The sequence below is a fragment of the Phacochoerus africanus genome, chromosome 14 (genome assembly GCF_016906955.1).
Source record: "Phacochoerus africanus isolate WHEZ1 chromosome 14, ROS_Pafr_v1, whole genome shotgun sequence".
Classification (NCBI taxonomy): Eukaryota; Metazoa; Chordata; class Mammalia; order Artiodactyla; family Suidae; genus Phacochoerus; species Phacochoerus africanus.
In genome coordinates, this window is record NC_062557.1 from 42,503,639 (window position 1) to 42,743,195 (window position 239,557).

Consider the following 239,557-nt stretch of genomic DNA (forward strand, 5'->3'; position numbering starts at 1 on the left):
GAAAGAAGCCAAAGCCAGAAACAAAGGGACAAATACTGCACGATTCCACTTGTACCAAATACCTAGAGTAGGCAAATTCATAGACACAGATTGTAGATTAGAGGTTACCAGGGCCTGAAGGGAAAGAGAGTGAGAAGTTATTGCTTTATGGGGGCAGAGTTTCTGTTTGTGGTGATGTAAGTTTTGGAACTAGAAAGTGGTGGTAGTTGCAGAGTATTGTAAATATACTGCCACTGAATTGCACATTTTAAAATGGCTAAACGGCAAATTTTATGCTATGTGACATAAACATATTTTACCACAATAAAAAATTATCAGAGAGAGGGATAGGCTGCAGAAAGAGGAAATAAGTGGAAATACGCCAGGGTGTATAGCACGTAGTTGATAGGATCTCAGATGCTGAATTTTTTTTCTCCTTCATATTTTTCTGAGCTTTCCAAAGAACGATTTCTACGTTTAGACTGAGAAAAGCAATGTGAGAGCAGAAAGGACCAGGAAGAGAGGAAGTGCGCAGGGAGAACCAGGAAGCAGGCGGCGCGGGCGGTCAGAAGGCAGAGGGCAGCAGCGGGTCCCCCTCCCTACCCGCAGCTGCGCGGTGTGGCACCGGGGCCCGGGCGCGGGGCGCGGGGCCGGGTCGGGCACTGGAGCCCTGTCCTTCAGCTCGTGCGCCGCCCGGCTGTACTTGTCCGCCAAGTCCTGCAACATCGTGTTCTTCCGCAGCTGCAGCGGCTGCGCGCCGCCCTCGCGGCAGGTAGGGCAGGACCGGCGGCGCCCCGCCTCCCACAGGCCCACCAGACAGTCACGGCAGAAGCTGTGGCCGCAGGGCAGCGTGGTCGGCCAGGCCAGCAGCTCGTGACAGATGATGCAGCCCAGGTCGTCCTCGGCCAGCCACACGGGTATGGCCGGGCCGGCGTCCGGGCCCGCCATGGTCCCCAGGCCCCTTGTCCCCCGCGCCGGCGCGCGGAAGTCCGGGCCACGTAGGGGACCGCCAGCCTTTGGCTGCGTCTCCTCCGGCTCCTCCCTCGCTCCCCCTCTCCCCTCCTCCTTTGCAGCAGCTGGGATCCTCTCTTGCTTTCTTTCTCTGGTCCTGTTGCAAGTCTAGAGCTTCCAACGCGCAGCCCTCAGAGCAACCTCTGGCTTTAGGAAACCCGCTCTCTCCAAGCCGCTAGAAACGCGCTAAGGTCCTAAAGATTGCCTTTGCTAGAGCCCCGCCCCCCCCCCCCAATGAAATGCAACCCCGACAACTCTTGGGAGAAGAAAAAGGAGAGGATTCGCTTCAAGACGCTTTTCTGATAATTCGCCCACTAGGTGTCATCCAGCCACTCTAACAAATAGGATTAGAGACTACGAGATGCCCAGAGCTGGAGCACAAACCTCCAAATGATTCTCACGCGCAGCCAAAGTTGAGTGACCCCTAGACATTGAAAATCGCTATTACAATACAGAATTGTGTTACTGTCTCCTTACTGCTCTCTGCTGGCTGAAAGCACATTATCCATACTGGCTTCAGGACAAAAATACTAGAATCTGGTTTACTGAGGTAGTGCACCTGGTCCTCCTTGGGCTTGCTGTATTCCTCCTCTTACTCCAATCCTAAGTGCATGTCCCCAAGAGACAAAGGAACTTACACACTTACATAGAAATAACTGAAGGGCAGAGACTAGGCCTGTTTCTCCTTGGTCTGTTGAAATAAACTAAACATGACACATTTTACTCTACCCCATATTGCCTGGTCTCAAAGTAGGTACCAGATGATACATATCTGTGTCTATTTTCAATTCTGGAAGTGACAGGAAGTCGCCCTTAGCACTGATAATCAAATTTTCCAGCTCTTCTCTCCCCCCCCCCCACCGTTTTCTTTTTAAGGCTGCACCTGCAGCATATGGAGGTTCCCAGGCTAGGGGTCTAATCGGAGCTGTAGCCACCGGCCTACGCCAGAGCCACAGCAATGCAGGATCTGCGCCACGTCTGCAACCTACACCACAGCTCACAGCCACGCCGGATCCTTAACCCACTGAGCAAGGCCAGGGATCGAACCCGCAAGCTCATGGTTCCTAGTCAGATTCGTTAACCACTGCGCCACCAAGGGAACTCCTTTTCTTTCTCTTTCTAACTTGGTAGGATTACACTTCTTTGACACTCTTTTGTTTTGTTTTTGTTTTTGTTGTCTTTTTAAGGGCCGCACCCATGGCATATGGAGGTTCCCAGGCTAGGAGTCAATAGCTTGCCAGCCTATGCCACAGCCATGCTAGATCCTTAGCCCGCTGAGGACCAGGGATCGAACCTGTGTCCTTGTGGATGCTAGTCGGATTTGTTTCCACTAAGCCACGATGAGAATTCCATCTCTGACACTCTTGAAACACACAAAAGGAATACCCTAAACTTCCCATCTGCTTAAAAAGCTAGTAAGTCATTGCATCTCTTCCTGCTAGCTGTCCTAACTATGGAGATGAAGCTGTAATCTGGTGGCCCCTGCCAGCCCACACTAGGACCTGCAGTAAAGGATAGAAATAAACCTGAGATATTGTTAAGGTTACTGAGATTTAGCGGGTGCTTGTTGCTGCAGCATAACCTAGCCTATCCTGACTGATAGATTACCTGGATTTTGTTCTAGAAACTCTTCATCTGCAGTAAACTCATAGCTTCTCTGTGCCTGTGTTTTCTGAAAAATAAACAATCATCCATTTTAACAAATAAAACTTCCTTTGATATAAGCCTCTTTCTAGCCACCCCTCCTTCTCTTCTCCATTACACATGCACATTTTTTGAAGGAGTGGGTTAATCAGTGGTCTTCAAACTACCCCCATTTTTAATGCTAAACTTTGTCACCAACAAAAATATGCATTAAATGAAGTCACAAATTATGATCTCAATGCCTTGATTTTTAAAAGGCTTCACTGGCACTGTTAAAAGAATGAAAAGCTAGGAGTTCCCGTTGTGGCTCAGTGGTTAATGAATCCAACTAGGAACCATGAGGTTGCAGGTTCGATCCCTGGCCTTGCTCAGTGGGTTAACGATCTGGCGTTGCCATGAGCTGTGGTGTAGGTTGCAGACGCGGCTCGGATCCTGTGTTGCTGTGGCTCTGGCGTAGGCTGGCAGCTTAGAGCTCTGATTAAACCCCTAGCCTGGGAACCTCTATATGCCATGGGAGCGGCCCAAGAAATGGCAAAAAGACAAAAATAAAAAAAAAAAGAATGAAAAGCTACAGATTAGAAGAAAATATTTGCATATTTTTTATCTGTCAAAGTCTAGTATCTAGAATGCATATGAACCCTCAAAACTCAACACTAAAAAACAAAACAGGAGTTCCCGTCATGGCACAGTGGAAACGAATCTGACTAGGAACCATGAGGTTTCAGGTTCGATCCCTGACCTTGCTCAGTGGGTTAAGGATCCAGCATTGCCATGAGCTGTGGTGTAGGTTGAAGACATGGCTTGGATTATGCGTTGCTGTGGCTGTGGTATAGGACAACAGCTGTAGCTCCAGTTTGACCCCAAACCTGGGAACTTCCATATGCCACAAGCATGGCCCTAAAAAGCAAAAAAAAAAAAAAAAAAGAGTAGGAGTTCCCTTGGTGGCGCAGTGGTTAACGAATCTGACTAGGAACCATGAGGTTGCGGGTTCAGTCCCTGCCCTTGCTCAGTGGGTTAACGATCCGGCTTTGCTGTGAGCTGTGGTGTAGGTTGCAGACGTGGCTCGGATCCCGTGTTGCTGTGGCTCTGGCGTAGGCTGGTGGCTACGGCTCTGATTAGACCCCTAGCCTGGGAACCTCCATATGCCGCAGGAGCGGCCCAAAGAAATAGCAAAATAAAAAAAAAAGTAAAAACTGTTTCATCTTTGGGGGAAAACTGATTTAACTTTAAAGCAAAACCATATTAGTTTGAAAACATCTCTCCAGGTTGAATAAATTCATGAACTCTAGTGTGAACTCAGTATTATTTCAAAGGGATGGTCCATAAATTTAAGAGCACTTCAATATTAATAAAGTGTCCTTCAGATTTTTCTAATAGCTTTTTGTGGCCAATTTACATATTACTACTGAATATAATTAAAATTTTCTGCATATTGATTCATGTTAGAAAATGTATAAAATTGTTATTAGTGATTTGTATGATTGAATTTTTCATTTCAACATGAATTCTTATACCTGCTTAGCTAAGTCACAAATTAGCATTTCCTCTCCTCAGAGCTTCAAAATTAGCTCATTTATATGCAGTGTGATATCAGTGAGAAAACAGAATCACACTGCCTTATGTCTTTGATTATTGACTATTTCACAAGTACTGCTTTGGTTTTAAGAAAATCTTGAGTTAAAACAAAATACTTGTCCAAAACTCAACCAAAAACATTAGCAAAGAATATGAGATTACTGAATGGTCTTTCATGTGTTTCAACAGTAATAAACTGGCAGTAATTCATAGCATTTTCATGTACAAGCTGAACAATTATAACAGTTGTATCTATGACAGTTTTTGTAGTCTGTTTCAGAAAACTGAACATAAAAATATTTACTTTTTTGGGGGGGTAGCCACACCCACAGCATATGGAAGTTTCCCAGCTAGGATCAAATTCAAGTTGCAGATGCAACCTATGCCATAAATTCAGCAATGCCAGATCCTTAACCCACTGCACCACAGTGGGAACTCCAATACAATCTTATTTTAAAATTTCTGTCTTTGACCTAACATAGCCAAAGAACAATCTGTTATAATAAAAATTGGGTTTTTCATATCTACCTGGAATTCTTCTCTAGCAGATGTAAAGGATTCAAAAATATCGACACCATGAGTTTGATTTTATATGCAGTGGACTGACATTTCCTCATAAAAGTTCCTTGAAACAAAACTTACCCAAATAATTCAGTGTTAGTTTTGTACCACACAACTCAAAGCATTTGAATTTTTTTCAAACTTTGAATTGGTTGATTTGGGCATTATTTAAAAATCTCTTATTCTACAGGTAATTGGCAGCTAAACTAAAGATATTTCATTTTTAACAAAATTTAGTTTTTAGTTTTTCCTCATCATTAAAATTTTTCCCCACAGCTAATAAAATAAATATCTTATGTGATGCAACCGTTAAAATATAAACATTGCCAAAACAGCTGCGTTTGAAGAAGAAATATTTTACACTGCTCCAGTTAATTTTAAATTTAAATTATTTAAAATTAAGAGTTCCCATTGAGGCTCAGCAGAAATGAATCTGACTAGCATCCATGAGGATGCAGTTTCGATCCCTGGCCTCCCTCAGTGGCTTTAGGATCTGGTGTTGCTGTGAGCTGCAGTGTAGGTCACAGACAAGGCTGAGACCCTGCTTTGCTGTAGCTGTGGTGTAGGCTGGCAGCTGTAGCTCTGATTCGACCTCTAGCCTGGGAACCTCCATATGCCACAGATGTGGCCCTAAAAAGACCAAAAAAAATTTTTTTTTAATTAGATAAAATGAAGTGAAATTGGAATTCCATTTCCTCAGTTGCATTAATCACATTTCAGTGCTCAATGGCGACAATATGGCTATTGTTACCATAGTTCATTGATCCTTATCCCTTTCCCTTTAATTATGCTTTATCTGTATCACTTCAATTTTGATATGTTGTACATTTATAACCATTCAGTTACAATCTTTCTTCTTAGCATTATTAAAAAGTATAGATGATTTACAATGTTTCATCAAGTTCTGTTGTTATAAATCTTTCTAATTTCCCATGTGATTTCTTGTTGTTGTTGTTGAATGCATGGTTGTCTATTTCTCCCTTAAACTTTGTCCTTTTTACTTCATGTACTTTGGAGCTATATTATAGGCACATACACATCTACGACTGTTATGTCTTTTGATGAATTACACCTTTTATTGTTATGAAATACCACTCTTTACCTCTGGTAGTATTCCTTGCCTTGAAAAAAAAATACTTTATCAGATCTCGGTATAGCTCGTCCAGCATTCTTATGGTTACTGTCTGCATGGTATATATGTTTTTCCATACTTACAACTTCAAATTGTTTTTAGATTTAAAATCTTTTTTTTTTCCTTTATTTTCTTTTTAGGGCCACACCCAAGGTATACGGAAGTTCCCAGGCTAGGGGTCGAATCAGAGCTGTACCTGCTGGCCTACACCACAGCCACAGCAATGTGGGATCCAAGCCACATCTGCAACCTACACCACAGCTCACGGCAATGCTGGCTCTTTAACCCACTGAACCACAACAGGAACTCCAATTTAAAATCTTTTTTTAACAGCATGCAATTGGGTCATGCTTCCTTATCCATTCTGACAATCTTGCATTTTAATTTCAATGTTTAATACACTAATATATAATGTAATTATAGACAGGGTGAGGTCTCCCTTTTGTTCTTTATTTTCAGCTTTTCCTATCTACTTCTTACTCATTTTATCCTTCCTTTCCTGCCTTCTTCTGGGTTAATCAAACACTTTTTAAAATTCTATTTTAGGGAGTTCCCGTCGTGGCACAGGAGAAACAAATCCAACTAGGAACCATGAGGTTGCGGGTTCGATCCCTGGCCTTGTTCAGTGGGTTAAGGATCTGGCATTACCATGAACTGTGGTGTAGGTCATAGACCTGGCTCAGATCTGGGGTGGCTGTGGCTGTGGTGTAGGCTGGCAGCTACAGCTACGATTAGACCCCTAGCCTGGGAACTTCCATATGCCATGGGTGTGGCCCTAAAAAGACAAAAGACAAAAAAAACCCCACAAAATTCCATTTTAGGAGTTCTCATCATGGCTCAGCGGTAACAAACCCAACCAGGATCCATGAGGACACGGGTTTGATCCCAGCCTTGCTCTAGTGGGTTAAGGATCTGGCATTGCCATGAGCTGTGGTGTAGGTCACAGATGCGGCTCTAATCCCACATTGCTGTGGCTATGGTATAGGCCGGCAGCTGTAGCTCTGATTCAACCTCTAGCCTGGGAACTTCCATATGCCATGGGTACACCCCTAAAAGAGACCAAAAAAAATTTTTTTTAATAAATAAAATTCAATTTTAATTTGTTAGCTTTTTTTTTGGTCTTCTTTTTAAGGGCCACAACAGTGGCATATGGAAGTTCCTGGGCTGGCTGTTGAGTTGGAGCTGCAGCTGCTGGCCTGCACCAGCCATAGCCACAGCAATGCCAGATCTGAGCCACATCTGTGACCTACACCACAGCTTTTGGCAAATGCTGGATCATTTCACTCACTAAGAGTGAGGCCAGGGATTGAACATGCATCCTCATGGATACTAATTGGGTTCTTAACCCACTGAGCCACAGTGGGAACTCTCTTTGTTAGTTTTGTGATTATACTTCTTTGCATTCTCTGTTTAGTGGTTGCTTTAAGGATGACAGTATACATCCTTGACTTTTCACAATGTACTTGGTTTTGTACCACTTCAAGTATAAGAAGCTTGAAAGTGTAGAGTTCCATTTACTCCCTCCTCCAGGCCTTCTTGTTGTCATATGCATCATCTCTACAGAAGCTATAAACTATTCAACACGTGGTTCCTGCTTTAAATAGGCGGTCATATTCAGTTACATCTTTACCTTTTTTTTTTTTTTTGTCTTTCTAGCGCACCCAGGGTTCGAACCTGTGTCCTCATGGATACTAGTCAGATTTATTTCCCCTGCGCCATGAGGGGAACTCCACTTTTACCATTTCTGTTATACTTTATTGCTTCCTAAAGATCAGAGTTTCTGTTTGGTATCATTTCCTTTTACCCCAAAGAACTTTCTTTAGCATTCCTTACGTGGCAGTTCTGCTGGAAACATATAATTTGTTTAATCTGGAAATGGTTTTTTTGTATGTCTTTTTTCAAAAAATCTGCCTTTTTCCATTTTTTATGGTGGTAAAATATAAACAGAAGTTTACCATTTTAATCATTTTTAAGTGGACAACACAGAGATATTTTGCCTTTTTTTCCTTTTTTCATTCTCCATTGATTTTTCTGAGTATAATCCATATTTTATTTCATCATGTCTACCAGTTTAGGGTTATATCCTGATATTATGAATGACACATTGTCAAACCTCTAGGTTTTGTTTTGTTCCTCCAGAGAGCAGGCAGATAATATATAAAATTCGGGGCTCCCCTTCTGTAGACTTCTCCTCCCAGACTTCCCTCTCTCAGTTTTAAGCTATGATGGTAGCCTTAAACTCAGTCCTCTATTTTTCTTTCTTTTCTTTTCTTTTCTTTCTTTCTTTCTTTTTTTTTTTTTTTTTGGTCTTTTGTCTTTTTAGGGCCACATCCGCAGCATATGGAGGTTCCCAGTCTCGGGGTCCAATCGTGCTGGCCTATACCACAGCCACAGCAATGCCAGACCAAGCCCAGTCTGCGACCTACACCACAGCTCATAGCAATACCAGCCCCTTAACCCACTGAGCAAGGCCAGGGATTGAACCCTCAACCTCATGGTTCCCAGTCAGATTCATTTCTGCTGCACCATAACGGGAACTCCTTGGTCCTCTATTTTTTAATCAATAAGACTGCAGGTTTCCATCAGAATTTTAGAGCCCCCCTGAGGCATTGATACAGGGCCTACCAGCAGGTGAAAAGCTAAAAAGTGAGAAATACACCCCTGCCCTTCCTTGCTTCCTAGTGCCTTCTCCCCTCTGGTTTCTGCCTGCTTTGGGTTATTTCCCAAGGTCTTCAGACTATTTTTATTACAATCTGTACAGAGTTTCTAATATTTATGTATGAAATGGCTGTTCTGATTGGAGCTACTCCTCCATTTTTGGAAGCAGACCCTTCCCTCCAATCTAAGCTGTTCTTATTTCCCCACTACCACCACCCATCTCTACGCTAGACACACTGAATTATTTGAAATTTCCAGAACAGGCCATGTGCTCTCTTGTCTACGGGCCTTTGTACACACTCTCTTCCTCCCTCCCAACCCCCAACCCAAGGATTTTCTAGTCATTTTAGAGGACTCAGCATAGAGATCACCTTTCTGGGGAGAACTTCATTAGTCAGGATGTTTTTGTTTGTTTGTTTTGCATTTTAAGACCACACTGCAGCATATGGATGTTCCCAGGCTAGGGGTCAAATTGGAGTTGCAGCTGCCAGCCTAAGCCACAGCTCATAGCAATGCAGATCCTTAATCCACTGAGTGAGGCCAGGGATTGAACCCACATCCTCATGGATCCTAGTCAGGCTCGTTAACCACTGAGCCACGAAAGGAACTCCAATCAGGACTGATTGATGCAAGCAACAGAAATTTGCTTGTACTTACAAATCAAAGGGAGAAGAGGATTTAACATGAGTACAGAGGTGTCCTTGGGGAACTCAAAGACAGCCATCCCGCCAGCCTCAGAAACCATTTCATTGACACATCATTTCTTGTCTGTCCTCCAAGAGGCTCCCAGAATCCCAGTTTCCCTCCCCAAGGAACTCTGTTACTGCCGTTTGCTTCTCTCTCATCCCCTCTGGACCATAAGTTCTTGAAGATGGATCTGTGCCTTTATTGGTTTTCTCATCCTCAGAACTTAGCAGAGTACAGCCAAGAGAGCTCACAAGTGGTATTTAAAAAAAAGGGGGGGGGGAAGGCATTAAGAGAATCGAGTACAATTGACCCTTAATATACAACCCAGGAAGTGTTGAAACAGACATTTTCAAGGTGCTTCAGGAGCCAGAAGAGGAAGCACTCACATCTTCATGTGGGCAGTCAGGAAGCTGCAGGCAAGACACCCAGATGCTGTTGCTTGTCCTGTGACTGGGGAATCCAAAAGAAAATCCCTTAAAAAGCAAAGACTCTCTTAAAGACACCCCACCCCTCAGGGGCTCCAATAAAATGAAAGCAGTCAATGCCTTTCTCCATGTCACTTGAAGAGACAAAGGATCACAGAGCAGAGACCTGGGTGATCTCTTTCTCTGACATTTCAGGCACTTGAGATAGGAGATATCTTCCCGCTCCTCTTTGCCATTTGGGAGCCTCTGAATGTTTTCTTGCCTCAGCCGACAGTGTTTTCCTGGCCCCCTTCCCTTGACTAACCTCTAAGCCGTTCAATGTCACTTTGTCACTTCCTGGAGGGGAAGAAGGCGCCCCTCTTCCCTCAGCTCTGATGAACCCTAGGGCTCCGCATCAGAGCCGCCCGCACCTCCTCTTTCTGAACACTCCTGCCTCCCAGCCTCTGAAATCTGTGACGGCAGGGACTGCATCACCTGGTTCCTGCCTGCTCCCAGAGCCTGGTACCTGAGAGGTGCTCAAAAATACTGGTTGTTTCCATTGAATTTCAGTAATTAATACAACTTCCTCATATGAAGGAGAAAAGCCAAGGCACAGAGATGGTGAAGTGAGTTTTCCAGCAGTCTCGTTAGTGGTGAGGCCCGACCTGGCAGCGGGGCTGGAGGGCTGTCCACCCTGGGGTCCAGCTGAGTTGTCTTCTCAGCTTCCTTCTTTCTTTCTAGGGATAGTGGCTGATCCATGAGGACACTGTTTTGTTGGTACGGCCTAGGCTTTGAATTTTTCTAAAATGTGCACAAAGGTAGTAGAACTTTCTCAGGAACATTTTCTTTTTTTTTTTTTCTTTTTAGGGCTGCACCCACGGCATCTGGAAGTTCCCAGGCTAGGGGTCAAATCGGGGCTGCAGTTGCTGGCCTACACCGCAGCCACAGCAACGCTGTGGGATCCAAGCCACGTCTGTGACCTACACCACAGCTCACGGCAATGCTGGATCCTTAACTCACTGAGTGAGGCCAGGGATCAAACCTTTGTCCTCATGGATACTGGTCTTCATTATCGCTGAGCCATAATGGGAACACCTCCCAGGAACATTTTTGATTCATGTAGAAAACCTACAACTTTTGAAGAATGAAAAGCAGATTTTTAAAGAAATTTTCCCTCTGATGTGCTTGGGTTGTGGGATGGAAATCCTGTGAAATTGGATTGTGATGATCATTATACAACTACAGATGTAATAAATTAATTACAAAAATTAATGAAAAAAATAAAAGATTAAAAAAAGAACTTTCCCTCTGACTTTTAAATTTGAAAACTATAAAACCTATAGAGGGGAGTTCCCATCGTGGCTCAGTGGTTAACAAATCCGACTAGGAACCATGACGTTGCAGGTTCGATCCCTGGCCTTGCTCAGTGGGTTCAGGATCTGGCATTGTCATGAGCTGTGGTGTAGGTCGCAGAGGCGGCTCGGATCCCGCATTGCTGTGGCTGTGGTGTAGGCCGGCATCTACAGCTCCAATTGGACCCCTAGCCTGGGAACCTCCATATGCCGTGGGAGCAGCCCTAGAAGAGGCAAAAACAAAACAAAACAAAACAAAAAAAAACCTATAGAAAATTTGCGTGAATTGGACAGTAAATATCCAGCTATACTTCATCTAGATTCATCAGTTGCTAACATTTTGCACAGTTTCTTTCTCCCGTGTGTGTGTGTGTGGTGTGTAAACATAGGCTTCCTGTCTTCCACACATACACAGACGCACACACTATCTATGTATCTATATACTCTCTACACACATCCATACAAAGACTTATCTTTTGCTGAACCATTTAAGAGTCAGTTGTAGACAAGATTACATTTTACCCCTGAACACTCTAGCATGGATCCCCTAAGAACAAGAGCACTCTCCTACACAAACACAGCATCATCATCACAATCTCACAACTACTGCTTAATATACATCCTTATTTAAATTTCCCCAGTTTTCTCAATCACATCCCTCAAATTGTTTTTTTTTTTGTTTGTTTGTTTGTTTGTTGCTTTGTTTTTGGTTGCATCCAGAGCATACAAAAGTCCCCTGGGCCAAGGACTGAACCCATGCCACGGCAGTGGACAAAGGCACTGCAGTGACACCACCAGGTCCTTAACCTGCTGAGCCACACGAGAACTCCTAAAACTGTTTCTTTTTCAATCAGGGATCCAATCAAAAACAATGAATTGCAGTTTGTTGCCATGTCTCTTTAGTCTCCCCTAACCTAGAGCAGTTTCCAGAGTACTTGATCTTTCGCGATACTGACATTCTTGAAGAGTTCGGCCAGCTGTTCTGTAGAATTTCTCTACTGTGGATTTGTCTGATTCTTTCCTCATGGTTAGATTCTTTTTTTTTTTCTTCCCCTTTTCTTTTTACAGTCACACCTGCGACATATGGAAGTTCCAGGGCTAGGGGGTGAATTGGAGCTGCAGCCAAGTCCCACACCATAGTCAAAACACTGGATGCAAGCCGCAGCTGCAACCTGCACTGCTGGGTGTGGCAACACTGGATGCTTAACACACTGAGCGAGGCCAGGGATCGAATCCACATCCTCACAGACACTACGTCGGGTTCTTAACCACTGAGCCATAACAGGAACTCTGTTCATGGTTAGATTCAGAGTAAACTTTTTTTGCTGTTTTTTTTCCAGCAAGAATGCCACTTGTCTGATGCTGTGGTTCTTTCTATGGCAATGCCTTCATTTGAGATGTCCTGGGCCTTGAGGACATTTACCAGGTTCCCAGAGCTGGGCAGTGGGGAGGCCCAAGGAGCTGGCAGATAAAGGCCAAAGCTCTGGTCTTGGTAGAGTTCACTGCCCATGACAGCTGCCAACTGTGGGGCGCTCCTATGGGCACCCAGAGCCGAGGGGAGAACTCCTTCCCACCGGGTACACTGGGTGGCCAGTGGGTCACCTGCTGCAGCCACTCTCTGTTGATGCAGCTGCAAGGGGAACAAGAAGAGGATTGAGGTGTGGCCCTGCCAAGGAAGTCCCACTGGAGGGAAGGGACAGCGGGGGACAAGGGGACAATGACAAAATAAAAACCGGACTGGAAAGGTAATAGACAGAGGGGACACACACTAGAGAAGGAGAGAAAAGCAAAGAGATGCAGCAAACAGAGAAAAACAGACAAGAGACGCAGCCCCACAGGCCCCCAGGGAAAAGAAAGCACCAGCTGACATGCCTCACCACCAACCACGAGCCCATTGCTGAGGCTCCTGGGCTTTGGGATTTTGGAAAGTGAAGCCAGTTTGTGTTTATACAGGTCAGACTCAGAGGGCACAAGGGTTTCTCCCAAGGAGCCGTGTGGGGCCACCTGCTCAGGCTGTACTTTTCCAGACACAGAACTTCTTCGGAGCGTCCCAGAAGCCAGATCCAGGCCAGAAGCTTCCTGCTCTGGCTCCGAACATCCCCCCTCCTTTCGTGGGGCGTCTGCAGATGGGGAAGCCTGCTCGTGACACAGCTGGGGTGAAGGGAGGAGCAGGGTGGGGGAGGGGAGACCCAGAGAAAAGAAGGGCCCTAAAAATAGCCTTCCCTCCGAGGAATCCGAAATCCCAGGAGCTGCCCAGCGGGGGTGACCTTAACAACAGGCCAGGGTTTTCTCACGAGAACAGGGACTCAGGGACAGGGGGCGGCGGCACAGAGAGGCTGCCGGCTCCTGCACGGAGCAGGGTGGGAAAGGGGCGCTAACCGCCCGTGCCGCCGGGGCCAAACTCCTCCAGCTGCTAACGGGGAAAGGCAGAGGGACCTGGCGGGGACAGAGGGTCTTCTGGCAATAACGTGCGCCGTCTGAACTTTTCTTTGGCAGGAAGAGAAGAAAAGGAAAAGAGGGCAGTCAGGAGCCATGAGCCCGGTTTCAGGGCTCCCGGCTGAACCCAGGTGCGGAAGCCCCTTTCCGCCCACCACCCTCGGCCAGAAGGACAATCCCCAGGCCCGGCCTCTTACGGAGGAGGTTGAGGGGCGTCAGGGGCCGGGAGAGGACGTCCCGAAAACTCTCCAGCCATTCGCGCTGCTCCTTCTCGCTGGGGCAGGTGAAGATGAACCTGCGCTGGGGGGTGACCATGGTGAGGCCGGCTTTCCAGCGATTGCCCCGGACGCCCTTGGGCAGGTCTTCGTACACCTGGTACCCCTGCTCGCTGCTCCCGAGAAATACCTGGCCCTGCTCAAAGGCGTCCTGCAAATACAGGGCACGGGGCATCAGAGGCCACACGTGGGACGGAGGGCCACCTGCGGGCCCGGGAGCCCTCGGCTCGGTTTTCGGAAAGGGCGTGGGAGGGGCGGGGATGCGCTCTGCTGGAGGATGCGGCTAAGTGGGACCAGCATTGAAAAAGCTCAAACCTTAAAAGAAATCGCACAACGCATCTGTGGAAAGGATGCTTAGTGTTCACGGAGAGCCAATTCTGCCCCAGGAAGTCCACGTGCTTTACGTGTAGGAGCGCATAGAATAATCCTCGAGGCAGCCTCCGAGGAAGGCAGTGCTATTTATTATTAAGCCTGTTTGCGGAGGAGAAAGCCGGGGCTCTGGGAGCTAAGTGCTCTGCCCAGGGCACACCCCTAAAGGCAGCAGGGCTGGAGCCAGAGCCCAGACAGCCGAGTTCTAGAGCCTCCCTCCCAACCTCTAGGCTCCACAGCCTCCTGGTTAGAAGGGAGCCCTGGAGACCAGAGGACCTGAAACACCTATTTGGCTACATTTGCAGCACCTGGGACACACAGAAAGGACTTCCTGAAGGCGAGGGAGAGCCTAGCTTCGGGCCCAAGAATGACTTTGAGACAGCGAAGGTGGAGGTGTGTCCCTTGCTAGGTCTCTCTGTCAAGACCATGGCTTCCCCATGGTCCCGAGCAACATCTGGGGCTGCGGGAGCAGAGTGGCCGACAGTGGCTCTTACCAGTGGGTTCTTGTAATAGAGCAGCCTCCGCTCCTGGGGGTCCAGGGCAAACCACCTTTTCTTGAAAGGTTCTCTCTGCTGCAAAAGAGGGAACCTCGTACCAGGCTCAGCCAAGGCAGAGGCACAGAGGCCTGAGGGCCAGCCTGGGCCAGGCGGAGGGAGCCCGCCGGTCCCAGCTCCACATCAGACACCCCAGCGCTCCTCTCCAGGCCTGGAGGACCCCATTCTCACCCCACCCCTCCACCGGCCTCTATGACCTGTGGCCTCCAGGTGCTGCCTGGGTGGGCTGGAAGAGGCATTTTCCTTTTTCTCAAGCTGTGGACAAGAAGTCTCAGAAAAAGGAAGCTGGGAAATCAGAAGTGGCTACTGCTGAGCACTGCTGAAAGGCTGGCCTTGGCCAAATCCTAACCTGGGTCAGAGGAAGGAAAGCCCCACAAGAACCATGCAGAGGGCGGTGCCACCAGCTGGGGAAGAAAGGAAACCAGCAAGCCTTTTACTAGTTTTCTAGCTGCCCGAGGCTTTCTTTACACTGACTGCCTAACACCTTTCACCGTCAGCTTAACAACCATCCTGTCAGCACCTTACACCTTCAAAAAAAAAAAAAAAAAGCATCAATATGCTGTTGTTTGGGGCCTTTTTTTGGGGGGGAGGAGCTCCTCTGCTTTTGCCCCTCACAATCCCTGACCATCTCCAGACAGATTTCTTTCTTATTTTTTCCCTTTTTAAGGGCCACGCCTGCAGCACATGGAAGCTCCCAGGCTAGGGGCTGAATCCAAGCTGCAGCTGCTGGCCTACCCCACAGCCACAGCCACGTGGGATCTGAGCTGCATCTGCAGCCTGTGGCAACACCAGATCCTTAACCCACTGAGCAAGGCCAGGGATCGAACCCGCATCCTCATAGATACTAGTTGGATTCTTAACCTGCTGAGCCACAATGGGAACTCCTCCAGTCAGATTTCTGACTGAGCCTTGCCCCACCAGCATCCAGGCTGGGTCTGAGATGTCCTGAGACCGAGGGAGCCTGGCCCCTCTGGACACTCCCCCCCCCAACCGGAGACACAGAGCAGCCAGGCTTCCATTCCTTCACAGATGAGTGGGAGTGAGCAGCCATGGGGTGGGGGTGGGGGCATGTTTAGCAAAGGAGGGCAGAGGCTGAGTCTGAGGGATGGGCCTGCCCATGGGAGCCTCACTAGCACCAAGCACAGGTATGTAGGTACATTTTCTGAGACGCCGTCTCACTTGGATTGTCCTTGTAGGGCTCCAGCATGGCGCACACCAGGGTTCTGGAAAGCCAAAAGCTGTCCCCCTGGAGTCTCTTTTCAGTTATGTTTTCCCACCTGGAGGGTCAGTTAGACGGTGGCAAGAAGATAGAAGCTGGAGTTGCCGTCATGGCTCAGGGGTGAATGAATCTGACTAGTATACATGAGGACCCAGCTTCGATCCCTGGCCTTGCTCAGTGGGCTAAGGATCCAGCGTTGCCGTGAGCTGTGGTGTAGGCCGGCAGCTACAGCTCCGATTAGACCCCTAGCCTGGGAACCTCTATATGCCGCAGGTACAGCCCTAAAAACCAAAAAAAAAAGAAGATAGAAGCTGAACACTGAGGTATACAGAATGATTGTCCGATGGAGACCGGCTCTATAGCACAGAGAATTCTACCCAGTATTGTGTGCTAAGCTATGTGGGAAAGAATCTGAGAGAGAGAATGGATATATGTATATGTATGAATGGGTCGCTTTGTTGTACAGCAGAAATGTTCACAACCAAATTAATTACACCTCAATAAAACTTAAAAAAAAAAAAAAAAAGAGGCCAGAAGCTGATGGTGATGTCGACAAAGAGGAGGATGCCCGGTTAGAGGGAGAAGCACCTGCCGCAGTGCTGGACCACACTCCAGCCACCCCGTCTCCACTCGGTCCTTCCCCCCAGAACTCACAACATCTATTTCCTTCCCCTTCTTCCCTCCTCCCTCCCCCCTGCTTCCCCATTTTCCCGCCCCCCAAATGAGCTCTGCTGTCCACTGGGACAAGGGCTGTGCAAGTCCCCCTGTCCAGGGGTGGGGGTGCATAGGACATACCTTTGGACCCGTCTTTTCCATGAAGCCTTGTTTGAGGTAGTTCCTGGTGATGAGGGGCACGAGCTGGGGGAAGAGAGACACCCACTGACCCCCTGCCTCACCCCCCAGGAGCCCGAGGTTCCCCACCGAACTCGGCCCCCCCGACAAAGGGGAAGTTGGGAATGGGGAAGGATGTGTGAACAAAGTTCACGGGGTTATATTTGGAACATGGTATGGATGCAATGTTATTATTTCAACAGAGCCAGACAGCAGCACCCCAGATGTTTGCAGCACTTCCCAGCACGGCCGAGTCTTGGTTTAAAGACTAATTGAAGGATTCCTTCAGCAACCCCAGGAGGAGGACACAGGCAAGGCTCTGAGGCGACCTCCTGCTGACAGGGGGGCATATTCTGAGGGTCTGCCCTGTGTCGGGCTCTGCGTGTACCTCTCAACCACCCTGGGAGGTGGATATTATCATCCTCGTGGATATGAAGAAACCAGGTCTCCGAGAAGTGGTTGGGGATTTTCCCAAAGTCCTGGCACCGGTAGGATGAAGTGCTTTCACACCGAGAGCTGGACAGACACGGGTAGTACCCCTGCCACTACCGTATGATGCTAAAGTTCTAACATGCCCTCTGATCAGGTCCCTTGCCAAGACCTGGTCATGGGTGGGAAGTCTGACTCAGGGCCCTAACGTGATGGCAGAGTGGCCAAGTAGAGAAAGCTCTGGACTAGGAGTCAGGAGATCAGAGTTCTAGCTCCAGGTCTGACCTCAACCAGCTGTGTTACCTTCGTAAGATCTTATGCCTCTCTGGGCCAGTGTCCCTCCGTGTAATAAGAACACTGGATTATGTGACCTTCAGACCCCTTCCAACTTGCCAACCTTATGCTCAGAGATGCTTCCAGGGGTTGATGCTGGCCTTCTGTGCTCCAGGGGTGTCTAACTGGCAAGTGAAGAGCTTCAAGTGAAACAGCCTGGGCTTGGGGCCACAGAGGGGTTCTCCAGCCAGGACTCAGGGCAGGGGCAAAGGGGATGCGAGTCTGGGAATAGGAATGGAAGATCTGAAAGGGGGAAAGTTGTGAGCCAGAAAGGAAAACATAAAGGACATCATTCCCCTGGAGTTCCCACCATGGCTCAGCAGTAATGAACCTGACTATTATCCATGAGGATGCAGGTTCGATCCCTGGCCTCGCTTGTCAGGTTAAGGATCCGGCGTTGCTGTGGCTGTGGCATAGGCCGGCAACTCCGATTAGATCCCTAGCCTGGGAACCTCCACATGCCGAGGGTGCTGCCCTAAAAAAGAAAAAAAAAAAAAAAAAGACACCACTCCCCTTTGCTTAAAATGCATCCTGCAGGCGTTCATTCCTTCATTTGGCGAGAAGTCGGAGTCCTAACAGCTCCATGCCTGAACTGGAGCCAGAGCAGGGGGGAGTCCAGGCCTCGGGAAGTGGTAGGAAGAAGAAGGGATCCCGCGTGGATGGGTTCCACTCACAGAAACGTAGACGCCTTGGCCCACCGGACCCACCACAGCCCTGAGAGGCAGGTCCTGTCCCCACGGTGACAGATCAGTAAACTGGGGCTCAGAGAGGTGAGGCGACTTGCCCTGTATAACACATCAGCTTCTCTGACTTCAGCTCCATGTGTTTCTTATTACAGGACCTCAGCCCCAGTGGGGCTCCCCGGGTTTCTGGCCTCTGGGTCCCCGAGCTTGAGCCGGGCCTCAGTGACTGCCCAGAAGCTCACACCACACATGGATGGACATGAGGAGGAAAGACGGGGGGAGAGGAAACTGGCGGTGGATGAAGGGTAACGCGGGGGAACGAGGGAGCCAAGAGGACATGGAGGATGCTGGCCCGAGGCCCATTTCTTCTGCAGGGCTCAGCACGGTTGGAGCGTCAGGCCAGACAGAGGAGGCCGTCCTCCCCTCCATCCTCTCCAGGCAGCAGGCAGCTTCCCAGTGCCCTGCCCATGGGAACTGGCCCTCACCAGCTCCGGGTGCTGACTCTGCAGGCTGAGCAGGCCCTGTGCCAGGCCCGGGCAGAACAGATCCTACAGAACTGCCATCTCGGTGCATCCCTGGGGCTGAAGCGGACCCCTGTTCCAGGCGCTTTGCTCCCTGCAAAGCTGGGAATTAGGGAGCATTTAGGCTTCCAAGGACAGTCTAATAGTTGGGAATAAGAAAGTCCCAGGGGAGTTCCTGTTGTGGCTCAGTGGTAACAAACCCAACTCGTATCCATAAGGATTCGGGTTGAATCCCTGGCCTCGCTCAATGGCTTAAGGATCCGGCACTGCCATGAGCTGTTGTGTAGCTGCTGTGGCTGTGGTGGAGGCTCCAGCTGCAGCTGTGATTTGACCCCTTGCCTGGGAACTTCCATATGCCGCAGGTGTGGCCCTAAAAAGAAAAGAAAAAATGAAAGTCCCAGGATTAACAAGGTCTCTCTACCCCCATCCCTTACAAACTCCTCTTAGACTGAAAACAGGGGCCAGAGCACAGCACCTCAAGGGGTAGGGGATCCTAAAGAAGACCCAGACCAAGTACCATCTCACGGCTGTGGAAACAGATGCTCAGAGAGGTGACTCAACTGGAAGTGGTCACACTTCCAGCCGAGCATCCAGGAGAGCCCAGGCCTCCTGGCTCAGGGCAGCATCTTCTGGACCACACTCTACAGCTCCTCCAACCCAGCCTGAGAGACAGAGATGGAGGCCCCAGATGTCTGAGGACAATCAAAATGAAGTTCTCTGGCTCACCATCACCTTGGCCACAAAAGGCAGACTCTTTGCTCCTGGCAGGTGTATAGTGGGAAAGACCCCACTGCCTCCCCAAGACCAGCATGGGAGAGGGCAAAGGGGGATGTTCGAGCGGGAAGAGCACCTCTGGTCATTTCCCTGACCTTCCCGGGACTCGGTTTTTCATCAGTGAGATGGGACTAGAACCGCTGGCTGCAAGAGATTACTAGATAAAAGGGTTCAAAAGTACTTGATAAGAAGTAAGTGGGGAGCCATTCAGACATTTTAGTGGGAGAAGGAGTCAGAAAGAGATGCTCAAATCCTAGCCCCTTGACACTGGGTGGTGGTCATGCAGCCCAATGGGGAAGAGCCTGCCCTGATTTTTGGAGGCCCCCTGGCCACACGTGAGCCCATAACCCCCAGCCTCCCCAGGAGAAAGCTTGTGGCTTCCTCTGAGGCCCCCAACCCCAAGTCTCAAGGGGCCCCTGAGTGTCTCTGAGAACAGCAGCCAAGGAGTGGAGGAGACGGCAGAGAGGCGACGTGCAAGTCGGGAGCCCCCATTTAGCTCACCTCAGACTCTGGGAGCTCAGGAAAGGCCATTTTTAGGTACTGAAGCCGGGCTGCACGGAGGGCATTGAACCAGTCCACTATCTCCTGCAGAGAAAAATGCAAAGGACAGATGGGCAGTGAAGGCGACAAAGGTGGGCGTGGGGGGCACTGAGGCTGGTGGCAGGAAGCCAGCTGGCTCTCCGGGTCTGGGCACGTGCGCACACCCTTAGTCCACTCAGGGGCTGCGGGCTGATCGCGGGCACCTGGGAGGACAATGCCAGAGCCTGGACACCTGAGCGAGTGGGAAGCCACGGACAGGGACCTCCCAGAGCCATGGGAACAGACCCAGGGGAAGCACGTGGGAGGGAATTACAGGAGGTACGCCATGGCCGGGGCCAACGTGTATGTGTGTGTGTGTGTGTGTGTGTGTGTGTGTGTGTGTGTGTGTGTGTGTGTGAATCACCTCAGCAGATATGTTGGAGTCCACACAGGGATGCCAAAAATTTGGGTTAAGAACCAGATAGAGGTGAGAATTCAGGTTTGATCCCTTGGCCTCGCTCGGTGGGTTAAAGAGCCGGCATGGCTGTGGCTGTGGTGTAGGTCAGCAGCTGCAGCTCCAATTCGACCCTTCACCTGGGAACTTCCAGGTGCCACAAGTGAGGCCCTAAAAAGAAAAAAAAAAAAAATGCAGATTTGGATTCCTTGGGTTTGGGGTGGGGTCTGAGATGTGCATTCCTGAGGAGCTCTCAGGTGACATGATGCTGGGCAGTGGGACACAGCTTGAGGAGCAGCGGTCCTCAGATATCAAAGACCAGCTGTCAGGTGGGGGCAGAAGAGCCCGGGATGCTCCTCCAGTGGGGATGCTCATGGTGGGGGTGCAGCTTAGGCTGAAGCCGGCGGGGACCTTGTGCGTCCCTCTGGGAGAATGCCTCCCTGGGCAGCGTGTGCCGGCGTCCCTCGCCTGCGGAACCGCTTATCTAGCTGGCTCTGCCTCTGCTCTGCTGTTCTCCTCGTGGTCCTCACCATGACCAGCCAGAGTGATTTTTTTTCTTTCTCCCCCTGCCATTTAAAAATTTGGGGGGGGAGTTCCCATGATGGCTCAGTGGAAACAAATCTGACTAGTACCCATGAGGACTAGGTTCAACCTCTGGCCTCGCTCAGTGGGTGAAGGATCCGGCATTGCCGTGAACTGTGGTGTAGGTCACAGATGAAGTTCAGATCCTGTGTTGCTGTGGCTGTGGCACAGGCCAGCGGCTACAGCTCTGATTCGACTCCTAGCCTGGAAACCTCCATAGGCCGAAGGTGTGGCCCAGAAAAAGACAAAAAATATATATATTTTTTGGCGAGGCTTGATATGCGATCTCAGTTCCCAGACCTGGGATTGAACTCAGGCTACAGCAATGAACCACTAGACCACAAGGGAACTCCCCAGAGTGATTTTTAAATTGCAAATCTAATGGAGTCTAGCTTAGAGTCTTTTCCACTACCCTCAAGAAAAGAGTCTAAGTTTTTGCTTTGTTTTGTTTTATATTGTTTTGGCTTCGCCCATGGCATGCAGAAGTTCCCAGGCCAGGGATAAAACCTGTGCCAAGACAGTGATAATGCCGGATCCTTAACCCACTGAGGCACCAGGGAACTCTCAGTCTAAGTTCTTACTTTGCCCTCTGAGATCTTGCCATACAAAACCATTTGCAGACTCCTTCAATGCAGGCTCTTCCCTCAATGCAGGCAGGAACATTCTGCCTCACCCACCTCTCTGCCTCCACCTCCGACATACCTTTTACCTAGAACATTCTCCTAAGGTTGACTATAGATGTCGTAATAGATTTTTGCGCCACCCAAGCCCTGATTCTATGAGAACTGCCTCGCCCTGTCTCCCCCACCCACCACCCCCACAGTTGCAGCCACAATTGCTGCTCTGATCTCAGTCCCTCTTGGCCACAGCAAAAAAAAAAAAAAAAAAAAAAAAAAACCTGGACCAGGGCTGGACCAATACAAAGCCCAGACAGGGCTTATCAGATTCTTTCTCCCAGGAATTTGGAATCGGGAAACTGAAAGACTTGTTCAAATAGATGCTGGGCTGCATTTAGATGTAATACGGTGAGTGAGAAATTCATTCAAATTTGGTTTCAAAGGAATGAAACCATCATTACCCTCTCTCTCTCTCTGCAGGTCAAGTTTGCTGACCCAGGATGCCTGAGTTCTGAGCTCTCTTGTCGTGGGCATCAAGGACCTTTTAGGGAATGGAACCATCCCATGAAAGACCCATCTAGGCCTTCACTTTGGAAAGGCTCTTCAGTCACAAATTGGTGGCTCTGGGGCCAAATCCAACCTGTATTCATGTTTATTTGGCTCCTGAAGTTTGGTTTGCTGGTTTTAGTCCTCTATAAAGGTTTTCCTGTTTGCCACAGCCTTAAGGCTGCCCATTTTACTTCTTTTTTTTCTCTCTCCCCTTTTTTTTTCTTTTTAGGGTGCTACCTGCAGCATGTGGAAGTTCCCAGGCTAAGGTTCAAATCAGAGCTGTGTCTGTGACCCTACACCACAGCTCCGCAGCTCACGGCAATGTCAGATCCTTAACCCACTGAGCAAGGCCAGGGATTGAAACTGCATCCTCATGGATACTGGTGGGATTCGTTTCCACTGCACCACAACAGGAACTCCTGCTCACTTCACTTTTAAGTTGCCTACTTGGCTGATGCAGGAATGAGTTTGCAACACACACACACACACACACACACACACACACACCCATTTATGCCCGTCTTGATGTTGGGGCATTGAGGGAAAGAGAATGGCCAGAATCAGATTGTCAGATGCTCTACAACTGGGTCAGTAGGAGGGAGCCGGGTATCATAAGTGACCAAACTTGGGCACCTCAGCAAAAGTCCTTGGAGCAGTGATGGGCATGGAGGGGCAGCCACTGGTACCCAGCCAGACTAGACCTAGGCTCCAGCAGTGAGCCCACCACAGAACCAAGGATCGTCTCCATGTCTCCCGGACTGCACAAGTCCCAAGAGTCTGGTAAAGCCAAGGGAGGGAGCGGAGAAAGATGGCCGATACTAGATTTTGTGGCAATTTGGGGAATGAGATTGTTGAATTTAGAGAAGCCAAAAAGTGAGACATCCCTTGCACTTCCGATTTTATAGAACAATGCGTTCATGTTAGAGTTTAGTCTCTCTCCCTCTCCCTCTTCCCCCCCGCCACACCACAGTTCCTGATTCTAATCTCTCAGGAGGCCCAGCCATACTTCTAGCCTTTGAAATAAATAGCCCTGTATCTTTCCCATTCATGTCCCCTTTAAGCTGGTTTGAGTGTTCTCCTTTTGAGCATATTCATACAATCTTAAAATAGAAGCTCCTTCCTCTGGAAAGCCTTTTTTTTTGTTTTGTTTTTTTGGGTTTTTTTTTTTGTTTGTTTGTTTTCTAGGGCTGCACCTGTGGCATATAGAAGTTCCCAGGCTAGGGGTCTAATCAGAGCTGTAGCTACCAGCCTCCACCACAGCCACAGCAACGCCAGATCCAAGCCACGTCTGGGCTCTACACCACAGCTCACGGCAACACCAGATCCTTAACCCACTGAGTGAGGCCAGAGATCGAAACTGCGTCCTCATGGATCCTAGTCGGGTTCTTTACTGCCTAGCCATGACGGGAACTCCCATGGAAAGCCTTTTTGACTGCCCTCTTCCACCCTCACCCTGTAGACTAGGCAACTCATGGGTCTCCTGTCTGTCCCCAGCATGGCCTCCATCCCAACATCACACAGCATTGTCAGTGCCTATTTCCCATCTGTCTTCCTCCTGAGACTGTGAGATCCTAGCAGCCCACTCCTGGCTCTGCCCCCTTCACTACTCACCCCAGTGCTGTGCATACTGCAGGCAAGAGCCATATAAGGATTTGGTGAAAGAGTGAATTCATGAACACATAAGTGATACAGATGTAACACTGCTCACAAGGGTTTGTCTACTGCAGCTGCCACACTCCTGAACAAATAGTAACAGTAGCAACTAATGTTACAGCGTACTTCACCATGATGAGATGCTTTCACATTCATGGTCACTGGACCTTCAAATCCCCTCCCCGAAAGGTGGGTGTTATCAACCATAAACAAGTAAATTGTGGGGAAGGAATGGCAGGACCAGAGCTCCAACTTCTGACTCCAAACTTCAGCTTTTTTTTTTTTTTTTTTCCTTTTTAGAGCTGCACCCATGGCATATGGAGGTTCCCAGGCTAGCGGTCTACTTGGAGCTACAGCCGCCGGTCTCTACCAGAGCCACAGCAACGCCAGATCCGAGTCAGGTCTGCGATCTACACCACAGCTCATGGCAATGCTCACCACCCACTGAGCAAGGCCAGGGATTGAACCCGCAACCTCATGGTTCCTCGTCAGATTCGTTAACCACTGCGCCATGACGGGAACTCCAAAAAATCAGTTGCTTATTCAGTAGGTCCAGGATGGGCCTGAGACTCTAGTTCTAACAAGCTCACAGGTGATGCTAAGGCTATTGGTGCTGAACCACATGCTGAGGAGCAAAGCCTCAGTGCACTGCAGCCCCACCTGATTTGCCAGCCCCAGGCATTGTCTCCTCTGCTAACAGGACGCTCCTTGATGGCTGTGCACTGTCTAGACACACCCATAGCACCCGCCAGGTTCCTCTTCCTGCTCTCGCTCTGCCTTACCCACACCTCCATCTCCAACCAGAAAGTGACAATAGGTGAAAGCGAACAGCAGTAGCAAATCTCAAGAGGCTGCTGTGCAAGGGAGTCAGTGAGCGGGGCCTGCCAGGTCCCGGGGTGCTGAGCTGGAGGCTGGCATGGTGACACTGTCCTCTCACCTTCCCACTTTCGTGATACACAAATAGATTCCTGACGTGGCCTTCTCGCCGGTAGGTGATCTGCAGCCCGTGGGGGTTCCCTATCTTCTCCGTCTGAAAGGTGGCATTCAAGTCCTTGATGCTGATGACAGCTTTGGGGTCTTTACCCTGAAAGAGAGGAAGCGGATGCTCAAGATGCTGACTGTCAGCAGGGTGGCTTCTCATCCCCTCCGCCAGTGCACCTTAATGCTTTCATGCAAACAAATTACCAATGTGGAATTCTGCATGAGTTTTCAATGTTCTCGCTCTAATATCAAGATGGACAGATAGGAGTTCCCCACTGTGGTGCAGTGGGTTAAGGATCAGACTGTAGCACCTTGGGTCGAAACTGCAGCTCAGATCAGATCCCCTTCCCAGGAATCTTCATACGCCAAGGGCACTGCCCCCACCCCCCAAAAAGATACACAGATGCTCTACTGTTCTAATGTATTCAGCCATCCCACCATTCACTCCTGCTTGATCAAATTGGCCTCTCAGAGCTGGAAAGGGGCTTGGAAAGACCCCAACTTAGAACTTCTCAAAACTTTTTAGCTGTAGAACTTTTTCTTTCTTTCTTTCTTTCTTTCTTTCTTTCTTTCTTTCTTTCTTTCTTTCTTTCTTTCTTTCTCTCTCTCTTTCTCTCTCTCTTTCTCTCTCTCTCTCTTTCTTTCTCTTTCTATCTTTCTTTCTTTCTGTTTTTTGTCTCTTTTAGGGCTGCACCTGTAGCACATGGAGGTTCCCAGGCTAGGGGTCCAATCAGAGCTGTAGCTGCCAGCCTACACCACAGCCGCAGAAACTTAGGATCTGAGCTTCATGTGGGACCTACACCAGAACTCACAGCAACACCGGATCCTTAACACACTGAGTGAGGGCAGGGACCAAAACTGCATCCTCATGGATGCTAGTTAGATTCATTTCCACTGAGCCATGACAGGAATTCCCAGCCGTAGAACTTTTTCTGAGGCAAATTGTCCATGGAAGCCAAACAAATAAAACAGATAAAACAAACAGATTAAAAACAGGTGGGGAGTTCCTGTCGTGGCTCAGTGGTTAACAAATCCGACTAGGAGCCCGTGTTCGATCCCTGGCCTTGCTCAGTGGGTTAAGGATCTGGCCTTGCCGTGAGCTGTGGTGTAGGTCGCAGACTCAGCTCGGATCTGACATTGCTGTGGCTCTGGCATAGGCCGGTGGCTACAGCTCTGATTGGACCCCTAGCCTGGGAACCTCCACATGCCGCAGAAGCAGCCCAAAGAAATAGCAAAAAGACCAAAAAAAAAAAAAAAAAAAGAGGAATTATGTAACTGTCTATCAATGATAAATCAGGGCATATCCACACACTAACATACCACAAAATTTTTATAAATTTTATTGAAGTGTAGTTGGTTTACAAGGTTGTGTTAATTTCTGCTGTACAGAAAAGTGGCTCAGGTATACATATACCTATATTCTTTGCCATTTCTTTTCCATTATGGTTTGTCACAGGATATTGAATATAGTTCCTGTTCTATACAGGAGGACCTTGTCATTTGCCAAGAATTTTTTATAGGAAAATTTAGACCAAAATATTACCAATATGAAAAAATGTCCACGATACCCATGTACGAGGAACACCCAGTCCCAGAACAGGATGTATAATAGGAACCTATTAATGCAAAAGGTACAAGCACATATATATGCATATAGCGTGTATAATGTACATATACTATGCGAGTATACAGATCGGTAGGTAGGTAGAGAGTTGTCTATTTGAACATACATAGGAAGTATGGACATATTTACACCAACACTTTTTTTTCTTTTTGGCTGCACTTGAGGCGTGTGAAAGTTACTAGGCCAGGGATCAAACTGGTGCCGTAGCAGCAACCCAAGATGGTGCTGTGACAACATCAGATCCTTAACCCACTAAGCCCTTAGGGAAGTCCAAGAACCTCCTTTTAAAATAGTAACTGAGGAGTTCCCGTCATGGCACAGTGGTTAACGAATCCGACTAGGAACCATGAGGTTTCGGGTTTGATCCCTGGCCTTGCTCAGTGGGTTAAGGATCCGGCATTGCCCTGAGCTGTGGTGTAGGTCGCAGACTCGTCTAGAATCCTGCGTTGCTGTGGCTCCGGCGTAGGCCGGTGGCTACAGCTCCGATTGGATCCCTAGCCTGGGAACCTCCATATGCCACGAAAGCGGCCCAAGCAGTGGCAAAAAGACAAAAATAAAAAATAAAAAGTAAAGACACATACACATACCCATGAACAATACACACTATTGTTTCATGTGCTTTAATCTATATATATAAATGGTGTTGGGTATCATATTATAGGGATCACTCTACATCTTGATTTGGTCACTCAACCTTATGTTGTTTTAGTTCTATCCATTTCAAGATAGACCAATCTACTTGGCTCTTGTTGATAACTACACCAAATGTTATCAATCTATTTTCCTATGGACAGATATTGAGGTCATTTCTGATTTTTTTTGCTGCAGTCAGCCTGTGTCCCTGGTATACATCTGTGAGCCACAGCGGGGACCCCCCCCCCATTATTTTCACCTGGCCCCAGACTGTGGCCACACTGAACGGATCTTCTGGGATGGCTCTGATCCATCCAGGAAAGCAAGAGGGGAAATAAATGGCAGTTTCTACATGTAGGAAATGGAGTGAGATGAAGGCTAGAGTGCTCAGATCTTGTCCTTCCTGGCTGCTCCTTCATATTCTCTTTACTGGAAACTTCTCATCTATCGGTTTTCTTTTTTTTCTTTTTCTTTTTTTTTGTCTTTTTGCCATTTGCCTCGGCATATGGAGGTTCCCAGGCTAGGGGTCGAATCTCAGCTATAGCCGCTGGCCTACACCAGAGCCACAGCAGCACAGGATCTGAGCCGCATCTGCGACCTACACCACAGCTCACGGCCACACCGGGTCCTTAACCCACTGAACAAGGGCAGGGATTGAACCCGCAACCTCATGGTTCCTAGTCGGATTCATTAGCCACTTCGCCACCACAGGAACTCCTCGGTTTTCTAAATATTGGAATATCCCGGGACTCAGTGTGGTAGATAATCTCCAAAGATGGCTCTCTCCAGTTCCTCCCCTCCTAGCATGCACAGGGCAGTCTACCCACAAAGAGGTGGCATCTATTTTCCCTTCCCCTTGAACTGGGGCTGGCTGTGTGACTTGCTTTGACAACAGAAGGCAGTTCCTGGCCTCACCTTGAAGAGCCCTGGCAGCATCCTCATTTGCCTGGGGGCAAGCCGGCCGCCATGTGGTAAGAAAGCTTGAGCTGGACGCCTGAATGTGCAACAGCCGCGTGGAGAGAGAGACACCACAGGGAGGAGGTCAACGCACCAGACGTGTGAGTGAGGGCGTCCTGGGCCCTCTAGCCCAGCCCGACCGCCAGGAAAATGGGGCAGAGGGAGTGGCCCAGCTGGTGCCTCGTGGAGTACACTGGAGCAGCCTCGGCCTGCCCAAATTCCTGGCCCGTGGATTGTAAGAAAGGAGAAACTGACATTTTAAGCCACTGTGTTTTAGGGTGGTGGGTCATTTGGCAACAGAAAACTACAATACTCAGTGCTGGGACATCTTTTTTCATCCACCCTCACTCCCTGCCTATGTGATTCCAGCCGGTCCTGTCGCTCAACCAGTCTACATGCTGATGACTCCAGCTCCAAACTCTCCCCAGACCCCTAGACTCATACATCCAACTTCCTTCTCGGTCTCTACTTGGATGACTAATGAGCATCTCAAACAAAAAAGGACTCTTGATCATCCCCTTAGGGAGCTGAGACTTTGCCATCTCAGCAAATGACAAATCCACCCTTCCAGCAGTTGTGAAACCCAAAAATCTGGGAACTGGTTTTTTTCTTTTCTTTTTTTTTCTTCTTAGGGCCGCACCCACAGCATATGGAAGTTCCCAGGCTAGGGGTAGCATCAGAGCTGCAGCTGCCAGCCTACACCACAACCACAGCCACACCAGATCCAAGGCAAGTGTGTGACCTGCACCACAGCTCGTGGCAACACTGGATCCTTAACCCACCGAGCGAGGCCAGGGATCAAACCTGCATCCTCATGGATCCTAGTTGGATTTGTTTCCGCTGCACCACGAGAACTCCTGGGAACCATTCTTGATTTCTCTTTCACACCCCATGACCAATCCCTTGGTAGATCGCCTTGGCTCTGCTTCCAAAATACATGCAAAATCTGACCACTTCTAAGTTGACCTCCTTCGCCATTATCCTGATCTAACCCATTGCTCCTCACCTGGATTATTGCAGCAGCTTCCTATTTATTTATTTATTTATTTAACTTTATTTTGGGGGCCACACCCATGGCATACGGAAGTTCCTGGGCTAGGGATCTAATCAGAGCTGCATTGACAGCCTATGCCACAGCCACAGCAAGACCAGATCCGGGCCTCATCTGCCACCTAGGCCACAGCTTGAGGCAGTGGTGGATTCTTTTCTTTTCTTTTTTTGCCTTTTGTCTTTTAAGGGCTGCACCCAAGACATATGGAGTTTCTCAGGCTAGGGGTTGAATCAGAGCTGTAGCTGCTGGCCTACACCACAGCCACAGCAATGCCAGATCCGAGCTGCATCTGTTACCCACACCACAGCTCACAGCAACACCGGATCCTTAACCTCCCGAGCAAGGCCAAGGATTGAACCCTTGTCCTCATGGATGCTAGTTGGGTTTGTTAACCACTGAGCCACAACGGGAACTCCAATGCTGGATTCTTAACCCACTGAGAGAAGTCAGGGATCAAACCTGAATCCTCATGGATACTAGCCAGGTTCTTAACTCACTGAGCCACAACAGGAACTCCCAGTAGCTCCCTAACTGGCTTCTCCACTTCCACTCTTGCCTCCTCCCTGCCCTACCCTCAACCCAGCAGCAGCCAGAGTGCCCCTCTTAAAAAGTTTTAGTCAAAGCATAACCACTTCTCTGCTTAAAACCCTCCTGTGGCTTTCCAAGAGCAGAGTAAAATCCAAATGCCTAAATTTTTTGTAAATAATATATCCAATAAGGAAATTATATATAGAATATATAAAGAACTATGACACCTCAATAATAGACAAATAACCTAATTAAAATACGGGGAGGGGATGCGAATAGACGTTTCCATAAAGACGATGTACAAATGGCCAGTAAGTACCTGAGAAGACCTGCAGCATCACTAGCCACGGAGCAAATACCAAGGGAAATCACAATGAGATATCACCTCAGACCCACTAAGACGGCTATAAACGAAAAGGCAGATTGTAAATGTTGGTGAGGATGTGGAGAAACTGGAACCCTCATTATTCGTGGGGAGATTGCAGAAGGGTGCAGCCCCTTTGCAGAATTCGTCAAAGACTGAACCTAGGGTTCCCATATGATTCAGCAATTCCACTCGTAGGTGGCATTGCCTAAGCAAAAGGGAAACATCGATTCCCACGAAAACTTGTACATGAATGGTCACAGCCGCATTATTCACACAAGCCAAAAAGTGGAAGCAACCCAACTGCCCTGATGAATGAATACATCGAATGTGGCACATCTGTTCAGCGGACTATTACTTGGAAATGAAAAGAAATGAAGCGCTTAGACATGCTGCCACTGAACAGACCTTAAGAGCATAATGCTAACTAACGGGAGCCTGTTACAAAAGGCCAAGTAGTGCACATTTCCATTTAGATGAAATGCCCAGAATAGGCGAACCTATAGACAGAAGGAGATGAGTGGTTGCCCAGGGCTGGGGGAGGGGAGTGGACCGGAGGATTAGCGCCGACACGTGTGGGGGGGTTTCTGAGGGGTAATGAAAATGTTCTCGGAGTTCCCGGCGTGGCGCAGTGGTTAACGAATCCAACCAGAAACCATGAGGTTGCGGGTTCGATCCCTGGCTTCGCTCAGCGGGTTAAAAGATCCAGCCTTAAAAAGACCAAAAAAAAAAAAAAAAACCCAAAAAACCCACAAGACAGTAGATACAGGGTCTGAATCTTATTTCATGAAGTCAGGGAGTTAACAGTCCTTGAAGAGTAGAATTGCTGCATGTAGCAAGACAGAAATACAGGTGGAATGGAGAAAAACTAGGTAAAAGGGGACATTGTACTAAAACCTGAGATGAATGACCGTATTTTAGTGTATGTCACTACCCTTCTGCTAATACACGTCCGATGTAAATAGCGACACGACAGTCCTGCTTAAACTGCGTAGGATCGAAGAGCAACTACTGATGCGGACCTTGACGTCCACCCAAAAATGAGGAAGAGGGTGGTCTTCTCCCTGCCCCCCTTCTTCTCTGATGATAAAAATGTGGCCCTCTTTGTTCTCAGGGCTGCCGCCTTCCTGTGCCAGCCTGCTTGTGTTTCTCACACGTGTCCTACATGAATCAGCTCGCCCTTTGCCTGTCACTTTGTCTCACGCCGAATTCTTTCCGCCACAAGGCAAAAGAACCTGAGTCCTGACAGTGTGTGCGTCTAAGTTCTGACACCAGGCGAGTGGTTTTAAGTAGAAGACAGTGTGTGTTCAAGTCCCCTCCTTAGTCAGGTGTGGGTTCAAGTCCCAGCCCGCAGGTGTGAGGCCCAATCTGAGTGTTGGCTGGGTTCGAATCCCTCCTGAGAAGGAGTACAGTTTCACAGGCTTCTTCTGCTTGCCTAGATAGAGACCAGAAGTGTACCTTCTCGGAAGGGTTATCTTCTATTTTTTTTTTCCTTCTTTTTAGGGCCGAACCTGCGGCATATGGAAGGGCTGAATCGGAGCTGCAGTTGCCAGCCTACACCGCAGCCACAGCAATGAAAGACCTGAGCCACATCTGCGCATCTGCGACCTAGGCGGCCGCTTTCGGTACTGCCAGATCCTTAAAAGCCGGGGGTCACTGAGCAAAGCCGGGGGTCACACCCACATCCTCATGGACGCTGTGTCAGGCTCTCCACCTGCTGAGCCATGACAGAAACTCCGGGTCCTCTTTTCTAATCAGCACCCGTGTCCTGCTCAGGGCTTCTGCACATACCGTTCCCTCTGCTTTGACCCTTCCCCTAGTCCTCTGCTCAAATGTCATCAGAGAGGCCTCCCCTGACCACTTGTGATAGCGCTTCCCCACCCCCAGGCTCCCATCATGTTCAAACCCTTCACCCTCTTTTATTTATTTATGTATTTGCTTTTTTAGGGCTACACCGTGACATATGGAGGTTCCCAGGCTAGGGGTCTAACCGGAGCTATAGCTGCTGGCCTACACCACAGCCACAGCCACACAGGATTGAAGCCTCATCTGCAACTTACAACACAGCTCACGGCAATGCTGGATCCTTAACCCACTGAGCGAGGCTGGGAACTCCATTTTTTTTTTTTCTTATATTTTATTTCATCGAACTTATTGCCACTGGATAGACTATGGATGGATGGATATTTTGGTCACCACCGCTCTTTATCCACTAGAATGGATGCTCCATGAGAACAGGAGCTTAGTTCATTGCTGTGTCCAATGCCTGGAATAAGGTCTAGCATAGTAGGTGCTCAACAAACTTTTTTTTTTTTTTGCTGTGCCCTTGGCATGCAGGCATTCCAGGGCTAGGGATAGAACCCACACCAAGCAGTCACAACATCAGGATCCTTAACCCAGTGAGCCATCAGGAACTCTATTAATACATATTTCTTGAGTGCATGAATAAATGGACTAAAATCTGAGTTCCCGTTGTGGCTCAGTGCATTAAGAACCCACTGAGTACCCATGAGGGTGCAGGTTCGATCCCTGGCCCCATCAGTGGGTTAAGGATCTGGCATTGCTGCAAGCCTCAGCATAGGTCGCCATCGTGGCTTGGATCTGGCATTGCTGTGCTATGGTATAGGCCAGCGGCTACAGCTCCAATTCGACTCCTGCTCTGGGAAATTCCATATACCATGGGTGTGACCCTAAAAAGACCAAAAAGGGGGGAAAAAAGGGAGTAAAATCAAGTGATTGCCATAGGCTTAATCATGGACCAGTTGGAGCCTACCTAGGTGAAGAGGACATGTGGTTTTTAGTGGACTGGATGGACTGTGTAATAAGGAAAAGTAGCCGAGTGTGGTACCCAAGTCTCAGTGGCTGAGAACATCCACAGTCCAGGCACCTTGGATCACCATGTAGAGCTCAGGGGGGTGACAGCCAGCGCTTGGGGAGGGGACCCCTCACGACTGGGCCTCTTACCTCTTCTTTAGTATAGTACTTCAGGAGGCCTTCTCTTGCCAGGAGGACAAACCTCCTTCGCAGGAACTGTGCGTTGTCCCTGCCCCGCTTCCACAGGAACCCTTCTCGGTTACCTTCCACCAAAGGTGAGAAAGAGTGAACATCCAAGGCTTTAAGACAGATAAGCAACTCATGAACCCTGCACCTCAGGGGTGGAATGAAGCTTCCACCTGCGGCTGAAATGTCTCAACTCTAACTTAGCTATTTCAGCTGCAGGACACGGGAATCCCATCAGGGGCTGAATCTGAAATTCTGCACAATTTCAGGTAGGCTCCTCCCAACTTTCTTTCTTGGCTGTTTCCTAAGAACACATAGGAGACCCTTAACAAGGCTAAGTACTGAGAAACTGGACTGGTCCTGAAAGAGGCAAAACTCTGCAGACTGTGGGAATAATGAGCAAGCTCCAGGCCTCTGCTGGTACAGGAATACTCTGTGCTCCTGGCAGATAAAAGGTTAACCACTGGAGTTCCCTGGCGTCCAGGGGTAAAGGATCCAGCTTTATCACCACTGTGGCTTGGGTCACTGCTGTGGTGCGAGTGCGACCCCTGGCCTAGCAACTTCCAAATGCCCTGGGAACAGCCAAAAAATAAAAGAGTTAAGCACTGGCCGCCTCTGGTCCTCAAAGAGCAGCTCTGTACACTTTGTTCTCAAGGTCAGTGCCAACTTGGATTCAGAGAAGCAGCCAGAAACTACCACAGGTCCAGGGCCACTGATGATGTTGCGCCCTGTCCCAAGGTGGGAAGGGAGGCAAAATCCAGACCATGTACCTTCCCAAGACTTGTGCCACAGCAGGGGCTGCATTAGCCAGAAGTGGGGTGTCTATTGCTACCTAGCCTGCCCAGTGGGTGTCTTTTTGAAATTTCTACTCAGACTCTATACACCCTATGGCCCTGCAAGGACCTGAGACAAATACACTTCTCGGCCACTCAGACCATAAAACCCCACCAGCTGACATGTTGCTATTTCAGAGGGAGAAGAACCCACATCTTGGCCTCTGTGGCCAGAGCAAGGGTGGTAGGTATCTCTCTGCTGAGCTTGTTCCTGATACTCAGGCACTTTGTTTTCTAGATCTCATCAGAACTAGACCTCAAAAGACGATGAAAATAACTTTACCTGGGGGCGAGATGATTTTCCCATCAGCCATAAATTCCTGTCTCTCATACTTAGCTCGAATCCATTGTTCCTTTAAGACCCTAAAAAGAAAGCATCATTAGTCGGCTGGGTCTGATGCATTGTCTTCCCACGGCAACTTTCTGAGAACCGGCAGCTGAGGATGGGAGCCTCGTGGCGGTTCCTCTCTGCCTGCTCAGGCTGGCCAGGGTTTCTCTGCTTGGGTACCATTAACATTTTGGACCGGGTAATTCTTTGCGGTGGGGGGCTGTCCTGTGCTGTGTAGGATTTTAGCAGTAGCTCTGGTCTCTGCCCCCAGATGCCAGGAGCATCCCCTCCCAAGTTGTGCCAACCACAAATGTCTTCAGACATGGTCTCTCCAGGGGCAACTATCTCCCCCAGCGGGCAATAGGCAAACCACTGTGCTATTCCAACCTCAGCCTCAGCCTCTACGGCAATGAGACTGATACCAGCTCCCTTGCCATCTGCTCTGCCACACCCTCCTGCATTTTCATGAGCTTAAGCCAGGAGAGTACCTGAGCCTCCTCCTGTAGCCCACCTGCGAGATCTGGGCATGCTACACTGGACAGAGCAGTGGTCTTGGGTCTGACCACCTGGGACCCAGCCACATGCTACCACTTATCCACTGTGTGACCAAGAGCCAGTTACTTAACTCCTCTGATCTTGGGGATTATGCCAAATAATATTCTACCTACCTACCCCTTGAGGTTGTTGAGAGGTTTAAATGAATACGAAGGGCCTAGAACCATGCTGAACACATAGTAGGTGTTTGATCTTAGCCCAACCAGATATTGTCATTCACGACCCCCCACAGAAAACCCATGCAGCCCAGAGTGGACTCCATTTCAATTGTCTGGTTCCCGGTTGCCTTTTCCAGGCAAATGTTCTAAGATTTATTTGACTTCATCCCACAGCCACAGGGAATGACCTAGAATGGAAGACCTGGCCCAGACCCATCAATCAGAGTCTGCCCTGGGCTGTGAGAAACAAAAAGAGCAAAACTAAAAGAGATGGATTGGAAGCCCTCTTTGGAGTCGAGCTGGGAGCTGGAGCTGGGAACTTGGACGTGACCTTGCTCCCAGCTCCACGAAGGCAGCCTGACTGAAAGAGGCAGGAATGGGAGCCGGAGAGACTTGACAGTGCTGGAGCCCCAGCCCTGACCTTCCCAAGCATGGCTCTACCTCTGCCCTTTCTGTGGTCTGATCCCCAGACCCCAGAAACATCTCCTTTTGCCTAAGCGCATTTAAACGAGGTTTCTGTTGTGTACCGTCAAGAGCCTTTCCGAATGCGTGACCCTCGCCCGAGGGACACCAAGGAACCCTGAGCCACAGGATCAGAGCTGAGAGAGGGACTGGAGGCAGAGATCCTGGAAGTGGGGAATTCAAGGGACTTTCAGAATTGGGGATGGAGGCCAGTAGTGTTCAGCCGAAAGGGGTTAAAGTACACGGCTGTTGGAGTCAGGACAAGGAGGGTCTATGTAGCGCAGGCAGAGGGCCTAGAGCTTAGTGGGTGCTCACCACCTGCCTGTCCCTTTCCCCTCAGAGCAAAGGGCTGAGTGACAGCAGTGAGGCAAAAGGAGCCAGGCCATCTCAAATTAAGCCTGGTACATCCTTCAGCTGGGACCAGCCGGTATCCCAAAGCAGACACAGAAATGGATTAAAACTGGCGTGAGGGGTGTCCTGTGAGAGGTTTTTCACGTAAGTTATCTCATTTAATCTCCACCACCGTGCTACGCTATAGGCATCGCTCACTATCTGCAGTTCAAAGATGAAGATGCCGCAATGCAGGGAGATGTGCTCACTTGTCTATCTTTTCACAGCTTGAGAGTGGTAGAGTCGGGAAGCCACACTGGGGTCTCCTGATTTGCAAGCTGTGCCTGCCCTGCCACTCCATGCTGCATCAGTGGCCCCTGGGTGGTTTAAATACTGGGAAATTGCAGGACACCAGGTATGCTGGTATAGTTTGTGCACTGCCCCCAAAGTATCCTGCTGAGGCTAGAAATGCAGCCAGCTTCCCACAAGCCACGCCCCCAGGAGGGTGTGTCTGCCCAGAGGGTGACCTTCTCCCCATTCATACAAGGCTCTGTCTCTCTTGGCCTTGGCAGTGAGGCTGAGTCCCCAGGTGGGAGGCTCAGACTCAGGCAGTCAGTCTTGCAGAGGTCTGGGCTCACTAGATACCAGTGTCACCCTGACCCCTCACCGCCTAGGGATCTGAACCCTTCTGCAGGTCCATGGCCTGCACTCCCAGCATGTTGGATTTTCCCTGTGCTGTGGTGCAGCCACACAGGCCCTGGTGTCAGATGGCCTAGTCCCAGCTCTGCCTCTACAAGCCTCAGGATTTTCACCTACACCAGGGGTGTAATGGCAGTATTTATCTCACAAGGTTGTTGAGAGCAAAATTAACGCACACAAGCATTTAGCACAGGGCCTGGGACGTAGGCAAAGCTCAATAAATACTAGTAGCTGGAGTTCCCGTCGTGGTGCAGTGGTTAACGAATCCGACTAGGAACCATGAGGTTGCGGGTTCGGTCCCTGCACTTGCTCAGTGGGTTGACGATCCAGCATTGCCGTGAGCTGTGGTGTAGGTTGCAGACGCGGCTTGGATCCCGCGTTGCTGTGGCTCTGGCGTAGGCCGGTGGCTACAGCTCCGATTTGACCCCTAGCCTGGGAACCTCCATATGCCGAGGGAGCGGCCCAAAGAAATAGCAAAAAGACAAAAAAAAAAAATACTAGTAGCTACTATTATTTTTATGTTTAGTGTTTTGGGATGTGGAGCCTAAGAAGCTGCCTTGGAGCAGCTCAGGCGGGACAGCCTAGGCACAAGACACCGTAGAAAGAAGCTAGAACACCTTTGTTCAGCTAAAATACCAGCTTTCCTCTTCTCAGTTAAGTTAGTCATCACCTGTAGGCTATGAGAACATCAAGGCCAAGGGACAGATCCTAAAGAAAATACCCCATTTCACAGCTGTGGAAACTGAGTCCGAGAGGGGACGTGACAACCCTAGCTGTGAAGACAGAGAGGGGCTTACGCCGGGTCTGGATGTGTCCTCCAGGACAGAACCAAGGCTTTCCTGGCTCCACCTGCTGGGCAGGTCCTTGGGAGAGACAGGCAAAGGCGCCTGAGAAGGGGGAGAGGGGGGAGGGCGAGAGGCCAGGAAATCACGCACTCACAAGCAGTCATTGGCCTGGGGGACATAGTAGAAAGCAGGGACTCTGGCTTCATACTTGGCCTTCACTCGGAGGTTCCCATTGCGAGTCATAAACTGCAAGACAACAGCAATTTGGGGTAACGTTAGAACTTGAAAAATGGTGAAATGAAACCATGGTCTAACCAGAAGGCTATTGTTCTCAATGGCTCTGAGGCTGAGTCAGGAGACACTCCCTCTGGAGTCTGACATGTCCCCCCGAGAGGCTGGGAAGCCCCAGCTTGGCACAACGAGGTGCTGTAACAACCATGCCCCATGTAGGCAGAGTACTTTACAGCTCTCAAGCCTTTGTTCATTTGCTCCTCCTAACCAAGGTGATGCTGTCCCCAGTTTACAGGCAAGGACACTAGATTCCACTGAATAGCACAGGGAACTATATCGCATCACTTGTTTTGTTTTGTTTGCTTTTTAGGGCTGCACCCGTGGCATGTGGAGGTGCCCAGGCTAGGGGTCTAATTGAAGCTACAGCTGCCAGCCTATGCCACAGCCACAGCAATGCCAGATCTGAGCCACATCTGCAACCTACACCATGGCTCATGGCAACGCTGGATCTTTAACCCACTGAGCGGGGCCAGGGATTGAACCTGAAACCTCATGGTTCCTAGTCAGATTCGTTTATGCTGAGCCACAATGGGAACTCCTACATCTGACCACTTGTGACGGAGGAGAATGCAGAAAAAAAACAATGTATATGGATGTACAGCTGGGTCACTTTGCTGTGCAGTGGAAACTGGCAGAACATTGAAAATCGACTATAATAAAATTTTTTTAATTATTAAAAAACAAAATAAAACAAGAAAATAAATAAAGGCGAGGACACTGAGGCTCAGAGAGGTTAGGTGACTTACCTCAGATGACACAGCTAGTAAGTGGAGAGCTGGGATTTGAACCCAGACCTAACTCCAAAGCTCATGTTCTTTCTCCCACCCCCTCCACAGGTGGCCGGGCCCATGGGCAGTAGAGTCCCTGAAAGTCCTCAAGAGGCAGATGGAGCTGGAGGCTGGAAGAGGTTCAGTGCTCACCCCATAGAGTACACAGGTGAGGAAGATCATAGGGCCTTTTGGCACCCGAGAGACCCAGAGGCAGATGTGCCAGGAGCAGCCCTGACCAACAGTGAGCACTCAGTAATAGCAGTGGCATATCTGGGGTGAGGACACGTGTGGGGAAAAAAAATTAGGTTTTAATCTATGTCCTTTGGATAAAATGAGCTCAATCCTCCCCTTCTCCAGGGGCTGCTGGGCTGTGGTGCAGGATTTGCATGGGCTTTGGATCCCAACAGAACAGGATTCACGTTCCAACTGTGCCATTTATTCACTGAGTGACCCATGGGCAATACCTAACCCCCCCCCCCCAGCTTCAGGAATGTCACCTGCCAATGAAAACGATGTGGGCGGCAGGGGGAGTGAGGCGCAAAGAAATGACCTTTAGGTGTATGTGCTGGTTTCCTGTCTTTCTCCTGTACTAGAAGGTAAGCTTCATGTGGGCAGAGACTTTATCTTGTTCACTGCTCTCTCCTAAGGCCCCGCAGAGGTAGGCTAGGCTTACAGTAGTAAACATCTTGAAGGCACTGAGTAAGGCATCTAGCCCAGTGGTCTGGCACAGTGCCTGGCAAACACGGGCACTCAGTAAACATGAGTCTGCTTCCTTAAGAGTCCTCGAAACCCTCAGCAAGCCAGCACTGTTTAGAGCTGCCTGTTCTCTGAAAGTCTTCTGGCCGGAATGAAACCATCATCTAGGCTGCAGATGTTTGCCATCTCTGTGGGTCAGGAAAGCAAAGTGGTCCCCTCCGTGGCCAGGGGGACTGGAGGGAGACTATGGACCACGAATCAGGTCACTTCTGTTCCAGTCCAGGACTCCAGCCAATGAGAAAGGCAGGTGTTCACTGACTACTGACTCTGCACCTGCATTGAGCCTACATTTAATCCTTACGGCGGCCCTGTGAAGGTGAAGTGCTATCTTTCCAGCACAGATGTGGAAACCGAGGGTCCACAACTAGCATTAAGCAGCGGGCTCCGGGCCTCACAGCTTGTAAGCAAACAAGCAATGGAGCTAGCATTTGAACTCAGGGCCTGTGTTTAAGGCAACTCTAATTGACTTCCTATTGCCCCTCTCCCGGCTTCAGTTTCCTTCCCCACAGAATGGAAGTGCCCTGCCCACCACCTTCACCCCAGATCTGCTGTTCCAAGGCTCTCCACGAGCGCCCCTTGCTACCTCCACAATACTGTCGTCCCAGAAGTCAAGTCTCACGGATTTCACTTTGCTGATGTCTGGGAAGTTGCGGTGGACTCCGGAGCAATTCAGACAGATGAAGATGCCCAGCTTGTAAGAGGCCCAGTCGGGATCTGCGGGGCGAAAGGGCAGGAGGGGAGCTGGATGGAGAGCTGGGTGAGGAAACCAGCGCTGGGCCCGGGGGAGCTGGGAGGGGCAGGGCTTGGCGGTTAGCCCGGGGTGGCGTCCAGCTCACTCCATGCCGTCTCTCCTGGTCTCCCTGACGTAGGTGAACTAAGATACCAGCATGAAACCCTCTGGCCACAGCTCACTGGCCCTGGCGCGATGGCGGCCAGGGTGAAGATCTTGGAGAGTCCCGGGGATGGGGGCGAGCGGCTGAGGTGGGCGCGATGTGGAAGTGACAAGACTCTGAGGAACCGAGAGGAGAGTGTGGAGGGAAGGACCCGCACCGGGGCGCCTGGCTGGGGAACTGCAGGTGAGGAGGTTCGAGTCAGGGTGCCTCCGCGCCCAAAGGGTCGGAGCGCCGTGGAGCAGGAACGCGGGAGGACGCCGGCAGCTTCCGGGGCGGGGGAGAGGACCCGGAGTCTGGGACCCCCGGAGTGTGGGATGTGTGGGTCCTAGAGTGTGAGAAGTGGCTGGGTCCGGACTAGTGATGTCAAGCACCGAGGTCCGGGTGGGTAAGGGGTTTGGTGGGGGAGGTGAGCAGAATGGTCAGATCAAGTGTCGGGGTCCAGGGTGGGGAGGTCCGGGGGCCTGGATTCAGGTGGGCGCTGCATGGGACAGGAAAGAGCGGTCAGGGGCTTGGATCCGAAGGTGTTATAAGGATGATGCGCGCGAGGCAAGCGGGGGTCGGGGAGGGAGGAGAGGGGGCGGGCGGGCTGGGGTTCGGCCCAGAGTTCCGGTCTGCACGCGCCGTCGCGCCCTTACCCGCCGCCCCGCAGTCCGCGCAGTGCGCGTTGCCGGTGCCTGCCGCCTGCAGCAGCTCCAGTAGCCGCTTCTTGTTGCGCTCGCGGTCGCCCATGGCCGGCCCGGCGGGCTCAGCAGGGCTCAGCCCGGCGGTCCCTCGGCCTGAGGCGGCCCATGGCCTGCGCGCCGGCCCGCAGGTGGAGCTGGACGAAGTCCGAGTGCCGCCAGCAGCCGGCGCCGTCAGCTCCGCCCCCCCGGACTTTAAGCCCCGCCCCTCCTGGACTTACCGCCCCGCCCCCGGCGCGTGCTGCTTAGCTGGGACTGCTCTCCCCCTAAGGCAAACACCTGGCCGGGAGCCACCCCAGCGAGCGCGCGGCGCTCGGAGTCGCTCGCCCTAGCCCAAGATCAAATTCTGGTCCACCACTGGCTAGTTTCGTAATTGTGGACAACCCGGCCAACCTCTCTGGGCCTCAGTTTCCACCTCTATAAAAGGGGAATAGGGCATATGTTCTTGCAAAATTAAACAGGATCTAACTTCTGTTCGAGCTTTCTCGTGATGTAGGGCATATGTTCTTGGAAAATGAATCAGGATCTAACTTCTGTCCAAGCGTTCTCCTGATGTAGATCCTACATCTACTCAGAGACATTCAAATGCCACTTCCTCAGGAAGCCCTCCTGGATACCTAGCCTGGAGTAATCTTCCCAGCTTCCAGTCTTGCTAGGACATCGACTGATATATGATCCATTTACCCCTTTGGCTCTGAGCACTTTCTACCTACTACGTTGCATCACAGTTACTTATATATTTATGTTAATCCCTCCCCTACCCTCAACACACACACACACACACACACACACACACACACACTAGTTTGATGTCAGAAGCTTTATTTCCGTATCTCACAAAGCTCCTAGAAAGAGCACCTGCACATTTTTAGAAGTCCAGTAAATAGGTGCATGACTGTGTTCCCCAGGAAGAATGGTTTCACCAACAGGGACACCACTGGGCACTTTTATCTGTGAAGTTCCATCAGTAGGAGGTGGGGGCAGGGCTTAGGTGGTCTTGAATCTGGGCATTTCATGAATCCCCATCCTGGTCCCCATCTCTGTCCCTCTTTGACACCATCGTCAGTGACCCACAGGCTCCTGGTAAGACACGCACTGTGCACACTTGCCAGCCCCTCTGCAGGCAAGCACCCATCTGTCATTTGCCTAAGGCTTAATGCACATGGATCTTGAGTTTCCATCCTGACGGGCTGCCGATCTTCTAACTGACCTGCCAGCATCTCCAGTTCAACACACAGGCATACACACATGTGAACACATCTGGCAGCATAGTATGATAGCGTAGAGTCCAGGGATCCAGACTTTGAAACTTGGCTCCGTACTTCTCAGCTGTGTGGCCTTGGGCAAGTTCCTTCACTTCCCCGAGCCTTGGACTCTTCTGTAGAATGAGGTGGAGCGATCACCTAATCAGGTCATTAGGATGAGCCAGTACTTGTCACACAAAGCCCTCAAAACACACTGGCTCCCTTGCTTCTCCTGCGCCTCTGGTCAGCTCATGGGATCATCCCTTGGAATGCTGTGTGTCACCTCCCATCTTCCCCTGGGTGGAGGGGGTCAAGCCTCCAGGTCCCAGGGGAGGGGGACATTACCAAGAATAATCAGCCAGGAGGGTCTTGACTGTGGGAGGTGAGGCCTAGCCTAGGAACATCTTCAGAAGAACCAGTGAGAGAGCCCGGAGAGGGGTCAGAGGCCGTGGGGCTGTTTACCAAAACAGATCAAAAGATGACTCATTTCCGCTGCTTCAGATGAAAAAAAGGGACAGAAATAAATCTCCCAGGAGAAAGATGGGAAAGGCAACCTAAGGTATGAAGGCAAGGCGAGGGGGCCTAGAGCGGAGAAGAGGGGACGGGCCAAGGACATCGTTTCTCCGCTGCCCATGCCAGGAGCCCTGTGATGCTGGGATGGTTCTTGGGCGCCTTTGTCCCACCAAGTGGCTCTCCTTTGCCACCTTGAGTCTCAGCATCCCCTCCCTGGAGGTCCCACAAAAGCCAACCCAAGAGAATAAACAGCATCTCCTTCACAGCAAGAAGCCAGAGATTGAGAGGTTCCTTTCATTTCCTCTCTTCCCATCCTAATTGCTGGAGGTTTCCATTTAACAGAATTGTAAGCCTCAAGGCAAGAAGAAAAAAGTACTGTTATATTTTGTTGCTGATGGAGGTCTTGCCTTCTTTCTTTGCGGAGAGGGGAGGGAGAGCAGGATGGTGCTGACGAACAAGTATCGAGTGGTTTGCAGGGAGTGTCCGCACCATTGGATCGCATTTGAGCTCCGTGACAGTCCCCTGAAGGCGGCATGTTATCCTCATTCAGGATGAGAGGTTTAGGTACCCAAGGTCGTACAGCCAAGCAAGGGTGGGACCAGGGGCCAACTGCATGGTCTGCCAGCCCCATGTTATTTCAGGAAACCCCGCAGGGCATGCCTGGTCTCCCTTTAGCCTCCTTGGATTTTTTTGTTTGTTTGTTTTCACTTTCGAAAAAATGGTGGCAGGAGTTGCCGCTGCGGCACAGGGGATCTGCTGCTGCCTGTGTAATGCTGGGATGCAGGTTCCACCTCCTGCCTGGCACAGTGGGTGACTGACCAGGCATTGCAGCAAGTGCCTGCACCTGCAGCTTGGGTCTGAACCCTGGCCAGGGCTGACTGATCCCTGGCCTGGGAACCCCACATGCTGCAGAGTGGCCAAAAAAAGGAAAAAAAATGTGGCAAAATATCCATAAAATTGGCCATTTTAAATCATTTTATAAAGAGTCCAAATCAACGGCATTCGTTACAGTCACAGTGTTGTGCAATTGTCACCGGGATTTCCAAACCTTTTCACCACTATAAGAGATGGCATTGCTCCCCGTGGGAACTAGACATGATCAAAGTCGGGCTCTGCTCTGGGCTAGGGAACCAGAAGCTGCTCCTAAAGAAAACTCTGTGCCAAAGGCTGTCGTGACCAACAGGCGCCAAAGTACTGGGATCAGGGGCAAGCCGCCTCCCTCCTGGGCTCAGTGAGTACAGCAGCTGCTGGATAGAGTGTCTTCTGTAAATAAAGCTTGCAGAGTCCCGCAGAGCGCAAACATCAGCCCTGCTCCCAGGATCACTGTCTGCCCAGCTGAACCCAACCGCAGCGTGGCTGGAAGAAAGCCTGCAACCACAACCCCAGCCCGGAAATGGACTCAAGTTCCCCTCAAAAGAGACTACAGCCCCTTGGAAATGTTAAAGACTTATGCTTATTAGTTACAGAATGTTCAAAATGATAGTGATAGGAAACTTGAAAAATACAAGAAAGAAGAAAGAAAATACCACCTAAATTATGGCCACCATTTATTCGCTGATTTCTGTACTGTCAGACCACTTACAGGCATTATTTTACTTAGGCTTCAGTACAACCCTGAAGTACAGACTTTTTTTTTTTTTTTTTTTTGCTACTCCACAGCATATGAAATTCCCAGGCCAGGGATTGGATCAAGCAGCAGTTGCTACCTGTGGCAACCCCAGATCCTTGAACCCACTGTGCCAGGCTAGGGATCAAACCTGCAGCACCGGTGCTGCAGAGACAGCACAGATCCTGTTGCGCCACAGAAGGAACTCTGGTACAGAGTTTACAGACTTTTTCTTTTTTTTTTCTTTTTTTGATTTTTAGGGTCGCACTGGCAGCATATGGAAGTTCCTAGGCTAGGGGTCAAATTGGAGCTGCAGCTGCTGGCCTACACCACAGCCACTGCAACGCCAGATCCCAGCCATGTCTGCGACCCACACCACAGCTCACAGAAACTCTGGGTCCTTATACCACTGAGCAGGGCCAGAGATCGAACCTGCTTCCTCATGGATACTTTGTTGGGTTCATTACTGCTGAGCCACCACAGGAACTCCACTTTGTTTTGCTTTGTTTTGTTTTAGGACTGCACTTGTGGCATATGGAAGTTCCCAGGCTAGGGATTGAATCTGAGCCACAGCTGTGACCGAGCCTGCAGCTGTGGCAACACCAGATCCTTTAACCCACTGCACCCAGCTGGGGCTCAAAACTGGGACTCCAGAGCAATCTAAGCTACTGCAGTCAGATTCTTAGCCTACTGCACCACAGCGGGAACTCCAACACTACATTTTCAAGCAGCACATTCTAACTGTAGTTGCTCACTGGTCTCACTCACTTATCGAAGCTTTGTGAAAAGAGGGTCAGGTCAGAAATTCTAAAAAACAAACAAGCAAACAACAACAACAAAGACAGAGTCAGGTCAGTGTGTCCTCTGTTGCATCCTTGGCACTTGCCTGCCACAGAACAGGGATTCAAGAAATATTTGTGAAATAACTATGGAGGACAGTTTGGAGATACCTTAGAAATCTATACATAGAACTTCCATATGACCCCGCAATCCCACTCTTGGGCATCTATCCGGACAGAACTCTACTTAAAAGAGACACGTGCACCCGCATGTTCATTGCAGCACTATTCACAATAGCCAGGACATGGAAACAACCCAAATGTCCATCGACAGAGGATTGGATTCAGAAGATGTGGTATATATACACAATGGAATACTACTCAGCCATAAAAAAGAATAACATAATGCCATTTGCAGCAACATGGATGGAACTAGAGAATCTCATACTGAGTGAAATGAGCCAGAAAGACAAAGACAGATACCATATGATATCACTTATAACTGGAATCTAATATCCAGCACAAATGAACATCTCCCTAGAAAAGAAAATCATGGACTTGGAGAAGAGACTTGTGGCTGCCTGATGGGAGGGGGAGGGAGTGGGAGGGATCGGGAGCTTGGGCTTATCAGACACAACTTAGAATAGATTTACAAGGAGATCCCGCTGAATAGCATTGAGAACTTTGTCTAGATACTCATGTTGCAACAGAAGAAAGGCTGGGGGAAAAATGTAATTGTAATGTATACATGTAAGGATAACCTGACCCCCTTGCTGTACAGTGGGAAAATAAAAAAAAAATAAATAAGGTGAACTGTAAAAAGAAATATTTGTGAAATAAATGAAGAAATGAGTATGGCTAAAAAATAATAAGCAATAAAGTGAGGGAACTTGAGATGACAACATCCTTTTCCTTTCTGAAGGAAAGAAATGACAGGCAGGCATATGTAACAGGGCAAGCCAAAGAGTCATGCAGAAGCAGCTGATGGATTTAACCCATTTATTTGTCTATTCAATATCACTTTGTCTTCACCAGGAAGCAACTCAAAGCCCGGAGGGATTCCCCACTGCCATACTGCCAAAGCATTTGCTCATGTATTCATTAAATATTGATGGGGCACAGACTGCATGCCAGGTTCCGTTATGGGTACTGAGGATATAGCTATAAACAAAGCAAAGGGTTCTGCCTTGGGGCAGCTTCCCATCAAGTGGAGGACACAGAAAATGCTATCAAGGAAAATAACCAGAGTAAGGGGATTGAGAGGAATGGGAGATGCTATTTATTTATTTATTGTCTTTTGTCTTTTTCAGGGATGCACCCACGGCATATGGAAGTTCCCAGGCTATGGGTCAAATCAGAGCTACAGCTGCTAGCCTATGCCACAGCCACAGCAATGTAACAGGGCAAACCACATCTGGGCCACATCTGCGACCTACACCACAGTTCACAGCAACACTGGCTCCTTAACCCACTGGGCAAGGCCAGGGATCCAACCTGCAACCTCATTGGTTCCTAGTTGGATTCGTTTCCAAGAAGCCACGATAGGAACTCCTGGAAGGAAGTCAAGGATGCCCTCTCTGAGGAGGTGACATTGAAGCAAAGATTTGAAAGTTAAAAAATAAAGATCTGAGGAGTTCCCATCGTGGCTCAGGGGTTAACACCAAGTGCAAAGGCCCTGGGGTGGTAACATGCTTGGGATGTGCTTTGTCTAACTCTGCTGATGTGCCTTGCTCACACTCTCCATGTCTTACTCTGGCCCTCATTGTCCACGAAGATCCTGTCTCCATGCTCAAATTCCAACTTACTTCTTACAGCACCCCTTATCTCCCGCATCAGTTTTCTCACAGTGTTCACATTTTTATTACAGTAATCGTCACATCACTATTTGATAAACTATCATTTCTTGGCCTTCTTGTTGTGGCTCAGCGGAAACAAATCTTAGCTAGTGTCCATGAGGACACGGGTTCAATCCCTGGCCTCGATCAGTGGGTTAAGGATCCAGCATTACCATGAGCTGTGGTGTAGGTCACAGATGCTCCTCGGATCTGGCATTGCTGTGGCTGTGGCTGTGGTGTAGGCTGGCGGCTACAACTCCAATTTGACCCCTAGCCTGGGAAGCTCCATGTGCCCCAGGTGTGGCCCTAAAAGGACCAAAAAAAAAAAAAAAAGCAAAAACAAACAAACAAACAAAAAAACCAAACCAAAAAACTATGATTTCTTGCTGTTTAATCCCATGAGGAAGTTATCCCTTAAGAGCAGATTGTCATCTTCGTCGTTGTACCCTTGGCATGTCGCAAGTGCTGAGCCTGAAAAATGGTGGTTGATTCTTTTATGTGAAATGTGCAAGACAGGCGAATCCTTACAGACAGGAAGCAGACTCGTGGTTGCCAGGGGCTGGGGGAGGGAGTACTAAGAGTGACTGTTAAAAGGATACAAGGTTTTTTTTTTTTTATTTTGTCTTTTTGCCATTTCTTGAGCCGCTTCCCTCCGCATATGGAGGTTCCCAGGCTAGGGTCCTAATCGGAGCTGTAGCCATCGGCCTACGCCAGAGCCACAGCAACGCGGGATCCGAGCCACGTCTGCAATCTACACCACAGCTCACGGCAACGCCAGATCCTTAACCCACTGAGCGAGGCCAGGGATGGAACCCGCAACCTCATGGTTCCTAGTCGGATTTGTTAACCACTGCACCACGACAGGAACTCCAAGGTTTTTTATTTTTTTATTTTTTTTTAGGGTATTGGAAATGTTCTGGAACTAGATAGTGCTGATGGTTGCACAACTTTTTAAATGTTCTAAATGTCACTAAATTGTACTTTTTTTTTTTTGTCTTCTCAGGGCCACACCCTCAGCCTATGGAGGTTCCCAGGCTATGGGTCCAATCAGGGCTATAGCCACTGGCCTAACCCACAGCCACATGAAGGCCAGATCCTAGCCACATCTACAACCTACACCACAGCTCATGGCAATGCCAGATCCTTAACCTACTGATCAAGGCCAGGAAGTGAACCCACACTCTCATGGATATTAGTTGGATTCGTTTCCACTGGGACACAACTGAAACTCCCTGGATTTTTTTTCTTTTATGTAACTTTTTTTTCCAATATTACACACAATTAAATTAGGCAAATGATTAAAATACTACAAACTGAAACCTATAATCAGAATACATGGACTCCTGCTCCAATACTGAAACATATTATATATACATATCTCAGTTTATTTCTTTTTTTCTTTTTTGGCTGCTCCCTTAGCATGCACAAGTTCCTGAGCCAGGGATTGAACCTGCACCACAGCAGCAACCCGAGCCCTTGCAGGGACAACAGACTGGATCCTCAACCCACTGTGCCACAAGGGAATTCCTTCATGAGTTTTCTATGTCTCTGGGTCTATTCTGTTTTTTTCTTTTTTTTTTTTTCGTTTGCTTTTTTGGGCCACACCCATGGCATGTGGAGGTTCCCAGGCTAGGGGTTGAATTGGAGGTGTAGCTGCTGGCCTACGCCACGGCCACAGCAATGTGGGATGTGAGCTGAGTCTTCAACCTACACCACAGCTCACAGCAAAGCCGGATCCTTAACCCACTGAGCAAGGCCAAGGATCGAACCCGCAACCTCATGGTTCCTAGCAGGATTCATTAACCACTGAGCCACAACAGGAACTCCTGTTCTGTTTCGTAAGTTCATTTGTATCCCCACCCCACCCCCCTTTTTTTTAAGATTCCACATGTTGGAGTTCCCGTCATGGCTCAGTGGTTAACGAATCTAACTAGGAACTGTGAGGTTGCAGGTTCAATCCCTGGCCTTGCTCAGTGGGTTAAGGATCTGGCATTGCCGTGAGCTGTGGTGTAGGTTGCAGATTCGGCTTGGATCCTGAGTTGCTGTGGCTCTGGCGTAGGCCAGCAGCTACAGCTCTGATTAGACCCCTAGCTGGGAACCTCCATATGCCGCAGAAGTGGCCCTAGAAATGGCAAAAATACAAAAAAAAAAAGAAAAAAAAAAGAAAAGAAAAGAAAAAAGAGATTCCACATGTGGGTGATATCAGATGATATTTGTCTTTCTCTGGCTTATTATCATACCTAGAATATGATAATCTCTAGGTCTTTCTATGTTGCTACAAATGGCATTATTTCATTCTTTTTATTTATTTATTTTGCTTTCTAGGGCCGCACCTGAGGCACATGGAAGTTCCCAGGCTAGGGGTCCAATGAGAGATGCAGCTGCTGGGCTATGCCACAGCCACAGCAATGCTAGCTCCAAGCCGTGTCTGCGACCCACACCACAGCTCATGGCAATGCCGGATCCCTAGTCCACTGAGCGAGGCCAGGGATCAAACCCACATCATCATGGATCCTAGTCGGGTTCATTAACTGTTAAACCACAAAGGGAACTCCGTCCTTATTAATTTGTAGGAATTTTTAGTATATTCTGGATATGAGTTCTGTGGGATATGTATTGCAAATATCTTTCGCTCTGGAGATTGTCTTCCCACTGTTTGGTGAGTAAATGTTTTTAACTTTAATCAGGTCCAATTTATCTAGTCTTTTTCCTTTATGGTCAGTGCTTTTTATTTCTAATTTTAGAAATATTTGCCTGTGTCAAGATCATGAAGCTGTGGAACACTAATTTTTAATGCTTTTTCTAAATAAAATTAACCTGGGGATGTTACATATGTGATTATTCATTAACTTTTTTGCTGTTGTTGTTGTTGTTGTTGTTGCTATTTCTTGAACCGCTCCCACGGCACATGGAGGTTCCCAGGCTAGGGGTTGAATCGGAGCTGTAGCCACCGGCCTACGCCAGAGCCACAGCAACGTGGGATCCGAGCCGCATCTGCAACCTACACCACAGCTCACGGCAACGCCGGATCGTTAACCCACTGAGCAAGGGCAGGGATCAAACCCGCAACCTCATGGTTCCTAGTCGGATTCGTTAACCACTGCGCCACGACGGGAACTCCCATTAACTTTTTTTGTTTTTATTTTTTATTTTTTTAGGGGCACACCCTTGGCATTTGGAGTTTCCCAGGGTAGGGGTCAAAATGCAGTTGTAGCCGCCGCCTAAGCCACAGCCACAGCAACGTGGGATCTGAGCCGGGTCTTCGACCTACACCACAGCTCACCACAACGCCAGATCCTTAACCCACTGAGCAAGGCCAGGGATCAAACCTGAGTCCTCATGGATGCAAGTTGGGTTGGTTAATCACTGAGCCACGATGAGAACTCTTCATTAAATTTTTAAAGTCAATGAATCCCCATATGTGCCAGGCAACATGCTGGGCCTTAGAAGGGATATAATTATGGCTGGAATCACACACTCCTGAGGGATCCGAGGAGGCTCAGAGAGGTGACGTCACTTGCCCTAGTTCTCACTGCTGGTTTCCAGGGTTAAAAAATAGGACTGGCTGATTCCGAGTTTGAGCCTAATCATTAAGTCCCCCTGTCTCCGGGAGGGATGTTGAGCCACTACGAATGGATTGCTGATGTCTTCTAGTTGGGAGCTTCCAGATCATCTTAGAAAAACACAGAAGCAAATAAGGAGACAAGGGACAGGTGGTGGGGAGGGATGGACTCGGGGTTTGGGATTGGCACATGCACACTCAGGTATGTGCAATGACTGGCCAACAGGGACCTGCTGGATAGCACAAAATTCTACCCGATACTTTTTTTTGGTTTTTTTCTGCATTTCAGGACCACACCCATGGCACATGGAGATTCCCAGGCTAGGGATCGAAATGGAGCTGCATCTGCGACCTACACCACAGGTCATGACAACGCCACATAGTAAACCCACTGAGCAAGGCTAGGGCTGGAACCTGAAGCCTCATGCATCCTAGATGAGCTTGTTAACCGCTGAGCCATGAAGGGAACTCCTCTACCCGATGTTCTTCAATAATCTATGTGGGAAAGAATCTGAGAGCGAATGGACGTGTGTCCATGGATACCTGCGTCCCGTTGTTGTGCAGCAGAAATGATCATTGCCTTGTGAATCAACTTGACTTCAGTACAGCTTTAAAAAATGGGGGGAAAAATGAGACCAAAACACACGGTCAAAAGTGAAATAAAACAAAACACCAAAACAGGTCTGTAAGTACTGTGAGGGAGAGAGAAGTCATGTGTCTGGCTCCAGAGATGCGGAGGCTCCCGGCACCCTCGTTGGCCCTTAGATGAGCAGAATTTGGGGAGCGAGCATCCTAGGGACAGGGACCCACAGGCAGAGGTGAGAGTACCAGGAAGTTTATGAGCTCCCAATAACAGAATACTGTTCTAGGAATGGCTTAAACAATGTCAGTTATTCCCTCCCTGAACCCAAGTCTGCAGGCAGGTAGGTTCAGAGTTGGTCTGGCAGCTAAACAATTTTGTCAGGGTCTGTACTTCTTGCCGGTCCATGGAGAGACGGCTGTTCCTCTGAGCTCATCCTCCCACCATCAGAGTCACAAGAAAGGGGAGCTGGCTGCTTCCCTCCCCTCCCGCAGACACTCCCACCCTTTATCAGGGTTTAAAACCTTCCCCTCTGAGGCCTCCAGCGGAAGCATCCCCACTGTTATCTTAATTGCTAGCACAGGGAAATGGGATCAGCAGAGCTGGTTCACCTTCCCTGAAGACACCGCCAGCTGCCCAACCAGCATCTATCAGGAAGGAGGAGAGGCAGCATGTGGGTGTCAGTGCCACTAAGGTGCCTGGCGGTAAGCAGAGAGGAAGAGCTGGGAGAGGAGGGTGGGGTCCCTCCACAGGGTGGGAGATGGAGGCTTAGTCGGCATGGGAGCCAGGATGGGGAGGGGGTGTCTGAAGGACAGGGAGGCGATTAGGCTGACAGAAAGCTGGGAAGTTAGATGGGGGGGGGGGGGAATTAAGTGATTGCAAGAGCCCAGGTGGAGACAAAGAGGCTCTGATAGCCTGAGTGGCCATAGCAAGGAAGAGGGGGAAAAAAGACATTTTGCAGGTAAGGCTGATAGAATTTCACGTCTTTTTTGGGTTTGGGTTTTTTTGTTGTTGTTGGTTTTGAAGGGGTTTTTTGTGCCCACGGGATGTAGAAGTTCCCGGGCCAGGGATGAAACCTGTGTCACAGCAGTGACCCAAGCCACTGTAGTGACAACACTGGATACTTAAACTGCTGGGTCACAAGAGAAGTCCAGAACTTCATGTGGTTTTTTTTTGGTTTTTTTTTGTCTTTTTGTCTTTTTGTCTTTGTTGTTGTTGTTGTTGTTGTTGCTATTTCTTGGGCCGCTCCCTCGGCATATGGAGGTTCCCAGGCTAGGGGTTGAATCGGAGCTGTAGCCACCGGCCTACGCCAGAGCCACAGCAACGTGGGATCCGAGCCGCATCTGCAACCTACACCACAGCTCATGGCAACGCCGGATCCTTAACCCACTGAGCAAGGGCAGGGACCGAACCCGCAACCTCATGGTTCCTAGTCGGATTTGTTAACCACTGCGCCACGACGGGAACTCCCCTCATGTGGTTTGTTTTGTTTTGTTTTTGTTTTGCTTTTTAAGGGCAAACCTGCAGCATGTGGAGGTTTCCGGGTTAGGGGTCAATCAGAGCTACAGCTGCTGGCCTGCACCACAGCCACGGCAACACTGGATCCAAGCTGCGTCTTCCACCTACACCACAGCTCACAGCACTGCCAGATCCTTAACCCACTGTGGGAGGGGAGGGATTGAACCTGAATCCTCATGGATACTAGTCGTGTTCGCTGAGCCACACAGGGACTCCAAGAATTTCATGTGTTTTAAACTGCAAGATACCACACGGAGTGAATCATGAAATTAGTATCAATTTAGTGGTTCAATTAACACCCCCCACCTTTTTGCCATCCTGTGACATATAGAGCCCCTGTGCCAGGGATGGCATCTGAAACGCAGTTGCAACCAATGCCGCAGATTCAGCAATGCTGGATCCTTAACCCACTGTGCTAGCTGAGAATCAAACCTGAGTCCTTGCACTTGAGAGATGCCACTGATCCTGTTGCGCCACAGCAGGAATTCCTAACCTTGTTTTTTAAAAAAGACGATTTCCCTTCTCAAAATTATATCTCCTTTGTCTTTTCTTTCTTTCCTTCCTTCCTTCCTTTCTTGTATTTTTAGAGCTGCACTCAAGGCATATGGAAGTTCCCAGGCTAGGGATTGAATCGGAGCTGTAGCCGCCAGCCTACGCCACAGCCACAGCAACACTGCATCCGAGCTGCATCTGCGACCTACGCCACTGCTCACAGCCACACCAGATCCTTAACCCACTGAGTGAGGCCAGGGATTGAACCTGCATCCACCTGGATACTAGTTGGGTTCGTTATTGCTGAGCCACGATGGGAACTCCCCTTTGTCTTTTTTTTAACTTGACTTCGTCCTGTTTCCTTTTAAATCTCTGAACATTGCTTCTCCATCTTATGGGGAATCTGAATCCTCTCCTCATCCCCAATGCTGGTGCTCCCAGAGTCCTCTCCAGGACTCTTGAGCTTTCTTCTCGCTGCCCCTCCTCTTGGCCCAGCCCATGCCTTCTCACGGGATAAAGAGCCATCTGTTTACGGCATGGCACAGTCCTCTCCCTTTCACATCTAACCATCTACTAGACATCTCTGCCAATGTCCTGCAGGTTTAAAAGCAGATCAACTTTTTAAAAACCTTGAAATATGAGTTCCCACTGGGGCACAATGGGATTGGCAGCATCTCAGCTGCTGGCTAGGGAACTCTGTATGTAGCCCCCTCAGAAAAACTTGAAATAAAGGTTTTATTTTTATTTATTTATTTTTTGTCTTTTTGCCATTTCTAGGGCCGTCCTGCGGCATGTGGAGGTTCCCAGGCTAGGGGTCGAATCGGAGCTGTAGCCGCTGGCCTACACCAGAGCCCCAGCAATGCAGGATCTGAGCCGTGTCTGCAACCTACACCACAGCTCACAGCCACGCCGGATCGTTAACCCACTTAGCAAGGCCAGGGATCGAACCCGCAACCTCATGGTTCCTAGTCGGATTCATTAACCACTGGAACCTGCAACCTCATGGTTCCTAGTCGGATTCATTAACCACTGAGCCACGATGGGAACTTCAAAATACAAGTAATTTTAAAGAAAAGTTTTGTTTCACACGCACATCAATGTCTCCTGGGTCATGGTCAAAACACAGAAACTAGATAATGGGCTAGACATTGGAGTGGGAGGAGCCGGGGGCGTCTGCATCTGGGCCACAGAACAGGGAAGTGAGGAGCCAGTTTCTGGGGAAGGCGACGACTTTCATTTTGAACCCACTGACTCTGTGATTGACAGTTAAGTCGTGCCTAGCGGTTGCCTCTTCCGACTTCCAGACTCCGGTCAAAGTAATTCTGAGTGACTGCTGTGAGGAATGAGGGCGTTTACCCTCAAGGTCAGTAATAATTAGCTCCAAAGAGGTAACAGGGGAAGTAACATGCCTAGTTCTCTGCATCCAGTTTCTATGGAGAAATCCTCTAAGCAGCATTTCTTAAGCAGTGTGAAGCCGATACCATTATCTCCATTTCACAAGGGAGGAAGCTGAGGTTGAGAGAGGATGAGAAACTGTCTAAGGCTGTGCGGGTAGCAAGTCATTTATTTGCTGCACATTACCCGTGAACCACGTCGCCTCTGAAAGCATCGATCACCAGGGTTTTTCGAGGGCCGCTGTTACAAAGCACCACAAATTGGGTGGCTGAAAACATAGAAGTTTATCCTCTTGAGGAAGAATAATAACAGGTAGTCAGTGTAGGAGCATGGACTCCGATGCCATTGATTAACATTTGTGGTGTAAGAGCTTCAGGGAGTAACAACTCCACAGGCCCTGTTGACTACAGGGAGTGTACCTACGCCCAGATGGACTTTAATCCCTAATCCCCTGTGACCCAGTCTATGGGAAGAAAAGGGCAAAGAAACTACGAGACTTACAGGACGTTTCCACCCCTAAGACCCTACTGATAAGGACTGATAGAAGTAACTGAACAAGGCCAATGGGAGAAAACCACATCTTTCTGGATCCCATGTTGGTACCCCGCCCCCATCTTTAAGGAATAAGAACCCTTATAGGACAATAGAGAAAGGGGGTTCTTCTCCCCTCTCCTTGCAGCCCTGGGAGCTATTTGCTTTCCTTTAATAAAGATTTTGCTTGCTTGCTGCATGTGTGTTCGCGGAGCTCATTCTTCGACGGCCGTGATCGAGAACCTGGATTCCGGTATCACTCTCACAGTGAGGAGGCTAGAAGCCTGAAATCAAGGTGCAAGCAGGCTTGGTTCATTCTGCAGGGAAATCTATTCCATGGCTGTCTCCCAGGTTGCAGTGTGTGTGACCTGCTGGTGATCCTGGGCCTTGACTTGAGACGCATTATTCCATTCTTGGCCTCCATTTTCACGTGCATTCACAGGGTTGTCTTCTTATAAGGACACCAGTCATACTGAATTAGCTGCCCTCCACCCACCATAGTGTAATTTTATTTATTTATTTATTTATTTTCTTTTGAGGGCCATGTCTGCAGCATATGGAGGTTCCCAGGTTAGGGGTCGAATCGGAGCTGTAGCCTCCAGCCTACGCCACAGCCACAGCAACATGGGATCCAAGCTGCATCTGCAACCTACACCACAGCTCACAGCAACGCTGGATCCTTAACCCACTGAGTGAGGTCAGGGATGGAACCCACATTCTCATGGATATTAGCCTGGTTCTTAACCTGCTAAGCCACAAAATGAACTCCGTGTAACCTCATCTTAATCTTAACTCAATTTGCAATGACCCTCTTTCCAAATAGGTCACATTCTGATGTACTGAGGGTAAGACTTTAACATCTTTTTTGAGGGATAACCTTCAACTCATTAACACCTGATTAAGCAGAATAAGCCCTGGAGTTTAGAAATATTTAGTGTCCTCAAAGACACTGCTGCCTCATAAAAAGGCAAACCCACTACCTTTCCCTCCAAAATCCACCTCCCTCCTGGCTTCCCTGTTTTTCACAAAATTAGCTAAAATCACTCCACCTTTCACGAAAGAGCCCAGGCTCGGCAACAGAGACATCAGTGGGTTTAATGGACAAGGTGTCTTACACATCTGAAGCATAAGGTTCTGGAACAGCACCCCACCAAGGAGGGCAGGACATGGCAGCAGTCTTCACTGGGTGTGTGGCAGGGACAAGTTACCACTTACAAAAGAAAATAACTTCAGGTGGCTCAGAGGTTACCAGAGAAACCAGCAGAGGAGCTCGCCTTGCCCCTCACTGCCCTTATCTATAGATTAAAACAATCACTAGCTGAGGAAGGGGAAAAGTATGCAGGCACTTACTTTTACTGATTAGGCTCTATGATTAGGAGGAAGGTCGGCCACTTGAGCAGGGTGTCGGCAAGCAGAGACTGGTAGAGCAGGATACCTACAGACAGTAAGAGAATAGCCATCTTGGAGTTCCCTTGCAGAGCAGCAGGTTAAGGATACAGCGGCTGGAGCTGCTGCTATGACTCAGGTCGATCCCTGGCCCACAAACTTCTGGGTGCATCCCACCCCTACCCCACCACAGGCCAACAAGAAAGAGAACAGCCATCTTGTGCAGTCTGATCACAGAACTTCCCAGGTTTAATTCCTTACGGTTGCCTGTCCCTTGAGCAGATACGACAGCTTCCAGATTCCTCTCTTTGCTGCCAGGCTGTTTGCCTCCAGGCTCTTCATCTTAATCCAGCCTCACACTTTGACGTGGTAAGGCCAATTTTTGAGAAACACATCTCAAGTCAGACTCTACAAAGTCCCCTGACTTCCAGTTACGTGGTGGCACTATTCAGCTACTCCATTCTGCATTTGGGGCCCAACCAAATTTAGTGCTGGCCTCATCTCCCTCCATCCCTTCCAAATAGGATATTTCTCTGACGGCCTGTCTTCACGGCAGTTTCCTTGAGCTTCTGAAACTGGTATCTGTCCCAGTTTTTCCATTTGGGTGATATGGTTATGTATGCTCCTGCCTACACTCCCCCGCCAGACTCTCTTCCTCCCGCCCCAGGCAGGACCCCACTAGAAGCTCATCAATCTATATGCCTAGATGTACTCTCTAGGGAGTCTCCCCCACGTAGCGTTTTAGCCAAACACGGGCTACCCCCCCCTCCCCGTTCTCTTCCCAGCGATTCGGCACAGCTGCCCTTAGGGGCAGGTGGGGGCGAGACTGTTTCCCGGACTCAGTGGAATGGTGCCTACGGCGCACCCAGGGTCTGGGATCCCAGCACAGGCCCTGACGGCATCTGCCGGGAGGCGCAGCGGAGCTGCAACCCACAGCCCACCCGGAAATACCTCGGCCCGGGCGGAACGTCGCTTCTGCCGGAACCTTTCCGCTGAAAGGCCGGGCCCTTTTGGGCGAAGCACGCAGTAACCGGAAGTCAGTGGCGGAAGACGCGAGCGTGGGAACCTACTGCTGTAACGTGGAAGATGAACGTCCCTAGTCTCCTCTTGGCGGGAGGTAGGGTGCTTGGAATACTGGGTGAATTTCCCGTCTGCCCTTAGCCTCTGGTCTTGGAGCTTTTTGCCCTCCTCAGATTATGTGTCCAGGACTCACTGTTGGAATCCCTGCTGTGTTGACAGGGCTGTTCTTTTCGCCGATCCTCGGAGCGATTGTGGGGTAGGGGGTCCACGAGTGACTCCTCGGACTGGGCCAAGGGCAGAGGGGTCAGATTCTAAAGGCTGCTTGTTTTCTTCTGGCTGCCTTATTTTTCTGTGGCCATAATGTAAAACTTTACGTTAGTTTTACAAAGTTGCTTCTTATAAGGTTTCTCTTTGTGGAAATAGAGACATAGTAGAAATCTTAAAACGTGTTACAGAAGAAAATAAAAACCGTCTGTAAATTTAACAGCTAAAATATTTCTTATAAACCTATGAAATTCAGTTTCATTCGGTTCCACTGGATGAGAAACTAGTGAAGGTAAATATTGTTAAAAAGATTTCTTGAAGGTTAAAATTTCAAAAAATGTTAAACAGTTGAAGTCATTGTTTTATTTTGCTTTTTAGGGCGGCACCCACGTCATATGGAAGTTCCCAGGCTAGGAGTCCAATCGGAGCTACAGCTGCCGACCACAGTCACATGGGATCCCAGCCTTGTCTGCGACCTACACCACAGCTCAAGGCAAAGCTGGATCCTTAACTCATTGAGTCAGGCCATCGATTCAACCCGCATCCTCATGGATACTAGCCTACTGGTGTGGTTGAGCCAGGAGGGGAACTTCCCAAATCATTGTTTTAAAAACATGCTTCTTTGAGCTCCCGCTGTAGCGCACAGGGATGGCCATGAGTGGTGGCCTCTTGGGAACCCTGGGAGGGGGGTTTAATCCCCAGGCCTGCACAGTGAGTTAAGGATCCGGCAGTTGTCGAAAATGTGGCTTAGATCGGTCTCTGGCCAGGAATATGCCGCAAGGTGGCCAAAAATGAAAGCTCTTAAAAATACCTACATAAGGAGTTCCTGTCATGGTGCAGTGGAAAAGAATCTGACTAGGAAGGATGAGATTGTGGGTTCCATCCCTGGCCTTGCTTGGTGGATTAAGGACCTGGCATTGCCATGAACTGTGGTGTAGGTTGCAGAGGTGGCTTGGATCCTGTGTTGCTGTGGTTGTGGCTTAGGCGGGCAGCTGTAGCTCCGATTCAGTCCCTAGCCTGGGAATCACCATATGCCATGGGTGCGGCCCTAAAAAGACAAAACCCAAAAAAACAAATAAAACCCATAAATAAATACATTCTTCATGTGGACATAAAATAAGATTTCTAGGTAGTAAAACTTAGGTGTTATCCACAAAAATAGAATATATTTCTTGTGAATAAGATCTAATAGTTCCCTTTTTTTTTTTTTTTGGCTGCACTATGGGCACGTGGAAGTTCTCTGGCCGGGTGTCCAACCCATGCCACAGCAGTGACAACCCAGGATCCTTAACCAGCTGCGTGCCACAAGAGATTTTCCACTAGTACTTTTTCCTTTTTTCTTTTTAGGGCTGTTCCCATGGCATATGGAAGTTCCCAGACCAGGAGTCGAATCAGCTGTAGCTGCCAGCCTACACCACAGCCACAGCAATGCCAGATCCTTAACCCACTGAGAGGGGCCAGGGATGGAACCTATGTCCTCATGGATACTAGTCGAGTTCATTACCACTGAGCCATGACAAGCCATAATGGGAATTCTCTCCATTAGTTTTTAAATTATGGGAAAGTCAGTGTTGCTTTGCAAAGGCTCTGGTTAGGCTACAACTTACTTAAAAGTAAGTAAGACGTCTCAACTTACATTTTGCTCAATTTTCCTTTTAGGGAGGTGGAGATGTTGTCCAGTTCCATTAGGGTCATTCTTTTTCCAGGCCCTACATAATTCTTGCTGTCGGAAAAAATCCACTGCACCAAAGAAAAGTATTCCCGATTTTTTTGATGAAAATACAAAGGAATCTGAAAAGGCACTTGACAAGCTCTTCTCTTCAGAACAGCAGGCTTCCATCTTGCATGTGTTGAACACAGCATCTAATAAAGAACTTGAAGCTTTCAGATTGCTTCGTGGAAGAAAATCCATCAATATTGTAGAGCACAGAGAAAAGTTTGGGCCATTTCAGAACTTGGAGAGTTTAATGCATGTGCCCTTGTTCCAGTATAAAACCACCGTTCAAGTTTGTAACTCCATTCTTAATCCACAGACTGGAGGGAAAAAAAAGTCACAGGAAAACCGGCTCTTGAGAAAGCTCATCAAACCAGAAATAGGAAGAGAGAGACTTCAGGTATACCCTTTTTCTGAATGTCTTATACTGCCTCAATATTTGAGAACCTGCTTTGCAAAACACGATTCTGGGCACTAAGACACGGTTCTTCAGGCAGACTATAGTTTAGTTGGTGGGCCCAGTGATACACATGTAAACAGGTAATTTGTTATATGGTTATTCTCAAAGAATGAGATGCACAGGTAGCAAATGAGCAATTTAGAGGAGAGAACTGTGGGTTGTGACTTCGGGGGAACATTTACTAGAAGAACTCATCCTCGACCACAGAGAGAGAAGTAGGCTAGCAGGAAGAGAAAGGCATTCTAGAAAGAAAGAACGGTTAATGTAGAGAAGTAGGTCTGTGCAGGACTTGTTGAAGAGGAATGTGGAGGAGATATCTGCCTGGTCTGAGGGCTATGTTGGGAGTAGTGAGAAATGAAGATTCAAAGATGAGTTGTAGGAGTTCCCATCGTGGCGCAGTGGTTAACGAATCCGACTAGGAACCATGAGGTTGCGGGTTCGGTCCCTGCCCTTGCTCAGTGGGTTAACGATCCGGCGTTGCCGTGAGCTGTGGTGTAGGTTGCAGACATGGCTCGGATCCTGTGTTGCTGTGGCTCTGGCATAGGCCGGCAGCTACAGCTCCAATTAGACCCCTAGCCTGGGAACCTCCATATGCCGCAGGAGCGGCCCAAGAAATAGCAAAATGACAAAAAAATAAAAATAAAATTACTTGGCATTTCAAACATTAAACCTTGGAGAAATGGAACCTAGGTCCTGTGAAACATTACTTGATGTTCTCTTATCACATAATAATAATAATTACCTTTTTTTTGACCAGTAATTTTCCGTTTTGGGGGGATTACAGAAACTTTTTGAAAATCTGATAAAAGCAATAGACCCTCTTTTCAGAAAAAATAAATAGCACATATACAGAGGATATTATATATATTTTCAGAGGACTTGCAGATTTTGTTAAGTTTACTCATAGACTCCTGCTGTTGTTGATCTGGAACATAGTTTTCATTTTTTAATTTTATTTTATTTGCTTTTTAGGGCAGCACTTGCAGCATGTGGAGGTTCCCAGGCTAGGGGTTGAATCGGAGCTGTAGCTGCCAGACTACACCACAGCCACAGCAACGCCAGAGCCAAGCCTTGTCCTTGACCTTCACCACAGCTCACAGCAACGGCTGATCCTTAACCCACTGAGAAGGGTCAGGGATCAAACCCCCATCCTCATGAATACTAGTCGGGTTCATTACTGCTGAGCCATGACAGGAACTCCTGCAGCGTTGTATTAGTTTCAAGTGTACAGAAAATGAATCAGTCATACATATAAATATGTCTGGAGCATGTATGAACCATTTTTTCAGAGTTTGGATTTTCATTCAAATATATGGCTAAAACTGTATTCAGGTTATAGTGGAGTTGTATCTTATTTAGAGGGCTAGGTTTTAAAGTCAGTTCGTATGTAGAAATCTGTGCAGTAAAGTCCTTGGAAAAAATCTTGCCCATGAAGTACTGCGTGCAGTCTGGTTCAGTGATTCTTAGGCACAGTAAAACTTGAGAATCATTGAGCTGAGGAAAAGAACCAGGAGCTCCCACTATGGTGCACCGGGGTCAGCAGCGTCTTGGGAGCACTGGGATGTGGGTTTGACCCCTGGCCTGGTGTCAGAGGAACTGGCTTTGCCTCAGCTGTGGCTCAGGTTTCCACTGGGGCTTGGATCTACTCCCTGGCCTGGGAACTCCGTAAGCTGCAGTGGTCAAAAAACAAAAAAAAGTTCACACTTGTAATTAAACCAGCCTTTTTTTGTTTTAGGCAGTTAAGAGTATCGTATCCATTGTTTCTGGTACTCGAAGAATTGCATGGGCTCACCTGGATCGTAAACTGGCAGTGCTGGACTGGCAGCAAAGTGAATGTTGCCGATTGATGAAAGGAACGTACCTGTCATCTGTTTATTTAGAAGAGGTAAGGCCGTTGCACCTCCAAATTCCTACCCTGCTAGAGCTCCTGGGTCATCTTCTAGGTCTAAAAGGAATGTAACGCAATAAGGAAGGATTTTCTTTCGGTATTTATTACTCACCAATTCCTGTTATGTTTCCCATCACTTCATGATTTTTTAAAATTGAATCATTTATTTCAAGAAATGCCTCATAGGAGTTCCCCTGTGGCGCAGCAGAAACAATCCAGTTAAGAACCGTGGGGTTGCAGGTTTGATCCTGGGCCTCACTCGGTCGATTGGTTAAGGATCTGGCATTGCCATGAGCTGTGGTGTAGATCGCAGATGCAGCTCGGATCTGGCGTTGCTGTGGCTGTGGCCAGTAGCTCTAGCTCCGATTAGACCCCTAGCCTGGGAACCTCCATATGCCGCGGGTGTGGCCCTAAAGAGCAAAATCAATCAATCAATCAAAGGCAGATACTGAGAAAATCAGTTGTCAAGCATATTGTTCTAAATGGTTTTTTTTAGAATTTCATACTTATTTATTTATCTCCATTATAGCTGGTTTATAGTGTTCTGTCAACTTTGTACTATATAGGTGACCTAGTCACACATACATATGATCATGCTCCATGATAAGTGACTAGATATAGTTCCCAGTGCTCTACAGCAGGATCTCATTGCTTATCCATTCCAAAGGCTATAGTTTGCATCTAAATGTTAAGTTTTTTTTTGTTGTTGTCTTTTTTTAGCCATTTCTTCTTGGGCCGCTCTCACGGCACATGGAGGTTCCCAGGCTAGGGGTCGAAGCGGAGCTGTAGCCCCCGGCCTACACCAGAGCCACAGCAACGCAGGATCCGAGTCGCGTCTGCGACCTACACACCACAGCTCACGGCAACGCCGGATCGTTAACCCACTGAGCAAGGGCAGGGACCGAACCCGCAACCTCATGGTTCCTAGTCGGATTCATTAACCACTGCACCACGACGGGAACTCCTAAATGTTAAGAATTTTTATCACTGTATTTATAAAACTTACTCTTCAAACTGCCTCATTTGAGTCTTCAAAACCTTGTGAGATGGGCAGTAATGATAATCCTGATTATGATTCTACCTATGAAAACTGGTTACATCAAGCATCTGTGTTGTGATTAGTCAGTTGCAGAGGAGATTGATTCTAGGCTAGTTATTCCAACCCTATGCTCCATCCTAGAATTTTCTTTTTTTTTTTTTTTTTTAATTTTATTTACTTATTTTGCTTCTTAGGGTTGCACCTGCGCGCAGCATATGGAGCTTCCCAGGCTAGGGGTCTAATCGGAGCTACAGCTGCCGGCCACGGCCACAGCCACAGCCACACAGTATCTAAGTTGTGTCTGCGACCTACACCACAGCTCATGGCAACACCAGATCCTTAACCCACTGAGCAAGGCCAGGGATCGAACCAGCAACCTCATGGTTCCGAGTTGGATTTGTTAACCACTGAGCCACGACGAGAACTCTGATCCTAGAATTTTCTAAAAGGTAAATAAAACAGTTTTGTCTAATTTTAAAGCCAATGAAGATTTTAGAAATTATGAAGCTCATTGTACAGATGAAGAATCTGGTAATTAGGAGGTAAACACTGACTTCTTTTAGCTTAGCTTGTTCCTGTTAAAACCATGACCAGAACTTGGCTGTCCTGACTCCTCCATAAAATGCTTTTTCAATTACTTGTCCATAGCAATATAACTTAAGTTATATAATTATACTTTAAAAATAGAAGTGGAACAGAGAGGAGTTCCCATTGTGATGCAGCGGAAACAAATCCAACTAGTATCCACGAGGATGTGTGTCTGATCCCAGCCTTACTCAGTGGGTTAAGGGTCCTGCATTGCTGTGGCTGTGGTGTAGGCTGGCAGCTGTAGTTCCAATTTGACCCCTAGCCTGGGAACTTCCGCATGCCATGGGTGTGGCCCTAAAAAACAAAAAAAAAAAAAGAAAAAAAAACTGAGGTAGAGGAGGGCTCAAACAATAAAACTTAATGAATTATTTCTGCTCATTTTTTTTCTCCTCAAAGATTTCTTCTGTCATTTCAAAGATGCCTAAAGCTGACCTCTATGTTCTGGAAAAAACAGGACCGTCATTTCAGAACTCATCTCTGTTTCCTATCCTGTTACATTTTCATATCATGGAAGCAATGCTGTTTGCCTTACTGAATAAAACGTTTGCCCAGGATGGCCATCACCAGGTGCTGAGCATGAATCGAAATGCAGTGGGGAAGCACTTTGAACTGATGATTGGTGATACACGGACTAGTGGCAAAGAGGTAGTGAAGCAGCTCCTCTCAGAGTCAGTGCTGAAAGAAGAGCCTCGGGTGTTCTTCCCACCGGATAAGATCGTCCGCTACAGACAGCTCTTTTCATCTACTGAGCAAAACAGAGTAGAAGAGTTGTATGATTCATTACTACAAGCGATAGCCTTCTATGAATTAGCAGTTTTTAAAACTGAATCTTAAAATTCTGAGGTTTGTATGTTACATTTTCAAATATTATATTTATTAGCTCCGCAGTTGTAAAGCCAACTGTCTGAACATCCGTGTGAATGGAGAAGAAAACTTAAGTTTGTGTATTTAGTGTTGAAAGTCAGACTTTCGGCTTTTGAATGGTTTACATAATAATACACCAAGGCTAAATCAATGAGATTCTGTGCCTTTTAGGTTTAAGTGTTAAAAAATAAGATGCCCCCTAAATCTCCGAAACAAACAGTTACCTTCCTTGAAAAGCAAATGCCGTCTATACTAGAGGAACTGCATTATAATCATGTTGTTAAAACAGGGAATAATGGATTTTCTGGATGGTGCTCATCATGGGAATAAAACTAAGTATTACTGTTTTAACACAGTTGTGGAATCATCATCTCTGAGTACAATGTGGTTTGATGCACTGCCTCCAAAAGGCAGTTTTCCAAGTTCAAGTTGTGGCTCAGCGGAAACTAATCTGACTGGTATTCATGAGGACACAGGTTTGATCCCCGGCCTTGCTCAGAGGGTTAAGGATCCGGTGTTGCTGTGAGTCGAAGATTTGGCTCGGATCTGGTGTCACTATGGTTGTGGTGCAGGCTGGCAGCTATAGCTCTGATTCGACCCTTAGCCTGGGAACCTCCATATGCCAAGGGTGCGGCTCTGAAAAGCAAAAAACAAACAAAACTATCTTTTGAAAAAAGGTTATGCTTAATTTTTTTCCCACTTCTCTCAATGTTCCATTATATTTGCCTTAGTTCAGGCCTTCATTATATCTCACCTATACTGAATCCAAGTCGCTCTAATGTCAAAGCATTATTAAGTCATTTCTTTCCTTTAAAATTGAAAAATACTTGTTGGAAAAAATTCAACATCAGAAATATATTAAAAATATATATAAGTATATATTTATATATTTATATATATATAATATATATATATTATATATATTATATATTTATATTTTATATATAAAATACATGGAAGTTCTCTCTCCAGCACTTCCCAACTCTCTATGGAGTCTGATGCACACTCTAGCTTGTGGTCACACATATGTAAATCTCTGTGCACGTGACTGCATATATACATAAGCTTCTTGACCTTGCAACTGCTATTGCTATCCCACACTACACATCTGAAATCATTCTCTTTCCTCCAGACCACCTTGTTTGCTATTGTTTTATAACTTTGGTAAATAGTTTCACCAACCATCCAGTGGTTCATGGCAGACGCATGACATTCTACTCACTTCCCCCATATTTCTGGAAATAGCTATAGTGAAAATGTGTCCAAGTTAGACATACATAGGATAAGACACTACTGAAAAGTCACCGAAGTTTGGTTATTTTTATCACAAAAGCAAATCTTATGTCTTACAGGAATTCATAACCTTTAAGAACTAAGAAAATATTTTCCCAAATTATGCTAAACCTACAAATATATATATTATCTGTGTCTCTATTATTAGGAAACTACTGTTATCTTTTTTTGTTGTTGTTTGCTTTTTAGGGCCGCACCCACAGCATATGGAGGTTCCCAGGCTAGGGGTGGAATCAGATCTACAGCTGCTGGCCTACACCCCAGCCACAGCAACATGGGATCAGATCCACATCTGTGACCTACACCACAGCTCAGGGCAACGCCAGATCCCCGACACGAGGCCAGGGATCGAACCTGAAACCTCATGGTTCCTAGTTGGATTCATTTCTGCTGCACCATGATAGGAACTCCTGTCCCCATTATTTCTTTCTTTCTTTTTTTTTTTTTTTCTATTTCCTATTTCTTGGGCCGCTCCCGCAGCATATGGAGGTTCCCAGGCTAGGGGTCGAATCAGAGCTGTAGCCGCCAGGCTACGCCAGAGCCACAGCAACGCAGGATCCGAGCCGCGTCTGCAACCTACACCACAGCTCACGGCAACGCTGGATCCTTAACCCACTGAGCAAGGGCAGGGACCGAACCCACAACCTCATGGTTCCTAGTCGGATTCGTTAACCACTGCGCCACGACGGGAACTCCCCCATTATTTCTTGATTTTTGACCATTTAAATACAATTCCAGGGGGTTATTTTACTTTGGTTCCTCAATTAATGAGAATAAGACCAAATCAACAGGTAAAAGTTCCATAGCTTGTGAACTCTTGTATTCAGTAAAATAAATAAATAAATCCACATAACTTAAAAAACAAAAGCCTTAGATCTTGTTCTCTCTTCTGTATAGGGACAGAATCTAGAAGATATAGCCTATGTTCAAGCCTACAATATCCATATTTTCCTATATGATTACATTTGGAACTCCCATTTAAATATTATAAACACACACGCATCTACATTTTTCAGTTGTACATTAGGATCCTTACCTCTTAAGGTGAAAATATAATTCACCAGATAATACAACTGAATAGTAAGCTAACATAGAATATAAACACTTGAAATAGGAACTTTTCAGATACATACATCTGATTACCTTTTTGCAAAAATGATTTTAAGTGAAATGTTTTTGTTGTCTTTTGTAGGGCTGCAGGTATGCATATGGAAGTTCCCAGGCTAACAGTCTAATCGGAGCTGCAGCTGCCAGCCTACACCACAGCCACAAGGGATTTGAGCAGCATCTGCAACCTATGCCACAGCAATGCCAGATCCTTAACTCACCAAGCGAGGCAAGGGATCGAACCTGCATCCTCATGGATACTAGTCGGGTTCTTAACCCACTGAGCCACAACAGGAACTCTGAAATGTATTTTTTGATCCTATAATTAAAAAGTATACTTTCACCAGAAATACACCTTTAAGTGGAAAGGGCTCTCATGTAGAAATCCCATCGTAGAATCCTTCTTTGTTACAGTTTTAATGAAAAGCAGTTTTGTCCAAAATACTTATATTAACATCATTAATATCTTTATGAAATAAAACATCAGTGATATAAAAATACAAGGAAAATGTACAAGACAAATGATTGGAGTTGTCAAAATATACAAGTTATCACATCTGTATGGCTGCTAAAAAAGATTTATGGAAACTACAATTCATAATCTTGATTTCACCTTGTCAGTGTTCAGTGATTCACATGGTAAAATATGCTAGATGAGCATACTAAAAATAAATTTGTCAGGAAGCTCTTACTTTTTGAAAAATGATGAATAACTTCTTTTCTAGGAAGTTTTCTTATGGATTATATTTGCTCTTTTGTATTTTGTGTTGTGTCAACTTATTTCAAAGAGCTGGATGAAGGGTAACAGGAAAGGGAAAAATTATGGCTAAGTTTAGCCTTGAAACATCTTTAGAAATATTTAGTGAACTCTATCTTCTAGAAACAGCTCACGTACATATAAAGAGTCCAACAAAGCTAAATCCAATTAATACAAAAAGTTCAGAAAATAAGTAACTACCACAATTATCATAAATACAATGTCACACGATTTTTTCCATTTTAAATATTTACATACCAATAAAAAATATACAGTCTTTTAAAAATGTACATTAAGAGAAATAAACTCTCCCATGAAACTCAATATAAAAATGTATCCTAAGGGCCACACATAGGAATCTGTACAAGGCATGGTTAATGCAGAATATTAAGGGAAGCCGGCTGCCAAAGTGTTCATAGTCTCTTTTGAAATGTTAAGATGAATTCCTTCAAGGTAGTGCAGGAATCTGTCAAAATTACAAGGAAATAAATTTAATATTAATCGTCCATATCAGATGAGAGTATTTGGCAATCTTGAAGTAGCTATTAAAATGTTCTTTTTACAGAACCTTTACCTTCTTTTGCTTTTCCCTTGTTCTTTTAGCTTCTCAGTCCTACAGATGTTTCGAAGAGTTGGCAAATATTCGGTTATACTAGCTTGTCTATTACCCAAGTTCAGGAGAGATCGGCTAGAAAATACACTTTTGATGACTGCCATCCTCTTCCAAGCACTGCTGTAATTTAAAAGTAATCATTACTTTTTATTTTTAATGCCCAATAAAAATGCAACAATCCCAAACACAACCAGCTTCTGGTCTCTTTCTCCCTGCTTCTGGGCTAGACTAGACTAACTGTAATTCAGATTAACTTCCTGTATCATTTTCAACACATCACTCCCATACTGAAAAGACTGCTGTCTGCACAGCAAATCCAAACCCCTTTCCCTGTTATCCGAGTATCCCAAATCTAACCAACACTCCCCACCCCTGCCCCAATTTCTCATTATTTCTCTTCCCAACAATCAGGCTGGTCTCCTTAACTGTCTCATTAGAAACTACATTATTGGAGTTCCCGTCGTGGTGCGGCGGAAACAAATCTGACTAGGAACCATGAGGTTGCGGGTTCGATCCCTGGCCTCCCTCAGTGGGTTAAGGATCTGGTGTTGCCTTGAGCTGTGGTGTAGGTCGAAGACGAGGCTTGGATCTAGCGTTGCTGTGGCTCTGGCGTAGGCTGGCAGCTACAGCTCCGATTGGACCCCTAGCCTGGGAACCTCCATATGCCATGGTTGCGGCCCTGAAAAGACCAAAGACAAAAAAAAGGAGTTCCCGTCGTGGCGCAGTGGTTAACGAATCCGACTAGGAACCATGAGGTTTCAGGTTCGGTCCCTGCCCTTGCTCAGTGGGTTAAGGATCCAGCGTTGCCGTGAGCTGTGGTGTAGGTTGCAGACGCGGCTCAGATCTCACGTTGCTGTGGCTCTGCTGTAGGCCAGAGGCTACAGCTCCGATCTGACCCCTAGCCCGGGAATCGCCCAAGAAATAGCAAAAAAAAAAAAAAAAGCCACCTTATTAATTAACTTTAAGGGCCTACCATCAACAAAAGCCCAGAATTTCAAAATTAGTAAGAAGAAAGAAACTAATAATTCCCCCTTTACCACTTACCATTGAAAAATAAAAGTAAAAGGAGGTAAAACTTACTCTAAATTAACTGCTGACTGACTAAAGCGTTCGTTACCGCGCTTTTGTGAAACATAAAAAGTAAGCTCTTTTGTAGGATCTCTTCCTAATTTCCTGCAAGAATTCAGGGAGGCTTCCAATGCTTTTGAAATAGTAGAAGAACACTTGGTGAAGCTGAGGGCTTCTACAGCTGCCTTTAATTCTCCAGAGCTCTGAGGAGTCCATCCATCTCTACTCTCGAGACTAAACTCATCGCAAAGTCCACTCTTGAGCTTTCCACTTGTCCAACCAAAATCACCTTCACCGCGTTCCTTTTGGTCCTTTACGTCAGTTACAAGGGCATCTAAGAAGGACATGTTGTCCATGAACTCCGTGAGAGAATTGAGACAGTGAGAAACAAGGACAGAACATTCCTTTTCCGCGGCTGTTTTAGGGCGAGGAATAGACTCAGCATTTGACTCTAGACAGTTGTTTAGTTTCTTTGTCTCTGGGTTGCTTTCTTTATCTCTGGCTTTGCTTTCTTCTGGATTTGAAGAAGATGCAGGGGAAAGGCTAATAAATTCATCCAAAAAGGTCAGTTCGGTGTCAAATAAGTCACTATCATCTAGAATTACCATCTTTTTCTTATGTTTCTTTTTTTGGGACTTTTTCAATGGCTTCTCTCCTTCAGAATGTTTCCTAGCAAGACATTTCATATTTTGTGTTGCTTCACTGGTGTCCACACTTACAGATGGACCACCAAAGTTTTCTGTTTCGGGAATGATATCAACAGGTAATGGGAGAATGAACTCAAGATTACTATATAAGAAATCTATATTCCGCATTTGGAATTCTGTAAGAAGCTGGATGAGCTTATGCCATGCTTCCTTTGTTCTGATTTTGTGCTGAAAAACAATTTTGAGTAAAGAAATGTTACAACAGGATATAGTCTGGATACAGTGTCATTCCTATATATCTTCAAAGTTAATAATTTTATTAACTGTACTTCCTTAGAACATTTAAATAGTATAATGAGCCTAAAAAATACATTTAGAAAAGTAATTTGAAGAATTAAATTTTCTAATATTTACTATACACCTCACTTCGATAATTAGAAGCTCATGCTTAAAAACTAATTTCTGAAATTATCTGTTTTTAATTTGAAATATTTCTCAATTCTATTCTAAATCCTAAATGTAAACAATATACATTTAGAGCAATGCTCTAAATGCATCATTTGTCAAAGTGCTACTATGTGTTAAAATCAGAAATCTGAAGCCTATAAAAATTATTGGTAAATTTAAGTTAACCTTAAGAAGTACATGTTGGGAGTTCCCGTCGTGGCACAGTGGTTAATGAATCCGACTAGGAACCATGAGGTTGCGGGTTCGGTCCCTGCCCTTGCTCAGTGGGTTAACGATCCGGCGTTGCCGTGAGCTGTGGTGTAGGTTGCAGACGCGGCTCGGATCCCGCGTTGCTGTGGCTCTGTCATAGGCTGGTGGCTACAGCTCCGATTCAACCCCTAGCCTGGGAACCTCCATATGCCGCGGGAGCGGCCCAAGAAATAGCAACAACAACAACAAAAGACAAAAGACAAAAAAACAAAAAGAAGTACATGTTGGGAAGATGAAACAGAACATAAATTTGACATTCCAAACTAGACGTTGAAAATACCTTCAAAAATGAAAATAAGTCTTCAGATGGGGAGAAAATGTTCTTAAGGCCAAACAAGGTCTCAACACAGCCAGTGTCACATTTGGGAAGGTCTGGTGGATTCCTTTTAGTATTTTTAGGGTTATTTTTGGAATCAGGGTCATCTTCAGAGCAAACAAGTTGTACATTTCTGCTATTTCCTCCTATAAAATTAGTAATAGAAAATCTTAGCTATCCATATTTTTTAACAAATGATAGCAAACAATTATTTAAAACCTAAGATCTTCTGCGCCTAACTCTCCTTTTGTTATTCTCCACATACGTATCTAACTCATAAGGAGTATGATGCAAACATTATTTCTATGTAGGTTAAGTGGAGACGGGCTTATAAAACCACCCAACAGAAAAAAGTGCAAGGACTGAACAGGCAAGGCACAGAAGAAATACAAAATCTAATAAACTCAAAAAAGATGTGCAATTTCACCAGTGATCATGGAAATGGAAATGAAAATAAGATTCCCTTCAGTTTTAAATTGGCAAAATTAAAATAAGTGATAACGTAGCCTTGTTAGAGGTACATATAAAAGAGCATTATATATTCATGGAAGCATAAATGTGTACAATTATCTTTGGAGGGCAACCTGGTAACACCTATCAAAATATAAAACGTATAAAGCTTTGGCTTAGCAATCATACTTCTAGACTCCTACGATAAAGTACTCACAGACATGCTCAAGATTACATACATAAAAGACATTTGGTGCATAATTTAATGACAAACTAAAGATGATTTAAATGTCCCACAGGCAATGGTTAAATTATGCTATGTCCACTCTATGTTATGGAATAGCACACAGCTATGAAAAAGGGGACCAGAACCGAAGGTACAGACAATAAATTGTCAGGTAAAAAAAACAAATTATTTAACTATATATATAGTATTAGTTAATTTTGCTAAATAAGTAGGTAGCAATATTTGTATATGTGCATAGATAAAATTTTAACAGTAGCTATCCTTTAAAAAGTGGGGAAGCTCTTTTACTTTTTACATTATCTTTTACTTTTTACATTACATACTTCTGTACTATTTTAATTTTCAGCGAGTCTGAATCTGAGTCTGAGCTGAAGCTTCCGGCCTACACCACAGCCAAAGCAACACCAGATCCAAGCTTGCATCTGTGACCTATGCTGCAGCTTTCGGCAACCCTGGATCCTTAGCCTGCCAAGCCACAACAGGAACTCCTGTTTATGTATTTTTTTTTTTAAATACAGGAATGAAATGCTTTTAAGATCTTCAAGAAAAGAGATAATGCTATACTAAGTTTTTGTTTTCTAAGTTCTTGGTAGAGCATTTTATAACCAGTAATAAGGTGACAATTATTCACTAATTTATTTATAACAGGGCATTTTCCACATCTTAATCATTTTTACTTCTGAGAAACAGTTAAAGCTTAACTACCAGCTTAGACTGAATTAAATACTTTGAAAAAGAATAAAATATTAAAATTCGAACTAATCAAGAAACCGAGAAGGGATTAATATTACAGAACTTCACCTTTTTAACATTTACATATTTGTACATTTCCCAGAGCAGGATCTGTAACTACAGATCTGTGACTATGGAGCATGGAAACCACAAACTATGAACTTCTTCAGGGAAGGAAGCATGTCTTATTCCTACAAACACAGGACCTGGCATGGAGAAAGGCCTCAGTCAATGTCTGTGACTTGAATTAGGTAACGATGATGGAAGACCGATAAGAAATTAAATGAAGCATTTCTGAAATGAAGTTCTCAGGAAAGACAGAATCACAGACTATTAAAGGAGCTAAGGGGAAGTGACAATGCAGTCATATGAAAATAATTTACATATGGAAAAATCACCAATATGATTTTTTAATACGTCAAAAAGTTGCTAAATAATATAGTTCTATTTGTTTATAAATGTGTAAGTAACAGTTTGTTCCAGGTTCAGTTTGGTTTTACTCACATTTATTAACACTTACGAAAGTCTCCATCAACATAGGTGATGTATGTATCCTTATTTTAACATTAACATGATACCTCAATGCTCAAACTTTTTATAATCTCTCAAATATTTCAGTACAGCATATATTTTAATAAGCATCCCCTTACAGAAATCTCTTTCATAACAAATCAACTTACGACAAAAGGATAATGGCCTTTCTTCTAAAAATCCACCTCCACTTCTAATCCAGAATTGTAAGTAAAGGATACTTTTTCTGACATCACAAGTATTTGCAGTTAACAATGTTACAAAATCTTTTACATCAGTTCTAAAATTCTCCGTCAAGCAGATCATCTGTAGATAGCTGGCAACGTTTAGCTGAGAGAGAGAGAGAGGGTAGGGAGAGAGGGAGGGAGGAAGAGAAAGAAAGAAACATGGTCAATTGCAGACTTAACAGAAATACGTCAATCAGAGATATCAAAAAGTCAATTTTGCTAAAATTCATAATAGCTTAAGCTCTTATTGAGAATGACTGCACTAGAAAAACGTAAAGGAATATGCTACCAAATTAAAAGCATTCACACATACTTCTTTTATTAATTGTATACAGTCTGAGGCACCAAGGAAAATTTTATAGCAGATTTTCCAACCTGAACCCTGGAAGCAATTTTATTAAGCCTTAAGAAAGTTCCTTAGTATTAAATAATGATACAACTTGGTGGAATATATTACAGCCATTAAAATTATAAATGTGAATACTACAGTAGTATTGAAAAATAAAAATACTTATTACATAACTTTTAAAAACCATTGTTAGAAAATTATATCAATGCAATTATAAAATAATAAATGTATGTAAATAAGAAATACAAGAAAAAAATGTAAACCATGGGGGTAAATGAGCCAAGTACATTTTTTCATTTCATTTAGCGTTCAATTAATATTGCTCTTTTTTTTTTTTTTTTTTTTCCCCCAGCTATACCCGCGGCATAAAGTTCTTGGGTCTGGGGTTGAATCTGAGCCGGAGCTGCAACCTACACCACAGCTGTAGCAACAACAGGTCCTGACTTAAGCCACTACACCAGGCTGGGATCAAACTGGCACCTCCAGAGACAAGACAGGTCATTAATCCACTATGCCACAGTGGGAACTCTAATATTGCTCTATTTTTTGTAAAACCACAAAATATGTACAATTCTCTTCCCATTTCTGTTTATCAAAAACTTCTTACCTTGAAAAGATAAAATGTGAAAAACTGTATTCACATTTCACAGATTTTATAAGACCTCTAGCATTTTTTATAGTAAACAAGACAATTAAAAACATGGTTTCCCTATATCTTTGATTTTATTCTACACACACACATTATTCTTGCACGCATCTGGGACTTAGGCTTCCCAAAGACTGGGAACTCTGTTTTCAATAACAAAGAACTACCTGCTATCAGACCAACCTTGCCATCGACAATAACTATAAATTCTATAATCGACTACAAGAAATAAAAATAAAAACCCAATTACCTAAATGGACAAGAGAGTAACCCAAGGCAGAAAAAAACAGAAGGGAAATTAACACTCGGACAAATGAAACTGCCCTGGATGAATCTCTACTACACCTTTTAAAATTAATTTTTGACTAAGTTCAGGCTAAAGCAATGGTGGCTAAAGCTCAGGTAGAAACTCACAGTGCTACTGTATTTACATTTCACAGATTTTATAAGACCTCTAGCATTTTTTATAGAGTTGGAATTAGCAAAAGAGGGTTTAAAACAGTCAGTAAAACCATGCCTAAGGGAAACATATTCATAATGAACAAACCAATAGTCAATCTCAGCAGAAAAATAGAAACTATAAAAAAGAAGCAAATAGAAATTGAAAACTAGAAACTGTAGTATTAGGATAAAAACTTCAGCAGGTGGGCCTCAGGGAAGACAGGAGGTAGCAGGAAAAAACCTCAATAAACTTGAAGACAAATCAATATAAATGACCAGATCAGAAGTACAAACAGAAAAAACTGGAAAGGAGGAGTTCCCATTGTGGTGCAGCAGAAATGAACCTGACTAATATCCATGACGAGGAGGATTCAATCCCTGGCCTCACACAGTGGGTTAAGGATCTGGTGTTGCCATGAGCTGTGGTGTAAGTCACAGATGCAGTTCAGATCTAGTGCTGCTGTGGCTGCGGTGTAGGCTGGCAGCGGTAGCTCTGATTCAACCCCTAGCCTGGGAACTTCCATATGCCGTGAGTGCAGCCAAAAAAAAAAAAAAAAAGTTAATTAACAAAAGGCAAACACACACAGGAGTTCCCTGGTGGCTCAGTAGGTTGGGGAGCCGGCATAGTCACTGCTGTGTCTCAGATCACAGCTATAGCAAGAATTCGACCCATGGCCTGGGGACTTCCACAGGCCAAGGCCAAAAAAAAAACCCCACAAACAAACACACACATACACAACAGATACGACTACCATGCCCCAAATTAAAAAGACCGACAATAGTTGCCGGAATTCTCATACAGTAGAAATCTATTGGCAGATTCTTACAAAGCTAAATAAATAACAAATAACAAAAAGCATTTGATTCAACAATTCTACTGATAGATTTAGCATGGATAAATCTAAAAAAACATAATGTGAAGTGAATGAAACCAGATTCAGGACACAATATTTCCTATTATTTTTAAAATTTCAGAATAGACAAAAACTAATCTCAAGAACATTAGAATAGTTATCTCTGGTGTGGAGGGCAGTACTGATAAAAAAGAGCCCAAGGGAACTTTGGGAGGTGCTGGAAAAGTTCTGTATTTTGATCTGGGTGATGGTTACAGGGATGTTTACTCTGTTCATACTTTTCAAGTTGTATACTTAAGTATGTGAATTTGCCCTCAATAAAGCTCTATTTACTAATGACCTAATGAATTTGGAGCCTAGTAAAAATCTGAATATTTGAATTTTGACAATATTTAAAGTAAAAAAAATGATAATCCAAAGTCTCCTAGGAGTCCCTGCCATGGCGCAGTGGAAATGAATCTGATTAGGAACCGTGAGGTTGCAGGTTCGACCCCTGGCCTCGCTCAGTGGGTTAAAGATCTGGCGTTGCCATGAGCTGTGGTGTAGGTTGAAAACACAGCTTGGATCTGGCGTGGCTGTGGCTGTGGTGTAGGCTGGCAGCAACAGCTCCGACTAGACCCCTAGCCTGGGAACCTCCATATGATGCACATGTGGCCCTAAAAAGATAAAAAGAAAAAAAAAAAAAAAGTCTCCTAAAACTCTAAAATTTAACATATCCCTTAGTCACATTTTAAAGTTATAACTAAATATTATAACAAACCACTTTTCATGTAATTGTGATATATAATTTTTGATTATCAAAATTAAAAACTTACCAGTGAAGGAGTATTAAAATTAATTTCTTCAAAGCAGCCATCAAACATTAAACTAAATGTTGGATCTATAGGCAAAAAATACATCTGTAAACATTAAGTCCACTTTTCTAGTCATATTTTTTTCTATAAAGTATCTATATTTCATCAGTAATGAAAACAAAATACCATGTCAATTATCAATCATTAAGGAGGAGTTTCCGGAGCTCCCGTTGTGGCGCAGTGGAAACGAATCCAACTCGTGACAATGAGGTCACAGGTTTAATCCCTGGCCTTCCTCAGTGGGTTAAGGATCTGGCGTTGCTGTGAGCTATGGTGTAGGTGGCAGATGCAGCTCAGATCTGGAGTTGCTGTGGCTGTGACATAGGCCAGCAGCTGCAGCTCTGATTCGACCGACCCCTAGCCTGGGAACTTCCATATGCCGCAGGTGTGGCCCTAAAAAGCAAAAATAAAGTCATTGCTTACCTGCAAGTTAATATATTCATTTTATAATTACTCAGAAAAGAGGGGGGAGTTCCGTTGTGGCTACGTGGTTACTGAACCCTACTAACATCCATGAGGATGTGGGTTCAATCCCTGGCCTTGCTCAGTAGGTTAAGGATCTGGCATTGCCGTGAGCTGTGGTGTAGGTTGAAGACATGGCTTGGATTCCTCATTGCTGTAGCTGTGGCATAGGCTGCGGCTGCAGCTCTGATTCAGCTCCTAGCCTGGGAACTTAACATGCCGTGGGTACAGCCCTAAAAAGACAAAAAGGAAAAAAAGGAAAAAAAAAATCCTCAAAGCTACAAATCGATTGCAATAATTTGAATAATTCTCAGTTTAAAAATGATCTAGAATCCTCCTCACTTTAAGAAAAAAAGAATTTACCAGCAGATTTATGAAGGAACATATGTCTAACTAAAATTTTAAGAAGCTATCCCAGAATATCTTAACCGAAAGTAATTAATTGTAAAATCACTGGTTTCTTACCACTTGTAGTAAGGATTACAGGTCTTTTCGTTGTTGCCATAAATGTTTTGACTGCATTCAAAAATCCAGCATCTTCTTCAAAAATGACATCAACCTAAGAACCATTTATTAGAATATTAATGTACTGAGTAATAATACTTATTGGATATCAGTTATGGATACACAGTAGATACACTATGTCTATTAGAGACCATGTTTATGAATTTGTGAACCAGTGTGAATTCAACCCTGTGGAAAACCAAAATGTGTTATAGTATTATAGGAGTTAAAAAAAAAAAATCAAACACTAAAAATCAAAGAAATGCAGTCACCTATAACTAAATAAGTATGGGTTAGAATGATTTCTATAAACACCTAAAGTATTGAATTACATTAACCATATTCCTGAAAAATTCTTCTATTGTTGACAGTTTCATTCACTTTTATTTCAGACAGATACAATTACTCCTTCCTAGGCAACTATACAGTCCTTTATGGTAAAACATAGAGTAATTAGGTTTTTACCAGGAGTTTATCCCAAAGGTATAACGCCATTAGCCTACCTCCTCAAAAAGAATAAGAGATGTTGCATTTTTCCTGTTGGGTTCCTCAGCCCCAAACTCTTTGACATTTGAAGTTCCTATGTTTGTAGATTTAGTCTGAATGATTTGTTTCTGTTCAAAAGAATTTTTGATTCCTGCATAAATAAAATATTAACATTTTACAAAAAATCAACTTAAAAGAGAACACTGGATATTTCCACAGAATAAGCTCAAACTGAAATCTATCAAAACTGAAACAAAATATCAAGACTGCCATACACAGGAACTTCAGCATAGCTGAGGTTTAATAAACAGCAATAGGAAGTCATGAAATATGATCATATTTTTATCTAGCAGGGTCTTGGTCAATTTAATGTCTTACCTTTATTGTTTTCCAGAAATGCTCCTATTTCCTCATTATTTTTTGGCTTAGAAGACACTTTAAAATAATTTGCTAAAGTTTTAGGAGGAAGTGCTCGCTTTGGTCCACTACTTTGTGGTGATGGTGGAGGAAGCTTTCTTGGTGATGTAACAACAACCTTCCTGGGGGAGCTTAATTTTTCTGCCAAAAACAAATTGTACTTAAAGACAAATATTCTAAAAATTAAACAGATGGCAAGATTGAGTTATCCACAGTCTGTATTTCTACTCTTGCCAGTTAAAATCAAAGATATGAAAATTTTTTCATTCTTACATTGAAATACTCTGTACACTCAAAAGTCATTGTATTGTTATTCTACCAGTAGAGAAGGTAAAACCAGTCATTTGGAAAAGAGAGTCTTTTCTAAGGAAACATACATTCTTGAAGCAAATACTGTTCATAATCCTCCCGTTCACTCTGTCTACATCTGCTTCAGATCAGAAGAGGCTGGAGGAAAAGTGATAACAGTGCATGCTGAGCACATTACACATCTTCTCAGCCAACTTCACTTTAGCCTACAGTACATTGATACTGCAAGCAACTGATAATCTTTTTCTAGATATGCTGTGAAAGATGGAGACAAAGTTAAAAATAAATGACCAGGAGTTCCCACTGTGGCTCAGCGAGTTAAGAACCCAACACAGTGTCTGTGAGGATGTGGGTTCGATCCCCGGCCTCGCTCACTGGGTTAAGGATCCAGTGTTGCCACAAGTGCCTTTTGGATCTGGCATTGCTCTGGCTGTGGTGTAGGCCTACAGCAGCAGCTCCAATTCAACCCCTAGCCTGGGAACTTCCGTATGCTACACATGCAGCCATAAAAAAGGAAACAAAACAAAACAAATGGCCAAGGTCTACTCTTCACAAGCTCCATAGCAGCCTGGCATTTACCCCAGAGCACTCCCCTTGCTTCCCTCAAAGTACCCTTACTTAGTCTTTTTTTTTTGACTTTTCACCATTTCTAGGGCCACTCCCGCAGCATATGGAGGTTCCCAGGGTAGGGGTCTAATTGGAGCTGCAGCCGCCGGCCTATGCCAAAACCACAGCAACTCGGGATCCAAGCTGCAACTGTAAGCTACACCACAGCTCACGGCAACACTGGATCCTTAACCCACTGAGCGAGGCCAGGGATGGAACCCCCAAACTCATGGTTCCTAGTTGGATTCGTTAACCACTGAGCCACGACGGGAACTCCCCCTTACTTAGTCTTAAACATCCTAGTTATCATACAGACTCAGAGTGGGATCTTCTCTACATACACCAAAAGCACACAAACTCATGACTGTGTCCCATTCTTTTTCTTTACCCTCATCTCCAGAGGCTTTACCACATATCTTAGCACATCACAGGTGTTCAAAAAATTTGCGAAAATTTTGAGCTTGAAAAAACTACATAGACATCACTATCATGTCATTAAAAATAAGGCATTTTGGAGTTTTCTTGGGGCACAATAGGTTAAGGATTCAGAATCATCACTGCAGCAGCTTGGGTTGCTGTGGTGGTGTGGATTTGATCCTTGGCCCAAGAAATTCCATGTGCCGTGAGTGTGGCCAAAAATAAATAAATAAATAAATAAATAAATAAATAAATAAATAAATAAGGGATTTTACCACCAGGAGAAAGGTATAATCTTAAAATAGGAGTTCCTCTTGTGGTGCAGCAGAAACGAATCTGACTAGGAACCATGAGGTTTCAGGTTTGGTCCCTGACCTTGCTCAGTGGGTTAAGGATCCGGCATTGCCATGAGCTGAGGTGTAGGTCGCAGACGTGGCTCGGATCTGGTGTTGCTGTGGCTGTGGCGTACATAGGCCAGCAGCAAGAGCTCCGATTAGACCCCTAGCCTGGGAACATCCATATGCTGCAGGTGTGGCCCCAAAAAGACAAAAGACAAAAAAAAAAAAATTTAAGAACATTAAAAGTAGGAGGGGAATTCCCTTCGTGGCTCAGTGGAAAAGAATCTGACTAGCACCCATGAGGACGCAGGTTCAATCCCTGGCCTTGCTCAGTGGGTTAAGAATCTGGCATTGCCACGAGCTGTGGTGTAGGTCGCAGATGTGGCTCAGATCTGGCATTGCTGTGGCTGTGGTGTAGGCCAGCAGCTGCAGCTCTGATTCGACCCCTAGCCTGGGAACCTCCATATGCTGTGGGTGTGGTCCTAAAAAGACCAAAAAAAAAAAAAAAAAAAGTAGGATGACAAGTTTTTATGTATCTTTTGCTGACACCACAGGAAGCACACAGCCAAGCCCCTGCATATATTCTGGCTTCAAAATGTAAATAAATCTTGGAGCTCCCGTCATGGCTCAGTGGTTAATGAATCCGACTAGGAACCATGAGGTTGCAGGTTTGATCCCTGGCTTGCTCAGTGGGTTAAGGATCCAGCATTGCTGTGAGCTGTGGTGTGGGTTGCAGACATGGCTCGGATCCGGTATTGCTATGGCTCTGATGTAGGCCTGTGGCCACAGCTCCAATTTAACCCCTAGCCTGGGAAACTCCATATGCTGAGGGTGCGGCCCTAGAAAAGACAAAAAGACCAAAAAAAAAAAAAACACGTAAATGAGTCTAATCAAGCCCACAGATCTAACTGCCAGTTTATAAATTACAAGGAGAGGAGTACGTGAACTAATACCATGAAGATATAATCAGCCAAATCCAGAATGTGGGAAATTTTAAGACAAATGACCCATGTTATTCAACCAATGACATGAAAAGAAAGGGGGAGGGAGTTGTTAGATTAAAAGAAACTTGAGACATTAATCAACTGTAAGATGTGACTAAATTCTGATTTGAACAAACCATTTACAACAAGAGAATACTGAAATTAGTTAACTTTTGTGGTTAATTTTTGCTAGGTCTGACTACAATATTGTGGTTAGGCAATTTTTTTCCTTAGGGCTGCACCTGTGTGTGGCACATGGAGGTTCCCAGGCTAGGGGTCCAATCAGAGCTACAACTGTCGGCCTACACCACAGCCACAGCAACACAGGATCCCCAACCCACCAAGTAAGGCCAGGGACTGAACCCACAAGCTTGTTGTCACTAGTCAGATTCACTTCCACTGAGCCACAATGGGGACTCCCTCCCTCCTCTTTTTTTGGGGTGCTTAAGCTTTTTAAAAAGTCTATCACTGGAGTTCCTGTCGTGGCGCAGTGGTTAACGAATCTGACTAGGAACCATGAGGTTGCAGGTTCGGTCCCTGCCCTTGCTCAGTGGGTTAATGATCCGGTGTTGCCGTGAGCTGTGGTGTAGGTTGCAGACTCGGCTCGGATCCAGCGTTGCTGTGGCTCTGGCGTAGGCCGGTGGCTACAGCTCAGATTCGACCCCTAGCCTGGGAACCTCCATATGCCTCGGGAGCGGCCCAAAGAAATAGCAAAAAGACAAAAAAAAAAAAAAAAAGTCTATCACTTAAGCTACATGTTGAAGTACATACACATGGGTAAAATTATGTGATTGTCTTTAGACTTGTTTTAAAACATAAAGTCTAAGAAAAAAAGGCATGTGAATATGCAGGAAAAGATTAGAAAAAGGAATGGCAAAATGCTGATTATCAAAATTATTTTCTTAGGTTTTCATTTTTTTAAAGGTTATGACTTAAAAACAATTTACTTACTTGGTGACTTGCCTATGTTGTAACTATTAAAAAAACAAGGTTTTTGTGAGTTTACACCTTGTTTGTCTACTTGATGGGACTGAGTAGCTTCCTTCAGCTGAGACAGAATTTGTCTCCCACTGCGCTGAGAAGAGGCATTCACTTCAAATATCTAAAAGGACACCACATGAAAAAAAAAAGCAGAATGGTTTATGTTTCTTGTTTCAAGGGTAATTACTACATTAACATCCGTGTGCCACAGTCATTACCAACCTTAAACCCCAGCTCCTGAGCGCACGCATACACTGCAGCAGTTTTCCCCACTCCTGTTGGCCCTGTTATAAGAACAGTATTGCAAAGGCGATTCTCTTCCTCATCATCAGAACTGCCTTTAAAATTTATGCTATCCAAAGGATCTGAAAAATCATACAAACGCATATAAAATAATTGCTTAGGCAGCAATTTGACTTCACCAAACCCAGTGACCCAATCCCACAACTTCTTGCCAATCGATGTTGGAAATTTAATGTGTAAAAACTACAAAACTAAATATAAAATACAAATGAAGGGGAGTCCATTATGGCTCAGTGGGTTAAGCACCCAACTAGTATCCATGAGGATGCGGGTTTGATCTCTGGCCTCGATCAGTGGGTTAAGGATCCGGTGTTGCCATGAGCTGCAGTGGGTTAAGAATCTAAGAATCCAGTGTTGCCATGAGCTGTGGTGTAGGTTGCAGACGTGGCTCGGATCCCCTGTTGCTGTAGCTGTGGCATAGGCTGGCAGCTGCAGCTCCGATATGACCCCTAGCCTGGGAACTTCCATATGCCACAGGTGTGGCCCTAAAAAAAAAAAAGAAAAAGAAACTAGTTAAGAAGCTTTATAAAAAATTTAGCTACTCTAACTCCAAAAAATGTTCAGTGTGATGGAAAAAAAAAAAAGACTCAAAATACCTTCCTGTTTCTCATCTCTTTTCCCCTTCAAATTTTGTCTTTCTTCCAATTCAGCTCTTCTTTTCCAGTCCTTCAACCAACTACCATAAGAAAATGTATGTTAATAAAAATAATTCACAGAACATTGGTCTCTCTTAGACAACAGGTTGAACTGACGGTTGGTGGAGGTTAGGGTATATACTGTTAGTTTTTAACAACGCCATAGTGCTTCAGAGTCACCTGAATAGTAAAATAATTTTACATGGGTGTGAATATTTTAAAATGAAGTAAATTTTGCCTAAATATACCAGACTACACGCACAAAGATCTTCACTGCAACACTGTTTTCATTAGCCTCCAAAAGAAAAACCTAAAAGTACATCAGTAGGGGAAAGATACCTTATGGTGGGCTCCCCTAAGAAACCAGCACAGAGAAACTGAAGAACTGAGGCAGACTGTGTGATGGCATGAAAGACATCTAAGATGCAATGCTGCCACGGACACGGAGAGTGATTACGTTCTGGTCTGAAGCTCGACTGGCTAAGGTGAAATTCCAGCTCCCTCACTTTCGAGATGTGTGACCTTGGACAAATAACTCAACATCTCTCGGCCTCATTCCTCACGAGCAATGGAATTTACCCTCACAGAATTGTTCTAAGGATTCAATGAGCCAAGAACGATCAAGTATTTCGAACAGTGCCCATCTCAAAGTGTTTATTATTACTGGTCCCAATTCCTTGTATGAAATCCTTTGGGCCAGGTGAGTTTTAGAAGTCAGGATTTTTAGGCTATTCATTTAGCACATTCGCCACATATAACATAAGACCTCTAGTGGGTCAGTGGCAGTACATCTGTAACCATTTAATATTCCTCGTTAAAAATATATGAATTCCTACTAAGTGGGATTGATAGAGACGACAATAAACTTTCAATGTTCAATGTAATAAGCTTTTAACTTTCCAGAACTTTTTGGAGGTGGGAATTGTAGAGCAAGGATTATGATCTGAATTAGTACTAAAATGATTCATTTTGTTAGAAGGAAGGAATTAATACAAGCATAAAAATTTTTCTGGAAGGTTTTACAAGAAAACTTTGAAAGTCATGGACGTCCAGGGAGGAGAACAGGAGAAAAGAGGCACGTTTTACTTTCCGCTCAAAATTCTTTTTTTTTTTTTCAAATAAATATTTTACCAGGTGACATATTACTTTATAATTACTAGATTTTGGTACAGATAAAATAAATGAAATAGGAAAACCAGATTCACAAACTATTTCTCAATTCCTTTACAAATGTTACCAACCTATGTAGCTTTTTTATAGCTAGTTCATTGCCTATGAGTTCACTGGAGTTCTGAGGTTGATACTTTTCTGTCCAAAGCATGTCTTCGGTTCCAGAATCTAAAGCAAAAAATAAGTATTAAAGTATTTTATTCCTTGACATAAACTTATATTCTCAGGCATTTACACGAGTGTTTCACGGAACAGTAAGTGTCTGTACAAATATTTACATTTACAAATTTCTAAAAAGGCATTTTCAAAACTTAACATTACACTGAAGATTCTTCACATCAAAACCCTTCCTCCTTGGGAGGTCCCTGGTGGCTCAGTGGGTTAAGGACCAGGTGATATCACTGCTGGGGCTTGTGTCGCTGTTGTGATGAAGATTCAACCTCCAGCCCAGGAACTTACAAATGTCATGAGTGTGGCCAAATAAAACAAAGCAAAAAACTTTCCCCCTTAAAAGCTAAAGTCTCATGATATTAAGATTTAAAAGTACAAATTAAAAATTTTAATAACCGGGAGTTCCCGTCGTGGCGCAGTGGTTAATGAGTCTGACTAGGAACCATGAGGTTGCGGGTTCGGTCCCTGCCCTTACTCAGTGGGTTAACAATCCAGCGTTGCCGTGAGCTGTGGTGTAGGTTGCAGATGGAGCTTGGATCCCACGTTGCTGTGGCTCTGGTGTAGGCTGGTGGCTATAGCTCCGATTAGACCCCTAGCCTGGGAACCTCCATATGCCGAGGGAGCGGCCCAAGAAATGGCAAAAAGAGAAAAAAAAAAAAAAAGATTTGTGGCACAAATAAAACATAATCCAAGGAGCTCCCACTGAGGCACAATGGAATTGGCGGCGTCTCTGCAGTGCCAGGACAAAAGTCCAATTCCCACCCCAGTGGGTTAAAGGAAATGGTGTTGTCACAGCTGCACCTACGGCTTGGATCTGATCCCTGGCTTAGGAAACTCCCTATGTTGCAGAGTGGCCAAAAATGAGGGAAAAAAAAAAAAAAAAAAACAGAAAAAACCCATATTCTAAAGTTACGTAAAGGATGACTTAACTCAATAGACTACTTTGGAAAAGACAGATAACCAAATGAGAATATGTCAGATTAATGTGAAACAGTGTAAAGTAATAGGTATAGTATGATCCCAGCTTTCTGAAAAAGCATGTGTATTTAAGGAAGCACAGAAAAGTCAAAGACCAAGTACCCATCTGTTAAATGTGGGTATCTGTAAGACTCTGATCAGTGAGGCTTCCATTGATCATTTTATATTGTTTGAATGATGCAATGGGCACACTAAAAGAGAGAGGGGGAGAAACGAGAGTTTAAAAAAAAATTTTTTTTTAAAGAATTCTAGGACCAAGGAGAGAAAATCTAACTTACCTGGAATAGCAGACACTTCTGAGGCAGACTCTTTGCCATCATCTATTATCAAAATATCAGAATCTTCTATTGCTTCTGCTTCCACTTTACACCTTATACTCAAAGCAGTTTGTTTCTTCCTGGATGTTTTAGAAAATAAACCCTTGGAAGAATCTAGCTTTATCCCACTGGAGTTGTTTCTTTTGCCAAGCTCTTCTGGTTCCCCAATTATCTTTAATGGACTTCCTGAATACTCATTCGGTTTCTTTCTTTTGGATTTATGATTTTCCATTTCCACTCGTTTCCTTTTGGTTTCTTTTCGACTGACACTGAGCTCTAGTTGTGGGCTTTCTATTTGGGGAATTATAGAAATGCATGTGCTTACTAATCAACACAAAACAAATTTTAATACCCAATAATCTTAGTACCACTTTGAAATATCCAATAGCCTTATTACTACAAAATGAAAAGGCAAGAATCAAATGTGATATACTGAAAGCAAGCTGGATATCTTGTTATTTAGACTGCCTTTTGTACCGGCTATATAAACTGGCTCATCTAAGGCTTTCCTTAAATAAATTATTAATATTTTAACATAATTAAAGCTGTCTTGGGGTTGGCAACTCTAGAAGCTGTCAGGGGCTAACAGTGCATCGCACAAGATGCTTTACTTCAGTTTAATAACTCTCCCTGTCAATCATAAGCAACCTTCTCTCCATGGAGAACACTTCCAAGAATCAATGGCTAAGCTCTGTGTTTTCAACACGAAAGTGTTCATGGAAATGATAATTATCACTAACCTTGTTTAGGATGATACTCAGAAAGTACTTGGTGCTCAGTTCGTTTTTTTAGAAGCAAAGGGAAGTATTTCCTCAAAGAAAATTCGGGATTTGACCACCTAATTTCCTCCAGCAAAAGATTTCTTACTTCTTCAGTCAAATCTTTCCTTCTCCCCCTAAACTGTAATAAAAAATAAAATGCTCAATTAGACCCGCATCACCTATTAATCACAACACCACCAACTATTTTTTGTCTATAGTAAGTCTATGTCAATGTAGGATTAGCTTTAGTCCCTAAAAACAATCTCAATGGCAAAGCAGCACTTGCATAGCTTTAGAACGGCTTAGTTCATATTTTTATTGTTCGTTCTTTTCAACTAATTGTATTTTATATATATATTAGATTATAATGCTGACTTACACAGTATCCAAATGTGCTATATAATCTAATATTCTTTTGAAACTGGCCATCATTAATTCCTAAGATGCTTTTAAAATGCTAGGAGTATTTTAAAGAGATGTGTACTTCAATTGGGATTTACCTTCATAAACTGGATTCTAGGAGAAGATGAACTTTAGGCTACAACAGATAGCCAAAACTTTTTTCCCTCTGAAATACGTGAAGGAAACAACCTATAATGGATGACCCCTCTAAAACGTACCATAACAGCAGAATTATTACTTTTTGAATTTGAGTTCAATGTTGAAAATTCACCCAGAGCCATAACACATCTTGAGAGATCTATTACTTGAGTATTCAGGTCCTTAAGTTTAGTTAAGAGAGGACAAGTGGGTGGTTTCAAATGCCACAAATGGCACCCTAAAGAAAACCAGAAAAAGGATGTTAATTACCTTCATTCACATCCTTATCCATTTATCAAATGCCAAGTGAATAAACATGAAAAGACTAGACAACTACCTAGTTAACAAAAAAATACCAAACTCAAATGAATACACGGGAAACAAAATCCTCACCTCCAACAACTACAATTAATAAAAATTACCTGGTCTTCCCTTCCAATTATTAAAAATAAGCAAATATTAGCACATTCTCTTTTCCTTTGAAATCAATCTTGCTACTCCAGTTAAAAGTTTTCAGGGGTGGTTAGCATCATGAAATCCAGACTCTGTCACCTACTAGCCAGGCGAGCATCAGCATGATCCTAAACCTTAGTTTCTTCACCTGTAAACTGGGGGGTGACAAGTATAATACTCAACTTCCTAGAAATGCTATGGGGATTAAACTAAATATGCACATGAAGTGCTCATAAGAATGCCAAACAAGGAGTTCCCCTGGTGGCACAGCGCAAATGAATCCAACTTGGAACCATGAGGTTGTGTGTTCAATCCCTGGCCTCACCCAGTGGGTTAAGGATCTGGCGTTGCCGTGAGCTGTGGTGTAGGTCACAGACGCAGCTCAGATCCCGCATTGCTGTGGCTGTGGTGTAGGCCGGCAGCTGTAGCTCCGATTCAACCCCTAGCCTGGGAAGCTCCATATGCCATAGGTACGGCCCTAAAAAGTAAAAAAAAAAAAAAAAAGCCAAACAATAATCGATGTTCAACAATTTTTAAGGTTCTAAGAGAGAAGTCCTCTGTGCTTGCCTTGTCTGTCCATGTACAAACAGATTTGCTGGGCTTTACAGTAGTTCTCCTGTGAAAATGTGTTCATCAAAATCATAACTAACTAAACTGTGAGAAAATGCTATATAAAACTGAACTAGTAAAAGTAACAAGAAGGCCTTCATCAACTGAATGGCCAGTAGCAGCACTGGGAAAATGTAAAAATGGAATATTATTAGAAAGACTGACTGGGAAGTCCCCCATACAAAAGAGCCCACAGGGCACTAAACAAAACTCATACGCTATCAAGGTTAGAAACACAAGAAAAGAAACAGAACAAAGTGAACAATTCATGAGTGAAGGCAGTGCACCAAACCAAACCACAAACACAGCTAAGAAGACTATAACTTTTTGTGTTGACAGGAAAAAACAACACACACGCACACAAAAAAACCCCTCTAGGTAGGAACCATGACAAAGCAAAACTATAAGGCTTTGTACATTATCAGTAATTAAAAACTATATAAGTAAAGAAAGACTGTGGTTGCCACAGCACTTGACTCCAAAGAGAATTAGATTAGGATCAAGCTGGTACACCCCATGAGGTTTATGCAAACAGCGCTCCCGTGCACGAGGCACCTGAGGAGAGTGAACCAGAGGAATGAGGCACTGCTCCTTGTTACCAATCCCAGGAGATATTCCAGAAGATACTTCTGTGGTACTAAACAGCAAAAGCAAACAGATTTCCTTCAAATATTCAACAGCAGCGTGGACATGGGAGTTCCCGTCGTGGTTCACAGGTTATGAACCCAACTAGTATCCATGAGGATGCGGGTTCAATCCCTGGCCTCGCTCAATGGGTTAAAGGATCTGGCATTGCCATGAGCTGTGGTGTGGACCGCAGAGGTGGATCAGATCCCACACTGCTGTGGCTGTGGTGTAGGCTGGCAGCTGTAGATCCGATTCAGCCCCTAGGCTGGGAACTTCCATATGCAACGGGTGCAGCCCTAAAAAGCAAAAAACCAACAAAAACAGGAGTGGCCAAAGACAGGGCTGGAGCTTCTCTGAGAAAAGTCTTAAAGATGATCTCTCCACACACAGACCATGACTTAGGGCACAGCGTCTGTCTGGACAACATTGTTCACTTGAGGTCCCACACACGAGCCTGACCTCACCTGGCCTCAGGGGTGAAGGCTCAGGATGCCTTCAGCTTTCCTGACCCACCTCCTTCCTCAGTCCAAGGCTGGAGAGGATGAATCACTGCTTTAAATTCCCACTAGCATCCCCAGAAGAATTAAGCTTAAACCTTTGTCTCACCTTAAACCAACTTACATAATTTCATGCTACTTCTAGCATTTAAAAATATTCGAGGAGTTCCCGTTGTGGCGCAGTGGTTAACTAATCCGACTAGGAACCATGAGGTTGCGGGTTCGGTCCCTGCCCTTGCTCAGTGGGTTAAGGATCTGGCATTGCTGTGAGCTGTGGTATAGGTTGCAGACGCGGCTCGGATCCCGTGTTGCTGTGGCTCTGGTGTAGGCCGGTGGCTACAGCTCCGATTGGACCCCTAGCCTGGGAACCTCCATATGCCGCGGGATCGGCCCAAGAAATAGCAACAACAACAACAACAAAAGACCAAAAAAAAAAAAAAAAAATTCGATAGTAATAAACTCACCATCATCTTTTTGCTGAACATGAATGACTCTCTGGAAACTGGTACTCACTGCATTGTACACACCTAATGCAGCAGCTTTCTTTGCAATTTGTCGTTTCAACAAATCTGGCAAACCGCTCATGAGAAAGTCACGCTTTGCTTTAAACTGCACATCGCAGGCCTGAGACTTTTCAGACACATCTTGACTTTTAAGAAAATGATGTGAAGAAAAGGAGAGGTAAGGTTATAAATACTTAATAAAAAGTCTATCATGTTAAAAAATTAAATAAAAACAAGTATACACAGAAAAAAATGACTTGAAGGACATCCACCAAAATGTTAACAGAGGCTGTCTTCGAGTGCGGGTTTTTTTCCTTTTTTGTTTTAAAACATACATTTATAATACAATCAGAAAACAAAATCAGTGCCATATTTCTAAAAGTTAACATGAGAACTTCTAAAGTAATATTGTTTCCAATATAATAGCAAGAACCCTAGGGCCCTCAGCATTGATGTCTCAGTTTTACTCGGCTTATCTTGTATTGCAAACCAAAACAATCTTGACTTCAGTGGAAGGGGGATGATGGCGTGGTGGAGGGGAGAGCCTAGTGCTGGTATATGACAGCTTATAAAACCCTAGCCTGCCAAATAGAGAGTGAGAACTGGAATATTCTCTACAAGCAGAAACTTGGGTTGGTAATTTAAAATAGGCTACAAAAATGTCTCTTTTCTGTTTGAGGGAAATGAAGAAGATGAGATCAAAAGCCAGACTTGAGAGATTAATCCCAGAAAAGAGATGTCCATTTCTGACTATTAATTGGAGGGAAGGACTAAAAGAAGGGTGAAGTAGCTATCTTAGTGTGTGCCTACAGAAGTAGGTAAACTTTACGAAGGGGGTACAAAGTACGAATAAAAAATATACATGCTTTATATATGTTACACAGTATATATTGTAAACACAGGTAGATATACTTTTGGATGTGTGGATGTGTGTATTTCCTAGCTTTATCTACAGAGAAAGCCTAGAAGCTCTGATACCTCAGGAGCAATGTAACATAAGCATCTCCACTAAATGGAACCAGGGCTCCTTGGCTAAAAGTCCCATGACAGTCCTGGAGCAAGGAAAATCAAAGATGAGCCTGGAACATCTTCCTGCTCAAGAAAGTAAGAAATGCTCAATAAATGGGTATGCATCAAGGGGACAGAGAAACCAAGCTGAATGGCCAAATGAGAAACAATTTGAGCAATAAAATAAATAATATTAATGAATTAAAACTCAGAATAAAATAGGAATCCATGAGTAAATGAGTAAATAGATAAATGAGAGGAGATACAAAAGCACTTCCTTATAGAAGTCAGCTCACAAATAGAGACAGAATGACTGCAAGAGAGAACTACCATTTGACAATGACAGTAGCATGGCTAATTCAGGTGGAAGGCATTGGTGTCAAGGCTAATAACAGGAGGTTTGATGAGGAACAAGATATTGGCATTATCTTAGGATACCTTCCCACAAAATATTAATCAATTTCCAACGGAAAGGGTGAATCTAAGGTGGAGAGTTGGCAGATACCAACACATCCAGGTGATCAAGGTTGGCATCTTCCGGGGCGAATGTCAAGGTCATACATGCCTCTTTACATGAAGCATAACAACAAAGAGCAGGGCACTGTTTTTGTGGGATCCTGACAGGACTGTATGACCTAAGTCCCATCACAGGGAAACACCAGACAGACCCAGGCTGGGGGCCATCCATCCTATAGCATGTAAGGTCTGCATTCTTTAATAAAAATGGTCAGGGATGTGGGAAATCTTGAAGAAAGGGACATGGGGGTTCTCTGTCATATTCTGGCAACTTTTCTTAAAATTATTTCAACATAAATTATTTTTTAAATTCTTTCATGGTACTCAAATTTAGAAACATAAGAATAACTCCAAGAAATCTAACTATAAATGACCCAAAATTTGGAACTTTATTCCTTAAAACCATTCTGCTGGGTAAAGCAAATGCATATTAGATGAGAGCATTAAGTGAAATGGCAGACTGTGGGATCCAAAATTTAAAAAAAAAATCATATTTCTAAAAACTAGAAATCAACAAGAGGAAATTAAAATATCATTACAGTAATATTAAATACCTGAAATACTTAAAAGATAAATTTAACACAACATGTACAAAATCTCTATACTCTATACTGAAAAACCAAAGAACGCTAATAAAAGAAATTAAAAACTTAGAGATATATACCATGTTCTTGGATCAGACAACTCAGTATGGTTAGGGTATCAATTACCTCCAAATAATTTAAAAATTTAACGAAACCATCATCAAAATCCCAGCAGACTTCTACATGAATGTTCATAACAGCTTTATTCACAGTAGCTTAAAACCAACAAACCAAATATCTACTCCACAGGTAAAAAGTGGTATATCCATATAACAGAATAGTACTTAGCAAAAATAAAACAATGAAATACATATATTTGACATGAATAAACCTCAAAACCATCATACTGAGTGAAGGAAGCCAAAGAAAAAAGAGTGTATATCTATGATTTCACTAACATAGAATTCTAGAAAATACAAATTAATATACAGAAAATACAAATTAATATGACTGAAGCTGGGACTAGAAAGAGGAGTGGACTGCAAAGGAGCTTGAGGAGAATTTGGGAGGGGAAGAGAAATAAATCAGTGTCTTTACAGTAGCTGTGGTGATTTTCACTGTGTATACAACTGACAAAATTCACTAAATTGTATGCCTTAAATATAGTTGACTGTATATAAATTAAACCGCGATAAAATATAAAATTTGATTAAAAAAAGAAAAACCCACACTCATTAGAAACCTAGGAGAATGGCTAAAATTAAAAAGTCTGGTAACGCCGAGTGCTGGCAAGAATGTGCAGCAACTGCCATTTTCACATACTGCTGGTGGGAATGTAAGATGACCAACCTCCGGGGAATACAGCTGGGCAGCTTCTTATGTGAAACACGCACCTACCTTACGATAGGGTAATTCCACTTCTAAGAATCTACGCAAGACAAATAAGAACACTTGTCCACACATGTGTATAGGAATGATCATAGCAGCCTTATTAACAATAGCCAAATACTGGAAACTATCCATCATAAAACGGTCATTAATAAAAGAATACACAAATGGTGGTATACTATTTGGCAGTAAGAAGAACAGACTTCTACTGATACTGCAATATTTCTTTGACTGGAAGAAGTGTACCTCCTGTATGATTTCCTGTTTCTATGAAATTCTAGAAAAGGCAAATCATATGAACAGAAAGCAGGTCGGACGTTGCATAGCTTTGGCAGTGGAAGGCAGAGATTAACTGCAAAGAGGCTCAAGGGAAATTCTGAGTGATGAAATGTTCTCTATCTTCATTGCGGTGACAATTACATAGCTGTGTACATTTGCTAAACCTCAAACTGTTTACTTAATATGGGTGAATATAACTGATTGCATATTATACCTGAATAAAGTTGATTTTTTGAATTATTTTAAATGTATGTTTTTTATGTACTAAGCAAAAGCAGTTAGACACAAAAATATACACATAGAAAGTTTATGGGCAGTTCTAAAGAGACAGGACTAACCAATGGCAATGGAAATCAAACTAATCAATGTAAGAGAAATCTGAACAGTGGTGTCCTTTTGTTGTGGTGGTGCTGGTGGGGATACAGAAAAAGAGTCAGTGACCGTTGTTTAGGAGTAAAAGAAAGATGTGGTATCTTTTTTTTTTCCTTTTTTGGCCATCTCACAGCACATGGAGTTTCCAGGCCAGGGATCAGATCCAAGCCACAGTGGAGGCCTAAGCCGCACCTGCAGAAATGCTGGATCCTTAACCCATTGGGCCAGGCTGGGGATCAAACCCAGGTCCCACTGCTCCAAAGATGTCACCCGTGCTGTCGAAGTACTGATACTGTTGCGCCACAAACCTGACATAGTGTGTTTATCAAAACTGTATGCTTGGAGCTCCTGTTGTGGCTCGGGAGGCTAAGAATACAACAAGGATCTATGAGGAGGTGGGTTTGATTCCTGTCCTCACTCAGTGGGTTAAGGATCTAGTGTTGCTGCGAGCTGCGGCACAGGTGGAAGATGTGGCTTGGATCCCGCATTGCTGTGGCTGTGGTGTAGGCCGGCAGCTGCAGCTCTGATTTGACCCCTAGACTGGGAACCTCCATATGCCACAGGTGCAGCCCTAATAAAAAAAATAAAATAAAATACTGTATGCCTAAGATTTGTGCATTTAATAATATGTAATTATACCTCAATAAAATTGAAACAGGAAAAATAAATAAATAAAAACTGAATTCATGATGTCCCTAAACCTGGTCTTCCTCCATCGTGCCACCCACTGGCAGAGCCCAGAATCTGTGTGCCTTCCTTTTCACCTTCCCCTCCCCTCCACCCCCACCCCCCATGTCCAATTAATCATCAGGGCTTTTAAATTTATCTCCTAATCACAACAGATACTGCGGAAATACAAACAACCGTAAGAGAATATTATGAATAACTGTATCCCAACAGATTTGACAACCTAGAAGAAATGGACACTTTCTAGAGACGTATACTCTGTCAAAACTGAATCAAGAAGAAACTGATCAACTGAACAGACCTATCACTAGAAATGAAATTGAATATGTCATAAAAACACTCCCTACAAATAAAAGTCCAGGACCAGATGGCTTCACGGGCAAATTTACCAAACATGTAAAGAGGAACTTACACCCATCCTCCTTAAACTTTTCCAAAAGGTTGAAGAAGAAGGAACGCTCCCAAAGACATTCTATGATGCCACTAACATCCTAATTCCAAAACCAGACAAAAATAGCACAAAAAAGAAAACTATAGGAGTTCCCGTCGTGGCCCAGTGGTTAACGAATCCTGCTAGGAACCATGAGGTTGTGGGTTTGATCCCTGGCCTTGCTCAATGGGTTAAGGATCCAGTGTTGCCACGAGCTGTGGTATAGGTTGCAGACGCAGCTTGGATCCCGTGTTGCTGTGGCTCTGGCGTAGGCTGGTGGCTACAGCCCCAATTAGACCCCTAGCCTGGGAATCTCCATAAGCCGCAGGATCGGCCCAAGAAATGGCAAAAAGACAAAAACAAAACAAAACAAAATAAAAAAAAACTATAGGCCAATATCTTTGACGAATATAGATGCAAAAATTCTCAACAAAATTTTAGCCAACTGAATCCAACAACACATAAAAAAGCTCATACATCATCGACCAAGTGGGATTCATCCCAGGTTCACAAAGATGGTTCAACATAATACAAACCAATCAACGTCATACACCACATTAACAAAAGACAAGTCAAAAACCACATGATCATCTCAATAGATGCAGAGAAAGCATTTGACAAAGTCCAACATCCATTCATGATAAAAACTCTCACCAAAGTGGGTAGCGAGGGAACATATCTTAACGTAATAAAAGCCATTTATGACAAACCTACAGCAAATATAATACTCAATGGAGAAAAGCTGAAAGCCTTCCCACTAAAATCTGAAACAAGACAAGGATACCCACTCTCAGCACTGTTATCCAACATAGTATTGGAAGTCCTAGCCACAGGAATCAGACAAAAGAAATAAAAGGTATCCAAAGGGAGTTCCCTTCCTGGCGCAGTGGTTAACGAATCCGACTAGGAACCATGAGGTTGAGGGTTCGGTCCCTGCCCTTGCTCAGTGGGGTAACGATCCGGCGTTGCCGTGAGCTGTGGTGTAGGTCGCAGACGCGGCTCGGATCCCGCGTTGCTGTGGCTCTGGCGTAGGCCGGTGGCTACAGCTCCGATTCAACCCCTAGACTGGGAACCTCCATATGCCACGGGAGCAGCCCAAGAAATAGCAAAAAGACAAAAAATAAATAAATAAATAAATAAAATAAAAAATAAAAGGTATCCAAATTGGAAGAAAAGAGGTAAAATTGTCACCGTATGCAGATGACATGATACTATGTATAGAAAACCCTAAGGACCCAACCCAAAAATTCCTCAAACTGATGAGCAAATTCAGTAAAGTAGCAGGATGTAAGATTAACATCTAGAAATCAGTCACATTTCTGTACACTAACAATGAAATATTAGAAAATGAATACAAAAATACCTTTTAAAATTGCACCCCAAAAAAATCAAATACCTGGGAATAAACCTGACCAAGGAGGTGAAAGACTTATATGCTGAGAACTACGAAACATTCATCAAGGAAATTAAAGAGGATTCAAAGAAATGGAAAGATATTCCCTGCTCCTGGGTTGGAAAAATTATTATTATAAAAATGGCCATACTACCCAAGGCAATCTACAGATTCAATGCAATTCCTATCAAAATTACCCATGACATTTTTCACAGAACTAGGACAAACAATCCAAAAATGTATATGCAAACAAAAAAGACCCAGAATTGCTAAAGCATTCCTGAGGAACAAGAAGCAAGCAGGAGGCATAACTCTCCCAGACTTCAGGCAATATCACAAAGCCATAGTAACAAAGACAGGATGGTACTGGTACCAAAATAGATACACAGATCAATGGAACAGAATAGAGAACCCAGAAAAAACCTGGACACCTACGGTCAATTAATCTTCGACAAAGGAGGCAAGAATATAAATGGGAAAAAGACAGTCTTTTCAGGAAGTGGTGCTGGGAAACCTGGAGAGCTGCATGCAAAGCAATGAAACTAGAACACACCCTCACACCATGCACAAAAATAAACTCAAAATGGCTTAAAGACTTAAATGTAAGACAAGACACCATCAAACTCTTGGAAGAGAACACAGGCACAACATTCTCTGACATCAACCTTACAAATGTTTTCTCAGGTCAGTCTCCCAAAGCAACAGAAATAAAAGCAAAAATAAGCCAGTGGGGCCTAATCAAACTGACAAGCTTTTGCACAGCAAAGGAAACCATAAAAAAAAAAAAACCAAAAAGACAACTTACATAATGGCAGAAAACAGCTTCAAATAATGCAACAGACAAGAGCTTAATCTCTAAAATATACAAACAACATATACAACTCAAAAGCAAAAAAGCCAACAACCCAATTGAAAAATGGGCAAAAGACCTGAACAGACATTTCTCCAAGGAAGATACACAGATGGCCAACAAGCACATGAGAAAATGCTCAACAGCACTGATTATTAGAGAAATACAAATCAAAACTACCATGAGGTACCACCTCACACCAGTCAGAATGGCCATCATTAATAAGTCCACAAATAACAAATGCTGGAGGGGGTGTGGAGAAAAGGGAGCCCTCCTGCACTGCTGGTGGGAATGTAAATTGGTACAATCGTGGAGAACAGTATGGAAGTACCTTAGAAAACTACACATAGAACTACCATATGATTCAGCAATCCCACTCTTGGGCATATGTCTGGAGGTAACTTTCCTTAAAAAAGACACATACACCTACATGTTCATTGCAGCACTATTCACAATAGCCAAGACATGGAAACAACCTAAATGTCCATCAACAGATGATTGGATTAAGAAGATGTGAGTGAGTGAGTGAGTGTGTGTGAGTGTGTGTGTGTGTGTGTGTGTGTGTGTGTGTGTGTGTGTACACAAACACAATGGAATACTACTCGGCTGTAAAAAAGAAAAAATAATGTCATTTGCAGCAACATGGATGGAACTAGAGACTCCCATGCTATGTGAAGTAAGTCAAAGTGAAAGACAAATACCATATGATTTCACCTACATCTGGAATCTAATATACGGCACAAATGAACCTTTCCACAGAAAAGAAAATCATGGACATGGAGAATAGACTTGCGGTTGCCAAGGGGGAGGGGGAGGAGGAAGGAATGGGATGGACTAGGAATTTGGGGTTAACAGATCCAAACCATTGCCTTTGGAATGGATAAGCAATGAGATCCTGCTGTATAGCACTGGGAACTACATCTAGTCACTTACGACAGAGCATGGTAATATGAGAAATATGTATACAAGTATGTGTGACCTTGCTGTAGAAAATTGACAGAACACTGCAAACCAGTTATAATGGGAAAAAAAATTATTAAAAAAAAGAAAAAAGAAATTTATCTCCTAAAATCGTTTCATACATCATCTCCAACACCTGAGTCCACACCTCCACCATCTCACACCCAGACTCTTGCGTCCACACTAATCCCTCCACCATCCCATTCTTTGTACAATAGCCAAATTAAGCCAGCAGTCATACTGAACTTTCAAAATCCAAATGTTTATGTCCATGCTCAGGTTTAAAGCGCTCTGACTGCCTCTCACTGCTCTTGGTATAACAACAAAATTCTTACGAGCTAAAGGCCCCACTACGTGGGCTGGCAGCCACCTCTCCAGCTTAATCCCACATCCCTTTCACTCCTGCTTTCCATCCTCAGGTCACAGGGGCATTCCCTCAACATCCTGGATTTACCATGCCCCTTCCTGCCATAGGGACTGTGTGGACTGGTCCCTGTGGCTGGAACACTGCTCCTTCCCATGACGAACTCCTGCTCATCCTTCTGTTCAGATGTCATTTCCTCAGCAAATCCTTTCTTGACCAGACGAAATCTACTTAATACCAACTTTTACTAGACCTTTGTACCTCTCCTTAACACAACTGCAATTTTTCATTAGTTGGCCCAATTAATGTTTAATCATAGATTGCCTTTCCTCCAGAGTGTAAGCCTCATGAGGACAGGGAACGTGTCATTCTCCACAATATTCCTAGAATCAAAAATAGTGCCTGGTCCACAGTAGGTATTTAAATATTTACTAAGTTCATAAATCAGCTCTTTGGTGTTTTGTATTTGCTCGTTTTTTCACATTTTGTCTAGAGATGGTCATAAAATATTTGCAAAAGACCAAGATCTTCAAATTGCAGTTGTACGTGCTCAATATTGTCCTCTAAAATGGATTTATTAAAGCTTCAAGTGATAACTTACATGCTTTCTCATCAAAGTAAATGAATAAGTAAAAAATACATTCCATAAAATACTTTTGGCATTTTAAAATTTTTATCAGACTGACCTGCTTTCATCAAAACCAAGGACAGGATCAGCTGCTTTTTGAGTCTTTCTAGTAAGAAATAAAGGTGCGACTTTCATTTTTCCTTAGAAAAACAAATACTTAGGTTAGTTTCAAGGTTTATCATCCCCACTTACCTCCAACTACTTTCTGAACTCCTTAGAAACTATTTTAATTAAAAATTTTTCCAAAAATTTTCCATATAATGAGCTGGTCTCTCAACCTGGCGATATCAGTATCAGAATCTCCTGAAGAGTTTTAAAAACTACACTATTGATTCCCACCTCTGGAGATTCTTAGTCAGTATGTCCAGGGAAGAACCTAAAGATTTAAAAAGTTTTTAAATTTACCCAGATGACTTTGATGATCAGTAAGGTTTGGGACCCACCAAGTTAACTGAGGCTAAATAGATACAAAGAAATGCAATAACTTAAAATACACTCAGTTACCCATTGTAAAACTCTTCACTATATTATATAACTTTACTCATTAAAATAGAAATATTTAATATAATTAAGAGGTTATATTTTCTAAAGATGAGATGAAATTAAAAGGATATTAAATTAAAATTCAGAACAATATAATCCCTCCCAACATTCGAATGTGCATCAACAACGTTATCAAATCTGATTACCAGGGACTTTTTTAGAAGTCTTGTTAAGTTTTTTTCCTAGCACATCATTCAGACACTGAAGTTTCTTCTGATTTTTCTCAGGATGCTTTAAAGAGGTAGGACTTGAATCTATTATTATTACAGAGTCCTAAGATAGAATAAGAATTAAAAAAAATTTTTAACAACATACAATTAGGGTTACTAAAATTTCAAAAGGATTACAGTGCTAGAAGCTACCAAGAAGATAATTACATCAGCAACTCCATAAATATATCCCTGTCACAAACTATCTGATATAAAAAATACATGATCTGGGAAGTTCCCATTGTGGCTCAGCGGTAAGGAGCCTGACTGGAATCCATGAGGATGCTGGTTCAATCCCTGGCCTCACTCAGTGGATTAAGAATATGGCGTTGCCATGAGCTGTGGTACAGGCCGGCAGCTCTAGCTCCAATTTGACCCCTAGCCAGGGAACTTCCATGTGCCTCAGGGGCAGCCCTAAAAAACAATATATGTATGATATGAATGGCAGTAGTCTGTGCTTGTTATCATACAAGTTCACATTTTCGAAGAGCAGATTTATGATGACCATGGGATTTTTTTTTCTTTTCTTTCTTTTTTTGCTGCACTTGCGGCACGTAGAAGTTCCCAGGCCAGGGATCAAACCTGTGCCACAGCAATGACAATACCGAATCCTCAATCCACTGAGCCACCAAGGAACTCCCCGTGGGTTTTCTCTCTTAAAGAAGCAACTAGGAGTTCCTGTTGTGGCTCAGCAGGTTAAGGACATGATGTTGTCTCTGTGAGGATGCAGTTCAACCCCTGGCCTCGCTCAGTGGGATAAGCATCTGGCATTGCTGCAAGATTGGCGCAGTTTTCGGATGCAGCTAAGATCCGGTGTTGCCATGCCTGTGGCATAGGTCTCCGCTGCAGCTCTGATTCAACCCCCAACCTAGGAACTTCCATATGCTGCGAGTGTGGCCATGAAAAGTACATTCTTTCTACCTTATAATTTGATAATGGTTTCCTTCTCCCATTTCAAACAGCAGAAGAGATCAGAATTATGTCAATAAGCATATGTAATACTTACCTCTGTTTCTGACCTTTCAGGAAGCGTCTGATGTCTAGATGAACGTCTTAAAGGTGTCACCATTTCTTCAGTAGCTTTTGACCTACTAATGCGTAAGGCTTTTGCTTTTTCAATCAATTGTTTTGCTTTTGATACATTTTTTGAAGCACTGCTTACCTAAACACAAATGTGAAATAATAATTAAGGTTACTGGCAAACATTTTATATTTAATAACAGAAAAAAAGACAAAAGGCAAAACTTTAAAGACAGTAAAAAGATCAGTGGCTGCCACAATTTAAGGGAAAGGAAGGGATGAACAAGCAGAGCACAGAGGATTTTTAAGGCAGTGAAACTACTCTGTATGGTACTACAATGGTGGATACATGTCATTATACACTTGTCTAAACCCACAAAATGTACAACACCGAGAGTGAACCTTAATTTTTTTCTTTTTTTGTCTTTTTAGGGCTGCACCCACAGAATATGGAAGTTCCCAGGCTAGGGTTGAATTGGAACTGTAGCTGCAGGCCCACACCACAGCCACAGCAACCCCGGCTGAGCAAGACCAGGGATCGAACTTGCATCCTCATGGTTACTAGTCAAGTTCATTACTGCTAAGCCAATAATGAGAACTCCAAGAGTGAACCTTAATTTAAACTATGGACACTGGGTGTTAATGATGTGTTAATGTAAGTTTATCAATGAAAACAAATGTACTATTCTGATATTGATAGTGGGAGGGCCTATGTTATGTGTCAGCAGGGGCTACATGGGAAATCTCTACCTTCTGCTCAATTTTATTTTTTGTTTTTTAGTCTTTTTTTTTTTGCTTTTTCTAGGGTCGCTTCCCACGGCATATGGAGGTTTCCAGGCTAGGGGTCTAATAGGAGCTGTAGCCACCAGCCTAAGCCAGAGCCACAGCCACATAGGATCTGAGCCGCGTCTGCAACCTACACCACAGCTCACGGCAATGCCGGATCCTTAACCCACTGAGCGAGGCCAGGGATCGAACCCACAACCTCATGGTTCCTAGTCAGATTTGTTAACCACTGTGCCACGACAGGAACTCCTTCTGCTCAATTTTGTCATGAACCTAAAACTGTTCTAAAAAATGATGTCTGGAGTTCCCATCGTGGCTCAGCGGTTAACGAACACAGCTAGCATCCACGAGGACTTGGGTTCAATCCCTGGCCTCAGTCAGTGGGTTAAGGATCTGGCGTTGCTGTGAGCTATGGTGTAGGTCGAAGACGCAGCTCAGATTGTGCACTGCTGTGGCTGTGTGTGACCAGCAGCTACAGCTCCAATTCGACCCCTAGCTTGAGAACCTCCATATGCCGTGGGTGGGGCCCTAAAGAAACAGAAAGTCAGAAGAAAAAAAAAAGTCCATTAAATATATGTATAACAGAAAAATATAGCCACAGGTAACAATAAAAGACCACCCAAAATGGTTATTCAAGGCTCTTGGCAAGGAGATGAAATTAAGATGTGTCTAGTTATCTTGATTTTCCTTTCATACTTGAAATCTCTTCAGATAAATAGAATTATATTTGTGAAAAACACTCAGAAAGATGACTGTAGTAGAAGTCTGCATACATGAGAATTATTGGTTATTTCCCATCATTTTCATGGCATCTATTCTTTGACTTCATTCACTTTGAGGCTGAATCCTTTGGAGAGAGGTTGAAAGGTAGCACAAAGAGCACTAGATAACAATAAATTCTGACCTCCATGAGTTCTCCTCATGGCATGGCGGAAATGAATCCAAGAACCATGAGGTTGTGGGTTCGATCCCTGGCCTTGATCCGTGGGTTAAGGATCCAGCGTTGCTGTGGCATAGGTCAGCGGCTGCCGCTCAGATTAGACCCCTAGCCTGGGAACGTCCATAGGCCGTGGGTGCGGCCCTAAAAACAAAAACAAAAGACAACAAGCCAAAAAAAAGGAGTTCCTGTCGTGGCTCAGTGGTTAATGAATCCGACTAGGAACCATGAGGTTGCGGATTCGATCCCCGGCCTTGCTCAGTAGGGTAAGGATCCGGTGTTGCTGTGAGCTGTAGTGTAGGTCTCAGACATGGCTTGCATTTGCGTGGCGGTGGCTCTGGCGTAGGCCAGTGGCTACAGCTCCGATGAGACCCCTAGCCCGGGAACCTCCATATGCTGCTAGAGCGGCCCAAGAAATAGCAAAAAGACCAAAAAAAAAAAAAAAAAAGAAAAAAAAAAAGAAAGAAAAGCCAAAAAGAAGTCTGGCCTCCAGGTTTAGCACTGCCATTGATGCACTAAGTGATCTGTATATTAAAATATTATCTTCCAGATAATGTGTTTTGTATATTCTGAGTTCTACAGATTTTTACATTTGGATTAAGAACACAAAGCAGGAGTTCCCGTCGTGGTGCAGTGGTTAACGAATCCGACTAGGAACCATGAGGTTGCGGGTTCGGTCCCTGCCCTTGCTCAGTGGGTTAACGATCCGGCGTTGCTGTGAGCTGTGGTGTAGGTTGCAGACGCAGCTCGGATCCCGCGTTGCTGTGGCTCTGGTGTAGGCCGGTGGCTACAGCTCCGATTAGACCCCTAGCCTGGGAACCTCCATATGCCGCAGGAGCGGCCCAAGAAATAGCAGGAAAAAAAAAAAAAAAAGAACACAAAGCAAGCGGAGTTCCTTCTATAGTGCAGTGAGTTAAGGATCTGGCTCAGGTCACACCTGCAGCTCAGATTCAATCCCTGGCCTAGGAACTTCCATATGCTAAGAATGTGGTTTAAAAAAAAAAAAAAAAAAGAGGGGGAAAAAGAAGATTGCCAGAAATAATCTAAATGTCCATTGACAGAGCACATCCAGAGAAAACCATAATTTAAAAGGACAACATGGAGTTCCCACTGTGGCTCAGGGAAAACAAATCCAACCAGTATCCATGAGGATCTGGGTTCAATCCATGGCCTCACTCAGTGGTTAAAGATCCACTGTTGCCATGAGCTGTGGCGAAGGTCACAGAAGTGGCTCAGACCCAGCATTGCTGTGGCTGTGCTATGGCCAGCAGCTGCAGCTCCAATTTGACTCCCAGCCCGGGAACTTCCATATGACACAAGTGCGGCCCTAAAAAGCAAAAAAAAAAAAGACAACATGCACCCCTATGTTCACATCAGTACTATTTACAATTGCCAAGACATGGAAGCAAACTAAATGTCCATCAACGGATGAACAGATGAAAAAGATGTGATTGTACACACACACATACATAGACACACACAGAATGGAATACTCAGCCATAAAAAGAATGAAATAATGCCATTTGCAGCAACATAGATAGACCCAAAGATTTTCATCCTAAGAGAAGTAACTCAGAGAGAGAAAGACAAATACCATGATATCACTTATATGTGGAATCTAAAAAAAAAAAAAATGCTACAGATGAAACTTACATACAAAACATAAGCAGACCCACAGATACAGAAAATAAATTTCTGGTTAACAAGGGGGAAAGAGGGTGGTGGAGGGGGATAAATTAGGAGTTTAAGATTAACATATACACACTACTATATATAAAATACATAACCAAGGATCTACTGTATAGCATAGAGAATGCTACTCAATATTTTGTAATAACCTATAAGGGAAAACAATATGAAAAAAACAGATATATATGTATGTATAAATCAATCACTTTGCTGCACATCTGAAAATAACATTGTAAATCAACTATACTACACCATAAAAAACTAAATTAAAAATAAAAATAAACAGGAGCTTCCATTGTGGTGCAACGAGATCAACAGCAGCTTGGGTAGTGCTAGGACACGGGTTCAATCCCTGGCCTGGCACAGTGGATCCAGCACTATTGCAGCTTGGTTCACTGCTGCGGCTCAGATCTGATCCCTGGCCAGGGAGCTCCACGTGCCATGGCGCAGCCCAAAAAAATAAAAAAGAAAAATAAACAAACAAATACAGACAAAAAAGTGGGTCACCACTAGAGAGAAGGAGAAAGAAAATGAAAGAGTTTTCCCTTTGAATTTATAAACTACTCTTTTCTTAAAACAAGTATTTACTGTTTTTTAAAACTTTTATGATGTCTTTAAAAAACATTAAAAAGAATAGGCATAGATATTCAAAACATAAAGAAGGTTAGGAATATTAAAGATTTGCTTTATACTATCAGTGTGACAGATTTCTGCTGTTTTGCTAGCAAAATTTTTGACAGGCTGATGAACTTTAAGATAAATTAGTATTCAAAATGATCCACCTAAATTAGCCACCTCAGTTATTGAAACAGTTAACAAAGAGATAGATTTTAGTGAATGTGTGAAAAAAAATACATGCACTTTGGCAAGTAGTTCCGCTATTATTTGAAATCTGTTTTTCATTCAGCAGAAATTGGCACAACACTGAAAATCAACTATAATTTTAAAATAAAGAAAAAAAAATTTTTGCTAATAGTTATTTTTCTTTTTTTTTTTATCTGTTTTTTTTAGGGCTGCACCCATGGCATATGGAGGTTCCCAGGCTAGGGGTCAAATGAGAGCTGTAGCTGCTGGCCTACCCCACAGCCACAGCAACTCCAAATCGGAGCCACATCTGCAACCTATACCACAGCTCACAGCAACGCCAGATCCTTAAGCCACTGAGTGAGGCCAGGGATGGAACCCGCATCCTCATGGATGCTAGTCAGATTCGTTTCCGCTGAGCTACAACAGGAACGCCTAATAGTTATTTTTCTGATAAAAGTTTTTTAAAGTTCATATTTATAAAAAACAGAAAACAGAAACACCAAGAAAATTAACATCAACCATAATCCTAACACCTCGAAAAACAGTCATTTCCAACCCCCTCCTTTCTCAACTAGCTGCCCACCCTTCCAGGTCTTACTTGGTTACTCCTGACTCCATCAGGCACGCCCATCTCACAGCTCCCTACTCTCTCCCTACTTATCAGCCTTCCCCCTCCTCTCAGCTTAAATTCCACCATATATCACGGCAACAACGCTTAAAAATGTTTTGACCTCCCTTGGAGACAATGTCCTTCAAAATAAGGTCAAATATCATTATTGTATCATCAGAGTAATAAGCATAGTACTTAAAGGCTGTAAGTAGTCAAAAAAAAAAAAAAAAGATAGCTGTTAAATAAAAACAAGAGATACCAACTTTTTGTGGCAGTGGCTTTCACCCAAGGATTCTATCAGAATCAACTTGGAGGCTTTTTCAAAGCACATACACTTGTACCTACTCCCGCCCTGGAGAGAATCTAGTTAGTTTTCTCAAGGAGGGTCTAAGCAGCTTACCCTGCAAAAGCAGCTAAACTATTCTTATATATTCTACCTTTTCCCTTAGGATAGTAGCTTTCAACTCAGGGTGATTTTTCCCTCCAGGGGATATTCAGCAATGTCTGGCAATATTTTGGGTTGTCATAGCTGGGGGAGCTGGAGTGCTACTGGTATCTCGTGGGTAGAACCCAGAGTCACTGGTAAACATCCTATAATGCACAAGACCATCCCCACAACAAAAAAATTAACCAGTTCATAATGATAACAGTACCAAGGTTGAGAGACTCCCATTTTTCAGCCTCTCATCTATAGAAATTAACCAAAAATTCAATCATGCTTGTTTTAATAAGCAGCCTTAAGGAAAATAACTGGACCATATCTCTAAGAAAACTTTTTCTAAGTAACCTACACTGTCTTTACCAATTGCTTTCATCTCACGGTAAGATATGCTGATCTCTTAATAAGCCAACTATAGGAATGAAATAACAGTGAGAAACAATACATAACCAGCCTATGAAATATGTGAATCTTCTTTTGGCCTCTTCCTTCCTAGTTATTTTAGAAAAAAGAATATCAGTTACAGAACTTCCTAATATTTCAATTACCTTTCTAGGCTGAGTCATAAAATCTTCATCAGCTGCTTCAGATTTCTTAGATCTTTTCTTAGATTTTTTCTTAGATTTTTTGGGAGTACTAATTCTGGTAAATTTCATTCTGAAAAAGAAAAAACAAAAAAAAAAGCAAAAAGATACTCAGAAACACTTTCATGGTTATAATGTAGAAGAATTTCAAATAACTATAGCAAATAACCAACCAGGGCTCCAATTTCTAGACAGTTCTGAAATCGAAAACAAAACCAAAAACACCCACCCCAATTAGTTTCAAACTACTGATTCAAAAGTAAGCTAAACTCAAGAGAAAACAGTTTCCTTTTTTGTTTCTTTTTTGTGGCAACAGCAGCATGTGGAAGTTCCTAGAGCCAGGGATTGAACCCGTGTCACAGCAGCAACCCGAGCTACAGCAGTGACAATGCCAGTTCCTTAACCCACTGCATCACCAGGGGAACTCCTATAAAATGTCCCTTTTTTTTTCTTTGTCTTTTGTCCTTTTAGAGACGTACCCATGGCATATGGAAGTTCCCAGGCTAGCGGTCCAATCAGAGCTGTAGCTGCCAGCCTACACCAGAGCCACAGCAACGCGGGATCCGAGCCGCGTCTGTGACCTACACCACAGCTCACAGCAACGCCGGATCCTTAACCCACAGAGCAAGGCCAGGGATCGAACCCGCAACCTCATGGTTCCTAGTCGGATTCATTTCCACTCCACCACGACGAGAACTCTGCAAAATTTCCTTTTATAAACCATAAGCTTTACAGAAAATTAGCCTCTAAGATCCCTCTTTTTTTTTGTCTTTTGTCTTTTTTTGTTGTTGTTGTTGCTATTTCTTGGGCCGCTCCCACGGCATATGGAGATTCCCAGGCTAGGGGTTGAATCGGAGCTGTAGCCACCAGCCTACGCCAGAGCCACAGCAACTCGGGATCCGAGCCGCGTCTGCAACCTACACCACAGCTCACAGCAACGCCGGATCGTTAACCCACTGAGCAAGGGCAGGGACCGAACCCGCAACCTCATGGTTCCTAGTCGGGTTCGTTAACCACTGCGCCATGACGGGAACTCCAAGATCCCTCTTATATTAGCCAGAACCAGCATGTAAGTGGTTCACAGTATAATATGGCTCAGTTTACCTAAATAAAGTTCTGTGATTTATTTATTTTTCTTTCTTTCTTGTTTTTTTACATGGCCACATCCGTGGCATATGGAAGTTCCTGGGATAGGGGTTGAATCAGAGGTGCAGCTGCTGGCCTATGCCACAGCTACAGCAATGCCACATTCACGTCTGCAACCTACACCACAGCTCTCAGCAAGATCCTTAACCCACTGAGCAAGGCCAGGGATTGAACCCATGTCCTCATGTATACTAGTCAGGTTCATTAACCACTGAGCCACCCTGGGAACTCCTCCTGTGATTTATTTTTAATGTTTGTTAAATGGAAAGAATTCATATTTGAAGGATATTTCTCCAGAAATTAGCAATCGTGATACGAGTTTAAAACTCATCTAAAACACATCCAGCATTCCTCCGAAATCGAGAATGACTTAGTATTAAATATGGAAAGCAGCATTTTTGAAATCCTGTTTTCTTTTTCTCTTGTAAATTTCTAGGGGAAAAAAAAAACAACTCTCTGGCCCTTGAGGCATTTTTCTTTGCATCTAATAATATACACAGAATATTTAGAACTTCAGAACAAGACAAAACTTTACCTTATAGGGCTCTCTGAATCAGAGGGTATTGTTATTAACTCCGCTGTATATAAGCTATGCTTTTCTGATAAGTTGGCTGCTTTGGGAGTAGAAGCTTTTACTAGACTATCATCCTGGGACTCTTCGGAATCAGTCCCTCTAATGATTATTGTAGGAGGCATGCTGCTACTTCTTACAGATCTTCTGGTTGATTTGGGTGTGGAAACATCTACCAAGCTATCTTCGGTTTCAGCTTTAGAGTGTATCACCTTATCCTTAACTGGCAGGCTGGTTTTCTTTGAAGACTTACTATCATATGGAGAGGAAATCTTCAAAGGGTCATCATTTACTGCATCTTCACAAACAAGGCTTCCACTGTTAAATAATGTGCTGTTTTTGTAAACTTCTGTTTTCTTCTGTCTTAAACTCATTCTAAGCCTGTTTTGACTTGGCTTCTCTTTAAAGGAAAAAGTTGTTTCTTTCTGTTGAGTATTTCCCTCTCTATTTTCACCTGGAGCAGCACCAGTAGCTAATGTTTTTTTATTCTTTTTCTTTGACTTTTTACTTTTCTCCTTAGGTGAACTTCCCTTCCCAGTGTGTGAACTGCCATTATTTGAAACCATTTGGATATTCGGATTTTCCATGATTTTTCTAGAATTACTGTCTCCTCCTTCCTCACTTAAGGATTTTTCATTGATTTCTTTCTGCTTATCAGACTTTTTGACTCCATTTTTCAGTGCATCTGATGCGGGCTGCCTAAATGCTTTCATAAACTGTTGTCTTTCTTCTAGAGTGCATTTTGGTTTCGCGGCCTCAGAACTTCCAGGTTCCAACACTGCCAATTCCAATTCTTCCTCATGGATAACAACATTCGATTTTCTTTTCTGAATTGTCTGTTCATTCTCGGGATCAGACAGACTACTTTCCACTTCCACCTGCTTTTGTTTCAAGAAAATTGAGGGTATTTTCCCTGACTTTTTGGGGGGAATGGGGTGAACTTGCGCAAGAACAGTGACTGTCTTAAAGCCTATCTGTTGGGAAATTTCATAGGTTTCTGTGTCACTCATACCACTTGTGATGATATCTTCAGCAGCTTCAGAAGGAACACACATTGACACTGTAGAGTCTGGCGTCTCTTCCACTTGATTTTCCTCGTGACTTTTTAAAAATTCCTCGTACGAAACAGTTATTATACTATCATTTAACTGGGCTGTTTTGGTTATATTGTCTCTGGAGGCCACATCATTTGCAGTACTTTGGATTTCATTGGTTAGAGAAGGCATCACCTGTTTACTACCTCTACCGTCGCTTTTAAGGAGATTTCGTTCCTCTGCCATGGGTAAACTTTCGTATAGATCGATTACATCTCTGTGCTTCCTTTTTCTCAATTTTCTGCAATCATTTTTTGAGGGCTCTTGTTCAGGATTCACTTTCCTACAACTTTTTTTGGAGGTAAAAGTGCTTGATTGTTTTTGGAGATCTTGAATTCTTTCTTCAAGTACCTTTACATGTTTCTTATAGAGTAAAGCAGAACTACGACTTTCCACAAAATCATTATTTAAACTGGCGTCTTCTTTGCTATCATTGCTATTAATTTCAACTGGAGATTCATTTTCAGGTTTCATACTATTTAGTTGAGGAGATAAATTAAGTCTCTTTCCTCTCTTCTTACACTCTGTATTTGAGGACATTTCCAAAGGTGTTTTACAGGCTTTGCCACGGTCAGCAGGCAATGGTGTGGATGACTTTATCTTGTACTTTTTTGCTGTCTGGGTCTTCTCATTTGTGGGTGAAGTCTTTCTAAAATAATCCAGAATGTTACTGGATTTTGGTGGAGAGAAAACCCTGTCTCCAGTTTTCCTGACTGGTGATAAATATTTTGTAATTGTTTTACAAGAAGTTCTGTCATCATCTTTCCTTCGCTTCTTGCATGCCTATCAATTTAAAAGAAGGAAAAAGCACTTATTTCAAGCAAAATACTACAAAACATAAATTTTATTTTATTCTATTTTATTTTTTTCTTTTTTAGGAACCCTGTGGCATATGGAGTTCAAAACATAAATGTTAAACATGGATCTATTATTTTATGTAATGGGACAAAAAAAGGAGGCTTCCCTTAGTTGATAAACATGATATACTAGGGGGAAAAAGAGTTCCCATTGTGGCTCAGTGACAATGAACCCGACTAGTATCCATGAGGATGCAGGTTCAATTCCTGGCCTTGCTCAGTGGGTTAAGGATCCAGTGGTGCTGTGAGCTGTGGTGTAGGCCAGTGACTACAGCTCTGATTCAGTCCCTAGCCTGGGAACCCCCATATCCCGTGGGTACAGTCCTAAAAAGACCAAAAAAAAAAAAAAAGAATGCATGACATGAATAGGCAGGCAACTTAACAGAATGGACACAAAAACTAGAAAAGGATACATGTATATTTAAGACTTTGGTATATATAAATATAACAATAGTTACACTCAAGTTAGTGGGCAAAGAAGTTAATACATAGCATTGGGGCAAATTTCTAACCATTTGGATAAACATGAGGCAAAAGAGAGACAGATTAAAACTTTACATCTTAAAATGAAATGGTAAATGTATTAGAAGAAATGCTAATGAGTTGTTAGTATTATTATTATCCTGAGATGGTACCAGAGGCTCTGGAGTCAAGCAGATCTAAGTTTGAGTGCTGGCTCTGAAAGCTACCAGCATGGGACCCTAAGCAAATTACTTTTAATTTTCTAATTTATTTTTCTACCTTAATTCAACTTTTAATTCTTAACTTTCTCTCATCTTTAGAATACAGATAATAACACCTCAACACAGCATTGCTATTACGTAAAATAATGTGTATAAGGCCTTTACTGTCACAATACTAAACAGTAAGTATCATTACCCTGAAATAGTACTCTAAGCAGGGCACCAAAAGAAGAAATTGTAACAAAAAGATTCAGAAACTGACCAAACAAAAAGCAAGAATTGTGTAATTCAAGTTATCAAAAATTCTTCACACCCAAGACAAACCAAGCAACTGCCTTGATCCAGCAAACAAGCATCTGCATAACAAATATTAACAAGAAGGCAAAAAGTACTCAATTCTATTTATTTATTTTTGCTTTTTAGGGCCGCACCTACAGCAAATGAAAGTTCCCGGGCCAGGGGTCAAACTGGAGCTGCAGCTGCCAGCCTACACCACAGTCACAGCCATACCAGATCCTTAACCCACTGAGCAAGGCCAGGAATTGAACCTGCAACCCCATGGACACTAGACAGGTTCATTACCACTGAGCCACAATAGGAACTCCCAAAAGTACTCAATACTAAAAAGTAAGAAAGAGTCCCAGTTCAGTGAGTGAACCTATGTCTTGGCTCACTTCAATGACACCAGTATGCATATGTCAGTTACAAGGCTAGCTTGGGATGAAAAGGTGTGAAAATATAGCAAAATGGTCTACTTGATGATACTCCACTACTTTATGACATTAGAATCTCTTTAGTGCATTTCACTGAAACTAGAACACATGAGAATAAACAGTATACCAAGCTGAGACTTCTTCCTGCAGTATCTTAAGTTCTAGAGCAATGAGAAAGTGATTTTTAAATTATGTACCTTGTTTGATCCCTGTAGTGACACACCAAGTGCTATTCCTAGCACAGGTGGGTGGACAAAAAGATTCTTTTCAACGCTAAAGTTCTGTGATTCCTTATCCAGACTTGACCCTGGAATACTCCATGACATTTCACTAGTCAAATTATCAAGTTTCAGGAACATTTCAGGATCTATAAACTGGTCCTTAACTAGGCCCCTCAACATCCTCAATCCTAATGTTTATGGGTACCTACCGCGGTTTTAGGACACACTCCAGCGACTGTTCCACCCAAAGACACAACAACGGGGCCTCACCAGGTCCCTTCTTTCCCCTCATAGATCCTAGATCAGAACCCTCTTTCACCCACCTCCAACAAATAGAGATACTCAAGCTCACCTCAATCTCGTAATCCTTCACCGGAGGGGTGGCAGCTGCAGCCGCCATGGCCAGGACCCCCACCATGCTCCCTGCTTCCCGGAATCCCAGCTCCTAGGACCTTACGCAGCCCGGTCCGATCTGTCTGGAGGCCATGGAGGCAGCCTGCTCCAACGGGAGCAAGAAGCTGGGCCGCGGGGTCTGCCTGGAACCCCCCGCGTCCACCGCCCCGGGTGGTCGCAAAGGCTGGGCCGAGAGCTCAGCTGACTCGAACGCGGGAAGAGGTGGTGAGAAAGCGCGGAGAGGACCCTGTAGCGCGGTCGGTGTGGGGTACCTCCGACGAGGACACTCCAATTCTGACGTCGGGCCCAGGACCTCGGAGGGAAAACCAGGCCAAACGTAGACCCAACCCGCGGGCTTCCCAAGGAATTCTTGTCAATTGGGTTTTCGCGCCGTCCGGAGCGCAGGGGGCGGAGCTTAGATCGCTTCCGGAGGCTGCGCGGACGGTGAGCCGAGAAGGCCAAAATGGTTCTTAGGCGAAACTGCAGGAGGCGGGATGGTTCCTTTGGCTCTAAACGTAGCTGGGATCGTTGTTTTCCGCAACCGCTCTGGTCGCTGATGAGTAGCGGTTCGATCCCCCTGTCGGGCGCAATAGGCTAAGGATCTCGCCTGGCCGTAGCTGCAAAATACAGAGTATGTGGGGTACGTCTCAGCTGCGGCTGGGATTCCATCCCTGGCCCCGAAACGTCCATATTCCACCTGTTCGGCTGAAAAACAAGTAAAAGTAACGGAGATTTTGGAGATTCAAAGTCCTCACCCCAGTTTCACGGATGAGAATGTGATTTGACTAAAGTCCGTTGGTGGCAGAATTAAAACCCTAGACTTTTGACGACCTAGACTAGTCCCATTTAAGTGTAAATTCGAAAAATACAGGAAAGGGAATAGCTGTTGATTACACTCCTTCCACACGACTTAAAAAGTTACTTTGGCAAGCGACCTACCTCTCTACCTACTAGGGGTCCGAGAATTGACCTTTACCCCTAATTGAGCTCCGAAGGCATTTTTTCCCATGGATTTCGTCCTCGCAAGAAGCCAGGAGCCCAAGTTCATGGCCTCAGCTGGCTGGCATGTGTTCCAGCTGTCGCAGGGTACCTGTAGTTTGCTAGTTTGTAGTGATGATAATCTCATACGTCATTTTCATTGTTTTCATGAATTTGCCTTACTTTGCTTTTTTACATTAAACTTGCAATGTACAAGAGTATGTTTATTTTCTTTGAGTCCATAGTTTTATCTGCAGGATATGTAAGGGCTGAAACAATACAGGTAAATGTACCTATCAAATATTAACGGGAAGCCACCTTGTTAGGTCGGGTTATGCAAACTGATTTTAACTGTTCACATTATTGTCTGTGTGTATGGTTTATGTCTGGACAACATGAAGGGTACAAATTTTTCTGATGAAATAAATGGTAGTTACTTTTCCTTTGAAAATTATTTGCCTTGGATGTGGTTTTTAGGGAGATTACACTAAATATAAACTCTTTTGTTGTTATGGTTTGTTTTTTTAATAACCCACTGAGTATGGGAACACCAACCACTCAAGGAGGAGGGAGAGGAGAATGAGAAAAAGGAGGAGCAAGAGCAGGGAGGAGGAAAAGGAGGAAAAATCAATCAGAAAATTACAGAAAAAAATCTGAAAGTGTCCTTGATTTCCACCCCAAAACTCAGTCTCTTCACTCTAAAGGTAGCCAATATCACCTATTCCGTGGATACCACTGCAGCCTTTATTAATACTTTTATGGACGTATATGTATCCATAGAAAAGCCTTTCATTTTGTTTTCCTTTACATGAAAGTTAGCAATATAGGGGCGTTCCCGATGGTCTAATGGTTGGGATTAGGTGCTTTTACTGCTTTGGCCCTAGTTCCATCCCTGGTCTTGAAACTAAGATCCCACAGCAAGTCCCTGCACACTACTGGGGGAAAAAAAAGAGTAACAGTGTAAACATCACTTAGCAATTTACTTTTTTTCATTCTTCAGTTTTCCAAAGCTGTCAATCCATGATACATGCAGGCCTGATTCATTCCCTTTCATAACTCAGCATTTGACCCAATGATGCATGTTTTATTTTATGATGATTTTTATTTTTTCCAGTATAGCTGGTTTACAGTGTTCCGTCAATTTTCTTCTGTACAGCAAGGTGACCCAGTTACACATACAAGCATACATTCTTTTTTCTCACATTATCATGCTCCATAAATGACTAGACATTGTTCCCAGTGCTATTCAGCAGGATCAACTATGCACATTTTATAGATCCACTTCCTTAGTAAGGACAATTGAAGTTCTATTTTCTGTTATCCATGAGTCAATGAAAATTCTTGTCTCCTTGAACACATGTAATTGCTGGATTATAGGGTATGTCTCTAGTGCTTTTTATTCTCCCAAATAACAGCATTTAAATGTGTTAGGGTCACTGGTGGTCTAGTGGTTAGGATTTGGCGCTTTCACCCCTGCGACCTGGGTTCCATCCTTGGTCTGGGAGCTGAGATCCCACATCAAGCCACTTCATGCTGTGATAAATAAAGCAAAATGTGTTAGGGGAGTTCCCATTGTGGCTCAGCAGGTTAAGAACCCGATTAGTATTCCTGGCCTCCCTCAGTGGGTTGAAGGACCCAGCGTCGCTGCAAGCTGTAGCGTAGGTCTCAGATGCAACTCAGATCTGGGGTTCCTGTGGCTGTGGTGTAGGCCTGTGGCTACAGCTCCAATTCAACCCCTAGCCTGGAAACATCCATATGCCAAGGGTGCGGCCCTAAAAAAAAAAAAAAAAGACTCGGACACAAATGTTCATAGCAGCTTTATTTGTAATAGTAAAAAACTAAGAACAACCCATCAAGGGATAAATTAATAAACACATTGTGATATATCCATACCATGGAATACTGCTACTCAGCAGTAAAAATGATGAATTACTACACAAAATGACATGGATGCACCTCAGAATCCTTCTGCTGAGTAAAAGAAGCCAGATGGAAAAAGAGTACAGGGAGTTCCCATGGTGGTGCAGCAGAAAGGAATCTGACTCGAATCCATGAGGATGCGGGTTTGATCCCTGGCTTCACTCAGTGGGTCTGGGATCTGGCATTGCCATGAGCTGTGGTGTAGGTCAGAGACTCGGCTTGGATCCCGAGGTGCTGTTGCTGTGGCTGCAGCGTAGGCCAGCAAATATACCTCCAATTGGACCCCTAGTCTGGGAACGTCCATATGCCAAAGGTGCAGACCTAAAAAGAAAAAAAAAAAAAAAGAGTACATATTGTATGATTCCATTGATTTAAAAATTTGAGATAATGCATATTTATCTCTAAGGACAGGAAGCAGATGGTTCCTTTTTTTTTTTTTTTTGTCTTTTTGCTATTTCTTTGGGCTGCTCCTGCGGCATATGGAGGTTCCCAGGCTAGGGGTCCAATCGGAGCTGTAGCCACCGGCCTACACCAGAGCCACAGCAACGCGGGATCCGAGCCGCATCTGCAACCTACACCACAGCTCACGGCAACGCCGGATCGTCAACCCACTGAGCAAGGGCAGGGATCGAACCCGCAACCTCATGGTTCCCAGTCGGATTCGTTAACCACTGCGCCACGACGGGAACTCCCAAGCAGATGGTTCTTGTTTGGATTCTGGGGTTGAAGAAGAGACGGATTATCAAGGAATGGATTATATGGAAACTTTGGGCAATGATGGAAATACTTGCTATCTTGGTTATGACGATGGTCATGAAAAAGTTCATCACATTGGCTACTCTAATACATGCAGTTTATTGCAAATCAGTTCTACTCAATGAAGTTGTTTAAAAAATTGTTAAAGCCAGAGGTCCCATCGTGGCGCAGTGGTTAATGAATCCAACTAGGAACCATGAGGTTGAGGGTTCGATCCCTGGCCTAGCTCAGTGGGTTAAGGATCTGGCGTTGCAGTGAGCTGGCGTGTAGGTTGCAGATGCGGCTTGGATCCCGCGTTGCTGTGGCTCTGGCATAGGCTGGTGGCTACAGCTCCGATTAAACCCTAGCCTGGGAACTTCATATGCCGCAGGAGTGGCCCTAGAAAAGGCAAATAGACAAAAAAAAAAAAAAATTGTTACAGCTGATCTTTGATGATTTCTAGCATCATTGGGGCTCATTAGTGGGATCTGCTGTAGGATGATCAGGAGGTTTTCATGGGGGAATTTCCTGATGTTAATAGATGGAAGTCTTTTTCTCTGGACCACCCAGGTTCACGGAAGCAACAGGGAGGGGTTAAGTAAATGCATGACATAGGACAATGGACCAAAAATAATCTAACTCTTAACAGATGTCCCCTTTTAACAGTATACCCCACTGTGACAGTGCTGTGCTGGTCATCCACCCAACCATCCATCCCATAAATACTAATGAGTACCTGATACACGCCAGCTATGAACAAAGCAGCTTTAAGCAAAACAGACAAAATCCCCATCCTTTCAGAATTTATATTCTAGTCGGAAGAGAAATAATAAAAATGATAGCTAGGAGTTCCCATCGTGGCTCAGCCGAAACGAATCTGACTAGTACTCATGAGAACGCAGGTTCGATCCCTGGCCTCACTCAGTGGGTTAAGGATCTGGTGTTGGTGCGGCTGTGGTGTAGGCCAGGAAGTGTAGCTCCAATTCAACCTCTAGCTTGGGAATCTCCATATGCCATGGGTGCGGCCCTGAAAAAAAAAAAAAAAAAAGGATAATTAAAGTAGATGGTAAGGCGGGGCTAAATGCTGCGGAGAAAATAATGCAGGAAATAGGAAAAGGAAAGGAACATCAGAACAAGGGTTGCAAGGTTTTTTTTTTTGAGTGACTAAATTCTTTTAAAGGATTTAACTGGGTTCTCTTTCTCTGAGTTTCTTGGGATTCTTCAAGCCAGTTCTGAATGGTTCCTTCTCTCCGTTTAGGATGTAACTCTCTGCAACTGGCTCAAGCAATTAGTACTCCTCCATCTACTTTCCAGCTTCCAATAGTTTGTGGAACTCTCGTGCTCTTTCCTTGTTTGTTTGTTTTTGGTTTTTGGCTGTGCTATGACACATAGACATTCCCGGACCAGGGATAGAACCTATGCACAGCAGTAACCGAGCCACAGCCGTTACAACAGCAGATCCTCAACCCACTAAGCCACCTGGGAATTCCTCTAGTGTTCTATTTTGTTGTCTCTATTGTTCCATTTGTCCCTAATCTAGCTTTAAACTCCTGAATTGTAATTTTGATGGAGTTTTGGAAAGGAGAGAAGCGCCTGTGGCCCAGCCAAGAAAACCCTTCAGACCAGCTCAGGGTTCACCTTGTTCAAGAAATGTTTCCTGATAGCTTCTTCCTTCCACTTTACCTGTAGCTGGATTGGGTCGCAGGTCTCTGTGCTTCTACTCATTGCACTCAATGTATTATAATATAAATTCCTGCTGGTTGGTGTGTATTCACCCCCACCAAACTGGGCTATGAAGGAAATTCCTAGGTCCCATTCTTACTATGATTCCAGCACCTAGCACAGAGCGGGACCCATACTTTGTATTCTTTAAGCATTTTGTAAATAAATGTGTGTGTTTTTTTTTTTTTTTTTTTTTGTTTTGTTTTGTCTTTTCGCCTTTTCTAGGGCCGCTCTCGAGGCATATGGAGGTTCCCAGGCAAGGGGTCTAATCTGAGTTGTAGCCGCCGGCCTACACCACAGCCACAGCAACGCGGGATCCGAGCCACCTCTGCAACCTACACCACAGCTCACGGCAACGCCGGATCCTTAACCCACTGAGCAAGGGCAGGGATCGAACCCACAACCGCATGGTTCCTAGTCAGATTCATTAACCACTGCGCCACGACGGGAACTCCCAAAAATGTGTGTTTTACCTGGTCATATTTTACAGCCTTCACATGAGTCCTGTGAGGAAGGTGTCTACACTGTCAACTTATAGAAACGTAGCTTAGACATGTTTCCAAAGTTAAAATGTTTAGCCAAGTCTCCTAAGGTAAGTGCTTTTTTACTCAGTGCATGGAGAAAAAGTGGAAGACATACTGTATTGTTTGTTTTATTTGTTTTTTGTTTTTTTGTTTTTAGGGCTGAAACTTGGCATAAGGAAGTTCTAGAGGTGGAATTGGAGCTGCAGCTGCCTGTGCCACAGCCACAACAACTGGATCTGAGCCGCTTCAATGACCTACACTGCAGCTTGTGGCAACGCCTAGATCCTTAACCCACTGAGTGAGGCCAGGGATCAAACCCACATCCTCATGGACACTATGTTGGGTTCTTAACCTGTTGAGTTTTTTTTTTTGTTTTTGTTTTTGGTCTTTATGCCTTTTCTAGGGCCCCACCAGCAGCATATGGAGGTTCCCAGGTTAGGGGGTCTAATCAGAGTAACCTGCTGAGTTTTGGTTTTTTTTTAATTAAATTTGTTTGGAGTAAAATTGAGTTGTGTTAGTTTCAGGTGTACAGCAAAGTGATTCTGTTATACATCTATTCATTCCTTCTCAGATTTCTTTCCCATATAGATTATTAGGAAGATGTCATTTTCTCCTCAACATTACATTGCCTTCTCTTGATAACCATCACTGTTGTTATTCTGGTATACACACTTCTCCTACTTGGCTGATGCCCTTGGGGAAAAGCTAATTCCATCTCTGGCTCTGGATCCTTGGACAGTAATCTGCATAATCCCACCTCCCGGCCACAATTACTGGTTCAGAGATGAGCATGTGACCTGTTTGGGGCCAGTTGGATCTTCTGAGTGCCTCTAGGAGATAAGCACAAAGGTACTATTGAGACAGGCCCAGGGAGGGGTCCTTCCACTCCTTCAAAAGGTTAAACAGCCTTAAACTAAGGTAATGGCATAAATGGCAAAGAGATTGGGAAGTCTGAACTTTATTTTTTTTATTTTTATTTTTTGTCTTTTTTTTGTTGTTGTTGTTGTTGCTATTTCTTGGGCCGCTCCCGCGGCATATGGAGGTTCCCAGGCTAGGGGTTGAATCGGAGCTGTAGCCACCGGCCTACGCCAGAGCCACAGCAACTTGGGATCCGAGCCGGGTCTGCGACCTACACCACAGCTCACGGCAACGCCGGATCGTGAACCCACTGAGCAAGGGCAGGGACTGAACCCGCAACCTCATAGTTCCTAGTCGGATTCGTTAACCACTGCGCCATGACGGGAACTCCCGTCTTTACTATTAAAGGCAGTTTGAGTGTTCTGCAAATTACCACTGAAGATATCCTGAAGGATACCAGATGACAGGAAAACAAGGGAGACTCAAGGTGCAATTGACCTGTGTAAAAAATGTAAACAGATATTGGAGTTTCCTGATGGCTCAATAGGTTAAGAATCCATCATTGTCACTGCCATGGTATGGGTTCAATCCCTCACCCAGGAAGTTACGCATGCCACAGGTGTGGCCAAAAAAAAAAAATGTAAATGCGTATTAAAAATATTATAATATCTTTAACATCCTGAATAAATCGTTACCATTAACTTCCAGTTAAAAATAAGTCCTAGGATGGAATGTCTAACATGATAAATATAATTCACACTGCTATAAGTTATAGATAAAAGTTAAAAGGGTAAATCTTGTTTTTGTTTTTGTTTTTGTCATTTCTTGGACCGTTCCTGCGGCATATAGAGGTTTCTAGGCTAGGGGTCCAATCGGAGCTATAGCCGCAGGCCTACACCAGAACCACAGCAACTCGGGATCTGAGCCACATCTGCAACCTACACCACAGCTCACGCAACGCTAGATCCTTAACCCATTGAGCAAGGCCAGGGATTGAACCTGCAACCTCATGGTTCCTAGTCGGATTCATTAACCACGGAGCCACGACGGGAACTCCCTAAAAGGGTAAATCTTAAGAATTCTAATCACAAGGACAAAAATGTTTTTTCTATTTAATGTTGTATCTGAGATGATGGATGTTCACTAAACTTGTGGTAATCACATCCTATGTAAGTCAAAGCATGATGCTGTACATCTGAAAACTCATCGGTGCTGAATGTCAATGATATCTCAGCAAAACTGGAAAGTACTCGAAGAGGCCTTGAGGTCAACTCAGGAAAAACTGACAAAATAAGTATATTGCATATCTTCTCAGCCTTGGACCTTATGCTCCCAAACCACCAAAGAAGGGGAATTTTGCCTTTGCCCCCTTACCTGCAGCTTGTCTTCAACCTGGCTTCCAAGCTTCTGTAATAAAGAATTGGAAGAAATTGAAGAGGCTTGTGGGAAAGAGGAAGCTGGGTATTGGGAGGGCTACACGGAGCAGGGAACAGGAGTTTGCAGGAGAAACTCAAGAGCACTAATGGGAAACAGAGTGGAATTGAAGAGAATATTAAGAAAGGTTTATTTATTTTTTCTTTTTTAAAAAATTTTATTTTCTCTCACCACCTTTTTTTTTTTTCTTTCCCTTTTCATGGCTATACTTGTGGCATATGGATGTCCCCTGGTTAAGGGTCAAATCAGAGCTGCAGCTACAACTACGCCACAGCCACAGCCAGATCTGAGCTACATTTCCCACCTATGCTTCAGTTTGTGGCAATGGGGGAGCAAGAACAGGGATCAAACCTGAGTCCTCACTGACACTATGTTGGGGTCTTAACCCACTGAGCCACAAAGGGAAATCCAAGAAAATTTTTCTTAAAAAAAAAAAAAAGGGAGTTCCCGTCGTGGCACAGTGGTTAACGAATCCGACTAGGAACCAGGAGGTGGTGGGTTCGATTCCTGGTCTCGCTCAGTGGGTTAAGGATGTGGCGTTGCCATGAGCTGTGGTGTAGGTTGCAGACGTGGCTCGGATCCTGCGTTGCTGTGGCCGTGGTGTAGGCCAGAGGCTACAGCTCCGATTAAATCCCTAGCCTGGGAACCTCCATATGCCGTGGGAGTGGCCCTAAAAAGCAGATAAATAAATAAATAAATAAAATTTTTAAAAATGTTAAAAAAAATGAAAGAAAATTTTGTCTGACTTATGGATTGAGGTATCAGGAGATAAGGCAATTCAGTGCAACATGACTCTGGACTGGATCCATTTGCTATAAAGGGCATCATTGTGACAAGTGATTAAACTCAAGTGAAAGAGTGTGAGGATTAGATGGCAATAAAGTATCAATGCTAAAATTCCTGGTTTTGATGGTTGCAGTGTGGGTTCATAGGGGAATGTACTTGTAAGAGGTTGGCAACTTATTCCCCAATGGTTTAGTCAGGAAAAGAAATTTTTTGCACTGTATTTGCAACTTCTCTGTGGACCTCTGAGATTTTTATAAATTGAGTGTTCAAAATTCGAAAAATATATAGCACTAAAAAATAAAAACGTAGCATTAATAAAAGGTTTTTAAGAGGCTTAAGATTAGAATGATCTCTTGATTATTGCTGATTGCTAGAAAGTATTTCTTTGAGTTGTTCAAAAACTAGGTGCTGGAGCTCCTATTGTGGCTCAGCGGAAATGAATCCGACTAGGAATCATGACGTTGGGGGTTTGATCCCTGGCCTCGCTCAGGGGGTTGAGGATCCGGTGTTGCCGTGAGCTGTGGTATAGGTCGAAGACGTGACTCTGATCTGGTGTTGCTGTGGTTGTGATGTAGGCCAGCAGCAGTAGCTCCTAGTGGAGCCCTAGCCTGGGAACCTTCCCATGCTGTGGGTGCCCTAAAAAGCAAAAAGAAAATCCCCCCCCAAAAAACCAAAAAAACAAAACCTAGGTCCTAAGATTTACTTAGTTGTAGCCAATTGATTCTAATGACTATATTAGTAGAATTAAGTGTAAAAAAAAAAAAAAGAGGAGTCAAGAGTATAAAAAACAGTCAGTATCTGTCCCACACAGTTAGGAGCTTTCTGAAAATAAGAGTGAAGAGAGAAAGCTTTTGCTGACCGGATGACCAAAGTATCCTGGCCTAAATCCATGTTTACCAAACAATTCTCTAGTTACCGCTTGATTTTCCAGCTGTTGCAATTTTCTTGGCAATTATATTCTTATCACAAATAAATAAGTTAGCAAGTTGTCTGTTTCTTGTAGCATGAGGGATCTGTGCCTCTGAACATTTGAAAAGGCACTTCTAGACTAATATGATGCCTCAGCAGTAACAAACCCAACTAGTATCCGTGAAGATGTGGGTTCCATCCCTGGCCCAACTCAGTGGGTTAAGTATAGGTCGTTGCCATGAGCTGTGGTGTAGATCACAGCTGTCAACTGGATCTGGCGTTGCTGTGCTCTGGTGCAGGCTGGCAGCTCAGCTCCAATTTGACCCCTAGCCTGGGAACCTCCATATGCCATGCGTGGGGCCCTATAAAGAAAAAAAAAATTGATATAGAGGTGGCTCTGAGAGAAGCATGCAGTCTATCAGACAGCGCTTTACAGAGCGTTATTTTTGGGTTTTGTTTTTTATTTTTTGTTTTTTTTTTTTAGGCCCCCACTTGTGGCATATGAAGTTCCCAGGCTAGGGGTCAAATCAGAGCTAAGCTGCCAGCCTACTCCACAGTCACAGCAACACAGGATCCAAGCTGCATCAGTGACCTATGCCACAACTCACCTCAACGGCCACATCCTTAACCCGGTGAGCTGGGCCAAGGATAGAACCTGCATCCTCATGGATACTAGTCAGGTTTGTTTCTGCTGAGCTACCATGGGAACTCCTAAATCAATCTTCCTCTCTATTACCAATCAGAGTATTTAGTTGTCAGAAATTTGTGCTCTAAAGTTAAAAAAAAATTTTTTGGAGTTCCTGTTGTGGCAGAGCGGAAGCAAATCCGACTAGGAACCATGAGGCTGCAGGTATGATCCCTGGCCTCGCTCAGTGGGTTAAGGATCTGGCATTGCCATGAGCTGTGGTGTAGATCTCAGACTCAGCTCGGATCTCATATTGCTGTGGTGGTAGGGTAAGCTGATGGCTACAGCTTGGACTCGACCCCTAGCCTGGGAATCTCAAATCTCCATGTGCCGCAGGTGCAGCCCTAAAAAGCAAGAAAAAAAAAATCAAGTCTGTGGGAGTGCTTTTTTACAGGTTTTCTTCATGTTATTTATTTTTGTATGGTATGAATATAATAGAGACACATTTCCTGCCACCCATCAGTTAGCAGATCAAGGAAATAAAGTTGGTGGGACTAAGATTGGTATCTTGGAAGTTTTCCTTTTTTTTCCTTTTCTCTTTTGGCTGCCCCATGGCAATGGAGTTCCTGGGCCAGGGATCAGATCCCAGCTTCAGTTGCAAACTTTGCCACAGCTGCAGCAATGCCAGATCTTTTAAGCCACTGTTCAGGGCTGGGGATGGAACCTGGGTCCTGGCACTGCAAAGACACTGCCAATCCCATTGTGCCACAGTGGGAACCCCACAGTGAGATCCTTAACCCACTGAGCAAAGCCAGGGACTGAACCTGCATCCCGAAGGATACTAGTCAGGTTCTTAAACCACAATGGGAACTCCCCCCACTGCCTTACCTTAAGATGAACCCAAGTCCAATCTTTCTAACATTTATTGTCCAAAACATTGTTTTGCAAATAGCACTGCACATGCAAAAAATCTTTGTCTATTTTTTCGTTGAAATATAGTTAACTTACAATGTTGTGTTAGTTTCCAGGGTCCAGCAAAGTGATTCAGCAAAGTGATTCTTTTTTTTTTGTTTTGTTTTTTTTCCTTTCAGGACCTCAAGTGTGGCATATGGAAGTTCCCAGGCTAGGGTCTGCAGCTGCCGGCCTATGTAGGTCACAGTCACAGCAATGCAGGATCCAAGCCCGTGTCTGTGACCTACACCACAGCTCATGGCGACACTGGATACTTAACCCACTGAACGAGGCCCGGGATGGAACCTGCATCCTCACGGATACTGGTTGGGTTCATTACCACTGAGCTACAATGGGAACTCCCTCTTTTTCAGATTATTTTCCATTATGGGTTAGTACAAGATATTGAGTTTAGTTTCCTGTGCTATACAGTAGGTCTTGTTTACCTATTTGATATATAGTAGTGTGTGTATGTTAATCCCAAACTTCTAATTTAATGTCTCTTCATTAACATCCAAGCTTCTTAACCTGAACTTCATGGACTTTATTTTTCTCTTAACGTCATCTCCCAATATGGGAGTCGAAGTTGTCTGCTCGTTCTTCCATAAACAATCCACTTATTCGAGTTCCTGATGGGCTCAGCAGTAGCAAATCCAACTAGGATCCATGAGGGTGTGGGTTCAATCCCTGGGCTTGCTCAGTGGGTTAAGGATCCAGCATTGCTATGTATGAGCTGTGGTGTGTGTTGCAGATGCAGCTTGGATATGTTGTGGCTGTGGCTGTGGCATAGACTCAGATTTGACCCCTAGCCTGGGAACTTGTAGATGCCATGGATGTGGCCCTAAGAAAGACTTAAAAAACAAAACAAAACAAAAAAACAACAAAATCCACTAATATCCCTATCCCCAAGGTCTTATGCCTTTCCCACTTAGTTTTGTCCTAACTGGGGTCCCTTTCCTTACTCCTTTTCGTTTAGTTATTACCTTGATTCGTTTCACAGATAGTTCTTAAGAATCTACTGAGTGCCTGGTTACTTCAGGATAATGTCTCATTTTCTCCAGAAGAGCTTTCCTTTTCAAAACTTCCCTAATTTCAAGTGTCATTTACTTAGCACAAAACACTGTGGTAGAAAGAGCTTGAAAACTGGGGCCTAGCCTCTAGCACAGATTCATTGTGTAACCTTGACTGAATCACTCTCTGTTCCTTGGCAGACACAACTTTCAACTCTACCATCCTTGGCCAGGGGTCAGAAAACTATGGCCAGGGCCAAATCTGCCCTACCACCTGCTTTTGTATGGTTCCTGAAAGAAGAATTTTTTTTTAATTTTTTTTTGTCTTTTTGCCTTTTCTAGGGCTGCTCCCACGGCATATGGAGGTTCCCAGGCTAGGGGTTGAATCGGAGCTGTAGCCACCAGCCTACGCCAGAGCCACAGCAAAGCTGGATCTGAGCCGCGTCTGCAACCTACACCACAGCTCATGGCAACGCCAGATCGTTAACCCACTGAGCAAGGGCAGGGACCGAACCCGCAACCTCATGGTTCCTAGTCGGATTCGTTAACCACTGCGCCACGACGGGAACTCCCCAAATTTTTTATCTTTTAGTGCTGCACCCACCAGCATATGGAAGTTCCCAGGCCAGGGGTCGAGCTGGAGCTACAGCTGCCGGCCTACACCACATCCACAGCAACGCAGGATCCGAGATGCATCTGAGTGTTTTCGACCTACACCACAGCCCATGGCTTAATCCACTGAGCAGGGCCAGGAATGGAACCTGCCTCCTCATGTACCCTAGTCGGGTTCATTACCACTGAGAATTTGTTATTTTATTTTTTTTCCATTTTAAGTAGTTTTAAAAGATGCAAAGAATATTCTGTGACACGTGCCAATTATGTAAAATTAAAATTTGTGGCCCTAAGTTTTATTTGCACATGGTCACGGCTATTTACTTACTATATTGCAACAGAAACCTTATGATCCACCAAGCTTCACATTTTCTCTAACTGGCCCGCACAGGAAAAAGTTTGCTAGGAGTTCCCGTCATGGCTCAGTGGTTAACGAATCCGACTAGGAACCATGAGGTTGCGGGTTCGATCCCTGCCCTTGCTCAGTGGGTTAAGGATCCGGCGTTGCCTTGAGCTGTGGTGTAGTCCACAGATGCGGCTCGGATCTGGCGTTGCTGTGGCTGTGGTATAGGCCAGCAGCTACAACTCCGATTGGACCCCTAGCCTGGGAACCTCCATATGCCGCAGGAGTGGCCCTAGAAAAGACAAAAAAAAAAAGAAAGAAATAAAAAGTTTGCTAATTTCCATTTTGGAATTCTACCAGGACGGCGCGCTCGGAGGAAGCAGAGCGGTTCAGGCGCGGTGCAGAAGCAGAGCTGAGACCCACTGAGCCTGCGGCGCGGGCGGCGCTGGGACCCGGACGGTTGTCGTGCGCTGCTGTCAATCAAGGCCGCCGCGGGGCGGGGCGGGGCGGGGCGGTGCTTCCGCCTGCGCGTGGCCACAGCCGACTGCTCGGAGGCGCCCCGGACCGTCGGGAACCGCGCCCGCAGCCGCCGGCCGCGCGGCCGGATTAGAGGGCGATGGATCTGGAACCCGAGCTGCTGCTGCAGGAGGCCCGCGAGAACGTGGAGGCGGCGCAGAGCTACCGGCGGGAGCTGGGCCATAGGCTGCAGGGGCTGCAGGAGGCGCGGAGGCAGGTCGGAGGGCCGCGCCCGCGGGGGTGCTGTGGGCCCCGGGGAGGGCGCGGGGTGCCAGTCGGTGGGCGAGGGCCGGGAGGGCTCCGAGTGGCGGGAGTGGCCGGAAACTCTGGAGCGAGGAGGGAAGAGGCTCTGAAGGTGCAAGAGACCTAACAGGGTCTGGGGATACGGGAAATGGGTTCTGCTGGGGGACGGGGTGGGGGGGGGTGTCTAAGGGGAAGAAAGATCCCCGTAAGTTTGGGGGATCAAGGGAGAGTGAGGGGCGTTCCCTAAACTGTGTGGGGCGGTGTTGGGGACAGGATGGGGTCCGAGATTGGGGCGAGTGAGAGGCCAGAGCAAAAGCCGAGGGCGTCACAGAGGGTAGTGAAGATTGAAAGAGTTAAGGGGAGGTGGGGAGTTCTTTGGAAAACCTGCTCTGTGGATGGAGGTTGATTTTAGAGACCTTGAAAATGGGGGGCAATGACCTGGGGAGAACTAAAGAAGCAAAATGGACATTGGCAGGGAAGGATTAAAGAGAGATGGTTGGAGATCCAGTAGAGTGAACACTAAATGAATGGAATTCGTGTCTGAAAGTAGTACTTGATGTCTCGTTATGATCTTGAATGCATTAAAAAGTGGTTTAGCGTGATCCCATTCTAGAGAGAGATTTCTAAGGTGAAACTGTGTTGAAAGGGCAAAAGAAGGAAAATGAAACCCTTGAGGGCTGAAATACAGGTGTAGGGAAATGGAAAAACAGATTTAAAGAGAGAAGTGCTGAAAGGAGACGCTAAATATACTTTTGAGTGACAGCAGTTATCTCCTCCTTGGGGACCTGGTTACCAAAGATATAGGAAAGCCACATGGTGTCTCTATACCCTGGAACATATACAGAAAAAGATACAACCCACTGCCAGTGTGTGGTAGGACAGATAATCCTCAAGCTGCTGTTAGTTCAGGTGCTTAATAAGTGTTTTTGGAGTCAGCGGGATTCCACCCATTAATTCATCATTTGGATGAGTGGGGTTTTTCAGCGTCACACTTGTTAATAATCTACATTATCATCCTAGTAACTCCCATGCTCCATAGACTCTGAAAATGGTAGAATAGTGCTGTGCTAACAGTGCCTTTGGATACTCTCATCATTAAGGATCTTCAACATGCTTTAGGTTTTATATATTTAAAAATTCTTCTAGATTTTAAATGTGGACCATGCATCATTTGTAGTTGGGGAACAAACCTGGGAGCAAATCTAGATAAGGTGATCCTGATTTAACTAATGCTTTTTAAGGACTTCCAATACATTCATCTTGATTTCTACTTGAAAACATCTGCGTGATTCCTTCAGCAATTTTTTTTTTCCTTCTGCTCTTTTAAAATAGAGGCTCTAGGAGTTCCCGTCATGGCGCAGTAGAAATGAACCTGACTAGGAACCATGAGGTTGCAGGTTCAATCCCTGGCCTCTCTCAGTGGGTCAAGGATCTGGTGTCCTTGTGAGCTGCATTGTAGGTGGCAGACACGGCTCTAATGGTTCGTGGCTGTGGCTGTGGTGTAGGCCAGGAGCTGTAGCTCTGATTCGACCCCTAGCCTGGGAACTTCCATATGCCACGGGTGCGGCCCTAAAAAGCAAAAAAATAAAATAGAGGTTCTAAGTCTAGGATGTGTTTTAAAAAGAGATTGAGGGATCTCTTATTGTATGATTAGCTTCAGCCAGTGAAGATTCTTATATATGAGCAAGACTATTGTTTAACTGCATCGACAATTAAAAAACAGTAGTGTTGGGGAGTTCCCGTTATGGCACAGTGGATGTGAACCCGACTAGTATCCATGAGGATGTGGGTTGGATCCCTGGCTTTGGCAATGGGCCAGAGGTCCAGTGTTGGTGTGAGCTGTGGTGTGTAGGTCACAGACAAGGCTCGGATTCTGCATTGCTGTTGTTATGGCCGGCAGCTACAGATATAGCTACAGCTTCGATTTGACCCCTAGCCTGGGAACTTGCATATGCTGAAGTTGTGGCCCTAAAAAGCAAAAAAAAAAAAAAACCCAAAAAACCAAAACAAACAAACAAACAAAAGGAACAGTAGGTTGACACTTAATGAATGTGCTTAGTTTCTGGGAGTGGTACTTACTAATTTTGTGTGTGATCTTGAACACGTTAAAGCAATTTAGTCTGACCCTATCTGGAATGGTTTATGATTCACTTTCCAACCTATGTTCTTTTAAATTCTATGTGGAATAATTTAAATACAGGGCATACTTTCCTATAATTTAGAGGAGTTTGGTATGGGGTTTCGTTTTGTGTTTTGAGGCCCATTGCCTCAGACTTGAAACAGAAAACACTAAGAGAACATCCATGACGCTGAATGACCTTGCCTTCTGACCGGACTGAGTGATAGTGGAATTCTCATTTGTGAACTGAAATGTATTTTGTGCCAGTGCCAGTTATAACAGCTTCTAGTTCTAAAAGCTTTAATTCTTCCTCAAAGCTAATTCTAGTGGGTTGCACATGTTTGGGTTTGTAGAATAAGTCTTCTGTCAACTTGCGTTTTAAGGAAGGTCTGTTTTACAAAAATGTTATCAAAATAAGCAGCTGCTTTTGTTTAGTGGTTAGGGTATTTTTAGGGTTCCAGTCATTTTCAGAATACATAAAATATATGGCTTTTCAGTCAAAGATTTTGCGTGGAGGAAGGAGGAGAGAGCAGAGAGGAAGGATGCTCCCTTTGTGTATATATTTTTACTTGCTGTTTTTATTTCCTTTTGGCATATGATTTTTTAATTGGTGTATAATTTATATGTCATAAAATTCATACCTTAAAATTGTCCAATTCAGCAGGCTTTTTTTTTTTTTTTTTTTTTTGCTGTGCCTGTGGCATGTGGAAGTTCCTGGGCCAGGGATCGAACCCAAGCCACAGTAGGACCCAAAGCCACATCACTAACCCACTGCACCGTAAGACAACTCCCTCAGCAGTTTTAAGTGTATTTGCAAAGTTGTGCAACCATCACCGCTATCTAATTCCAGAACTTTCATCACCCCTAAAAGAAATCCCATACCTGTAAGGTGTTACTCTCCAAAACTGCTTTCTGTCTCTTTTTGGATTTGCCTCTTTTGGACATGTCATGTAAATGGAATCCTACTCTATGTGGCCCCTTGTGACTTTTTTTTTTCCCTTTTCTTTTGGTCTTTTTATGGCCTCACCTGTGGCATATGGTGGTTCCCAGGCTAGGGGTTGACTTGGAGCTGTAGCCACTGGCCTACACCAGAGCCACAGCAACACCAGATCCAAGCCGCGTCTGCAACCTACGCCACAGCTCACGGCCACACCAGATCCACCGGATCCTTAACCCACTGAGTGAGGCCAGGGACGGAACCTGCAACCTCACGGTTCCTAGTCGGATTTGTTCCCGCTGCGCCACAACAGGAACTCTGTGACTGGTTTCTTTGACTTAAGCAATGTTTTCAAGGTTCGTCCATGTGGTAGCAGGTATCAGTGCTTTCGTCCTTTTTATGGCGAAATAGTTTTGTTGTATGGATATACCACATTTTATCATTCCTCACTTGACAGGCAGGTGGGTTCTTTTCACTTCTTTGGCTACTGTGAGTAATGGTGCTGTGAACATTCATGTTTTCGCGTAGGTTGGTTTTCAGTGCTTTGGGTGTATACTTAGGGCTTGTTAGGTCGCATGGTAACTCCGTTTTTAACTTTTTCAAGACCCCTTGGCATAGTTTCTATCTTTGTTTCTCACCCCTTAAAAATCTCTCATGAAATTTGCCCCTTTTGGGAAATGGTGTCTCTGAAAGTTTAGAAGGAAGAAGAGTAACAGTCTTTGGTTGGTAACCTTTTAGTGTCAAAAACAACTGCCAGCATGTAGCAGTTTCTCCTCTTGTGGTTAAATTTAAGCCCTGCCCTCTGTCTTGAGAGAAAAGGAAGTTCTGAGTAGGAATGAAGCTTAGCAGTCTGTAACTTATTGTTTGACTCAATTAAAGGTGAGAGAGATATTGGGTGGCTTCAGGAAATCAGATTCTGTTGACAGCCAGCCTGGCCTGAGTTGAAATTATTAAGAGTCGTTCTATATACTTCTTTGGAATCCTTGGTACTAAGTTGTCAATACCAAAGACGTTAACTCCCACTCCCCTTAAATTCTCATTTGTTCCTTCACTCGGTAAAGATGTATTGGGCGCCTGTGGGGGATCAGAGATACTTGTAGGTCCTAGAAATGCTATGGTCAGAGAAACAGACCACTGCCCTCATGAATTTACTCTTTGGTGGCTGATCATTTGACACTTCCCCCTAAAAAGAAAACAAATAGGAAAAACGTAAATCTCATGTATTCATTTTTAGATTTCACTTCCATTGTGTTTTTCATCCCTTGTTTATTTCTACAGGGTTGAATTTCCTGTTTGTGGTGAATAGAGATAGCTGATCAAGATGTCACACAGTGAAGTCAGCGGGCCAGTCAGATAGATAGGTCTCCCCGAGTGACACCAACTTGGTGACATTACCAGTGTCAGAGCCTAGTCCTTACACTTTGCAGGTCCAGAAAGTCCATTTTTTAACCTGTTCTTTTACTAAATACCTTTTTTGAAGGTTTCAATGCACTTTTTTCCACTCTTTTTTAAACTATAGTTGAAATGCAATGTTGTGCCCCCCCTTTATTATTTTTTTAATTGAAATGTAGTTGATTTACAGTGTTGTGCTAGTTTCAGGTGTACCACAAAGTGAGTCAGTTTTACATACATACATATACACGTCAGATTCCTTTTCCCGTATGGTATATTACAAAATATTGACTGCAGTTTCCTGTTTTATACAGTAGGTCCTTGTTGGTTATCTTTTTTTTTTGTTTTTGTTTTTTAGGGCTGCACCTGCGGCATATGAAAGATCCCAGGCTAGGGGTTGAGTCAGAGCTACAGCTGCCGGCCTGCACCACAGCCACAGCAACACAGGATCCGAGCCGAGTCTTTGACCTGCACCACAGCTCATGGCAATGCTGGATCCTTAACCCACTGAGTGAGGCCAGGGATCAAACCCACATCCTCCTGGATCTTAGTCGGGTTCGTTAACCACTGAGCCACGAAGGGAACTCCAGTTACCTCTTTTTTACAGGTTATCAGTGGGTATACATTATTCCCAAACTCCTTCTACCCCCCTCCCCCCGAAACTACATCTTTGCAGATTATCAAAGGGAGATTAGTTTGAGGTACTGGGGGTGCCACCAGTGAGAAATAGCAGTATTCTAGTCTGTGTACAGTTATAGTTCACTCTATAAATGAACGTGTGGGCCTTCATATACCTTTAATTAGTGTGATTCAGCGTCTCAGGGACTTGATAATCGCAAGGCTCTTGCTCTTTCAGAGTAAAGGGTCAGATCCTGGTAATCTAATTCAGATACTGTTAGGTGAGGACCCTGCCCTGCTCTGGCCAGTGGTGTCCCTTTGATTCTTGCTCCTACCAGTGGTCCACGACCGCAGCAGTGATACCGTGACCTGAGAGCTTGTGAAGAGGGCCGGAATCAGGCCCCAGCCCGCTCTGCTGAATCATCCCCTGTGCTTGAACATGATCGCCAGGTGTGATGTGTAGGCAGGTGAAAAACGGAGGCACACAGCTTAGAGTAAAGCGTTAACACTGCCTCAGCCCCTACTGATTTCTGTAGATCTCTAAACTATAGGTGTGCTGTTGTAAATTGTTGTGGTTTTATCCTCTGGATTCGAATGCTGTTTGAAATATCGTGGGTTTCTTAGATAATTAGGCAGCAATAGATAAATAATTGACAATCTCAAGCCAGTGCTTGTCCTCGCAGGCCTTCTATAATGGGACCGTTTCTCTCTCATAGTATTCTGTTTTCAATTTTTCGATTGTTGATTTCAGATAATTTTTTGAAGCTTTAACTAGGAATTTTGATATTTCTAAGGTATGATACCAGGTTCTCTATGGCTCATTATTCCCACAGACTTTGAAAACACATAGCATGCTAGTGTCTGTTCAAGACTGAAACAGATAGAGAGCTCAGCACACACAAAGTTATTTCAGAAAACCAGGGCAGGAAGTCTTAGTAGCTCAGCAAAGAAAAAAAGCTATTATTGCTTCTTTTATCTCCCACTTCCCCTTCTGTTACCCATTTTCAAAGCAGTCCAAAAATCTGTTTGAAAATAATTTGTTACTGTGGTCGTACTTAAAAAGGCCCTATTCCAGTGTCCTAAGAAAAGGTTAAATCTAGAGCTGGGGAAAACCAAGAACAGATGGAATAACTTGAAAGTAATCCATAATTCTACTACTTACAACCACTGTTAACATTTTGCACAATCTTTCTAGATATATTATTTTGCCAGATTGAAAGACTATCATATATGCATGTTTATATCTGTATCTTTTCTCTTGGCCGGCATTATATTGTAATTATGTATTATGAAATATTTTCCAGTCTAATTTTTTTTTTTTGTCTTTTTGCTATTTCTTTGGGCCGCTTCTGCAGCATACGGAGGTTCCCAGGCTAGGGGTCCAATTGGAGCTGTAGCCGCCAGCCTACGCCAGAGCCACAGCAACGCGGGATCCAAGCTGCGTCTGCAACCTACACCACAGCTCACGGCAACGCCGGATCCTTAACCCGCTGAGCAAGGTCAGGGATAGAACCCGCAAACTCATGGTTCCTAGTCGGATTCGTTAACCACTGCGCCACAATGGGAACTCCATCCAGTCTAATTTTTAACACAGAGGTGAATAGTCTATTACAGAGGTACTTATGGAGCATTTGTTAGTGGTAGGCTGAGATGTATTGACCCAGATACATGAAAATACTGGAAGCAAAGCTCTTTAAGCAAAACTAAATAATCAACCACCAAAGGGAAAAAAAGCTGCACGTATATTTGTGTGCAAAAGACCACATATTTATATTGGCTTTTCAGTCATCTTAAGTCTTTTCGCAAATTGTCTTTAAACACAGCATTCTGAAAGCTGCTCGTTGCATCGTCCAGACGTCGCTGGAGATATAGTAGACTATAATTGAGAATTAAAACAAGCATTTGGCATCAGTAATGTTAAACTCAGGGAGGTTAGTTAAGAAGTGTGTGTCACGGAGGCGCCCAGTTTCCTTCTGTGTAGAATTTGTCTTCAGTGTCGAGTGTAATGTATGTGTAATTTTGTTAGAGAAGATCTATTCTTATCACTAAAAACCTGGTAAGTAATATGGCTGATTTGTGATCTGAAAAGCCAAACGTGTTATCGAGGGGTATCCACGAATTGTTTATATTTGCAGTTACTTTACCTTGCATTTGCCCCTGTTAGTCATGAGACCTTGGGAAACTTAACCTTCCTGGTGCCTCATTTTCCTGTCTGTACGGTGAGGATAAGGATAGTGTCTGCTTTTCCTGGCCAATGTGGGCATTAAAGTGAGAAATGTATGTAAAATGTTCTCTTGTGGTGCAGCAAGTTAAGGATCTGGCGTTGTCACTGTAGCCTCTTGGGTTGCTTCTGTGGCTTGGGTTCGATCCCTCGGGTGCAGCAAAAAAAATAAAGATTCAGTACAATGCCTGGGACATAGGAACTTCTTAATAAATATTAGCTATAGTAATAATACCACCAAATATCAGTATTATTCAAGGCGACCTCACCTACTTCTCCAAATGGAAACTTTAACTGTCTCCATTCCCTTTCCCAGCAGAATGACCCTTCTGAGCTCAAAAAGTGGGCAATTTGTGGCTGTCCCACTTCTATAAGAACTTAATACATTTTACTCTAGTTACATGTGCATGCCGCAGTCCTCTTTACTAGAATGACAGTTTTTTTGAGGTCAGAATCATGCCTCACTCATCTTTATAACCCCAGTTCCTGGCACATACTAGACCTCAATAAATATTGAATGAGTGCCTTTATGAATGTTGTGGGTGTAATTTTGCAGACATTCTTTCTAGATTGTTCATGGTCTTGATTATATGCACCCCGTTCACTAATGGAGATGATAAGAATAAAACATTTGTTTTATCATCTGCTTTGCTTATTTGTAGCTACATAATAAACTCTGCCAAAGTGTAATGGCTTAAAAGGCAGTCGTTTGCTTAGTTTTCTGGGGGTTGACTGGGGCTCTGTTGGGCAGTTCTCCTGATTATACTGGCAGCTCTCATGCAATTACAGTCTGGTGGCAGCTGAGGCTGGAATGTTCAAGATACAACATTTACCTACCTGTTTGGAGCCTTAAGTGGTAGCAGGACTCAGCTGGAAGGCTGGCGTGGCTGAGCCTGGATGCCAAGCTCTCTCCCTTCCTCCTGCACTCTTCTTCCTTCCCTCCCTCCTTCCCTTCCACTCTTCTCCCCCTTCCACTTGTCCGCTCAAGAAGGATAGTGGGAGTTCCCGTCGTGGATTAGTGGAAACAAATCTGACTAGTATCCATGAGGATGCAGGTTCGATCCCTGGCCTCACTCAGTGGGTTAAGGATCCGGTGTCGCCGTAGGTGGCAGAGGCGGCTCGGATCTGGTGCGGCTGTGGTGGAGGCTTCAGCTGCAGCTCCAATTTGACCCCTAGCCTAGGAACCTCCATATGCCAAGGGTTCAGCCCAAAAAGAGAGCCATACTTCTTATAACAGTGGCTCAGGATCCCCCAAAGTGCAAAAGCAGAAGTTGCCAGGTCCTCTTAAGGCTGAGGCCTGCCACTGGCACAGCATCAGTTCCACTGTGTAACAGCTGAGTTGCTGGTCCCCAGGCCAGCCCCCACTCTAGGGGAGAGGTCTGTACGAGGATATAAGCACCACGAGGCATGGTTTGTGGTTCCCTGGGGGCCACCAAGGTAACAAACAGACTACCAAGTCATATAAGAAAGATTTTCTTTTTGAAAGTTTTCAAATCAACATTAAAAAAAAAAGTAAGTCTAACTGTGAGAGGGACAAGAGGAAATGAAATGCAGCAGCGCTTGTGGGTCCATACGTGAATCAGACAATTCAGACTCTCTCCACTTGACTAGCTTTGTGATGTGGGCAAGTTCATCTCACTAGTTCCTTCCTGTAATTAATCTACACATGGTTTCTTCATAGGGTTGTGTAGAATTTAAGGCAGAACACGCACAACGCACACAGGAGGTGTTCGGTAGGTGTAGCTGTGGCTGTATTGTTATTATTACTGTTATTTGTAATGACTCATGTCTTGGGGTCACTGTGAAGACAGTACATTTCGTATGAACTGAGAAGAAACATTTTTGTTCAGTCCTTCACTTTCAGTTGACTGTTTGGTATTTTTACTGTCTTTTATTTAATTAATTAATTTTTTCTTGTTTGGCTACCGTGCAGCGTGCAGCGTATGGAGTTCCCTGGCCAGGGATCCGATCTGAGCTGCAGTGGTGACCCCCTCCACAAGCGGCGGTGATGCCAGATCCTTTAACCCACTGTGCCGGGCTGGGGATTGAACCTGCATCCTGGCACTGCAGAAATCTGGCCGATTCTGTTGTGCCACAGTAGGAACACCACTTTGTCTTTTATTTTTGATTCCTATGTTCTTGTTAGCTAATAGTGTTAAAACAGTTTTAGTTTCCTGTAAGCAAAATAATTGGGAAAAATGAATTCTTAGAGTTCAATTGGGAAAACTTGGAGGGTAAAAATTCTTCTATAAAGTCATAAAAATGCATGTTTTATAGGAGAGAGAGGAGATCCCCATTACTTAATTGCCTGAAATACACATATTATGTTATGTTTTATTATTATTGTAGATAGAGCAACTGTATACTGTGCCTATGTCATGCAAAGTTCCCAAGTCCAGGGATTGAACCTGACCCATAGCAGTACTTCAAACCCCCAGAGTGACTATGCCAAGTCCTTAACTGCTAGGCCACCAGGGAACTCCAAGACTAGAGATGCTTTAAATCAGATTCTACATGGGTTTTATGACATTTTAGAATTTAGCTAAATTCTAGAGGAAAATGCATCAGTCACTGTTGTCTTAAAAGGCATATATTCACTAAGTATATATTCACTAGGCTTTAGCATGGCTTAGTATTGATGTATAAACTTGATGGCCCTTTGGCATTTTCAGAACTTATCCTCATAGTAAAACTAAAAATACGGTTGCCTTGAAATTAGCAACTGCCTGGAAAATTTGTTTTTGTTTTTTTTTTTATTAAAAAAATTTTTATTGAAGATCCCGTCGTGGTGCCGTGGAAACGAAACCAACTAGGAACCATGAGGTTGTGGGTTTGGATCTTTTGGCCTTGCTCAGTGGGTTAAGGATCTGGCGTTGCTGTGACTGTGGTGTAGGCTGGCGGCTACAGCTCCGATTCGACCCCCAGCCTGGGAACCTCCATATGCCACGGGTGCGGCCCTAGAGAGACAAAAAAAAAAATTTTTTTTTATTGAAGTTGATTTACAGTGTAATTTCTACCGTACAGGAAAGTGATTGAGTTAGACATACATGTACATCCATTCTTGTTCAGATTTTTTTGCCATGTAGATTATTACAGAATATCGAGTAGAATTCCCTGTGCTTCACAGTAGGTCACTGTTGACCATCCATTCCGGATAAAATAGTGTGCATATGCCAGTCCCAACCTCCCAATCCGTCCCTCCCTGTAAATAAGTATTATTGGTCTGTTACAGTAGAGGTTTTAGTGGAAAATTGGTTCTGAATATTGTTAAGCTGTATGAACAATGTAGAAGTTTTGCTTGTGGCTCAGCTGGTTAAGAACCCAACTAGCATCCATGAGGATGCAGGTTCAAACCCTGGCCTTGCTCAGTGGGTTAAGGACCTAGCGTTACCGTGGGGTTGTCAGATACCGCTTTGGTATAGGCCGGCAGCTGCAGCTTCTATTGGAGCCCTAGCCTGGGAACTTCTCTATGCCAAGGTGTAGTCAGTTCTAAAAAGACAACAACAAAAAGAAGACACCCCTCCATAACAATGCTATGTTACAGTTTCATTTCTGAGACCTTGAGTGGGATATCATTTGTATTCTTCTTAAATTTACTTTGTTACAAACCATCACACTTGTTTTGCCCTATGTGGTTGTCTTCCACACAATTTTTTTTGGGGGGGGGCCCACACCTGCAGCACATGGAGGTTCCCAGGCTAGGGGTCTAATCGGAGCTGTAGCTGCCGGCCGACACCACAGCCATAGCAACTTGGGGCACAGGTCATGCAACGCCAGATTCCTAACCCACTGATGGAGGCCAGGGATGGACCCCACATCCTCATGGATCCTAGTCAGGTTCATTAACCACTGAGCCCCGAAGGGAACTCCTACCACACAATTCTTTATGCAAGAATGAAATACAGTTTGCAGCAGGAAATGTCTTTAGCCCATACATAATTTACCAGTTTACTGGAACCCTTTAAAATGGGGTCTGTGGAGTTCCTGTCGTGGCTCAGTGGTTAATGAATCTGACTAGGAACCATCAGGTTATGGCTTCGATCCCTGGCTTTGCTCAGTGGGTTAAGGATCCAATGATGCCATGAGCTGTGGTGTAGGTTGCAGACGCGGCTCGGATCCCGCGTTGCTGTGGCTGTGGTGTAGGCCGGTGGCTACAGCTCCAGTTGGACCCCTGGCCTGGGAACCTCCATATGCCGCGCATGCGGCCCTAGAAAAGGCAAAAAATAAAGTAAAATAAAATAAAATGGGGTCTGTAAGCACTGAACAGCATGGTGCAGTGGAAAGACCTTGGAGTCTGACTTTTTCTGGCCCTGGGAAGCCGTGGGGAACTTATTTGACTTCTTCGAGCTTTCCTTTCTTCAAGGCAGGTAGTCCAGACCTGCCTCTCAGTTGTTGGGAAGACTGAGCCAACAGTGAGCACACAGGACTGTTGGTACCACATCAGATATACAAAGAAATTCACTCAGCAGTGAAGTCTGCATTTTACCATTAGTTTTATAAAAAGCCAAGCAAATGAACTTGATTAGTTACATGATTCGATTCCAAGTGGCGGTGGCTTTGAATTTTGAACTATTTCAGGGAGAAGGAAATGATGCCAGAGTAGTATCAGGTTTGGAGTTCCTGTTGTGGCGCAGTGGAAGTCAATCCGACTAGTATCCATGAGGTTTCGGGTTCGATCCCTGGGGGTTGGGGATCCGCCGTTGCGGTGAGCTGTGGTGTAGGTCACAGACTCGGCTTGGATCCCACTTGGCTGTGGCTGTGCTGTAGGCCAGCAGCTGTAGCTCTGATTTGACCCCTAACCTGGGAACTCGCATATGCCATGGGTGCAGCCCCAAAAATCGAAAAAAAAAAAAAAAAGTAGTATCAGGTTTGAAACAGCAGTTGGTTGGGAACCTGAACAAAGAGGGGTCCAATGTACAATGAGATTATAGGACTGGCGAATGGCTTCTCCCTCCACTGGCCCTCTCACTGCTTTGTGTTCACACACTTCCTTTTTTTCTGAGGTTCTGAAACAAAAACAAAACGTTGTGAGGCTCTGCAGCAGCCGAGGGAGCTTTTGAATTCTTTCTAAAGAGGAAATTGACTTTACCTAACCAATGCACTTCCTGTGTGTGCGGTATCCGTTAAAGAGTGAGACAGGACCTCGCTGGTAGAGCTCGCTGCAGAGTTTCCTCCTGGGGGGGGTGGGGGTGCACGCTGCATTTCAGTGCTCCAGCATGTGGTCTTCATTTATTCTGGCATCTGTACGGTCTGTGAGCATCACCTGGGGATCTCGTTGCCTGCACAGATTCTGATCCAGTAATTCTGGGTGGGGCCTGAGTCTCTGCATTTCTTTCTTTCTTTTTTCTTTTTTTTTGTCTTTTTGCCTTTTCTAGGGCTGCTCCCACGGCATATGGAGGTTCCCAGGCTAGGGGTCGTCGAATCGGAGCTGTAGCCGCCGGCCTACGCCAGAGCCACGGCAGCGCGGGATCCAAGCAACTTCATGGTTCCTAGTCGGATTCGTTAACCACTGTGCCACGATGGGAACTCCCCTTGCTTTTTTTTTTTAAACTTTGACTTGGGTTTAGAAGTTATGTAGTAACTTTGCAGAGATTAGTTATTAAGTTAGGGTTTCTCTTTTTCTTTATGATTTAAGGAATTCTTATTGCGCAGATACCATTGTAACTTACGTTAATGTCAAAAGGAAAAAAGGTGTTTCTTCGATCTGTCCTGTCAGGCAAACCACCCCTTCCCCCCGACCCCCCATGTGTTTCTTTGTAGTCTTCAGGCATGGGCTGTGGACCTTTTGGAAGACACGTTTATATTCTACCTTTTAAATTCACTGTTAGAGAATAAAGAGAAAGGTTTCTAAATTTCTCTGTTAACTGTTGATATAATTGTGTTTTACCCATATTTTTGATATATTTTCTTGGATTTTTCTTGAACTTCAAATGTTTTTGTTGAGATCACGTTAGCAAAGGGTTGGAGTAGTAAACACAGTATGTCATAGGAAACTCATACAGTACTATTTGCCGAGTAAAGCATGTATGTGCTTTAATTCACCTGAGTGTTTGGCCTGTAGTTAAAGTGAGAAAAAGTGAATTGTGGGAGTTCGTTGGTGGTCTGGTGGTTAGGACTTGGCACTTTCACACCGTGACCCGGGTTTAATCCCTGGTCTGGGAACTGAGATCCCACATCAAGCTGCTGCATGCCATGTCCCCCTCGCACAAATGAAAGTGAACTGTGTACTATCTGTATTTCCTTAAAAAAAAAAAAAAAAGTAGTGTCTGTACAGACAACTGATTTGTTTTCAAAATATTTGTGAAATGGAAGATTTCCCCATCATATCTCCTAGAACAGCAGTTCTTAACCTGGGCTAGATGGACCTAAGGTCGTGTTTCTCAAGGTGTGAGCTGCAGAGTCACAGGTGTGCTTGTGAAAAAGGAGCCCTCCATCCCTAACCCTCCTCCAGCCCCTTCTCCAAGTTGGTCCTAGGACAGAGCCCTGCAATCTAAACTGTAATTGGCTGCAATGCTATAATTCTTGATTCTTCTGCAAACTAAGATTCAGAATTACTGCTCTGGGAAAGCAAGCCATGGTTGGGATCTGAGGGAATTTGTAATCTCTGAAATTGAATAAATTGCTTTTGGGTAGGGATTATTCATTTTTCTGGGATGAAGTTCTATAAAACCTCTCATTACGATTCACAAAGAGGACCGTGACTCAAAAAGAATGAAGTCATTGTCCCAGAGGTGTGTTTTTCCTGAACAGTTTCTGCCACTTAGGAGCTTCTTTTCTTCCTTCCTTCTTTCTTTCTTCCTTCCTTCCTTTCGTCTTTTTAGGGCTCTACTCGTGGCGTATGGAGTTTCCTAGGCTAGGGGTCCAATCAGCTGAAGCCGCCGGCCTACACCACGGTCACAGCAATGTGGGATCCAAGCTGTGTCTGCGACCTACACCACAGCTCATGACAATGCTGGATCCTTAACCCACTGAATGAGGCCAGGGATGGAACCCGAATCTTCATGGATATTAGTTGGGTTCATTAACTGCTGAGCCATGATGGGAACTCCTTTTTAAAAAAAGATATATATGGATAATTTATTTTTAATTTTTATTTAATTTTATTGGATTATAGTTGATTTCCAATGTATTGTTAGTTTCAGGTGTACAGCAAAGTGATTCAGTTACACATACATATATCCATTCTTTTTCAAATTCTTTTCTAATATAGGTTATTATAGAATAATATTGAGTAGAGTTCCCTCTGCTATATAGTAGGTCCTTGTTGGTTATCTGTTTTATATAAGGTTGTGTGTATATATTAATCCCAAACTCCTCTAGTTTATCCCTCCCACCCCCAGGAGCCTTTCGGATTGTAAGTAAATTGTTAGTTTTCTTTGGGCACAAAGAGGGCATTTTTGTCCATGAAGTGTTCTGGGTTTTGTTTTGTTTTAGTTGGTATTGCAGTTACTTTTTTTTAAATTTATTTTTTATCTTTTTTGCTTTTTAGGGCCACACCTGAGGCATATGGAGGTTCCCAGGCTAGGGGTCCAGTCAGAGCTGTAGCAACCACAGCAGTGTGGGATCTGAGCCACGTCTGTGACCTGCATCACAGCTCAGGGCAATGCCAGATCCTTAACCTACTGAGAGAGGCTAGGGATTGAATCTGCAACCTCAAGGTCCCTAGTTGGATTCGTTTCTGCTGTGCCAAAAGGGGAACTCCCAGTATTGCAGTTTTTAATCAACTATTTCTTTACCACATTTTAGAAAAAGAATTTTAATCCTCTCTTAATTTAAATTTTTGTGTGTGTACTGAAGCATGCTATTTCCAAGAACTACTTTGTGAAGATACTTATTTCTAACATTTATTTATCAAGAACAGTAGTGTGCCGGTTGTTTCACCAGGTGTAGCACGTAGACTTTTTATTAGCATTATTATACTCATTTGACAAAGGAATTGAGGCATGGTGAGCTTAATTAACTTAACCACATTGACGTAGTCTGTAAGTGATGAGACCAGGATTTGAGCCCATTCTGTCTCACCTGAAGGCCAGTTCGTGCAAACCTGTAAGCTCGCGCAAATGGTTCACACCTGGTGTATCAGCGAAAGGAAGGTGATGCCTGTGTCCTGTCTTGAGATTATTATGAGTGATGCCCGTGGATTTGCCTTTTCTTGAGATGCTGATTCTTGTTTTACGTGATTTCTTTTCAGATCAAAGAGAGTGCATCCCAGACAAGAGATGTCCTCAAACAGCATTTTAATGATTTAAAGGGAACCCTGGGGAAGCTCCTGGATGAGCGATTGGTGACCCTTTTGCAAGAGGTGGACGCCATTGAACAGGAGACCATTAAGCCACTAGATGACTGCCAGAAGCTGATAGAGCATGGAGTTAACACTGCAGAGGACCTCGTCCAAGAAGGTGGGAGTCCGCTGGAAGTGGGCACATACAGTCAACACTGCTGGTTTCTTCGGGTACCAGCAGGCTTCTTGCGATCCGTAGGATGCTTAGGCTGTTCGTACCTTGGGATAGTTTTGTAACAGAGGATCACAGGTGTACAGTGAGGCAGCCTAGGGAGAGTGCACTTAATATGCTAATTATGATCATTCACATAATGAGGAAATGGGAGTTCCCGTCATGGCTCAGCGGAAATGAATCTGGCTAGTATCCATGGAGAGGCAGGTTTGATCCCTGGCCTCACTCAGTGGGTTAAGGATCCAGTGTTGTCGTGGGCTGTGGTGTAGGTCGCAGGCACGGTTCAGATCTGGTTGTGGCTGTGGCATATGCCAGTTTGACCCCTAACCTGGGAACTTCCATATGCTGAGGGTGTGGCCCTAAAAAGACAAAGAAAAAAAAGAGAAAAACATAATAAAGAGGAAACGATTTTTCTCAAATGGTTCTGTGATAATAGTATCTCATTGTTGGCACAGGGACTTCACAATCATTTTGAGTCTGTTCGCATATTTTTCAGTGTTGATGGTTTAGGGAATTTAATTCCATCTTCTTTTTATTTTTATTTTTTTATTATTTATTTATTTATTTATTTTTTGTCTTTTTGCTATTTCTTGGGCCGCTCCTGCGGCATATGGAGGTTCCCAGGCTAGGGGTCTAATTGGAGCTGTAGCCGCCGGCCTACACCAGAGCCACAGCAACTCGGAATCCAAGCCGCGTCTGCAACCTACACCACAGCTCATGGCAACGCCAGACCGTTAACCCACTGAGCAAGGGCAGGGACCGAACCCACAACCTCATGGTTCCTAGTCGGGTTCGTTAACCACTGCGCCACGACGGGAACTCCTTTTTTTGTTGTTGTTGTTGTTATTTTTTAATGATTTTTATTTTTTCCATTATAGTTGGTTTACAGTGTTCTGTCAGTTTTCTACTGTACAACAAAGTGACCCAGTCACATGTACATATATATATATATATACATATATATATATATGTATATATATATATGTATATACATTCTTTTTCTCACATTATCCTCCAGCCATCTTCTTTTTAGATGGTTAAGGAGTCAGGAGTTCCTGCTGTGGTGTGGTGGGTTAATTATCCAGCTTGTCTCTGTGGTGTTGCCGGTTTGATCTGTGGCCTGGTATAGTGGGTTAAGGATCTGGCGTTGCTGCAGCTGTGGTGTAGGTTGCAGATATGACTCGGATTTGATCCCTGGCCTAGGCACTTCCATATGCTGAGGGTGTGGCCACAAAGGGCAGGGAAGGTTAGGGAGTTGGACTGCCATTTACTCCTGAAATTGCAGTGGTGGTATTCTTGGCTTTAGTTAGTTGTTTTGGTTAAAGCATGCTTGGTTCTTGCCTTGCTACCTTCCTTCCTTCCCTCCCTCCCTCCCATAGGTCTTTATCAGCTACATTAAATAAAAAGATACTAGGAGTTCCCATCGTGGCTCAGTGGTTAACTAATCTGGTGAGGAACCATGAGGCTGTGGGTTCGATCCCTGGCCTTGCTCAGTGGGTTGAGGATCCGGCATTGCTATGAGCTGTGGTGTAGGTCGCAGACGTGGCATGGATCTGGCGTTGCTGTGCCTCTGGCTTAGGCAGGCAGCTACAGTTCCGATTAGACCCCTAGCCTGGGAACTTCCATATGCGGAGGGCGCAGCCCCAGAAAAAGCAAAAAGACAAAAAAAAAAAAAAAGATACTAGTTCTGCCCTGTGGGGTTCACAGCCCGTGAGAGAGGCATACATGCCGACAGAGACTTTCCGGGAGCACAGAGTGGGAAGTGCTCAGCTCCGTCTGGCAGAGCGCAGGGATGCTTTCTGGAGGAGGAGTTCTGTAGAGGCTCGAAGAAATTCATCAAGTAGACGAAGGAAGAAAAGGAGGCAACCGCGAGACCGGAAGCGGAAGTAACGTCACAAGTGAAGCAAGAGGCATAGCTGGGATGTGTTAAAGTATTTTAGGCAGCAAAGTTACACAATCAGATTTGCATTTTTAAAAAATGACACTGCTGGAGTTCCTGCTGCGGCACAGTGGGTTAAGAATCTGACTGCAGCTTCTGGTACAGTTTGATCCCTAGCCTGTGAGGCTGGTTAAAGGATTCAGAGTTGGCTGCAGCTGCGGCTCTGATTCAGTCTCTGGCCCAGTGAACTTCCATATGCTGCTGGTGTGGCCGTTAAAAACAACAAAAAACGACACTGCCTACAATTTGAAGAGTGTATTGGGGAGTTCCCGTCGTGTCCCAGCGGAAAATGAATCCAACCAGGAACCATCAAGTTGCAGGTTCAGTCCCTGGCCTCGCTCACTGGGTTAGGGATCCGTTGTTGCTGGTGAGCTGTGGTGTAGGTCGCAGATGCGGCTCAGATCCCGCATTGCTGTGGCTGTGGTGTAGGCCAGTAGCTATAGCTCCGACTCGACCCCCTCGCCTGGGAACCTCCATATGCTGCAAGTGTGGCCCTGAAAAAAAAAAAAAGTGTATTAAAGGTTATGAGGAAGTAAAAGAGACCAATTAGAAAGTTGTGGCAGTAATCCAGACGGGAAGTGATGAAGGCTCTGACAGGTGAAGACAGCTGGTTTTAAGGGTTTTTGGAGATAGAATTATGATTTTACTGAGCAATAAGTGTTTTCTTTTGCATTTTTTTCTTTTGCTTTTTTTTGAGGGTATACTCGTGACATATGAAAATTCCCAGGCTAGGGGTTGAATCTGAGCTATGGCTTTTGGCCTACACCACAGCCACAGCAACACGGGATCCGAGCCTCCTCTGTAACTTACACCACAGCTCACAGCAATGCCGGATCCTTAACCCACTGAGCGAGGCCAGGGATCAGACCCAAATCCTCATGGATGCCAGTTGGGTTTACTATTGCTGAGCCACAGTGGGAACTCCAGTACCATCTGTTCTGTGTGGAGTGCTGTGAGTGGCATAGGACAAAGGGTGCCTGTGGCTCCCAGGTCTTCAACGAGAAGTTAGTCCCCTTTTTGGTCCCACTTAGAATGTGGTGCTGGTGTTTTCTTTACGTGCTAATGACATTTTTGCCATATCTTTAAGGAGAAGTGTTTATTTGCCACAGACCGTAACAGTACTTTTGAGAAAATTCTTTTTAGTGGGACCTCAGAATGTCTTTCCCTGGGGGCTGAGCTTTTGGAAAAAAACCCAGTAGCAGTTCAGCCCAGGTCCAGAGTGTGTCCTCATCACCCTGGGGACTGACTGGTGTTTTTATTTTAGAAAATAAATCCTTTGAGGCACATACACGTTTGTGACAGCATCTGATTGTAGAACTTTTTTTTTTATACTTGAGAAATGTTTTAAACTTTCAAACTTTCTCCTCCCCTCCCTTCTCAGGGGATTAAAAACTTAGGGAATTTTGAGGATTTCCAGGCAGTGTTGACTATGTCTCTGTTTTTCTTTTGGTGGGGAAGAAAGGTCATGTCATGTGGTCTCAAAACACTTGAGTATCTCCAGGGCACTGCGATGGAGAGCAGTCCTGGCGGTGTTCCTCGGGGCTGTGGAAGGACAGAGACGTTGATCATTTCGTTATGCCGTTATATCGAATTTCCTTTATGTGACTCCTCACCCTGTTGCTCGTTGGGGTCCTATTTGCATTGACTCCTCTTGGGGTTGATGAAGAGTCTCTAGGGGAGTTGGGAAGAGGTTCCTGAGACTTCTGCCTTGCTTGAAATTTGTTGACAAACCAGATTTCCCTGTGTAGAGCAGAATCTTTCATCCCTGGCAGAATGTTGTCATTGTGTATCCTTTTTGCTCTTGTGCTAATCTTAAGGTCAGTTCTTTTTTTTTTTTTTTTTTTTTTGGGCTACATTCCTGACATCTGAAAGCACCCGGACCTGGGATTGAACCTGCGCCACAGCAGCAACCAAGAGGCAGAGCAGTGACAACACCCGGTCCTTAACTTGCTGAGCCATCGGGGAACCCCTTAAAGTCACTTCTGAAATAGTTGCTTTATGGAGCTCCTGTCGTGGCTCAGTAGAAGCAAATCTGACTAGTATACATGAGGATGGGGGTTCAATCCCTGGCCTCTCTCAATGGGTTAAGGATCCGGCATCACTATGAGCTGTGGCAGATGCGGCTCGGATCTGGCAGATGCTGTGGCTGCAGCTCGGATTTGACCTCTAGGCTAGGAACTGCCACATGCCACAGGTGCAGCCTAAAAAGACAAAAGAAGTTTCTATGTTTACTTTTGGGGAATGGTAACATCACTTAAGAATTGTTTTCAAGGGGTTCCCATTATGGCTCAGTGGGTTAAGAAATGGACATAGCTCTGTAAGGATGTGGGTTTGATCCCTGGCCTTGATCCGTGGGTTCAAGGATCCAGGTCGCCTCACGCTGTGGCATAAGTCACAGATGCGGTTCAGATCTAGCATTGTGGTGGATGTGGCATAGGCTGGCAGCTGTAGCTCCAATTCGACCCCTTGCCTGGGAACTTCCATATGTCACAGGTGTGGCTCTTAAAAAAAAGAAAGAAAGAAAAAAAAGAGAAAAAATTGTTTTCAAGAGAACCAGAGACCCATCTAGACACAGGGTATGTTGATGACTTTATACTGTGACCATTGTTCGCTGTACTGGTGCTCTTATTCCTCACTGTAGGTGAGATCGCCATTCTGGGTGGTGTAGGAGAACAAAATGAAAAACTCTGGAACTTTACCAAAAAAGCCTCCCACATCCAGCTGGACAGGTAAAAGAGTTAGTGTCTCTTGGGCTTAAACTGTCTGCCTGGCTTTTTTTTTTTTTTTCCCCTCCCTCTTAAAAATTCTGTTTGAGGGGAGTTCCCTTCGTGGCTCAGTGGTTAACGAACCCAACTAGGGTCCATGAGGATGTGGGTTTGATCCCTGGCCTTGCTCAGTGGGTTGGGGATCCAGCATTGCCGTGAACTGTGGCGTAGGTCACCGCTGTGGCTCAGATCCCGTGTTGCTGTGGCTGTGATGTAGGCTGGCAGCTGCAGCTCCAATTCCACCCCTAGCCTGGGAACTTCCATCTGCTTTAGGTGTGGCCCTAAAAAGCAAAAAAAAAAAAAAAAAAATTCTGTTTAAGGGAGACAGAAAATATATTTGTCAAGGCTTCACTGCCTGTTACCAATATTGCTAGTGTGAAATAGTTGTGAGTATAAATCTTTGGTGTGGAATTACTACAGATTTTCTTCAATCTTAATGTGTAAAAGAATTATTAATTTTAAAAATTCTGGGGAAAAAATATTTCCTGGTGTTTCAGTAGCTTAAGGGTCCAGCATTGTCACTACTGTGGCTCAGGTTCAATCCTTGGCCCAGGGACTTACACATGTGGGCGGGCCGCCCCCCACCCCACCAAAAAAAAGTTCTGAATATGTCATTTAAAGTTAAGTCATAGCTTAGTCAGATCTTTTGGTATAAACGTGACAATTCTGATCTTACCTATTTTCTCTCTTTCCTTTTATTTATTTGGGAAGAGAACCTATGTAACATTTTGCAAAGCCCCCATAGCCATTAGCATTATTTCCTGGGGGCTTTTGCAACGTTACAGTATATAGCTGATCTAAAATATTCCTTATTGGGAGTTCCTATTGTGGCTCAATGGTTAACGTATCCGACTAGGGACCATGAGGTTTCGGGTTCGATCCCTGGCCTTGCTCAGTGGGTTAAGGATCTGGTGTTGCTGTGAGCTGTGGTGTAGGTGGCAAATGCGGCTCAGATCCTGCGTTGCTGTGGTGTAGGCCGGTGGCTATAGCTCTGATTAGACCCCTAGCCTGGGAACCTCCATATGCCGCAGGTGCAGCCCTAGATAAAAAAGACAAATAAAATATTCCTTGTTATTTTTTCAGTTAAGGTATAGTTGGTCGACAATATTATATCCGTCGTGGTGATTGGCAGTTTTTAAAGGCTGTACTCCCTTGTATTTTTAGCTCTCAGTTAAAAGCCGCATAAACATACAAGTTTTGTTTCCTCAGCTTACCAGAAGTGCCTTTACTGGTTGATGTGCCTTGTTTATCTGCCCAGTTGGATGATTCAATTCTTAACATAGTGAAAGACCACATTTTCAAGCATGGAACAGTAGCATCTCGCCCACCAGTACAGATAGAAGAATTAGTAGAAAAACCTGGAGGCATCATCGTACGATGGTGTAAGGTATGGAATTCAGAATTGTTGACGTGGCTTCAACGTTATGGTTTTGAGATTTGGGGGCCTTTACAATTTTTTAAATTCCTTTTCTTTCTTTCTTTTTTTTTTTTTTTGCTTTTTAGGGCTGCACCCACAGCATATGGAGGCTCCCAGGCTAAGGCTCCAATCAGACCTACACCAGCGCCACAGCAACGCAGGATCAGAGCCGAGTCTGTGACCTACACCACAGTTCATGGCAACACTGGATCCTTAACCCACTGGGCGAATCTACGGATTGAACCCACAACCTTACGGTTCCTAGTCGGATTCGTTTCCGCTGCACCATGATGGGAACTCCCTCAAGTTAATTTCTTTTGAACATTGTCTTCTGTTCATAAACAAAACTCTCATTTGCTTTACAACTAAATTCACTGAGAACTTGAACTCTGAGAACATAGATAGCTGTTTTAGTTTTGAAGGTACTTCTTAAAATCTGTGTCTCAAAATGTTTCCCATCACATATTTCCCAAACTTAACTCTTGGTGAGATTTTGGCATTGCTCCCATTTCTGTTTATTAGAACAGTCAGGGAGTTTCTGTTGTGACGCAGCAGTAACAAACCTGTCTGGTATCCATGAGGACATGGACATGGGTTCGATCCCTGGCCTTGGTCAGTGAGTTAAGGATCCGGCATTGCCATGAGCTGTGGTGTAGGTTGCAGACATAGCTTGGATCTGGCATTGATGTGGCTGTGGTGTAGACTGGCAGCTGCAGCTCGGATTCAGCCCCTAGCCGGGGAACTTCCATATGCTGCACCCGTGGCCCTAAAGAGCCAAGAAAAAAAAAAAGAAAAAAAAAAGAATGCTATTTGTGTCTTTTGTGCATTTTCCTATTGGGTGGTTTGTCCTCTGTTACTTTTTAGGAGTCCTTTATATATTTCAGACATTCACTGTCTCTTGATTACGTGAATGACATCGTTGTGAGATACTTGTTTTTGAACTTCGGATGGGCCAGCTGCGGTTTTATTGTGTAGAAAACATCCTATTACTTCCAAGGCAACGGGTTTTTTCCTATCAGCTTGAGCTTGTAAAACCCATGGTTCACGAAGGAAGAAGAAGGGAAGTAGTGATGGCCTCTTTCCTCCCACCTTCCTGAGAGCAGCCCATCCTCAGCTCGTGGGCCCCCATTCCAAGTTCTCAGGTGGGATGCTGAGCCAAGTTGTTCTCCGACGTTGCCCTCACGTCAAGCCTTTCTCCTCAGGTGGACGACGACTTTACAGCCCAAGATTACAGGCTCCAGTTCCGGAAATGTACTTCCAGTCACTTTGAGGATGTGTACGTGGGCTCGGAAACTGAGTTCATCGTGTTGCACATAGACCCCAACGTGGACTACCAGTTCCGGGTCTGCGCCCGAGGGGACGGCCGGCAGGAGTGGAGCCCTTGGAGCGTCCCCCAGACAGGCCATTCCACGCTGGTGCCGCACGGTATGCTCGGGCCGGCCCTTCCCGCGCCCGGAGCCAGACCCTGCAGCGGAGCCCTCGGCGTCCGTGCGCAGACCGCCCCTCTTCCTGCGCCTACGCCCTGAATGAATGAGGATTGGCAAGGACCATGTCTTCCTTCCCTCCTGCTCAAACTACTTCATGTGAATTTTGAGACGTTTTCATTAGTTTTTTTTTTTTTTTTAGGACCACACTCACGGCATATGGAAGTTTCTGGGCCAGGGATTGAACGTGAGCCTCAGCTGTTACCTCTACCACAGCTGTGGCAACACTCGCTCCTTTAACCCTCTGCAGTGGCCTTCGGATCAAACCCACACCTCCCGCAGTGCCCTGAGCCCCTGCAGTCATATTCTTTGTGTACTGTGCCACAGAGGGAACTCCTCTCAAAAGTTTTATGATTTGAAGTTGATCTGCCCTATATTACTTTAAAGATTTATACTCATTTGTTAATTACTACTTCTTTTTTTTTTGGCTTTTTAGGGTCCCACCTGTGGCATATGGAGGTTCCCAGGTTGAATCGGAGCTGCAGCTGCCGGCCTGCACCACAGCCACAGCAACACCAGATCCGAGCCGCGTCTGTGACCTGCAGCACAGCTCACGGCAACGCCGGATCCTTAACCCACTGAGCGAGGCCGGGGATCGAACCCGCAACCTCATGGTTCCTAGTTGGATTCGTTTCTGCTGTGCCACGTGGGAACTCCTCATTTGTTAAGTACTTCTTAATCAGGTGGGAGTAAGTGCAAACATCATTTTATTAGGTAGAACACGTATTTGCTCTTCCTCGCCAAAAATGTGCAGGAAGAGACTGAAAATCTTTTTTTTTTTTTGTGATGTGTGGGAGTAACCATGACAACCCTGTCCCTGAAGTTTTCCTTTTATTGAAGTTGCCCACAACCCCTAAGGGTCATATCTTCCGCTTCCAAGGTTTATTGAATGTGTCTGTGTTGACGATATTCCCCCAAGGATTCTAACAATTCTCACTCTCTTTGCTTTTTAAAAAGAGTGGACAGCTGGCTTCGAGGGGTACAGTCTGAGCAGCCGAAGAAACATAGCGCTCCGCAATGATGCCGAGTCCTCGGGCGTCCTCTACTCCAGCGCCCCCACTTACTTCTGTGGGCAGACGCTGACCTTCAGGCAAGTGGATCTTACGATGTCTGTCTGTCAGGCCTTAGATGGTATAACCAAGTGACAGAGCGTCCGTGAGCTGCGGGTCCCGATGGTCCTGAGCTCATTCCATCCCTTCTGGGCAGTGTTCCCTCGGGGGCGGCTTCCCTATCTCTTTGTCGCCTTTCTCGTGTGTGTTCGTAGCATTATTATGAGCAGGGACTGAGATTGGGTGTGTAGAATGCCTTGCTTTGGCCTGATACATAGTATGTGTTCACTGTGTTGAGGTCTTCTTTCCTCTTGATAAGTAGAAGTAAATAGAATACCTCTCAAAAGTCCGTCTTGGAGTTTCCTGGTGGCCTTAGTAGTATCTGGTGTTGCCCTGCTATGACTGCAGTTTGATCCCTGGCTTAGGAACTTCTGCATGTCGAAGATGCAGCCACAAAGAGTCAATCTTAAAAATTCCGGGACTCCCCCCCTCCAAATTTTTTTCTTTGTGAATCAATAAGAGCAGGTATCTGTGTGAAATAACCTATCACAATAAACTACTGTGTATAGCCTAAAATAAAACTGAAAGGAAGCCTCTCCAGCCACCAATTAATTTTCTATTTCTTCATCCATTTTCTCCTGTATTAGGAAAATTAATTGCCTTTTTCTTGTTTTCCTGTTGTCTGAGATGTATTCTCTATGGTCCTATTTCTATATAGCTCTTCCTAGAAACCAAAGTCTGTTTTTTTTTTGTTTTTATTTTTTTAAAGGCTGCACCTGCAGCTTGTGAAAATTCCCAGGCCAGAGATTGAATCCAAGCTGCAGATGCAGCACCGCCGGATCCTTTAACCCACTGCACCAGCCCAGGGATCGAACCTAAGCCTCTGCAACATCCTGGGCTGCTGCAGTCGAATTCTTAACCTACTGTGCTACAGCAGGAACTCCTCAAATTCCAGTTTTGATTTAGAACACTAAAGCCGGAGTTCCCGTCGTGGCGCAGTGGTTAACGAATCCGACTAGGAACCATGAGGTTGCGGGTTCGGTCCCTGCCCTTGCTCAGTGGGTTAACGATCCGGCGTTGCCGTGAGCTGTGGTGTAGGTTGCAGACATGGCTCGGATCCTGTGTTGCTGTGGCTCTGGCATAGGCCGGCAGCTACAGCTCCAATTAGACCCCTAGCCTGGGAACCTCCATATGCCGCAGGAGCGGCCCAAGAAATAGCAAAAAGACAAAAAAAAAAGAACACTAAAGCTTGCCTGATGTTCACCATACACACACCTCAGGGTAGCAGACTCTCCTCTGAAGTTTTAAGTTGTGAGATCATGGCATTTTATTGTGAATGATTGTTCCGAGTTCCTCTTTTTTTTATTATTAAATTTAGGGCCACACCTGCGGCATATGGAGATTCCCAGCTAGGGGTGGAATCGGAGCTGCAGCTGCCAGCCTACGCCAGAGCCACAGCAACACGGGATCTGAGCTGTGTCTGCGACCCACACTGCAGCTCATGGCAACACCAGATCCTTTAACTCACTGAGCGAGGCCACGGATTGAACCTGTGTCCTCATGGATACTAGTCCCTCCAAGCCACAATGGGAACTCCACAAGTTCCTCTTGTTCTCAGTCCCTTCTTGTATGAGGCGTGGAGAGTATCCGAAAATTTTATCTAAGCTGATGTTGCCATGTTCACCACCAACCAAATCATTTGAACTGTCAGCATGATCAGAATGCACTAGTTTCTGCTTCGTCTCATTTCTGACACCTCCTCTCACCTCTTACATTATGAAGAAAGAATGTCAGAGTTACCTGGTAGCTCAGGGGCTTAAGGATCCAGCATTGTCACTGCTGTGGTTCGGGTCACTGCTGTGGTGCAGGCTCAATCCCTGGCCTGGGAACTTCTGCGTGCCAGGGCTGTGGCCAAAAAAAATGAATGACTTAACCAGAAAAATACCAACAAAGAGAAGTAAGGAGTCTAGTACCTAACATTTATTTAATTAATCCCCAGTAATCATGTGTTTTCTATGCTAATAAAAACTCCCCTTCTCTGCTAACATTCCTTGTTTATAGAAATACTCCTATTAGTGAATCTTCTGAGAACAAGGTACTTCTATGTAATGATAAGGCTTCCTGAGTTAATGGATTCAGGCCAGATCTCTCAGACCATAATAAGAGTAATAGTCACAGTAATGATAATTGCAGTTAATATTTAAATTGTATTTACTGTGTGCCAGGTACTATTATAAGCATTTATGTTGTCATTTGATTCTCACACTAGCCCAGTGAACTAGGTGTAGTCACCCATTTTAGGGATGAGGATACTGAGGCACAGAGAAGTAAAGTCACTTACCCAGGGTCACGTAACTAGTAAATGACAGAGCTAGAATTGAAACCCAGTCGTTCTGGCTCTAGTAATTTTAACTACTGGTCTGTGTGGCTTCTCGTTTGTCTTTTTCATGGAAGAGTAAATCTGATTCAAGTTAGTGTGGAAACGTACAGTGTCTCTGCTGCTGTATCCTTAGCTCTTTTCTTTTTTTCCCTCTTCTATGACTTTTATCCCTCTGTGATGACGACCTAAGCTCCTGCTTTTTGAAGTTCTTCCTCTGTGAACACAGAGGAAGTTTTGATAGACAACCTAGTTAGATTTCTTTCTTGCCTGCCTGCTTCCTTCCTTCATTTCTTCCTCCCTCTCCCCCCCTTCTTTCTTTCGCTGCATCCAAGTTCCTGGGCCAGGAATGGAACCTGTGCCACAGCAGTGATAACACATGGAACCTGTGCCACAGCAGTGATAACACCAGCTCCTTAACCCACTGCACCACAGGGCAACTCCTAGATTTGCTTTGTAAGTCAATGGATTATGACTTTGGAAATTAAGTTAATGGATTATGATGTTGGAAATCACAGAAATTGATTTAATAAATGTACTTACTGTCTGTAGACTGTGCCTGGCACTTAGATGGCCTCAATAAACCATTGGTTCCTCCTTTTTCCCCCAAAGATGCTTCACGGGGGCCCTACTTGGCAGGGTGATTGACTGAAACGTAGTTGAACTCAGTATTAAATAGTCAGGCCTTTGCATTTTTGTCATTTTTTCCTTTCTTTCCTTGTTTAAAAGAATTTCAGGCATCAGCACTTGAGGCAGAATTTGTCACTGGGGGGGAGGGAGCACCTTCATGCATGAGGGGGGTGGCACATGGGCCTGCTTGAGGAAAGGTAAACTTTATTCAGCTTTCTGAGGATGTTTGAGGGCCTGGGTGTCAGAAGGGAGGTCATACTCCTGTGGGCACTGCCCCGCTGCTCAGCCCCGTCTCCTTCTGCTGAAGTTTCAGGAATGCTTGGCGCCATTGATCCAAAAGAAACCTGTTACTGGATGGCTCTTAATAGTCTTTGGTGGTGCCCAGGGCTGCTAGCAACTCCTTCCCCTGATGTCCTGTGTGAACGTTCCTGCTTTCCCTCTCCTTGCTTCTGGAGTTTCCCGATCTTACTGTTTTTTTTTTTTTTTCTTTAAAAATTTTTCCTCCTGATCTTATTATTTTTTCACCCCCTGTTTTTGGCTGCCCGAGGCAAATGGAGTTCCCCAGCTAGGGGCTGAATCTGATCAGATCCAAGTCGCAGTTGTGACATAAGTGCAGCTGTGGCAACATTGGATCCTTAACCCACTGTGCCGGGCTGAGGACTGAACCTGCATCCTAGTGCAGCAGAGATGCTGCTGATCCTGTTGCCCCCCAGCTAGAATGTCTGATCTTAACTATTTTGTAAATCATGTTTTTACTGTCTTCTCTCCCACCTCCCTTTTTTTTTTTTTTTTTTTTTTGTCATGCTTGAGGCATGTGGAAGTTTCCAGGGCACAGATCAAACCTGCACCACAGTAGCACCCTGAGCCACTGCAGTGACAATGCTGCTGTGCCACATTCTTTCTTTAAAAACAGCTTTCTCCTTTCTTTAAAACAGCTTCCTTTTTAACAGCCTTCCTTAATCCTAGCAGCCTAGGAGGTTGCTGTCTTCTTTTTCCACATCCAGAAACAAGAGCAGAGAGACTACGTGACTTGTCAGTATTCAGATCCCGGCGGTCTAGCCCCGGAGTCTATGCCTGTAGCCACTGTGCTAGCCTGACTTTCACAAGTAACATGAGGTGGCAAATCGAGGAGCAACAGCCTGGCTTTTTTCTTTTTTCTTTTTCTCTTTTTAGGGCCACACCTGCAGCCTATGGAAGTTCCCAGGCTAGGGGTTGAAGTGGAGCTGCAGCTGCTGGCCTACACCATTGCCACAGCAACACCAAATCCAAACCACATCTGGGACCTATGCTGCAGCTCTCGGCAATGCCGAATCCTTAACCCGCTGAGTGGGGCCAGGGATCAAACCCACATCCTCATGGATCGCATTCAGTTTTGTTACAGCTGCACCACAGTGGGAATTCCTAGCTATTTCTCATTATTAGTTTTTTCTTTCCAAGAACATCAGAAAGTGGTGTTCCAATTAGCTAATGGCGTGTAACAAGCCACCCCAACACTTAGACACTTAAAACAATAGTCGTTTATTAAGCTCAGCTGCGATTTGCAGAGTTAGGCAAGGACAGCTCATCTCTGCATGTGGGGTGTTGGCTGGGGTGGTTTGACTGGGGATGGTGGATCTATTTCCAAGATGACTCACATGCTGGCAGATTGATTCTGACTCTTGGTGCCTCTCCGTGGGCTGTGTGGGCTTCCTCACTGCCTAGGGGCTCTGTTCTAAGAATGAGCGTCCCCCAAAATAGGAAGTGGAAACTGTCAGTTTCTCCAGGCCTGAGAAACTGACAGTTTCTCCCATGTTCTGTTGTTCGACCAGTCCCAGAGTCCAGATCCCAGGGAGGGCACATAGACCCCACTTCTTTTTTTTTTTCTTTGTCTTTTTTCCATTTCTTGGCCCACTCCCTCGGCATATGGAGGTTCCCAGGTTAGGGGTCCAATCGGAGTTGCAGCCACTGGCCTATGCCAGAGCCACAGCAACACAGAATCCAAGCCGCGTCTGCAACCTACACCACAGCTCACACCAACACCAGATCCTTAACCCACTGAGCAAGGCCAGGGATCGAACCTGCCACCTCATGGTTCCTAGTCGGATTCGCTAACCACTGAGCTACGACGGGAACCCCTCCCCCCCCCCCCGCCTTTTTCTGTCTTTTGTCTTTTTAGGGCCGCATTCCTCCCAGGCTAGGGGTCTAATTGGAGCTGTAGCTGCCAGCCTATGCCACAGCAATGCCAGATCCGAGTCGAGTCTGTGACCTACACTGCAGCTCATGGCAACGCTGGATCCTTAACCCACTGAGCGAGTCCAGGGATTGAACCCGCAACCTCATGGTTCCTAGTCAGATTCATTAACCACTGAGCCACGACAGGAACTCTGTTTTGGTTTTTTTTTTTGGTATGTGAACATTTTTTCATGGGCGTATTGACCACTTGTGTATCTTCATTGGTGAAGTATCTTTTCAGATCTGTTGCCTTTAAAATGTTTTCTTATTATTAACATTTGGTGATTGTAAGTCCTTTGTTAAGTATGTGTTTTGAAGATATATTTTCCAGCCCGTGACTTGTCTTTTCTTTTTCTTAGCAGTATCTTGTGCAGAGCAAAGGTTGGTTTTATTGACGTACAATTTATCATCTTTCCTAGTGCTTTTAGTTTGTCTAAAAAACCTTTGCCCAGCGCACGGTCATAATATTTTCTCCTATGTTTTCTTCTTCCTCCTCTCCTTCTCCTTCTCATCTCTCTCTCTCTCCTCCTTCTTCGCCACCCCTGTGGCATGCAGACGTTCCTGGGCTGAGGATCAAACTCCGGGCACAGCAGTGACAATGCCAAATCCTTAACTGCTAGGCCACCAGGGAACTCCTCCTGTGTTTTCTTCTGGAAGCTTTGTGTTTTTAAATTGTATGTTTACATCTATGAGTCTTTTTGAGTTACTTTTATTATTTTGAAGGTTGATAGCTTTTAATTGGGATATAATGAAACGAGAAATACAATTAATTATGCAGGGTCTGAATAAGAGGATCAAGATCACGGTGATGGCTATGGTGAGGAAGTATTTTCTCCAGGAGGAGGAGGTCATCCAGTCCCAGAGGGCAGGTCGGAAAGCTGGAGCTGGCTTGGTCATCCCCTGCGTCTGCTGTTGGAGATCTTTAGTTTCTACTCAGTAACTGATGTCTCAGTGTCTCATTTGGTTTCTGCTAAACCTTATGAGCGCAGATGGATTGGATCGGTTCCTGGACGAGCCCCCAAAAGATGATACCGGAATCTGGGTTCTTGTTCACGGCAGTTGAACAATGAACTTCCTGAACACACAGGCAGCAAGCAAGCAAAGTCTTTATTAAAGGAAAGCAGACAGCTCCCAGGGTTTCTGGGAGGGGGGAGAAGAGCCCCCTGTTTTATTTTTTTAGGCAAGAAAGAGATTTATTAAGATAGGACACTCCTGAGAGATGCAAGCAGGTAGGGGTGGAAGCTCTGCCCTTTTTGAGTTACTTTTAGTATACTGTATGAAATATGGGTTGAATGGTGTTTTGCTTTGCGTCTGCATGTCCAAAAGTTGTAGTACTATTTGCAGAAAAGACTATCTTCTCTCCATTGAATTGCCTTTTCACCTTTGTCGATTGACCGTATATGTGCGGATCTATTTCTGGGGTCTCTTATTTTGCTCTGTGTGTCTCCTATGCCCGAACAACACTGTCTTCATTTCCGTAGCTTTATAGTAGGTCTTGATAGCAAGTGATATGATTCTTCTGACTTTATTCTATTTTGATTTTGATTATTCTAGTTCCTTCATCTTTCCATAACTTTTTTTTTTTTTTTTTTTTGCCATACCCATTGCATGTGGAAGTTCCCAGGCAGGGATCCAGCCTGTGCCACAGCAGTGACAATGCTGGATCCTTAACAAACTGCATCATCAGGGAACTCCTTTCCATAGATACAGCTTGTTCATTTTTTATTTTTTGTTTTTTTGCCTTTTAGCGTCACACCCGCGGCATGTGGAGTTTCCCAGGCTAGGTGTCAAATCAGAGCTACAGCTGCCAGCCTACGCCACAGCCACAGCAACGCAGGATCCAAGCCACCTTTGGAATCTACACCACAGCTCACAGCAACACTGGATCCTTAACCCACTGAGCGAGGCCAGGGATTGAACCCACAACCTCATGGTTCCTAGTAGGATTCTCTTCCGCTGTACCACAACGAGAACTCCAGCTTGTTCACTTCTAAAAAAAAAAGAAAAAGAATCTGGGATTTTGATTGAGATTGCCTCGAATCTATAGATCAGTTTGGGAGTAGTTGATAATTTAATATTTTGAATGTTCTAATCTATGAATATGATGTATTCATTTATTTTTTTAAAAAATGCCTTCCATCAGTGTTTTGCAATTATTTTTTCTTATTATACTGGATCTGGTGTTACTGTGGCTGCGGCGCAGGCCAGCAGCTGTAGCTCTGATTGGACCCCTAGCCTGGGAACCTCCACATGCCGTGGGTGCGGCCCTAAAAAGCAAAAATAAACAAACAAACAAACAAAAAAATAAATAAACGAACAAGCTGTATCGATGGAAAGGAGTTCCCTGGTGATGCGGTGGGTTAAGGATCCAGCACTGTCACTGCCGTTAGTGACACACAGACTGACTGCCCTTGTTCCTAGACGCACGCGTGGTCTCCCCAGCCGTGTGCGAGGGAGGGGCTGACTGACGTCACGCATCCTGTCAGTATTAAGCATTACTCTTTTACCTAATCTGTGGCTGCTAGGCCGTAATAACAATCTCATTTTCTCTCTTATATTTATCACTGACATTGGATATATTTCCTATTGCATTAGGAGATATTACCCAAACAGCTGAATTTTTGGATCTTTACTCCAGGCGTTCACTGAGGGAAGAAAGAACTTTGAGATTATAAAATGATGAGGCTGTGGCACTGAATTCCCATGAGTGAGTCACAGTTCAGAGGAATAGACTAGACTAGATTAGAATAGAGGAATGGATGAACCATCTCGTTGCCATCAAAATGGCTCCTTTTGGTTCTGGACTGTGGTCTTTCTCAAAATACTTTACCTTAGAGAAAAATTATCACTTGGAACTTTCTGCATGTGTGCGTACTAACTTGTGCATAAGTTGATTTTTTAAAATTAATTGTATCTCAGTTTTAAGTCCTCCAAAGTCACTCTACCTACCTACCATGAATTACTTTTTTTTTTTTTTTTTAGGGCTGCACCCGCGGCATATGGAGGTTCCTAGGCTTAGGGTCCAGTCAGAGCTACAGCTGCTGGCCTACACCACAGCCACAGCCACAGCCACTCAGGATCCTTAATCCACGGAGCAGAGGCCAGGGATCAAACCCGCAACGTCAAGGTTCCTAGTCGGATTTGTTTCCACTGCCCCACGACGGGAACTCCTTTTATGCCATTTATAATATAATTTTTATATCTGGGTGATTTATAGCAGAGTTTGTTTTTTTAAATTTTTTGGCTACACCCTTGGCATGTGGAAGTTCCTGGGCTAGGGATCGAATCTGTGCCGCCACAGTGACCTGAGCCACTGCAGTGACTTCACTGGATCCTTAATCTGCTGTACCACAAGGGAACTCCTATAGCAGAGCTTCTTACAGGACTTATTTATGTGAAAAAACCCCTGAGGAGTTTTTTAGAATATAATGTCCCTGCTACTTGTCTTGCAGTTTAAACTTTCGAAGATTTTAAACATCCATGCTACTTCTTGGTGAACTATGAAAATTATTCTGTATTTCAGGCAAATTAGCTCTTTACTTCCTGGTTCCTTTTATGTTCAGAGTACCTTTTGAAAGCTTTCTATGCCAGGCTTGTCTTATTTATCAAATACTGTTTTCGTGCGGAATGCTTTTTTTGTGATTTATTCAAATATGGAGGTTTTTCTTCTTTTTTTTTTCCTTCCCAGGAATTTTTTTTCCTCACTGCTTTGAGTTTTACCTTGTAGTTAATTTCAAGAAGTTTTATTTGAAGTAATTATTCATTTTAAAAGGTTAGGAGTTCCCGTTGTGGCTCAGCGGGTTACAAACCTGACTGGTCTCCATGAGGATGTGGGTTCGATCCCTGACCTCGCTCAGTGGGTTAACGATCTGGCGTTGCCATGAGCTGTGGTGTACGTCCCAGATGTGGCTCTGATCCCTTGTTGCTGTGGCTGTGGTGCAGACTGGCAGCTACAGCTTCAATTCGACCCCTTTGCTTGGGAACCTCCTTGTGCCATGGGTGCGGCCCTAAAAAAAAGTTTAATTACAGAAGAAAAAAAAAAAAAAGTACACTTGCAAGGATCTAGCCAAACTCTAGGCTGAGAGTACCACCTCAGATAGCAGCTGCAAGTTCAGGGGTCCTCTGGGCCAGCCCTCTCTTCTAACCACAAATTCCAGGGTGCCCACGATCACCCCGATTTCATCATTTGCTAGGGTGACTCGCAGAACTTAGGAGAGCACTTCACTGACGAGTCCAGTTTTCTTACAGCAAAAGGATGCACATGAGAACCTGCCGAAGGAAGGGACTCATAGGGGAGAGTGGGGAGGACTCCAGACGTGAAGCCGGCATCCTGAGGATGCCTGGCCTTGTGGCCCGACAGCACTCGGGGTACTACAGACCAGGAATGCTCCCCCAAGCTTGGGTGTCCAGAGGTTTTCTTGGGGTTGATTATGGAGGCGTGGCTTAATTAAATCTTTCCCCGCCTTACTCAGTATCCGCCTCTCCTGCCCTCCCAGGAAGCTGGGCTGATAACGTGGAGCTCAGAGCCTCCACCCTCTAATCACAGGATTGGTCTTGCTTCGGTGACCCCTTCCCACCCGGAGTCGTCTTGTAGCCTGAGCTGTCTAGGGGCCCCACCATGGGCCCGTCGTTAGTGTAAACTGTCAGGTGTGGTAGCAGAGAGACTCCTGTCACTTAGGAAATTCCAGGTGTTTGGACGTTACCTCCCAGGATCAAGGCAAGCCAAATGTTTTTTTTTTTTTTTGCTTTTTTGCTTTTTTTGGGCTTTTTTTTTTTTAAGGGCTGCACCTGCCACATATGGAAGTTCTCAGGCTAGGGATCAAGTCCAAGCTGCAGCTGCCGGCCTACGCCACAGCCACGACACATATGCGACCTACACCACAGCTCATGACAACGCCAGATCCTTAACCCACTGGCAAGGCCAGGGATTGAACCCACAACCTCATGGATCCTAGTTTTGTTAATCCTGAGCCACGATGGGAACACCAAGCCAAATTCTTCATTACACAATAATAAAACAGGTACTGCTATCCTCCATCTAGAATGAATAATGTTAGCCTGTTTTTATTTTTTAGAGAAGGAAATAGTATATAAGAGATAAAATGCAGGTATCTTGTGCTTCTCATGTCCCTCCCGCTCTCTATAAATTTATCCATATAGTATTTTGTGTTTTAAAAATCTTCTTTAAACATGATTTCAGACTTGAAGAATTGCAAGAGTAGTGCCAAGAATTCCCCAAATACACTTCTCTCAGATTCCCCAGTTTTGTATTTGTTTCATCATTTTGTCTCTCCTTTTTTTTCCAAATCATTTTCAGTGAGTGTTTCATAAAACAAAGAGATGATCAGAATCAGGGAGTTCCCGTTGTGGCTCAGTGGTTAACAAACCTGACTAGTATCCATGAGGACGAGGGTTCGATCCCTGGCCTTGCTCAGTGGGTTAAGGATCCGGCATTGCTGTGAGCGGTGGTGTAGGTTGAAGATGCAGCTTGGATCCCAGGTGGGTGGCTGGCAGCTACAGCTCCGATTTGACCCCTACCCTGGGAACCTCCATATGCCACAGGTGCGGCCCTAAAAACAAAAAGATCAGAATCAAAAAATTAACATGGATATGCTATTATCTAACCTACAGATGTTGTCAGTTGTTCCAATTAATGTTCTTTACCAAAAAAAAAAAAAAAAAGATCTTGGATCATGTGTTACCTTCATTTATCATTTCTCTCTTAATCTGGAACAGTTCCTCTGTCTCTTAGATTTTATGATACTGGCTTTTTTTTTTGTTGTTGTTGTTGTTGTTGTTGCTATTTCTTGGGCCGCTCCCTCGGCATATGGAGGTTCCCAGGCTAGGGGTCGAATCGGAGCTGTAGCCACCGGCCTACGCCAGAGCCACAGCAACGCGGGATCCGAGCCGCGTCTGCAACCTACACCACAGCTCACGGCAACGCCGGATCGTTAACCCACTGAGCAAGGGCAGGGACCGAACCCGCAACCTCATGGTTCCTAGTCGGATTCGTTAACCACTGCGCCACGACGGGTGTTTTTTTTTTTTTTTTCATGTTTCACAATTTCGTGTTGGGATCTGTGCATATGAAAACACAGCCACCTCCCAGTCTTTATGGCCTTGGTTCATACAGGAGAAGACCTTCACCAGTGATGCCAGCTACAACCGTGTGGGGCTTCCGAAACCTTTCCTAGGGGATGTGACTTCCTTGGGCTTGTGTGCACAGTTTCTCTGTGAGAGCGTCTTACCCATTTTTTCAGGAGCTCCTAATCTCTTGCTCCCTCTGGTGCCTGTTTGTGGCACTGCAGGCTCTTTGGTGCTATTGCAGCAAGGGGCCTTTATGCTCTCTTGCACTCAGTGGCCCTCAGGCATCCAGAGTATGTTGGCTCCCCATCAGGTGGGACAGATACCATTCCCTTGACAGCCCTGTGAAAACCTGGCACCCCAGAAGCATGTTTTCCTCTTCTCCCTCTTATGCCAAGTTGCCACTCCTCACTTTTCTTTGGTCTTAGCAGCATTCAGGCATCCATGCTGCGCTAGGCCAGTTCTGTGCTTCAGATGAGGCATGAGAGAAACCAGTCCCCTAGGTACCCCTCAAAGAGCTGGAACGCTGGGTGCACACTCCATTCCTCTCTCCCCCAAAGGAAAAGTCAGGAGCTGGGGTAGCTTGAGAGAGGTGTTGACGTGGGGCACGTGGAATTGCTCTTCTTACCCATTTCATGCGGTTGTTTTCAGCTTTGTGCTCCTTTGGAACTTTTTAACTGGATTTGGGAAATCTCATAAAGATAGATTGGGCTGCGGCATATGCAAGTTCCTGGGCCTAGGAATTGGAGTCGAGCTACAGCGTGACCTGTGCTGCCACTGTGGCCACACCAGATTCTTTATCCCACTGCGCCAAACCCGCACCTCCACAGTTACCCAAGCCACTGCATTGGGATTCTTAGCCCACTGCATCACAGCGGGAGCACCTGTATATCTTTTCTAAAGTGCTGTTTCTGTGATAGAACGAGTCCTAGGACATACTGTTCGGTCCTGTTGCTGACGTCATTCTCCCATCCTTTATGCTGTGGGTTTAGAAGTAGGGCGACTTCAGAAACCCACCCACATGTTTCTCATGAACGCATGTTCGCCTCTTTGCAGCGAAAGACATTTTGAGGCCACATTGAGTATAAACAATCACATCTTCCCTTGATAAAGCTACATTCTGCTCCTCGCGGATTTTTATATCTGTTTCCTGTTTCTAGAGTACATGATGCTGGATTATTTGAGACCAAAACACAAAGGGAAAGACTTAAACTTTGTACCTATGAAGTCCTCCAACCCAAATAAGTCCATAACCAAAAAGATGATAGTGTCTATTTTTATTTTTATTTTTTTGTTTCGTTTGTCTTATTAGGGCCGCACCCGTGGCATATGGAGGGTCCCAGGCTAGGGGTCCAATTGGATGTGTAGCCGCCAGCCCCAGCAACGCCGGCAACCTACACCACAGCTCACAGCATCGGCCTATCCTTAACCCACTGAGCGAGGCCAGGGATCGAACCCGCAACCTCATGGTTCCTAGTCGGATTCATTTCTGCTGCGCCACGACGGGAACGCCCCGATAGTGTCTATTTTTAAATGCTTGATAGTTAACAGTCGTTGCATAGACTCTCCTATTGGAGGTTTAGGTGATGTCAGTAACAGTCGCCTTCGTTATGATGGCAGTTGTGACACATTTCTTGCCTGTCTAGAGCCAGAACGAGGAATAGAAATTTGCTGCCGTCGTTGTAAAGAGTTACCATAGGCCCCGCTGTCAGAACGTCCGTGTTGGTGTCCTCGCTCCGCCACTCAGCTAGGTGATCAGCAAGTTATTTAGCTTTTCTTAATCTTTTTTTTTTTCTTTTGTGCCTCAAGTTTCCTCATGTATAAACTGGGTATGATTATAATAGCACTTATGCTGTGGGTTGTTTGTGCCCGCAGTGATTTATAGATGGGTTAATAGATACAAAGCTTTTAGAACAGTGCCTGGAGTTTAGGACGCGCTGAGGCATTGTGAGCTCTCCTTAAGAGGCATTGTGATGAGATTGCTCTTTTTTTTCTTTTTCAGGGCCGCACCCGAGGCATATGGACGTCCCCAGGCTAGGGGTCGAATTGACGCCACAGCTGCCAGCCTGCGCCACAGCCACAGCAACTTGGGATCCAAACCACGTCTGCAAACCTCCACCACAGCTCATGGCAGCACAGGATCCTTAACCCACGGAGTGGGGCCAGGGATCGAACCTGTATCCTCATGGACACTCTGTTGGGTTCTTAACCTGCTGAGCCACAACAGGAGCTCCGAGATTGTTCTTTGCTCTTTTTAAGCCTAGTAACTACCAGATATCATGATGAAAAAAAAAAAAAAAAAAGATGAAGTGACATTTCTACCTCATTGACAGGGTTGAAACTGTGGGACAACCGGACAGAAGAGACAGTCTGGGAGTGTGTGCAGAAAAGCAGAATGGGTATGACTCTCTGCAGCGGGATCAAGCCGTGTGCATTAGCACAAACGGTAAGAGAGAAGTGACTGCCGTTCTCCTCGCGGTGTCTGATTGACCGTAGTCAGATCTGACTCCGTCTCACTATTACGCGTGTATAGAAGGGGGTGAAAAGGGTTAGGTCTTCATGACCTACCTCTGTGGCTACTGTGTACCAGGCACTCTTCTGTACCCTTTACAAATAGTATTGTCTGTAATCCTTTGAACAGCTTTTTGCGGTGAGGACTGGCATGATATCTATTTGTAATTGATGGGACCGGGGCCACAGAGCAGTTAAGTAACTGGCTTCCACTCAGGTAGTTTGGAGATGAGGGAGCGGGGTTTTTACCAGGCAGTTTACCCCTGGACTCTGTGTGCCTCGTCCTCTGAATGCAGCATAGATGAGGGAACATTCATGCAGCCCAGACTGGGGAAAAGGAGAGAGGAGTTAGAGCCGTAGTGCTCCTTTGTCTCTGACTTCACAGTAATCACGCCTTAAAAAAATGACTGCTAAGATGTGGTCATGTTTCATGGTGTGGGTTAAACAGTGGCTAGAACAAGATTCTTGTTTATTCCGTGTGAAATCGTCTTGCTGTTCCACAGGGTGTAATTTTATAATGAAGTCAAGTTTCTTTTGCCACCCTCCATCTGGGAAACTCATGGTCTCTGTTCTAAAAGAGGAGAAACCCTGGACCAGATCTCTAAAATGTTACGAAAGCTTGAACTTTTTCTCCTGCCTTGGGGATGGGGGTTAATGAACATATTCAGCTGCCTTATCTTTGACCAGCTGGCCTTCCCAAATGGTTTTATCCGAAGTAGGAAATGCTGTGTTACCAATAACCTAGAAGCTTGTTTCCATTCCTAGTTATTGCTCACATGTCAATGACTCTTTGCCTTAACATTTTAGGTGCAGTTTTTGTAAATGGAAAAGAAATGACTAATCAGTTGCCCGCAGTTACTTCTGGGTCCACTGTCACATTTGACATTGAAGCTGTGACTCTAGGATCCACCAATAATAACGAAGGCGGAAACTTCAAGCTTCGAGTAACTATTAGCTCAAATAACAGAGAAGTGGTGTTTGATTGGTTGCTCGATCAGTCTTGTGGTTCTCTTTACTTTGGATGCTCGTTTTTCTACCCCGGGTGGAAAGTGTTGGTGTTCTAGATTTTCCGACGATTGGCTTCGGTTTGCAGGGGTTTCGTAAAGCTGGCCTCAGTCCCATGTAGTTGTCATTGATTTTAAAAATGGATAGATTCATCTCTCACTCAAGCCATTGGAAACAAATTACTTACTGGATTTATTTTAGACTGTCTTAGCAGTGAGAGGCTTGAATGTTGTGGATAAAATATCTTATTTTTAGCGTAGGGTTCATTGGAATATCCCATTACAATAAAAACCAAATTGCCTTTTAAAGTGTGAGGAGATACAGAGCGCTCTCTGTGTACCCTTCCCCTGTATTTCTTTTTAAAGTGGGTTGTGGGAACAGGTAACGTAACGTCGTTGTATTAAATCTCCATCTTTTAAAGATCCAAGACTCTAGAAAGAAACCGCAGGAAGAGACCAGGTAGGAGGTGGCTACCGTGTCCGCTGTATTATATGCTCATTTGTGTGTTCTCCACAGGAGTGTTGAATTTGCTCTCCATATTCAGGGATTTGTAAGCAGTATTGAATTTTAGCTCTTGGTCAGGAATCTTGAAGTCCCCAAAGCATGGTGATGTTTGCATTTTTAGAAATTACTGAGCAGATGTCTACAGTAGGCAGAGTCTTTTCTTTTGTTCTTTCCTTGCAATTTGATTGATGGATGGGCTAGAGGGTTTTGCCAGGGTTAAACTCCTTCTGGAGGAGGTATGCCCAGCGGTGTTAGCCATTTCCCGGCTGTGAAAGGTGCGCAGCTGCGTCTCCCGCCTCAGCCGGGTGCGCGCTGCCCTTGGCAGGGGCTGAGCTGCAGTCCTGTTTCACGTCAGTTTCGTAAGTGGTCTTTCCCTGGACCAAACACATAGAGGGTGACTACTTGACCTATTTTTGGGGAAACTTAAATTTGTTGAAAATATTTATTTGAAGGGCTTAACTTAGTATGTAAAAATGATTATCTGAACTTGCTATATACCAGCCTAAGATCTCTTTAATGTGAATGTTTTTTTTTTTTTCATTTTTAACAGTAGAAAAGTGGAAAAGCAAGTTTGGTATTTTTGTAAGATAATTTATTGGGGGATTTCAGATTCCCTGTTAGACAATCATGACCTTCCTCCCCTTGCCTTTTGATAAATACGTAAACTGTTTTTCACTTGTTTAGTGATTAAGAAGCTGTGCTAGAATTTAGATGCCTTGTCCAGCTGTCTGAAACCAAATAAAAAACTAAACGTTATATGTGTGGATTTTTTTTCATGAGATTTGATTAATGCAGATTTTTAATTTATTTTTGGCCGTACCCGTGGCAGGTGGAAGTTCCTGGGCCACAGATCAACCGCACCAGAGCAGTGACAATGCCAGATCCTTAACCCGCTGTGCCCCCACTTAATCCAGGCTACTTTTAAGAAGAGGGAGAAAAGTCATGTTTATTTTGCAGTAGGAGGATCCCTCCCCATGTCATGAAGACGTTACATATGCATTGATAGCACAGATGGGCAAGGCTGACTGTATTCCCTCCAAAGGCTCTAGGGGAGACCCTTCCCTGCCTCTGCCAGCTTCTGGTGGCCACACACATTCCTTGACTGGGTTCCAGGCTCCCTAACTCCAGTCTCTGCCTCTGTCTTCTTCGCATGGCCACCTCCTTCGATCTCTTAGAAGGACACTTGTCTTGGATTTAGGACCCACCCAGATAACCCAAGACGATCCCATCTCAAGGCCCTTAATTATTTATACCCCCCAAATAAAGTCACTCCTCACAGGTTCCTTTTGTGGCCACCAGCCTTCCTCTCCGTGCAGAGGTGTTTGCCTGGAGCAGGGGTGGTGGTTGGCTGTAGGTTTCCATCTTGTAGGCTGCCCCTTTCCTGGTCCTTTGGCTACAGAGAGCGTGATTTGTTGGGGCCTTTTTATCTGTGCCTCTTGCCACTTCCACGTTGCTCGCTTCTTCAGCCCAAGCCTGAGATACACAAGACAGGAAGAGAACCCTAGCAACACACAGTATCGTGTTCCTCGGGTTTTGAGGTCCCTCGGCCATCTGTCAGAGGCGTCTTATGTTTGTTTTATCTTTTTTCCCAGGGTTTATAGTGGTACCGAGCAGGAGGAATAGGAAATGATGTGACTTCCTCTTCTCAGAAGCGTAAATTCAGAAGCTATAAAATAGATTTTAAATGTCAAAACCAACATAGAGTAAGCAGACAAAAGGGAAATATAGCTCTTAGGAGCGGCTTCCCTGTGGCGAGGAGCAAAGTAAGCATCTAGCTCCTCTGTTAAATTTGGAGGATTTAGTTCCATATCAACTAGTATGATCAGTTCTTTGGGAAAGTAACGCACTCATTTAGGTGTCTCCTAAACTCGTTTAAAACTTGTCACACGTATATAAACCAGCCAGTGCCAGGATGGATGGATTGAGCAACACAGAGCCACAGTTGCACTTGTTTCCACTGTTCCACGTCTTCCTCCTTTTTGGATCGTTCCTCTATTTCAGTGGAGCGTGACTTCCATTTACTGAGAAGGGATGCCCGAGAGATAAATTTTGTGAAAAATGGAGGTCTGAAAATCTTTTTATTCTATCTTGCTTTTGGCTGTGACTCATTAAGAATTCTAGGTTAGGAGTTCCTGTCGTGGTGCAGTGGTTAACGAATCCGACTAGGAGCCATGAGGTTGTGAGTTCAATCCCTGGCCTCGCTCAGTGGGTTAACGATCTGGCGTTGCCGTGAGCTGTGGTGTAGGTCGCAGACGCAGCTCGGATCCCATGTTGCTGTGGCTCTGGCATAGGCTGTTGGCTACAGTTCCAATTAGACCCCTAGCCTGGGGACCTCCATATGCGGAGGGAGCAGCCCTAGAAAAGACAAAAAAAAAAAAAAAAAAAGCTAGGTTAGAGACCATTTCCCCTGAGAATTTGAATGCATTGCTTTTTATTGTCTCCCAAGGAAAAGTCTGCAGCTGTTCTGATGCCTGTTCATTTGTATGAGGTATGTTTTTTCTCATTGGAAGTTTGTGGCATCTGCTCTTTATTCTGTCTTCCTTCGTTGGTATAATACTCCATGTTATCTAGCTCATGTAACTGCTGACGGTATAGCAGTTATTCTCAACCCTGGCTGCACATTAAAATTTCCTGGTGAGTTTTTTGTTGTTGTTTGTTTGTTTGGCAGTCGTGTGCAGGAGCCTGATGTGGGATCTCAGTTCCTAGACTAGGGATTGAAACTGGACCTTAGTGCTGAAAATGCTGAGTCCTAACCACTAGACCACCAGGGAACTCCCTGGAGAGGTTTTGTTTATTTTGTGTTTTTTTTTAATTTGTTTTGCTCTTTTTTTTTTTTTTTTTAAGGGCTGCTGCCATGGCACATGGAGGTTCCCAGAATAAGGGTTGAATCGGAGCTGCAGCCGCTGGCCTACACTGTAGCCATAGCAACACAGGATCTGAGCCTCGTCTGCGACTACACTGAAGCTCATGGCAATTCTGGATCCTTAACCCACTGAGTGAGGCCAGGGATCAAACCCGCAACATCATGGTTACTAGTCAGATTTGTTTCTGTTGCGCCACAACGGGAACCCTGAGAGGTTTTAAAAATAGCAAAGATCCTGATTTAATTCGTGTCAGTGGAGCTCACTTTTTTTAAAAATAAATAATTGTATTATGAAGGCAGAATTGGGAGTAACTGCTCCAGAGTAATTCAAAGTGTCTCCATAGTGATTTTTTGGATAAATCTCAATTTATTCTCTTTGAAAGACTATCCTTTATTCTGAAATTATCCTTCTTGCTCCTTTTGAACTGTCTGCCCTTTTATGAAACTGACAGGAGTTCCCTGGTGGTTTTGTGGTTAAGGATCTAGCATGGTCACTGCTGTGGTGTGGATTTGATCCCTGGCCTAGGAACGTCTGCATGCTGCCGCTGGTGTGGCCGAAAAAACAAAAAATGAAAGTGACTGTAGATGTCAGGTTTGCTTGATTTGTTTGCCTGTCTTCTTATTTGACAAAATAAAAAGCCCCCAGATTTAAACTGTGTATTACTGGTCTATGAAATCTAAAAGTCTGGGACCTACATTTCCAGATGCATGGGCACTGATAAATACTTCTTTTTTTTTTTCTCCGTCTTTTTAAGGCCACACCCTCGACATACGGAAGTTCCCAGGCTAGGGGTCAAATCAGAGCTGCAGCTTCCAGCCTTCACCTCAGCCTCAGTGAGGGATCTAAGCTGCGTCTGCAATTTATACTGCAGCTCACAGCAATGCTGGATCCTTTAACCCACTGAAGCCAGGGATTGAACACGAATCTTCATGGATACTAGTCAGGTTTTTAACCTGCTGAGCCACAACAGACACTCCCTGATAAATTCTTCTGAATTGATACCAGGACCTTTTTTTTTTCTTCCAAAGACAAAAACCAGAGAGTTCCCATCACGGCTCAGCAGTTAACGAATCTGACTAGCATCCATGAGGACGCAGGTTCGATCCTGGGCCTTGCTCAGTGGGTTAAGGATCTGGTGTTGCCACAAGCTGTGGCGTAGCTTGCAGATGAGACTCAGATCCCGTATTGTCGTGGCTGTGGTGTAGGCCGGCGGCTATAGCTCCGATTGGACCCCTAGCCTGGGAACCTTCATATGCTGCGAGTGCGGCCCTAAAAAGCAAAACAAACAAACCAAAAAAATGGAAACATGTTCGGCAAAATAAAACTAATCTCAAAACTTTTACTTCATAGAATTTAATGTTGACTTAATGAAAAGTGACCTTTCTGTGCCACCTGTATTCATTAGTTTTGTGTAAGGTGATGTTACCTGCAGATTTGAGAGATCCTGTTGTGGCTCAGCAGGTTAGGAACCCAGCCTAGGATCCATGAGGATGTGGGTTTGATCCCTGGCCTCACTCAGTGGGTTAAGGACCTGACGTTGCCACAGACTGTGGTGTAGTCACAAATGTGGCTCTGATCTGGTATTGCTGTGGATGTGGTGTAAGCAGCTGCAGCTCCAGTTTGACCCCTAGCCCAAGGTACTTACTTACCTATGTTTAGGTGCAGCCTTGGAAAGAAAAAAAAAAAAAGAAAAAGAAAACTTGCAGTTTTCTAGGAGAATTAGACTTTGTTAATATCATCTCAGGAGGCTTCTCCATGTTCTTAAAATAGCTCGTGGAAGAGGACCAAGCATATGATATTTCCTTCAGAGGTGGGAGCAGAGGTTTGAGGTGGCAAAAACCATGTGGTTGTTGGGAAGGGAATAGCGATGCTAAGCAAGAGCGGGTTACGGTGCTAGATCCCTTGTTGAAGGAGGCGTTTTAATTCCATTTCATAGTTGAAGAAACAAACTCACTGTGATTCAGTAACTTTGAGTTTAGAAGCTGCAAAAGACACCAGAGTTGGCAATCAAATACACACCTCTCAACTACCTGATCTCCCACCGTGCTACCCCAGTCCACGCTGCCCAGCGTCCCCAGGACACCAGTTGGAGATGAGACACTTTGGAACGTGGTTTAGTAAAAACATAGGTGAGTGTCTCCCTCTCTGGAATTTGAGATTCACGAGGACAGGAGCAATGTCTGGCTTGTTCATCTTTGCACTCTCATGCCTAGCTAAGGCCAAGGCCACAAGAAGTATTCATGAGCAAAGAAGGCTCTTTCAGCCTCGTTATCCACTGGCAACCATGGTCCTTTTCCTTCAGGGCTTCACAGAACTAGCTCCCCATATTAGAAGAGAACCCACTCAAGAAAAATCTTAGTTGAATTAGTGAAGAAGAAAGAAGCTAAGATTTGTGGGACCCCTGTTATATTCTAGGTACTTGTACCAGGTGGTGATTTGTATGCTTGCCACAACGTATAAAAAGCTTTTCTTCTGATACTTGTATAAATTCATCCTTTTCTTGAAATAATAAATCTAGCAAAGAGATACAAGATTGTTTAGGGACAGAAGGACGAAGTGACTGTAATTTTGACCCGTGAGGCCTGGGAGATCCTTGAAATAGGACCTGCATCTTAACTTCTCATTCGTAGTACTGGAGATAAGTGCTGGCCCATATTCATGGATGAATGAAAGAACAGCTGAATAGCAGTAGCCTGCTAGACGAACAGGTGGAAGGTATTTGGGTTGTGAAAAAGGAAGGAATAGTGTGGACAGAAACATGGTTCCGGGAGATGGTGCATCTGCAGGTGGCCCCTGGTTGAAGCTTTGTCATGTGGATGGTAGTCAGAAATGGGAAATCAGTAGTCCAGGACAAATCCACCCTGTTCTCTGGAAATAGCTTTTAATGTGATTCATCCATGTGACATTTGAGTAACCACCTCGTTTGTCTTAGAATGTTCTTGAGAGGAATTTTACCTCTGTATAAAAATCAACCTTCCACGTGTAGAAAATAGTACATCAGCATAGATGTTCCAGAAATTGGGTCACAGACTGTGTATGGAGAGCAGCAGCGTGCATGGTATGTACCACGCTGTGCTCTGGTACTTCCACTCCACTGAAGGGAGACTGCATAAATGGAGAGAAGACTGAATGGATGGATGAATTCAGATTAGGAAGATAGGATTCTTTCTCTGCCAACAACTGGGAATCATGAATGATGTTTTAACATGGTGCTTGGTATGGTTAACAAAACCTCGTGTGTTTCTACTTTCCTAGAAGCAGCATACTATTTAGATTACTTTTAACAAACGGAGCATGTATACATTGAATGTTGAGAAACTGTTTTTGACAGTGAAATTGCTGGTTTACTTATGAACCCACTGCAGGTTTACTGTGTGCCAAGCTTTGTGCTAACCACTATCCATTATACCTAGTTCCCAGTGAGAAATCACCCCTCTTCTTGAACTCCCTTTCCTTTTTTTTAGATTTAATTTTTAAATGTTAACAACCACAAAATAGGCAGTTTTAAAAATTGAATTTCAAAAATGGCAGTGAGAGGCTCCTTCCTATCTGTCCTTTGCTCCAGCCATCTTCCCTGAAAGCAGTTGCTTCTGTGTGTCCTTATTATATTCTGTAACTCAAGCAAATATGGGCACATGGTAATTTTTCAAAAAATGGAAGCATATTAGAAACTGTTCTGTATTCTTTATCTTAGGTCTTGGAATCTGTTCTGCATTAATGGTTGTCTCGTATTACACTTTACATGGCTTTTTATTTAACCAATCTCCTACTGATGACTTGTATCTAAGCTGCAGTTTTCAACAGTGGTAACAATTTGCCAACTTACATGTGTTGCAGTTTATTTGTAGGATAAATTCCTAAAGATGGGCTTAAAGGTTAAATGCATTGTGATTTTTTTTCTGTCTTTGTAGGGCCACACTTGCAGCATGTGGAGGTTCCCAGGCGAGGGCTCTAGTTGGAGCTGTTGCTGCCAGCCTACACCAGAGCCACAGCAACACCAGACCTGAGCCACGTCTTTGATCTACATCACAGCTCTCGGCAATGCCGCCAGATCCTTAACCCACTGAGTGAGGCCAGCGATCGAGCTCGCAACCTCGTGGTTCTTAGTTGGATTCGTTTCCGCTGCGCCACGACAGGAACTCTAAGTGCATTGTGATTTTAATGGAAATTCCCAAACTGTTCTTTCTAGAAGTTGTGCTAATTTATTTTCCCATCAGAAATGTCATTGAGTACCTATTTTTGACCAACAATTTTATTAGTAAAATCTCATCTTTAGCAAGCTGAATCAATTTGTGTTCTTGATTTCATCCCTTCCTTTTTCTGGTAACTTGATCTCTGGTCTTCTCTGTCTTCCTCCGTCTATAAATTCCAACCCTCCTGTCCACCACTCTCCCTGGTCTCTTCCTTTGCCCTGTCACCCTCTTGCTGTGGCCTCATTTTTAAAATATTCTTCATGATAAACTTCTCTAACTCATTTTCCTTTTACCAAACTCATTAAACCTGAAGTTGCTATGCTATCTTGTTTTGTTACAGGACTGCTTCTTTTTTGAAACTCTGCCCTTTTGGCTTTGTTACTGTTTATTCATTTTCATTCCTTCACACGGAAACACCACTCAACAGTTAGTAGTTGGGCACTTACCTCCCTGCAGGCAGTGTTCTGGTAGTTTGGTATTTTACCTGGACCATTGCAACAGCAACCTAGTGAGTCTCCCTATGTCAAGCTTCTCCCTTCCCAAGCTCTTGTAAACATGGCTCCCCTGGTTTTAAAATTGGTTTGTGTCATGTCTGTGTAGTCAATCTGCAGACACTTAACACAGCCTGTTGTAAAGCCTTCTGTACATGTGACCAAATATTTGAGCACCAACTAAGACCCTGAGGCAGTGCTAAGGCCAGTGAGACTGACCTAGTAGTGTAATGAAAAGGAAGCCGGTGCTTACACACACATAACATGCAGTGAATTTTGGAAGCAGAGGCATGCTCAGCTCAAAGAAAACAGAGCAACATGTGTACAGGAAAGCTATTACTTGTAAATAAAGCAAGAAAAGTGAAATTGTCAATACTTCTATAAAGTTTCCCTTAACTCTTCTAATTTCAACAACTATTGACCTCATAGAACGTAGTATATGATTTTATTATATAATACATTTACTTTATAATTATCATTTGTATCCCACTCTAATCTATGTGCTTTTTAAAGGGCAAGATAAATTTTTTCATTAAAAAGAAAATGAAAAGACAAAATTCACAACCAAAGATGAAGTAGCATTAGGTTAACTAATATTGACATTACTTTGGACTATAAATTTTAAAATATTTATATATTACCATAAATAACATACTAGCTGCAACTGATGTTACCAGAACTGAAAGCAGGATTTCACATGAATTTTTCTCAATTTCTTATTAGCTTTTGCTGATAGTGTCTTTTTTCCCCTGGATCCTTACTCTTCTAGCCAAGCCAAAATTTTGCATGTATTAACAATGCATAACAATAAAAAACAGAAACAATACAGAATACAGCTTTTATATTATTGAACTTTATGTACAAAATCATTTGATTTCAAATAAACATTTAATGTAAAAACAAACGTTCTTTTAAACTGAATTTTTTTTTACATCTACTGTACCATTCAAATGCTTTATCATCTTACATGATTTCTTCAAAATCTCTTATCAAGGGTACATATAGAAAAGCATTTTTTTTTATAAATAGAAACAAAGGGAATTTTTTCAGCTTTTATTATAAGATGACATAAAAAGTTTACTCAACAGAAGTAATTTCATTACTATTTGGGGGAGGGAATCACCAACTTTTTGTGCAAACAATGCTAGCCTTCTTTTAAGCATTAAGAGCATAACTGCTTAAGAAATGACATAAGCAATAATTCTACACCTACATCTCCCCTAAAATAATCTATTTTTTTCTTTTTTTACATATGTGCACAGCTTTAGCAAATTAAAGCCCGAGAGAAATGCTCGAAATCCACTATCCAGAGGCATAATCAGAGTTTACTGGAACTCATCATTTGGAGAGCTTACCAATTAAGGAGTCTGTAATGAAAGCTGCAGTTTCCCTCTTTCCTATTTTTTTTTAACACAAAAATCAATGACTAAGAACTTAATACTGGATGACAAATCACATCCACACTATTAGTTAAATAGCCTCACAGTTAAACACATCTTAAAGACCAACCAAATCAGTATTTACATTTTATAAATTTCTGGACACCATTAGAAAGCTTATATATCCCTTCCTTAAACAAAATAGGGAACTGCATCTGATGGTGGTGGAATGAAATAAAAAAATTAAAAATACCTGTATTTACAGCAGCATTGATCCTTTATAAATAAAGAATATGAAAATGCAGTTATCTTTAAGGGTAATAAAAAATTGAGGTGATGTTACTCAACCACAGTGCTTGGAGTTGGAATAAAAATCTATTGTTGCTTGTTAATGTGCCAGTAGTGAAACCACTTTCTGTTGGAGAGAATCCAACTGCAGATATGTGCATAAAACACATAGAACACAGGGCAAAATTGCTCAAAACGATTCAAGTCAGTTTATCTGTATTGGATATTCTAATCATGAAATACATTACAAAGACATCCTGGCAAAGAAAAAAAAAGTTACAACACTTTCTGGGTTCATTTTTATAGAACATTTCCTTCCTCAAAAGTGTCATCTTACAAATCTCAAACTCGTTCTTCCCTTGGTTTACAATCCTAATGAAGAGATGTGGACAGTTGATTTTTCCATGTGATTACCTAGTGGGGAAAGAAAAGAAAAAAAAAAACAGCAAAACATTCAAGTTTAAAAAAATATACTGGGTGAGCAATGCACAATTATCCATGTAAAAACAAATGGTCAGTAACCTTATAAACCAACACGACATTTCACTGTCGGTCAACAATGTAAAAAATTAACATGTTCCCAAACAGGCCTAAGATGAAGAAGTGCTATTTTTAAATTGTAAAATGAACTTACGTAATGAAAAATATCTTTTATGTTGTAAGTTTTCACTCAAATTGTTAAATGATTTCAAAATCAAGGATCAAAGTATGGTTGCAAATAGTAATGCAACATAATTTCAAAAAATCTTCAATTTTTAAAAGGGAATCACATTCCAATTTTCCCTCCCCAAGAGAACATCTCACACAATTACAAAGTAGAAAAACAGCCAGTCACAAATGCAAAAAAATTTTTATAATTTAAGTATATCAAATAATTTCTAGATTATCAAGTCAATATATTTCATAAGACAAATGAAGTTAAAAATACTTTAAAGTATTGCTTTTCATGCTTAAACTTCAGAATGTTTTTAATGACATTGATAAAACTGATATACATGTAATGCTGCATAATGAAATAGAACCCTGATAAAAATATCCTTGTTGAAATCATTTACTTCATCTGACAGTGCCTGTTTGGAACCTATGATTAAAAATAAAAACAAAACTCGTCCTAGAGGCTGAATTCCCTAGAATGAAATTTCAGTGTTTGTCCATAACATGGGGGTTAGGCCTTTTCAGAGTTTTTGTTTTTTGCTCTGTTTTGAAACCCCTGAGACACCATCTGTTTCCAAAGCTTTCTCTTTTGAGTTAATTTCACTAAATCCATTTGCTGTCCCATTTTGTTCTTCAGTGATTTCTTCATCTGCAGGGGAAGCAGATTCTCCTTTTTCTAATTTTTGTTGCATTTCACGGAGCTTGGTAACAGCTTTATCTATTGACATTATGCTAATAAGATTAAAGTCATGCATGCTGACTAGATGAAGCATGAAGTTTCGACATAAATTCTTCTTAATTATTTTCTGTCCATAGTTTTCTACAAACAGCATACAGGCATGATTCATTTGATTGTCAGCAATAAACCTATTTAACAGAAACAACACAAAACATCAATAGCAATAGAAAGCATTTCAGTCACATCTAACAGTGATAACCATTACAGAACAGTAGGACTATATCCAAATTCAGTAAGTTACGATTTAACAAGTAGTAAAACTATAGTATAGCTGAGATTCAATCACCCGAATGAGCTTAGAAATTTAAAGAGATTTAACCAAAGTTCATTAAATACGTCATTTCTGTTTTTCTTAATGAAATTACATATAGCAATTAAAGTATAAAATATTTTTTTCTTGCCAGCACCAAATTACCAAATTCATTAACTATAAAATATTAACTATTCTTTCAGTTTCCTATTTCAGAAGCAATGTTTCTCTACATTTTCAGTTCATGGTAAACTTTTGAAAAAAATGAAGATGTCACAACAAATGTCCACTGTTAATGTTTTGGTGGAAAGAAAGTAGCATGCATATAACAACGAATACAATTTGAGAGACCCAAACTAAATATGAGAAGGCTGTTATACATGTATGTATAATTTGGTCCCCATGCTGTTCAGTGGAAAAAATAAATAAGAAGGCTGCTCAGTTACCCATTGAAAGAGTCTAATAGAGTCTGTGTAAAAGTCTTCCTGCAGGTTTGGAAAAACTCCAAAGAGTTTACCAACTCCCCATTTTGAAATGCCAGTATAGGAGGAGTTCTTGGCGCAGTGGAAATGAATCTGACTAGGAACCATGAGATTGTGGGTTCGATCCCTGGCCTTGTTCAGTGGGTTAAGGATCTGGTGCTGCCATGAGCTGTGTGGTGTAGGTCACAGATGTGGCTCGGATCCTGTGTTGCTGTTGCTGTGTCTGTGGCATAAGCCAGCAGTTGTAGCTCTGATTTGACCTCTAGCCTGCGAAACTCCATATGCCACAGATGCGGCCCTGAAAAGAAAAAAAAAAAAAAAGGTGATAAACAGCATTTCCAGGCATGTAAGCACATGGCACATTATATTTATATATGCCCTAGCAATAAAAGGAAGGAAAATTGGATTACTAAAAAAAAAAAAAAAAAAAGACACATTAAATAAAAAACTGCTGTTAGATGCAGCTAACACCTTCCTTATACATTCTTTAAGGATTACTGTTTTTCTTTATGCAATTATAATTAAGTTAAATTAGGATATTTAGGACGTATTATATTTAAATTAACAGTATTTTATTTTATTTTTTTGGCTGCGCCATGGCATGTGGAGGTTCCCAGGCCAGGGTCTGAACCTATGCCACAGCAGCAATCCAAGCTGCTGCAGTGACAACACCTTAACTCACTGTGCCACAAGAGAACTCCTAAAATAACAATTTTAAATAAGAATCTAATGTAGATTTATAGAATGTGAAGCAACAAAAAGCATGAAAGAAATGGAATATTTAAGTTGAGAAATACCCTACCCATGCTTCATGACATGGAGATTCCATAGTTTCATCACTTCTTTCTCGCCTTCATTAACATCAGAAAATTCCTCAATTTGCTTTAAAAAGAGAAAAAAAAAATTATTAAATACAGAATATATACAACTGAGAGAAGAAAAAAAATGAAGAATGTCAAAAATAGAATTTTTGTAACTAAAAAATACCACAATTTACTTATAGAGAAAAATGGCAATGTTCTTAAGAACAACATCTATTGAAGTAGTAATTTTAAAAGAGAAACGCTGTTGTGGTGCAGCACAAACGAATCTGACTGGTGTCTGTGAGGATGTAGGTTCGATCGGTCCCTGGCCTGGTGCAGTGGGTCAGGGATTCAGTGTTGCCATGAGCTATGGCAGAGGTGACAGATGAGGCTAGGACCCTCAAGTTGCTGTGGCTGTGGTGTAGGCTGGCAGCTACAGGTCTGATTCAACCCCTAGCCTGGGAACTTCCATATGCCATGGGTGTGGTCTTAAAAAGAGCACAGATATATATATAAATTGATTAAAAGGAAATTCTAAGTTATGAAAGTTACCTATAAATAAAATGAAAAAATACAAAATCACTAGAAGAAAATCTGTATTTCCTTTAGGTGGTAACTATTTTTTTTTTGTCTTTTTGCTATTTCTTGGGCCGCTCCCGCGGCATATGGAGGTTCCCAGGCTAGGGGTTGAATCGGAGCCGTAGCCACCAGCCTACGCCAGAGCCACAGCAACTCGGGATCCGAGCCGCGTCTGAAACCTACACCACAGCTCACAACAACGCCGGATCGTTAACCCACTGAGCAAGGGCAGGACTGAACCCGCAACCTCATGGTTCCTAGTCGGACTCGTTAACCACTGCGCCACGACGGCAACTCTAGGTGGTAACTCTTAAAATGACACAATTATAAAAATTATACAAACAATTACATTTAGAATGGATAAGCAATGACATCCTGCTATAGATCACAGGAAACTATATCCAATCACCTGTGACAGAACAGTATGGAAGATGATATGAGAAAAAGAATGTGTGTGTGTGTATGAGGTTGGGTCAGTCTGCTGTACAGCAGAAGTTGACAATACTAAATCAGCTATATTTTAATAAAAATATTTAAAAAGATAAAAATAAAATATAAAAATTATAATTCCTAAATTCCTTAATTTGGAAAAAGTTCTTTTACACTAAATCAAAAGTCACATTAAACAATTAATTTTCAAACAAAAATAATTTAATCATAAAATTCTAAAATCATTGTCGATGATGATGATGATGTGGATAATAGTAACAATAATTACTGTAATGGTTTTTTCTCTCAGCCATTCAGGATCTTTTTCATCTTCACTATCTACTTCCATTTCTTGTGGACGGAGAGGTAAACAAGTATCACTATGGAAATACAGACGATTGTGTCCACTACTGTATGTTCGTTGCTGTTCCACTTCTCCATCTTCGGATTCAAGAAATTCAGACATGCTTGCTTTTGTTCGTTTTGGCCTAGTGGAAAGAAATACTGACGTAATGTTAAGTAACACAGAGAAGGCTCTTTATATTTCACATCCGTCAAATGGAGTACATTCTTTCCTTACAGGTTTCTACCTAGGTATGCACAAAACTTCCACTGGGAGACTTCTTTAATCCTCCTGTCTATAAGCACTAGGGCAGGAGCGACGTTAACAACACAGAAAAAAGCTGAAAGGAGAAGTGAGAAAACTTCTGTAGAAATAGGAGTCAGGGAGGGTTATAAGGCAGTATACCATTCCCAAGACTTAGCTAATACTGAAAGAAGGGGGTCCCACCTGGAGAGTAGCCTTGTCTGGCTTCCCTTTATTCCTCCAACATCAGTACAAGTCAGAGAATAAACTTGTTGTGTGACCTTTTTACCTACCTGCACACTAGAATGTGTGTGATAGGTGTTCTCTTTACTGGTCCATTGCGACTAAAAGCGAATCCAGGTTGGCGATGAATATCCTGAGGATTTCCTGCATAGGAGCCATCATAACACTCGTTGATAGACACATCTATCCTAGCACCTTTTGGATGATACTGAAACAAAAAATAGCAAGGTGTTTAGGAAAAGAAAATATTAATTATCCTACTCTAAATACCTACCCCTCCAATTTAATTAATTAAAAAGTATTTGTGGGTTCTTAATGTTTTGAAAACTAAAGTAAGCCAGGAATACCAGCATGGTGAACAGGAAGTCAGGAGACCTGAGGTCAAAAAGATTTGTGTATTTAAAATCCTGGCTGTGCCATTTATTAGCTCGGTAACTTCGTAAGCTTAATTCCTGTCTGAACAAGGATAAGGAAATTAATTATCAATTAATCACTTAATTCAAAGACCTGGTGTGAGGATTATGTGAATCAATATAGCTACACTACGCAAATATATGTAAACCTGAATCATTCATTGTAATTCATGAACACAGCATTCCAAATGGAGAAATTCTGGTATATTTTGCACAAAGTACAATTTCTCTTTCCTTTCCTTTTTGGCTGCACCTACAGCATATGGGAATTCCTAGGTCAGAGATCAAACCTGCACACTGCAGTAACCAAAGCCACAGCAGTGGCAATGCCAGATCCTTAACCAACTGAGGCACAAGGGAACTCCCAAAGTACAATTTATGAAAGTCAAGTTGTTTTATAATGTATGAGTTCAAAAGACTGAAGTTACTTACAACATAATTGAAGATAAATCTGCTATGGCAGAGTTTAAGATGCTTGAGTAAGCTATAAAGTTTGCGGCAGTTCAGAGTGCACCAAGGGCAATGTAGGTCATCTCTTGCTTCAGTTTGTTGTCTTGTGTTGTTGTTATAAAGGAACTTTAAAAGTAACAGAAAACAAAAACAGCAAATCTCCAACTTGCATATCTCAAGATATTTTGTTTCAATATCACCTTTAAAAATAGTTAAAACAATTTAAAAGAAAAATCAAGCCAGAGGCATTCTTTTTAATTAAATATGCCAAAACATTTTAGATATAACATGCAAAACAAAGGCATCTCATGATTATGTAAAAACAAGAGTCAGTCATGTTTACCTGATAAAATATTCTTAATTTTTGTCGGTTTTCATTAGAAGTATCTTTTCTTGTTTGTAGGTCTGTAGTCAATGATTCTTTAACAGCTGAAAACATATACTTTAATGAAAATATTTGCTTTTAAAAGTGAAATAACTATCTTGTGAAAATAATTAAACAATAAAGGTTTCTCAAAATTCTTCTTGTGTTTTTAACACTTTCAACCAATGACCACAGGAACAATCCCCTAAATCAGCAACCCTAATAAGCTATTAAGGTCCTTATTGGCAGGAGCCATATTTTCCCTTTAAAAACCAGAGTCTATGTCCTAAAACATTATAAAAATAGCCAATTATATGTAGTCACGGTAATTTTTATAATGTTTTAATTTTAAGCACTTTGAGGTCAGAGTGTGGGTTTGTTTTATTTTTTTATTACTCAATGAATTTATCACACCTGTAGTTGTACAATGATCAGAGTGTGGTTTTGACTGGTCTTTGTATTCCCACTGTACAGCAGTGAAGAAGACATCAAAATGCTGGCTTAACAGAAATAAAAATGATTATATTAACAATCACTCCAAATCCAAAAGGTAATCACTGTGAGTAATTTTCTCTTTGGCTGCACCACAGAATGCACGAGTTCCTGGACCAGGGATCAAACCTGTACTAACAGCAGACACAAAGCCAGATCCTTAACCTACTCTGCTACTAAGGAACTCCTCACTTTTTTTTTTTTGGTCTTTTTTAGGGTCGCACCAGTGGCATATGGAGGTTCCCAGGCTAGGGGTCTAATTGGAGTTGTAGCCGCCGGCCTACACCACAGCCACAGCCACGCAGGATATGAGCTGTGTCTGCAACCTACACCACAGCTTACAGCAATGCCAGATCCCTAACCCACTGAGCGAGGCCACGGATCGAACCCGAGTCCTCATGGATGCCAGTCAGGTTCATTAACCACTGAGCCACAACAGGAACTCCAGGAATGCCTCATTCTTAATATTTTTGGTGTAACACTTCACAGACTTAAGAGTTTTTATCTTCTCTGACATAAGTAGTCATATCATATCTACAGTTTTGTATAAAACTTTTCTCAGTTTCTTTGAAATTCTTTTATCTATTTGATTGGCCACAGAATATTCTGAGAAGTGCCCAGACTACAATTTACTTGGGAAATCTCTGCCCCGACATGGGTCCTTTCTTTTGCTTTTTAAGACTGTACCTACAGCATAGGAGGTTTCTAGGCTAGGGGTCTAATCCGAGCTGCAGCTGCTGGCCTACGTCACAGCCGCACCAGATCTGAGCTGCATCTGCAACCTACGCCGCAGCTCAAAGCAACACTGGATTGTTAACCCATGGACTGAGGCCAGGGATGGAACCCTCATCCTCATGGATACTAGTTGGGTTCATAACCAGCTGAGCCACAGTTGGAACTCCCATGGGTCCTTTCTTCTATCTCTTGAATCCGACTCTTACAGTGATCTGCACGCAATGGACATTACTGGTATATGCCAAAGATAGCTGCCCTAAGCTTTTGGCCTTCTTAAACAAAATTAGAAAAGTATATGTATGCTCTCAGGTCAAGGACAGTGTTCCCATCAGGCAGTTACAAAATGAACGAATACTGCAATCTGGGCCTTAACTCAGGGGAGCTAACTGCTACAATTTGTAAATGTTTTTCCTCTTAAGGATTTACTGCAAACTTTAACCTGGTGAAAGTTCAGGTTATGATGATCCTCTTCCAGCCCTAAAACTATTCAAACACTCTGAAATAGTGAAGTTGGTTCTACAACATAGACAAATGTTGATGTGAATTTTAAAAAGCATACAGTTCCAAAATCTAAAAAGCTCTGAAAACCAATCATTTTCTCATGAGTTTGAAACAAATTTGGTAGAAAATTTGTCCTAAATTGACATACAGCTACCTACCTATAGACCTCATTTGGAGGTGTTATATATGGCATATATACTATACCATGCTTTAAAAAAAAAAAAAAAAAAAATCAAAACCCCCCCAGGGAGTTTCCTTTGTAGGTCAGCAGGTTAGGAACCCAACTAGCATCCATGAGGTTGTGGGTTCGATCCCTGGCCTCACTCAGTGGGTTAAAAGATCCAGCACTGCCGCAAGCTACAGTGTAGTTGAAGACGCAGCTCAGATCCCTTGCTGTGGCTGTGGTGTAGGCCTGCAGCTGCACTCAGATTTGACCCTTATAGCCTGGGAACTTTCATATGCTGCAGGGGTGGACCTAAAAAGAAAAAAAACAAAACAAAAAAACCCAGGAGAGTTCCCTGGCGGCCTAGTGGTTGGGGACCTGGTAGTGTCACTGCCATGGCTCAGGTTTGATCCCTAGCCCAGGAATTTCTGTATGCCAAAAACAAACAAAACCAACCCCACCCCTCACTCTCCTACATACATCTGGCACAAAGGTTTTGCTTTTTGGTTCTTCTTGGCTGAACCTATGTCATGCAGAAGTTCCTGGGCCAGGGATTGAACCTGCACCATAGCAGCAACCCAAGCCACTGCAATGACAATGCAGGATCCTTAACCTGCTGTGTCACAAGAGAACACCCCATCTGGCACAAAGGTTTTGAATAAAGGACTGCTGATGATCACTTCAACACAAAACTTTGTATTTCATATAGGGGAACACTAATTTATTCATAATTTGTCTAATAAGTAAAATAATATTTCCCAAAGAATAATTACGAGAGCAAAAGACCAAATGAATTAATCAAAAGCCTAAGTCCTAACTCTGCAGAGCATTATTTTGACAGCAATGTTTTCATACCAATAGTTTGAGCAGGTTTAACTGAACCAGGCTTGTTTTCCTGATGGAGACTCTCTGAATTTCTAGTAGCAAGAGGTTTGGCAATAGGAGCTGTAGATTTATCATTGGTCTCTCCTGTCCAACGAAGAGTGAACTGCAACGTAGGTCCCTGAGAAAATGTTTCAAATGGAGGCAGCCTCTAAAAAAAGAGAAAACATGAAAAAGAGTGAAGATTCCAAAATAATGAATTGAAAGACATTGTAGGAATATTTAAAAAAATTTATTATGATACATCAATACAGATTTGACTTAAATCAATTGATTTTTCCTTAAAAACCCCAAATGCCCACAGATCATCGGGTTGGCCTCAGGGTGTCTAAAAGAGGCAGCCACTTATTGGCAATAACTGAATCACTGCCCCACATAAACAGATTTTCATATTTTTCCCAAGTTCACAGAAGAAATACTACCATTTTTTCCTTTTTGGTAACCAACAAATTAAAAACAAAAACTCTATGATACCTGAAGCCTACCAGTTTGCCACCTCTTAGATGACTGATACTTTCTTTGTGTTAACTGAATGATTATAGCAATTAGTATTTTTCTTTGACTTCTCTCAGCTTCACTGATGACTGTCCTTGCTTCTCTTTGAATTTTAGGACACTGAACTATGCTGGCTTTCCTCTTCCACCTCTAACCACTTATAAAACAACCCTTCTCTTTGGCTCCTTAATTCCTTCCTAATCCTTAGCCATATTTCCCTATCTCTCACTCATCCTCAAGGATTTACCTATTACGCAGATGATCCCAAATTGGATCTCCATTCTTTATACTTGAGCTCTAAACCCATATACCTTCGACTGTCTCATGGATGCTGCCACTTGGATATCAAGGTCACCCTGAACTAAAATATGTTTAGATGTGAATCTGCTATCTTTTCTTTCCTTCCCATGTACAATTATCTTTGTTCCAATATTATCATTCCACTAGTGACCCTAAATTAAAAATTTCAGAATTACATTTGACTCTTATTTTTTGCTTTTGCTTCTATTGTATATAACAACCAAATATAGATCCTTACTACTTTATTACTAGAATATCTAAGCTGTTTTCCCTACTTCTCAATCCATATCCAGAAGACCAAATAATCTTCTCAAAGACTGCTTTCTTTTTTTTTTTTTTGGTCTTTTTGCCTTTTCTAGGGCTGCTTTCTGCAGCATATGGAGGTTTCCAGGCTAAGGGTCTAATCGGAGCTGTAGACGCTGGCCTACACCAGAGCCACAGCAACATAGGATCTGAGCCGTGTCTGCAACCTACATCACAGCTCACGGCAATGCAAGATCCTTAACCCACTGAGCAAGGCCAGGGATCGAATCTGCAACCTCATAGTTCCCAGTTGGATTCGTTAACCACTGCGCCACGACGGGAACTCCCTCAAAGACTGCTTTCATGCTATTTCCTTTTATAGAAATCTTCAGTGGGTTATGGCTGTAGAAGTCTAAATTTCTTTTGTACCTTCATTACAAATAATCCTCTTAAAAAACATAATTTTAGACTAGAATGAGGTGAAAGTATAAGCATATAAACTGATTTTGACAGTCTATATGCAGGAATTTATCTTATAAAAAATGCAATGCAAAAAGATACATGTACAAGTATAATCACATTTTTGAAAATGTGAAAAAAGTTAAAATAACCAAATTATCCAAAATGACATTGGTTCAGTAAGTTATGTGACATTTATCTAAAAGAGTAACACAGAGCTATTAAAAAGAAGCAAATCTATATGACCTGACTTAAAAAAGGATGCCTATTTCATATTGCCTCAATTTCTTGGGAAAAACCAATAACTCAAGATATATAATCCTTATTTGTTCTGAATAAACTTAAAAAACCTTTAAGAAATTTAAAACATAAAGACAGCAAATACCTATAGATAATTCAAGCACTACAGATTAAGTATAAAGAAATAAACATTTAAAATCCCATTACCTAGAGATAATCACTATTATGATTTTTAGCAAAAGGTGGGGGTATGTATTACTAGTTAAAAATGAAATATCATGGAAATCTTTTTGTGGGGCAGGTGAGGTCAGGGGAATCTTGTCAAAGTACTGTTCTTTTGAATGGCTATCTTTTTAGATTTAAGGTGTTTCCCAATTATTCACTATCTAAAATTTTCTGACAAGATCTGTTATGTACAATTTTTCTGTTAACCAGTTACAACTAGCTGTGACAAGACTACAAAATGAAAATATTAGAGGGAATTATTAATAATTATATACAAAATTAAAAATTTTATCTTCTAACAGTCTGTCCTCCAGTAAGGCTGTACCAACTTACCTGTAGTCAAAAGTAGTATCTCATTTTGTTTGCATGTCTTTGAATACTAATAAGCTTGAATATCTCTTTACAAGCTTACTGGTCATCTATATTTGTTGCTTCAAGAACTTTCAGATTGTCCTTTATCTACTTTTCTAATTAGATTGCTTACCTTTTTTTTTATTAACTGCATATTCATATTAGTCTTTGTATGTTACAAATATTTGCCCTAGTCCATGCTTGCTTTTTTTTTTTGGTCTTTTGACTTTTTAGGGCCGCACCTGAGGCACATGGAGGTTTCAAGGCTAGGGGTCCAATTTGAGCTGTAGCTGCCTTCTATGCCACAGTCACAGCAAGGCCAGATCCAAGCCATGTCTGTGACCTATCCATAGCTCACGGTGACACCATCCTTAACCGACTGAGTAAGGCCAGGGATCGAACCTGTGTCCTCATGGATCCTAATCAGATTCATTTCGTATGAGCCATGACGGGAACTCCCATGTTTGCTTTTAACTTTAGATTTTCACAGTATAGAAATGATTCACTTCACCCCCCCCCCCTTTTTTTTTTGGTCTTTCTAGGGCCACACTCGTAGTATATGGAGGTTCCCAGGCTAGGGGTCCAATCAGAGCTGCAGCGGCTGGCCTACACCACAGCCAGAGCAACTTGGGATCCGGGCCACGTCTGCGACCTACACCACAGCTCACAGCAACATTGGATCCTTAACCCACTGAGTGAGGCCAGGGATCGAAACTGTGTCCTCATGGATACTAGTTGGGTTTGTTAACCACTGAGCCACAATGGGAACTCCCTAATTAGTCATTTTTATCTTATGCTTTTTAGCTTTTCCATCATAACCTAGAAGAATTTTTCTCATAGCAAGATATTCACCTGTTTTTTTTTTTTTTTGAAGGTATGCTGTGCTAGTTTTTACACATACATTTATGAACCTTCTAGAATTTATTAAGTCTATTTCCAGATAGCTAGAGACCAATCCTGTTGCATAAATAACGAACAGTTTATCTTTTCCACACAGATCTAACATCAATTTTATCACAGACTAAATTCAAAATGTACAGGAAACTATTTCAACACTATGCTTCAGTGATGTGCTTGTCAATGCTTATGCTTATACACCAAACAAAACAAAAACAAAAATTTAAGTTCTTTTAACTTTATAGTATGTTCTATTATCTGTAAGTAAAAGGTTCTCAGAAAACGCTTCCGTAATTTTCCTTAGTAGTATTACATATTGTTCTAAGTTAACCTGAAACTAATTTTTTAAAGGCTTAAAAGAAAAATCCTTTCAGGATTTTGCTTGTGCTGGTACACCAATCTAATAGATTCAGAAATAAATGACACTGGTATTCTGTTAAGTATGCCTAGCCGAGAAATGTATATGCCTACTTATTTAAGTTTCTTAGAAGAGTTATTTTAAGCCTGCTTCATTAAGAGTTGAAGATTTCTTGATAAATTTATTACTAGTCATCATGTCACCTGCTGTTACTATGAATGGAATTTAAAATATCAGTTAACATTTATTGAGCACTTATTTTATGCCAGGCACAGTGCTAAGTGTATTTCATTAATTGTTTCATTTAATTCATCAATTCTATGCCCTGTTTTACAGATGAGAAAACCAAGACACACAAGATTAAGTAACTTGCCAGATGCCACATAGTTAGGAGAACTGAACCTGGCAGTCTGGCTCCAAGGGTGATGTCTTCCATTAAATACTCTATCTATGTAATTTTGACTTGTGTTTTTCAAAGTATTAAAAGGAGGACTCTTTACTTCCAACATGAATTTGCATTTAGGGAAGAAAACATCAATCAAAAATGGGAGTTCATAACTATAACGTGCTCAGTCTTCTAAGTAGTCCATACCTTCCCATCAAGAATAGTCTCCCATGTTGCTCTTTTCTTGCTTATTGGACATTCTTCCATTTCCTGCATGGCTACTTCATATTCCCCATCTAAAAGCTGTAAGCGCCTGTTAGACAAACACATACACTTTAAAGTAACCTGTGTATTATTTTAAGTACACAAACTCTACATCTTTAGAATTATACTAAAAAGCATTTATTAAATTTATTATAAACTAGCTTACATACCCGACAAGATTTAAAAATATACCTACACTCCATTCCTGACAAAAGCAATTTTAATGATTTGTACTATTACTAGAGAATTATTTCATTACTACAGCTACTGAGATGTAACTTTAACCACTGAAAGTATAATATGCCTAAGGTCTTAAAAATTTTAAACATTAAGTATAAAGCATGTGATCAGGCTTTATACTTTTCAATATGGGCTAACAACAGTGTTATAATACTTGCCTTAGGGAACCACTAAAAATTACTTATCTGTTATCTTTACTATTATAAACACCTGAACTAGAATTCTTGACTTTTATACTTGACCAGTAACTTAATTGATGATTATAGTTGACAACTCTGGAAACTCTAAGATCCTGAGGGCACCTGGCACATATAGGTGCTCAATAAACATTTCACAAATGAATGAATGGAATACCAGTTTAATCAAAGAATCAAATTACACCCATACTCATAGTATAGTTTTAATGTGTGTGTACATATTTGTGTGTATATATAGTTTATGTTATTTTTTTCCATGTCATTATACACTGATGATGCTACTAACCTAAATACCATTCTTCAACCATACTCGACAACTGCCTAACAAGAATCTGGCTTCACTGGAGTTCCCGTTGTGGCGCAGCGGAAACGAATCTGACTGGTATCCATGAGGATGCAGGTTAGATCCCTGGCCTCACTCAGTGGGTCCAGGATCCAGTGCTGCTGTGGCTGAGGCGTAGGCCAGCAGCTATAGCTCCTTGTGGCCCCTATCTCAGGAACTTCCATATGCCTCAGATATAGCCCTAAAAACCAAAAGGAAAAAAAAAATCTGGCTTCATCAGTCAGAGAAATTGTTAGGTGATATTACCTAACTTATGAGTGCTTACTATGTGCCAGGCACTATTTTTAAGACTCATGTGGCTCATTTAATCTTCCCAACAACTCTATGAAGTAGATACTATTACTCCATTTTTCAGAAGAGGAAACTGAGGCAGAGAGAGGGTTAAGCAACTTCCTTAAGATGACACAATAAATAGCCAGAGCTAGCAACTGAATCCAGGTAGTCTGTCTCCAAAGTCTGACTCTTAACACCAAATGATTTTGAGACTTAAGAATTTTTGTCTTCATGCTATGCTACTTGAATTTATTCTACTTCAATAAGTTTATCAGCAAAGTTATTCAACTTAGTATTTTTAAAATTTATTAATTTGAATAGGTAATACATTAGTATACGTCTAAAAAAAAGTTTCCTTCATGTAGGCTCACATTGACTATGGTTATGGCTGTACATCTGATAGTGTACAATCCAATTTACTCTCCTACCTGTAATATATGAAGAGGCCCTTTTCCCCACAGCCTCATCAACAGTGTTTTATCAAGTTTTTTTTTTTTTTTTTTTGGTCTTTTTGCTAGGGCTGCTCCTGCAGCATTTGGAGTTCCCAGGCTAGGGGTCTAATCGGAGCTGTAGCCACCGGCCTACACCAGAGCCACAGCAACGCGGGATCCGAGCCGCCTCTGCAACCTACACCACAGCTCACGGCAACGCTGGATCGTTAATTGAGCAAGGTCAGGGATTGAACCCGAAACCTCATGGTTCCTAGCCGGATTCATTAACCACTGCACCATGACGGGAACTCCTATCAAGTTTTTTGATCTCTGTCAAACTGGTAAGTGAAAAAATGACATCTCAGTGTACTTTCACATTCAGACTTTTTACCTTTTAGGTGTTTAACACCATATATGTATTTTTTGTAAACTTATGTTCATGATGTCCCTTCTTCATTCTTCTATTGATCTGCGGTGTTTTAAATTAGTATGATCTTTCTCTTTAGAAATGAGACATCTATCTATGAGTTAAAATTAATTTTCTCTTTATATTTATTTTGCCTTGGCTTATACTAGCTTTTTTGTTTTCACAAGTTTTTTTTATTTCACTCAATATTTCATACTTTTTTGGTATGGCTTTTGAATTTTGGTTATTCTTTAGGAGATTTTAACTTCTTTAAGGCTATAAAAAGAAATATTAAACATCTAATGCCCCAGATCTTAGCCTGCAAATACTTTTCCTCTATTAAAAATGAACCAAGACTCCTTGAAGAAATAGCCAATTCCAGAGCAGAGGTAGGAAAAGGGTAATGTAAAGCCTGGAATACCTAAAACATTCCATAAAAATAAGGAAAAACATAAAATAAAAATAAGTCAAAGGAGCATAAGAGCTTACTTGGATGGGCTCCTCCTGACCAAATTTGGGGACAATCTGACCATTAAAATAGCAACATGAATAGCTTAAAACAGACTGAATAAAAGTTGAATTTCATTCATCCATACTGATTAAAAAAAAGCTGAGGGAAGGAATGCTTTCAAAGAAAAATGCCAACAAACAAGGAAATAATGACTGGAAGTTATCATTTATCAACTGCCATAGAATAATTTATTCAAGCCAAGAATCACCAATGGACACTAAATTATTAAGTTAAAGGCTGTTGGGAGAAAAAGGACATTTATACAGTTTCCTGTACAAATTACTACAGAGACTGTATATTAGTTACAGTGAAAAGGTACTATTACAATGGAGAAACATGGTGAGCACCATCTTAGCCAAGTCATCAAGCCTACTATCAGCTGTGTCTGTGACGTGCACAAAGAACACAGGAGCAATCAGCGTTCCTGCCAAAAATGTTTAACCTGAATCTAATCATAAGGAAACAATCGCAAAAGACTACATTGAAAAAAATTCTGCAAAACCACAGGCCTGTCCTTAAAAGTGTCATCACAAAAGGGGAAAAAGAAAAAAGGCTGGAAAACTATTCCAAACTAGGCACAGATCACAATCCTTGATTGGGGATTGGAGGAGGAGTGAGCAGAAAAGGGACATTACCAGGGCATCTAGGGAGAGAGTATTGTATTTTTTGTACCATGCAAAATTTCCTGAGCAGGAGAGGTGTGTTGTGGTTATGGAGGGAAATGTTCTGGTTCTTAGAAGACACATGTTGAAGAGTTTAGGAGTAAAGACTGAAACCGAGTGTCACAATCTAACCTTCGAATGGTCTGTCACAAAAATACATACTCACAAATAAAGCAAATGTTGTAAAATGTTAACAAGTGATGATGAATCTAGGTAATGGGCACATGGGTATTAATTACCTGTATTGTTCTCTCAACTTTTTTATACATTTGGAAATTTTCAAAATAAGTTGGGGGAAAATTCTCCCATGATTTCTTTTTGGTACTTTCTTTTTATTAAATAAAAAGCAGCTGGCTTTTTGTTTTGTTTTTTTAATGTACAAGGAATATATTAACATAAGGTAGAAAGAATTATTTTCTTTTTTTGGGAGGGGTGTTGAGCCCACGACATGCGGAAGTTCCCAGGCCAGGGACTGAACCCACACCACAGCAGTGACAATGCCAGATCCTTAATCACTAGGCCACCAGGGAACTCCAAAAGAATTCTTAAAAGAATATAATGCACCCCTCCCACCATGCTGCCTAAAATAGAATATTTACCAACATTGATGAAACCCAGTGTGTGACATCGTAACTGCTTCTCCCACAGACACAACCCCTATCTCCTAGTATATTGTTTCTGTTTTCCATTTAAATTTTTGATCTACATTCCAATTTCTGACTTAAAAACCCCCCACTATATTGGATACTCCTGGTGACATTAAGTGATTAGATATTCTAAGGCAATATGGTAGCAAAATCTACGGCATTATTCCTAATTACCTTTGTTTTCCCATTAAAAGCCAGATATGTTTCTTTATCTGGTGACTAGTAAGTAGAGTACATTAGGGCAACAATCTACTTTTTAAAGAGGAGGAGAAATGCATTAGTTTCTTTTCTTGTCTCTTTCTCCTATAACTGACTGTGATCAATGTTAACTACCAGTGAACAACCTGGGATAAGAAATCATGGCATGTACAGGTTTCATCTTCCAACCCTGTCAAAAAAGAATGCTGAATTTGCTTCCTGGAGGTTGGTTTTACCTGCACTAAGATGGTTAATTCCCAAATGAAACCTGCAGAGATGACTCTTAAGTCCAAGTATTCCTTGCTACACTGTGCCAAATACACAGAGCCACACAATAATTATACAATTTTCTTAACTTTAGAAAATACATAGGCTCAAGATTTGCACAGGGCCCACTTCATTAAGGTCTCTGCTCAAATATGACCTCTCCCCAAGGATTTCTCTATGAAACCAACATTTATTCTCTTTATACTTCTTCACAGTATTCCCACTAAGTGACATTAGTTGATATAATTTTTGGGGGGTGGTGTCTGTTTCCTTCATTAGAAATTAAACTCCATGAGGGCAGGGGTTCTGTTGCCTTCTCACATCCTAAAACAGTGTCTGACAAAGAAAATACTTGCCAAATAAACAATCTTAACTGAGCCATTCGAACAGTTCCTCATCTGTTTATTGCTTTCTATGTGACAAAGAGAAAAAATTCAGTATATGCAAATTTTTTTCATCCATAAGAAAGAGAAACAAAGGTAAAGAAACAGTATCAGCACTCTATTATGTTTCAAAATAAAAACATCTCAAACATTATGGGAGCCTTGCTTATCCATCAACATTACCTGTTTTTATCAAATACTGTCATTTGTGCAACAAATGTCTTTTCCCCATCTTCACGATTTCTTTTTCTTCTAGCTGGAAGTTCTTCATTGACATCTGAATTTGACAAACATTTCTCATGAATCAAATATTCAAGCAAAAAACATCATATTTATGGTATATGGTCTCTTCATATAACAATACTACATTATCCCAAATGAGGTACATACTTAAGTTGCAATATAATAAGACCCAGACTTACACTCCTCAATTTTCTGTTTTTACCATATGTGTATGTCACTACTTTGTAATATTCATTGGTGTTAACCCCATGTTTTTGCAAATGTTATTTTCTGTTCAGAATGCTCTTCCTTGCTGGGCAAGGAGAAAAAAAATGGTCCTCATACACGGTTACTTTCCAAGAACTTCAAAAGATACTTTCAGACTCAAAGATTATTTCTTCCATGGTGCTTCTCCACTCAACTTTACATATACCTCTATTATAGCACATATCATGTAGCAGCAATTATATTTTATGCTTATCTCTGTAGTCTAGGTTATGAGTCTTTGGAAGATAGGGCTGGATTTTATAAATCATCTTTGTGTCCCCAGCACATATATATGTTGTTTGAATTACTACCTCAAAGGTGGATTCAAAACTGAAGGGTAGATAAGTGGTAACTATAAGAAAATATTAACTGTAGAATCTAAGTGGTGGGTAGATAGGTATTCACTACCACATTCTTTCGACTATTCTGTATAAATGAAATTTTTTCACAATAAAACATTGGGGTGGGGTGGAGAAATAAATTCAGTTTCCTGAGAGACTAATTTAAATACTAGTCTTTCCCATTTACTGTTCAATATAAATTTTTTACTACATGAAATGTTTCATTATACAATAAAAGGAATCTTATAGATTAAATACCTAGTACAGCACAATAGCCTGGAGTCTAAGAGCCAGGCCAATCTACCATAAAATTAATTACTTCATTAGACTAAAGGAGATTTGCAAATAAAGGCCATGCTGTTAGAACAAGGCAATTATTTCTAGTTCTGCACCATTTTTTCCTTGGAGAAGCAAAGCTTTAAATAATTATTAAAGTAACCCAAAAAGAAATACTCTGTACACAATTATAAATACTGTGGAGATGAAACCTGTTCAAATCTGTTCAAATCATTTTCACTGATCACCCTAATCTCCAATGACAAAATCTAGTAAAATTAATAGAATAAAAATTACCAATATTTTCATTGGTTTCTCCATTAATCATTCCATTAAACTCTCTTCTTCCTGGACGAGTCACTCTAAATAGCAATGAGTAAGACTTCACCATATGGCTGTTACTAGGTTCAAATTCATTACTGGAAACTGCAAGGGACGGGAAATTTCCAGGTTTTGTTTGATTGAGGTCAGGATTCAAAGGCACCTGCTTTTTACCTGTAGGAACTTGCCTTATTGGACAACTTACATCCTGCAAAGGCAAAGATTATTATATTTATTTATGCATATGCAATTATAAGAATTACAATAAAATCTCTAATCACAGCTATCAGAAATATGGTATAGGTTATGGCTTACAAATGGCATGCTAAAATTCTAATGTGCTGAAGATTGTGATGAAGCAAAAAGAAAAGAAAATTTGGGGAGTTCCCGTCATGGCGAAGCAGAAACAAATCTGAATAGGAACCATGAGGTTGTGGGTTCGATCCCTGGCCTCCCTGGCCTCGCTCAGTGGGTTAAGGATCCAGCGTTGCCGTGAGCTGTGGTATAGGTCACAGATACGGCTCTAATCTGGCATTGCTGTAGCTGTGGTGTAGGGCGGCAGCTGTAGCTCCGATTTGACCCCTAGCCTGGGAACCTCCATATGCCGCAGGTGCGGCCCTAAAAAGACCAAAAAAAAAAAAAAAAAGAAAATTTGGATCAACTATCTTCCAAATATTAACACAATTGAGGATTACTTCAATACAATGAAAATAATGATAATGCTACAGCCAACATTTAGCTGATGGTCTTCTGAAATTTTAAATTAGAAATATAAGAATAAAACCACACTTAAAATATTAAACTCATGTAAATTAACCTTTTCCCTTAAATATTATACTTTAACAAAAAAAGTGATAGGAAAAGATGATTACAATAACCCCACTGTCAACATTATGAAACAGTAGATCTATTTAAATATGATGTTTCTAAGTTACATTAATCATCTTATGAGTAATATTCTGTAATTATATAACTAGTTATGCTGAAAGAGCAAAGTTGAAAAATATAAGATGCAGAAGACCCTTGTAACAAGAAAATATGGTACATATTTTAGCTAATTCCTTCTTTCCCCCTGCACCTGTGGCATGTGAAAGTTCCTGGGCCAAGGATTGAACTCACATCACAGCAGCAACCCAAGTCACAGCAGTGACAATGCCAGATCCTTAATCCACTATGCCATCAGGGAACTCTCAGCTAGCTTCTTTTTAAAGACAAACAATACATGCTGATAGTCTTAAAATTCTGCTCTACAAAAGAGTATAAAATGAGAAAAAGATAAGGCTTTCCCACCTCCATAGGGCTTAAACTCCAGAGATGACTAACAGTAGCAACTGGCTATTTATACCTTTGGAAGAAAATATCTACACCTATTTTTTTAATATAAAAAGGATCAGACTATAGTTATAGTCATTTTTTTTTGGCCTAAATAGTAATATATCTTGAAGATTTCACAAGACTACTTGTCATGGGGGTTGGGTGGGAGTCAGAAGTGTTGGGTATTTAACATATACTTACACTGCTGATTCCCATCACATTATTCTACTCAATATCAATGTTCTGCTACAGTTCTCAAGCACCATTTAACCTTACTATGATTTTTGGAAGAACATCAATAGGAATCTCTACAGAGGTCACTCCTACTCTAAAAAATATCCAAGGAGGGAGTTCCCACCATGGTGCAGGGGGTTAAGAACCCAACTGCAGCAGCCTGGGTCTCTGTCAAGGTGCGGGTTCAATCCCTGGACCAGTGCAGTGGGTTAAAGATATGGTATTGCCACAGCTGCGGCATAGGTCTCAGCTGTGGCTCACATTCAATCCCTGGCCCAGGAACTTCCATATGCTGCCAGTGCAGCCATAAAAATTAAAAAAACAAACAAACAAAATCAGCCCCAAGAACTTGAGGCTACTAAAAGTATATCTGTTAGCTTTGGTGAGTTTCCCAGGAAATTTAACTATGATAATAGTTATTTCTATGGTGAAATGATTTCATCTTACAAATAAAAAAATGAAGTAGTGTATTAGTAAGTTAATGCAGATCATGCTAGCAACAGAATTTCCTTTCTTGAGTGTCGTGTTACAAGATAATCCTTTTGGGAAAAACTCTTTACAATTTACAATTACATTGTGTACAAATAGCTAAAAAATAAGCTAAGAGACTGGAATGGTAGGGAAACAACTGAATTTATGTCCTAAGATGCTAAAAGATAGCGTCTTCTCTTCACTGTCAGATTCCTATAGCAGATGTTTTACACAGATAGCTTTCGAGCCAGACTAGGAAAAACAAAAGATATGGGAGGCTGGCAAAAGAAGCTATCATTTTTATAAGACACCTATCATATTTAAAAGCTTTTAAGGTTTAAAAACAAAATATACATGCATAAACATATACAATGAAAAAATTATTACATTTAATATACCAATATCATTTTATATATTACCTTTCTTTTTTTGTGGCAAACTTTCACAAGCAGGACTTCCAGGGTAACAGAATTTTGTTCATTTTCTGAATTTTGTGATGGCTTATCTAAATACAAAATCAATACTTTAAAGTCTACTTTTAAAAAATAGTACTCATTTTCCTAGTAAGTCTGAGAATTTCAAACAAAAAAAGACTTCCTAAATGAGGCCTGCTCAGTTTATTCATTACTTTTTCCCAAAAATCAGATCCAAATTTACAGTGAATGTTTTAAAAGCCTTTCTATATAAAGTCAATTATAATTACCTTCTTACATACTGTGATTTTATTATGATTCAAATAAGATGAATTATTTTAATACTCAAAATCAGTTATTTTAATACTAAAAAGTACTGATTACTTCTGATACAAAGATTTAACATTTACGACTATAAATAATAAATACAATAAATGGCTAGTCAAAAGTATTTTTGACAAATACACTTAAAGCTTCTTTTCTTAGAAAGTACAAATGAAACAGTTCAGGAGAGGTTAACACATAAAACGAATATTAAACATTTTTTCTGGCATTCCCATCGTGGCTCAGTGGGTTAAGGATCCAGCATTGCCGTGAGCTGTGGTGTTGGTCACAGATGCAGCTAGAATCCCGTGTTGCTGTGGCTCTGGTGTAGGCCGGCGGCTACAGCTCCAATTAGACCCCTAGCCCGGGAACCTCCATATGCTGTGGGTGCGGCCCTGAAAAGAAAAAGACAAAGACACACCCCCCCCCAAAATTCTTTTTCTTTTTTTGTCTTTTTGCTATTTCTTTGGGCCGCTCCCATGGCATATGGAGGTTCCCGGGCTAGGGGTCGAATTGGAGCTGTAAGCCACTAGCCTATGCCAGAGACACAGCAATGCGGGATCTGAGCCACGTCTTCAACCTACACCACAGCTCACATCAACGTCGGATCGTTAACCCACTGAGCAAGGGCAGGGACCGAACCCGCAACCTCATGGTTCCTAGTTGGATTCGTTAACCACTGCACCACGACGGGAACTCCCAAGTTTTTTTTTTTGTTTGTTTTGTTTTTTGTTTCTTTTTCTTTTGTCTTTTTGCCTTTTCTAGGGCCACTTCCCGAGGCATATGGAGGTTGCCTGTGGCTGGTGGAAGGCAGCTATAGGTCTGATTAGACCCCTAGCCTGGGAACTTCCATATGTCGAGGGTGTGGCCCTAAAAAGCAAACAACAACAACAAAAAAAACCCCATAAAATACATTTGAATCAGTCTCTTGAAAGTTGTATCTAGGATAAAAATAATTTAATAAGCGAAAAAATAACCCAATGTCTAAAATGTAATACCAAAAATACTCTCTGAACAATACCATGAAAATAGTACCCTAATAATCTTTGCATATTCATTCTAAGCAGTAATTGCTTAACTAAAGCCTTCATTTAAAAACAAAAGAGCTGGAGTTCCGTCGTGGCGCAGTGGTTAACGAATCCAACTAGGAACCATGAGGTTGCGGGTTCGGTCCCTGCCCTTGCTCAGTGGGTTAACGATCCGACATTGCCGTGAGCTGTGGTGTAGGTTGCAGGCGCAGCTTGGATCCCGCGTTGCTGTGGCTCTGGCATAGGCTGGCAGCTACAGCTCCGATTGGACCCCTAGCCTGGGAACCTCCATATGCTGCGGGAGCGGCCCAAGAAATGGCAAAAAGACAAAAAAAGAAAAAAAGAAAAAAAGAGCTGTACAGCAAAGGAAACCGTAAACAAAACAAAAAGACAACCCACTGAATGGGAGAAAATCTTTGCAAGTGATTCAACTGACAAGGGATTAATTTCCAAAATTTATAAACACCTTCTGCAGCTCCATACAAAAAAACCACAAACAACCCCATCAAAAAATGGGCAGAAGATCTAAACAGACAGTTCTCCAAAGAAGACATACAGATGGCCAAAAAACACACATGAAAAGATTTTCAACATCACTCATTATTAGAGAAAAGCAAATCAAAACCACTATGAGGTGCCACCTTACACCAGCCAGAATGGCTATCATCAAAAAGTCTACAAACAGTAAGTGCTGGAGAGAGTGTGGAGAAAAAGGAACCCTAGCACACTGTTGGTGGGATTGTAAATTGGTGCAACCACACTGTGGAAAACAGTATGGAGATTCCTCAGGAAACTAAAAATACAACTACCATTTGATCCAGCAATCCCACTCCTGGGCATCTATCCAGAGAAAACCACGACTCGTAAAGACACATGTTCATTGCAGCACTATTTGAAATAGCCAAGACATGGAAACAACCTAAATGTCCATTGACAGAGGAGTGGATCAAGAAGATGTGGTACATATACACAAGGGAATATTACTCAGCCATTAAAATGAACAAAATACCAGCATTTTTAGCAACATGGATGGACCTAGAAATTATCATACTAAGTGAAGTCAGCCATACAATGAGACACCAACATCAAATGCTTTCACTGACATGTGGAATCTGAAAAAAGGACAGACGGAACTTCTTTGCAGAACAGACGCTGACTCACAGACATTGAAAAACTTATGGTTTTCAAAGGAGACAGTTCAGGGGGTGGGGGGATGTGCTTGGGTTATGGAATGGAAATTCTGTGAAACTGGATTGTTATGATCATTATACAACTACAGATGTGATCAATTCATTTGAATAATAAACAAACGAACAAAAACAAATGAAAGAAGAGTTCCCTTCGTGGCACAGCAGAAACGAATCTGACTAGGAATCATGAGGTTGCAGGTTTGATCCCTGGCCTCGCTCAGTGAGTTAAGGATCTGGTGCTGCAGTGAGCTGTGGTGAAGGTCGCAGACATGGCTCAGATCTGGCATTGCTGTGGCTCTGGCTTAGGCTGGCGGCTACAGCTCCGATTAGACCCCTAGCCTGGGAACCCCCATATGCCATGGGTGCAGCCCTAAAAAGACAAAAGCCAAAAAAAAAAAGAAAGAAAGAAAGAAAAAGAAAACATAATGAGATTTTAGGGATTTTTTTTTTGTCTTTTAAGCTGTAGCCACTAGCCTATACCACAGCCACAGCAGAAAAGGATCCGAACCAGTCTGTGACCTACACCACAGCTCATGGCAACGCCCGATCCTTTTAACTCACCGAGTGAGGCCAGGGGATCAAACCTGTGTCCTCATGGATGCTAGTCAGATTCATTTCCACTGAGCCATGATGGGAACTACAGATGTGTGAGATCCTGAGGTTGCTTTTCTATCCTGGTGTTTTAAAAATATTCTTTTTAAAAAAACTGCAAATATGCCTTGAATAGACAATAGAGGCAATATATCTGCTTCTTTCCAACTTCCACTAATTTCAAAGTTATAATGGAAACTTATTTTCTGGAAAAAGAAGTATGGACAGAATTTACTTCCCCATTTACTTCAGTAATATCAAGGAAAAAAACTTTAATTGAATTTGAGCAATTTTTGAGCTTTTTTGTCATGTAGACAGGAAAAGTCTATTGCATCATGTTCCAACTAATTTCAGCTAATTAATTCAAGTAAATTCAATTCGTAATCAAGTATTAATATTAATTAGTAAATATTATTCAATTAACATCCATCATTAATTTCAATGATAATTTATGTTTTATAGAAGTCCCTGAGAACAAGGGCTAACAAATCTGTAAAATTCAAATTATAAGCTTCTAAAGTGTTAGGCATCCATATACTTTCTAAGTACCACAGAATATTAAGTATGATGAATGACTAGAAATAAGAACCCTACAAGATAATTATAAATGATTTAAGGGAAAAAAAAAACATGAAAATACTACTCAGGTTATTTCTACATTAAAAAATGGACCAGATTTAAGGCAAAACTAGAAGTTACATCAGTTGCTAATACAAATATGACCAGATTTCAAATTTCTTTTATTAAAAACCCGACTAGTTTTCAAACTATTCTAATATAACCATCTGTTTTATTCCTAAACTTTGTTTCTTACTAAACAATACTAAAGATGACAACTTGACTTCTTTCTTATAAAGGTTTATTCCACTGCATGATCAAGTTTACAAATACAAATTTAAGGTGGACAGACAAGCCTAGAGACATTTTATTCATTTTGAAATCAACTGAAACTTCACTCAATATGTTTTCACTTCTTTTAATGAAGTAACATTTAAGACTACGTAATTTTCTCTGTATAATATCTAACACTGATAAATCCCATTAGTAGCAATTGATGTTTTGTTTTGTTACTGTATTTTAAAAAATACTCAAAATGTTTATGCAGAAATGGTTATACTCAGAAAACTCTTCACCTATTCCAGATTCTAAGATAATTATTTAAAATTCTCATCATTAGTCTTTATAAGTTCAAGTTCTAAAAACACTGGAAATGAAAAATGACAAAATCTAAGAAATTTCATTTTATTAAAAGACTTTCCCATTATTTTCTACTTATGAACTTTGGAAAGATGATGGCTCTGAGCTGGGTTATATAACTTTTTAAAATAGCAATAGATAGAGCCCTAAAAGGTATGGTTTAGAGATAAGAGCCAAAATTTCATCTATTAAGATATGAGCCAGATGAAGCTAACATGTACCTTCAAGAATGACCCCACAGATAACTGATTAGTTTAACAACTTAAAAATCTACTTAAAACTTAAATGGACAACAAGAAAGCAGTAAGAAGACCAGAGAATGAGTACAATATTATTATGTATAAGGTCTTCCAACAATTTTTATTTATTTTTTTAGGGTCACACAGTGGTGTATGGAAGTTTCCAGTCTAGGGGTTGAATTGGAGCTGCAGCTGCTGGCCTATGCAGCAAAGCCGGTTTCTTAACCCAATGAGTGAGTCCAGGGATCAAACCCATGTCCTTATCAATACAAGTTGCGTTTGTTATGGCTGAGCCACAATGGGAACTCCTTATCTACAATTTTTAAAAGCTCTCTCTCATTTCTTTTTTTTTTTTTGTCTTTTGTCTTTTTTGTCGTTGTTGTTGCTATTTCTTGGGCCGCTTCCGCGGCATATGGAGGTTCCCAGGCGAGGGGATGAATCGGAGCTGTAGCCACCGGCCTATGCCAGAGCCACAGCAACGCGGGATCCAAGCTGCGTCTGCAACCTACACCACAGCTCAGGGCAACGCCGGATCGTTAACCCACTGAGCAAGGGCAGGGACGGAACCCACAATCTCATGGTTCCTAGTCGGATTCGTTAACCACTGCGCCACGACGGGCACTCCTCTCTCTCATTTCTTAGGGCAGCACCTGTGGCATATGGAAGTTGCCGGGCTAGGGGTCGAATCAAAGCTGCAGCTGCCAGCCTACACCACAGCCACAGCAACACCAGATCTGAGCTGCATCTGTGACCTACACCACAGCTCACAGCAAGGCAGGATCCTTAACCCACTGAGGGGGCCTAGGGAACAAACTTGTGTCCTCATGGATACTACTCAGGTTTGTTACCACTGAGCCACAATGGGAACTCCTCTAAAAGCTTTTACGGTAGTTTCTTAAAACTTGTTCCTCAGACAACTCACTGCTGAATTACCTTGGTACACCTTATTAAATGCAGACTCCTAAGGTCCACCAAAACCCTACAGATCTGAATCCTTGTAGGGTCCAAGTATATGTATTTCAAACAATCTGCCAACATGTTTCTCTACACACTAAAATTTAAGAACTACTAATTTTATTAAAAAATTTTTTTTTGTCTTTTTAGGGCCAAACCCATGGCTATGCAAGTTCCCAGGCTAGGGGTGGAATCAGAGCTGCAGGTGCCGGACTATGCCACAGCCATGCCAGAGTCGAACCACATCTGTGACCTACATCACTGCTCATGGCAACGCCAGATCCTTAACCTATGAAGTGGGGCCAGGGATCAAACCTGTATCCTCATGGATACTAGTTGGGTTCGTTACCGCTGAGCCACAACGGGGACTCCAGGAACTACTACTTTTAAAGTTTAATGAGTTGCAAGTTACATTCTCCACGTCCTGTCACTGACCACATAAAACAGTTAACTTAAATGGTTAAAATCCAGTAAAGAGAAATTAAACTATCAGAATCAATCCCTTTCCCTTAAATATAATTTTATAAATTTACATACATATTTTTTTTTTATATTCACAAAAATGTTTTGTTGTTAGAATGCCAATATGTTTACTTTTAAGTACATACCATTTTTGTGGAAGAAACCAGTAAATGTAAGCTGCAGATGAGCTGACAAGCTGAAAGAACAAACAAAAAACTGTTATCACTTTAATGCTCTAAATTAAAAATAACCTAAACATTAAAATATAATATTGAAATCAAAGCTACTTTAGCTAACTTATATATATTTGGCTAATTCTTAACTCTACTCAAGCCCATAACTCCATGTTTTCCCTGTTAAGTATGACATCCAAAATAGTGCATCTATACACATTAAAAAGAACGACAAAAAACACACACAAAGAAATGAAAACAAAAACATGAAAGAGGAAGAAAAAATAGACCACAAAATAAAAGGTAAGATAATTTACTGTTTTAATGTCCTACCTACAAGATGGGGACAAGGTGCCTTTTCTACTCCCTCAAAAATAAATTTTCATAAGGGTAGCTGAATCCATGCAAACTTCCATAAACTTCTTTTTCCATCTGAATATTTTCAAGATACAGAATTTCAACCTCCTAAAAACCTCACTTTCTATTTCAACTGGGGTGAAATATACAATCACAAATATACTCTAGATTTGTAATTTACTGTTTCAACATGTCATTTTCATGTTTAGTTTTAGAAGCAATGAAAAGGAAGTATAAATTATAGTGATATTTTTGTTTTGAAAAGTATCTACTAACAATGAAAATGCTATTAAGATGGGATAGAAATACAAAAAACCAAAAAACAAAAAAAAACCCAAAAAACAAAAAAAACCATGAAGAGACTTGGAGAATCTTTAAACTGGAAAAGAGCAATCTATTTCTTGATCAGGAACCATTCCTAACTTTTCAGAACATAGTTTTTGTTGTGTGATACCGACACCAGATTACAAAGGCTATAGAGAACAGATGTTGGAAAGGGTAAGCAGTAGTGGGCCCTTATTCAAGAAATTTATCAGTGTAAAGAATCAAAGAAAATAGTAGTTAAAGGGCAATAAGGATCAATAAAGAGTATGGTTTTTTTTTTTTTTAAATGATGGTGACAATCTATGCATTCTTGTAATCAGAGGGAGAAGAGTTATATAAAGACTTTGAGGCAAGAGAGCATTAAGGAGCAAGTAATGACTGCAAATGAGGACATATTATAAAGAGGTTACAAAGGTAACTTTGCCCAGGTCTCCTCTTTTTCTTGGAGAAGTAAGAGTAAATGAGATATTTCAACAGTTGTGAGGATGCCTCTATCTTCTTAGTTAAATAATCTATAAAAGTGCATAATAAAAAAACAAAAACAAAACGGAGTTCCCTAGTAGCCTAGTGGTTAAGGATCCAGAGTTGTCACTGCTGTGGTGTGGGTTTGATCCCCAGCCTGCAAAATTCTGTGTGCCAAAAACAAAAACAGAAACAAAAAACACCCACAAACTATAGGGTGTGGGTCTCAAAGGGCATTTCTAGAACAGTCCTAAGAAAAGTATCCTAGGCTATCAGTAGAGAACAAAATGACTATGGAGGAATAGAAGTTTAAGGGTCCAAGCAGAGCTGGAGAACATAAAGGGAAAATTAAATATAACAACTATTAATTTAAGTATCAAGAAAATTAAAATGGTATAAAATGGCATTCTTGAAAACAAGTAATTCATGTGTATCACTTTCTGGACATGAATCAGATACTCTTTTTTAGGGGGTGGATAAGGGGGATGGGACTGTGCCTGTGGCATACAGAAGTTCTCAAGCCAGGGATTGAACCTGCGCCACAGCAGTGACCCCAGCCACAGCAGTGAGAACACTAGATTCTTTAACCACTAGGCCACCAGAGAACTCCCAGATACATTTTTAAAACACACCAGGATTGGGGATGGGGAGGGCTTACTATAAAAGGGGTATGAGGGAATTTGTAGAGGTTCTTTGGTTGTTTTTTAGGGCTGCACCCACAGCATACGGAAGTTCCCAGGCTGGGAATCAAATCCGAGCTACAGCTGCCAGCCTACTCCATAGCCAGAGCAACACAAGGTCCAAGCCATGTCCGCAACCTACACCACAGCTCAGAGCAACGCCAGATCCCAGACCCACTGAGTGAGGCTAGGGATCGAACCCGAATCCTCATGAATGCTAATCAGATTTGTTTCCGCTGGGCCACAACAGGAACTCCAAGGTTTTTAATCTTGATTATAGCAGTTGTTACGAGACTGTATGCATCAGAACTATACAACAAAAAGAGTGAATTTGACTACCTGTAATTAAAAAAACAAACAAAAAAACCTCAAAAAAATACCCCCCCCCCCAAAAGTACATCAAGGGGATCAATTGTAAAGGAGCTCGGACTTTTTCAAGGTGATGAAAATGTTCTGTATCTTAATTTTTTTTTACAAATTTTTAAAATTAAGAGTATAGTTGGTTTACAGTATTGTGTCAATTCCTACTGTACAGCACAATGACCCAGTCAAACATCCATATACATTCTTTTTCTCATATTATCTTCCATCATGGTCTATCCCAAGAGACTGGATATGGTTCCCTATACTACACAGCAGGACCTCATTGCTTATCCATTTAAAATGTTCTATATCTTGACTGGGACTATGGTTAATGCAAAATGTATACATTCATCAAAACTCAACATAAATACTTAGGTGGGTGTGTTTTACTGAATGTTAATTATGCCCAAAGTTGATTTATAAAAAGTGTATCTACCATCTAAAAAATTTACATGCCATTTTACTAAAAGATAACCAGCATTTTCCTATGAAAGTTGTTCCATAAATATAACATTACAATGCAGAATTAGTGAAACTCCAAAAAACTAAAAGAAAGAGACAAATATTCTAGTTTCCACATGTTAGAAGAAAATCCATTAGTCATAACCAGTCTATCCTATTTAGTTGGTTCAGTTACTGGCCTACATACTAGGCCAGTTTAATTTTCTTTTTCTTTTTTTGTCTTTTCTAGGGCTGCACCCTTGGCATAATGGAGGTTTCCAGGCTAGGGGTCCAATCAGAGCTGTAGCCGCCAGCCTACGCCACAGCCACAGCAACGTGGGATCCAAGCCATGTCTACAACCTACACCACAGCTCACGGCAACGCCAGATCCTTAACCCACTGAGCAAGGCCAGGGATCAAACCCGCAACCTCATGGTTCCTAGTCGGATTTGTTAACCACTGGGCCACGATGGGAACTCCCAGTTTAATTTTCTTAAAACAGTATTTCATATGAATCATTCCTTTCCCCAAATTTTCTAGTGGGTCTCCAACTAACCACTGTCTATAATATGACCCCTATTTCTTTTTATCTCCACTAAAGCCTTAAATAGGAAAGTAGAATAGAATGATAAAGAAAATCCAAGTTTGAATTCTGGCTCCAGTTATTAGATGTGACCTGATATCTATAAACTGAGATGATCTTTCTGTGAGGCTTGTATAAAATCCTAAAGAATGCATCAAAAAATTCTTTCCCTCTTCCACAAAGACACCATTGCTAGCCACCTCAGAGCTTCATTTCCTTTATAAGCACTTGTATTTACCACTTTTTTGTCAAAATTTTTTTCATACACATTCTTTTTTAAATATGTATATATAGTTGATTCACAATGTTGCTTCAATTTCTGCTGTACAGCAAAGTGACTCCGTCATACATTTATATACATTTTTAAAATATTATTTCCCATCATGGTCTATCCAAGGAAACTGAATATAGTTCCATTCTCTTTTGACATCTTATATCAGTGTCCCTAGCACCTAGCAGCTTCTTATAGAAAGACACTCAACAGATGCTTTTCATGAGGATAATGATGTCCTCCCTAGAATAATAAGATTTTTAAGGTTAGGGATCAGGACCCATTATGCTACAGTACTAACAATATTTACACTGTTTTTACAGGAAATGTGATTTTAAGCTCCAACTGTGAGATGACAGATATACCATGCACTGATCTACCCCAGAAAGTATTTTAAACTAGTGTTACTCAAAACATGATCTGCAGGAGTTCCCGTCGTGGCACAGTGGTTAACGAATCCGACTAGGAACCATGAGGTTGCAAGTTCAATCCCTGGCCTCGCTCAGTGGGTTAAGGATCCAGCATTGCCGTGAGCTGTGGTGTAGGTCGCAGACGTGGCTCGGATCCTGCGTTGCTGCGGCTCTGGCGTAGGCCGGCGGCTACAGCTCTGATTAGACCCCTAGCCTGGGAACCTCCATATGCCGCAGGAGTGGCCCAAGAAATAGCAAAAAGACAAACAAACAAACAAACAAACAAAACCAGGATCTGCAAACTGAAGTCATTGGGGAAACTGTTATCATTCCACAAGGCAAGAAAATTAGGAATAAGACTTTAACCACTTTTATAGAAATTTAACATTGCCGTAACATCTAAGTATGCGATCATTATATTTACAAAAGCATCCACCTACAAAAGATTGAAAATTAGAAACAAAAAGGTCCTTCACCATAGGATGGTTTGAGACAGTTTTAAAGTGGCCATTATGGAGTTCCCATCATGGCTCAGTGGTTAATGAATCTGACTAGGAACCAGGAGGTTGTAGGTTCGATCCCTGCCCTTGTTCAGTGGGTTAAGGATCCGGCGTTGCCGTGAACTTTGGTGTAACTATGTCTCTGGCACAGGCCGGTGGCTATAGCTCCAATTAGATCCCTAGCCTGGGAATCTCCATAGGCTGTGGGAGCGGCCCAAGAAATGGCAAAAAGACAATAAACAAACAAACTGGACATTATAAGTTAAATGAGATGGCAAGCACATTCAGCCATTACTATTACATTGTTTGAGAAAAAGAATTCCAAATTTCAATTAACCAACTTAAAAAATAACTTTGGAAATATGATTTGTTTTGCACAACTTCCCTTCCTTCTCCCTCTCTTGATATGTACCTAGAATAAAACGTAACAATGAGGCCTAGTTGATCCCTTCCATGGGTGGCTTAGTCCAAGGAAAAAAGAGTTTTCTTTCCTTTTCTGATTTCTTCTCTTCCCTGTCTTGTGGCTACTATATCCACATCTTAATTGGTTAAGCTGGATCAGAAGAAGGAAAGAAAGAAACATGTAGGACTGGTCAGGCCTATTTAGTTTTCCGCAGCACAGAATTTACCTTAGGTGATCAGGATAAAATATCAGATAAGGATTTGGCTAATCTTTATGATGTGTTCCTTGTCTATTTCTTCTTAGGAAGCAAGCAATATGGCAGTAGGAAACCAGAGGGGGGAATTTGAAATTTGGAGGTAAGATTCCAAGCACAAGTATCTGACAATTCTAAGAGTCTACAGAGTAAGATTAAGTAAGTTTAAATTCATAAGGGACTAATATTGAGATGAGATTCAGGTAAGAAACTCCAAATTTTAAGAATAGCCACATCCCACACAGGACTGACATTTTTATGCAGGAAATAGACAAAGATTAGTGGCTCTGCTTTGTACACATTGATCTGCTAGGGGCAGGTGTTAAGGCTTCATTTCTAGGATCATGGCTCTCTCACCTCAGGACAGGACAAGCTGGATGATAAGCTATTTGGCATCTACACTGTTACATTTAATGCTATAATGTATAAAGGTGAGGAAATGGTGACTGCATCAAGCTCATTATTTGGGGATCCACTGTCTCTTTCAAGGTTCAGACTTAAGAACGGGAATACTTTGTGTGAGAAGATAAAGTTGAGTGAGGGGTGGGAATCTACTACATATAAATGAATCACCTTCCAGAAGTATTACAAACAAAACATAAAGAAACTATTGTAAACCCAAAGATTATATACAAGAGGGAACATTTAAAAAATTTCTATTTAAGTACTTATATGTTTAGTGATAAGGCACCTTCAGGAACAGGAATGCACAAGGAAACTTATGTACTACTCAGCCATAAAAAAATAACAAAATAATGCCATTTGCAGTAACATGGATGGAACTGGAGGTACTCATACTAAGTTACGTAAGTCAGAAAGAGAAAGACAAATACCATACGATATCATTTATATGTGGAATCTAAAATATGGCACAAATGAACCTATCTACAGAACAGAAATGAACTCATGGACATAGAGAACAGACTTGTGGTTGCCAAGGGGAAGAGGGAGGGAGTGAGATGGATGGGGAGTTTGGGGTTAGTAGATGCAAACCATTACATTTAGAACAGGTAAGTAATGAGGTCCTGCTGTATAGCACAGGGAACTATATCCAATCACTTGTGATAGAACATGATAGAAAATACCATGAGAAAAAGAATGTATAAAAGTAGGTCACTTTGCTGTACAACAGAAATTGACAGGACACTGTAAATCAACTACAATAAAAAAAGTAAAAAAAAAAAGAAACTTATGGCCCAAGTTCTGAAAAAAGAATGAAAAGATGCTGATTTGAGAACAACTTCAATGCTTACAATCAAGACAATTGTTTAAAAAGAAAAAAAAGAGAGAAACACTGTAAAAATCAGCTATAATAGAAAAAGTAAAAATCACTATAAAAAAAGAAAGAAAGGGGAGGAAGACAAATCAGATCTTATTATAGTGGAAAAGACAATCAAGAAGCAGCTTAGGAGTTCCTGTCGTGGCGCAGTGGTTAACGAATCCGACTAGGAACCATGAGGTTGCGGGTTCGGTCCCTGCTCTTGCTCAGTGGGTTAACGATCCGGCGTTGCCCTGAGCTGTGGTGTAGGTTGCAGACGCGGCTTGGATCCCGCGTTGCTGTGGCTCTGGTGTAGGCCGGAGGCTACAGCTCCGAATGGACCCCTAGCCTGGGAACCTCCATATGCTGCGGGAGTGGCCCAAAGAAATAGCAAAGACAAAAAAAAAAAAAAAAGAAGCAGCTTAAAGTTTTAAAATTACAGCTACATCTACCAAAAAAAAAAAAAAAAAAAAGGCTAGGGAAACACTATGAATGCAATGTATTTATTTAAAATTATTTATGGTGGAGTTCCTGCTGTGGCGCAGTGGGTTAAGAATCCGACTGCAGTGGCTAGGGTGAATGTGAAGGTGTGGGTTAGATCCCCAGCCTGGTACAGTGGGTTAAAGGATCTGGTGTTGCCACAGCTGCGGCCTGGGTTGCAGCTGTGGCTCAGATTCAGTCCCTGACTCAGGAACTTCCATATGTCACAGATGTGACCATAAAAATAAATAAATAAAATAATTTATGGCTTTCTTAGGATAAAGACCAACACTGCTTTTTTTGGTCGAGGCATGTAGCAGCTTGATGTGGGATCTCAGTTCCCAGACCAGGGCTTAAACCTAGGCCGCAGCAGTGAGCACACCAAATCCTAACCACTAGACCAGGGAACTCCCAAGACCATGTTAACACCTGAGAGGCTCTGCATTATTTGGCCATGGCCATCTGCTTGAGACTCTCTCTACTCTCTCTAGTCAGCTACTCCAGCCTCAAATGATATTCTGTATGGTACTCCCTTTATCTATAACCATTTAACTGCTCAGCCTCTCTCCCCATTTTACTCCTGTATTTATTTATCTTTTTCAAATCTCAGCTCATTTCTGTAGGGAAGCCTTCACTGAACATCACTATTTCCAAATTCAACATCTCAAACAAGTACTGATTCTCATGCTTTATATACACATAGTTTCCCTATGTATACTCTTCTAGCACATATTTTATAATTTTATTATACAATTGTTTTTTTCCTAAATGCCAAGAAGTTCCATACAGGCAAGATTTTCATCTGTTTTGCACATCATTGTATCCCCTAGGACTCAGTACAGCGTTTGGGACATGGTACATTAAAGAAATGGGAATCCTGGAAAAAAAAACAACATCCAGACTTTGTTAAAATACAAAGAGATGGTAAGAAAAGGAAGATCACTAACTCACAAGTTTAGGTTATAATAACAAAAAGTGATGAAAGGCACTTTACCTTACTAGCCTACTAAAAACAAAGGCTTGAAAATATCCTTAGTATATGTTCTAGTTTAGTTACCTTTGGAGGGTATTTCTCCATCTACTAACAGTAGACCAGGAATGGAAAATGATTAAGTGAAAAGTGCTTCTAACCTGACCACAGTAAATACCTCTGGAAGCAATTCCAATTGGAAATCTTTTCATGCTACCTTTCAGTCAGTGGGGATGCACTTAGAAGTCAGGATTTATGACTAAAGCATTCCCAAACTGGTAGGATTAATTGCCCAAAGAGACCCCTGGGATCCTGCTAGGATGGAAAACACAGAAAGACCAGAGATCTATTCCAATAAACCATGGTGCTTGGTCAAAACTCGAAATAAATGCAAAATTCACAACAAATTGGCATGCCAGGAGCAAAAGATGGAAAGAATATGAGGCATTGTATCAGACATTCTAAAAAGAAAATAAAATTATTTTAAATATAAAAAACCACACCAAAAACATGAGGAAAATCATTAGGAAAAACTTGGAGACCAGAGATGTGAGCACAATGAATTTCTAAAATGCGATGGAGTTTCCAGAAGCCAATGTTCAAGGAAAGGAAAGAAACAATCTTCATAGATGGTGGGCATTATCATTGAATTTTAAGATTACAAATGCAATACTGGTCTGTCACTGAACTGACAACTTAAAGAAATGAAAACCATGAAATGTCACAAGTTTCTTTTTTCTATCAGCTCCTTTCCCTAATGAAATTCTGCCACTATAAAATACAAAAAAGATCCCAGAACACCAACTTTACTTTGTACAGATAATGCCAGGAATCTGATTTTTACAAGTCACTACAACTGTTATAAACAGGTTGAGTGGTTGACTGTTCTCACCTTTGGGCTGTAGCACTATAGTATGTTTAGGTACCTTGATATTCTCCAGAAACTTTGGAGAATGAAATACATTGGGTTTGAGAGTGGAGATACTAAAATTGTTTAAGTACTGAAAGAACATGAGATCCAGTGGAAGACTTCAAGACTAGCTTTCAATGAATACAGGATCCAATTAAATGGAACAATATTTCCATGTTTGAGATAGTATAGAATAAAAATATAGATGGAGATAACTTTTTCTATGATTTAAGATTTTAACTTCTACCAAAGAATGTCCTAGAACAAAGATTTATTTTATTCTCTTAAGAGAATCTGACCATAGATTTTACAAGCAATGTTTTATAGTGCTGGCATTATATACTGGTATCTAGGGAACTTCTTACAATCCTGTGTGATAAGTTTAGTTGAACAACTGGATTTTGCCTAATTTGAGATGAGAAACACATTGAAGGAATTTAATAATATAGGGCCTTGGGGGTAAACTTAAAATGAAGCAATTTCCCAATTAATTTTAGTGACTCTGGGAGCAACAATGAGACATTCATTAAGACCTGGGGCAGGGGCAGGGCTGAGTTGAAACCCCTAGCACAGTAATTTAATACCTCCTGGGCTTAATGTGCCTTACTAGGTATTAAGTAAGGTGAGCTCCAACACAGAGTTAGGCCTGTTAAAAAAAAAATCTTGGGGGGCTTGAAATGATCAACCCACTGGTCCAAGCTATATCCTAAAGAATGAAAAAGTTGCTTTTCAAAATTACAAGCAGGAGTTCCAACCCTCTGATGTTTCTGTGAGTTGATTAATAACACTCCTGATATAGTAATGGCCCAGCTATTGAATCCACTGGGTCAAAATGAACATAATTATTAGGTTATTCAAAGAGAACTAACCAGTATTATCAATCTTCCTCACAACACAGGCCCTAAGGGAAGTTCTGTAGTATTTATCAAAGCCAATGAGATAGTAGTAAGTGGGGTTTAGCAGTGATGAAGGTAGAACCTTGATGGGGAAGATGAAGAAAAGGGTCAAGTTTTCTTCTTCTTAGTTCATTCTTCTTTTTCACATAAGCTCTGAAAGCCCTGAGGGCAAACTATTAAGGTGTTTAGGAAAAAAGAAGTGGGGATGTCAGAGCAGGCTCAGACCACAGCTTATACTTTAATAAAACCCTGACAACCCCAAGAGCTCTGTCCTGGGTAGGTGAACAAACAACGATCTGAAATTCAAGCAAAAATTAGAGAGTGCATGCACTGGGAATGTTCTTAGTCTATATATACCTATATTGTAGGGTATTCCTTGAATAGTAATAGATTAGGTAAAGATCTGGGATCTCAGCTTCAAGAATGGACTATCAAAGCTTACTTACAAGTCAAAATTGCCTAGATATGGAAACATAAATTACACTTCAGTCCTACAAGATCACAAGATATATAAAATTTTAAAAATATGATTAAAAAACATTCAAGTAACAAAATAACCTAATTGAAAAGCCAAACTTAAAAGCAATGGCAAAAATGGCATCTTCCATCAGTCACAAAAATGAGAATCCATAAAAGGATCAAGTCAGTGTACAGCCTATCTAAATTAATAAGACATGATTTAAAATTTAAAGAGAAAAATATCCATGTGAAAATTTATCCAATTCCATTTTTTTTAAAAAAAAATCTAGTGTTTTAGTTCTATATTCACCCTAAAAGTAGTCAATGAATAAACAAATACCATCCAAGTCCCTGTTTCTCTTTAGAATAATATTCAACTTTATTTTACATATCAGAGAATAAAGAGAAGCACAGCGTCTAGGAATGGAAGCATACTATTGGCTAGGCAGATATGAGGCTAGTCAGAATACTTAGGGATTAGTACTGGATTTCATAGTTGAAAACAGAGTAAGAAGATTCTGTCCAAAGGACCAGGTTTCTGAAACTATCAAGTGATAAATGTATTTCAAATATAAGATAAAGTTAGGAATATTTTGTCTGAGGGATGTAATTAAGAGGAAGGACAAGAGGGAAGAAAAGAGTCTCTCTGATTTGAAGATTACTTAAGATGTGATATCGTGAAGCACCTGGCAAAGCACCTAGCATATACTTAATTATATCAAAACATGAGTCTCCATCCTTCCTTAGATGAGGTGGTAGGATTCATACCAACTGCAAAAGTTACAGAAACTTAAGTTCAAAATGCAAGAAATTGGAAATGGGTGGATTCTCTGCCAGGGATGCTGCAGAAGAAGTAATCCCTGATTTGTGTATGAGTTTGGACCAACTGACCTCTAAGGTTTGTTCTAACTCCTTACAATATTGAGGTGATCACTAGGAGAATGATCACTACACTTTTTCCTCTTTCCTCAAGTATGGCACTTAATATAAACTGATAGGTTATCTTACCTATGAGATTCTTGCTCTCCTTTCATTTTCTCTACTTTTGATAACATATCATCAACTTTAAATGTTTTCCTGGAAGAAACAGATAAACAAAATAATCACTTCTCAACTGGGAAAAACAAACAGATTACACTTTATTTTCACTATAATAGGCAAGTTGGAAATCTGATTTTATTTTTAATAAGATAAATTATAGATGATTAGCCGTAACAATGAATACTATTGAGACAGTGTATGTTATAATACAGCAGACAAGCCTTCAATCCCCATCTCAAATGCTAATTTTCCATGACACCTTTGGTAATTATTCCCAAACCAGAGTGACTTCTCCCTACCTATGGCACTTGTTTTATATATACATATATTTTTTTCTTCTTAGGGCCAAACCTGCAGCATATGGAAGTTCTCAGGCTAGGGGTTGAATTGGAGCTGCAGCTGCCGGCCACGGCCATAGCCACGCCAGATCTGAGCCCAATCTGCAACCTACGCTGCAGCTTGTGGCAACACTGGATCCTTAACCCACGAGAGAGGCCAGGGATTAAACTCACATCCTCATGGATACTAGTCGGGTTCTTAACCTGCTGAGCCACAATGGGAACACCACAACTGTTTCAGATTTATTTTTACATTTAGTCTCCTAAATGTGAAACTTGTATAAATATTTTATTGCTACCAGAGTATAAGCTCCTGAAGGGCAGAGATTTGCTTTCCTCAAGAAAAGCCACATAGTACTCAGCATACTGGCTTATACTTGATAGGTCTTCAAGCATCTGTTGGACTGAGCCAAACAAATGCAAATTATGTATATTTTGAAACATTCACATTTCTATTAAGTAATCTGATAAACATGAATGTTCTATAAAATATATATGAGGTTAATAAAACATCCTCCAAGATTAGCAGCAACGGCTAAGGTTAAGTACATGTTTTTTTGGCCACGTCTGTGACATGCCAAAGTTTCTGGGCCAGGGCTCAAACTCATACCATGACAGTAACAGCACCAGATCTTTAACCTGCCAAGCCACCAGGGAACCCCTAAGCATGTCTTTTTAAAGAGACGGTTGTCATCAATACGAAAAAAAATTGAAGTTTAAAGGGCATTCCCATCAAATTACAGCAAAAATTTCTGCTTTTAACTTGCTACGAGAAAAAAGGTAATTTTCCAAGAAATAGAAATGTAAATTAAGAATAACCATATCCCTGCCAAGCAATTTAAGAATGAATGAATTCTAAATCCAACCTCACCTTAGTTCTTAAGTTGATTACATATGTCCTAGAGACAAAGGCTAGAAACTAGACCCACAGGGTAACTGGAAACAAATATTGCTATTTATACTCATATATTCTCTTAAAACTTAAAACCTGGAAAAGACTCATGTATTCTGCATTAATTATAAAGCTTGAATTACTAGAAATCACTAAAATGCTCATTCCCCAAAAATAGCTATTGTACTCAACTACTATAATAAAAACTGTCAGTAAAGAAGTATTACTGTAAATATACTGCAGTAAAATAGTGATAGGAAGAGCAGAACTGATACTGTCTATACTTCGGGTGAATAAATAGCCTCCATAACAAAAGATGTTTTTTTAAAAAGCTTCTCTCTTTACCTTTAGAGTTACTGAAAACTTCAATATTAAAGTTTCATCCCAAAAAGCATAGTAGGAAGTCCTTTATGAAGGATGGCAATACATTTTCAATCTCCACAGATAAGAGAGAAGAAAGAAGAAAAATGTAGGGTTCTTTTAGGCCAGTTACAAAGAACTTTCCAGTCTAAATACTGCAACGTACCACAGAGGAGGATTGTAAAGTTACTGAAAACTTTTAAGAATATGTTTATTACATAATGATTAGGAAGAAATCCTGTCTGTAGAAAGAAAAGTTGAGATTATAGGTCACAAGGTTCATCTCTTCCAACATTATGGATCTGTACACAGGAAAACTAATATTAACAACCATTTGAAATAGTTAAGATCATAAGACAACCCAGCACTCCTTAGGAAAAACAAAATAAACCATATAAACAACTATACAAAAGCAGCCCCACCTCCCAACACCAAGTATTTCTGTTCTTTAGAAGGGTACTGCTATTGTAGCTCAGATTTAACAAGGGAAATAGTTATCAAAAGGTCACCCAAAAGAAGAATATTTATAAAATTTAAGACATTTCGGGAAAATGTTTTTGAGGGAATCAGAAACAGTTTACATGAAACCTAGTAAAAGGAATTCAACGAAAGATGCCCTTCTCCTCACCAGTATTTCCACTGTGCCAGTGTATCGTCAACCTACAGAACTGGAATACCTCTATGAAGTGCAACTAAAGTAAAAGGCGAGTTTACACATTTATACCAGAATAAATGTTACATCTGCATATATGACTTCAAAAGGAATGATAAGCTTATCCCAAAAGTGAATATTATATTATTGTTAACAGTACAAAAGGAGTACCAAAAACATTTTAAGCAAAGACCACAATCACTGGGTTAAATTCACCACCTTCCAAAGTCACCAACTACTTTGAAAAGGAAAACACTCAATTGAAGATATATGTTATAGCATATAAAAATTAGTTTTAATGACTTATATAGGCCAGGCATACAACAAAAGAATTAGGTGAATTTTAATGCATTTTTACATGGAAATAAACCAAATGGGAAAGGTATGTTTCTTGGCTAGCAAACTGCTTCAAAACTGTCCCAAAAGACCATTTTTTTTAACCTAAAAGATAATAAAGAAAATTCACTTCTACCAAGCTTTTAAAATTGCCTCCACCCAATAGCAGACAACAGAAATGCATCCCACAAGGAGAGTCAAATAGTCTAATAAATAAACATGATGGGGAAAACGATGAACTTAAGTATCACATGTATATATTTTAATCCATTTATGGATTTATTGTTTTATTTTGTCTTTTGAGGGCTGCACCCGTGGCACATGGAGATTCCCAGGCTGGGGGTCTAATCGGAGCTACAGCTACAGCTGCCTGCCTACACCACAGCCACAGCCACGCCAGGTCCAAGCTGCATCTGTGACCTACACCACAGCTCAAGGCAACACGGATCCTTAACCCACTGAGGGAGGCCAGGGATCGAACCCACAACCTCATGGTTCCTGGTCAGATTCATTTTCGCTGCCCCACGAGGGAAACTACCATTTATGGATTAACTCAATTTTGAAAAAAACTTCATCCGTTTTAAATTAAAATCAGGCAGCATTCTAGATGATAACTGACCTTCAGATTAAAAATACTAAAGGAAAAAGTTTACTATTTCATCAAATAGGAATAGTTTTATAAGAGTAAACCAAGGATCTGCAAATTATGGAACATGGGCCAATCAGTTTGCTGTTTGTTTTTGTACAGTCCACAAACTAAACACTTTTTTACCCCCCTCCCCGCACCCTTGGCAAATGGAAGTTCCCAGGCTAGGGGTGAAATTGGAGCTGCAGCCACAGCTACAGCAACTCCAGATCCAAGCCACATCTGCAACCTATTCTGCACCTCACAGCAACACTTGATCTTTAACGCACCGAGAAAGGTCAGGGATCAAACCCACATCCTCACAACACTAGTCAGGTCTGTAAACCACTGAGACACAGGCGGGAACTCCAACATTTTTTTTTTTTTTTACAGATAAGCATTTGCAATTGATTTGATAGTAGAGAACACCAACTCTAAACTCCACTTAAGCTAAATGTTGTCCCCCGCTCACCCCACAAAAATAAAAAGAATCCCACATTTCTCACTAATAGACCTATATTATAAAACATTGTATGCAATCATTCTATCTGTGAATTTCATCAATAAAAAATTTGTGCACATATGTGTTCTCTTTTTGTATAAATACTTATATACTATCTAATATCCTCGATTCTGACCCTCGATCACAAAGTCTAAAATATTTACTATCTGGCCCTTCACAGAAAAAGATTCCTGACCCTTGGAATAAATCAAACAATGAAGTAGACAGGTAAAGAGTTGACATATTTAATTCTGCTTCCTAATCCATCACCTTTTTCCTAGTTATTTAAGCACTCTGCCAAGTTTCACCCATTAAATGCAATGGTCTCTCTCTCTCTAGATTCAGAAAGATTACCAGAAGACAAATAATTTTAACACTTTAATCCTTCAGAAAACATCTAAATATATCTACAAAGCTAAACTATGTCTTTCTATATAAAACATGATGCTTAAATAGTAACTGGTAGGAGTCTCCAAAGAAGTTTACCTTCAGTTTACTGAAATAGGTTAATGGTTTTACTAATAAGTCAAGACTGGAACAATACCATATTCTTAGAAGTTCTTTCCTTAAATTTAAAGTTGTTCACTTGATATGCTCAATAATCATGCAAGCAGAACAAGAAACTAGCATTCCATAATTCCATATGGTTAAATGTTACAAAGCAAAAATAAGCATTCTGACACCTCCAGACTCCACTTTAAGACTAGATGATTAAGAAGTTTTTAAGGACATTCATCCTGTTGACTTCAAAAGTATTTCCCCTCTAATAAGACTATCGCCAAAGATATAAAATGAGACTTTCTGAACCTATCATCATAGAAGTGAATTCTTTATTGTTAGAATATGTAAGAAATACTCAAAAATTAACTGTGATGGAGTTCCCATCGTGGCGCAGCGGAAACAAATCCAACTCGGAACCATGAGGTTGTGGGTTCGATCCCTGGCCTTGCTCAGTGGGTTAAGGATCTGGCGTTGCCGTGAGCTGTGGTGTAGGTCGCAGATGCAGCTCAGATCTGGTGTTGCTGTGCCTCTGGTGTATGCCAGCAGCAACAACTCCAATTAGACCCCTAGCCTAGAAATCTCCATATGCCGCGGGTGCGGCCCTAAAAAGACAAAAAGACCAAAAACAGCAACAACAACAAAAAACCCAAAAGCCCAGAAAACATAGCAACAACAAAAATTAACTGTTAAATTTACGTATCAAAGATAGTTCCCTCAGGAAAAAAAATCCCCAAAAAAGATAGTTCCCCTGGGCCCTTTAGTAAATATTTAAATACTCAGGTTCTAACAAACTTGAAAACAACTATTGGCACACAGAGTAAAGACATTAGTCAGTAAAACAATTTCATTTACTTCACTACCAAATCATTTATATTAGGAAAAAACTGGCAATCAACTGGAATTTACGAAAATGATACTAAAAATCATTTTGCAACCAATCCAACAACTCTTTAACCTCAGTTTTTATATTTAATCTTTCATTAGAAATTGTACTTCAAAACAAAATTTTAACATGGTTTCATCAACTTGAAATAAGATTCATAAAATGTACCTTTTGATGTTTGTTCTGGAGTTTCGATGAGACATGTAAGTAAGAGTTCTATGCAAAAATATTGGCTATAAAAAAAGTTAAAACATTAAAATTAAATAGGTGAAATTCCAGAAAAAAAGTAATATTGATGAATTTTGTTGTTTACTTACCGCTATAAGATTTCGAGTTCGAAGAAATCTATAGATTTGCGTTGGTTCTAGGTAACAGAAAACAAAATACAAATGCTATTTAAATTTACTCATTACTTAATTTGTTAATACCAACCCAACCAATATAAACCAATCACCTGTTATGAAAACTATGTATTCAGTATTTACATCAAGAAAATTAGTATGCAAAATTAGGTCAAAAGACATTCAATCTATAGCATACATTCACAAAATGCATCTATATTTATTTTAAATTTAAAGTTCTCTAAAATCTTCATTTTTTTTTTTGGCCCCACCTATGGCAAGCAGAGGTTCCGAGCCAAGGGAATGAATCGAACTCTTACCACAGCAGTAACAATGCTGGATCCTTAACCTGCTGCACCACCAGGGAACTCCTGTAATCTTGTTCTTAAGACTTGTTTTTTAGTTATGTATGTATTTATTTATTTGCTTTTTAGGGCTACACCCACACGTAAAAAGGTTCCTAGGCTAGCGGTTCAATCAGATCTGCAGCTGCCAACCTACACCACAGCCACAGCAACATGGGATCCAAGCTGCGTCTGCGACCTACACCACAGCTCAAGGCAACGCTGGATCCTTAACCCACTGAGCAAGCCCAGGGACTGAACCTGGATCCTCATGGATACTAGTCAGATTGTTTCTGCTGTGCCACAACGGGAACTCCAAGCCTTGCATTTCTAAGGTAGCTATTTTTAAAGCAGTCTGTATGCAGAACTGAAAGAAGTGGTTATATTCATTTAACTTAGCTAATTTAAACTACTTATAACCCATCTCCTTCCAAAAAGTAGCTGAAATGAGGTCGTTGGATTCAATAAAAGAACTCCTTATTGACGCCAAATAAAATGAAATTTTCACTTTTTAATTGGTCTTTTCAAAAGTCTATACAGCACTCAGCCAAAACGGAATAAAACCGTTACCTAGACAGACATCCTAACACAGATATGATGAAAGTCAGTACTGGAATCTAATATACAAATTAGCTAAATTTCTCAATAAATACTTCGTTATAGTTCAAGTTTCTATTTTTCTCAATATAAATGTTACCTCAGTATGTAAATATTAGAACACATTTTTATAAGTAATAGATTCCCAAAGTATTCTTAATGATGTTTAGTTAAAATTTGGTATAAAAGACTTATTATAGATAGAAAATATTTTATAGAAAAATACCATAATACCAGTTACATTAATGATCTGTTAGTATATTTCTTTAAATAAAATAGTATAAAAATGACCTAACATGACTAAACATATTAGTAAATACATCAAAGTACATAAACTTCTCAGAAACCAAGATCATTATTAAAGAAGAATCAAGTTGTTTTGTGACCAACTCTAACTCTTAATGACAGTTCACCTCTCCAAATCAGATTGGTCAGAAACCAAAATAGCTAAAACTTTCTCGGAGGATTTCTAACATTTAGAAACAAAATTTCCCAAGGATTTTTTATATTTCCAACTCTTCTTCAGTTAGTTAGTTTAGTTTTTGTTTCAAGTAAACTAAAAGGAGATAGTTTAGAAGGGCTACAAACATGTATGTTTATTGTCATCACTGTGCTTCAGTTCTCCACCATATTTCCAATTTAAAGCCTCTCCAGATTTTTGAAAGTATATTAAACAAAAGCAAGCATATGAATCTCTCTCAAGCAGGTTCAATATTCATTTCAATAAAAACTGCAACTCCTTGTATTAAATTTCAATTAGAATTTCATGAAGCACTAATGAGAGAGAATGAAAGAAGGGAATTAAACATTGTAATACGTCTTTCCAAGCACAGCTGATACCATACCCTTAACATATGCCACAGGAAATTGTAAATAAAGACATTGAGTGGTAGAGCTGAGTTTATTTAAGTTTCTGTAAAATTACATCCACACAAAAAGCAAGGCGGAAAACAATCAGAATGTAATATTCACTCAAGAACAGTTCAGATGACTTATAATCATGATGTTTCTTATAAATTCTATTGTTTGTTTCCAGGCAACTGGCCCCCCATTCCAAATTAAGCCGTAGTTTTGCCCTGGAAACAGACCTTAAAGACGGAAACGGGCATATGAAGAGGTTCCGAAATAAAGTACAACGGGCAGGATTCCCAGATTGTCTGAAGATGCTTAAACCCTGTCTCAGTTTACGTGTCCGTGAAATGGGTGGGCAGATTTGAAAGGCTGAGAGTATCAAAAGGGGCCATGCTAACGTGCAGCACACCAAGTTAGTTCCAAGGCATTTCAGACTAATGACCATTCGGTCGATTTTATGGCACTCTTCTCTTCGTAGGCTTAATTTTGCTCCTCGGAGCCTACAACCGACACCCTCGCACTTTGAGAGTATGGAAGGCACGAAAGAAAGCAAGAACGAGTCCTGGGATCTGACTGTAGACCCGACCGTACAGTCCAACTGTGACCTCCTCACCTCAAAGCAGCCTGCTCATAACGTGGGGCCCCACTAACCTCTGCTCGCGTGTAAATCTCCGGGGAGGCAAGGACCTCCCCTGGCCCCCCGAGCCCACCTCCCCGCAAGGCCCTAGACTTCGGGCCCCCTCGAGCCGTAACCCCCGGAGGGGGGACGGCCCCCTCAATTCCGCCCTCCACTCTCGAATCAGATAGACTCCCGGTGAGGAAAGGGGTCCCAACACGAGTGTCCCGGCCCCCTAACGCCGGGAGAGCGGGGATTCCTGCCCCCCAAGCCTCCAACACACTCACTCTCAAAGGCCTGGAGGAAAAGCTCGTGGTCAGCCTGGACGTGCTCCATTTTCGGCTTCTTCACCGGTAACACCGCGGCCCCCGCCGCTGCCGCCGCGGAGGAGGAGGAGGAGGCCGAGTAACTGCCGCCGCCTCCACAGCCCCCGCCGCCGGACTTGCCGCCCGACGCCGTCGCCGCCGCCACCGCCGCCGAACCCCCGAAGCCGCCTCCCCCGGACCCCGCGCTGGGCCCCGAGCCGCCCCCTCCCCCACCGCCGTGCTTCTGAGGCGCCATCGCGGTTCCTGCCTCCTCCCCCCGCCAGCTACCCGCCGGGCGGCCCTGGAGAGTAAGCGCCTGCAATACCAACCGCTCGCCCCAGCAGGCTCCGGCGGACCGAGGGGGGAAGGAGGAGAGAGGGGAGGAGAGGGGAAGGGAAGGGAGGAGGAGAGGAGGGAAGGAGGGAGGAAAAAAAAGTGTCTCCTCCTGAGAGCCCCGCTCCGCTCGGGAGACCGCTCACCCTAGCCTGGCCTCGCTCCGCCCACTTCCCCCGCCCGGCGCTCTGATTGGCCGGCGGGAGCGCGCGCCGCCCGGCCGCCCAGCCTGTTGGCCCGTAGATTCCCCCGTCAGTCACGCGGAGGCGCTTCTCGCGGAGGCGCGGCTTGGTTGGCCCGTGCGCGCTGCCGATCGCGGGCCCGGCCGCCTCTTTGAACTGAATTCGCGGGAAAATTAGGGGTCGGAGCGGCCTTCCTGCTGGCCCCGGTGCATTGTGGGGAGAGAGGGACCCAGCGAGCGGCTTAGGGAGCAGTTTCTAGCTTTCCGAGCGTCGTCAGTCGCCGCCCCCGAGGGATACAGGACCCCTGAGGAGAGGCTGGCCTCTGAGGAACTGGGGGCGAGGGGCCTGTTAAAAGCTCTGGGATCCAAGACCGATCATCGAGTCTCTAACTTCACAGGAAGGGGCCTGCCTGGGGGTTGGTCGTGTCGCTTCAGGTCTGAGGGGCTCGCGGGGCGGGGATCGGGTTGCCGGTCCCCTCGTCACCACGTGCCTCAAGCCACCCTTGGCAGAGTCCCACCCAGCGAGCGCTGGAGAGGACAGAGGGCCGTCAAGGGCTCACGGACGCCCCTGGGCTCCACCAAAGGAAGCCATTAGTAGGGAGAAGGAATGTGCTAGAAAGGAGGAAAACGATTTTGTGTAGGTGCGGTGAGGCTTCAGCATCGTTACTGAGAGAGGTTGTGGCTTCTCAACATGTTGGAAGCAAAACCTAGACATTTGATGCCCAGACACCATAGGAGTGGTCAGAGGGATAAAGTGGATTTCTTAAAAGTACGTATATCTATCTGGAGAACCTACTCATTTTGCTCTCAAAAACTGGAAAGAGAACCCGGTGTTTTGCGGGTCTCACTTAAAAAGAAAGATGCTTAGGCCCGATTTGGTCTTCTGGTACGAACTGGTTTGGAGCTGAGCTAATATTCTTCAAGATTTGAATTTCGGATTGAGCAAAGATGATCTCTAAGGTGATCTTCCAGTTTAAATCCTGTGATCTTGTACTACATTGAAATGAAACATTAGCTTCAAAAATCCCAATCTATAAACACAGAACCATTTCATACTTTCCATAACATTTTTAAAAACGTCTACTTTGGGCCCTTTGCAGTTAACTTCAAAACACTGTTTACAAAGCAAGCATCTTTGGAATGATTATTCAAATATCCAAAGTGTTGATTTTTTTCAATGCATTTACAAAGCAAGCATCTTTGGAGTGATTATTCAAATATCCAAAGTGCTGATTTTTTTCAATGCATTTGCTACTTAAGAAAGTGAGCTCTATAAATGATGCCTGTTGTACAAAATTTGGCATTTCAGGAACACCTTCGAAATTAGGTATACCAGTTACTGATTTTTAAGTGCAGTCTATATTTTTAGTTAGACAAAAAGTTCAGAATGTTTCTGTATTTAAAAAAAAATTTCCCCCTATGAAAAGAGTGGTTTTGTTTTTTAGATTTCTGAAAGCCTTCTCTGTTTAATGCAGTCCCTAGTGGTTTGTGGGGGGTTAGATATTGGTAAACTGCTCATACTTAGCTTTACAGGGTTAGAAAATGAAGTTTCATCAGTTCAGCCATCTGGAGAATTAATGCACACTAAGCAAATCACAAAATATCAAGATATAAACCAGAATGCTAATATGTTAATTAACAGTCAGTATAGATGGCAAAATTACCAGTCTTCATTATTTATACAGGGCTCCCTTTTGAAGGGAGGGGAGGATGGAGGAACAGGTACAAAGAAAAAAACCAAGTCGCAGGTGATCATAAATCTTTGATGAGTAAAGAAATGGAATCAGAGGAGTTGGGACATTCTTAAAGGATATTCCCCTTAGGAAATAGCATTCTTGGTTTCAGCACAGACATGGATTTAATGTACAGTAGCTAACTGGTACTGATCATGTGATTCAAAGCCATCCATGCCATGAGAGAGGAATAGTAACAGATTCTCACTTTTTGTATTCTCCTTTGTCCAGATTGTATGTAGAACACTAAAAAGATCTTTATTACCGCGGACAAATTAGAATTGAGGAGTTTTGTTGGTTACATTTACAATCTTCTTAATCAGATTATGTTCTATAGCTAAAATGTTGACGGTCCCCTCAGGATTGGTCACTTCTGTGGCTACCTTATTTATTTTGCGTTGTTATTTTTAAGTTTGTTGTGGCAGTTGTTTTTGAGACTTGTGATGCCAGTTCACTGTCAATGACATTTATCTTTAGCCCCCTATCTCACACTGAATTTGAGTTGCTTCCTAAGGTTTTGCTTGTTTTTGCCTTTATGTGTATCTGGAATTGGTAAACTCCTAAAAAGCAAAGACCGCTGTCCATTTCTTTTATATCTCCTAGCACAGGACTAGCTATGCATGCAAGGAAAGAATAGCAATCATTTTGAGCTGTCGTGAGTATACTTTTATGTGTATTACCTCATTTTGTCATATGGGTCCTATGAAACTGTCATTATTTTCATTTTGAAGAGAAAATAGACTGAGAGAGGTTAGGTGACTTGTTCATTTAGGGGCAGAGCTGTGACTTGGACCCACGTTTTTAAAACTTCAATTTCTGTGCATTTTTGCGATCAGGATAAAATTATCCTTTGTAGCTGGAGTTCAACCTTTTAAGTTTGTTTTAAAAACTGAGGGCTGGAGTTCCCATTGTGGCGCAGTGGAAGCGAATCCGATTAGGAACCATGAGGTTGCGGGTTTGATCCCTGGCCTCGCTCAGTGCGTCAAGGATCTGGCGTTGCCCTGAGCTGTGGTGTAGGTCACAGACGCGGCTCCGATCTGGCGATGCTGTGGCTCTGGTGTAGGCTGGCGGCTACAGCTCCGATTAGACCCCTAGCCTGGGAACCTCCGTGTGCCAGGGGAGCGGCCCTAGAAAAGGCAAAAAATAGAAATAAAAATAAAAATGCACAAATATATGTATTTGTATCTATCGAGAAACACTGTGATACTTGGAAAAATTTTTAAATGCACAAATATAGGAGTTCCCTGGTGGCTCAGCTGGATAAAGATCAGCATTGTCGCTGCTGTGGCATAGGTTCCACCCCTGGCTTGAGAACTTCCACATACATGGGTGTGGCCAAAAATGCACAAATATTAAATTTATTGGATTATAAAGGAAACAAAAAAGTTGTGATGTATTAATACAGGTGCTTTTTTGAATGTACTAAAAAAGATTTAGCAGGTCAGTCTGATAACTATCATAATTTCAAAGCAGTGATGAAAGCAGATAATATTTTGAGATACCTATAAGAAGTGTAATGTGATATGGAAATGCCTGTCATTTATCTTAGAAACAAAGGCAATGCTAGCACTACTGTGATTTGTCACCTACAGTGATAGTTGAATACTAAATTTCAGTTAGAAGTTAATGTACATAAAGATGTAATTTTTTTCCTCATGTAAATTCCCGGACTCCCTGAATTTGACTCAAGTTAACAACTTGGTATTGTATCACCAAGTCTTTTTCTTTCTACTTGACTGTAAGCTCTTGGGGGCCGGGGTGATGGGTGATTTGTCTTAGCAACTGAGGTGTGTATCATTGTGCCTGGCAGAGAATAGGGGCTCATTCAATGAATTTTGATAAATAAGGTTTGACACCCATGCATAAATATAAATATCAATAGTAATAATTAAGTACTTACTATGTGCCAGGCAGTATTTTAAGCTTTTGGCAGTTCCAACTCATTAAGACCTCTCACCAACCCTCTGATGTAGGTAACTATTATTATTTCCATTCCATGGAAGAAGGAACAAAGGCAAACCTAGTTAAGTATCTTGCACAAGGTAAGTAATGGACCTGGTATTCTAACCCAAACAATCTGTTTCAAGAGCCCTCACTCCTGACTGTCATGCCGTGAAACTGGAGACCCTTAGATAAGATTTTGCACGTGTCATTTCTAGGTCGAGAAAGATTAGTAACTATTGCCTCCAAGATGCACTGGAATGAATAATCATCAGTATTGGATGGATTTGCTGAAAAAGAACCAAGGTATCAATTTTCCTTTTCACTCGTATGGTGTCTTTCTATCCTCCACGCACTCCCATCACCTTAAGATTGAGTGTTGAGTCTGTTCAAATAGGTCAACAAAAGCTATATCAGAAAAAATATATATGTTTAAGTCTTGCTTTGAGGGAACTGAAAAGTCATCTTTACGGATAAGTTCTGAGAGATATGATCAAATTTGATTGTTAAAAAGGCACGGCCTCAAAAGTAAAAATATTAATAACTTTCCTAATAAGGTTAGTGTGAAAGAACAACTTTAACTGTTCTATGTGAAATTTAAAATCAAAATTTTGCACATTTTTATTTCCTTTGTCTAGAAAAGAAAAGTGAGAACCATAGAACATTCACTGTGTATTATGGGGTTTTCATAATAAACCCCTGATTTGTGTGTGTGTGTGTGTGTGAGTGTTTATCTAGATTTAACTAGATATAAGGGAGGTAGTGAGACATAGTTAGGACCCCTGGGACAAGAAGAAATTTGACACTAATAACTTGAGGGAGGAAAAACCACCTGAGACAAATTAGAAATATCTAAACCTGAATTTTAGTAGGCCTACATCTGGAGACAGCTACTATGTCTGTTTTTGAAACTGTGGGACAAGTTGTTCCATGTTTAATTTTAAACAAAAGCAGAAGTGAATTGATATTTGTTGAGCATTCTATCCATACAACAATGATAAGCAGCAATATTATTTACTATTGTTAACCTCTCATGCAGGAGTAACTGAATCTTAGAGAGATTAAGTAACTCTCTCACCATCCCACAGCTTGTAAGTGGGCGAGTTGAGATTTGAACCCGGTTACAGGGATTCAAAACCCCATGTGTCTTCCAGTACAACAAAGGTATCCAGGCTGTCATCTTGGAAGTCCCAGAGTTTCAAAAAGCTACCTCAGGGAAACCATGCGGGCTCTGCTTCCCCATTCATCTTCAGTGTTCTGCTTCTATGTGTTCTATGATTTGTTTGAAGATAATGGGTTTCCTGGCTGAAAGAAACATTTTTTGAAAACCACCACCTTACATGCTTCCCGAGTCTAACAATGAGGAACAATGGGCTAAAATGGCACTCATTAATGTATTCTGAGCTATACTCACCTCAAAATTTGACAGCATTAAAAACAAGAATATACTAAGAGTAAATGAAGATTATTTAATAGTAAGGAAATATAGATGAAAAAAATTTGTGTTTATCTCACACAAGCCCTGCCCAGAAAAAAAAAATTTAGTGTTGATGTTGTCACCTCATATTGCTATGAACTGATTGTTTCCAAACTAAATGTGTCCTTTGTTTTCTGAGGAAAAAAGAGGATTACTATGTCACTGTCCTTCATAAATCGTGTTAACATAACATACACCACTTCATAATAATGCTGTAGTCTGGATTTCCATTTAAAGTTTGTATGTTCACCTTTATTCTGCAATTGTTGATTACTGTGGTTAATCAGAGAGAATTAAGAGATACAGGCCTTTATTTTTAGCTAGTTGTTGTTTTTATAAATATCTCGTCTCTCTGTCAAGCCTTTTGTTTAAAGAATATATTTATCAATTACTGTGTATAAATTTATTATAAAAACAAATTTTATAGCTAGAGGAAACTTAGATAGTATCTAGTTTAAGGCTTTTTTATATACATGAGGAACTGAGTTCTAGAGTTTAATTTGCTAAGATCACATGAGATGTTTAAGTATAGGCTGAGAGAGAATCTACAGGGCTAAATATTTGTGGAAATGCTGTCTCTCAGCTTATAAATTCAGAATTCTCTAGGATGTTTTATGTACTTTGTACAAAAAAGTGTCCTCCTCCACCTTACTCTACTTAGAGTTCTATTTCTGCTTGCACACTATTCAGTGGAACTAGTTCCTGGGGAAATGGTACTGTTATTCCTGGTTGAACCACTTTTTTTCCCCCTTTATGCTCATAGCTTCCTTCTCTCTCTCTCTTTTTTTTTAATCAAAGTATAGTTAATTTATAATATTGTGTTAATTTCTGCTGTACAAGTGATTAAAATACATGCATATATCTATATACACATACACACATGGTCTTTTTAAAATATTATTTTCCAGGGAGTTCCTGTTGTGGCTCAGTGGGTTAAGAACCCAAGCAGAATCCATGAGGACTGGGGTTCAACCCCTGGCCTGGGTTAAAGAATTTGGTGAGCTGTGGTGTAGGTTTCAGATGTGGCTTGGATCTGTCCTGGCTGTGGCTGTGGCCAGTAGCTGTGACTCCAATTAAGCCCTTGGCCTGTGAACCTCCATATGCTGTGGATGCGGCCCTAAAAAGACCAAAAAATATTTATTTTCCATTGACTTATCATGGGACATTGAATAAAGTTCTCTGTGCTATACAGTAGGACTTTGTGGTTTATAATCTCAACTTTATTTTTTAATTTTTTAATTTTTTGCTTTTTTTAGGGCCATGCCCACGGCATATGGAGGTTCCCAGGCTGGGGGTTGAATCTGAGTCACAGATGCCAACCTACGCCATAGCCACAGGAATGCAGGACCCAAGCCATGTCTGTGACCTACACCACAGCTCATGGCAATGCAGGGTCCTTAACCCACTGAGCAAGACCAGGGATGGAACCTGCAACCTCAGTGGTACTAGTTGGATTTATTTCTGCTGCTTCACAGCAGGAACTCCTACAATCTCTCAATTTTAATCTGTGGGAATATTTTCCCTTGGATCCTGTAGTGATTTGAAATTTACTGTAAATCCTTTGAAAGCCTTTGTCTTTCCATACCCCCTACAATTCTTAGCACACTAACTAAATTATTGGCATGGAGGATTCTAAAAATAACTTATTCACGTGGCTAGCTTGAGAATGTTGCCATCTTCATGGTTGAGCTGAATAAGAGAGGTGTCCTGAAGAGACCACAGAATGCTTTAGCAGCTGTTTTTGCTAGAACAACACAGAGCTTCTATGTTGCCACTGGGGTAGTTCGTACTCTATGTGCCTCCTAGTCTACTGCCTAGGAGAAATTCCTTGAGATTATAAAAGCATTTGACAATAGATTTCAGAATTCTGTAACCATTTTCTCTGACAGAAGCACTGTAAGTAAAGAGAACGTTTGGAGGAGTAGGACTTCTTTATATCAAGATAAATTAAGTTTCTGTTCTTTTAGTGTATCAGGATCAAATTAACACAGAGAAGCCAAGGAATTTTAATTTGGTTGGGTTTTCTTCATAGAGCACTCTTCAAAGTGAGTTTTCTTGATAGAGAAATGCTTCTGGCTCTATTTCTTTCTTTCTTTTTTTTTTCTTTTTTTTTCTTTGTTTCTATTTTTAAAATCCATTTCCCCAAGTTCCACTCTGTAACAAACTTGGGAGAAATAGCATTATACTATCAAGATTTGACTTGGTCATTATTTCACAGTGTGACTTTGAGAAAATTATTTAAATTCTCTGGTCTTCCTTTTTTCAAATATAAAATTAAGGTTTGGAGTTCTCTTGTGGCACAGCATGTTAAGGATCTGGCATTGTCACTACAGTGGCTTGCGTCACTGCTATGGCACAGATTTGTTCCCCGGCCTAGGAACTTCCACATGCCAAGGGAGTGGCCAGAAAACCACTAGGTACTAGTTGGATTTATTTCTGCTGCTTCACAATGGGAACTCCTACAATCTCTCAACTTTAATCTGTGGGAATATTTTCCCTTGGATCCTGTAGTGATTTGGGTACTAGTTGGAACCAAACAATAGAATTAAGGTTTGATTTAGAATAGTGATTTTTGTCCATAACAGAATCCCTGAAAGTTGAAGGTAGATCATATGTAATGTGGAAAATCATATTCAACACTATAATTTTACTTTTGGAAAGCAAAAATGACAATTTCAATAGTTTCTACACTGTAATCGCTGAAAGTTCTTTAACAACAACCTAGACCAATCTTTCCTATTTTTTCTTGATATCAAATTTGATTTTTTAAAAATTCCTATTCTCCTACCCCTGAAACACATGTCTAGCTCTATAGGGAAATGTGCTTTAAAAACACTGATATGTGGAAGACTGTCTCTTTATAAACCCATTGATAAAGTTACCCCAGTTCTTTAATTCTAAGGAAAAGGCAGAAATCACCTTCCAGGGCAGAAATCACCTTCCAGAGTGCTATTCCAAAGTTAAATTCATCCTAATGTTCCTTTTCCTTTCCTTTCTTTTCTTTTACCCTAATAATCCTTTTCTATAAAATTATAAAGCTTAGGTTCCACTTCTTGTTCCTAAATGATCAATAAACAGAACGGAAATAGTGTTATCTTTGCTCCAACGGAGCAGAAAGGGGTCACAAATTCAGCTCAAAGCATGTCCAATGATATAGTAGGGTGCCCAGTAAGAAGGTGAACTGCACAATATTTAGGATTGGAAATAAAGTAAAGGAAAGTTTATATACTTATCATGCAAGAATATAAAAATCCTCTCTCACAAACTAAGACAAAAATATCTGAAAAATACTGGGAGCACAAAAATATCTGAGCAATCTAGATTATCCACAGGCAGGCGTGTTGAAAAATAAAGTTATTAGACCTTTTAAAAATATTCAATAATTTATTCAACCAATTTCCTATTAATTCTGTGTTGCACTATGGTAAGAAGGGAAAAAAGGCCTGTATAAATTGCTTTTGGAATCTGTTGAGATTTCTTTGCAGGGCCCTAAATGGTCAATTATTTTGAATGTTCCATAGATGTTTAAATAATACATATATTTTCTGTTTGGGTTTAAAGTTAACCATCTATGTATGTCTACCTATCCAACCATCTATCATCCAAGATACCACATTACTTTTGGTCCTTATGCTCCTTAGCCTCCTCTGGTCTGTGACCTTTGACAGTTTCTCAGACTTTTCTTGTTTTCAAGGACCTTGACAGTTTTCAAGAGTGCTGGTATTTTGTAGAATGCTCCTCAGTTTGGCTTTGTCCGATGTTTTCTAATAGTTAGAGTGGGGTTATGGGTTTTGGGGAGGAAGATCCTATAGGTGAAGTGCTGTTTTCATTACATCATATCCAGGGTACATGCTATCAACATGATTGTCATTGATGGTGTTATCATCAGCCCCCAGACCAACTTAATATTTGACAGGCTTCTCCACTGTAAGTTACTTTTTCTCCCCTTTCCATACTATGCTTTTTGGAAGCAAGTTCCTCCATCAAGTGTGATGATGGAGATTGTGGTGGTGAATTAAGCTCCATCTCCTTGATGGGGGAGTAGCTTTGTTAAATTACTTACAATTCCTCTGTACAGGAGATTTTTCTCTTCTCCCTCATTTCTGTATTTAGTCAGTCATTTATTTGTATCAATATAAATTTCTGGATATTTATTTGATACTTTGGGCTATATCCGATACTATTTTATTTGTTTTGTTGTTCAGATTATTCCTGCTTTGGTCACTGGGGAGACCTTTTAGTTGGCTCTTCTGTCCCTTTTACATGGCCCCATCATTATGTTTTCTTTTGATTTTAACAATTTCTTACTTTCTCTACAAGAAGTGCCAGCCTCACCTTGTATAGTCCTAGATCAGCCATTTCTCTAAGAAGCCCCAGTTCCTTTCATTATGATAAAATGATGGACAAACCAAGATAGAGGTGCTGGGTGTACTCACAGCTTCTGAGGTGTCATTTCTTCTAGGTGCTCTTAGTGGACAGAGCTAGGAAATACACACAAATCTACAATGATTTATGTCTACCATCTATTTTTTTTTTCTTGTCTTAGGGCCACACCTGCAGCATATGGAGGTTCCCAGGCTAGGGGTTGAATTGGAGCCATAGCCGATGGCCTATGCCACAGCCACAGCAACACCAGATCAGAGCTGTATCTGCAACCTACACCACAGCTCACAGCAACGCCAGATCCTTAACCCACCTAACAAGGCCAGGGATTGAACCTGCGTCCCCATGGATACTAGTCAGATTCGTTTCCACTGCACCATGACGGGAACTCCGTATCACCTCTATTATACTTAGCTATGTGTGAGTTCATGCTGATGTCTCCGACTCTAATTTCTTTGCTTTTTAATGAGGGTAGTCATACTCTTTCTAATCTCTCTCTCTCCTGAGCACTTACTTGAAGAGGCCCCAATTGGTGCTGTCAGTACAATTACTTATGTGTTTAACAAGTGTCACCACACTTTAATGAGAACTAATTGCATTTTCCCAGGAACCTGGAAATGTTAGGGAGCAGAGAGATGACAAGCAACTTCCTGAGTAAAAGGAAGGGTGGCACAACTCATTGCCCTTCCCAGCAAATGCTGAGGAGAAAAAGAGGTGATGGGGAGAGCAAACGAGCTGAAGGTCTACTTCTCAGTTCTCTCTCCTCTTTAAAGGTGGAGCTCACCCTCTACACTGGGGACTTCCTCTTTATTTTAAGGTGAGTCCTCATCATGAGGGACATGTTTCAGATTTCTCCTATTAAGGGCTCCTGGAAAATTATAAGATCAGTTTATATTTTACTGGTTTTAATTACATTGCTTATATGCTCAATTAAATTGGAGTTCCTTTTTTTCTCATTAGAAACTAATTTTCATTTCTTGGAAATCTTAAAATTTTACTGAAGTATCTGAGCAGAAGAAGGGAGAACAGAATATGCCTTGAATGGAGGCAATGATTTCATCATAAAATCCCCAAACAGAGTTGGGGAACTTGTCTTCTTTTGTGGTAAATGTTTCCTGACACTGGGAATTCAGGAGTATTTCAGAGAGAAGTATGGCTTATAGCAAGCAGTCTAGAAAGCCATGAGTCTTGAAGCTAGTACCTAAGCAATTGACTCCTGCTTCAAACAATACTATGAAAGAGCCTTTTGCAAAGTTAATAAATACCCCTAATTTCTCAGGAAAAGGCTTTGCAAAATCAGAGCCCTTCCTACGTTCATATCTCATATCTTTCTATTCCTGGCTATACTGCCTGCTCTCCAGTCATACTAGTTTCAGCATTATTCCTTGAACATTTCTATACTTTCTTACTATGATTGGAATGCCTTCCCCCCTCCCCTCACCAAAGTTCTACACATTCATCACTTTAACTCAAATGTCATCTCTGACATGAAAATATCTCCTAAATCTTCCCAGGTAGAATGAATTATCCATAATGTATGTGCTTGTTTACCCTATTAGCTAATGTCTGATTCATCTGTGCATCTCTAAAGCCTATTGCAGAACAGACATGGAATAAATGTTTGTTGAACTAGTTAAAAAAAATGGACATATCCACATAAAGTTGCTTCAGTGCTTGATGGACATCAGAGCTTGCTCCTAAGTAAATATTTAAAGTATTTAGAAGAAAAGGCATACTGAAGTGGGGGCCAAGACACTGAGCTTCTCTAATCCTAGCTCAACCAACATCTATATAGCCTCAGAAAAGTCACTTCAACTTTCTGGGCCTATTTCTTTTTTCTTTTAATTTTTAATGATTTTTATTTTTTCCATTATATCTGGTTTACAGTATTCTGTTAATTTTCTACTGTACAGCAAGGTCACACATACACATATACATTCCTTTCTCTCACATTATCATCATGCTCCATCATAAGGGACTAGATATAGTTCCCAGTGCTACACAGCAGGATCTCATTGCTTATCCATTCCAAAGGCAATGGTTTGCATCTATTGGGCCTGTTGCTTTACACTAGTAGGAGGTTCTACTGGATCGGTTATTCTCAATCTGGAATGGGATCATAGCCTCAAATATTTTGGGTCAGAGATATCTTTGTGATCCTCTGATAAGATGATTGCTAATCCTATTAAATTCTATGTATATGATTTCTGGAAAGCTTCATATAGCTCAGTTACAACTGTCAAGTGTATTTCATCTACTGTCACATATTCTATTACTTCCATTTATGTTTTATAGTATTTCTATGACATTTCTTCCACTCATACATGTAAATATACTCCAGACACCCAGCATCACATACTTTACTATTATTTTAAAAATTTTGTTATAGTTGGTTTACAATGTTTTGTCAATCTCTGCAGTATACCAAAGTGACACAGTTACACACACACATAAATATATACACACATTCTTTTTTCTCATATTACCATCATGTTCTATCACAAATGAACAGCATCACATACTTTGTCTTTTTTTTTTTTTTTTTTCCTTTTCTAGGGCTGCACCTGCAGCATATAGAGGTTCCCAGGCTAGGGGTCTAATCGGAGTTGTAGCTGCCAGCCACAGCCACAGCCACAGCAACGCGGGATCCGAGCCTCGTCAGTGACCTACACCACAGCTCACGGCAATGCCAGATGCCTAACCCACTGAGCGAGGCCAGGGATTGAGCCTGCAACCAACCTCATGGTCCCTAGTTGGATTCGTTAACCACTGCGCCATGATGGGAACTCCCAGCATCACATGCTTTAATATTCCTATCTTTCCTATACATTGATAGCTTAAAGAAATCTTCTATTAATTCAATATAAAAATTTTGTACTTAGCTGAATTAAACAGCAGTTTATTCTAAGGACATCTCTAACAGCTGAAAAAAAATGATGAAAGTACTGCTTTACCTTTGGGACTTACGATGAGAAAAGTATATAATGCTTAATAAAATTAAAAAAAAAAAAAACTCAACCCACTAGTAGAACTAGAAGACAAGGGAAAACATGCTGAGTTTTTTCTTGGTCTGTCCCCCAGGCTGAATTAGTCATTTGCCTGGCATGCCTATAGTACTTTGTACATACAATTTAAAAAATACTCATCACATTCAATAGTATGCATTTAAGTTTCTGCTTCTTCTTCTACAGTGGGAGTACATCAAAAAAAAAAAAAAAGAGAGAAAGAAATGTATATTATTCAGCCTCATATCTGCAGCCTCTTTTGCTGAAGGCCTTGTCCAAGGCAGATACCTGATCAATATTTGTTTGATGAACAAATAGCAAAGATAGAACGTGAACTGAGTCTTGACTATTGAGGGTTTCAGGAGGTAGAGAAGCAATAAAGAGTTTCACTCAGGGGAGTGATGTGATCAGAACTGCATTTGGAAAATTACTCTGATTTAATTTCGTTAGAGACCATGGTTTTTTTAAATTTTGAAGTAATAATTTTCAGGAGCTTGCTCATACCAATTTGCAAGAGTCTACTGGTGAATCTCTCTCTTTTTTTTTTTTTTTTTGTCTTTTTAGGTCCACACCTGTGGCATATGGAGGTTCCCAGGCTAAGGGATGAATTGGAGCTATTGCTTACACACCACAGCCACAGCAACACCAGAACTGAGCCACATCTGCGACCCTACACCACAGCTCACAGCAACGCCAGATCCTTCACCCACTGAGTGAGGCCAGGGATTGAACCCACAACCTCATGGTTCCTAATCAGATTCGTTTCCACCATGCCAGGGTGGGAACTCCTCTACTGGTGAATCTTGGGGAATTTTGCAAGCCACTTGTTAAACAGAGTTTATTAAAGATTAGTTGTACAATTAAAGAGGTTATATTAAAAATAAAAGTAATACTCAAAACTCATCACTTCCACTTTATTAACATTTTATTAACTATGCTCTTGAGATTATTTATTGTATGTATATGGTAGAAATACTAACATAATGATACACTACTCTGCTTCTCTCCCCAATACTGCTTTCAGTGGTGTAATGTTGATAGCTTGAAACCAGCCATGGTGGAAGTACACTGTGGAAATAGGCAAATGCTACCAATAAAGGCTTTTTCACCTGCTTTGGAGGGTCAGTTGTTAGACATTTACTACCACACTATTGTTCATAAGGCAGAATTGGCCAAGAGGTAATGAGAAGTTTGGAAAATAGAGTTGAGGAAATTTGCAGACAGTAGGGAAAAAAGAGAGATGAGAAGTGGAAAATATAAGAGGATTAGAATTATTTAGAGATTCTGATAGACTGATAACAGGAATTTGAGATGGTTGGGCCAGAGGAGACGGATGGGGATGGAGTGGGGCAGAGTATGTGTGTGGAGGGGAGAGACGACATGAGTAATGCAAGGGGAAAAAAAGGAAGAATGTTTCCAGAACCAAGGGCAAGAGTTTCTAAATTAAAAGGGCCCTTGAGTGTCTAACACGGTGAATGAAAAAAACGTACATCAAGTCATATCATTGGGCATTCTCAGAACATTAATTAAAGTTAGAGGATAGGAGTTCCTGCTGTGGTGCAGCAGGATGGACAGTATCTCTGCAGTGGCAGGGATGCAGATTCCATCCCCAGCTCAGCAGCTGTGGCGTAGGTTGCAACTATGGCTCAGATTCGATCCCTGGCCTGGGAAGTCTATATGCCACAGGGTGGCAAAAAAGAAAAAAAAAAAAAGATAAAGCTTCTAGAAAAAATAAAAATGGAGTAATACATAAAGGAATATGTGTCATGTATGAGGAAAGTGAGAATATCATTAGACTTCTCAGCAATAAATCGGAAGCTAGAAGACAATTCATAGTTCTATGGAAAAATTAATTCCAACCTGGAATTGTATACCCAGACAAATTATCACTTCAATCAAGTGAGGAGGTCAAATAAAGATATTTTCAGACATGCAAGATTAAAAAAAAAATTACGGGGAGTTCCCGTCGTGGCGCAGTGGTTAACGAATCCGAATAGGAACCATGAGGTTGCGGGTTTGGTCCTTGGCCTTGCTCAGTAGATTAAGGATCTGGCGTTGCCGTGAGTTGTGGTGTAGGTAGCAGACGCGGCTCGGATCCCACGTTGCTGTGGCTGTGGTGTAGGCTGGCGGCTACAGTTTTGATTCGACCCCTAGCCTGGGAACCTCCATATGCCGTAGGAGCAGTGCTAGAAAAAGCCAAAAAAACAAACAAACAAAAAAACAAAAAACAAATTACCTCCCTTATACTCTTTCTCAGGAAGCTACCAGAAGATGCGCTGCACCAAGATGAGGGAGAAAAACACGACATGGAATCGGGGACACAGGGGATTCACATAATAAAGTAAGGAAAATTCCAAGGGTGATGATGAAGGGAAACCCCAGAACAACAGCTGTGCGATTTGCCTAGTGAGCAGCAGTTAAAATTGGAATGGGAGGAATTGCCCGAGAGAAATAAAAATAGATATATTACCTGATGAGTTTGAACGGATGGGGATTTACAGTTTGGGCGGAACATTTGTGTGGGGAGTAGGGGCGAACGAGAGGTACCTAGAAAGCTTAACAAAGAACTGAGACGGTGATTAACCCCAGAGAACAGAAAGGAGATATAATAAATATAATTATAGTCTCTTAGACGCACTGTGAAAAGTATTTTCAAATTCATTTATTGCGAAATGAGAAACTGCTTTAATCCACAGTTGTGTTGACAGTGCGGGGAGGGTGAGCGCGTGTGGAGGAATAGGGGACAGCGCTGGTGAGAGGCGGATAAGCTGATCCCGCACTGAATTTGAAACAGACCGCCCCCTCCATAAACAAAGGAAATTTCCCTCCGAAACTGCTCAAGTCTTGGACCCCCTCAGTCTGATAAAGGACATACAAAGGGGGCTAGAAGGGAAAATTGGAGGGCTTGATGGAGGGTTCTTTGGAGCAAGGCTGTGGGGTCGTGGACTCCCTCGTCCCCCGAGGAAGGGGCAGGGGTTCTACCCTCCCTCCCGTGCTTAGGTGCGGCTTTCGGTAGGAGGGGTGCGGGCAGGGAGCCCGAGGCCCCGGTGCCCGCCTCGCGCCGGCTGCGACCCAGGCCGCCTCGCGCAGGGAATCGGTGGCGGGGGAGGCCGACGGCCTGCGGGCGGCAGGAGAGGCGGTCTGGCTGGGCGGGGGCTGCGGCGGCGCGTTGCGGCGGGGACCTGGCGGGAACGGAGGGCGGTGCCCTCCCCGCGGGGCTGCGGCCGCGCTGCCCGCCGCCGGCAGGAGCCCCCCGAGGGCCACTGCGGCTCGGCGGGGAGGCGCCTGCTTACCGGCCTCTGCTTCCCCTGGCTCCCCGCGCCCTCCTCCTCCGCCCCGCCAACCCAGCCCTTAATCCCCGACCCTGACCCTTGTCCCCTGGCCCCGACCCTCGGCCCCCACCCCGACCTGCACCCCAGCCCCAACCCCGACCCTCACTCCAGGTGCCGACTTTCGCCCCCTGACCCCATCCTCGTCATCGGAGCCAGGCCCTGGGCCCCCAAACCTGACCCTTGCCTGCGACCCCGGCCCTCGCCCCCGCCCGACCCTCACCTCTCAGAGGCTAACTACCTTCCAGAGGGGCGTGGGCTGAGATCTGGGTCCGGACCAGCCTAGTTAACGTAGCCGCGGTGCTGGAGACTCATAGTGAGCGAAGAGAGGGGCCCCGACCGAGTTTCCAACCTGGCCGGGGCGGGTGACCCCGCGAACCAAACGTAAAGGAGCAAAGGGAGTGAAGATGGGTAGAGTGGCGTTTTGGCTTTATCGTGGTTAAATCTGTGCAGCACGTCTGTCACACGTCTGCTTAGAAAGCTGGCGGTAAACCCGTAGACTTAGCTGAGAAACTTGCTCATGATTGCACAGGAGCGTTGTATTAGGAGAGAGGGGAACGGGTAGGGGAGGGGAAGGCTGTTTTTCTTTACGTTTTAGAGTACTATTAAGCTTTTAAAACTAGTTAGTTCAAAAAAAGGAAAAGATAACGGTTAGTGATCTTTAGTAACCCCCAAACCTAGATTTCCCAGCAGGCTGCCCCACTTCCTAGCTGTGTGAACTTGGGCAAGTCACTTCGCCCTTTGGAACCTTAGTTTGCTCAGCTGTGAAATGACGCTTCACCCACCCACAGAGTTTGCCTTAGGATTAGTGACAGGTAGGCAAAAATGCTTTGTCAGAGTGTGTGATGGGCACAAACTACTTATTCAATGAACCTCATGAATGAAGTTATTTTAGAATGAATAAAGGGGTTTGTAGCCAAGTGGCCTCTGGCCACAATACCTGTGTGCTGAAGGGCTGGAGTGGGTGTGATCCAATCTGAACGTAGGTTTTTTTGAGAGACCAAGGCTGTAAAGGAGCGGGCAATAATAGAGCTGCTTGTGTGAACAAGTAGAAGTCTTTTTAAATGTTAATTTGTACCTGGACAGCTCCCAGGTTGTGGCGGCTTGGGGTGACAAGGGGAGAAAAGGGAGCAGAATATGCCCTATTTATTATGAGTACCTTATTAACAAACAGATAAAGGTAGGGAGTGAAATTATTCAACTTAAAAAAGTGAAAAACAGATCCTAAGTCACTTACAGCAGAATATTCTCTGGTGTTAAAAAAAAAAAAAACAACACAATGTGTTGAATAAAAACTGAGGTATTTCAAGCAATTGCTGTGAAGTGTCATTCAGAAGTTACGATAAAGCAGATTTTTCATTTTAAAATCCTAACTAACCTGAAAAAGATAATGGAGCTGGGATTTGAACCAGAGATTGATTGTGAAGCCTCTTATTTTTTTCCTCTCTACTGAAATGTTTTACTTAAAGTTACAAAAATAGTAGACCTTTGTTACATTGCACAAAAATATACGGTATAAAGTCCCCATTCCACTTCTCAGAGGTAACCGATGTGTGAATGGTTTGGTGGGCAATCCTCCTAGCTTTTTCTTTTGCTCATAACATGCACATACACATTTACAATGGATTATACAATAGCTACTCTTCTGCAATATCTTTCAATTATTTATGTATTTATTTATTTGGCCACACCTACGGCATATGGAAGTTCCCAGGGCAGGGACTGAACCCGCTCCTCAGCAGCAACCCAAGCTGCTGCAGAGATAATGCCACTGGATCCCTAACCCGCTGAGCCACAGCAGAAACTCCAACATATCTTTTTTAGATTTAACAATGTGTAGCAGGCCTATTTCTGTTTCATTACGTACACACACTCCTTATTCTCTTTAAGAGCTGCGTAACACACCAATGTCTGGATGTACTCTACTTTATTTAATCACTTCCCTGATAGACCTTAGAGGATCTTTCCAATGTTTTGCTATTACAAACATTGCTTTAGTGACCCTCGTTATGTGTATACATTTGTGCATTTTTGTTAGTGTTTCGGTAGGACAGATTTGTAGATGTTGGAATGACTGAGCCTCAAGCATGCACATTTAAAACGCTGGTAGATACTGCCAAAACATACTCAACATAAAGCTGGTGGACTTAATGGCTATGCCTCACTGCTCCTTGAGTGAAGTAGTGAGTGCATTTTGAAATACCTTGCTTCCTCTGGGTAGTGGCAGCAGTGTGAACCCATAGTGGAGGGCTACTGATGGAGAAGGAAAAAGAGAAAGGTTGTGACCATATATTTGAAGCAGAAAGCCCCCCTTCCCTGGGTGCTTTGTGTTTACTCAAGCAAATGGTATTCACTGAAATGGAGCAAGGGAACTTGAAGTTTGTGGCTCTCTTGCGATTCATGAATCCTCAGTATGTAAAAGAATATGGCATTTGAATTTC

The 239,557-nt window shown here is 42.9% G+C and overlaps 6 protein-coding genes and 1 long non-coding RNA gene across 16 annotated transcripts in view; 2 read left to right on the forward strand and 5 right to left on the reverse strand.

The window, feature by feature from the left end:
• Positions 1 to 1,002, reverse strand: part of RNF135 (ring finger protein 135) — a 13,324-nt gene extending 12,322 nt beyond the window's left edge. The window contains exon 1 of the mRNA XM_047756553.1: positions 583 to 1,002. Coding sequence (XP_047612509.1) covers positions 583 to 927 — 345 coding nt within the window. The 5' untranslated portion in view covers positions 928 to 1,002. The remainder of the gene's footprint in view (positions 1 to 582) is intronic.
• A 10,883-nt stretch (positions 1,003 to 11,885) lies between these two features.
• On the reverse strand, positions 11,886 to 40,633 carry ADAP2 (ArfGAP with dual PH domains 2). 5 transcript variants are annotated; one of them, XM_047756556.1, is made up of 12 exons: positions 40,435 to 40,632; positions 39,490 to 39,620; positions 37,244 to 37,335; positions 34,056 to 34,135; positions 32,904 to 33,016; positions 24,739 to 24,885; positions 19,929 to 20,012; positions 17,514 to 17,671; positions 16,652 to 16,714; positions 14,578 to 14,655; positions 13,637 to 13,865; positions 11,886 to 12,633 (listed from the first exon to the last, which is right to left on the reverse strand). In XM_047756556.1, the coding sequence occupies exons 1-11, from the start codon at positions 40,526 to 40,528 to the stop codon at positions 13,655 to 13,657; spliced, it is 1,251 nt and encodes a 416-aa protein (XP_047612512.1). In that variant the 5' UTR covers positions 40,529 to 40,632; the 3' UTR covers positions 11,886 to 12,633; positions 13,637 to 13,654. The 5 variants fall into 5 exon arrangements, with proteins under 5 accessions (XP_047612512.1, XP_047612510.1, XP_047612514.1 ...); XM_047756554.1 differs by having other exon boundaries at positions 17,514 to 17,692; XM_047756555.1 differs by lacking the exon at positions 11,886 to 12,633 and adding an exon at positions 13,391 to 13,490 and having other exon boundaries at positions 17,514 to 17,692; positions 40,435 to 40,633.
• Positions 40,634 to 53,641: 13,008 nt separating this feature from the next.
• On the reverse strand, positions 53,642 to 56,967 carry LOC125113719 (uncharacterized). Its single transcript, XR_007131567.1, has 3 exons — positions 56,872 to 56,967; positions 55,885 to 55,969; positions 53,642 to 54,271 (listed from the first exon to the last, which is right to left on the reverse strand). It is a non-coding gene; the product is annotated as an uncharacterized LOC125113719 (long non-coding RNA).
• Positions 56,962 to 64,112, forward strand: TEFM (transcription elongation factor, mitochondrial). Its single transcript, XM_047756559.1, has 4 exons — positions 56,962 to 57,037; positions 58,864 to 59,318; positions 61,114 to 61,263; positions 63,290 to 64,112. Exons 1-4 carry the CDS (start codon positions 57,007 to 57,009, stop codon positions 63,725 to 63,727), a joined length of 1,074 nt encoding a protein of 357 aa, XP_047612515.1. The 5' UTR covers positions 56,962 to 57,006; the 3' UTR covers positions 63,728 to 64,112.
• Positions 64,113 to 66,558: 2,446 nt separating this feature from the next.
• On the reverse strand, positions 66,559 to 111,268 carry ATAD5 (ATPase family AAA domain containing 5). Of its 4 annotated transcripts, none has more exons than XM_047758337.1 (23): positions 110,834 to 111,268; positions 106,878 to 108,790; positions 105,161 to 105,269; positions 99,331 to 99,486; positions 98,262 to 98,388; positions 97,631 to 97,712; positions 88,635 to 88,819; positions 86,065 to 86,222; positions 85,424 to 85,583; positions 84,645 to 84,974; positions 83,289 to 83,385; positions 82,009 to 82,088; positions 81,332 to 81,474; positions 81,080 to 81,230; positions 77,437 to 77,616; positions 77,076 to 77,209; positions 76,534 to 76,627; positions 75,568 to 75,632; positions 72,385 to 72,565; positions 70,240 to 70,421; positions 68,608 to 69,470; positions 67,489 to 67,644; positions 66,559 to 67,380 (listed from the first exon to the last, which is right to left on the reverse strand). In XM_047758337.1, exons 1-23 carry the CDS (start codon positions 110,897 to 110,899, stop codon positions 67,302 to 67,304), a joined length of 5,691 nt encoding a protein of 1,896 aa, XP_047614293.1. In that variant the 5' UTR covers positions 110,900 to 111,268; the 3' UTR covers positions 66,559 to 67,301. The 4 variants fall into 4 exon arrangements, 3 of the variants coding, with proteins under 3 accessions (XP_047614293.1, XP_047614291.1, XP_047614294.1); XM_047758335.1 differs by having other exon boundaries at positions 67,489 to 67,647; XR_007131911.1 differs by lacking the exon at positions 68,608 to 69,470 and having other exon boundaries at positions 67,489 to 67,647.
• Positions 111,269 to 124,795: 13,527 nt separating this feature from the next.
• CRLF3 (cytokine receptor like factor 3) lies at positions 124,796 to 165,512 on the forward strand. Its single transcript, XM_047758330.1, has 8 exons — positions 124,796 to 125,014; positions 140,519 to 140,726; positions 145,361 to 145,448; positions 146,694 to 146,871; positions 148,104 to 148,326; positions 149,343 to 149,475; positions 163,070 to 163,182; positions 164,055 to 165,512. Exons 1-8 carry the CDS (start codon positions 124,898 to 124,900, stop codon positions 164,309 to 164,311), a joined length of 1,317 nt encoding a protein of 438 aa, XP_047614286.1. The 5' UTR covers positions 124,796 to 124,897; the 3' UTR covers positions 164,312 to 165,512.
• Positions 165,513 to 173,128: 7,616 nt separating this feature from the next.
• On the reverse strand, positions 173,129 to 221,499 carry SUZ12 (SUZ12 polycomb repressive complex 2 subunit). Of its 3 annotated transcripts, XM_047758328.1 has the most exons (17): positions 221,064 to 221,224; positions 220,717 to 220,803; positions 217,997 to 218,043; positions 217,848 to 217,912; positions 212,558 to 212,626; positions 201,502 to 201,551; positions 195,377 to 195,462; positions 192,915 to 193,146; positions 191,695 to 191,788; positions 186,897 to 187,002; positions 182,710 to 182,887; positions 179,943 to 180,028; positions 179,582 to 179,725; positions 178,787 to 178,944; positions 178,197 to 178,395; positions 176,899 to 176,978; positions 173,129 to 175,492 (listed from the first exon to the last, which is right to left on the reverse strand). In XM_047758328.1, exons 2-17 carry the CDS (start codon positions 220,763 to 220,765, stop codon positions 175,147 to 175,149), a joined length of 1,989 nt encoding a protein of 662 aa, XP_047614284.1. In that variant the 5' UTR covers positions 220,766 to 220,803; positions 221,064 to 221,224; the 3' UTR covers positions 173,129 to 175,146. The 3 variants fall into 3 exon arrangements, with proteins under 3 accessions (XP_047614284.1, XP_047614282.1, XP_047614283.1); XM_047758326.1 differs by having other exon boundaries at positions 220,717 to 221,499; XM_047758327.1 differs by lacking the exon at positions 212,558 to 212,626 and having other exon boundaries at positions 220,717 to 221,224.
• Positions 221,500 to 239,557: the final 18,058 nt, after the last annotated feature.

What these genes read in the sequence shown, in the direction of transcription:
- ADAP2 (XM_047756554.1), bottom strand. Translation starts at nt 40,528, where the DNA reads ATGGGCGACCGCGAGCGCAACAAGAAGCGGCTACTGGAGCTGCTGCAG. An exon ending in GAAAATCATCTCGCCCCCAG is followed by an intron (nt 33,017 to 34,055) that starts GTAAAGTTATTT and finishes CTTTGGTGGAAG; the next exon opens with GTAACCGAGAAGGGTTCCTG. An exon ending in GAAGCATCTCTGAGCATAAG is followed by an intron (nt 16,715 to 17,513) that starts GTTGGCAAGTTG and finishes CTCTTCCCCCAG; the next exon opens with CTCGTGCCCCTCATCACCAG.
- TEFM (XM_047756559.1), top strand. Translation starts at nt 57,007, where the DNA reads ATGAACGTCCCTAGTCTCCTCTTGGCGGGAG. An exon ending in TAGTCTCCTCTTGGCGGGAG is followed by an intron (nt 57,038 to 58,863) that starts GTAGGGTGCTTG and finishes TTTTCCTTTTAG; the next exon opens with GGAGGTGGAGATGTTGTCCA. An exon ending in CATCTGTTTATTTAGAAGAG is followed by an intron (nt 61,264 to 63,289) that starts GTAAGGCCGTTG and finishes TTCTCCTCAAAG; the next exon opens with ATTTCTTCTGTCATTTCAAA.
- ATAD5 (XM_047758335.1), bottom strand. Translation starts at nt 110,899, where the DNA reads ATGGTGGGGGTCCTGGCCATGGCGGCTGCAGCTGCCACCCCTCCGGTG. An exon ending in CTCAGGAGCTGGGGTTTAAG is followed by an intron (nt 81,231 to 81,331) that starts GTTGGTAATGAC and finishes GTGTCCTTTTAG; the next exon opens with ATATTTGAAGTGAATGCCTC. An exon ending in ATTTTAATACTCCTTCACTG is followed by an intron (nt 72,566 to 75,567) that starts GTAAGTTTTTAA and finishes TCTCTCTCTCAG; the next exon opens with CTAAACGTTGCCAGCTATCT.
- CRLF3 (XM_047758330.1), top strand. Translation starts at nt 124,898, where the DNA reads ATGGATCTGGAACCCGAGCTGCTGCTGCAGGAGGCCCGCGAGAACGTG. An exon ending in AGAGGACCTCGTCCAAGAAG is followed by an intron (nt 140,727 to 145,360) that starts GTGGGAGTCCGC and finishes TCCTCACTGTAG; the next exon opens with GTGAGATCGCCATTCTGGGT. An exon ending in TCCCACATCCAGCTGGACAG is followed by an intron (nt 145,449 to 146,693) that starts GTAAAAGAGTTA and finishes TTGTTTCCTCAG; the next exon opens with CTTACCAGAAGTGCCTTTAC.
- SUZ12 (XM_047758326.1), bottom strand. Translation starts at nt 220,990, where the DNA reads ATGGCGCCTCAGAAGCACGGCGGTGGGGGAGGGGGCGGCTCGGGGCCC. An exon ending in GAACTCGAAATCTTATAGCG is followed by an intron (nt 217,913 to 217,996) that starts GTAAGTAAACAA and finishes CTTTTTTTATAG; the next exon opens with CCAATATTTTTGCATAGAAC. An exon ending in AGAAACCAATGAAAATATTG is followed by an intron (nt 191,789 to 192,914) that starts GTAATTTTTATT and finishes TGTCAAATTCAG; the next exon opens with ATGTCAATGAAGAACTTCCA.